This window comes from Schistocerca serialis, chromosome 4 (genome assembly GCF_023864345.2).
Source record: "Schistocerca serialis cubense isolate TAMUIC-IGC-003099 chromosome 4, iqSchSeri2.2, whole genome shotgun sequence".
Classification (NCBI taxonomy): Eukaryota; Metazoa; Arthropoda; class Insecta; order Orthoptera; family Acrididae; genus Schistocerca; species Schistocerca serialis.
Window position 1 is genome coordinate 218,524,487 of NC_064641.1, and position 287,278 is coordinate 218,811,764.

The 287,278-nt window shown below is 40.7% G+C and overlaps 1 protein-coding gene across 1 annotated transcript; it reads left to right on the forward strand.

The window, feature by feature from the left end:
- Positions 1-23,863: 23,863 nt before the first annotated feature.
- LOC126473653 (RING finger protein 145-like) lies at positions 23,864-213,765 on the forward strand. Its single transcript, XM_050100877.1, has 7 exons — positions 23,864-24,332; positions 24,415-24,593; positions 62,146-62,702; positions 106,288-106,459; positions 156,298-156,668; positions 198,877-199,027; positions 211,156-213,765. Exons 2-7 carry the CDS (start codon positions 24,419-24,421, stop codon positions 212,115-212,117), a joined length of 2,388 nt encoding a protein of 795 aa, XP_049956834.1. The 5' UTR covers positions 23,864-24,332; positions 24,415-24,418; the 3' UTR covers positions 212,118-213,765.
- The last annotated feature ends 73,513 nt before the right edge of the window (positions 213,766-287,278 follow it).

Sequence of the window (287,278 nt, forward strand, 5' to 3'; positions counted from 1 at the left end):
CTGTTTTTCATAAGTTGGCTGAACCGCAGTCCATCACACCAGCACCCAGTCTTTTTTTCCAGCTTGCATCCAAGCACACAACATATTTTCAAAGTCCTAGTTTGCTCTTTCGATTCTCCGTTGACTTGATGAGGCGCGGCTTACCACGGACGACCTTCAAGGTGGGCCAATAGTCCTTTAGGTTGCTTACCACATTGTTTGCAAATTCCCTACAGTTATCGGGCTGTAGAACCGTTGGAGCACCAAGCAAGATAAATATGTCGATGAGTTTGTAGAAGACTACTTCCGCCCTTTTTGATTTCAGAGCCCTGAGAATTACAAACTTACTGAGATGATCTTGATCGACCACTGTAAACTTGTGCTCTCTATCAGGATGGGACTGAAAATCAATTAGATCTACCTGAAAACGTGAATTGAATTCCGAAAAAACCATTGGCTAGACCACAAAACCTTTTTGCTTCTTTTGGCAAGGCTCATACAAGGTGAATATACAGCTCGATATCATGACGTGTAATGTTCTTATACTTGCGTGAAAGTTCTTTCAACATCCTGTTCCACCCTCCATAACCAATAGCCAGATGGGCCTTATAGTGTATATCAAATGACACGGGAGTCCGCCACGTAAAATTGAATAGCACTCGTACCTTCTTTAAAAAGATAGGTCAACCCAGTTCTATCCTCGACCATCATTACGTCATAGTCTTTCATCAGCCAACAATCCCGTGGTTTCTTCTTCATGGTCGTCTTAGCCTTTTTCATATCGTTGACCAACTTTTGGTAACTGGTTTCGGTTAGAGAAACTCAGTTATTAGCAACATTGGCTATTACTTGAGATGATTCGTCGCAGAGCTGTCGTTGCATGTCATCAGGGCGTGCTTCCTGTCTTGGTACTACATTCCCTTCCGACATGGTGATACAAGAACCACGGGAAAGGATGACAGGAGAGAGTCAGTGGAAATTAGCTGGATGTTATACGAGTACATTGGAAAACAGTTATGGCGATCTCCGTTGCGTGATAGTTGAGTGTGGTACAAAAATACGCGGTCTTTGCAACCATTTGGCGTACTACACTACTGGCCATTAAAATTGCAACACTACGAAGATGACGTGCTACAAACGCGAAATTTAACCGACAGGAAGAATATGCTGTGATATGCAAATGATTGGCTTTTCAGAGCATTCACACAAGTTTGGCGCCGGTTGCGACACCTACAACGTGCTGACATGAGGAAAGTTTCCAACCGATTCCTCATACACAAACAGCAGTTCACCAACGTTGTTGTGATGCCTCGTGTAAGGAGGAGAAATGCGTACCATCATGTTTCCGACTTTGATAAAGGTGGGATTGTGGTTAATCGTATCACGACATTACTGCTCGCGTTGGTCGAGATTCAATGCCTGTTGGCAGAATATGGAATCAGTGGGTTCAGGAGGGTAATAGGGAACGCCGTGCTGGATCCCAACGGCCTCGTATCACTAGCAGTCGAGATGACAGGCATCTTATTCGCATGGCTGTAACGGATCGTGCAGCCACACGTCTCGATCCCAGAGTCAACAGATGGGGACGTTTGAAAGACAACAACCATCTGCACGAACAGTTCGACGATGTTTGCAGCAGCTTGGACTATCAGCTCGGAGACCACGGCTGCGATTACCCTTGACGCTGCATCACAGACAGGAGTGCCTGCGATTGTGTACTCAACGACGAACCTGGGTGCACGAATGGCAAAACGTCATTTTTTTCGGATGAATCCAGGTTCTGTTTACAGCATCATGATCGTCGCATCAGTGTTTGGCGACATCGCGGTGAGCGCACATTGGAAGCGTGTATTCGTCATCGCCATACTGGCGTATCAGCCGGCGTGATGGTATGGGGTGTCATTGGTTACACGTCTAGGTCACCTCTTGTTCCCATTGACGGCACTTTGAACAGTGGACGTTACATTTCAGATGTGTTACGACCCGTGGTTCTACCCTTCAGCCGACCCCTGCGAAACCCTACATTTCAGGAGGATAATGCAGGACCGCATGTTGCAGGTCCTGTATGGGCCTTTCTGGATACAGAAAATGTTGGACTGCTGCCCTAGCCAGCACATTCTCCAGATCTCTCACCAACTGAAAACGTCTGGTCAATGGTGGCCGAGCAACTGGCTCGTCACAATACGCCAGTCACTACTTTTGATGAACTGTGGTATCGTGTTGAAGCTACATGGGCAGCTGTACCTGTATACGCCATGCAAACTCTGTTTGACTCAATGCCCAGGTGTATCAAGGCCGTTATTACGGCCAGAGGTGGTTGTTCTCGGTACTGATTTCTCAGTATCTATGCACCTAAATTGCGTGAAAATGTAATCACATGCCAGTTATAGTATATTTGTCCAATGAATACCCGTTTATCATCTGCCTTTCTTCTTGGTGTAGCAATTTTAATGGCCAGTAGTGTACATACTTCGGCAGCAGACAATCCGGCAAAGTATACAATGCCTATGCAATGTGTAAAATATTAATATTTTGATATTCTGACGTTCGATTTTAGGCATTCTATACCTTTACCTGGGCATTCTACAGAATGCCGGATTTCACACAATGCCAGTAACTGCGCGAGTGCGGCTCGGACCTCGGCACTTAGTTCAGGGGCGTGCTCACAGTTTGAGTGTGGTCTTATTCTGTGCTGCTATGAATAACACGAGATAACCTGATGATGACTTACCCAGATCCCTTACGTCACGTTGATGCATTTATCCTTCTCCATTTTCGCGGAAGAGTTCGCAACGTCATCACAAAATCACCCTGTATTTATGTTCACGGCTCCAAACAAGACACCGACCGAGTTGGCGTAGTGGTTACCACACTGAACTCGCTTTTCGGAGCATGATTTCCCTAAATCGCTTCAGGCAAATGCCGAGAGGGTTCCTTTGAATGGGCACGACCTACTTTTCTCCCCGTCTTTCCTTAATCCGATGACTTGGTTTGGTCACCTCCCCCAAATCAACCAAATCAAGAGAGGAATGAAATGACGACTAAGAGAGCTTTTGAAACAGTAAGGTGGGTAAAGTATCAGGGTTCAGGAAATTTTCTAGCTTGACACAGACAAAATCAGGATTTGAAGGGACACCTCAGAAATGTGTTCATTATATAGATTATCAAGTATTGATGTGGACTGAAAAACCAAACATAAGATCAGCTAGTTACGAATCACCTTAAATAAACTTACATATACTTACTTAATTGGAGATCGGGGGCCTTACAGATCATGCACTGACCTTAGGAACAGCCTCCAGCAGAGCCTGCCCTCTGCAGCTTCCGTCTACTCTTTCCCGTGAATCTTCGTCATTGCTGGTCATTGCTGGTCTTTCCATACTCTATCTTGTACCTGACTTTCCCTGGGGGCACTTCCCTATAGCCTTCCTACCAACAGTATATCTAGAATAGCATCACCTGTCATTCTCACAACATGTCCAGCCCATTGCAGTCCCTTAGGTTGGTTGGTTGGTTGGTTGGTTGGTTGGTTTGGGGGATTAAAGGGGACCAGACTGCTATGGTCATCGGTCCCTTTTTCCAAATACTAAATGCACCCATAGAGAATAAAAACGAGTAACAGAATAAATCACAGACGACACAGAACAAGAGAAACTTAGACAAAGACCAGACAAAACGAACTAAAATCACAGTGTGACGGTGGTTGGCCGACCATAGAAATAAAAAAGGAAAAGCCAGCCACTTAGAAACACATTAAAAAATCAGACTAAAATCGTAGGCCAGAGTCAACACAAAAGGACATAACAAACGCTTAGATTAAACGATAAAAAACCCCTGCCCGAATAAAACGTAAAACTAAGCCAGCCATAGCAGGGTCATCAGTTAAAAGGGCAGGGAGCGTATCAGGCAGCGCAAATGTCTTCCTGGCCACAGCTAAAAGGGGGCAGGCCAACAAAATGTGGGCCACTGTCAAAGCCGCTCCGCAGCGACATAGAGGAGGGTCCTCCCGGCGCAGTAAATAACTGTGTGTCAGCCGGAAGTGGCCAATGCGGAACCGACAAAGGACTACTGAGTCCCAGCGGGTGGCTCGCAGGGATGACCGCCACGCAGCTGTCGTCTCCTTGACGGCACGGAGTTTATTACGCGTGGTCAGTTCGCGCCATTCATCGTCCCATAGCGCCAATACTTTGCGGCATAAGGCTGCCCTCAAATCAGTCCCTGGGAGGCCAACATCCAGAGATGGTTTACTGGTGGCCTCTTTCGGCAGGCGGTCAACATTTTCATTGCTGGTTATCCCAACATGGCCCGGGGTCCAAACAAAGACCACAGAGCGGCTGCAACAGGCAAGAGTATGCAGGGACTCCTGGATAGCCATCACCAGACGAGAACGAGGGAGACACTGGTCGAGAGCTCGTAAACCGCTCAGGGAATCGTTACAGATCACGAAGGACTCACCTGAGCAGGAGCGGATATACTTGAGGGTACGAAAGATGGCGACCAGCTCAGCAGTGTAAGCGCTGCAGCCAGCCGGCAACGAACGTTGTTCGGAACGGTCCCCTAGAGTTAGCGCATAACCGACACTACCAGCAACCATCGAACCGTCAGTGTAAACAATGCCAGAGCCCTGATACGTGGCCAGGATGGAATAAAAGCGGCGGCGGAAGGCCTCTGGAGGGACGGAGTCCTTCGGCCCCTGTGCCAATGCCAGCTGAAGGCGAGGGCGAGGCACACACCACGAGGGTGTATGCAGAGGTGCCCGGAAAGGAGGCGGAAGAGGTAAAGCCCCAAGCCCGGAGAGAAGCTCTCAGACGCGGACCGCGATCGTACATTCAGCCCTGGGCCTGCGTTCTGGGAGATGGACGTACGACTGTGGGAATAGTAGCCGATAGTTAGGATGCCCGGGCAAGCTGAAAACATGGGCAGCATAAGAAGCCAGCAAACGTTGGCGGCGTAATCGCAGTGGAGGGACACCCGCCTCCACAAGTATGCTGTCCACTGGGCTGGTCCAGAAGGCACCAGTGGCAATGCATATTCCGCTGTGTAAGATTGAGTCCAGCACCCGCAACGCAGACGGGGATGCTGAGCCATAAGCCAGGCTCCCATAATCCAGACGAGACTGGATTAATGCCTGGTAGAGCCGCAACAGGGCAGATCGGTTGGCACCCCAGCTGGTGTGGCTCAAGCATTGCAGAGCATTTAGATGCCGCCAACATGCCTGTTTAAGCTGCCGAATATGTGGCAGCCAAGTCAACCGGGCATCATAAAGTACACCCAAAAACCTGTGGGTCTCCACCACAGCAAGAAGTTCGCCGTCAAGATAAAGCCGCGGCTCAGGATGGACCGTTCGGCGCCGGCAGAAATGCATAATGCAGGTCTTGGCAGCCGAAAACTGAAAACCATGCACTACAGCCCAAGACTGCGCCTTGTGGATTGCGCCCTATAGCTGACGTTCAGCAGCCGCAATGCTAATAGAGCTGTAGTAAAGGAAGAAGTCGTCAGCATACAGGGAAGCAGAGACAGAAGTTCCCACCGCTGCAGCGAGACCGTTTATTGCAATTAAAAACAGACAGACACTGAGGACAGATCCCTGTGGCACCCCGTTCTCCTGGACTCTCGAGGAACTATGGGAGGCTGCGACTTGCACGTGGAAGGTACGATACAACAGAAAATTGCGGATAAAGATCGGCAAAGGGCCCCGAAGACCCCATCCATGAAGCGTAGAAAGGATGTGATGACGCCATGTAGTATCGTACGCCTCCCGAATGTCGAAAAAGACAGCGACCAGGTGCTGACGGCGGGCAAAGGCAGTACGGATAGCCGACTCCAGGCTCACCAGATTGTCGGTGGCGGAGCGGCCTTTATGGAACCCACCCTGAGACGGAGCCAGAAGGCCCCGTGACTCCAGTACCCATTTCAACCGCCGGCTCACCATCCGTTCAAGCAACTTGCAAAGAACGTTGGTGAGGCTAATGGGACGGTAGCTGTCCACCTCCAAAGGGCTCTTGTCCAGTTTCAAAACGGGGATGGCAATGCTTTCCCGCCATTGCGACGGAAACACACCCTCGACCCAGAGACGGTTGTAAACATTGAGACGGCGTCGCTTGCAGTCAACTGAAAGGTGTTTCAGAATCTGACAGTGAATGCGATCTGCCCCAGGAGCGGTATCAGGGCAAGCGGCAAGGGCACTGTGAAATTCCCACTCACTGAATGGAGCGTTGTAAGATTCAGAATGGTGGGTGCGAAAAGAAAGGCTCAGACATTCCATCCGCTCTTTAATGGAGCGGAAGGCCAGGGGGTAATTGGAAGAAGCGGAACTAAGAGCAAAATGCTATGCCAAGCTGTTGGCAATTTCGTTGGAGTCAGTACAAACTGCTCCATTCAGTGAGAGCGCAGGGACGCTGACAGGGGTCCGATAGCCATAGAGGCGTTGGACCTTGGCCCAGACCTGCGATGGAGAGACATGGAGGCCAATGGTGGACACATACCGCTCCCAGCACTCCTGCTTGCGTTGGCGGATAAGGCGGCGGGCCCGCGCACGCAGCCATTTGAGGGCGATGAGGTGTTAAATGCAGGGATGTCACTTGTGACGCTGTAGCGCCCGCCAGCGATCTTTAATCGCCTCAGCGATCTCAGGCGACCACCAAGGCACAGTCCGCCGCCGAGGGGACCCAGAAGAACTGGGAATGGCAGATTCTGCGGCAGTAACGATGGTGGTGGTGACTGAGTGAACCACCGCATCAATGTCGTCATTAGAGTGAGGCTCAATAGCGGCAATGGAGGAGAATAAGTCCCAGTCAGCCTTATTCATAGCCCATCTGCTGGGGCGCCCAGAAGAGTGACGTTGTGGCAGTGACAGAAGGATCGGAAAGTGGTCACTGCCACACAAGTCGTCATGCACACTCCATTGGATAGACGGTAAGAGACGAGGGCTACAGATTGAAAGGTCAATGGCCGAGTATGTGCCATGCGCCACGCTGAAGTGTGTGAAGGAACCATCATTTAAAAGTGAAAGATCGAGCTGTGCCAATAAATGCTCAATGGTGGCGCCTCGACCTGTTGCCACTGACCCACCCCACAGAGGGTTATGGGTGTTGAAGTCGCCCAGTAACAAGAAAGGTGACGACAATTGGGCTAGCAGCGCAGCCAGCTCATGCTGCGTGACATCACCATCCGGTGGAAGGTAAAGACTGCAGACGGTAATAGCCTGTGGCGTCCACACCCTAACAGCGACAGCCTCTAAAGCTGTTTGTAGAGGGACAGACTCACTGTGAAGAGAGTTAAGGACATAGATGCAGACGCCACCAGACACCCTTTCATAAGCTGCTCGGTTCTTGTAATAACCACGATAGCCACGGAGGGCGGGGGTTCGCATTGCTGGAAACCAAGTTTCCTGAAGAGCAGTGCAGAAGAAAGGGTGAAGGCTGATAAGCTGTCGGAGCTCAGCTAGATGGTGGAAGAAACCGCTGCAGTTCCACTGGAGGAGGATATTGTCCATGTCTGTGAAAGGCGTGACGTGACTTGGAATGCAGATTACACCGCTGGGTCACCTGCTGCCTCCAATTGAGCACCGGTGCTAGCGCTATCCATGGCGTCTGAGGGACCGGCGAGATCGAGGTCCTCGGCGGACGCCAGAATCTCCACCTCATCCTCAGACGCAGAGCTTGTAGGAAGTGGTGGGATGGGTGCCACCGCTATGTCGTTAGCCTTGGGGACTTTCTTCTTCTTCTGTTTCTCTCGCTGTGCCTTCGGTGGTTCAGGCTGGGAGGGCTTCACTGGGTCTGTCTTAGGGACAGACGACGACCGTGAGGCCCTACGACCAGGGACCGGTGGTTGTTTGAGCCACTTGCGGCTGTCTGCTTTTGTACTGGTCAGAACTTGCGAAGGGAGGTCCCCAAGGGACTCCTTCCTGGCGAGAGGAGCCGAAGAAGTCTTACGCTTCTCCGGCTGGGAAGGGGGAACTGATGTCCCCGGTGGTTGGGGAGGTGTTGCTCCTGAAGTAGATGGAGCAGGAGCAACAGGGAGTTTAGTGCCCCCCACCATCAAGGGGGCAGGTGTGGTCCTGCGACTCTGAGAGCTGACTGGAGCTGATGGAACTGTAGCAGGAGTGACAGTTGCGGCATAAGATGATGTCATACGCACTGGATGAAGCCGATCATATTTCCGCTTCGCCTCAGTGTACGTCAGTCGGTCCAGGGTCTTGATTTCCATGATTTTCCGCTCCTTCTGCAGAATTGGACAGTCCGGTGAGCAAGGCGAATGGTGCTCTCCACAATTCACACAGATGGGAGGCGGGGCACAGGGATTATCAGGATGGGACGGTCGACCACAATCGCGACATACGAGGCCGGAAGCACAGCGTGAAGACATATGGCCGAACTTCCAACACTTGAAGCACCGCATCGGGGGAGGGATATATGGCTTTACATCACAACGGTACACCATCACCTTGACCTTCGCAGGTAACGTGTCACCCTCGAAGGCCAAGATGAAGGCACCGGTGGCAACTTGATGATCCCTCGGACCCCGGTGGACGCGCCGGACAAAATGGACACCTCGTCGCTCCAAGTTGGCGCGCAGCTCATCGGACTGTAAAAGGAGATCCCTGTGGAAGATAATGCCCTGGACCATATTCAAACTTTTATGGGGCGTGATAGTAACGGAGACATCCCCCAGCTTATTACAAGCGAGCAAGGCTCGAGATTGGGCGGAGGATGCCGTTTTTATCAGCACTGATCCAGACCACATTTTGGACAAGCCCTCCACCTCCCCAAACTTGTCCTCTAAATGCTCTACGAAGAACTGAGGTTTCATGGATATAAAGGATTCCCCATCAGCTCTGGTACAGACAAGATACCTGGGCGAATACGTCTCGCTTTCATTCAATGCCTTTCGATCCTCCCATGGTGTGGCGAGGGAGGGGAACGATTTGGGGTCACAAACGTTACCTTTAAAGTGGGCCCTCATACGCTTAGAGACTGCTGGTGGCTGGCCACCAGCAAGAGAAGATGTGCCACGCTTCATTGCGTGTCATCCACCCTGATGCCACCTACTCCGACAAAGGGCCCTCTCCACGGGCGCCATCCAGCCACAGCAAAGGCCACCTGGCAGGATGGCCATTGCCGGGAGTCCCGATGCCCCAGGGAGATGGGCATCTACTCCTTAGCATACGTGGGGAGTTAACGGCGCAGGTATCAGTAGAGCGATCCCTGTGTTGTCAGGGGGCTACAACCAACAGGGTACATGGCGGCCCCACCACAACAGACTGGCTACCATGCTGGATGTTAGGTGACATGTGGTCCATGGTCGCTGTCAGTGCAGAAAGTGGCCCTGCACATTGCTTGGCAGAAAGTACACGCAGGAGTGTATCCATGCCCAAGAGATGTAGAGCGGGCAGGACTGCAACGCAACGACGAATAAGCTGGTGAAAGTTCTCAATGCAAGATGGACACAATGCACCAAGTAGGGCGCCCTTCCCCAGTCGGCTCGCTCTTCGGAAAAATTTTGAGGTATGGAGGTCAAACCCGACAAGGGACCATCACATAAGGCCGAAACGTTGGCGACTCCTTTTAGTCGCCTCTTAAGACAGGCAGGAATACCGCGGGCCTATTCTTACCCCTGAACCCGCAGGGGGAGCAGTCCCTTAACTTTTGCTTTTGTACAATACTGAACTGGTTCACAATATCATACAGTTCTTCATTTTCCAGTCTCTGCCACGCTGTTTCTCTCTTCACTGGCATAAAAATCTATCTCGTGAGCTTTCTCTCGAAAACCATCAGTTTTTCTCTATCGCTCTTGCTGGAACTCAATGTTTCTATGCCATGTAAGAGCACAGGGGCAATTGTTATCACATGCCTTCATTTTAACTTTCTTTGAGATTAACTTTGATTTCATGGTTGGTTTTAGGTTGTTACATGATCTGTTAGAATTAACGATTTGTTGGTTTACTTCTGGCTGGACCCTATTCCTCCAGTTGAAGCATGTTTTTGTGTGCCAACCTTTGTCTTTCTTTAGTCAACACAAATTTGAAATGAATCAACAATGAAGGATAATAGGGCCCAGTTATGGTTCTGCCTTTTTCAAAGTAATCTATGAAGACTAGTCTATGTGAACCTCAGAAGACAGTGGCCAATTTTCAGTCATGTATAACATACTGACCAATTCAAATGGCTATCAACAATGAACTGTGTTGTGTACATTGTTGAAATTCTTAGTACAATCCTTGAAATAATCAAGCTTACCAACCATGAAGGTGTAGCAAGAATGCTCCATTCTTTCACGAAATTTTACCAGAATTATTACACCACACTTGTACAGTAATGTTAGATCTCATCATTTGCATACCCTGGTATATTCTTATACTACAGACAACATCAATACAGCACCAGCTATAACAATGAGATAAAAAAGTGTGATTCTAAGCGATACTTGTAAAACTGATCTTGAGCAAAATATTTTACACTTCAGCATTACAAAACTTAACTTCTCAAAACCAAGAACAAAAATACACAGGTATACGCAAAGTAGAACAAACTTGTTTGTGACCTATTTGAATCAGTAATCATGATATGCTGTAATTATTAAATATTTTTAATACTGTGGACTGTGGGCACTAGAACAAGAGTCAATTATGTCAAAAATGGTTCAAATGGCTCTGAGCACTATGGGACTCAACTTCTGAGGTCATCAGTCCCCTAGAACTTAGATCTATTTAAACCTAACTAACCTAAGGACATCACATGCACCCATGCCCGAGGCAGGATTCGAACTCGCGACCGTAGTGATCGCGCGGTTCCAGACTGTAGCACCTAGAACCGCTCTCAATTATGTCAGATGGAGGGCAAAGCAGATAAGCAAACTTCTGTTTTATTTCTTGTATTCAGTTCCTAAATGATAATTTATTCCATTGCAGAAATATAATTATGAGACCTAGTAAATCTTTAAAGAAAAATTTTTCTTTTTTGTCACCTGCACGTCTTTGCACACAACTTGCCCAACAAATGTTGATGCTTTTGCCAAGCTACTTCTCATAGATGTTTAAATAACTGGAAGTCCAGGACGGAACAACAATAATACAGAAAGGATAGACTGCTATTCGCCATACAGTGGAGGTGTAGAGTTTCTGACTTCTAGAATGAAAAAGGCAAAGTCCTTCTTGTCCAGTAGAAAACAAACACACACACACACACACACACACACACACACACACACACAGAGAGAGAGAGAGAGAGAGAGAGAGAGAGAGAGAGAGAGAGAGAGAGACACTCACTCTGTCTCGGGGGGCGAGAGCCAGTACTGTCTTTTACGTTCTTCATCTTTTTGATTTCTATACTTGCATCAAGTGGGTGACAGTGAGATCAAAAGTAACCGCAATTCATTCCAGTTGTTTCGTCCTAAGTCTTCTCAGAAAAATGTGCTCTGTGATGGTTATCTACATCACATACCTGACAACCTTCTGCTAATGGCATCTCAGAAACTGGAGACAGAGAGTCACATGATTGTGAAGTCATGTCTTTGAATAAATTTTCTGAATACATCTCCATGATAAAAATGTACTTTAGAAACATCAACATAAAAATGTTCTTTATAAACATCAACAAACTAAAATAGGGTCATGTTGATATGGTGACACCTCAGTAATAGTTCCAGATGTGAAAATGGAATTTTTCCATTTTCTGCAAACTACCTTTAAGTTTTCCTACTTCTACTTCTTTCTTAGCATAGTCTCAGATTTTCTCCACATTACAAAATTCTATCTTAATGGAAAATTTTAATGGTAGATTAAAGAATATTAAAAGTAGAACTTTTATTACTTTCAGCATTTTATATATCTCACCATTAGATAGTCTTTTTACACTCCAGCATACTCCAATAAAAGCTCCTGCAAAGAACATTTTCTTATACAATAAACTAGCATAACACTGACTTAAAACCTCCACCAATGCAGTTGAAGGAAATGTCCGATTCATTCCACGTGTTATAAGACAGCAGATAGAGGTTTCACTTAAGCTGAACCCTTCGCTGTTCTGTCCTACCCCACAGGCACATTCACAACAATGGTCTAGTGTGATAGGCACCAACAACCTGTAGCCAGGTAACTTGCTTCCAGTTTTTGTCCATTGTTGCTTTGGAGCAAAGATGGAACTAAATAGAGAGTAATTTATGAGTTCTATATAAAGAGTGTTAAAAGATTTACTTATTTTGAGAGGTAGTAATATGGACCGTAACAAGGAAAAAATGACTAGTAAATATGGACACTAAAACAGTAACTTAAGAGCTGTGAGCACTTGTTCATCTCCACTACTGTGAAACACATCTCTTCTACTGCACAATCTTTGCTATTATGAATGACCCACATAATGCAATATGCAAATGAGATCACATTCCCCTGCTGTTGTCCATGGATGCAGCGTTCGCTAAATATCTGTTAGTGTTGGTACTGCTTATCACACTCACAGTTCTGGGTAAATTAAAAGCATAAATTACTTTTAATGGAACCAGTCTGTGTTCTGAGCAGTTTGTAAAACATTTTTACACTGCACTTTTATCTTTGCAATTACCAACATAATGGAAGCCTATTACTCCATACAAGAGATTGCAGACTTGTTCTTCTTCTATGGTCTAACAAACTGAAGCAACTGCTGAGTCCATGTCATGTATTCTGAAAAATATCCAAAACACAAGGTACCATCTGCACAATTATTCAGCTTCATTTTCAGCAACTAGCAGACTATGGCTCCAGAGCTCCAACAACAGTGAATCATGGCAGGACTCTCACCCTTCATACTCCTGTTGTAGAGCATTGGAACAAGTCGAGTCGAAGAAGATCCTAGGACTAGTGTACCTAGAATTTCACCATCTCTCATGGCAGTCATCTTCTAATCTGAGTGAACCTGCATGAACAGTTGCTATGCACCTAACTTGTACAGAATCTCCAAGCCCTGTGGCCACAATGTCAGTCTGACAGAATGCTGTTCTGCCAATGGCTGTTGCATAGGTGTGCACAAGATCCACTTTTCACAATAAAGATACTTCTCTCAGACGAGGCTGGTTTCACGCGACATGGGCTTGTCAATTTTCATAACCAACATACATGGGCTGATGCAAATCACAGCCAGTTGAAGAAGCAAGGCATCAGAGCCAATTTTTAACTGATGTATTTATTGTTGTCAGACAAAAAGGACCTTACATACTATCAAACAGGTTGGCTGGAGCAAGATATTGCCAGTTTCTATCAAATTTTTTACCCTTCCTGCCATAGAAAGTACCATTTCAACAACAGCTGGAGATGTGGTTCATGTATGGTGGAGCACCAGCCCATTTTCTCCAAAATGTCCAAGAAGACCTTCTATGGGCAATGGATTGGTCAGAGAGGCTTAATATGTTGGCAGGCTCATACCACCAATCTTAATTCCTTGGGTTTTTGATTGTGAGGATATTTGAACACTCTGGTAGGTTAGTGCTATACTAACACCACAGGAACACACAAGCACATCCGTGACCAACCTGCATTTTTTAAGAGATGTTACATAAAGCATGCCTTACTATGGATAGACACCATATCAATCCTCAATCATCCTTTAGCGATGGTGTACAAGTGCAGGTCATATGTAATACCAAGCAGATTACATTGCTGTTTCACAGTAACAAAATAATGAGTTGTCACTGATTTACTGCATTCTGCAGGCTGTCCATAATAGCAGAGAGTCTGCAATAGAAGAGATGTTTCACACTAGTGAAGGTGAACAAGCCCTCACACCTCACAGGGTATGCATGCTAGAGTCTATGATTACTAGACATTTCTTCTTGTTTTGGTCTCTACTGTCACCTCCTAAAATGTGGAATCATACTTTTTTAATATTGGTCACCAAAAATGAAAATCATAAGCTGCCTAAATATTCAAAATGGTTGGTTCTGTCTGGCCTTTAAAAGAATAGACACTCTATAACACAAATTATAATATTGAAGTCATGCCTCTCATTTGATATACAGCATGTACTTAAATGAAGTTTCAGTCATTTGTTTACTTCAGTTTCAGCTAAAATGAGCTATTTTTGGTAAAGAAGAAGATACTGGAGATTAACTGATAAAAACAAAAATCTATCTACTAACTGAGGAAAGCTTGGGATATAAACTCTAGTGACAGTCTGCTTCTTCCAATGTAACAAAATAAACAGGGTGATTCAGAATTCCTACAGCATGGTTATATGTGTTGTGGAGGGGAAGTGGCCACCACGAGTTTTGTTGCACAAAGTGTACCTGTGAACTGTGTTCACATACACACAGTTGAGAAGTCTTGGAGTGTCCTGAATGGCCTCCACTGCAGCCATTACACAGGCACGGAGAGTGTCCTGTGACGCCACAGAAGTCTCGTAAACACAGGAAAAAGTCGAGGGGCAATCGTAGTGGCCAATGAATTGGTACAACGCAAGCTATCCACTTATGCCTGAATGTTTAGTGAAGGTGCTGACAAATGTCTTGTAAAAAGTGGGCTGGCACATAACCATGGTGGAACATCATCATGCAATTTATATGCAATGGCACATCATCCATAAATACACGGACCTATCAGATGGACATGGATAATACCAGCCCACACATTAATACAAAAAAAAGTAGAAATTCATGGGGATGTATGGCATAACGGTTTTCCTCATCCCAAATGTGGCTGTTACAATGGTTGGGGCCTTCATTTGAGAAATGTGCTTCATCTGTGAAAATAATGAGCCGAGGAAAGTCTGGAATGTTGACACAATGGTGCAGGAACCATGCACGGTATGGTTAAATTTGCTGTTCATGGATAACCTGCCAGACACTGCTCTGGGATACATCCACAGAACCTGCAATATTGAGGATATTCACCGATCGGTCAGTTGGAAGACTTCCTCTTCCATATCAGTTGCGCACCGTGCCTGGCCACAACCACAAATGACCCTATTAGTATTAAAGGTAATTGTTTCCCAAACCCACTGTTCCAATCTTGCAAAGAAGGCATGTGATGGACAGCATGACCCAGAAATTGTTCATGATACAAGCAATTAGCTAATCAAAGTTTCATCTACTTTAACCGTGGATGAGTAAGATGTTAGTGTACTTAGGAAATGTGTACTCTGCATTGCACCGTATTTCTTGACCACATAGTGGCAACTGATGGACATGTGCTCCAGTTCACTGGTTTGTTCTTTGGTTTGTTCTTTGATGATACATGTCATGACGTTCTTTGATGATACATGTCATAACGTCATACACAACATCGTGTGACACAAGACACTAACCTCTGTCAATGAATATTACCTTCCATCATTCAAAGTCGTTTATCTGTCAAACAGTGTGTTTATGGACGTGGGTTTATTACCAAATATTGTCACCCTGAGTCTCCTCTAAAGCACCTATAACTGTGTGATAAGAATTCTGAATGATCCTGAAAAAGTCAGTTGAACATTATAGTGGAAGTTAATGGCACATCATGCAGAATAGTCTGTTCATATGAAATCACTTTAATCTGACAAATCTGCTGTCACAACCAATGGACTATTGCAGGGTTGGGCTTTTTTGGATCAGCAATAATGCAACAACCTGTGAAGATCCAAACTAGAATATATGGCTGTGGACAAGCTACTTAAAACAATCTTCAGGAAAATCCATGCCTACCTCTCATACTGCACAACTGGTGTCAAATACTGTGCCAACATGTGGTACCAGAGAATGCGTTGCTGTAATCAATCTTGGTTTGGGGAACTGCTTACGCACCACACTTGGACACACTTGTGTCCGTCTTGAATGTGTAACAATTTACAAAATACTCAACTGGTCGGTATCTAGTTACTATCACAGCAGTCAATAAATAAGCACCATCTGCACTTTTATTGCCTCCCTGTGTGTACATGTCCAGTCATTTCTCTAAAGTAATTGTTTTGTCATTTGCCTTCTTACATTTATTATTTCAATTTTAACTAATTATCATTAACATACATGAAGATAATCTATATTTTCATAAAAGAGAAAGATCAGCCCTTAGTTTTAAAGAACATAACACCGGACCTGATTCTGTACTTAGTTTTAAGTATGTAATTGATTTTCTAATTTATTTCGACTATTCCTAGTTAATATTGTTTGTTATAGGTTGAAATCGGTGATTGTTTCGTAACCTAAATTCTACTGTTGACATATTAACAAGTATAAATTCTGTAATAATTGGAAGCATTTGGAAGACGAAATGCTAGTATTCTTAAACTATTTATTTGGCTCTAGTCGGAAACATGTTAGCAAAACCAGTCCTTCATTAATTCCAAAGTAGTTAACTGTTCTGTCAAAAGTATTGTTTGCATAACCATATATATTAATTTCGTCATTTAAACAAATAATTCGTCTTAACCCTTGTAGTAGAAGAAACTGTTCAAAAGAACCAATGTTTTGATGTATTCAGTTAATGTAATGAGTTAAGTTTTAATTGTAATTTCTGTAAATTTAACTTTGAACAATGAGTAGTTTCAGCACCTATTATTGTGATGATATATAAGGGCCCGATTTTTGGTCACGAGACAGTCAGTCCACGGACGATTTTCAAATGAGGAACCTGTGTTGGTTAGAACGACAACAATGATCAGCTTAACAGTGAAGTACGTATTACACCAATAGGCCGTACATAAAAACAATGACAGTGACATTGTCTGCTCCATAAATACCTGTTTATTCTTCCAGAACTGTGAACTTTGTGGATAGGTTTTACTACTCGTAGATGTTAAATAGCAAACTATTGTAGCAGTATGTGGAGTTTCGCCTGCAAACTATTAATGAGGCTGAAAGTTTAAACAATAGTGCACTGGCCATATAACTGTGTATTATTGGGGAGTTGTGAAGAGTGAAATTAAAGTACTGTGAAACACAAATGTGCACCTGTCAGCTACATAATTTACAGTAGTCATTGTCTGAATCCACAACCCTTTTTCAGCAAGTGGAGCAACGTAGTATGATGACACCGAGGACAACAAACAAGCAGGTGGAACTGCCACAGGCACTCCACATGTTGAATAAGCGAAACAAACTCATACCTGCAAGTAAGACTTGTGAAACCTGGGGAGTGTGTTTAAATACTGATAGTAACTGTACTCCACACAAGAGTATGTCTGCAGCTCACTTATATTGTGGTTGCAGCAATCTTAAAAAGCTGCTACTCAGCAAGGTGAGTCTGATAAAGGAAGACTAGCACATTTCTAGCCAATGTGGGGTTGGGGGACAGTTGTACATATAAATATAAGAAAGAAAAATTTTACAATGTAAATATGAGTTTAATTTGTTTATGCTGTAAATTACTTAGTCATTAGGTGCAGGTATGATAAACATGCTTGCTACCACATGGGAAAAACAATGGAAAAGGCAGCACAGCATTAAGGACTCACATTCAAAGGGAGCGTGTTTCAAATCACTATAGGATCATTCAGATGCGCAATTAAATCACCTAAGATAAAGCCAAGGATAGTTCCATTGGAAAGGTCACAGCTAGTTGCTGCCCCATCACTGGGCAATGTGAGGTTATGATCAGTTCTTTTCATTTAGGATTTCTCAAACTTTTAAAGACAAACTTATGAAGATGGCAAGAAGACCCTGAACAGTGTATTTTTGTGATAAGGAACTACTGGTCAGAAATAATTATTCAGCTTTTTATTGACACTATTTATGACGTGTGTGACCGCTGCTCTAGAAGTACTCTCCCCTGTATTCTTCAAAGTGTGCGTTTCACATGCAAGTTCATGGGTGATTATTGATGAATTTTCTCCCATTTAAACCCATTTTGGCATAGTCTCTTGTGCAAAGATATTTTGTAAATAATCTTGGCCAGCTCTGTCACTTGATGAATTCAGTTTCTCAAAAATTTCTGCTCTTAATGATAATTTAGGCTGTTGCTTGTTGCTAAACTTTTTCTCTGTACATTCTTTCAGTGTTCTGCACACATTATTCTGCTACACCATACATTCAATGTATGTCTGCAAGTTCCTGCAACAAATAATACTCCATCTTCAACAACCAATCATGTATCTTGATCTGCAGGCCTATACCCAGGGCACATCATAATTAATTGTGTACTGGTCTTAAAAGTACCACCACCACTAATGCAGCAGTGAATTATTTGTAATGAAAGATGAAAGACAACCAGTTCATAAATATGTGCCTCAACACATTACTCATTCAAAACCTTGTACCACTTCAAATATTTACTTCTCACTGTTGGTTCCTTACGTCAAAATTCTCAACTGAGGACCATGGACTCTGGATAATTTTGGCCCTAAAGGAATGTGAGTGATAACCTTGTGCTGAATAAGCAATCAACAAAATAATTTTTTTATATGAATGCATGATGTCTGTTCCTATGAAAGGGAAGACACCACACAGGTCCTGCAGTAGTGACCCCCCACTCCCTTCCACCATTTACATATAGAAATAACTTTTTCTTACTCCTCACAACATTGGAAGTTTTGGAGCGAGTTTCAGTTCTGTGTTCCAACAAAGCTTAAAAAAAAAAAAAAAAAAAAAAAAAAAAATTAAGGTTAACTTCTTTCAACTGTGGCAGTTTTTGTTAATGTAAACTATGTGATGGTTTGGAGTCCATATTTAACTGCGGGTCGACCTGTGACTGAGTGAGTAAATCTGTTCAAAGATTGGAGGAAGGCAATGGCAAACCACTTCCAATAGGATAGTAAAGCAATGTGGTGTCAAGTCAACCTTTGGGGTAATGACAGCTTTACCCTTTTATGTGTACAATATGGCTTGAACATAATAGACTGATGGTGTAAGAATGGTTCATAAAAAATAATTATGAATAAAGATAACTGACACTGTTAAATTAATAGACCCGATACTTTTTCAAGCTGAGGAACTAGGTCAATATTGAAAAATTAACTACAGCTGATTTCCACTATGTAGGTCTAACTATATTTTAAATGAAATGATTACTTATTTGCTAAACATTTTATGTTGGGATTAATTACCCATGCAACACCATGCCAATAGACTTATAACATCATTAACATAGCAGAGACACAAAACTTAAGAAACAAGCAACAGCTGACATCATTCACAACATGTAATATCAAAATAAAATCAGAAAACTCGTGAAACCTCCATGGAAATAAGGGTCTTTTGGCCAGGAATGTTCTTGTTACAGATGACATGAAACACATTAAAAATGTCTATGTATCAGATTACAATGAGAAAATAAGGGTTTTTATCAGAGATATAACTGTAACCATTGAATGCACAATGTAGGCCTGTACAGCAACAGGATTTATGACATATTTGTTGGCTTTGCCTCCTCACAGCCAAAGAATAATCTTCCAACTTAACCTACACCAGAGGCTACATTACCCTATAGTTCAGTTTGTCACTGCAATTCCATAAAAACATAAATACAACCTGTGTAGGCATAATATACAACACAATTTTGAGATACTGTTTCCTCAATGGATCATCTGTCCACTAAATCTATGATATTAACACATTACACATGAAACATACAATCAACATCAGCAATACAAACAAAAACATTCCAGATGCTATCTGTATAACATACATCACACTTAAAAGAAAATACAAATGGCTCATATCTTAGATCCTTCATGTTAATAGGTTCTAACTGCAAGTGACCTTGCTTGCTCTACGTTCACCACAAAACAATGGAAATACATATATAGGCCTAATACTTTCCCATGTAACTGAATCATCATGACTGAAAGTGCATTATGTTAATTATGGTGTTTGGAATAACCAATGTTTAATATCAGGTATTATGCTGAACACAAATAATGTGCGATCTTCATGTAATACAACTATTTCTGTCCAACAGCATTTCATTTAAGGCACTTATTCTTCAAAGGAATAACCACTGTTTAATATCAGATATTATGTTGAACATGCCTATCTCAAAGGACTAAATGTGTTTCTATCAGAATCTTTGTACGTCTAGAGTACTGCCTCACGACTTAAAGGTGACAAAAATATACCCACTTATTGTACCTTCAACACCACAGTCTCTTTTAACTCAATCACATCATTAAGGTATGTAAAAAAAAAAGTTCTTTATATCTTCACTGCACAGCTTAATATCTTTCCCCACTACTTGAAATTAGCAAATAAATCTCTCATAGACAAGAGCTACACACACTAGATTAGAGATTAGATTAGATTAGATTAGATTAATACTTGTTCCATAGATCATGAATACGACACTTCGTAATGATGTGGAACGTGTCAGGTTAATAAAAGATGTCTGTACAAGATATTACATTACACAAAATATTGCATGACACTAATGTTTAAGTTGTTGTTGTTTTTTTCCCTTAATTTATATCTAAAAATTCAGCCAATGAGTAGGAGTAGTTGTCATCTAGAAATTCTTTTAATTTATTTTTAAATGTTAGTTGGCTATCTGTCAGGCTTTTGATGCTGTTTGGTAGGTGACCAAAGACTTTTGTGGCAGCATAATTTACCCCTTTCTGTGCCAAAGTCAGATTTAACCCTGCATAGTGAAGATCATCCTTTCTCCTCGTGTTATAGCTATGCACACTGCTATTACTTTTGAACTGGGTTGGATTATTAGCAACAAATTGCATAAGTGAATATACAGGGTGTTACAAAAAGGTACGGCCAAACTTTCAGGAAACATTCCTCACACACAAAGAAAGAAAATATGTTATGTGGACATGTGTCCGGAAACGCTTACTTTCCATGTTGGAGCTCATTTTATTACTTCTCTTCAAATCACATTAATCATGGAATGGAAACACACAGCAACAGAACGCACCAGCGTGACGTCAAACACTTTGTTACACGAAATGTTCAAAATGTCCTCCATTAGCGAGGATACATGCATCCACCCTCCGTCGCATGGAATCCCTGATGCAGCCCTGGAGAATGGCGTATTGTATCACAGCTGTCCACAATATGAGGACAAAGAGTTTCTACATTTGGTACTGAGGTTGCATAGACAAGAGCTTTCAAATACCCCCATAAATGGAAGTCAAGAGGGTTGAGGTCAGGAGAGCGTGGAGGCCATGGAATTGGTCCGCCTCTACCAATCCATGTCACCGAATTTGTTGTTGAGAAGCGTACGAACACTTCGACTGAAATGTGCAGGAGCTCCATTGCGCATGAACCACATGTTGTGTCGTACTTCTAAAGGCAGATGTTCTAGCAGCACAGGTAGGGTATCCCATATGAAATCATGATAACGTGCTCCATTGAGCGTAGGTGGACGAAACTAAAATGAGCTCTAACATGGAAATTAAGCATTTCCAGACACATGTCCACATAACATCTTTTCTTTATTTGTGTGAGGAATGTTTCCTGAAAGTTTGGCCGTACCTTTTTGTAACAGCCTATATATACCGTGTGGATCCCTAGATCCTTAAATAGATGTCTGCAGGATGACCCTGGGTGGGCTCCAGCAATTATTCTGATTACACGTTTTTGAGCAATGAATACTTTTCTACTCAACGATGAATTACCCCAGAATATGATGCCATATGAAAGCAGTGAATGAAAGTAGGCATAGTAAGCTAATTTACTGAGATTCTTATCATCAAAATTTGCAATAACCCTAATAGCATACGTAGCTGAACTCAGACATTTCAGCAGGCTATCAATGTGTTGCTTCCAGTTTAACCTCTCATCAATGGACACACCTAAAAATTTTGGAAATTCTACCTTAGCTACAGACTTCTGTTCAAAGTCTATATTTGTTACTGGAGTTGTGCCATTTACTGTACAGAACTGTATATACTGTGTTTTATCAAAATTTAAAGAGTCCGTTTGCTGAGAACCACTTAATAGTTTTGTGAAAAACATCATTTACAATTACATCACTTAGTTCTTGGTTTTTGGATGTTATTAGTATACTTGTATCATCAGTGAAAAGAACTAACTTTGCATCTTCATCAATGTGGAATGGTAAATCATTAATGTATATCAAGAACAGTAAAGGACCTAAGACCGAACCCTGTGGGATCCCGTACTTGATAGCCCCCCCCAGTTTGAGGAATCAGCTGTTGTTTTAACATTACATGAACCACTAGTTAATAAAGCAGTAGGCCTATATTCAACTGCTCTTTTCCATGTTTGAAGACACAGACTAATTGCTTAGAGTATGATGTGTGCTTCAATGTGAAATACAACAAAATTACTGCAACATTAAATGGTCCAGATTTGTCTGCACACTTCACTGTCAATGGCAATAAATGTATTTTCACTTTTAATGATGGCAAACTATGATGCACGAACATTTCTGCTGATTGCGAGAAACTGGAATAAATAAAGCCCACAAACAAAAGGCAGAATGAAATTATAACGAGCAGAAATGAAATTATAATGAGCAGATTACATGGTAATGGTAGTAGCAATTCTGACAGTAATGATATGGCAGGAGGCTTTAAGCCAAGCGCACTAATCCAGTACAAGTAACATATTGGACTCCACTTGCCCTTTTCAATATGCTGCTGATCAATCTATTACCACAACCTGACCTAGACTTCCGCCTGTTACAGGTCAATCTGTTAAAACAACCAAGATTTCAAGCCTACTAAGCCACACTTACCGAGGAATAAGAAAATGGGTGGCACATAGGAAAGGGAGTGGGAGTCAGATATGATGAAGAGAAATCATTTCAACAGTACTGAAATAATTGTGTGCATCAAAATATATGTATTTCAAGTTATGAAAACAAATAGTAACATTGATACATCGACTAGAAACATGGTTTGCCTCATTTATGCATGTTATAATGAACAAAAAGATAATGACATTCAGAAATCTGTCACTTTTCATTTTGAGATACAGAGTATTACTTTTGCAAGTATATGAACTAGACATGTGAACAGAACCACCAAATGAACAAAGGAAGAAGTCTGATGAGTACAGCCACGGAGGGATCACCTTTGTGACGAAATTCCAAAAGCATTTTAACATCATGCTGCATACTCTCATTTCAGGATTCCTTCATGTATGAAGCACCTAAAATTTGCAGGTTAAATGTCAATAAAACATGTATTCTAAGAAGCACAAGTAAGTTTATAACTGCAATACTCAGCTAATACAATTTCTTCGTAAGCACTGCACTTGTCTAATGTTGCTACAAGCTACGGAAGCATTACATCTGTGAAGGGCTACATCTATGCTTGCCCCTGTCATGCTGGGAGAGAACTTGGCTAAATTCAGATGGCACCTTGAAGGTTTACCTGAAATATGAGCTGCTTACAGCAATTATTCCCTGGAACCTGAAAAGTAGCAAAATGATGCGAACTGTCATATCTGTTTTGCGTTCATTGTTGTGGTATTGCTAATAGCTTTATTCTGTAATAGTGATTATTTCCTACTGATATTCTGGAATGTAAAGCAAATGGTAAATATTTACCTGAGAGCAGTATTGTATCCAACCCATCATCGAAGTTAAAACAGACGGCTGTTAATTGTAACAACGGAGCACTAATTATACGACATCTCATCAGGAAAACACTTCACAATCACACAAATTTCATAGACAACACCTATGAAGTATTTTTGCAAATATTTATGGACTTCTTTACTTGGAGTTTTCTGAAAACTTAGCACTTAGTGTTGTAAAACATTTATTGAGTTAACATTAAGTCACTGGCAGCAAGTTCTGTACGGGTACCAGCCACAAGAAAGATTTTAAAACATCGTCCACATTTGCAAACGACTATCAAATACCTCCTGTCAGTCGCTATGACATATCGCAACACACACGGCCTACGCAACAAACTGAGGTGAAAACGCGATAGGCCGCGTTCGTAAAGTGCATGTGCAACCCTGGCAATGCCGGTTGATCAACAGAAGTTAAACAAATGACTGTCCCCGTAGAGAGAGATTAGTAAACTGACAACACTAAAAAAAATGCTAAGCGCATGGCGAGCATAACACTGTATCTGAGTAGGAATTCAGCTATAATATAGAGTCAATATGGAATTTGATCAGTTGTGAAGCAACAAACCGCGCTAATGCTACAAATCGAGGCTACTTGTTAGACACTGGCACGTTTACTGAGTTAACAGATAATGCGTGTTATTTGTGTGGAGGTTATGTGATTAGGAATTACAGTAGTTTGAATAGCACATGCTTCCATTTGAAATGAGTTACCGAGCTAGCGCGTTTCTTATGTGTGATTACTAAAGTAATATGTTATACAAGGTTAACAGTTGCAAAGAGACGGCTGAGATACCCAGCTCTTGGCTCGTTGTAAATGACAGCCGGTATTGCTTTTCAGCATTACATTTCTATTTTGAAATTATGCGAACTTATCTTCTATAAAGTAATTATTACACATTTGCAATCGGCAAATTATCTCGAAGGTGAATTATAAACTGGACTTCATATGTCGGTATTAACCGGTGGAAGTTCTGCAAGTAAATAAACAGCTGCTTAATATTCCAGCGGGATGATGCTACGTCTGAGAAATATGATTCGAGACGAGCAAGTGGAGATAGCAATATGCATAATACTACGTTTGCCAGGATTGTTTCTATTGGACTCATATTACCAGATGACGCAGGATACTGAAGATGCAGAGCAGACTTTCATCGTGGCAATCCCAAGGGCCGCTCATATTTTGAGTAAGCATTCCTTATTTTTGAGAATATACAGCTATTCCAGATGAATATAAGCATGCCTAAAACTGTTGATGTGGACACCAGTGTTACCATATGTAACCCTATAATTGACTACAATGTTTCCATTGACGTCTTGAACATGTCTTGGGCAACATAAAAACCATGAACCTACAGTGTTGACACTGCAAATTTGCGTCATTTACGTCTCGCACATTTTTAAGACTGAAAAATGTGTATAAAGCCCTTTTGAGGTGGGCAGTGCAAGTAATCTGTTAGGGAAATGCTGTGTGGATCAAAATAATTGAAACTGCACAAGCTACAAACATTGCTGCTATCCATCAATACCCAGGACCCACAGGGGTATAAAGCGAGTCAAGGACTAGTGAAAAATCCATGAGTTGCTGTTCATTAGCATTACAATTTTGCCACTGTACAAGTGCTGACCATTACGGTACACAGTTTGTATCAGAAATTCAAGCTTTCATAATTAGTAATAAACCTCATTTTCTATTATATGATCTGTTGCCTAAAATAAATATTACTGAGTTGTCATGGTCACCAGCCATTTTCCGTGTCTGATAAAGGCTTCCTCTAGATGCTTATGTGCATTATAGGCTAGTGTTTAGTGACATGTATCCATTTTGAGTCTGAATGTTTTCTGTAGTCACCTACCCACCATCCACTAGTCCTCTTCAGTTATTCCTTTCCTCTTAGTTTTCAGCAAAAGCTTCCTTGCTGATGTGCATGGCTATATTTGCCACCTACTCCCGTCTATTGCTTATTTATTTTTATTCATTGATCCATAGACAAATTTCTTTGTATGGACGTCATAATTTTACAAATGCATTATTTATACAGAGGTACATAAGAGTAAGGGGTAAAAAAAGCATTCATATAGGAAACTCAGAATATAGGTACATACATATGCTATATATTGCTGAATTACACAAGGCAAGATTAAAGAATCAGAAAGAACTTCATTCAAACGAGAAATTATACAGCTTGGTTTTCATATTACATGGAATAATTTTTCAAGCTAGATGTGTTGTGTGTTATTTATCAACATCAAGTAAACTAGCTTTGGCTACTTTGTTATTGGTCAGCTGAGTATTTATTTGTAATCATTTTTGTTACATGAATTCTTGAGCAGTGCAAAAACTATTTTTTGTAACTATACTTTCAGACATATTTTAGATTTATACAGGTCCATTAAGCTATGTTTTGAACTCTTTTGGTGTTGTTAAATAGCTTTACTCCTTGGTAAAACATAGTGGTTTTAGTCTTTACTGTATTCCTTTTAACCAGGCACAACCAACCACTGTCTCTGGTTTGGCTATTGTGTATGGAGCTGTTTGTTGCCTATTAATCAATGTTTTTCCTATGCATACTGCAATTTGAAAACTTTGAACTGTCAGAATGTCCATTTGTTTGTTTTCTTTCACTTAGCAATTTCGAACATGTACCTCTTTATTGCTCAGTGTACTACTATCAGTTTTCATATGGGTTTCATACTCTCAAAACTGGTAATACATACAGATTGTAAACTTTCTATTTCAGAGATAATTGAATCTTACAAGGGAACCTCCCCATCGCACCCCCGTCAGATTTAGTTATAAGTTGGCACAGTGGATAGGCCTTGACAAACTGAACATAGATCAATCGAGAAAACAGGAAGAAGTTGTGTGGAACTATGAAAAAATAAGCAAAATATACAAACTGAGTACTCCATGGGCAACATAGGCAACATCAAGGAGATTGTAAGCTCAGTAGCGCCGTGGTCCCATGGTTAGCGTGAGCAGCTGTGAAACGAGAGGTCCTTGGTTCAAATCTTCCCTCGAGTGGAAATTTTAATTTTTTATTTTCAGACAATTATCAGAGTTCAGGCACTCACACATAATCAACATCGCTCTTCAAAATTCCAGGACATGTTCAGATTTGCTTGGACATATGCGGGATTTGACGGTCTACACACGGAAAAATTTGAAAACCTTAAAAACATATGTTTTGGCAGAGCACAGAGAAAACTGTGCGACTGTGAAACTGTTGCATTCATTTGTTGCAGTTTATGTGACACACTCTTATGTTTTCATCACTTTTTTGGAAGTGATTATCACATCCACAAGAAAACCTAAACCGGGCAAGGTAGAAGAATCTTTTTACCCATTCGCCAAGTGTGCAAGTTAGGTGGGTCGACAACATATTCCTGTCATGTGACGCACATGCCGTCACCAGTGTTGTGTAGAATATATCAGACGTGTTTTCCTGTGGAGGAATCGGTTGACCTATGACCTTCCGATCAAATGTTTTAGGTTCCCATGGGAGAGGCACGTCCTTTCGTCTACTAATCACACGGTTTTGCGGTGCGGTCGCAACACACAGACACTAAACTTATTACAGTGAACAGAGACGTCAATGAACGAATGGACAGATCATAACTTTGCAAAAATAGTAATTAAACTTTTCGCTCGGGGGAAGGCTTGAACCAAGGACCTTTCGCTCAGCAGCTGTTCACGCTAACCACAAGACCACGGCCTACTTATCCTCATTTCCTCCATGATATTGCCTATGTTGCCTATGGACTACTCAGTTTGTATATTTTGCTTATTTTTTCATAGTTCCACACAACTTCTTCCTGTTTTCTCGATTGATCTGTGTTCAGTTTTACAAGGCCAATCCACTGTGACAAATTATAACTAAATCTGAGGGGGGTACGATGGGGAGGTTCCCTTGTTAGTATCAAAAACTAAAGGCTCTCCAGGTCACGATTTCTTTTGTTAGTCATACCAACTTTTTCTTCCACCACTGTAAATATAAAACATTAGCTGCTTGTGTGAATTAAGTGTTAATATTTACCCTTGTCTTTCCACATTTTAGTTATAATACAATTATAAATTGCTTTTCAGGCACACTTTCAAACTTCCTATGTTAAGTTCCACCATTAATTTTTGCATTTTATGGGCTAGTACAGCCTCACAAGCAAAAATGATGATGGGCAACACAAAGTACTTCTTCTAATCCCCAGTTCAGGTCTCTGAAGAGTTCTTCTAAGACTGCTAAGAATAGTTTTTTGAAAAAAAAAATAGTCATACCTCATTCAGTTTTCAATTATAAATTTCCAAATATGCTGAAACTCGCCACATTTACATTTTTATATGTATATGTAGAACCAGTGGTTTATTGCATAGTTTCATTCATGACATGCAAGTGGCCCATTGTGATGTGTCCGCTACATAGCTCCATGTGTGTGTGTAAATATTTGCATTGTCCTAAGTAAGCCTTGCAAGACATCAAATTGCTAGATAAAAGAGAAACCACAGAGCTCACCTGCACTGTGAGAGTCATGCGTCAATCCCTTTTTATAACGTGCTTCTCATGTATATACTTAGGTTTGGAACACCCAATCCTAAACAATGTTGTTGATGTATTTACCTTTTTTACTGACAACTGCACATGGTCAGACACTTTTTGAGCAGATGTACTTATTGTATTGTGAGTACAATATATTCTTAAAAACTGGCAACACATATCAACACAAAACTTACCGTACTCATCGACAGTATTATGAAAAGGATAGATTGCTACTTATCTTGTAGAGGAGACACTGAGTTGCAGACAGGCGCTACAAAAATGCTTTCGCCCAAAAGGCCTTTTTCTGTGGTGCCTGCCTGCAACTCAACTCGGCATCTCCTCCACGCGGTGAGTAGCAATCGGTCCTTTTCAGAAAATTGTTGTTATTCCATCCTGTATATTCCATTGTTTGAATTTATCTTATTCATCTATATAAATGACATAAACACAGAATAATTCATAAAGCATTTTCTGTAATTGGGAGTACCTTTGCAGTGAAAGCCAGAAGGAATGCAATATCCTAAACAGAAAATCTGGTTCACAGGTATGGCTGCTCTATGTATTGCAAACAAAGCTGATATACGTTATGAAAGAAAACGCACACAATGCTGGTGTAATTTTCTACAGTATTCATAATTTTATTTTACAAACCAGTTTTTGTCTGTTCCACCATTCTCAGGTATAAAGAGAAATATGTGTGGCTGTGAATTTTTTGGAGTATCATGACAGTTGTCATCTTTGGAAGCCGAATGAAATAGTTTAAAATCTTTGATCCTACAAAATTTTCACACCCACGCACTTTTATCTTTGTGCCTGATGTTAGCATAATAGCTATTCCGTATTCACTGCCAAATTAATAGATTAAACAAACAATGGAAAATCCATGATGGAATAATGGCAATATTTTGAAAAGGACAGATTGCTTCTCACCACATAGTGTAAATGTAGAGTCGCAGTTAGGTGCAATGAAAGACTCTCAACAAGTTTTGGCCAATAGTACACACACACACACACACACACACACACACACACACACACACACACACACACACACACAAAACAAATACATGCAGGAGTTGCATTTGCTTGAGTGTGTGTGTGTGTGTGTGTTGTTAAATTCTGATGAAGGCCTTTATGGCCGAAAGCTTACTTGTTTGACAGTCTTTTGTTATGCCTATTTCCAGCTCAACATTTATGCTGTATGGTGAGTACCAGTCTGTCATTTTTATCTTCTTGAAATTGATGGCTTAAATTATTCATGTGATGAAATCCCTTTTTGCTGTTAACCCATTAGCAGTGAATATTTTTTTTTTTTAGTTCGATTCTTTAAAAAAAATTTAAGGAAGTGTTTGAAAGGATGTTGGGCACATGCAGTGTCCAATAAAGAAAACGATCTTTCTTCAGCTTTTCTTTCCTGTTTTACAATTTGTGTACACTTAATTTTTTTAAGGCGATAGATTAGAAACAAAACACTGAATTTCGAAGTGGGAAAGATTTGTTTAAATGCTCAAATTAAACATAAATTCAGTACTCTTGAAAGATTGTGAGAAATAATTTATGATTTTCTGTAGTTAGACTCTAAATGTAGACATGCCACTCATAACTTGCTGTACAAGGGTAATTGTGATTATCTATGAAGGTTAGTCAGTAGAACCTACCAGGCCTAGTGAGTTACACTTACTAAAAATGTTGAATCTCGTTATTATTGATCTAAGTGTTGTAAAAACAAGTATTCATAGAAATTAGTAATGAGTTAGATGGTACAGTTACAACCAGGCAACTGTGTGGGAAGTCTGGTTAGTTATGAAATTTTGGAAAACAAGGAGTACATAAAGTTAACTTACATTTAGTACGTACCCCCAGGAGGCTCGCCACTCTTTGGCGGATTTGTGCTTGGCTACCACGGGCTCCCAGTCTTTACATCATTTTTCCCTTCCATGTTGCATGTCTGTCCTCTTGCTACTCCTTTTCCCCTCTTGGGAAACATGTCTGCGATGTTTTTTTGGAATGTGTTCCACATTTTCATTAGCTGTTATCTGAACAGACTCACCATTGTTTTTCGTTCCCCTTTTTTTTTCCCACCTTCTCCTATCCTTCCTCCTCTTTGGTGGCATTTGAGTTCCTCTTTTTCTTGTTACTCCTTGTGCGCTCCTGAAGGCCGGCCCACACGTCTGATGCATAACAGGTGACTGTGTAATATGGAATTCCCGGGCTTGGGTCAACATTTAGGGTTCGCATGCACCCCCTGATACAGGCCAGGCCCTGGGGGGAAGGGGGGTGATTGCCTGAGCTACTACCTTCCCAGATTGCCAATTGGCCCCTGTGGCCCCTGTTCGGCAGGTATCACCTGAGGTGTGAACAATAACATAAGGCAGGTGGGGCCCCCAGTTGGAAGGAGCGCACCATTGGAGATGCTGGCAGTCATGGTGATTTTTCTCACAATGAGCCAGTCTTCATTTTCACAGTCAGTGTCTACTAAACATAAACAGAATGCAGCCCCCAATTGGAAGACCCTTCCAGCTGCACCATGGTTTCACGTACTGAAGACAGTCAGTTCTTTGCATTGATAAATCCGTTACTTATTCAGAAAGGTGTTGGTGCAGTTAGTGCCCCTGTGAAATCCTGCTCTCATTTACACAATGGCACTTTGCTTTTGGAGACTACTTATGATTCTCTAACACAACTACTGCTTGCTGCTTTGCTTCTACGCAGCTATCCTGTTCGTGTCAAGGCCTATAGAACTGAGAACTCTTCCTGCAGTGTTATTTACAATAGGCTGCTCAGTGGTGTGACTGAGGCAGAAATCCAAATGTATCTCTTTGATCAGGGTGTCATTGCAGTCCATCAGGTGATGAAAAAGGTAGATGCATCCTTAATACCCACATGTGCTCTTTTGATAGTGGTGGTTCCATCCGAGATCAAAGCAGGCTATGAAGTTATCACAGTCTGACCGTACATTCTGAACCCGATGCAGTGCTAAGAGTGTCATTGTTTCAATCACACTTGAAAGTCCTGTTGACACCGGCCAAATGTGTAATCTGTGATAGGGACGCTCACGAGGGTGATTGTCTGTCTTCTTCTCCCTGCTGTATCAACCCCAATGGCGACCATGCTGCCTCCTCTCGAGATTGTCCAATGTATCTCAATGAGCAGGATGTCCATGAGATGTGGGTAAAGGAAAAAGTGCTACGGTTCTTGCTACATCTCGCTCCACGAAGGACATGGCCACACAGACATGTGACCTGAAATTCAGCACTGCATTTGTGAAATCGCCCAGTGTCATGGTAGCATTGCTGTCTCCTCATCCAGCTGTGCAACAAGCCACCAAACTTTCACCTCACAGGCTGAAGTCACCTGCTACGCAACCAGCAATGCAGAATGGACAGAAGGAATACTCCTGCGAAGACTTCCTATTCCCCTCCAGCCAACAAACATCTGAGTCTTTCTCTGCTAACAGAAAAGGCTCCAAGAAGTCAACTAAAGGCAAATAGCCTTGTCCTTCGCCAACTCAGAGATCCACTTTGATGGTGTCACCATGTGATACCCTCACCCGGCCAACCTCCGTGTTGTTGGTGCACATTGCCAGATGTTTTTCTGCCCTGGGCTCCGCAGATCGACAGAGGGAGAATGCTGAGACCTCTGTAGATCTCGTGGAGTAGGATCCTGCAGCCTCTGCACCCTGTAGCATTGAGTCTTCGAAGGCTGGCACTCGGAAGCTGCCAAGGTGACACCCCTTCATTTTTTCCCTCCTCCCCTTTCCTCATTATGACTCTCCTTCAATGGAACGTTTGTGGGCTTCAATCAAACAGAGGATTTATGGCTGCTATTTGAACTCTCACATTTCTTCCCAGTCTGTTTTGACCTCCCCAGACAGGTTCTCCCAGAACCTGTCCAAGAGGAGCCCTCTTGACTGACCTTCTCAATGAACTTAACCTCCTCCTGCCTTAACACGGAAGCACCCATGTTCCTTTTAGACTGCACACACACCTATTCCAATTTGGACCTGTCCTTTTGCACAGCCCAGCTTGCCCATCGTCTTGAGTGGTTCATTTTCTCTGACATATGATCAAGTGACCATTTCCTGTGTGCTCCCCATTTGTTGACACATACCCCACCTACGTGCACACTCAAATGGCAGCTTACTGGCGACCTTCAATGAACAACATTTTCCCAGTTGTGACGATCAGGTAGAATACCTTACAAATGTTATCCTTACTGCTGCAGAATGTTCCATTCCTCACACTTCCTCTTTACCACACCATGTCCCATGGTGGACTGAGACGTGGCACGATGCATTTTGCATGTGGAGACATGCTCTCTGCGTTTTTATCATCATCCTACAATGACAAACTACATTCATTATAAATGGTTGCATGCACAGTCTCTTTGTGTCCTTCGGGATAGCAAAAAAGGTAGCTGGATTTCATTCACTAGTTCTTTCAATAGTTCAGCTCCCTCTTCCGTCGTGTGGTCCAACCTCTAATGGCTCTCTGGACCAAGATCCATTCCCCAATCTCCAGCTTGGCCGTAGCAGATGGTCTCATAGTGGATGCTATTGCTATTTCCAACAACTTAGCCACAATTATGTGGAGATTTTGAGCTCCTCTCACTATCACCCTGCCTTCCTCCATCGGAAACGAGCAGAGGGGGCTCAGGTGATACCGTTTTCTTCTCAGAATTGAGAGTGCTACAATGTCGCCTTTACTATGAGGGAGCTAGATCATGCTCCCACATCATCCCAATCTTCTGCCCCATGGCCAGATGATACTCACATTCAGATGTAGCAGCACCTTTCTCTTCCATGCAAGCACTTTCTGCTTCATACGTACAACCACATCTGGGCACATTTCCCAGACACTGGTGTGAGGCCACTATCATACCCATACCTAAGCTCAGAGCCTAAGCTTCCTTTGAGCTACCACCCCATTTCTCTCACCAGCTGATGGAACGTATGATTCATGCCTGGCTGGTATGGTGGCTCAAGTCTCGCAGTTTACTAACCACTCCACAATGTGGATTTCAAGTGTGCCGTTCTGTAGTTGACCATCATGTCACTTTGTCCACACATGTCATGAATGATTTTCTGTGGAAATTCCAGATGGTGGCCATGTTTCTTTGATTTAGAGAAAGCCTGCAACACCTGTTGGAGGACTCGTATCCTCTGTACTTTCTACACGTGGGGCTTCCATGGCTGCATGCTCCATTTCCTTCAGGAATTTTTAAAAGACTGAGGTTTCGAGGCACATGTGGGTTCTGCCTTGCCAGCCACCTTTATCCAGGAGAATGGTATCCCTCAGGGTTCCGTCCTAAACGTCCCTCTCTTTGCTATCGTCATTTACCCTATAATGGCCTGGCTCCCACTGGGCGTCTCAGGCTCCCTTTTCATTAGTGATTTTTGCCATCCATCACAGTCCTCCAAAGACTTCTCATTGAGCAGCATCTTCAGTGATGTCTCGATTGTCTTTACTCATGGAGCATAGACAGTGGCTTTCATTTTTCCACTGACAGAACAATTTGTATGAATTTCAGGAGGCAAAATTGGTTTCTTCCACCATCTTTACATCTTGGGCCTGTTGCTCTTCTGTTTGTTGAAACTGTGAAATTCCTGGGGCTCCTGCTCTATAGGAAATTTTCTTGGTTCTCCCATGTGTCTTAACTGACAGCCTGCTGTACGTGGTCCCTCTATGTCCTATCTGTCCTCAGTGGTACTTCCTGGGGAGCAGATCAAACCATCATCCTCCATTTGTACCAGCCTCTTGTCCGTTTGAAACTAGACTATGGATGTTTCGTTTATGCATTTGCACATCCGTCCCTCTTACGCCATCTCAAAACTACCCATCATTGAGGCATCCATTTGGCCACTGGCACCTTGTACACTAGCCCCATTGAGAGTGTATGCAGATGCTGCCAAACTACCACTGCCCTACCACTGTGACTTTCTCCTCAGCAGATATGCATGCATTTGTCTGCCATGTGTGGCAACCCATCCAAGCCTCATTCTTCTATGACTCCTTTGATCACCAGTAGAGGGCCCACCCCTCTTCTCTGTTACTTCCTGGAGTTAACTTTCGGCTCTTGCTCCAGCTTCTTAACTTCACACTCTGATGGATGTGAACCATTCACCGCCTTGTTCTTCATTTGCTTCCTAAGGACACTGCTCCAGCCTCACTGCCGCCTTCAGTTTCATGACATTTGTATGGAGCTTCGTGATAGTACCTTTGTGTACATTGATGGCTCTCAGACTGACCGTCTTATCAGATGTGCCTTCTTCATTGGCACCAACGTTTTTCAGTATTGGCTTCCAGAATACTGCTCAGTATTTACTATAGAGCTCTTCGCCCTGTATCAGCCCATGGAGGACATCCGATGACACAGGCTTTTCAATTGCGTAATCTGCTCTGACTCACTCAGTGCCCTTTGAAGCCTCTATGTACTGTACACTGTCCATCCCTTAGTGAAAGGGTCCAGTTCAGCTGCCACTTGCTCACTCATAATGGAGCCACTGTGATATTTATGTGGGCACCTGGTTACATCAGTCTGACAGGAAATGAGGCCACTGATGCTGCTGCCAAGGCTGCAGTCCTCGTACCTCAGCCTGCTAGTTCTTAATTCCTTCCGATGATCTCTTTGTTGCCATCTGTCAGCAGGTGGTTTCACTTTGGCATCACCACAGGTCTTTCCTTCATGGGAACAGGCTCCGGGATTTTAAGCCTTTCCCAGCGGCTTGGACAGCCTCCTCTCAGCCTTCTCGTCATGAGGAAATCATATTAGCTAGGTTGTGTATCGGGCACTGTATTTTTAGCCATCACCATTTTTTAAATGGTGCTCCCCCACAACTTTGTGCTCATTGCCATCTGTGATGGTTCACCATTTCTGACAGAATGGCCTTTCCGTAAGCACTTGCGTTCTCGTTTGTATTTGCTGTCTGAGTTATCGGCGAATGGTGCACGGACTGTCAACCACATTTTACTTTTTACCCATTGTAGAAACATGACGAAGGTTATTTAATTAGTTCAGGACCTTGGTTTATTTATGACATATCTTATAGACATTTCTCCACATTCCTGTTTTTAGCTGCCTTCTCTTCTGTCGATTGGGATTAATGTGTAATCACTTTTAACTCCTCTCTTTGTCTTCGTGTTGTACAGTTCTGACATGGGTGCGTATGACCCTAGAAGTTTTTGTGCCCTAAAAACAAAACAAAACAAAACAAAACAAACATTTAGTGCAGAATGTTAGAGCCTTCCTTGAAAAATTTTGGAGTGGACATCTTCTGAGCTTTTCTCTTTATCCAATAATGTGGCCTCTCCCATCTAGTTGCACAGAATCCAAAACTTTCTTCCTGGAGGTCTGCAGTGATATTCATCTGTCACTGCTTCTTCCTGCATTCTGCCTGATTTTCGGATATGAGGTTGCAATATATCTTCAGATATCCTTGATGCTCCCCTGCAGATCCGGGGGTTAGAATAGGCCTGAGTTATTCCTGCCTGTTGTGAGAGGCAACTAAAAGGAGTTTCACACATTGTGGCCTTTATGTGATGGTCCCCTGTAGGGTTTGACCTCCATTCTTCAAAATTTTCCCAAAGAGCGAGCCAGTTGGGGAAGGGCGCCTTACATGGTGCATTGTGTATTGAGATCCTTAGCCCAATTTCTCGCTGTCGCATTGCAGTCCATTCTCCATCTCTTGGGCAAGGACACCTTTCTGGGTCCGTTTTCCACCATGCACTATGCAGTGTCGCTTTCTGCACCGACAGTGACCATGGACTTCTTTGCACCTGATATCCAGCATGGTAGCCAGTCCATTGTGGTGGGGCCGCCATGTAACCTGTTGGTTGTAGCCTCCTGACCACACATGGATAGCTCAGCTGATGCCTGCACCGTTAACTCACCATGTATGCCAAGGGGTAGATGCCCATCCCCCTGGGGCATCGGGACTCCCGGCAATGGCCATCCTGCAAGGTGGCCTTTGCTGCGGCTGGGTGGTGCCCGTGGGGAGGGCCCCTGGTCGTAGTGGGTGGCATCAGGGCAGATGACGCGCAATGAAGTGTAGTCCATCATCTCTTGCTGGTGGTGAAACACCAGCAATCTCTAAGCATTCACAAGCTCAATTCAATGCACAGAAGTACTACCCCTAATCATCCCCCTCCCTCAAGACACCATGGGAGGAAGGTCAGGCTAAGGATGGCAGCAGATCTTATTCGCCCCGGTACCTTGTATCTTCGAGAGCTGATGGGGAATCTTTCATGACGATGAAGCCTCAGTTTTTTGTTGAGCATTTAGAGGACAAGTTTGGGGAGGTGGAGGGTTTGTCTAAAATGAGATCTGGGTCAGTCTTGATCAAAACAGCATCCACAGCCCATCACGGGCATTACTCGCTTGGGACAAGCTGGGGGACGTTTCTGTAACCATTACGCCCCATAAGAACTGGGATATGGTCCATGGTATTATATTTCACAGGGACCTTTATTTGCAGTCTAATGATGAGCTGCGTGCCATTTAGAGCGACAAGGTGCACATTTTGTCCGGTGTGTCCACCAGGGTCCGAAGGATAATCAGGTTGCCACCAGTTTCTTCATCTTGGCGTTTGAGGGTGGTACATTGCCCGACAAGGTCAAGGTGATTGTATACGGCTGTGATGTAAAGCCCTATATACCTCCCCCAATGCAGTGCTTTAAGTGCTGGAAGTTCGGCCATATATCTTCCTGTTGTACTTCCAGCATCACATGTCGGGATTGCGGACATCCATCACATCCCAATACTCCATGTGCCCCGTCTCCCATCTGTGTCAACCGTGGAGAGCACCATTTGCCTTGCTCGCCAGACTGCAGGATTCTCCAGAAAGAAAGGAAAATCATGGAGTACAAGACCCTGGACTGACTGACCTACACTGAGGCTAAAAGAAAATTTGAATGCCTGCATCCTGTGCATCATCGTCGTATGCTGCCATTACAGCAGTTCTGGCATCATCAGCTCCGCCAATCCCAGTCACCTCTCAGAGCCAGAATACCACACTTGCCCCCTTGATGGTGGGAGGGCATTTCCCTCACTGTTGCTCCTGCACTCCTTCCTCAGGAGCAACACCCCCTCCCCCCCCCCTCCCCAACCATCAGAGATGCCCATCCCCACTTCTAAGCCAGAGAAGCATAAGTCTTCTTCAGCTTCTCTCGCTAGGAAGGGGTCCCTTGGGTCACTCCCTTCCCAGGGTTCTGCTAGTGGGAAAAATGACACCCGCCAGCGGCAGAATAGCCCGAAAGCAGATGGTCGTAGGGCTTCACGCTCATCCTCAGTCCCGGAGACCAAGCCAGTGAAGTCCTCCCAGCTAGGGAAACCCAAGGAGCACTGAGAGACATCCAAAAAGAAAACTCCTAAGACCAAGGAAATTGCAGTGGCACCCACACCACCGCTACCTACAAGCTCTGTGCCTGAGGATGGGGTGGAGATTTTAGCGTCTGCTGAGGACCTAGATCTCGCCAGACCCTCAGACACAATGGTTATAGACTGCTCAGGCAATAAATCAGTGGCAGCAGGTGACTCTGGTTTTTTCCACCGCCTGCCCTGAGCTACGGCAACTGTTAAGCTTTACACCTGCTATCTGTATTTCCCTCCAGGAAACCTGGTTTCTGGCAATGTGGACCCTGGCCCCTCCGCAGCTGTAAGGTATGTTACAGGAACCGTAGCGACTATAATTGAGTGTCAGGTGGAGTTTGCGTTTATGTCCTAAACTCAGTCTGTAATGAACCTGTGCCCCTTCAAACCCCTCTTGAACCTGTGGCTGTCAGAATAAGGATGACACAGGAAATAACTGCAATGTATATCTTCCTCCAGATCGTGCAATACCCCTGAATGTATTAGCTGCTCTGATTGATAAACTCCCTACACCTTTCCTACTTTTGGGAGAAATTTAACACCCATAACCCCTTGTGGGGTGACACTGTGCTTACTGGCCGAGGCAGAGATGTCGAAACTTTACTGTCTCAGTTTGACCTCTGCATTACAGATCAGACATGTGCAACTGCTCACCAGTTACGTAGCACACGTCCGTAGTTCTCCTGAGCATCACTTCTGTGTGAACTAGAGTCCTTGCCTGTACCACCTCTCCTCGAGGTCCATTCACGTACACCTCTAAGGTGTACGTCTCGACCACAGCTTCGTCTGGACCTCTCACATGGCGCTAAGGACTCCATTCACCCTGGGGCTCTCCACTGTCACTTACTCTCGACATGTTCGTGGGCTCTAAAGTGTTTTACACCGACAGCTCGATGGCTGACGGTCGCGTTGGCTTTGCCTATGTTCACGGTGGCCATATTGAACAGCATTCCTTACCCGATGGCTGCAGTTTATTCACTGCAGAGCTGGTGGCCATTTATCGTGCACTTCAGTATCTCTGTTCATGCCCTGGGGAGTCTTTTCTTTTATGTGCTGACTCCTTGAGCAGCCTGAAAACTATCGACCAGTGCTACCCTCATCATCCATTGGTAGTATCCATCCAGGAGTCCATCTATGCCCTGGAACGGTCCAGTGGTTCAGTGGTGTTCGTCTGCACCCCTGGTCACGTCGGAATCCCAGGAAATGAACTTGCTGACAGGCTTGCCAAACAGGCTACACAGTAACCAGTTCTGGAGATGGACATCGCCACTACTGACCTGCATTCATTATTACGCCGCAAGGTTTTTCAGCTTTGGGAGACGGAATGGCAAAATCTCAGTATGCACAACAAATTGCTAGCCATTAAGGGGTCCATGAATGTGTGGAAGTCCTCGATGAGGGCCTCTCGCAGGGACGCCATGGTTCTCTGCCAGCTCCGCATTGGCCATGCCTGGGTGACCCACAGCTACCTCCTGCACCGTAAAGACCCACCTCAGTGTCGGTGCTGTGCCCGGTTGACAGTGACCCATATTCTTCTGCTCTCTCCTTCTTTGGCTGCCCTGCGACTTCATCTTTGGTTGCCGGACTCGTTATCATTGATTTTAGCAGACAGCACCTCATCGGCTGATTTGGTTTTATGTTTCATCTGTGAGGGTGGGTTTTATCATTCAATCTGAGTTTTAGCGCATGCCCTTTGTCCCTCTATGTCCTTCACCATAGTGCTTTTAGGGTGGAGGTTTTAATGTGTTGCAGAGTGGCTGGCTTTTCCTTTTTATTTCTATGGTTGGCCAGCCACTGTAATCTGCTTCCTTGTTTTACTCTCTTCTAACTGTTTCTTGCATCTCTCAGTTGTTTTCTTGTCCTCTTTTGTTCCTTTTAGTGTTCATTGCCTTTCCCGTTCTTTGTGTTTTGTTTATAAGTCTTGGATGTTTTATTCTCACAGTTTTGGCATTGTTATATTAGGAACAAGGGACTGATGACTTTGTAGTTTGGTCCCTTCCCCCTCTTTTAAACCAGCCAACCATATCCTTGATGATGCTTTGGATGCCTGAGATACATTGTTGTAGAGTACATATGTGTTTACAATAGCCATGTTAACAATTATAATGAAAAGTAGCCAATACCATCTTTTTTCCCAGGAACTGCCATTGTATGTTTCTCCAGAAGCCAGTCGTGGTGGTCTATGCTGTAGCCCCTATATTTGTTATACTGACTCACAAAATAAGGCTATTTGATGAGCTGCTTTTCATTTTGTCCTTTTTGTTATCTAGAAACTGAAACCAGAAGCTTGATTAGATCAAAATTTGTTGCCAGTTAGACACAGGTGTTGTCATTCCACTTCACCATGGTGATTTGGCTGGTTGTGTTGACATGGGAATTATAACTTCTTCAATCTTTCTATGTTAAGATTTTATCTGATTTGAAAGGGCAACGAGCAGTCCTGTTTTGTCTTACTACTCCTGTGGCATGGAACTCTGTTTTAGTTCTACAAACAGATAATATAAACCAAAAAAGTTATCAAAATTCGTATTACATCTGTTTGGATCAGCGACACATTATAGCATTTTTTTCACGACTTGATTTCCCAAAGGTTAAGAATCTTCAGAGACATCTTCCCACAATACAGACCAAATTTATATCAACAGCCACCACTTCCACACAAAGCCCAAAATTTATGCTGAGACCTAATGGGTTTCCCTTTTAGAAATTGAGAGATTTTCACCAAAAATTCCCCACTTCTAGAAGTTTTCATTCATAATGACAATCAAATTTCTGACCTTGAACCCTTAACCATTTTTGTTATCATTCACTTAATTATTATATACAAAATGATACATTACTTTTAGTTAAAGTTATTTTTTATGTGGTATGCCACTTTTTACATGGGCACCATGAGATCATCATCTTCAGACCAATAATTAATCTCTCTGGCTGCACAATGTGTGGTATCCAGATAAAATTAAGAAATCAGTAAAAACTTTCAGTTCGTCAACTAAGGTAGAATACTGTGGCTTGTTTTTCTTTCATAATGCTATTTCACAACTCAGAAGTAATCAATTCCTCAGAAATGGCCTGTGGCATATAACCTTGTAGAGCTTTGACAATATTTTCATGGATAGTTTGTGCCAGGCTACCTACATTGCCAAAACTGTAATTATGGTATGTCCTAGACCGCATTGCTGTTGGTTCACTCTTCTTCTTTTTAGAGAAATGAATCTGCAGTTGGCACTGAACTTTAGTTTCCATGGTGGCACTAGATGAAGATGATGTAGAATAGATGGGAATGTTGTTGTCCTCCAGCACATTGATTTCTACTGTCCCTGGAATATCTTGCACTGTAGGACATCCTGTTTCATCATCATCAAAACTACCCTCATTTGTTAGTTCATTGACATCAAGTGGTAATGCAACCACATCTGCCTCTATCTTCTCAGAAAACAAGTATTCCACAACCTCTTCAGCTGATTTGAATGTTTTTTGCCAGAACATTTTAGAATTCCTGAAAGAAAAGGAAACTGGTCATGGGTATTATAACAGCCCAGCATGCTAGTTGTAGGACATCATTTTCAACTCAAAGTTTTTAGTACAAGATTACAGGTTTTCATCTGGTATTGTATACAAATAGCATTAATAGACTTTCAACATTAAACTACTATGTAAGCTAATTTACTTACCCTTCTTGTAAGACTGTTTTTCAAGAACTGGTATTTTGTAGAGAGCATTTCAGACCCATGAATTTGCTGGTATAATAAGAGCATTGTCTAAATAGATTTTATAAGGCTTTATGTAACTGATTTTATACCGCAAAGTAGTTGTTAAAAACTCTCGTGAAATATGAGTTATGTATAATACCCAGAGTGTAATTTAATGACATAGTTGGAAATTTTAAAAGTTTGTGATGAGACACTCAGGTGATTGATGACACCTTTGTGATCTGGATTATGGGTGAGGACACCCTATCCATGTTTCTCCAGAACCTCAACACCTTCTCCCCCATTCACTTCACCTGGTCCTACTCAATCCAAAAAGCCATCTTCCTCAATATTGACTTCCACCTCAAAGATGGCTACATCAGTACCTCTGTCCATATCGAACCCACCCACCACCAGCAGTACCTCTACTTCGACAACTGCCACGTACTCCATACCAAGAAGTTCCTTCTATACGGCCTAACCACCATGGCCATCGTATCTGCAGTGATGAGCAGTCCCACTCAAAATATACTGAACGTCTCACTGAGGTCTTCACAGATCGTAATTACCCTCCCAGCCTTGTACAAAAACAGATCTCCCATGCCTTATCTTTCTTGTCACTGTCCACCTCCCAAAGTTCTGCCATCCAGCCACAGAGGAGCATTCGACTGGTGACTCAGTACCACCCAGGGCTGGAGCAACTGAATTGCATTTTCTGCTAGGATTTTGACTACCTCTCATTGTGTCTTGAAATGAGAAATGTTCTATCCGCTATCCTTCCTACCACTCCAACAATGGCATTCCATTGCCCGCCGGACCAACACAATGTCCTCATCCATCCCTGCACAACCCCTGCTCCCAAACCCTTGACTCATGGCTCATATCCCTTTAATAGACCTGTCTCATACATCCTCTCACCACCACCACCACCACCACCACCACCACCACCTACACTAGTCCGGTCACAAACATTACCTATCCCATCAAAGGCAGGGCTACCTGTGAAACAAGTCATGTGATCTTCAAGGGTGCAACCACTGTGCTGCATTGTATGGCTGGCTTCCAACAAACTGTGGCCAAGAAACAACTGGACCACCTTGTGCTGAGTATGCTGCCCAACACAACATTCTTCATTTCAGTGACCACTTCACAGCCTGTGCCATCTGAATTCTTCCCACCAACAGCAGCTTTTCTAAATTACACAGGTGTGATCTCTCCCTGCAATATATCCTACATTCCCGTAACTCTCCTGGCCTCAGTCTTCATCCATCATTGTCCTCACCAATCTACCCTGTTCCCTGTTCCCATTCCAGCACTAAATAGCCCTCTAATAAATGATGACTAACTGAAAACCCTCAGCTGCCGACAGGTGTTATTGGTATACCTCGATGTGGACAGCTGAAAATGTGTGCCCCGACCGGGACTCGAACCCGGGATCTCTTGCTTACATGGCAGACGCTCTATCCATCTGAGCCACCGAGGACACAGATGAATAGCACGGTCATCAACAGTATTCTGTTCTTTCGAGAACAGTTACTGTCTTCATATATATATAGTTAAAGGCTACCCAGCCATTGACTTTCATCTGTGCGAATGCGCACAGGTTGCCCAAACTCTTACAGGAATCGCCAAAGCGTGCGCGAGTAATGAATGAATGGGCAAGTGTCTATAAGGTACATTACATATGTAGAATTGTGGACAGTTGGGAATGTGAGTCTCACGGGAAGCGTGCAAGGGATAAGTCCCTCCAGTCGCACTATTCATCTGTGTCCTCGGTGGCTCAGATGGATAGAGCATCTGCCATGTAAGCAGGAGATCCTGGGTTCGAGTCCCGGTCGGGGCACACATTTTCAGCTGTCCACATTGAGGTATAGCAACAACACCTGTCAGCAGCTGAGGGTTTTCAGTTAGTCATCATTTATTCCAGGGAAAAGCTGCATGGTCATCAATAGCATTCTGTTCTTTTGAGAACAGTTACTGTCTTCTTTCTTTTTCCACTTCCCCCCCCCCCCCCCTCCCCCCTCACCCTCTCCGCCACCCACCATCCAACCTCCCTACCCTCTCTCCACCTCGTCCCAGCACGCCCCCCACTAACAGCAGTTTACTGGCCCCTGATCCTTACCCTGCTATCCCTCCCCCTCCCCACCCCAGCTTTCTCCTTACCCCCACCTGGTTGCCTCTCCCATCATGCATTGCTGCTCATAGTCTGGCTTCAGCTGCAGGTATCCTTTTCGAGACTGTTTCATCAATTGAAACTTCTGTTTCATCAATTGTTTGAATGTTTTCGCTCAGTCTTTGGGTAGGAGTGTTTCCACTGACATGCTGTTCAACCTTTTCGGTTATACGTGAGTCGTGGCTAGCGTTGCCAGATTTTATACAGACAAATAACATTTCTTGTTTCAAGAAAAGGTAAATAAATGGTTTATTTCTAGCAAATGAAGTATTTTCAAAATGTGTGTGTTTATTTATTTAAATACAAATTTTTCATACCTCTGACAAAAAATATCAATTTTAAGTTGGTTCGAAAAGTTTATAACTGATGCTACATAGTAAATTTATGTTAAATAATGAACTTCCTGTATTTAAATTTATTGAAGCTCTCTCCTTCCTCAGCTCTTTACACTTCACCAACAATCCTCTTTCGATAAACACTGAGGTGATTTGAAAAGATAGTATATAGGATACCATTTTTAATTGTTTGGGCACTTAATCACTGATTTTGCAATCATATACTACCACTTGTTGGAAGTATTTTTTCATCATTGTTTATTAATTTTCCTTGGATTTCTTAAATTAATATAGCTTTGGAATATGAATCATCCTTGCAGATTTTGTGTGTCAATTGAGTTTACCTTGAGGATAATTTTTTATCCAGTTATATTTTTCCTTTCATTCATGTTTACATTTATATGCAATTTTCTTTTCATCAGACTTACTGGGTAAATCAGAATCACTTGCCTTATTATTTGCTGTCTTTTAAGTTGCATTAAAGAACATACATACATTTATAAATTCCAAACTTTTTATGAGGGTTATTCAGTAAGTAATGCCCCACTTTTTTTTCTCAGAACATATTTATTGTTAAGAGTCAGAATTTGGTGACAATATACATCAATATGTCTCTTCCATGTCCTGTTTTTCTATGTAGTCTCCATCACATTGTATGGCCGTATGCCAACATTGTGGAAGAACATGTATTCTGTGCTGGTAAAAGCTCTTGTCCTTTAGGTGTAGCCATGTTTTCATTGCATGATTGACACTCCTACAATCTTCAAAGTGTGTTCCCCGTAGAGAATCTTTAAGCACCCCAAAGAGATGCAAGTCCAAGGGTGCCAGGTCTGGACTGTAGGGTGAATGAGGCACCGATGTCCAACCCAATTTGGTGATGTGTTCCCGGATTCTCAGACTTTTGTGTGGGGACACATTATCATGTTGGAGCAAGATCTCTGCTGAACTCTTGTCCGATCGAACATGTCGTAAATTTTTCTCGAGTTTATTCAGAGTCTTCACATATGACTCTAATTGATGGTTGACCCTCTTGGCATCACATCCATAAGAATCATGCCATCACAGTCCCAGATGGCTGTCACCATGACTTTTCTGGCAGAAGAGGTTGTCTTGAATTTCTTCTTTTGTAGTTAATGAGAATGATGCCACTCCATGGACTTGTTTCCGGCACAAAGTGGTGCAAGCGGCTTTCATCCCCCGTAACGATCTGTGATAGAAAAGCCTCTCCGTCGGTCACAACACTCTCCAACAAATCAGATGAAATGGCCTTTCTTTTAATCTTGTGGTCTGCTGTGAGCATTCGTGGAACCCATTGTGAGCACCTCTTTGAATATCCGAGAGCCTCGATCATTGCGGATGCACTTCCAATGCTGACCAACAACTGTAGAGCCAATTGCCAAGCTGTGATGTGCCGGTCGGCACAAATAATAGTATACTCATAATTCAGCATGTCTGGAACAGTGGCTGTGACAGGACATCCTGAGTGTGGCTGATCGTGGAGCTCTGTTTCTGCATTTCCTGAGGCTGTAACTTTCTTTACCCATCACCCAAATGTAATCTTATCAACTGCAGCATCACCATACACTGCACACAAACATTTATTAATGTCCATCATGGTTTCTTTTTCTGCGCACAAGAATTCAATAATGGCACACTCCTTGTAATGTGAGTTCTATGTAGAAGCCATTTTGATGTTGTACTACAGCTCTACCATCTGCCAGAATGGATTGGAACTTCACTGGTCCCACAGAAAAAACATCAGTTGTGAAGCACCAACAAGGATGTTTCTGTGTATATTAATGGATTAAAAAAAAAAAAAATGGGCATTACTTATTGAACGACACACATACAACAATTGAAACATAAAAATCTGGGTGGTGCAACATAGGGTTACATGTGTTGAGCTGTCACTGCATATTAGTGTTGTCATTTAGATGTGTTTACATTTTGTGCCCTGTAACTGAGAAGGAAGTGGTTAACCATCTCAGTATAAGCCTAGATGAGTGTGCGGAAACCACTTAAAAAGCACACTCAGGTTGACCGGCAGAACTGACTCAAAACAAAGGGGGAATGAAACTGAGACAGTCCTCAGCATACCAAGTTTGGCACACAGCATGCAGACACAATACGCAGCTACCACGACACCCTCTTAAAATAACATATCAAAATTATTCAGCTGAATTGTGTTACAACATAATGTATCCTTTTTCTAATAAGCTGTGAGTGAACTTGTTCAATACATGTCAGTTACCTGGGTTAGGGGTACCTTAGAAATTGGTGTCATTAGGTTTTTAAGCAGTTTTGATTTATTTCATACAGCACAAAATGTTTGTATAGATATTGAGTTTTTTATGAAAGTGCAAAATATTATTTAACCTTAGAATCACTGATATTTGGATATACCTAGAACTGTGGCTGGGTTGATGGGTTATTGCTATTAATAACGAATCTGTTCTTTGAACTGCTGGAAATTTTATTATGCAATCAGCAAAAATAAAATAGCTCTTCACAAATTATCATTTATTATTTTAAAAAACTTACGCATATTTGCTAGGTGCCTTTATTAGCTACCATCGCATAATGAGCACAAATAATCATCTTTTGATGCACATTTATTGCAGACAGTTTTCTTGCACATATGACACTTTACAAATGATTTGTTTCCTTAACAGTTAGACTTTACATGGCAACATGTTTGCTTCTTGTATGTCTCAGGAATGTCTTCAGGTGTGAGGGAGGTACTAGTCTTCCTGATTGTTGCATACTTCTCAGCAGGCTCCTCCCCTAGCCGTGGTATGAAGACTCTGTGTTCCTTGTTTAGAGCATTGTACAATACCCAGGCATTTATCACAGCCAAATCCAGCAAGTTATAAAATGTGTGACCAGGCCAACATCTCAATGGTACTTTGACAGAGTATTTGAGAGCCATTTGGTCGACCATGTATACTTCATATTTAGAGCCTTTATAAAATGTAACTGTAACTGGCTTCTTTTTCAAACCATCTTCAAGTTGAATGTAAGGATATATAGTGCTGAGAATCAGGACATTCTTGTTGCCTTTTCCCTGGTAAACTGTCATTGTGGTATCGTTCTTCTTCAACAATACTATGCTGCTTAACACTTCTTTCGCCTTCTTCATACAGACTGGACATTCCCTGTGAGATTGAGGTATAGTACCCAGTAGACTTATAGCATTTGCTTTCAAGGTTTCAGACGGAGCCAGGGAGGTGGAAAAATTGTCGCATGTCACATTTCTTCCTTTACTGAGGTAAGGTTACATAAATCTTTCACAACAAAATCACCAATACGCTCACCACTCAGCCTTGTGTCACCCTCTCCTAGATAAGGAAAAGCATTTGCAATATATTTGGTGTCTTTAGCTACTGCCATCCAATACTTTTGCCCATATTTGTCCAGTTTTGAGGTCATGAACTGTGTGAATCTGCAACGGCACTTTGAAGGAAAAAGCTGTTCATCAATTGTTATATATGGACCCTGTATGTTGCTACATTGTGCATTCATAATGAACTCATACCAGACTTCTGATAGCAAAGTAAACTTGTCTTTTCAGTTTTTCTGATCTTGTGGATCTAATGTCAAATCTGACGTAACACATTATCTCTCTGAATCTGTCACAAGCCATTGCTGACGTCACAAAATTATTTGCCCACTTCAATGACCACAAGATCTTTGCTTGTATAGCACCATGGACCTACAGTAAAGCTGTAAAAGCTTCCAGTTCTTAAACATAGTTCAATCATCTGAACCCAATTTTCGACGTGCTTCGGTCTCGGTGCATTGTACAAAGTGTCTCAAAACTTTTTCCACTGTAATAAGATGCCAAGCATTGTAGGAGGTCTCATTCACGTTTTGTTTTGCGTGGGGAGTTGGTCATGCATGGTCTTTGAAAACACTCTGCTGTCCATATCTGCCAGTCGAACAGTCACCTGTAACTTCCACTTTCCAGGTTGTTCCGTCTGGTGCTACAATATCTCTACCTGGAAGAAAGACTTTTTTACAGCTGTTCTTGTAATAGTAGTAATTAGTATTACAACATGTATTTATGTTCAATATATTGTGGAATATTAGAACAAAAACACACCTTCACAAATGTGATGTAAGACTTGTAAAAACTCAAGAAAGGAACAACGTATAAACATCAGTGTTGCAATTGGAATTCGTGTTAATGCAGCACATCATGAACAATAATTATTATAAAAACAAACACATAAATATACATACCTTTCTCTTTGGTATTTAGTAGAACATCCTTGGGAGTAACATCATCATCTCATGCCAGAACTACAGGTGATGGTAATTCTTCCTCAGATGAAGACTCCAGTGGCTCATACTCCAAGACTTGATCCAAAATCTCATTTAGCGCATTTAAAATGTTCTCTTCTGTTCATAGATGTTTGGCTATAATGAATTTGTATGTTGCAAGCACTATTTACACGGTTAGAATGCACAGCTAAAACCATATTTCATGAAACAAAGCACTGGCTGCGTAATACTTACATACGTGGTCAGACATGTTTCAACTTGCAATCCCTCTCCTCCCCTGCTGGAAAACTGCAAAGCCATCAAACCATCAGGCAGTGAGTTAAAAGGGCGCTTTGCGATTCTTGACCAAACACATCCTAACAATGAGCAGAAACTACACGAAAAATGCGATTGTAACAGCGGCTGTAGCAGAGGGCTCAAAACTGACCCATCCACAGTTCTAAGTGAATCTTCATATTTCTCTCTTAAGGTTTGCAAAATTGAGCGTAATTGCTAGTTACTTTATTTCATAAAAAGTGATAGAAGTTCAGCACTTTAGGCAGCAATGCATAAAGTGGCAAACGAAAGAATTAAGAAGTCGTGGTTCTAGTGTTAACCACATTTCATTTGCAATAGAAGTCTTAACAAAGTTAACCAAATCACAGATGCCATGTGGTGATACTACAGATTTTTTATTTTAACGGTATACTTCTGCTAAGTGTTTAAAACAATATCTTGTTCATGTTCTTCATTTACAACCAGTTCCTCCCCTTTGTGTAGACTTGTCAGGCCATTGGAAAAACACTCTTTTAGGAATCAAAGTGGCTGGAGCATACAAATACAGGGTGTACATAAAGTCTGGGAACACTTTCAACTATTTATTGCACAAAAACTAAACATTGTACAGATGTCATACATATTGCATTTTGAAGAGAAACTCTGAAAGTTTTTTTGTACAAACATTTGATATGCAAACTGTGAATGATCCAGCAGATGTCAATACGGTAATAAAATTCTTGCCATACCCGTCCCAGCATGGCATCGTTGACTGTGGCAGTCGCTTCCCATATTCTCTCCCGGAGCTCTGCTACTTCACATGGGTAGAGGCGGCACATACACCAGATCTTTAATGTGACCCCACAGGAAAAAAGTCACATGGAGTGAGATATGGTGATTGGGGAGGCCATTTCATGAAACAGCTGTCTCCTTCTGGCAGCTCCATGTTCAGGTACCCACGAACTTCACGATGAAATTGGGGTGGAGCCCCATCCTGCTGAAAGATGAACGGAGAGTCTGATTGCATTTGAGGCATCAGCCATTGTTGCAACGTGTCCAAGGAGGAATATCCAGTGACAGCGATCTTGGTGAAGAAGAATAGCCCATACAGTTTTCAACTTGTCAACGCACAAAAAACATTTACCTTTCGGGAATCACGCTCAAGTTCAATTCATTCATGTGGATGCTTTGTACCCCAGATTTGACAGTTATGCCTTTTCACTGTCCCATTAGTGTGAAAAGTGGCTTTGTCGCTAAAAATTAAGTGATCCACAATGCCATCCCCATCCTCATTCAGTTGTTGCAACTGTGAACAAAACTTGTCCTTGTTGTTGTCGTCATTGAGCTTCTACACTAGCTCCAATTTGAATGGTTTCATAGACAGCTTCTGTCGCAGGACTTTCCACACTGTCATTGGAGCCATTTCGAGTTCGCAGGATGCACGACACTCTGATTTCTTGGGACTCCTTATAAATGTCTCTGTACGCACTCCACATTCACTTCACTCGCACTGGGACGTCTACTTCTCTTTGCTGGGCACAAACAACCTGTCGTAACAAATTTGTTGTGCCAGTGGTAAATGGCCTTCTTTGTTAGTGGTTTCTTATCATACTTGTTTTTCAACATCTTTTGAACAGCTGTAGTACACTTGTTTTTGTCAAACTCCAACACCCAGAAAGCTCGCTCCACACCTGAACTCACCATGTTTTGCGACTAGCACTACTATCGGCAAATTACCAAACTAAGCTGTGGCGGTATACATAAAAATAAGAACTTTCAGGGTTTCTCTTCAAAATGACGTATGTATGATGTCTGTACAATGTTTGGCTCTTGTGCAGTAAATAATTGAAAGTGTTCCTGGACTTTATGTACATCCTGTACTTTAAAGTGGCAATGGCCTTGCAGCAGTGGATACACTGGTTCCCATCAGATCACCAAAATTAAGTGCTATTGGCCGTGGCCGACACTTGGATGGGTCGCCATCCGGGTCGCCATGAGCTGTTGCCATTTTTCGGGGTGCACTCAGCCTCATGATGCCAATTGAGAAGCTATTCAACTTAATAGTAGTGGCTCCGTTCAAAGAAAACTATTGTAACAACTGGGAGAACGGTGTGCTGACCACGCGCCCCTCCTATCCGCATCCTCAGCTGAGAATGACACGGCGGTCGGATGGTCCCGGTGGGCCACTTGTCGCCTGAAGACGGAGTGCTAACTAACTAATTGCTCTTTAAAGCAGCATTGGAAAAAGATGACTTGGACTTCTGGTACTTCTTCCAAAAAGCTAGTGGATTAGATTTCTCTTCTATTCCTGTATATTTTGAACAAGTGGACAAACACATCCAATTGTGCTTTAGTAAATCTCTCTGATGCTAACTAGTTTTGCTTTTCTGTTCCATGGGAAAGTCTAGGTCTTCTTCTTCTTCTTCTTCTTCACTTGTGTTTCAGCTTTCTATACTTGAGCCGTTACGTGATCCACCACAACAGTGCCATTCTCCATGACATTTATAGTTCTTACGACTACTGCAAAACCATTCTTTTTGAACTGAGTGCTCAAAATAGTCATTCTGGCACAGATGACAGTGCTGTCTTCTTCATAAGGTGTCATCTGTTTTTAGCAGGGTCTCCAATATGAGGGGTGTTCCCCAAAGTCCGTGTAAAAATAAAAGCTACTCACGTGTTTGGGGAAAACCTTTTTTATTTTTCGACATAGTCTCCTTTTAGACTTATACACTTCGTCCAACGCTGTTCTAATTTATTGATCCCTTCTGAATAATAGGAATTGTCCAAGTTTGCAAAATAGCTATTAGTTGCTGCAATAACCTCTTCGTTTGAATAAAATCTTTGTCCTGCCAGCCATTTCTTTAAATTGGGGAACAAATAGTAGTCCGAGGGAGCCAAGTCTGGAGAATAGGGGGGATGTGAACAAGTTGGAACCCTATTTCCATTAATTTTATGACAACAACTGTTGAGGTGTGTGCTGGTGCATTGTCATGATGGAAACGTACTTTTTTGCAGTCCAATCACCGGGCGTTTTTCTTGCAGCTCAGTTTTCAAACGGTCCAATAACGATGAATAACATGCACCTGTAACAGTTTTACCCTTTTCCAGATGGTTGATGAGGATTATTCCTTGTGAATCCCAAAAGACAGTCGCCATACCCATTCCGGCTGAAAGAATGGTCTTCATCTTTTTTTGGTGCAGATTCTCCCTTGGTAACACATTGTTTAGATTGTTGGTTGGTCTCAGGAGTATAGTAATGTATCCATGTTTCATCCACAGTGACAAAACAATGCTTAAAGTCCTGCGAATTCTTCCTGAACAGCTGAAAAACATCCTTGCAACACTTCACATTATTCCGTTTTTGGTCAAGCGTGAGAATTTGTGGAACCCATCTTGCGGATAGCTTTCTCATGTCCAAATGTTTACACCAAATATTATGTACCCATTCATTTGAGATGCCCACAGCACTAGCAATCTCACGCACCTTAACTCTTCTGTCATCCATCACCATATCATGGATTTTATCAATGATTTCTGAAGTCGTAACCTCCACAGGGCGTCCAGAACATTCAGCATCACTTGTGCCCATAAGGCAACCACTTATAAACTGTTCTAATTGAATGTGCAGAGTCACTGTAATGTTTATAAAGCTTCTCTTAGTCTCCTGAGGTGTTTTGTCTTTCATAAAGTAATGTTTAATCATCACACAAAATTCTTTTTCATCCATTTTTTGACAATCACCCGACTTGACACAAATGCCAAACACAAAGAAATTTACCAATATGGCTGAAACTTGGTGTGCATTCTTTCCAAAGATGCTACTAACTAAACATGACCTCGATACGTGCTGGTGGTGCCATCTCTCGGGCTTTGCATGGACTTTTCAAATGCCCCTCGTAGATATTTTCTCAAAGCAGTAGTAGTTGGGGTTGTGTCTGTTACTGCTTCTTGGCAGTCTTGGACCAATGGGGCCACAATGCAGGATGTTTTGAATAGCTGTCCAGACATTTCATATCATAACTTGAGCAGAGATTCCAGTAGAGGAAGGCAGCCTTCCAGAATGATCTACCTCTCTGTCACCAGAATGTCACAGTTGGCATATGAAAAAAGGGTTTAATGTCTGCTGTATTCATGGTGTCCTTGATAAATCCATATGTGTCCCCCTGCATCATTCTACTTGGCAAGCATCTCAGGTAGATCAGCCATCATTGGCAGTGTGTGTGTTTGATGAGCTCAGGTTTTCTGAGGTCGGGACTGGTGAGTGCTGCAATTCCTCTTTAACCATGAGACCTTGGCATATTACAGTGACCTCCATGCAGCACAGTGGTGGAACATTGTGTGCCACAGTGACTGGGGATCTTGGTTTAACTGCCTGGACCATGAGGACAACATAAACACCTAAGAAAATAAAAACTCCAATCTCAAAGTTGCTTCATGCTGATAAGACTCTTAGCAGCTGAGGCAGAACAGCTGTTTGTGGACAGCCTCTAGAGAACCTGCTGAACCCCAGAAGTACAAGGCTTACTCAGCCAAGTGGAGCTCAGTTTGGGTAGACCCTTAATTCGCTAGCTGCCTGTGTGCCCAAAGTGGAACTGTTGAACTTTTCCAACTGAACTCCTATGTGAATGAGTATACTGCTAGTGGATATCAACACCCCACCCAACAAGAAGGCTCATGTAGCCAGTCCTCCTGAAGCAATGATTATTCAGAATACTTCAGTTCATGCTGCTAGATAGAATGTATTTTTAATAGTTAGAAAGAAAACCTTCGAGAAAGTTTCACCTTTCTTCATTCTGGTTGTGTGGAGGCACCTTATAGCCTGTGAAGCCATTGAGAAATGGAACGGTGTTGGTTCCCAGCAAGCAACAGACTTCCAGGCAGCTAAATGCATTGGGTAAAGTGACGTCAAAACAGAGCCACACAACTCCTTGAACTACAGCAAAGATTTGTTGTCATGAAAGGGTATTGTAGGTATTCCCAAAGAAGAACTGACAGATACCTGGGCTCAAGAAGGTGTGATGGACGTACAAAATATGATGAAAAGGGTAGACGGCAAACTGGTAGAAAGAAAAGCACTGCCATTTTGGCCGCAGAGGGGCCAATCAGGCCTGACTAACTGCAGTATCATCCTCAGTCAATGCCATGACAGATGCAGTCTGGAGGGTTGTGGGTTCAGCACATTGCTGTTGTTGGGTTAGCACACATTGTGCTGCTACTTGTCATTCAAGTAGCCCTCAGGTGGCCTTATCAGGCTGAGTGGTCGCTATTCCAATCCTCCCGCCAAGGAAAAATTCCTGGCTGTATCAGGAATCAAAGCTGGGTCCCCTGCCTATAAGTCAGCTGACCCTCAACTATGGAGGCTGACAAACTGGTAAAAATAGATGCCTTTATTGTTCCATTTAGCAGCACACCACCTCCAGAGTTAATCAAAGCAGCTTCCATTCACTTTAAGATGTGACCTCACATAGCCTACCCAATTGACTCTTTTAAATGCCAATCCTTTGTAAGGGAGAAGCTACTTGCAGCAAATGTTGTAGGCTAGTGCTGCCCACGAAGGGGTCATTCGTTCATCCTCTAAAGTACATTAATTGCTCTGGGGATCACCCTGTGTGGAAGAGAAACTACCTTGTCTACCTTGAAGGAAGGAAGATAAAGGATGTTGTAACTTGCATAATGAGAGGATAGCATTAACAAAAAACTTTTGGCATAATTGCAGCACACCATAATGTACTGCACCCACAAAAAACACCATATGTCAACTTTACTGGTGAGCAGAGAGTCTGAAAGCTCAGTCAGGAACAAAACAGAAATGGTAAGTGTGTGACAGAATGAAGAGTTCAGAATACTTGTGCAGTGCAGTGCAGTGCAGGCTGAATAAACCAGATCTGGGCTAATGCCAGCATTTGATTGTATTCGGAGTCCGCTTTGGTCACAACAGGGGAGCTACGACACTGGAGGCAATGCCCAATGGTACCAACACTCTCTGCTTGCAGTGGAGTCGTGGATCACTCAGACTTTCGGCCACAAACAACTCAGCGTGCGTTCTGGTGGGCATACCAAACATGAGCTGAAAACAACAGCATGTGTTTTGTTTGGTGAGACATAAAAGATCTATAAAGCAATACGACCTCCCACTCTCGCCACTTCATTTGCTTCAGAGCTCAAAAAGCGTATTCAGAAAGCTGATGCTTCTTCAAATGGAAGTAAATAGTGCCAGCACCAATACTTGTGTAAGAGCAGTTGTAAGCTGCTTTTATTGTGAATACTATATAACTCCCTCCATATAATCAGAGAACACCATGGTTACTGACATTATAGAGCTTCCAACACCTCAAAAGGCTGTCTTCAGTAAACAGTCCAGCAGTGCCATGAATGTTCCTCTGAAGTCTCCTCTGACAAACAAACCAAAGGGGAATCATCAACCACAGAAAAAGACACGTCATTAACTATCAGACCGTGTGGATCTCATTGCATATGGTATTTCTAATAATTACACTTCTGAGACAGCGATATACAAAATGTGCTTGGGACAACAATTAGCCCCTTCACTAAACCTCCAAACATGGCAGAATCCTCACACTTGTGGATAGAAAGGGTGAAAGATGAGCCTCACAAACATAATGTCTGCCATAGTATAATGGTACATCAGTGGCTTCAGTACACTTGTGGAGAAAGTAAAACTTGTAGCATAAGAAAATCCCCTATGCTTTTGTTTACAGGAAACACATTTTAAACTTGACTGACAGTCATATGCTTTGAGGTTTTACTGTCCACCACAAAGATGGCATGATGGGGGGAAAGGGCCAAAGAAGGGTAAACATGTTTGCAAGTGACAAACATCACTCTTCTACTGTGTCCTAGGTTACTGACCTGCAAGCAGTTACAGCTGAAATTCTTGTCGGTCAGAGGATTACTATATGCTCTCCGTACTGACCACCACAAAAGGCAATAGTTCTTGAGGCTCATACTGATCTTATAGAAAAACTCCCTCATTCATTTTCCTACTGGGAGACTTCAACACCCTTAATGTATTATAGGGCTCAAACTCTGCTTGCCCTGGGTCAAGTTTTTGGGAGCCTCGTGATGTTTTAGGAGCTGGGTGTTCCCAACATGGACAGTTTACAGGATATGTATTCATAATTAGTTTTAAAATTAATGAACACATTATTCTTTTAGGTCCTTCTGGAGGAAACTGCCTTATCGAAGACACCTTTAGTGGTGGGCGGGAGGATTTGTGTGCCTCAACGATGTTGAGGGTTATGCTGGTGGTACCATAGCTACTGGCAAAGGTCACCCAAGCTTGAAAGGCCGCAGCAGAAGGGTTTGACAAAAAGCGTCTGACAACTTAGGGAAGGGAGGGCTCTGTTTTTCTCAGGGAGCTATGCCAGCAGTTGTTGAGTATGGCTACAAGACCCCGGGTTTCCCTATCTGGGAGACTGGTCATTGCTACCATACCTCTTCTAACTCTGCATTCTTCAGGCACCTTTGCTAGGCCCAGTGGTTGATCATTGTGTGTTTTGGGGAAAGATGGTTTTGGCTTCACTGGACTTTAAGGAGGGTACACACCTCTATTGAAGGGGAAAAAAAAAAATTTAACCTCTAGGTTTGCTACATGCTGATGAATGGCTTTTGAGTTAAAACAATCTCTAGTGATGTAACTTCTGGGGCACCTGCTGCCCCCATTGTATAAAGCTTGCTTAGGCATGTGGAGCTCTATCTGGGTCAATATTTGTTTCCGTAGTCACTCATGGGATCCCTGTGGAGCAACTTCAGTTCACATCTACTCCTGACGTACAGGTGTACCAATAGCTAGCCCCTACAGACTCAAGTATGAGTACATGCACATGCCAGTGTACCTGTGTGGGGGGGGGGGGGGGAAGTTACACTTGAAGCTGAAATCATTCAGAAACCATCGACTACACTCTTGGAACCTCAGCCTAGTACCACTGCACACTTTCAGGAACCCGTTAAGCCGTCCTCTCTATCTATACAAACAACTCCCCCCATTAAGTGATGAAAAAGACACACAAAAGTTATTTTAAATCAAAGAAAGTGGCAGCTAAACCATTATATCAGTGAGCTCTCCCTTTCCAATGGTGATTTTACTGTTAAGAATACTGATAACTGCACGGAGGTACCAGAGAGCCAGGCACTGTCAAATGTCCCCCCCTGATCTCTTGGGTAAATCACCACCACTGAGGGATAACAACAAGTACAACCATCACTAATCAGTGGTTCCCCCAGGGACTTCTCTGTTGCAGCAGAATATAAATGAATGCCGATTGCATTTGGAAGAATTACAGTTCCTGGCCCGAGAGAGAGAGAGAGAGAGAGAGAGAGAGAGAGAGAGAGAGTGAGTGAGTGAGTGAGTTTCACATCTGTTTATAGGAAACTCATTTTAAAGTCGCCAGAACACCTGTGTTAAGGAGCCACACCCCTACACAAGGATGATGTTGCTTGAGATAGGGCTGGGGATGGAAGGGCTGTTTTTGTTGATTACAGATGCCACTCCTCTCCTTTCCCTCTTATCAAGGCCACACAAGAAGTTACAGTGGAAGCCAAAGTGACCAAAAGATTGCTCCCCACTCATTCCTTCTCAAGGGAGACTTTAGTGCACAGATTGTGCTTTGGGGATAGGCCACCACTCACTTCCAGAGTCAAATTATTGAGCAAGTCATTCATTGAGAGAGTGTCTGTCATCTCACCAGAGTTGAAAAGACACTCCTTCCTACATCTACAGGGTCATCTTCAGTGATTGACCTTTGTTTTTCTCCCCAGCTATTGCAGAGGTGGTGAAGAAGAAAGTTAGAACCAAGACATCCATTTTACACAGAATCAGCACATCCAGACTATGTTGGTATGGGCACGTTATGCTCTACATATGACAAAAAAATCAATAACTAGGATAACAATTGATTTTTGGATGATGTTATTTATAACAAATGTTCAACATGGCAGCCATCAGTCATTGAGGGACAATGTTGTGAACAGCACTGTACAACATATCAGTTGGTATGTGAGATATTACCATCAGATGTTGTCCTTTAGAATGCCTGATAAGGCCAGATGATTGCAGTAGACTTGCAACTTCAGGTAACTCCACAACCAGTAGTCACACGGATTGAGGTCAGAGGACCTGGGAGCCCAAACATGATGGGAGTGGCAGCTCAGCATGCAATCATCGCCAACAATGTGCGCAAGAGATTTTCACACATCTACATCTACATCTACATGATTACTCTGCAATTCACATTTAAGTGCTTGGCAGAGCATTCATCAAACCACAATCATACTATCTCTCTATCATTCCACTCCCAAACAGCACGCGGGAAAAACGAACACCTAAACCCTTCTGTTTGAGCTCTGATTTCTCTTATTTTATTTTGATGATCATTCCTACCTATGTAGGTTGGGCTCAACAAAATATTTTCGCATTCGGAAGAGAAAGTTGGTGACTGAAATTTCGAAAATAGATCTCGCCGCGATGAAAAACGTCTTTGCTTTAATGACTTCCATCTCAACTAGAGTATCATATCTGCCACACTCTCTCCCCTATTACGTGATAATACAAAACGAGCTGCCCTTTCTTGCACCCTTTCGATGTCCTTCGTCAATCCCACCTGGTAAGGATCCCACACCGCGCAGCAATATTCTAACGGAGGACGAACGAGTGTAGTGTAAGCTGTCTCTTTAGTGGACTTGTTGCATCTTCTAAATGTCCTGCCAATGAAACGCAACCTTTGGCTCGCCTTCCCCACGATATTATCTATGCGGTCTTTCCAACTGAAGTTGTTTGTAATTTTAACACCCAGGTACTTAATTGAATTGACAGCCTTGAGAATTGTACTATTTATCGAGTAATTGAATTCCAACGGATTTCTTTTGGAACTCATGTGGATCACCTCACACTTTTCGTTATTTAGCGTCAACTGCCACCTGCCACACCATACAGCAATCTTTTCTAAATCACTTTGCAACTGATACTGGTCTTCGGATGACCTTACTAGACTGTAAATTACAGCATCATCTGCGAACAACCTAAGAGAACTGCTCAGATTGTCACCCAGGTCATTTATATAGATCAGGAACAGCAGAGGTCCCAGGATGCTTCCCTGGGGAACACCTGATATCACTTCAGTTTTACTCGATGATTTGCCGTCTATTACTACGAACTGTGACCTTCCTGACAGGAAATCACGAATCCAGTCTCACAACTGAGACGATACCCCATAGGCCCGCAGCTTGATTAGAAGTCGCTTGTGAGGAACAGTGTCAAAAGCTTTCCAGAAATCCAGAAATACGGAATCAACTTGAGATCCCCTATTGATAGCGGCCATTACTTTGTGCGTACAAAGAGCTAGCTGCGTTGCACAAGAACGATGTTTTATGAAACCATGCTGATTACGTATCAATAGATCGTTCCCTTTGAGGTGATTCATAATGTTTGAATACAGTATATGCTCCAAAATCCTACTGCAAACCGATGTCAATGATATAGGTCTGTAGTTCGATGGATTACTCCTACTACCCTTCTTAAACACTGGTGCGACCTGCACAATTTTCCAATCTGTAGGTACAGATCTATCGGTGAGTGAGCGGTTGTATATGATTGCTAAGTAGGGAGCTATTGTATCAGCGTAATCTGAAAGGAACCTAATCGGTATACAATCTGGACCTGAAGACTTGCCCGTATCAAGTGATTTGAGTTGCTTCGCAACCCCTAAGGTATCTACTTCTAAGAAACTCGTGCTAGCAGCTGTTCGTGTGTCAAATTCTGGAATATTCCATTCCTCTTCCGTGGTGAAGGAATTTCGGAAAACTGCATTCAATAACTCTGCTTTAGCAGCACAGTCGTCGGTAACCGTACCATCGGCACTGCGCAGTGAAGGTATTGACTGCATCTTGCTGCTTGTGTACTTTACATACGACCAGAATTTCTTCGAATTTTCTACCAAATTTCGAGACAATGTTTCGTTGTGGAACCTATAAAGTCATCTCGCATTGAAGTCTGGGCCAAATTTCGCACGCCTGTAAATTTTAGCCAATCTTCGGGATTTCGCGTTCTTCTGAACTTCGCATGCTTTTTCCGTTGCCTCTGCAACAGCGTTCGGACCTGTTTTGTGTACCATGGGGGATCAGTTCCATCTCTTACCAATTTATGAGGTATGAATCTCTCAATTGCTGTTGCTACTATATCTTTGAATTTGAGCCACATCTCGTCTACATTTGCATAGTCAGTCAAGGAATGGAGATTGTGTCTTAGGAAGGCTTCTAGTGACACTTTATCCGCTTTTTTAAATAAAATTATTTTGCGTTTGTTTCTGGCGGATTTGGAAGAAACGGTATTGAACCTAGCTACAACGACATTGAGATCACTAATCCCTGTATCAGTCATGATGCTCTCTATTAGCTCTGGATTGTTTGTGGCTAAGAGGTCAAGTGTGTTTTCGCAACCATTTACAATTTGCGTGGGTTCGTGGACTAACTGCTTGAAATAATTTTCGGAGAAAGCATTTAGGACAATCTCGGAAGATGTTTTCTGCCTACCACTGGTTTTGAACAAGTATTTTTGCCAACATATCGAGGGAAGGTTGAAGTCCCCCACCAACTATAACCGTATGAGTGGGGTATTTATTTGTTACGAGACTCAAATTTTCTCTGAACTGTTCAACAACTATATCATTGGAGTCTGGGGGTCGGTAGAAGGAGCCAATTATTAATTTAGTTTGGCTGTTAAGTATAACCTCAACCCATACCAATTCGCACGGAGTATCTACTTCGACTTCATTACAAGATTAACCACTAATGACAGACACACACACTCCACCACCAATTCTGCCTAATCTATCTTTCCTGAACACTGTCTGAGACTTCGTAAAAATTTCTGCAGAACTTATTTCAGGCTTTAGCCGGCTTTCTGTACCTATAATGATTTCAGCTTCTGTGCTTTCTATTAGCGCTTGAAGCTCAGGGACTTTCCTAGTACAACTACAACAATTTACAACTACAATTCTGACTGTTCCTTGATCCAAGCACGTCCTGTATTTGCCATGCACCCTTTGAGATAGCAGCCCACCCCGTACTTTCCCGAGGCCTTTTAACCTAAGAAACCGCCCAGTCCACGCCACACGGCCTCGGCTACCCGTGTAGCCGCCAGCTGAGTGTAGTGAACTCCTGCCCTATTCAGTGGAACTCGAAACCCCACCACCCTGTGGCGCAAGTCAAGGAATCTGCAGCCAACACGGTCGCAAAACCGTCTGAGCCTCTGATTCAGACCCTCCACCCGGCTCTGCACCAAAGGTCCACAGTCGGTTCTGTCAGCAATGCTGCAGATGGTGAGCTCTACCTTCATCTCATAAGCAAGACCGGCAGCCTTCACCAAATCAGATAGCTGCTGGAATCCAGAGAGAATTTCCTCAGATCCAAAGTGACACATGTCATTAGTGCCAACATGTGCCACCACCTGCAGCTGACTGCACCCTGTGCTCTTCATGGCATCAGGAATGACCCTTTCCACATCAGGAATGACCCTTTCCACATCAGGAATGACCCTTTCCACATCAGGAATGACTCCACCCAGAATGCACATGGAGTGCACACTGGATTTCTTCCCCTCCTTAGCCGCCGTATCCCTAAGGGGCCCCATTACGCGCCTAACATTGCAGCTCTCAACTATCAATAAGCCCACCCTCTGTGATTGCCCGGACCTTGAAGGCTGAGAATCATCCTCTGAAACAGGGCAGACAGCTGCATCTGGCTCAGCCAGAGACAGTACCTGAAACCTGTTTGTCAGACGCACCGGGGAGGCTTTCTGATCAGCCTCCGGGGACGTCTTTCGCTGCCTGCCACGCCTTGGAACGACCTCCCAATCAACCACAGGTGAGGGCTCAGCCCCACTGCGGGCAGCAACCGGGGCAACCACAGCGGCAGACCAATCTGGGGACAGAAGGGACGAGGTTGACATCCCCGTGATACCCAAGTCCGGCTCCCCACAGTGGTGCCCATTGGCAACAGCCTCAAGCTGCGCGACCGAAGTCAGCGCCACCTGCAGCTGTGAGCGAAGGGATGCCAACCCAGCCCTCATCCGAACACAGAAATCACAGTCCCTGTCCATTCTAATCGATGTTGAACAACAGTTACTGAAACATGAGTCCGTGCCTAGATTACGCAAGGGAAACATGCAAAGAATGTATGAACTAACCTGTACAAATGCCTAACGACTGCCCTACAATCTGCCTGACTGTATGATTACAGTAACTAAAACTCAAAATTACACCTTCTATACAAAACTCACGTGCAATTTAAGTAAGAATCTACGAAGCAAACACAGAAAAGAAGCTATATGCTTATCTTTCTGCGCTGTCGATGTGCACCAACTGGGAGCACTGGTATCCACATACAGCTGTGTTTTAGACTGCTACATAAGCTCTTTATTTGTATACTTTTCTTATACTTATGATTAGCAGCATTTTATATCAATTAAGTTTGTAGACAAGAGAAAAGGTGCTTATTAAAATGATACAGTGTGTAGAAATATGGGAAAGGCATGACCTCTGTGCATGACAGTTCTTGCTTTTCTTTTATAATAAAAAAAGTATTAATGCCTTCTTATGTAGTGCAGATTTGGATCATTTCATTTATCAATAGTATCTATTTACTGCTGATATCATCATAGAGTTTTAAAAGTTGGAAAGCAAGTAACCGTGCATTTTGTTCCTCTAATTGTAAGTGGAACAAAATTAATTTTGCTGTTTTTTTAACCTCAAACATGAAATTATTCAGTGAAGAAATGAGAGAAGGTTCCATTAATATCATAGACTTGGTTTGTAATGTGGTACTCCTTTCATTACTTAGTAAATTCACTATCTAGGGACTAGTGATGGAAATTAAATACTAGTAAGTTGATTAAAGCTGTGCAAAGCATATAGTAAAGTGAGCACTATCCTTCCTTCACTTACATTTGCCATGTAACACTGAAAATTTTTAAGCTTACATTACACTGGCTGTAGATAATTTTCCTGAGAAATTAATACTAGTAAGACTTCAAATACATTTCATTTATGAACTGTTGAAATACTTACACCTATGTTTCTTATTTACAGTTGTGTTTGTGGCACTGATCATGATAACACTACCAATGGAGCACCTAATCACATTTTATATGCATCTCTTGAGTGCAACATTGCTTGCTGTCTCTAAAGCTTATTCACTTCACTATGTGATTAAGGAGACATCAGAACCTGGAAATGATGCTGAAACTGGCACTTCCACACGGAATTTTGAAGCACTGCTGTTCCACGTATGTGTGTCTGCAGCCGTAACGTCACTGTTGGACTTGGAAGGGAACAGCCATCGCACCCTACTAGCTGCCTATACTCTGCCACCATCAGCCCGAATTGTGGGGGCACCAGTATATTGTCTCCCTACACTTCACTTCTGTGCAAATATTACTATTGGAGTATGGTTTCTTAGTTACGTACTTGTGAAACTTCCAGATTTGTTTGCACATTTTGTCCATCTCTACCGTTTTGTAGTTTTTGGGGGACGTGTCTTTTATGTCCCTGTAATTGTGTGGCAGCAGTATTATCTAATGCAGCAGCTGTTCATTTTCTGGTGTTTGCTTGTTGTGGTGCAGCTCTACAATTACTGCAATCCACAGGTAAGTTGGACAAACTTATTACCTCATTATTTTCCTGTGTTAAAAATACAGTTCAGATTGTTGTTATTCTGATTGGTTATAACAATTAAATAGCATTAACAGTCAATATTCTTACAATATTTATTGTAGGAGATAAAGGAGCGTTAGCTGAAATCATGAGATTTGTACATACTTTTTCTGCGGACAGTTTAGCTATTTAGTGATGGAAAACACAGTTACAAGTAACAATAGAAAGGAATTTTGTGAACACTGATAATGGAAGCCTTGCAAAAGTTGATGCACGTATGTTCCACCCATTTAGAGCGGCAATATATTCAGTGAAGGGCATTCTTTTCCCTGCTTCCTGCAACATCATTAAACTCGCCCAAAACTAAGTATTTGAAGAACTTTTGCAAATCTGTTCATATATTATAAATAGATTGTTGATCGTCAGTCAAGAGCTATGATTCAAAGTACAATAAAATTATTCTTGGTAAAACTTAGTGCTGATTTCCTCTGTAGAAGACACTCAGCAGAGATGGTGCATCCAGCATGCATTCAGTGGTGCAGTGGATGCTTATCCGACTGCAAATAAATGAAATCATGTTCAGAATCTGAAAGGGTTGTTTATTTTTAAAAGTTTTACACAAAATACAAAAATGGTGTAAATAAGAACTCAAAAAATGGTTCAAATGGCCCTGAGCACTATGGGACTTAACATCTGTGGTCATCAGTCCCCTAGAACTTAGAACTACTTAAACCTAACCAACCTAAGGACATCACACACATCCATGCCTGAGGCAGGATTCGAACCTGCGACCGTAGCAGTCGCGTGGTTCCGGACTGTGCGCCTAGAACCGCTAGACCATCGCGGCCGGCTAAATAAGAACTGACGGTAGCAGTTGTTTCTATTGTGGGATGTATTATATATAGCTTCACATTAGTCTTAGTAGACTGAGAAATGGACAACAGAGGATAAATGCACTTACTTTGCCAACAAACAATTAACTTTTTTTGAAAGCTTTGCTAGTGATGAAGATACACCCACAGTACAGTGAGGTGTAGGATGATGAGGTTATACAGAGACATATAAAGCTGTCATAATGCTGATTCACAGTGATATCTTGTTTTGGAATTTACGTTTCAGAAAATGGATTACAAATGGCATGCAAGATAACACGATTTCTGTTAAACAGAGTGGCAACACTGCAAAATACAGTTCATGTATAACAGATATTTTTAATAATTAGATTTTAAAAATAGGTGAGAAAATTGATAAAAATAGTTCAGATGAGAAAGAAAAAAAGTATACAGAAGAAGCAATGCAGAGGAAATTTAGGGAAGTAAAAATTGATATCACATTTCCATCTGAAATACAGGTCATCATGACTCCAAAAGTTGAAGTTCATATGGGGTGGATATACCTCTAATAACACCTAAAAAAGTTATGATCCTATAATATGTAACATTCCTAGTGACTTACGTAATGCATCATTAACTCAGGGTGTTTTCCCAAGAGTGAAATATGCCATTCTTCCGTTCTGAAAACCGAAGTTTTAAATTTCACATTTAAAAAATCATTTATGCAGGAGTATCATACAAACATACCGTCGTTTGACCATTCCATGCACATAGTAATAAGCATCCCTGTTGTAGCAAAACAACTGAAAGAGTTGAAAACAAATAAGACACCTGGACCAGATGGAAACCCAATTCAGTTTTACAAAGAGTGCTCTACAGCATTGGTTGGCCCCTTAATTTGCATTTGTCATGAATCTCTCACCCAATGCAAAGTCATAAATGACTGGAAAAAAGTGGAGGTGACACCCGTACATAAGGAGTGCAAAGTAGCAGACCTGCAAAATTACACACCATTATCCTTGACATTGGTGTGCTGCAGAATTCTTGAACATATTCTCAGTTCTAATATAATAAATTTCTTTGAGACAATAAAGCCTCTGTCCGCAAATCAGCATAGTTTTAGAAAGCATCGCCTATGTGAAATGCAAGTTGACCTTTTACCACATGATATTCCGTGAACGATGGATGAAGGGGAACAGGCAGATTCCGTATTCCTAGATTTCCTAAAAGCATTTTACATGGTGCTCCACTGCGGACTGTTCATGAAGGTATGAACATATGGAATAGATTCCCAGATATGTGAGTGGCTTGGAGACTTCTTGTGTAAAGTGGTGAGTGTTCAGCAGTATGTTCATCAGAGACAAGGATATAGTCAGGGGTGCCCCAGGAAAGTTTGATAGGACCACTCTTATTTTCTGTATACATAAATGATCTGGTGGACAGGGTGAGCAGCTGTTTGCTGCTGATTCGGTAGTGCATGGGAAAGTGACAAAGTTGAACAACTGTAGGAGGTTACAAGATGTCTTAGTCAAAATTTCTATTTGGTGTGAAGAATGACAACATCATCATCATCATCAGTATTCTGCCGAAAGGCAGGTTTTATGGTAGTTCTCCATGCTGTCCGGTCTCCTGCCATCCTCTTCAAGTCTGCATAATTTCCTCTTCCCTTTATGTCATCTATCATCTTGTATCTCCTTCTGCCTCTCAGTCTTCGCCCACAAACCAATCTTTCCAAAGTATCTGCTAGCGAGCACTCCCTTCTCATTGAATGTCCCAACCAGTTCTTTTTCCTTTCTCATACAACCTTCAGCAGACATCATCTCCCGCCAACCCTTTCCAATACTCTTTCATTACTCACTCTTTCCATCCAGCTTATTCTCTCCATTCTCCTCCACATCTCAAATGCTTCTAACCTTTTTTCATCCTCTCGTCCTAGCATCCATGTTTCTGCCCCATATAGTGCCACACTCCAGTCAAAACATTTGCCAAGCCTTTTCATTAGACCTTTATCTAATTTGCCACATAAAAGTCTTCTCTTTCTGTTGAATGCCTCATTTGCTGTGGCAATTCAAGTTTTCACCTCCTGGTGACACCTCAAGTCTTCAGTTATTGTGCTTCCAAGATATTTAAATGCACTTATTTGGCTAATGGTAGATTGTCCTATTTTAATAGTCTTGTACTGCTGACCATACTCTTTGTTTTTACTGTGTTTATTTGCATCCCATATTCCACACAAGCTTCATTCAGGTCTTTCAGCATGTTATTCACTGCCTGCTCACTTTCTGCCACTAATACCATGTTATCAGCAAATCTTATACATTCTGTTCCCTTTCCACCAATACATATTCCTCTTTTTCCATCTAAGCCTTTCACAATAATCTCTTCAAGGTATGCATTAAACAACAGTGGGGAAAGGCAACAATGTTGTCTGACACCTCGTCCAGTGCTGCTTCCTTCTGACATTTCATTTCCAGTCTTTATCCTTACTTTCCAGGGTAAATATAGATTCTGTATCAGTCATCTCTCTTTCCAATCTACTCCCTTTCCTCTTCAAAATATCCATCAGCTTGTTCCACTGAACTCTGTCAAAAGCCTTTTCTAAATCTATAAAACCAGCAAAGATTTCTGTACCTTTTTTCCATATATCTTTCCCCTATAGTTCTCAACAGGCCAATGGCATCTCTTGTTCCTTTTCCTCTTCTAAACCAAAACTGCTCCTCTGCGATCCCTCTATCCAGCTTGCCATATAGCATTCTATTCTACACAATCAGCAAGACTTTAGCTGCATGAGAAATTAGACTGATGGTCCGATGCTCTTCACATTTTTTAGTGTTTCTCTTTTTCTCTATTGGTACCATAACTGTTGCAAGGAAGTCCTCAGGCCATTCCCCTTTGTCATATATCTCGTTACAGAGGTAGACTATTTCTTTTCTTGCCTTGTTTCCCAGACTCATCAACTGTTCTGCTGGCAAATCATCAATTCCATGTGCCTTCCTATTCTTCATCTCCTTCAGTGCCCTTTCTACTCCTGCTTCCAAGATGGTGAATCCCTCTTCATCTTCCGGCACATGTTGCTCCTCTTCAACCTTAATTTCACTTTGCATTTCATCCCCCTTATACAGACATTCAATATATTCTTGCCATCTGTTCAAAACCTCCCATGGTTCTTCTGTTAGAGTACGATCCGCTCTTTCTATTTCCATGTTGTTCCTCTTTCTTTTACATTCAAAAATTATCTCACTAGACAGTCTATACATCATTTCATACTTTCCCTCTTTCTCCATTTTCTCTCTGACAGCTAGCTCTAAATGTAGAAAAATATAAGTTAATGCAGATGAGTAAGAAAAACAAACCTGTAGTGTTCAAATACAGCGTTAGTTGATTAAATATCTAGATGTAACCTTGTAAAGTGATACAAAATGGAACGAGCAACTAAGGATTGTATTAGGGAAAGCTAATGATTGAGTGTGGTTTATTGGGAGAACTTCAGGAAAGTGTAGTTCATCTGTAAAGGAGACCAGGTTTAGGACTGACCTGTTCCTGAGTACAGCGTGTGTGTTTGGAGCTGTACAAGGAAGACAGCAAAGTAGTTCAGAGGTGTGCTGCTAGATTTGTTACTAGTAGATCCAAATAACATGCAAGTGTTGCAGAGGTGCTTCGGGAACTCAAATGGGAATCCCTGGGGGCAGGCGACATTCTTTTCGAGGAACACTATTGACAAAATTTAGAGAACCAGTATTTAAAACTGACTGGTGCTAAAGCACATTGTGCATTACAGACATGAATGTAATGTAAGAGAAATTAGGGCTGGTACAGAGGCATGTAAAGAGTTGTTTCCCCATTGCTCTATTTGTGAATGGAGCAGGAAATGACTAGTAGTGATAGAGGGTATCCTCCGCCACTCACCGTACGGTGCATTGCACGTTATGTGTATGACATAGAGGTGTCAATCACAATATTCTATTATAGAAGTTAAGCTTTTACAGAATATGTACTTCAAAAAATGTCTCGTTTAGTTCTTATTTAAGAAACAGAATGTTGAGTCATCTTAGGATGTTTGAGTAATACACAGAGGGATGCCACATCATCTGCATGGGGAGAAATTACAGTGGGACTCCCACTGGGGTCAATCACTGACCCACCACTTTCCTTGCTTTATGTTAATGATATGCCGTTGTATGTGAATCAAGAGGCTGAATTATCCCTTCTTGCAGACGATACAAATATGATCGTGAAGCCAACTAAACGACAATCCCGGGGTATGGAATCCAGTCCCAGTTGCAGCTTACTTACTAACAGCTTCCAGGGACAACAAAAATTTTATTTTCAAAAATTTAGAATCCTGGTGTAATCTCCTTATTTAGAGGTATAATCTTATGTGAATGGTTCAACATAGTAAAACAAATATTAGAGTTATAAACTGTGTATATGTCTTAAGACAGCATAACTTACAATGCGCAAATACTCGGACTATATTCATCTACTATTTGAGACTGAGCACTTGCTAGCTTGGAACAAATTTTGCTCATAATTTCAAACCTTTGTGGAACTTTTTCTCACAGACACCCTCCACAAAATGCTGAAAGGAAAAGAGTTTATTACTTACTGTATTTTCACTGTTCATGAGGTAAAACTATCGCATCAGATAAGATGTTTTAATTTATTACTACTTCACTACTAACTGTACTCATAACACACTGAATGTATCTGCAAAATTATATCATTCTATGACACATAGTTCAGGAGATATGAAGTCATAAACAATGAGTGCGTGAAAAACTAAATTTTGCTTAACAAACTGAAGATGTCCTTAGAGTCTCACTCAAGAACTGGCATAGTCAGTGCACAAGTGAGAATCAAGAGTTATCCCAGAAGGGTTAACATTATGACACAACGAATCAGTCACAAGAACAAAATCGCCTTCATCATTATTGTCAGAATCACTTGATAACACTGCCACTACACTTCTTTAGTTTCACTTTCAGTGGAATTGTCCTCAGAACCATAAAGGCATCCATTCACATAGTCATCAGGATTTTTGTTCTCACTAGGAACATCTGAATAACCATCTTCAAAAACCTCTGAAAGTACTTCAGATCCATTAATTTCCCTCAGTTTTCTGAACAGGATCATCTCTTTTTTTTTTTAAAAAAAAAAAAAAAAAAAAAAAAAAAGCAGGAGGAACTTCAGGACAAAAATAGTAACTATTTGAAATATCCAAATACAATAAAAATGTAAAATAAGTGAAAAGTACATGAAGGCCCCAAGTTTGATACATTGACTGTTGGTGCAAACACCTAAATAGATGAAATAATCTAAATATATCACAGCAGATGACATCTGCAGATAGCATGTAGAAAAAATGAGTTATCTTGAGATCTGTTTGTAATGAATGAGTGGTACACGAAACATGAGCAAGCTCAGGATTCATCTGCATTATGTTAAAACTGAGCACAAATTATCCAGAATGTACCCATGAATTGTTTGATAATAAGAGCAGTTGGCAACGTCCAGCAAACTTTAAACATAATTTTTATACATTTTCTGAATTTTTTTTCACTTACATGCTTAATGTCAAATATTACCATATTGACTCATTTGTGAAATAATCGGAATTTTGAAACTATTTTATACATGGGAATTCAATTCTTCAAAGAATCGGGGTTAACTGGGGTCAACAGACAATATAGTAAATGAAATATTTGTGGAAGTTACTGATTGTTTTTGCACAAATGGACTAGGTTTAGTCATTGACAAAACATAGTTCATCCAGTTTTGTACTGTCAAAAATATCTCGCCTCCAATTAACCTAGTATATCAACAAGGAATAGCAAAAAGCATTGAAAATTATTAAATTTTTTAGGTATGCATATTGATGAAAACCGGGTAAAACGTTAAGGTTCATCGACTTTTACCATAAGAATAATTGCTGACTTTAGGGATATAGGAATCAGTAAGTTAACATATTTTGCATACTTTCATTTATTGATTCCTTATGTGATAATATTCTGTGGTAATTATTTGCTTGGTCCAAAAGTATTCATTACACTAAAGGACATAATTGGGAGTTACGGGTGGAGTTCACATACGAACATCCTGCATCTATCGGTTTAAGCAGCTGGGAGTATCAACAACAGCCTTGTAGTGCATTTATAAAATTTGTTATCAAACAATCCATCTAAGTTTGAGAGTAATAGAGATATTCACAAGTCCAATGCTAAATGGAAAAAATGATCTGTATTGCCCTTTAATGAATCTAACTTTGGTATAGAAAGGGGTGAAATATGCAGCTATAAAACCCTTTCAAGAATCCACCGATGTTTAAGTAAAATGTCTGACAGATATCAGAAATGTTTTCAGATTTAAAGATGTTTCTCCTTGAGAACTCTTTCTATTAAAAAATGTATATAGTCAAAATGTATAGTCAAAATGTATATAGTCACAATGTATATAGTCACAATGTAGCCATATAAATATTATTTTTTATTATTTTTAGTTGTATATAATTTTTCTATGTTTGATCTATTGACATTTGACAGTGGAAATGTGATGCCTAGCCACTGCTGATTTATTTTGCTGAAGGGGGTAGATATACGGCCAAAGTTCAGTGTAGAGTTCTTACACCATGCATATTATGGATTGTATGTCAGATGTAGCACTGCACATTACCTGAGTTGAATGAAGTGTTTCACAGAAAATATCAATATTGATAGTAACTTCTACAGACAAAAATTCGATTAGGAATAGACTTCTGCCAGGAAAAGTGGCTGTTATCATTCTTCAGTATGAAACTGAACTTTTAAATACTTTTCCATCATTATTTGCTGAATGTGTATGAAGCCATCCATTGATTGACATTTATTTTTATGTGTGGGGTGAGCTGTCCAAGTCTCATCAAAGATTAGAATGAAGTCCAGAAAATTCTCTCCTCATTCCACTACAGGATGTACTTCACACTTAGTAGACTTTGAAATTGGCACTTGCGTCATGAACCCATTTTAAGTGTTTTACATTTGAGACTTGGTTAATTGAGACTCATTGTGTGGGCAGTATACAGCATTGACACCTTTTGTGAAGAAATAATTACCCTCACATTTCTAGAAGAGTGTAATAATTCCTATTCGAAAGAACTCTGGTTCTGACAGGTGTGAATATTATCAAACACTTTTTATTAAGTCATGGTTGCAGAATACTGACATGAATTATTTACAGAACAGTTGAAAAAGTTGGTGAAAGCTGACCTCAGGGAAGATAATTTTGGGTTCTGGAAAATTGTATCTGCAGTTTGGACAGAAGGCAGCCTGCCTGCAGTTATAAGAGTTGAGGGACATGGAAGGGAAGCAGCAGTTAAGAAACGAGAGAGATGGCATTGTAGCCTCTCTTCAATGGTACTCCGTCTTCACATTGAACAAGTAGTAAAGGAAATCAAGGAGGAATTAAGCAGTGCATACAAAAAGAGGGTAGAAGCTTTTGAAATGTGGTACTATTGTGAGGATATAAAATGCAGACAAGGAAAGCAAGAAAAACATACCTTTAAAAGAGAAATTTGCTTACTTTGAATATAAATTTAAAAGTCGGGAAGTATTTTCTGGAGGTATTTATATAAAGTGTAGCCTTTTAGGGAAGTGAAGCATGAACAGTACATGGAATAAGAGGATAGAAGCTTTTGAAATGTGGTGCTGTAGACGAAGGCTGCAGCACAGGTGCTAGACTGAATAACGATGAGAAAGTACTGAATCGAATTGGGGGGGAAAAAAACAGAAAAGAAATTTGTGGCTTGGCTTATCTAGAAGAAGGCATCGACAGTAGTCAGTTTGGCTGTGGGTGGAACAACTGTTGACTGTAGAGGGAGACCAAGGCTGGACTATTGGAAACAGATTCAAGTAGATGTATGTTGCAGTGGTTATACAGAGATGAAGTGGCCTTCACAGAATACTGGATGTAATCCCATTATACCTGACTTCAGCATATCTCTCTCTCTTTCTAAATTCTCAAACTACCGACATCATTAAGGGATCCAATATTCTGTGCTCTGACCTGTAGAATGCCAGTTTTGTTTCTCTTGATAACATGTCATGAGTGGTCCCCGGCCAGGGATCTGAATGGGAAACTATTTTACCCCCAGAATATTTTATCCTAGAACATGGCATCATCATTAATCCATACAGGAGACCCGCATGTCCTCAGCAAATATAACAGCTGTAGCTTCTCCTTGCTTTCGGCCGTTAGCAGTGCCAATGCAGCAAAGCCATGTCACTAGGGCATCTCAGTCAGTCATACAGACTGGTGCCTCTGTGACTGCTTAAATGGTCCGCTTCAGGAACCACATGTTGGTCTACTCTCTCTGATGTGGTTACTCTTATGGTATGGTTATTTGTATTGTAAAGTCACACAATCATCCTACATTGTCAAGGTCCTTTATTCAGATCACATTGTCATTGCTGCCCACTGATGAAATCTCCTCAGGCTTCCTTTCAAGTGGCTGTGTTGAAATTCCATGATGTTTTGATGAGTGTTACTCTCACCATTTTCTGATGAATGTCAAGATTGTGTGGGGCATACTATATAAATATACTCGAGCGGTGACTGGCTCTCCCCACCCCTTTCTCCAGGCACATGTGTCGGCGTCTTGTTGTGCAGGTGTGGACTGCCATTCAACTCTCAGTGCATTCAGTGTTGCTCAGACTCATGAAGCGTTAAATTATTGGCGTATAGCTAATAGTGCAGAATTCCATGCCGAACATAGCTAAGATCCCTTGTCCCTGTTGATGAGACTGTCATGCAGTTTCTTTGGTGGTGCTCTCCTAAAAGTCACTGTCCTCACTGAGGCTATCTTCTGCCGCTGATAATGTATCTTTATGCCCCAGATATATGCAGCTAACGTGTTCCATGCAGCATTGCAAGATTGAGTGCTGTGTTTGCTCATTGAACAGGCAGCCACACTCACAGGGGATGCTATATGTACTGGGTCTTTACGATTGTAGTTTACCCTGTATCAAGTCAAGCACATCTTTCATTTCTTGTGGCAGTCAAAAAATGGCCTTGATGTTTTTTTCCAAGGATTCTTACAATTTTGATTTAGGGAGGTCTGTTGTAGGGGATGATGGTGAGTTTCTCCTCCTCGTTCTTTACCAGTTTCTCTCCCCCTTCTTTGCAGATGGCTGTATCATATGATTTTGTCAGTGCATGTCTAGTCTGCTCTTTACTGTACCCATTTTGGTGGAACACGTGTCTAAGGCATTGCAGCTCTGCTGGGAGGCTGCCTTTGTCACAGATGGAACAATGTACTGGTGTGCCAGTGACAACAGCTTGTTGCATGAAGGTACACATCTGTGTGGATCTTCTTCTGTGGACTGCATGTCCAAGGGCACTGTCTGCTTTTCTTCATTAGAATTTCAAAAAATGGAAGACTTACATTCTGTTCTAGCTCCATTGAGAACTGTGTTTTGATGGACGCGCTGGTGGTCTAGGAACTCATTCAGGCCTCTCCGCCCTGTTCCCACATGACGAAGGTGTCATCCACCCAATGGAAGAAGTTTTTCAGTGTGAGTCACACAGTTTTTAGTGCCATCTCCTCTAAGTGTTCTGTATAGGGACTGGCAATCCCAGGGCCAAGTGGTGAACCCATGCCTACTCCATCAACTTGTTTATAGAATTCTCCACTACGTGTAAAGTAGCTTGCGGTGAGTATATGTGCAAATAGGTTCCTTGTTTGGGGCTCAAATTTATCTGGTAAGTGTACCAAGCTGCCTTGAAGTGGTATGCACGTGAAAAGAGATGTTACATTGAAGCTCAGCACAGATCGTCATTCTGCAGCCACACCTCTTTCAGCAGGGCCATGAATTCGGCCGAGTTCTTAATGTAATGACTGGATTGTCCCACTATGGGGTTCAGAAGTTAGGCTAGTTACTTGGCCACTCCATATGTGGGTGCATTAATTGTGTTTACTACAGGAATGAATTTTAGGCAGTCCATAAAAGTACTAGTGCATGTCAATAGAGCTGCTGCTTATCTTTTTTTCTTTATGGCTGACTCATGAAGCAAAGCTTTTGTTTTTCTTATCATCTTTGGTGTTGAATCCGGCTGCAGCATGCTGTAGGCTGGATCCTGTATGAGAGATCCTGTATGAGAGTGCCAATTGCAAATACACTTCTTGGTCTTACTGCTGGATAATATTGTGCAAGTCCCACAATATTTCATGGGTTTAATTGTTCGACATCTTCACGTGGTGGTTGTTGCTGTTGTTACTGCTGCAGGACAATACTGATGATAATCATGTAGCAGCATTGAAATTTATCAGGCTGGGAGCAGGAAATAAGCGTGTGCTGGATGACACTCACAGTTGGATGAGAGCAGCACTTGTAGTACCCCCTACCAGAAGCCAAAGAGAGGGCTTTGGCATGTGCGCAGTAGGCAATGACTGTGCTGCCCTCCACTGTGCTGTATCTGGTCATGAATCAGAGGTTCTTGTTTCTTCTGTTTTAATTTAATGGCAGTCAGTGTTGGATTCCAGGCTGGGCTTATTTGAAAGCTGACATTCCTCTTGATAATATTGTCTGCCTTGAGAATACATATGGCTTTCTTAAAAACATGATCCCAGAATGATGATGCTGAGGATAAAACTTCAGTCTTATCACTAAACATGCAAAACCTCATGTTCAGACAATGCTCCACTCGCACTGATTTACCAGGTTGGCCCAGCTTGCTTTACAGTGGTGTTTAGCATAACATTCGTGCACATTTCAACCAATATATCTGCCCAGTGTAAGATTTCCCACATTGGTATGGGACATTATATACGACATGCTGTCTAAGGCCAAGAATGTCTCTGACCAACCACAACAAATTCCTCAATTTTGCTGGTGTATGAAAACCTCACTTTGTATCTTGTCTTTTGATCATGTCGTCAAGAATAGAAATAAGCCTCAAGAGACATGATATAAAGTGTGGTTTTCATCCACCAACAAAATTGAGGAATTCGTTGGTTTTGTCAAAGGTAATCCTGGCCTTAGGAAGAATGTCATATATATGATCCCATTCCAATGGAAATCTTACAGTGGACGGACATGTCTAATAATGCAAAAATTTTTATGATGAACACCATTGTCACACACATCTGAGCCAACCTAATAAATCAGCAGTAACAGAGTACTCTCTGAATACAGGGCGTCACATGTTTTATGAGAAGAGTGAAGTTTTATCACCAGTGTCATGGTTCTGTGATTGTATTTTTAAGGAGGCAGCACATATTCCTCTGGGAGACAAGTTTATCAACAGGGATCCAGGTTTTCAACTAAGCACTGCTTGGAATCCAGCACTAACTGCCATTAAGTTAAAACAAGAGAAACAAGAACCTCTGATTCACAGCCAGACACAGTGCATCATAAAGATGTAATTCACCTTGCACACACATTTCCTGATTCTGCCCAGATAAATTTAGATACTGCCACATGATTGTCATCCCTTGCAGCAGTTTGGCAACAGCAAACTACTGCAACCTGAAAATTTTGAACAGTTGCATTGATGAAATATTGTGGGACTTGGGCAGTGTTATCCTGCTGCAAACCCAAGAAGTGTATTTCCAACAGATCCATTGGCAAATACTGAAAAGTCACAGAGTGCTAATTTTCTGGTGGTAGTCATCAGCACACAATAGTACTCTCATATATCCCTTGTCAGCTGGTAGGACTATTGTGTTATCATTAGTAATGTTGGTGTTCTCCATTCTTCTGCTGTCATATTTGGTTTTGAAAGTCGGATTTATCTATGATCCTGAATTTCCCACATTATGTCCTTCACCATTTCTGATGGCAGGACATGGATTCCTCCTTTGGCATCAATAATAATGTCCTATTTCAGTAATGTGTTTGGAATCCCAACTTCTAAAGCCAAATATGAGAACAACAAAATGGATTGCAATAAGATTGGTAAGAGAGAGAACACAGCAGTCTTATCTGCTGACAAAGGAAAGATTGTTTGCTGATCACTACCATCAGAAACTAAATGAGACCCAGCACCAAAGATGACAATATAAACAGTAGCATTCCTCCACGAGTCAGCTTTAATGAGAAGAGATATGAAGTGGTTCCATCCAAAGGCTCCAGTGCGTCTATGCTTGTAACTCTGTCCAAACAGGCCTCAGAAGCCCCAACAGAACTGACAGACCACTGTGTCATCCTCAGCTGACAGGCTTCACAGGATGTGTATATGAAGGGGCATGTGATCAGCAAACAGCTCTCCCGGCTGTTGTCAGTTTTTGTGACCGGAGCCTCTTCTTCTCAATCAATTAGCCTCTCAAATGGCTTCACAAGGGCTGAGTGCACCTCTTATGCCAACAGTGCTCGGCAAACCCGGATGGTCACCCACCCCAATGTTAGCCAAGCACTTAACTTTGGTGTTATGATGAGAACCATGTTACCACTGTGGCAAGGCCATTGGGCCATGCTTGTAAGGACTGCATAAAATTCATGAAGAAGTGTGTACCAATGTGTCCTATAGTGAATGCCGTTAATGCCCCTACATGCTGTATGGAGTGGCCATATATCTAGCTTCACTTCTGATATCCTTGGGGGCACTAAAACCATCATGTGAAGAACTCAGCCAAATTCGTAGCCTTACTGAAAGAGATTAGCTGCACGAAGGATGATCTGCTTCTGGGCTTCGATGTGACATGTCTTTCCACAAGAGACCCTGTGTCATTCCATGTGAAATCGCCTAATTTCCAACATTTTCATACTTGCCATTCACAGATTTCAATGAAATTTTATGTGAACGTTTACACATGTCTGCAGTGAAGTGAACATTGGTGAAGATTAATGTTAATTGAAGCAATACTGGCTGAGACATAGTCATTTGTTTGACATCGTGCATGACTTGTGTAGAGTGAGCATGAATTTCTAACGATTTTGAGCTGTTATATCTCAGGCAATATTTTGTTATAGAAAATTTGGCCATCTTGTACAGCTTCATGCATTCTCTTATAAAACAATAATGAAAATTATTTTATAAGTGATATTCAGCCAGAAAATTTTATGTAAAATCATCCAAAAAAAATCAGCACCCGAGAAAATGTCAAAGTCAGGCATCATAACTTGGGGACTAAAGGGATGACAAACAAGAAACTTGGCATGTAGTAACCTAACAACACAAAGTTCTGAAGTAATAAGTTTAATTTTTATACCACCCTCTAAACTGAATAATTTTAAGTGCAACGTTGATTTTGGAAAAAGGTAAAATATTTGGTATTTTAGACTTGATTTTGCAGAAAACTGTGATCTATAAAGCTCTCCAAACTAGGCTCATTAGAAAGATCATGGTTTGAACAACAAAACAAGGTGTATTTGATTATCCAATGCGGCTAACAATGCTACATTATTTGAATTAAAGTTGGATGCAAAAATTGCAGCAGCAAAAAAAAAGGGAAAATTCCAACTCTTATTTCTCATAGAGTAAAGATACGCTGAACATAAAACTTCATATGAAATAGTCCGGTAACACAACAATGTAGAATATAAAATACACCCACCTACTATTTTTCAATAATCTACAAATTTGTTGAAAAAGGGGTGATTTTTGTGAAACGGTGTAAATAGTCTATATGTGACACTTCTTTTGCAAATACCATTTTTTTTTAAATTAAAGCTTCAAAAGCAGTCTCATTCAAAATAACATGTATTAAGTGCCCCCCCCCCCAAAAAAAAAAAAAAATAAAATAAATAAATAAATAAATGGCTCAAGCAGTAGCTGTTAATAAAGTTTTAACCTTGGCTACTTATATCTCACCGATTAAAGGCATGATAAACATGACACTTTGTATGCAACAATTTAGCAGCTTAAGGTTTTCCAGTATAAAACATCAGTCATGTATTGCTTCTAAATTTCATGCAAAATCAGTTTAAACTTTATTTCCATAAAAATTACAAAAACAGATCTCATTCAGTTTGCTTTAAGAAAATTTGTTTTCTATGACTGTTTCCAAAGTAATCACAGTTGGAAAAAGCATGTGGTCAAGCATCCAGAAAATTACATTCAATTTTCCACCATGCGCTAACAGTACCTGAAAATGATGGGCAGATTTGGAGGAATGTGACTTGGCAACAGGCTACACTGCAGCAACTGGTTGTTGTCTACGGGTGATTTCATCTCAAATCATACAGATCATGAGTGAACATGTCATATCACCATTTAAAAGTTTGCTGAAAAAAATAAATGTTGAAGTTCCACATGATACTTCTCCAAAACTACAGTATTTTTGCAGTATTTTGATTTTCTGATGATCTGTTAAAATGCTATAGACCTTTCTAAATGAGAGTTATTTGTGAAAATGTAATAACGAATGTAAAAATTGAAAAATTGTTATAAAGAAACCAAAAGTGATAGAAATTAGAAATCTGAATTTATTTTCAGTAAATACTTTGTTCCCTATACTATGAGACGTGATAAATACACACTCACTTCTGATTTTTTTTCATTTTTTGTTTTTGGAAAAATAAGCTATGAAAATTTGTTACTTTTGCAAATTTAAAAAATATGTTTTGAAAATATGAATAGTCACAGGATGCTAACTGTCTTGAGAAATGATAAAGTGGAAGGACTGCTAACTGTCAGCTATGACATTAATGCATGAAATTCTTAAACTGTCAAAATATTTGTACATAAAGGTGAAAGAATCTGAAATTTTTTAGTTATTTTAGAAACAATTGTCTCCAAAACCCCCATCCTAAATGTTCTAAAAGTTTCATCGTACATTGGTTGGTCATTGTGCTTAGGGACAGTACAATCAGAGTGAGCAATACTTGTCTGTACAAAATGTGAGAAATTTTATAAGTAGACCTAGCTCTACTCCCAAGGTCAGAAAATCATGGACTAAATATTTAAATTGATCACTGATTTTAAGTAAATGTAATGAAAAACTGGTATTTATTAACCAAAATAATTACTTTACAACGTTATAAATGAGTGGGAAAGCAATTCATAGTTTTGTTTGAAAGCATTTAATAACAAAAATGAGATATATGGAATACTTATACCCAATTTGCTTGTTATATTATTCAGTAGTTATTATTGTCTTCTGTCATGATTTTACTTCTTATGACTTTCCATGAATTGAAATTGCCTACAATGTAACAATCAACACTGCACTGTTGAAAAGAGTTCCTTTTTTTCCCATCTGCTTCTCATGGAACTTTTATAGCCAAGCCGAATTTGCACATGGGCGAGGATGATCCAACAAGAGCAGTACTTGGGAAATGGGATCTGCACACTGATCTTTTGATGATGGCCACTTGAAAGCATTAGCATGACCATGAGGAGTCATAAAAGAGATGGTTATATCTTACAGCTCATGAGAGACACTTATTATCTGTCCCACCTACCAGTGATTGTCATACACACAAGAAATGAACTTGCTCACTACAAAGTCTTCTAATGTGTACTGTGGCCTCTGCATTTCACGCACAGTAATAGGCTGCATTTCGTTGAGAACCTTCCTTACAATGTATATGCCACTCTGGGATGCAACCCAGTAGTGACTTGATTGAATTCCTACCACCGGCTTCATAGCAGACCACTTTCTCTCTTTTTTAAATGGAATTTCCATAATGTACTTTCATTTAGAATTAAGAGTTTCATGTTTGTTACTAATGTTGGTATGGTGTGTACGAATTCAGTAGTATCTCTTATTGCATCAAGAGCTTCATGCTGGAGATTCTTGTTGCAAGATGTTCACAGAGGTCTCTACCCTGTCACATGCTTTTTTTCCATGGCTTGTTGCTGAAAATATCTATTTGTTGTCTTAAATCCTTTACTATAGTGTTGACCAAGCTCATAAAGCTGAAAGTAGTTTCTAAAATGAGATGCTGCACCATCAGTCACATACACATGGTTAGGAAATGGATGGCCTCTGGAGGTTATGTCATCAATTATCATTCTGACAGCATAGCATGGATGTGCACTGTCATGAATGAGATCATCATTGACAGTAGCAAAACAGTGTGATGTTCCAAGGAAGTGAGCAACACATGTGAATATTGATAATGTGAACTGTGCCAGTGGGAACTTTGAATTTTGTTCTCCAAAGCAAAAGACCAGTTCTCGACAAAGTTGAAATGAAGAACTAATGTGTCAGTATTCTGGGATGTGTCTGATTTTACTTCTGCCATGATCTATATCTGAATCCTCTGGATTTGATGGTGAGCTACTCATTTCATGGCCCAATGTCTAACCTCTCTAACCAGTTTCTCTGACTCGACTGTCTTACTCACCAACTCTCCTCCCTATCACAATCCACAGGTTACATCAGTGTCAGTATCCTGAAGGTGTAATGCTTCAAGAGTCATCACTTCAGTACCAGAACACATTGCACACTCCTGCAATCAACATTTATCTTGCAACTCTTGACATACAGACAAAAGCATCAGGTCCATCTCTACATACTTCTTTCCTGTGACATTGCTTATGTCGAACAAACAAGTTTCAGATTGTGCAGTAAATAGATGTGCATACTTCCTTCACTGGCTGGTGTTTTACTCATTTTGGTCACAAGTAGCAGAATTTTGTAAGACCAACTTTTAAATTCAGGTTCTCTATTTTCATTAGGAGATTTGCTTCTCCTGTTGATCTTGTCATATATCTTTTTACCTTTTTAACTTTTTCACTATTTTCACTAACAGAGATAGCATCAGCCTGGTTAGGATTTTGCCTGCTGTAATCTTTGTCATCACTTAGGTAATATTCCAGAGCAAGAGTACATGTATCATCTTGCAACAGATGCCCACAGAATGAATCTAGGCATGCCCAAATACCTTTCTCATTTTTTATTTTATGAGCTTTTCAAATCAAATAATGTGAGAAAGTGAGTATGTATTCCTGTAACTGCTGCATATAGTAGTTACCTGGTATCAGTGTGAGTAACTGTACCTTCTCAGTATAGGTGGCTACTGAGATTAACAGTATTTAGGTTTTGAAACCCCACATCACATTTCGTGCACATATCACTATCCTCAGGTGCTGCACAAATTGCATCTACATTATACACTTCACAAAGTTTTGAAGATGTTGCTTGTGTAAAACTTGTTTTGATTTCTTCCACTTTTCTTTTTACATACTGTTTTCTTCTTGTGCTTCTTACCTTCCTTGGACTTTTAAGGGAATGCTAACATTCGACACATCAGCAACTTCACACCCAGGAATATAAACATCTGCAGTGTCTTCTTCAGTTTCACATTCTGTGATGGTGATCGTTTAGGTGGGTTGTCACTAAATCTCTTCTTGTAGTGAGTACAGCAATCCCTGCACAATGGCTGTGATACTAATACCTTTACTTGAGGACCAAGATACCTCTGACAGATTTCTAACAACTGTGAAGTGCTTTTCACTTTTCTTAAACACTGCCTTCTTGTGTCTGTTTTCATAGTCCACACACCTCTTCTTCTTTCACTACTGTGTTTCCTCACTGACATTGTATCTAACACAAATTTTAAACCAAGTACAAAGTTTGATGCAGAATTGTTTATGTGCAAGTTTGCACTCATTTATTAGAAACAGAAGAGCACTGGAAACAGTGTTACCAGCATGCATATTTTTCACTATAAATTCAATGATGCGAAATGTGCAGAATGTTGAAAAATTTTTAATACTTTACACAGAAAAACATTGCCCACTGAGTTTGCATTGACTACTAACATATTAATGAAACAGTATTTTGTGTAATTCTCAAAAGATTTCAGGTGTAGGTTTTTGAGTAAATAACTTAAAACTTGTGAATATAATTTTTTACATTCTTAATAATAAATATTTACATAATACAGATAGGTGGAGCAGAGAAGATACTGTTTATATTAACATCAGTAGTATCTGGTAATGTGACAGAAAATATAGTTTTCTGTGACTTTCCAAATTAGATTTTTTAAGTGGAAAAATTAACTTAAATTTCATACTTTCACCTGAAATTTGTAATTTAAAGGAAGCCCGTAAATGTGTGGGTGTCAACTAAATTTCAACACATTAAGAGGGAGCTTATACACAAAACGTGTGCCATGTCTCCAGTACTTTTGGTTCATCAGGGTTTTTTCCACTCTTCTGTTTTAAGAGTTACTTACAAAATATACATTTTTCAGAGGGCCGTACCATTTACAAAAATTAAAGTAAAACAAAAATACCTTATTTCTTAACACATATTTTTTACAGAAAAATTCATGACCACAAGTTGACATGACCCGTTTGATTTGAGATGAAATCATCCCTATGTTACATTACATGTGACTTCTATTTTTAAAATGACAAGTAATATCTCGCTATATTGTGTTGATCCGTGGTAACAGTCTCACTATCCATTCAGCGTCACGAACCAGTAGCCCAGTTGGAATTGGGGCCGTGCAGTGCCAGACATCAATGGGTTTTTTTCATTCAGATTTCCAAGCCTGTAATTTGGTTTCCTAATTTATGTACTGAAGACTTATTAAAATTCTTAGTTTGTTGTGCAAGATGCTGGTTAGGGATGTCATTGGGAAAATTTGCAAGCTACATTACAACCTTTTGTAGCTTATTATGTCAATGGAGGAATGCTGTAAATTGTTCATTGTTGCATTTTTTTACGTAATGATATGGTGGTACCTGCACATGTGTTCATTTGAAAATTGATTGACTTTTTGTTGACTCACAATATAAAATTTATAAGAAAACGATTTTAACATTTATATGGAATAGAACATTTTTGGGCACCAACCTTGGTTTCCTAATTTATGTACTGAAGACTTATTAAAATTCTTAGTTTGTTGTGCAAGATGCTGGTTAGGGATGTCATTGGGAAAATTTGCAAGCTACATTACAACCTTTTGTAGCTTATTATGTCAATGGAGGAATGCTGTAAATTGTTCATTGTTGCATTTTTTTACGTAATGATATGGTGGTACCTGCACATGTGTTCATTTGAAAATTGATTGACTTTTTGTTGACTCACAATATAAAATTTATAAGAAAACGATTTTAACATTTATATGGAATAGAACATTTTTGGGCACCAACCTTGGAAAAACTCTGTTTGATGGGATTGGTGGCACAATCAAGCAATTGGCTACTCATGCAAGCCTACAGAGGCCATCAACAAATCAAACATTGATGCCAAAAGATCTATTCAACTTTTGCAACCAAATTGGAGTTGTTACTTGGCCATTACATTGCTTGTATATGTGATAAGGTGGATTGGCAACATTGACGTATCAGTGGAACAAAATGATGCTCTGATAAAATTTATACATCCTCAAGGCCCAGCTTTTTCATTTTATTGGGCCGAAAGACAGGGTAGTTGTTGGGTACCTCATTTCCTTGCCCTCTTTTCCTTCAGTATCATCATCTGGTCGATAGTATTAATTCCCAGACAGTGTACAGGAGAAACTGGCTAAAAAATTTCAAATAATGTAAACTACATTGTTGAGAAGTTTAAAATCAAATTTGATATTACTTCTTGCTTGTCACCAATGTAAGGTACCCCAATAGATTTGAGGATCAGAGATAAAGTACTTAGCAAATGGCTTTGAAGCAGACAGGTGCCACCACCTGGCTTATGAATGTAAATTAAGAAACCAATTTACAGGCTTGAGAACCTGGATGAAGAAACACACTCATGGCTTGTATGCTTGACTCCTATACCGATTGGGTTGCTAGTTCGTATTTTGGACAGATAGTGACAATATCACCATGGACCAACACAATATTTTGAGATATTACTTGTCAGTTTAAAATGGTGACCACAGTGTAACATGGGCAACAGGTTTCTGCGGTATAGCCTGTTGCCATGGCACATTCCCTCAAATTTGTCGGTCATTTTCAGGTATTGTTAGCGTATATTGGAAAATTCAAAATAATTTTCTGGATGCTTGACCACATGCTCTTTCCAGTTGTGATTAGTTTGAAATTAGTCACAGAAAACAAATTTCCTAAAAGAAAATTGACTGTGACCTATTCTGAAATTTTTATGGAAATTGGGCTTGAGCTGATTTTCCTGGAATTTAGAAAGCTGCATGTGAATGATATTTTATATTGAAAAACCTTATTGTTGTGACTCGCCGATCTTTCAAAGTGCCGCTGCGCAGTTACACGCATCCTCTACATGCGGCGCTGTCTGCCAGCCATGCAGCAGCAGCGCCACCTAAGCAGCCAGCCAGCCAGTGGCCGCTAGACTCGGACTCGGTTATGATTTGACTGTTAAAGTGACACACGTCTTACTCTGTTTACTTGATCTGTGACTTTCATGTATTGTGTCGTCCTTGAAATATATTTGTTCAACTGGTAGTTATAACACTTATATTTTGCAATTTTGCCTGAACTTTCCTGGCTGAACATTGTTGGCAAAATTCTGATCATTATTACTCTGAAGAGAGTGCAGAAAGTTGTAGAATATGGCCATTTCATTTCTTTCAACAAAATATTGCCCAAGAAATAACAGCTCAAAATCACCAGAAATTCAAACTTGCTCTGCCTAGAGTAGCACGCAGAATCAGGCAACGACTGTATCTCAGCCAGTATTGCTTCGAGTGTTGAACTTTACCAGTGTTCATTGGGGACATGTGTGAATGTACACATAAAATTTCAATGAAATTTGAGATGTTTGATCAGGGAGGTCAAGATTAGTTGAATGGAATGACCTCACTTCAACACCTTGGAACTCCTAGATCATTTTGAGACCAAAACATGGAAGTCATTTGGGTAGGTACTCACCACAACCTACTTCACATGTGGTGAGGAGTTCTGTGAACAAGTTGAGTAGCCATGGGCTATCCACATGCCCCCAGGTTTGTGAATCTGTATATGGAGCACTAAAAAAACTTCATGGCTCAAACCCAAACACTTCTGTTCTTAGGTAGATGACACCTTTGTTTTGTGGGAACGTGGTAGAGAGACTCTGAATGAGTTCCTGGCACACAGAACAGAAGAATGGAAGATTGGGTTAATGCACCATCGACATTGAGGTCATTACAGATGGAGCAAAGGCTTGGATTGTGTCAAGGATAGGGAAGGAAATTGGCCTTACCCTTTCCATCCTGGCATTTGCCTGGAGTGATTAGAGAAATCACATAAAACCTAAATATGAAAGGCAGGATGTGCGTTTTGTTGTGACAGTGCCACGACATTTAACACTGCCGCCACGACAGTATGCGCAAATGGCGATAGAGGCGCTCCGCAACTCGGCTGAGCGCGGGAGCGCCACCTAGCTACGAACGGCACCGGCCGCATGTCATGGCATGGCAGTCGAATAAGAGATACTGAGTTGTTATCATATAACCAGCTATTGTTTCTAAGTGAGTGTGTTTGAATATTCGCGCAATTGTTGGTGATTAAAGGTTATAACACTTTTTGGCGACGAGGATGGGATATTTTCACTGCGTTGTGGATTTGTGTGTTCATGACGGGGCAGACATGGAACAGCTTATGCAAGCGCTCATTGAACAACAAACGCAGCTGATGGCTGATATTCAGGCACAACAAACACAGCTGACGGCTGCTATTCAGGCATTGTCGACATCGCTTACTCATCGTCTGTCTTCCTCTTCTTCGCCTCCATTCCCTCCTTACGACGAGGCCGCTGAAGACTGGGAGGACTATGAGAAGCGTTTGCGGCAAAACTTCTTGGCTTTCGGCGTTGTCGATCCTCCTATGTGTAAGTCGTTATTTCTATCTTGGATTTCCCCACGGATCTATCAGCTGCTATCTCAGTTAGCCCCTCTGTGGGAACCTGCCTCCCTGTCCTTCCAAGAAATGTGTGACTTATTGTCTAACTATTACCACAAAAACACCCACGTCGTTGCCACCCACGTGGCGTTCTACCAGTGTCGTAAACAGCCCCATCAATCTTACCGGACTTGGGCGGCGGAACTACACGGTCTGAGTAGGAAATCTCAGTTTATCACGGACACTCATCATGAGTCTTATGCTTATTCAATGGTTAGGGATGCTATTCTACGGCTTGCTCCTGATAAAGAAGTTCGGCAACGTGCCCTACAACTGCCTAACCCGTCGTTGTCGGAAGTTCTAAGCATCGCTCAATCCTTTGAAGTGTCTCACGCTGCTGGCATGCAAATAGACGTGTGGTGTAATGTAGGCGCTGTACAGTCAACTTTCGACACGGTCAATTTGCCTGTTTCACAGGAGAACGAAGATGTGGTGGCGGTTCACTCGCGTAAACGACGTCGCGTTGGGCTGCAACGCTCGCAGAGAAAACAGCAACCACAGAAGCAGGTTCATTCCGCTCTTCCTTCTTGTCCAAGTTGTTTCGTACAGCATGACAGGGCCGCGTGTCCAAAATGTTGGGCCACGAGTAATTCATGTAGGAAAAAAGGCCACATTGCTTCTGTGTGTCAGTCCCCTAAAGTTCCTGTCGATGAGGACGAGGCATCGGACATGGATGTTAACTGTGTGCTTTCTCAAACAAATAAGTTGTTTGTTACTGTTCGTGTTCTGGATAAAGACATTCGCATGCAAGTGGACACTGGCTCTGCAGTAACTCTCATTAATTCTCGCACGTATTTGGAGTTGGGCTCCCCTCCCTTGTCTCCAGTTACGCGAAATCTGAGAACTTATAATAAACAGAAAATTCCTATCATTGGCCAGTTTGATGCTTCCACTGCCTACAAGTCTGTTGTTAGGCCACTCACGTTTTATGTGGTGGATCATGCGGGCACTGAAAACCTGTTCGGTTATGATGCTTTCCAGTTGTTCGGGTTCTCCATTGATGATGATGTGCACCTCATATCTGAGGATATTCCGTATCAGCAGCTGGATGGCTTGTGTTCTGAATTTTCGTCCGTGTTCTCTGCTGGTCTGGGTCGTGCCAAGGATTTTGAAGCCCACACTACTCTTAAACCTACAGCTCGCCCTAAGTTTTTCCGGGCACGTCCTATTCCTGTGGCGTTGCGTGCACCTGTCAAGGCTGAGACAGACAGGTTAACAGCTTCAAGGATTCTCCTTCCTGTTACCTCCAGCGAATGGGCATCGCCCATCGTGGTGGTTTCTAAACCTAACAGGAGTCTGCGATTGTGTGGTGATTTTAAAGCCACCGTCAATGCCCAGAGCCTCATTGACACTTATCCTCTTCCCCGTCCTGAGGAGTTATTTACCAAGCTCGCTGGGGGCCAGTTCTTTTCCAAACTTGACTTATCGGAGGCGTACCATCAGTTGCCGTTGGATGCTTCTTCCAAGGAATTTCTCATCATCAACACTCCTTGTGGGTTGTATCAGTACCAGCGGTTACCATTTGGCGTCGCTAGTGCGCCGGCCATTTTTCAGCGGTTTTTGGAACAGCTCACGGCTTCCATTCCCGGCTGCATAAACTATCTGGATGACATTGTTGTCACAAGGGCCTCCACTGAGGAGCACCTCCGCAATTTGCGTTCACTGTTTCGGGTTTTGCATTCAGCTGGGTTGAAGTGTAATCTGGACAAGTCACAGTTCTTCCAACCCTCCATTGTGTATCTTGGTTTCCACTTGTCCCATGAGGGTATACGTCATCTACGTCAGCACGTTGCAGCCAGTAACGCTCTACCCCGGCCGTCTACGGTCAAAGAACTTCAGGCGTTTCTAGGCAAGATTGCTTATTATCACAAATTCATTCCATCTGCGGTGGCGGTAGCTCATACTCTGCATCAGCTGTTATGCAAAAACGTCCCTTTCTGTTGGTCCGACGAATGTGAGCAGGCTTTTGTCTGGCTGAAGGCTCATTTGCAGTTGGCGCCTTGTCTTGCCACATTCCGTCTGGGTCAGCACTTGGTTCTGGCGACTGACGCGTCACAGTATGACCTAGGGGCTGTTCTCGCCCATCGGTATGAGGATGGGTCGGAACAACCCATCGCCTATGCTTCCAAGACCCTCAATGATGCGCAACGGCACTACTCTCAAATCGAAAAGGAGGCGCTCGCTATCATTTATGCTGTAAAAAAGTTCAGCGTTTTTTTGTATGGTTCTAAGGTTCACCTCATCACCGACCACAAGTCGCTGGTCTCTCTGTTCAGCCCATCGGCGTCGCTTCCGGATAAGGCAGCTCACCGCCTGCAATGTTGGGCCTTATACTCGTCTCGTTTTCACTATGAGATTCACTATCGCCCCACGGCCCAGCACGCCAACACTGACGCATTGTCGCGATTGCCGATGGGCCCCAACCCGGTTTTCGATCATGATGAACTACTCTGTTTCCACATGAGGAAGAACGCCGTGCGGTCGAGGGTTTTCCACTTACAGGTTCGCAGGTCGCATCGGCTACTGCGCGGGACCCGGTCCTGCGTCAGGTGATCGGTTTTGTTCAACGGGGTTGGCCGGACAGGACCAAGGGCTGGGCATCGGATCCCCTTCACAACTACCATGCCTTGCGCCTTCGTCTGTCTGTTCGTGATGGTGTTGTTCTTCTGGCCACGGATGGCGCATCTCCATGGGTCGTGGTGCCAGCCTCTCTTCGCAAAGATGTTCTCAAACTGTTGCATGAAGGCCATTGGGGGATTTCTCGGACTAAGTCCGTGGCCCGCAGGCACGTTTATTGACCTGGTATTGATTCGGACATCGCCCACTTGGTTGCTGCGTGTGGTCAGTGTGCTCAACAACTGGCTGCACCTCGTACATTGCCCTCTCTGTGGCCTGATCCGGCGCAGCCGTGGGAACAGGTGCACGCTGACTTTGCCGGCCCCTTCCTTGATACTTATTGGCTACTGTTGATTGATGCCTTCTCGAAGTTTCCGTTTGTTGTTCGATGTCCGTCGCCCACCACTGCGGCAACGACGCTGCCTTTGTCCAAAATCTTTGTGCTAGAAGGTCTTCCATCCATGATCGTCACGGACAATGGCCCTCAGTTCTCTTCGCAGGCCTTCCATGATTTTTGTACTGGACAAGGGATTCATCATGTTACAGCACAGCCCTTCCATCCGCAATCGAATGGGGAGGTCGAGCGCCTTGTCCGCACTTTCAAAAGCCGGATGAATAAATTCATTAGTGATTTTTCCACAGATGACGCTCTGCTGCAATTTCTGAGTTCTTATCGCTTCACGCCTCTGGGTGATTGCAGCCCTGCTGAACTCTTGCATGGCTGCCAACCGCGCACTCTACTGCACCTGCTTCACCCTGTCAGGCCTTGTGCTGTGTCCCCTAGTGCGGGAAAATACTCGGTGGACGCCGACGTGTGGGCACAAGGGTATGGATCTCACCCTAAATGGATTCCAGGGGTGGTCAAGGCTCTTCGCGGCCGCCGGCTTTGTGAAATACGTACAGACGACAGCATGGTTGTTCGCCATTATGACCAGATGTGCCCACGAGTGGTGGCCACACCGGTGCCACCACCCCTTCCTTCGCCTCCACCAGCCCGAGAAGCCAGTCCTGTCGCTGCTGCCGATCTACCGTACGTGTTGATGCAGCCGATGTCGCTACCGCTTCCGAGTATGCCGGAACCGGCCCCAGTTGCGACGCCGCCTTCTCCGGGACCCATCTCGCTGGAGCACACCCCCAGGTCCACGACACCTATGGATGCTGCTCCAGAGTTTTCACCCATCATCTCGTCCAGGAGGCACATTCCACGCACGAGCTTCCATCCTGGACATTTTCAACCATACTCTCGTGTCTCTCCGCGGGATCTTCTCGGGGCCTCAAAAGAGGCCATGGATGTCTCCGCACTGTCCATGTCTCCAAGGAAGTGAGTGTTTTTTTTTTTCAAGGGGGGAAAAGTGTTGTGACAGTGCCACGACATTTAACAGTGCCGCCACGACAGTACGCGCAAACAGCGATAGAGGTGCTCCGCAACTCGGCTGAGCGCGGGAGCGCCACCTAGCTATGAACGGCGCCGGCCGAATGCACTTTCACGACACTGTCCATTCTGTTCAACTGCTCTTCCAAGTCCTTTGCTGACAGAATTACAATCTCATCGGCGAACCTCGAAGTTTTTATTTCTTCTCCCTGGATTTTAATATCTACTCCAAATTTTTCTTTTGTTTCCTTTACTGCTTGCTCAATATACAGATTGAATAACATCGGGGATAGGCTACAACCCTGTCTCACTCCCTTCCCAACCACTGCTTCCCTTTCATGCCCCTAGACTCTTATAACTGCCATCTGGTTTCTGTACAAATTGTAAATAGCCTCTCGCTCCCTGTATTTTACCCCTGCCACCTTTAGAATTTGAAAGAGAGTATTCCCGTCCACATTGTCAAAAGCTTTCTCTAAGTCTACGAATGCTAGAAACGTAGGTTTGCCTTTCCTTAATCTTTCTTCTAAGATAAGTCGTAAGGTCAGTATTGCCTCACGTGTTTCAACATTTCTACAGAATCCAAACTGATCTTCCCCGAGGTCGGCTTCTACCAGTTTTTCCATTCGTCTGTAAATAATTCGTGTTAGTATTTTGCAGCTGTGACTTATGAAACTGATAGTTCGGTAATTTTCACATCTGTCAACACCTGCTTTCTTTGGGATTGGAATTATTATATTCTTCTTGAAGTCTGAGGGTATTTCACCTGTTTCGTACATCTTGCTCACCAGATGGTAGAGTTTTGTCAGGACTGGCTCTCCCAAGGCCGTCAGTAGTTCTAATGGAATGTTGTCTACTCCCGGGGCCTTGTTTCGACTCAGGTCTTCCAGTGCTCTGTCAAACTCCTCACGCAGTATCATATCTTCCATTTCATCTTCATTTACATCCTCTTCCATTTCCATAATATTGTCCTCAAGTACATCGCCCTTGTATAGACCCTCTATATACTCCTTCCACCTTTCTGCTTTCCCCTCTTTGCTTATAACTGGGTTTCCATCTGAGCTCTTGATATTCATACAACTGGCTCTTTTTTTCTCCAAAGGTCTCTTTAATTTTCATGTAGGCAGCATCTGTCTTACCCCTAGTGAGGTAAGCCTCTACATCCTTACACTTGTCCTCTAGCCATGCCTGCTTAGCCATTTTGCACTTCCTGTCGATCTTATTTTTGAGATGTTTGTATTCCTTTTTGCCTGCTTCATTTACTGCATTTTTATATTTTCTCCTTTCATCAATTAAATTCAATATATCTTCTGTTACCCAAGGATTTCTACAAGCTTGTGTCTGTATATGTGCAGATGGATATGTGTGTGTGTGCGAGTGAATACCTGTCCGTTTTTCCCTCTAAGGTAAGTCTTTCCGCTCCTGGGATTGGAATGACTCCTTACCCTGTCCCGTAAAACCCACATCCTTTCGTCTTTCCCTCTCCTTCCCTCTTTCCTGATGAAGCAACGGTTGGTTGCAAAAGCTTGAATTTTGTGTGTATGTTTGTGTGTCTATCGACCTGCCAGCACTTTCGTTTGGTAAGTCACATCATCTTTGTGTTTAGATATATTTTTGCCACGTGGAGCTTTCGCAACAAACGGTTGCTTCATCAGGAGAGAGGGAAGGAGAGGGAAAGACGAAAGGATGTGGGTTTTAAGGGAGAGGGTAAGGAGTCATTCCAATCCCGGGAGCGGAAGGACTTACCTTAGGGGGAAAAAAGGACGGGTATACACTCGCGCGCGCGCACACACACACATATCCATCCACACATATACAGACACAAGCAGACATATTAAAAGGCAAAGAGTTTGGGCAGAGATGTCAGTCGAGGCGGAAGTGCAGAGGCAAAGATGTTGTTGAATGACAGGTGAGGTATGAGTGGCGGCAACTTGAAATTAGCGGAGGTTGAGGCCTGGCGGATAACGAGAAGAGAGGATATACTGAAGAGCAAGTTCCCATCTCCGGAGGTCAGATAGGTTGGTGTTAGTGGGAAGTATCGAGATAACCCGGACGGTGTAACACTGTGCCAAGATGTGCTGGCCGTGCACCAACTGATGTTTAGCCACAGGGTGATCCTCGTTACCAACAAACACTGTCTGCCTGTGTCCATTCATGCTAATGGACAGTTTGTTGCTGGTCATTCCCACATAGAATGCGTCACAGTGTAGGCAGGTCAGTTGGTAAATCACGTGGGTGCTTTCACACGTGGCTCTGCCTTTGATCGTGTACACCTTCCGGGTTACAGGACTGGAGTAGGTGGTGGTGGGAGGGTGCATGGAACAGGTTTTACACCGGGGGCGGTTACAAGGGTGGAGCCAGAGGGTAGGGAAGAAGGTTTGGGGATTTCATAGGGATGAACTAAGAGGTTACGAAGGTTAGGTGGATGGCGGAAAGACACTCTTGGTGGAGTGCGGAGGATTTCATGAAGGATGGATCTCATTTCAGGGCAGGATTTGAGGAAGTCGTATCCCTGCTGGAGAGCCACATTCAGAGTCTGATCCAGTCCCGGAAAGTATCCTGTCACAAGTGGGGCACTTTTGTGGTTCTTCTGTGGGAGTTTCTGGGTTTGAGAGGATGAGGAAGTGGCTCTGGTTATTTGCTTCTGTACCAGGTCGGGAGGGTAGCTGCGGGATGCGAAAGCTGTTGTCAGGTTGTTGGTGTAATGGTTCAGGGATTCCGGACTGGAGCAGATTCGTTTGCCACGAAGACCTAGGCTTTAGGGAAGGGACTGTTTGATGTGGAATGGGTGGCAGCTGTCATAATGGAGGTACTGTTGCTTGTTGGTGGGTTTGATGTGGACGGACGTGTGAAGCTGGCCATTGGACAGATGGAGGTCAACGTCAAGGAAAGTGGCATGGGATTTGGAGTAGGACCAGGTGAATCTGATGGAACCAAAGGAGTTGAGGTTGGAGAGGAAATTCTGGAGTTCTTCTTCACTGTGAGTCCAGATCATGAAGATGTCATCAATAAATCTATACCAAACATTGGGTTGGCAGGTTTGGGTAACCAAGAAGGCTTCCTCTAAGCGACCCATGAACAGGTTGGCGTACAAGGGGGCCATCCTGGTACCCACGGCTGTTCCCTTTAATTGTTGGTATGTCTGGCCTTCAAAAGTGAAGAAGTTGTGGGTCAGGATGAAGCTGGCTGAGGTAATGAGGAAAGAGGTTTTAGGTAGGGTGGCGGGTGATCGGTGTGAAAGGAAGTGCTCCATCGCAGCGAGGCCCTGGATGTGCGGGATATTTGTGTATAAGGAAGTGGCATCAATGGTTACAAGGATGGTTTCCGGGGGTAACAGATTGGGTAAGGATTCCAGGCGTTCGAGAAAGTGGTTGGTGTCTTTGATGAAGGATGGGAGACTGCATGTAATGGGTTGAAGGTGTTGATCTACGTAGGCAGAGATACGTTCTGTGGGGGCTTGGTAACCAGCTGCAATGGGGCGGCCGGGATGATTGGGTTTGTGAATTTTAGGAAGAAGGTAGAAGATAGGGGTGCGGGGTGTCGGTGGGGTCAGGAGGTTGGAGTCAGGTGAAAGGTTTTGTAGGGGGCCTAAGGTTCTGAGGATTCCTTGAAGCTCCGCCTGGACATCAGGAATGGGATTACCTTGGCAAACTTTGTATGTGGTGTTGTCTGAAAGCTGACGCAGTCCCTCAGCCACATACTCCCGACGATCAAGTTCCAGGGTCGTGGAACCCATGTCCAACTTTGTCCAAGTTGAAACGCAGCCAAAACCTCTCAGACAAACAGAAGCCAAACGATGTCAAAGTTAGCGTAAGGAGGGCTATGCGTGAAGCGTTCAGTGAATTCGAAAGTAAAATTCTATGTACCGACTTGACAGGAAATCCTAGGAAGTTCTGGTCTTATGTTGAATCAGTAAGTGGCTCGAAACAGCATATCCAGACACTCCGGGATGATGATGGCATTGAAACAGAGGATGACACGCGTAAAGCTGAAATACTAAACACCTTTTTCCAAAGCTGTTTCACAGAGGAAGACCGCACTGCAGTTCCTTCTCTAAATCCTCGCACAAACGAAAAAATGGCTGACATCGAAATAAGTGTCCAAGGAATAGAAAAGCAACTGGAATCGCTCAACAGAGGAATGTCCATTGGACCTGACGGGATACCAATTCGATTCTACACAGAGTACGCGAAAGAACTTGCCCCCCTTCTAACAGCCGTGTACCGCAAGTCTCTAGAGGAATGGAAGGTTCCAAATGATTGGAAAACAGCACAGGTAGTCCCAGTCTTCAAAAGGGTCGTCGAGCAGATGCGCAAAACTATAGACCTTTATCTCTGACGTCGATCTGTTGTAGAATTTTAGAACTTGTTTTTTGCTCGAGTATCATGTAGTTTTTGGAAACCCAGAATCTATTATGTAGGAATCAACATGGATTCCGGAAACAAAAATCGTGTGAAACCCAACTCGTTTTATTTGTTCATGAGACCCAGAAAATATTAGATACAGGCTCCCAGGTAGATGCTATTTTTCTTGACTTCCGGAAGGCGTTCGATACAGTTCCGCACTGTCGCCTGATAAACAAAGTAAGAGCCTACGTAATATCAGACCAGCTGTGTGGCTGGATTGAAGAGCTTTTAGCAAACAGAACACAGCATGTTGTTATCAATGGAGAGACGTCTACAGACGTTAAAGTAACCTCTGGCGTGCCACAGGGGAGTGTTATGGGACCATTGCTTTTCACAATATATATGTAAATGACCTAGTAGATAGTGTTGGAAGTGCCATGCGGCTTTTCGCGGATGATGCTGTAGTATACAGAGATGTTGCAGGATTAGAAAATTGTAGCGAAATGCAGGAAGATCTGCAGCGGATAGGCACTTGGTGCAGGGAGTGGCAACTGACCCTTAACATAGACAAATGTAATGTATTGCGAATACATAGAAAGAAGGATCTTTTATTGTATGATTATATGATAGCAGAACAAACACTGGTAGCAGTTACTTCTGTAAAACGATTTGAAGTGGAATGATCATATAAAATTAATTGTTGGTATGGCGGGTACCAGGTTGAGATTCATGGGGAGAGTCCTTAGACAATGTAGTCCATCAACAAAGGAAGTGGCTTACAAAACACTCGTTCGACCTATACTTGAGTATTGCTCATCAGTGTGCGATTCGTACCAGATTGGGTTGACGGAGGAGATAGAGAAGATCCAATGAAGAGCAGCGCGTTTCGTCACAGGGTTATTTGGTAACCGTGATAGCGTTACGGAGATGTTTAACAAACTCAAGTGGCAGACTCTGCAAGAGAGGCGCTCTGCATCGCGGTGTAGCTTGCTCGCCAGGTTTCGAGAGGATGCGTTTCTGGATAAGGTATCGAATATATTGCTTCCCCTTACTTATACCTCCCAAGGAGATCATGAATGTAATATTAGAGAGATTAGAGCGCGCACAGAGGCTTTCAGACAGACGTTCTTCCCGCAAACCATACGCGACTGGAACAGGGAACGGAGGTAATGACAGTGGCACGTAAAGTGCCCTCCGCCACACACCGTTGGGTGGCTTGCAGAGTATAAATGTAGATGTAGATGTAGACAGCGGGACCCACCTCCTCTTCCTCAAAATCACCCTCTCCAAACCTTCCATGAATTTCTGACTTCCAGCCTTGCCTCTCAATCCTTCTTAAAAAAACCTTAATCCTACTCCCAACATCACCACTGTTGAAGCCCAGGCTATCCGTGATCTGAAGGCAGACCGATCCATCGTCATTCTTCCGGCAGACAAGGGTTCCACGACCGTGGTACTTGATCGTCGGGAGTATGTGGCTGAGGGACTGCGTCAGCTTTCAGACAACACCACATACAAAGTTTGCCAAGGTAATCCCATTCCTGATGTCCAGGCGGAGCTTCAAGGAATCCTCAGAACCTTAGGCCCTCTACAAAACCTTTCACCTGACTCCATCAACCTCCTAACCCCACCGACACCCCGCACCCCTACCTTCTACCTTCTTCCTAAAATTCACAAACCCAATCATCCCGGCCGCCCCATTGTAGCTGGTTACCAAGCCCCCACAGAACATATCTCTGCCTACGTAGATCAACACCTTCAACCCATTACATGCAGTCTCCCATCCTTCATCAAAGACACCAACCACTTTCTCGAACGCCTGGAATCCTTACCCAATCTGTTACCCCCGGAAACCATCCTTGTAACCATTGATGCCACTTCCTTATACACAAATATCCCGCACATCCAGGGCCTCGCTGCGATGGAGCACTTCCTTTCACACCGATCACCCGCCACCCTACCTAAAACCTCTTTCCTCATTACCTTAGCCAGCTTCATCCTGACCCACAACTACTTCACTTTTGAAGGCCAGACATACCAACAATTAAAGGGAACAGCCATGGGTACCAGGATGGCCCCCTCGTACGCCAACCTGTTCATGGGTCGCTTAGAGGAAGCCTTCTTGGTTACCCAGCCCTGCCAACCCAAAGTTTGGTACAGATTTATTGATGACATCTTCATGATCTGGACTCACAGTGAAGAAGAACTCCAGAATTTCCTCTCCAACCTCAACTCCTTTGGTTCCATCAGACTCACCTGGTCCTACTCCAAATCCCATGCCACTTTCCTTGACATTGACCTCCACCTGTCCAATGGCCAGCTTCACATGTCCATCCAATTCAAACCCACCAAAAAGCAACAGTACCTCCATTATGACAGCTGCCACCCATTCCACATCAAACGGTCCCTTCCCTACAGCCTAGGTCTTCGTGGCAAACGAATCTGCTCCAGTCCGGAATCCCTGAACCATTACACCAACAACCTGACAACAGCTTTCGCATCCCGAAACTACCCTCCCGACCTGGTACAGAAGCAAATAACCAGAGCCACTTCCTCATCCTCTCAAACCCAGAAACTCCCACAAAAGAACCACAAAAGTGCCCCACTTGTGACAGGATACTTTCCGGGACTGGATCAGACTCGGAATGTGGCTCTCCAGCAGGGATACGACTTCCTCAAATCCTGCCCTGAAATGAGATCCATCCTTCATGAAATCGTCCCCACTCCACCAAGAGTGTCTTTCCGCCGTCCACCTAACCTTCGTAACCTCTTAGTTCATCCCTATGAAATCCCCAAACCTTCTTCCTTACCCTCTGGCTGCTAACCTTGTAACCACCCCCGGTGTAAAACCTGTCCCATGCACCCTCCCACCACCACCTACTCCAGTCCTGTAACCCGGAAGGTGTATACGATCAAAGGCAGAGCCACGTGTGAAAGCACCCAAGTGATTTACCAACTGACCTGCCTACACTGTGACGCATTCTATGTGGGAATGACCAGCAACAAACTGTCCATTCGCATGAATGGACACAGGCAGACAGTGTTTGTTGGTAATGAGGATTACCCTGTGGCTAAACATGCCTTGGTGCACGGCCAGCACATCTTGGCACAGTGTTACACCGTCCAGGTTATCTCGATACTTCCCACTAACACCAACCTATCTGAACTCCGGAGATGGGAACTAGCCCTTCAGTATATCCTCTCTTCTCGTTATCCGCCAGGCCTCAACCTCCGCTAATTTCAAGTTGCCGCCACTCATACCTCACCTGTCATTCAACAACATCTTTGCCTCTGCACTTCCACCTCGACTGACATCTCTGCCAAAACTCTTTGCCTTTTAATACGTCTGCTTGTGTCTGTATATGTGTGGATGGATATGTGTGTGTGTGCGCGCGAGTGTACACCCGTCCTTTTTTCCCCCCTAAGGTAAGTCTTTCCACTCCCGAGATTGGAATGACTCCTTACCCTCTACTTTAAAACCCACATTCTTTCGTCTTTCCCTCTCCTTCCCTCTTTCCTGACGAAGCAACCGTTGGTTGCGAAAGCTACAATTTTGTGTGTATATTTGTGTTTGTTTGTGTGTCTATCGACGTGCCAGCGCTTTCGTTTGGTAAGTCACATCATCTTTGTTTTTAGATATATTTCCATGGACCTTGCCGTTGGTGGGGAGGCTTGCATGCCTCAGCGATACAGCTATCCGTACCGTAGGTGCAACCACAACGGAGGGGTATCTGTTGAGAGACCAGACAAACATGTGGTTCCTGAAGAGGGGCAGCAGCCTTTTCAGTAGTTGCAAGGGCAACAGTCTGGATGATTGACTGATCTGGCCTTGTAACACTAACCAAAACGGCCTTGCTGTGCGGGTACGGCGAACGGCTGAAAGCAAGGGGAAATTACAGCTGTAATTTTTCCCGAGGTCATGCAGCTTTACTGTATGGTTAAATGATGATGGCATCCTCTTGGGTAAAATATTCCGGAGGTAAAATGGTCCCCCATTCGGATCTCCGGGCGGGGACTACTCAAGAGGATGTCGTTATCAGGAGAAAGAAAACTAGCGTTCTACGGATTGGAGTGTGGAATGTCAGATCCCTTAATCGGCCAGGTAGGTTAGAAAATTTAAAAAGGGACATGGATAGGTTAAAGTTAGATATAGTGGGAATTAGTGAAGTTCAGTGGCAGGAGGAACAAGACTTCTGGTCAGGTGACTACAGGGTTATAAACACAAAATCAAATAGGGGTAATGCAGGAGCAGGATTAATAATGAATAGGAAAGTAGGAAAGCGGGTAAGCTACTACAAACAGCATAGTGAACGCATTATTGTGGCCAAGATAGATACAAAGCCCACGCCTACTACAGTAGTACAAGTTTATATGCCAACTAGCTCTGCAGATATTGAAGAAATTGAAGAAATGTATGATGAAATAAAAGAAATTATTCAGATAGTGAAGGGTGACGAAAATTTAATAGTCGTGGGTGACTGGAATTCGGTAGTAGGAAAAGGGAGAGAAGGAAACGTAGTAGGTGAATATGGATTGGGGCTAAGAAATGAAAGAGGAAGTCGCCTGGTAGAATTTTGCACAGAGTACAACTTAATCATAGCTAACACTTGGTTCAAGAATCATAAAAGAAGGCTGTATACATGGAAGAACCCTGGAGATACTGACAGGTTTCAGATAGATTATCTAATAGTAAGACAGAGATTTAGGAACTAGGTTTTAAATTGTAAGACATTTCCAGGGGCGGATGTGGACTCTGACCACAATCTATTGGTTATGACCTATAGATTAAAACTGAAGAAACTGCAAAAAGGTGGGAATTTAAGGAGATGGGACCTGGATAAACTGAAAGAACCAGAGGTTGTACAGAGTTTCAGGGAGAGCATAAGGGAAAAATTGACAGGAATGGGGGACAGAAATACAGTAGAAGAAGAATGGGTAGCTTTGAGGGATGAAGTAGCGAAGGCAGCAGAGGATCAAGTAGGTAAAAAGATGAGGGCTAGTAGAAATCTTTGGGTAACAGAAGATATATTGAATTTAATTGATGAAAGGAGAAAATATAAAAATGCAATAAATGAAGCAGGCAAAAAGGAATATAAACGTCTCAAAAATGATATCGACAGGAAGTGCAAAATGGCTAAGCAGGGATGGCTAGAGGACAAAAGTAAGGATGTAGATGCTCATCTCACTAGGGGTAAGATAGATACTGCCTACAGGAAAATTAGAGAGACCTTTGGAGAAAAGAGAACCACTTGCATTAACATCAAGAGCTCAGATGGAAAACCAGTTCTAAGCAAAGAAGGGAAAGCGGAAAGGTGGAAGGAGTATATAGAAGGTCTATACAAGGACGATGTACTTGAGGACAATATTATGGGAATGGAGGAGGATGTAGATGAAGATGAAATGGGAGATAAGATACTGCGTGAAGAGTTTGTCAGAGCACTGAAAGACCTGAGTCGAAACGAGGCCCTCGGAGATGACAACATTCCATTGGAACTACTGACGGCCTTGGGAGAGCCAGTCCTGACAAAACTCTACCATTTGGTGAGCAAGATGTATGAAACAGGTGAAATACGCTCAGACTTCAAGAAGAATATAATAATTCCAATACCAAAGAAAGCAGGTGTTGACAGATGTGAAAATTACCGAACTATCAGTTTCATAAGTCACAGCTGCAAAATACTAATGCGAATTCTTTACAGAAGAATGGAAAAACTAGTAGAAGCCGACCTCGGGGAAAATCAGTTTGGATTCTGTAGAAATGTTCTAACACGTGAGGCAATACTGACCCTACGACTCATCTTAGAAGCTAGATTAAGGAAAGGCAAACCTACATTTCTAGCATTTGTAGACTTAGAGAAAGCTTTTGACAATGTTGATTGGAATACTCTCTTTCAAATTCTGAAGGTGGCAGGGGTAAAATACAGGGAGCGAGAGGCTATTTACAATTTGTACAGAAACCAGATGGCAGTTATAAGAGTCTAGGGGCATGAAAGGGAAGCAGTGGTTGGGAAGGGAGTGAGACAGGGTTGTAGCCTCTCCCCGATGTTATTCAATCTGTATATTGAGCAAGCAGTAAAGGAAACAAAAGAAAAACTTGGAGTAGGTATTAAAATCCAGGGAGAAGAAATAAAAACTTCGAGGTTCGCCGATGAGATTGTAATTCTGTCAGCAAAGGACTTGGAAGAGCAGTTGAACAGAAGGACAGTGTCTTGAAAGTAGGATATAAGATGAACATCAACAAAAGCAAAACGAGGATAATGGAATGTAGTCGAATTAAGTCGGGTGATGCTGAGGGAATTAGATTAGGAAATGAGACAGTTAAAGTAGTAAAGGAGTTTTGCTATTTGGGGAGCAAAATAACTGATGATGGTCGAAGTAGAGAGGATATAAAATGTAGACTTGCAATGGCAAGGAAAGCGTTTCTGAAGAAGAGAGATTTGTTAACATCGAGTATAGATTTAAGTGTCAGGAAGTCATTTCTGAAAGTATTTGTATGGAGTGTAGCCATGTATGGAAGTGAAACATGGAGGATAAATAGTTTGGACAAGAAGAGAATAGAAGCTTTCAAAATGTGGTGCTACAGAAGAATGCTGAAGATTAGATGGGTAGATCACATAACTAATGAGGAGGTATTGAGTAGAATTGGGGAGAAGAGAAGTTTGTGGCACAACTTGACTAGAAGAAGGGATCGGTTGGTAGGACATGTTCTGAGGCATCAAGGGATCACCAATTTAGTATTTTAAGGCAGCGTGGAGGGTAAAAATCGCAGAGGGAGACCAAGAGATGAATACACTAAGCAGATTCAGAAGGTTGTAGGTTGCGCTAGGTACTGGGAGATGAAGAGGCTTGTACAGGACAGAGTAGCATGGAGAGCTGCATCAAACCAGTCTCAGGACTGAAGACAACAACATATATATATAAAAACAAAGATGATGTGACTTACCATATGAAAGCACTGGCAGGTCGATAGAAACACAAACAAACACATACATACACACAAAATTCTAGCTTTCGCAACCAACGGTTGCTTCGTCAGGAAAGAGGGAAGGAGAGGGAAAGACGAAAGGATGTGGGTTTTAAGGGAGAGGGTAAGGAGTCATTCCAATCCCGGGAGCGGAAAGACTTACCTTAGGGGGAAAAAAGGACAGGTATACACTCGCGTGCACACACACACATATCCATCCGCACATACACAGACACAAGCAGACATTTGTAAAGGCAAAGAGTTTGGGCAGAGATTTCAGTCGAGGCGGAAGTACAGGGGCAAAGATGTTGTTGAAAGACAGGTGAGGTATGAGCGGCGGCAACTTGAAATTAGCGGAGGTTGAGGCCTGGTGGATAACGAGAAGAGAGGATATACTGAAGGGCTAGTTCCCATCTCCGGAGTTCTGACAGGTTGGTGTTAGTGGGAAGTATCCAGATAACCCGGACGGTGTAACACTGTGCTAAGATGTGCTGGCCGTGCACCAAGGTATGTTTAGCCACAGGGTGATACTCATTACCAACAAACACTGTCTGCCTGTGTCCATTCATGCTAATGGACAGTTTGTTGCTGGTCATTCCCACATAGAAATCTTCACAGTGTAGGCAGGTCAGTTGGTAAATCACTTGGGTGCTTTCACACATGGCTCTGCCTTTGATCGTGTACACCTTCCGGGTTACAGGACTGGAGTAGTTGGTGGTGGGAGGGTGCATGGGACAGGTTTTACACCGGGGGCGGTTACAAGGGTAGGAGCCAGAGGGTAGGGAAGGTGGTTTGGGGATTTCATAGGGATGAACTAAGAGGTTACGAAGGTTAGGTGGATGGCGGAAAGACACTCTTGGTGGATTTCATGAAGGATGGATCTCATTTCAGGGCAGGATTTGAGGAATTGTATCCCTGCTGGAGAACCACATTCAGAGTCTGATCCAGTCTCGGAAAGTATCCTGTCACAAGTGGGGCACTTTATTGGTTCTTCTGTGGGAGGTTCTGGGTTTGAGAGGATGAGGAAGTGGCTCTGGTTATTTGCTTCTGTACCAGGTCGGGAGGGTAGTTGCGGGATGTGAAAGCTGTTTTCAGGTTGTTGGTGTAATGGTTTAGGGATTCCGGACTGGAGCAGATTCGTTTGTCACGAAGACCTAGGCTGTAGGGAAGGGACCGTTTGATGTGGAATGGGTGGCAGCTGTCATAATGGAGGTACTGTTGCTTGTTGGTGGGTTTGATGTGGACGTACATGTGAAGCTGGCCATTGGACAGATGGAGGTCAATGTCAAGGAAAGTGGCATGGGATTTGGAGTAGGACCAAGTGAATCTGATGGAACCAAAGGAGTTGTGGTTGGAGAGAAAAATATATCTAAAAACAAAGATTCTGTAACTTACCAAACGAAAGCGTTGGTACGTTGATAGAAACAACAACAAACACAAATTTCAAGCTTTCGCAACCCACGGTTGCTTCATCAGGAAAGAGGGAAGGAGAGGGAAAGATAAAAGGATGTTGGTTTTAAGGGAGAGGGTAAGGAGTCATTCCAATCCCGGGAGCGGAAAGACTTGCCTTGGGGGGAAAAAGGGACAGGTATACACTCTCTCTCTCTCTCGCGCGCGCGCACGCGCACGCACAGACACACACACACACACACACACACACACACACACACACACACATACACATATCCATCCATCCGCACATAACAGACACAAGCAGACATTGATATGTCTTTGCCTTTACAGATGTCTGCTTGTGTCTGTATATGTGCGGATGGATGTGTGTGTGTGCGCGAGTGTATACTGAGAAATTCATCAATGAAGGAGAAGGTGTTGGCCACCAATAAATCCTTTAGGCGTCTCTTAAACTGAATTTCATAGTTTGTTAGTCCGCAGCTCGTGGTCATTCGGTAGCGTTCTCGCTTCCCACGCCCGGGGCCCCGGGTTCGATTCCCGGCGGGGTCAGGGATTTTCTCTGCCTCGTGATGATTGGGCGTTGTGTTATGTCCTTAGGTTAGTTAGGTTTAAGTAGTTCTAAGTTCTATGGGACAGATGACCATAGATGTTAAGTCCGATAGTGCTCAGAGCCATTTGAACCATTTTTCATAGGTTGTTAAGCTTTTTATAGCTGCTGGCAAGTTATTGAAAATGTGTGTTCCTGAATAATGCACACCTTTTTGTTCAAGACTAAGTGACTTTAAATCCTTGGGAAGATTATTCTTATTTCTAGTGTTGACTCCATGAATTGAGCTGTTGGTTTGAGAAAGTGATATATTTTGAATGACAAATTTAATTAAGGAATAAATATATTGGGAAGCAGTAGTTAGTATCCCTAGTTCCCTAAACAAGCTTCTGCAGGATGTTGTTGAGTTCATACCACATATAACTTACTGCACGTTTTTGTGCCCGGAAAACTTTAGCTTGGCTTGATGAATTACCCCAAAAAATAATCCCATATGACATTATGGAATGAAACTAAGCATAGTATTCCAGCTTTTTCATTTTTATATCCCCTATGTCTGACACAATTCGCATTGCAAATAGAGATTTGTTAAGACGCTTCAGCAGTTCTGTGGTGTGCTCCTCCCAGTTGAATTTATTATCAAGCTGTAATCTCAAGAATTTAACACTGTCCACTTCTTCTGTCTGCTTATCATCGTATGTTAGGCATATACTCGTGGGACACCCCTTAAAAGTTCTGAGCTGCATGTAGCGTGTTTTTTCAAAGTTTAATGACAAAGAATTGGCTAGGAACCAGTGCTTAATGTCCACAAATATTTTATTAGCTGATCTTTCGAAGACTACACTTGATTTCCTGTTTATTGTAATGTTTGTATCATCGGCAAACAAAACAAACTTGGCATCTGGTAGTGTTCCTGATGAAAGGTCATTGATATACACAAGAAAAAGTAAGGGCCCCAAAATGGAACATTGTGGGACCCCACATGTAATTAGTCCCCAGCTGGATGATGCCTGATAGCTTGATACGTGTCTCTTTCCTAATAACACCTTTTGTTTCCTGCCAGAGATATAAGATTTGAACCATTTTACTGAATTTTCTGTTACACTATAATATTATAATTTATTTAAAAGGATATTGTGATTTACACAGTCAAATGCCTTTGACAGATCACAAAATATACCAGTTGCCTGCAGTTTTTGTCTAATGAATTAAGCACATTTTCACTGTAAGTGTAGATAGCCTTCTCAATATCAGAACCCTTTAGAAATCCAAACTGTGCCTTTGACAGTATGTTATTTGAGATAAAATGGTTATAAAGCCGATTGTACATCACTTTTTCTAATATTTTTGAGAATGCCAGCAACAGTGAAATTGGACGGAAATTTGATGCTATTTCTTTATCTCCTTTCTTAAACAGTGGCTTAACTTCAGCATATTTCAACCAGTCAGGAAATATTCCACTGATAAACGACTGGTTACACAGATAGCTTAATATGAGCTTAATATGTTACTTAGCTCAGAATCGCATTCTTTAATTAACTTCGTTGATATTTCATCATACACACTAGATGTTTTTGATTTGAAAGAAAAGAAAGCATTAAGATACATCAGCAGTGGCTGAACACAGTCTGAGGAGGGACATACATCAAAATTTAAAATAAAAATATTGTGCCAAGCTAATGACTTTTGGTAGTGCATCATCAAAGAATCATTTGAGATAACATTCCATGACAAGCATACCAACAGGCAGGAGAGCTATCAACTAAATTTGGCATGGGACCATGCACTAGCAGCTGTATGCCAAGAACGCCCCCATCAGTTGACACTTCACAGGCCTTGGCAAGAGTCTCAATGCATTCAGCATTGAGAGTCAAACGGTGGCCTGTCTCTCTTAGCACAGATCACTGAACCCCATGTCTCAAATAAGGAGTGAGGAGAGATGGCCACCACTCAAGTATTTATAAGGGACCCCCTGCGCACTTTCTACATATTGCTGGTAGATGATGAGAGTGACACTCCTCAAAACATCATGGATTTTCAATGCAGTCACCCATGTGAAAATCAGAGAAGATTTTATCAACTGTATGTGCCAGAAAAGTCTACAGTCACATTATGAATCATTTCTGATTCACACTTCCAATCTGGCTCAACACTAGAGGGCTAGTTTCAGGTCTAATGGTGCAGTTCGTTGACTTTAACAAATGCCTTGAACATATCTTGAACCACTGTTCAGTTTATCTGCCATTGACCAGGAAGAACCAAACATGAGCTCAAGGTCCAGATGATAAGAATAATTTTGCTGTGGTTTGGGCCACAGTTTTTATCTAGTTGTATGTTTTGCTTTCTAGCTTCTGGGATAATTGCATTATAAGTATCAATAGGATTTCTCCATTAAAAGTATGTCATTTTTCCAGTTACTGTGATTGATGTTGCAATTGACATTTGTTCACATCTTTAACATTAGTGGACTCTTGACATATGTTTCATTGAGCATGAAAAGTAATAGGCTGTGTAGTTAAAGTGATCAGACATCATACATTAAGTTCTCCTTAGCAGTAGTCCTATCTACGAGATGTTCATAGACCTGCCATTGACATGCCATTTGCAGTGTAGCTCAAATTGAGCAGCTGTTACATAGAGAGTAGACATTTATGAAAATTAAGCAGTGTGTATGAGAGCGAATAGTTATTTATACACTTGCAGTAACTCTAGTATTTTATTTATCTTAGCTTACCCGGTACATTTGCTTATGTCCGCTTCGTGTCGTTAAGCAGCTGTCAAAACAGCTTCATGCTACTCAAGAATGACAACCAATTAATTTCATATAACAAATTAGCCCACTATTTCATTAAGATTTTTTATACAACAGAGTATACTACGTGACTCGGATATATCACACAAGTTGTTTATAAATGACCATCTGAGACTTACCAGGTAAAAAGTGATTTACACAGGTCTTTAAAATTAGATTGAATAGTAAACTTCACGATGCTTCTGATCAACCATAAATTGGAGAAACAAAGTCATCTAAAGCATGTTTAGTGAAAATGTGGTACCAAGTTAGTATCACTGAACTGAGCTTTCAAGCATGAATACTTTTAATGAATAAAGCTATCTGGCATGTTGTGCTAATTTGATTACATAGAACCAAAAAACTTCCTGCTGATGATGGATTGAAAAATGATTAACTCAAGAAATAAATTGTGTACAATTATGAGTGTTAAAAAGTGCATTCCCAACTACATCCTTTCATTTGGGAGTGCTAGTTCAGCAAGGCAGGCTAGTGAGCTTTTGAGGAGTTAGAGAACTAGGAGAGAGGTAGTGACTTTTTAACACTGTTACGTGGGCCATGATTCATTCCTTGATGCCTCATTGATACTTTTCCCACAATAAGTGTGATTAAGAGTTATAATCTTGGGCTGTCATACAGTTTTAAGTTGTCAGGAAGTATCATATCTTATATTTGTGTCTGTTTCATATTCAGACTACAGTGACACCCATTCCTAATTTAACTGGAGAGATTATATTTTATTAGCTGCAGTTGGCTTCTTCATTACCAAAATCAATTCACTGTTCACTGACAGCAATATAGATTTTCTTTATACAGGTGCTGAATATTTGGTTCCGCGATATTATGTACAATACCTTATTTATTGATGAGAAAAGCATATGGAAATCAGATTCATACAATAAGCATATTAAATGATTTTTTTCCTTATTCTTTTCAGTAAATATGCTTGTGACAGAACCTTTATCTTTTTTAGGCACTTGGTGGCAGCCCAAGGGGTGCCTTATTGCTGGAACAGGAGTGGTATTTGATGTTGTTATATGCAGTGTCAGAAGTCTGTGCATCTCCGTTCAGTCTGGCAGCTAGCTGCATTGCAGTGACATACATAGCACGTTTTGTTTTGTTGTTTACAAATGTTTTTGCTCAAGGTGAGTAATTTTTTTCTTCTCTTATCTCCAGAAGTACAAATAAATAAATAATAAAAAATAGTACCTTGTTAGCCAGTCCTCCTGCAATTTATAAGAATATTTTAACTCTAAGATATAACTTCTAGTTAACATTAACATTTGTATCACACAAATTTATAATTTTTCTAGTGCATAGACAACTGTAATAGTCACTGAAATCTTCATATGTACATGGCTTCAAAACCCTGTGTTGGTCTTCACCTGCTTAACAATTTTCTTCTTATGGCTTCAAAACCCTGTGTGGGTCTTCACCTGCTTAACAATTTTCTTCCATTCTGCCCACTCATTTACTTTTGCTCTCCATCCTCCGATTCCTACTCTCTGATGTTTTCTTCCACGTTGTCCAGTCATCGCTTACGTGGTCTTCGTGTTGTTTTCCATTGGAAGACCTTTTATGTAGTTCTTGTGTCCTCCATCCTTAGGATATGTCCCAACCGAGCTGTTCTTTTACTTGTAATTTGCCCTAAAATATCAGCTCCTTGTATGAGATGATATATTAAATAACCTGTCCTTGCCCCTCAGGTACCATCAATATTTTGGATCCCTCAATAAATTTTCCATAGTATTCCTCATTCAAATACTCTGAGTTGTTCATCAGTAAGGCTTTGATGTCCGTATACACTTACGTTAAATGTCTTTGTAATGCCGCTATAGCCTGGTGATATGTATCACCTTGAAACATGGCTCTAAATAAATAATTTAGTAGTCAACAAATTTGTGACTGGTAGCAGTACTTAAAAACCTTTTCATGTTTTTGAAACAACTGTGATTGATTAATGTTCAATATGGCTTCAAATTATTAAACTCTGATTCATTATTAGTATACTTTACAGAAGCAGCTACCTGTTAATGTATAACTTGATTTGTTTCACATACCTGAAAGCTTTCCTTAATGATGGGATGTATGGGACTTCATGGGTGAATGAATTAATGAGATTACTGGAATATGAAACATACTTCTGTGTATCATGCACCATATATGACATTAAACAAAGTAAAGGAAAAGGTAAAACAAACATCACTAAAGGAATGACAAAGACACCAGTAGTACGTGGGGCATTGGAACATGGCAGTAAAGACAATAATTCAAAGTGCTATGCTGTGGTCAGTATAGGTAATGTGCATATAATAGCAGTTTTGACTTGGCAAAATACTGATCTGTTATCTGTTGTTTCATATGTGGTTAATATACATTGTAAGCATTTAGGATTGCCTCAGTGAGCACATTTAGTGCAATTAACTGAATTTTAGTGGAGTTACGTAGTGTATCTACTGGGAACAGGATTGTAACAATATTAGAGAAGGAAAGTTGCTACCCATCATATAGCGGAGATGCCGAGTTGCGATAGGCACAACAAAAAGATTCCCACAATTAGAGCTTTCAGCCATTAAGGCCTTTGTCAACAATACACACACACACACACACACACACACACACACACACACACACACACAAATGCAACTCGCACATACGTCTGCAGTCTCAGGCAACTGAGAATGATGTTATTCAAAAATTGGATGAAGTTATTAGCTATGTTTGAAAGCTAATACAATCAGTCTCAGGAAAGTGCACAAGCTTCCAATATTATAGTTGGACAGCAGCTGCATACAAATTTATATTTGCATCAAATGAGCACACATTGAAGGTGTTGCAAGGTACGAAAAATGTTGTACTCAGAGTGTCACCCAGGAGCATTAAGAACAGCTTGTTGGAAGCTGGGTTACCAGCAAGGTTTCCTCCTGCATCTTATCATGAAGTCCATTCATGATAGTGGGAGCTAGAATAATCAGTGCCACAAAGCTATGTTTAGTGATGAGAGCAGCTGCTGACAAACTGGCCGTTGGCTTCTGTCTTTGGTTCTTCAGCTGACGTTTGTCTGATGATTTTACTGACATTTTGCCAGCACAGGTGGTGGGAATTGTCAAAGTTTCACTCTCCATTGCTGGTGGTAGACTGGAGCCCAGTTCCCAGTCGCAAACTATAAGTACCATGTGTGCCAACATCAAAGGGCTTCTCTGTGGTCATTTATGGTGTGGTTCTCTTGCTACCTGCAATGGTTGTTCACTGCAGCATGGGAAGCCAGGATCCACTTGCCATGAGGCTTTCTTCTCTTGTGTTGAAGCTATTCTTGTGTTTGTGTATTTCTATAGCTTCTTTGAACAAGTGGGTGTTGCTTATGTTCTGTGATCCTGGTGCTGTTTGATTGTCCAACCATTCCAACATTCACACTGGACTCGCATTCGGGAGGACGACGGTTCAATCCCGCGTCCGGCCATCCTGATTTAGGTTTTCCATGATTTCCCTAAATCACTCCAGGCAAATGCTGGGATGGTTCCCTTGAAAGGGCACGGCCGACTTCCTTCCCCATCCTTTCTAATCCGATGAGACCGATGACCTCGCTGTTTGGTCTCTTCCCCCAAACAACCCAACCCAACCTGTTCCAACATTAACTTTTCCGCATGCGCGTCATATGCGATATATTCCCAACATTTCAAATGGGGCCCTTTTCGGCTTTGCTGATCTAAGACACTCTTTGTCTTCTTTGTCGGTTTGAAAATAGTCTTTACGCCATGTTTGCACAATATGCATCTGATTCTGTCTGTCACTCTGGGAGTGTATAGCAGAAAGGCCATATTAGACATGAACCATGGATCTTGTCGTTAGTGGGGGGGCTTGCATGCCTCAGCGATACAGGTAGCCGTACCGTAGGTGCAACCACAACGGAGGGGTATCTGTTGAGAGGCCAGACAAACATGTGGTTCCTGAAGAGGGGCAGCAGCTTTTTCAGTAGTTGCAGGGGCAACAGTCTGGATGATAGAATGATCTGGCCTTGTAACACTAACCAAAATGGCCTTGCTGTTCTGGTACTGCAAACGGCTGAAAGCAAGGGGAAGCTACAGCCGTAATTTTTCCCAAGGGCATGCAGCTTTACTGTATGATTAAGTGATGATGGCGTCCTCTTGGGTAAAATGTTCCGCAGGTAAAATAGTTCCCCATTTGGATCTCCGGGCGGGGTTACTCAAGAGGACGTCGTTATCAGGAGAAAGAAAACTGGCGTTCTACGGATCGGAGTGTGGAATGTCAGATGCCTTAATCAGGCAGGTAGGTTAGAAAATTTAAAAAGGGAAATGGATAGGTTAAAGTTATATATAGTGGGAATTAGTGAAGTTCGGTGGCAGGAGGAACAAGACTTTTGGTCAGGTGAATACAGGGTTATAAATACAAAATCAAATAGGGGTAATGCAGGAGTAGGTTTACTAATGAATAAAAAAATAGGAGGTCTGATAAGCTACTACAAACAGCATAGTGAACGCATTATTGTGGCAAAGATAGACACGAAGCCCACACCTACTACAGTGGTACAAGTTAATATGCCAACTAGCTCTGCAGATGATGAAGAAATTGATGAAATGTATGATGAGATAAAAGAAATTATTCAGGTAGTGAAGGGAGATGAAAATTTAATAGTCATGGGTGACTGGAATTCAACAGTAGGAAAAGGGAAAGAAGGAGACATAGTAGGTGAATATGGATTGGGGCTAAGAAATGAAAGAGGAAGCCGTCTGGTAGAGTTTTGCGCAGAGCATAACTTAATCTTAGCTAACACTTGGTTCAAGAATCATGAAAGAAGGTTGTATACATGGAAGAACCCTGGAGATACTAAAAGGCATCAGATAGATTATCTAATGGTAAGACAGAGATTTAGGAACCAGGTTTTAAATTGTAAGACATTTCCAGGGGCAGATGTGGACTCTGACCACAATCAATTGGTTATGAACTGTTGATGAAAAATGAAGAAACTGCAAAAAAGTGGGAATTTAATGAGATGGGACGTGGATAAACTGAAAGAACCAGAGGTTGTACAGAGTTTAAGGGAGAGCATAAGGGAACAATTGACAGGAATGGGGGAAAGAATTACAGTAGAAGAAGAATGGGTAGCTTTGAGGGATGAAATAGTGAAGGCAGCAGAGGATCAAATAGGTAAAACGACGAGGGCTAGTAGAAACCCTTGGGTAACAGAAGAAATACTGAAATTAACTGATGAAAGGAGAAAATATAAAAATGCAGTAAATGAAGCAGGCAGAAAGGAATGCAAACGTCTCAAAAATGATATCGACAGGAAGTGCAAAATGGCTAAGCAGGGATGGCTAGAGGACAAATGTAAGGGTGTAGAGGCTTATCTCACGACGGGTAAGGTAGATACTGCCTACAGGAAATTAAAGAGACCTTTGGAGAAAGGAGAACCACTTTGCTGGAAACACAGTTCTAAGCAAAGAAGGGAAAGCAGAAAGGTGGAAGGAGTATATAGAGGGTCTATACAAGGGCGATGTACTTGAGGACAATATTATGGAAATTGAATAGGATGTAGATGAAGATGAAATGGGAGATATGATACTGCGTGAGGAGTTTGACAGAGCACTGAAAGACCTAAGTCGAAACAAGGCCCCCGGAGTAGACAACATTCCATTAGAACTACTGACAGCTTGGGGAGAGCCAGTCCTAACAAACTCTACCATCTGGTGAGCAAGATGTATGAGACAGGCGAAATACCCTCAGACTTCAAGAAGAATATAATAATCCCAATCCCAAAGAAAGCAGGTGTTGACAGATATGAAAATTACCGAATTATCAGTTTAATAAGTCACTGCTGCAAAATACTAACACGACTTATTTACAGACGAATGGAAAAACTGGTAGAAGTCGACCTTGGGGAAGATCAGTTTGGATTCTGTAGAAATGTTGGAACATGTGAGGCAATACTCATCCCAAGACTTATCTTAATAGAAAGATTAAGGAAAGGGAAACCTACATTTCTAGCATTCGTAGACTTAGAGAAAGCCTTTGACAATGTTGATTGGAATACTCTTTCAAATTCTGAAGGTGACAGGGGTAAAATAGAGGGAGCGAAAGGCTGTTTACAGTTTGTACAGAAAGCAGATGGCGGTTATAAGAGTCGAGGGGTATGAAAGGGAAGCAGTGGTTGGGATGGGAGTGAGACTGGGTTGTAGCCTATCCCCGATGTTATTCAATCTGTATATTGAGCAAGCAGTAAAGGAAACAAAAGAAAAGTTCGGAGTAGGTATTAAAATCCATGGAGAAGAATTAAAAACTTTGAGGTTCACCGATGACATTGTAATTTTGTCAGTCAGCAAAGGACTTGGAAGAGCAGTTGAACGGAATGGACAGTGTCTTGAAAGGAGGATATAAGATGAACATCAACAAAAGCAAAACGAGGATAATGGAATGTAGTCGAATTAAATCGGGTGATGCTGAGGGGATTAGATTAGGAAATGAGACACTTCAAGTAGTAAAGGAGTTTTACTATTTGGGGAGCAAAATAACTGATGATGGTCGAAGTAGAGAGGATATAAAGTGTAGACTGGTAATGGCAAGGAAAGCGTTTCTGAAGAAGAAAAATTTGTTAACATTGAGTAGAGATTTAAATGTCAGGAAGTCGTTTCTGAAAGTATTTGTATGGAGTGTAGCCATGTATGGATGTGAAATGTGGACGATAAATAGTTTAGGCAAGAAGAGAATAGAAGCTTTCAAAATGTGGTGCTACAGAAGAATGCTGAAGATTAGATGGGTAGATCACATAACTAATGAGGAGGTATTGAATAGAATTGGGGAGAAGAGGAGCTTGTGGCACAACTTGACAAGAAGAAGGGATCGGTTGGTAGGACATGTTCTGAGACATCGAGGGATCACCAATTTAGTATTGGAAGGCAGCGTGGAGGGTAAAAATCGTAGAGGGTGACCAAGAGATGAATACACTAAGCAGATTCAGAAGGATGTAGGCTGCAGTAGGTACTGGGAGATGAAGCAGCTTGCACAGGATAGAGTAGCATGGAGAGCTGCATCAAACCAGTCTCAGGACTGAAGACCACAACAACAACAACAACAACAACATCAACAACACTTCGTTGCGTGTTTGGCTCTGTTATACTTCTAACATAATGTGTGGAGTAACCATTGATCCTCAGAAAACTTTCCAGGTGTTGCATTTTGCATCTGATGTGCTGCAGCTCACATATTTGTCTTGCTGACAATACCAGTGTATTAATTATGCCTTTTTTCTGGCTTGGGTGGTGGTTTGATAGTTTGTGCAGATATCGGCCCATGTGTGTCAGTTTTCGATGCATTATGTATCCCAGTTTTCGTCCCTTGTGACCAGCTCATCTAGAAATGGTAGCTTTTTTTTTTTTTCCTTTTCTACTTTTGTGGTAAATTTTGTGTTGGCATGAAGGCTGTTCAAGTGTCTTAGGAAGTCACTGAGCTGTTCTTCATCATGGCTCCATACAATGAAAGTATCATCGACATATCTGTACGACACCTTAGGTTTACAAGGTGTCAAGTCCAGTGCCTGTGCTTCAAAATGTTTCATGAAGAAGTTGGCTACTACTGGACTAAGAGTACTACCCATGGCAATGTCTTGGAACTGTTTGTAGAAATTGCCATTCCATGTGAAATAGCTCATGGTGAGACATGCATGAAAGAGCTTTGTGATGCCTTGTGGGAAAATGGAACTGATATGCTTCAGAGAGTCACTGAGCAGCACTTTCATAAGCAAAGAAACTACATCAGAGCTGACCGTGTTGTCGTTTGGTGAAAGTTTTAGATTCTTCAGCTTCTCAGTGAAATATCCTGAGTCCTCTATGTTTGTGTCAGTCTTCCCCCTGTGAGGCTGGAGCAGAGAGTGCTGCACAGAGTGACAAAAGAAAAAGTTTGCAAGATGCCAGAAGCAGACGGACAAGTTGATTCCCGACGTGTCACTCACATTGGCCAACATCGCTGAAGAACAATTGACTAGGGAGGAAATATCTGTTCTTCAAAAGGATGGACTTCCACTATCATCCTCGAGAACTGTACCTATTTGAGGACATCATTGCTAATACCGAAGCAGCCATTCAGACCCTTCCTTGTGATAGAGGCGAGGAAATATGCACTGAAACAGACAGGATACTGCACCGAGCAAAACCACCAGCTTGTGATCTGAAGAAAGAAGTAGTACAAGCTATTAATACCAACAAGACTGTATTGGTACTGCCTACCAATAAGGGAAATGCGACCAGTGTAATGAAGACCAAAGATTATGAGCAGAAGATCTGGGATCTATTAGATCCATGTGTCGAAAATTAAGCGCATGTCCAACACAGCATATCACATGGAATATGAGTGACATAATAGTGAAGAATATTACTTGTCTTCATGACCACTTTCATGTGACACCACATATTTTTGTAAGTAAGAAAGGTAACTAAACAATACTATCTGCCACAGAACTATACTGATTCTCTTCACGGTAGTAATATCCAGAGGCAGCACCTGGCTGTTCCCACAAAGATTGTTTTGGCAGTCTTGCCCTGTGCAGAATTTGATGTAAACACAAAGTTGATATTTTGCGTGTTTTAAGTGGAATCTATGCAATTACAGTAAAACCCTGTTTTGAAGTTCCAGCATTTTCCTTTTTTTCCATTTTTGTGTTCATTTTTGTCAGCCCCAACAGAAGTCCTGTTCTCTCAGTACAATGCTTTCCTGTCATTACGACTATCATGTTACAGCATTTCCTACATTTTAAGTTTTCTTAGATGTTATCAGGACATTTAACATTGATTTTCATACAGATTTCTGCAAAATTGCATTGCTCAAAGCCAGCTTTGCAACAATGAAGAAAACACAGATTAGATTAGATCAGTTTCAGTTTTCATTCCATAAGCCCAAAATGAGATGAATCTCATGGGTGTGGAACATTTCAGAAAGTATAACATAAAAACATAGAACATTTGAATATAATCATTACCTCCCCGATCATTTTCAGAAGATTGTCAAAATATGTGAACACATTACAGTAAACTGAAACTGCTAATAATTACAGAATTAATACACTGTCAGAATGAAACTTTTCATAAGTTTATCATACACAGAACACCCAACCTTCAATGTTGTGACCAAGTGCTGTCGAAACTGAAATACAGCAGACATTTTTACTTGAGCTAGTCTAACAGTCCTTGTTAACATATTCATCTATAGAGTAAAAGGAGTTGCGTATCAAAAAGTCTTTCAAACTCTTTTTAAACTGTGCTCTATCTGAAACCAAGTTTTTAATGGTTGCTGAAAATTCGTATTTCTGAATGTTGGACTCCTTTTTGGACCAAGGTGGGCGATTTTTGGTCTTCATGTAGATTGATCTTATTCCTAGCATTGATACTATATGAGGTGTGATTGGAAAGTTTTAAGAATGGGCTTGTAGTTGTACAATGGTGGTACTTGCATGCTACTGGGATGCATCTCCTTCAAAATAGTCACCTTCTGACTGAACACACGGACTCCAACGGTCTTTCCACCTTTGGAAACATTCCTGGAATTTTTTTCCTGATGTGTGTGAAGGACACTCTCCATATTTGCCTGTATGTCTTCAGAAGAGTCAAATCGCTTCCCTTTCAGTGAGAATTTCGGTTTAGGAATCAGGTAGAAATGCGCAGGGGCCAAATCGGGAATATGACGGTTGTGGAAGCACAGGAATTTTGAATTTGGTCAAAAATTCAACGATGGAGAAGGCACAATGAGCTGGAGCATTGTCATGATGTAGCACCCAACTCCTGTCATTCCACAATGCAGGCCTTTTCTTCTGCACCTTTTCATGTAAACGCTCAAGGACACATTTGTAGTATTCCTGGTTAATTGTCTGTCCTTCACGGGTAAATTCATGATGCACAATGCTGGTAGAATTGAAATAAATCAATGACATTGTCTTCACCTTTGACCGCCTTTGCCATGCTTTTTTCAGTCATGGTGAACCTGGAGTCTTCCACTGCGAAGACTGCACTTTTTTTTCAGGATCGTATCCGTATACCGATGATTTGTCACTTGTAATTACTCTATTTAACAAATCGGGGTCATTTTTAGTCCAATTAATCAGCCCTTTGCACACTTCAAGTCGGTATTGTCTCTGGTCACTTGACAATATTGTTGAAATGAATTTTGCGGACACTTGACGCATGTTCAGATCTTCAGTTAAAATTGACTTAACTGCAAAGAAACTTAAATTAAGTTCATCAGCCATCTCTGTAATTGTAAGTTAATGATCAGAGCGCACTAAGTCGTTAACTTTCACAACATTTTCGTTTGTTTTTGAGGTGGAAGGACGGCCGGACTGTGGTTCATCTTCCAATGATCACTACCATTTTTAACCCATTAAGTACCAGTGTCCTATTTTGAGGACAGAGCACATATTTATTTATAAATACACAATGAATTATTAATTTGCAACTATTACTGTTCTACGTCATTTGTTGATGCTTTTTATAACTAATGTATGCTTACAGGAAGTTAAAAGCAATAAATCCTACCATTAATTGATTATTGAATACTAAGGCACACTTTTCGCTATTACAGGTATTTACTTTATCAATAATTTAGTAATCTTTGAAACATGGGGCAAAGATCTTTTTGTGATTATTTATAGTCCACAATGTGTCTTTTAAACTACTTGCATTGTTAGCTCAATTGGAGTAACATTCATTGTTTTCCATTGTTATAAAATTCAGTGGACTCGAAATAGGACACTGGGACTTGGTCTTATCATTTCAGTTATTCGTATTGCTGCACGTTCGAATGTGAAACTCTGCTTCTGCTGAGCCCGCATCTCGTGGTCGTGCGGTAGCGTTCTCGCTTCCCACGCCCGGGTTCCCGGGTTCGATTCCCGGCGGGGTCAGGGATTTTCTCTGCCTCGTGATGGCTGGGTGTTGTGTGCTGTCCTTAGGTTAGTTAGGTTTAAGTAGTTCTAAGTTCTAGGGGACTGATGACCATAGATGTTAAGTCCCATAGTGCTCAGAGCCTCTGCTTCTGCTGATGTATTTTCTTTTTAGAACGTGGTAATTTTACCAGATTTTGTTGCTGAGGAAAGTAATTTTATATATATATATAATAGAGGGAAACATTCCACGTAGGAAATATATATCTAAAAACAAAGATGATGTGACTTACCAAATGAAAGTGCTGGCAGGTCGACAGACACACAAACAAACACAAACATACACACAAAATTCAAGCGTTCGGAACAAACTGTTGCCTCATCAGGAAAGAGGGAAGGAGAGGGAAAGACGAAAGGATGTGGGTTTTAAGGGAGAGGGTAAGGAGTCATTTCAATCCCGGGAGCGGAAAGACTTACCTTAGGGGGAAAAAGGACGGGTATACACTCGCGCGCGCGCACACACACACACACACACACACACACACACACACACATATGCAAACACAACTCCTTACCCTCTCCCTTAAAACCCACTTCCTTTCGTCTTTCCCTCTCCTTCCCTCTTTCCTGATGAGGCAACAGTTTGTTGCGAAAGTTTGAATTTTGTGTGTATGTTTGTGTTTGTTTGTGTGTCTGTCAACCTGCCAGCACTTTCATTTGGTAAGTCACATCATCTTTGTTTTTAGATATATTTTTCCTACGTGGAATGATTCCCTCTACACACAGATGATGTGACTTACCGAACGAAAGTGCTGGAAGGTCGATAGACACACAAACAGACACATATATACACACAAAATTCAAGCTTTCGCAACAAACTGTTGCCTCATCAGGAAAGAGGGAAGGAGAGGGAAAGACGAAAGGATGTGGAATTTTAGGGAGAGGGCGCACGCCCACACACACACACACACACACACACACACACACACACACACACACATATCCATCCACACATATACAGACACAAGCAGACATATTAAAAGGCAAAGAGTTTGGGCAGAGATGTCAGTCGAGGCGGAAGTGCAGAGGCAAAGATGTTGTTGAATGACAGGTGAGGTATGAGTGGCGGCAACTTGAAATTAGCGGAGATTGAGGCCTGGTGGATAACGGGAAGAGAGGATATATTGAAGAGCAAGTTCCCATCTCCGGAGTTCGGATACGTTGGTGTTAGTGGGAAGTATCCAGATAACCCGGACGGTGTAACACTGTGCCAAGATGTGCTGGCCGTGCACCAAGGCATGTTTAGCCACAGGGTGATCCTCATTACCAACAAACACTGTCTGCCTGTGTCCATTCATGCGAATGGACAGTTTGTCACTGGTCATTCCCACATAGAATGCGTCACAGTGTAGGCAGGTCAGTTGGTAAATCACGTGGGTGCTTTCACACGTGGCTCTGCCTTTGATCGTGTACACCTTCCGGGTTACAGGACTGGAGTAGGTGGTGGTGGGAGGGTGCATGGAACAGGTTTTACACTGGGTGCGGTTACAAGGGTAGGAGCCAGAGGGTAGGGAAGGTGGTTTGGGGATTTCATAGGGATGAACTAAGAGGTTACGAAGGTTAGGTGGACGGCGGAAAGACACTCTTGGTGGAGTGGGGACGATTTCATGAAGGATGGATCTCATTTCAGGGCAGGATTTGAGGAAGTCGTATCCCTGCTGGAGAGCCACATTCCGAGTCTGATCCAGTCCCAGAAAGTACCCTGTCACAAGTGGGGCACTTTTGTTGTTCTTCTGTGGGAGGTTCTGGGTTTGAGAGGATGAGGAAGTGGCTCTGGTTATTTGCTTCTGTACCAGGTCGGGAGGGTAGTTGCGGGATGCGAAAGCTGTTGTCAGGTTGTTGGTGTAATGGTTCAGGGATTCCGGACTGGAGCAGATTCGTTTGCCACGAAGACCTAGGCTGTAGGGAAGGGACCGTTTGATGTGGAATGGGTGGCAGCTGTCCTAATGGAGGTACTGTTGCTTGTTGGTGTGTTTGATGTGGACGGACGTGTGAAGCTGGCCATTGGACAGGTGGAGGTAAATGTCAAGGAAAGTGGCATGGGATTTGGAGTACGACCAGGTGAATCTGATGGAACCAAAGGAGTTGAGGTTGGATAGGAAATTCTGGAGTTCTTCTTCTCTGCGAGTCCAGATCGTGAAGATGTCATCAATAAATTTGTACCAAACTTTGGGTTGGCAGGCCTGGGTAACCAAGAAGGCTTCCTCTAAGCGACCGATGAATATTTTGGCGTACGAGGGGGCCATCCTGGTACCCATGACTGTTCCCTTTAATTGTTGGTATGTCTGGCCTTCAAAAGTGAAGTAGTTGTCGGTCAGGATGAAGCTGGCTAAGGTAATGAGGAAAGAGGTTTTAGGTAGGGTGGCAGGTGATCGGCGTGGAAGGAAGTGCTCCATCACTGCGAGGCCCTGGACATGCGGGATATTTGTGTATAACGAAGTGGCATCAATGGTTACAAGGATGGTTTCCGGGGGTAACAGATTGGGTAAGGATTCCAGGCGTTTGAGAAAGTGGTTGGTGTCTTTGATGAAGGATGGGAGACTTCATGTAATGGGTTGAAGGTGTTGTTCTTCGTAGGCAGAGATACGTTCTGTGGGGGCTTGGTAGCCAGTTGCAATGGGGCGGCCGGGATGATTGGGTTTGTGAATTTTAGGAAGAAGGTAGAAGGTAGGGGTGCGTGGTGTCGGGTGGGTCAGGACGTTGATGGAGTCAGGTGAAAGGTTTTGCAGGGGGCCTAAGGTTCTGAGGATTCCTTGAAGCTCCACCTGGACATCAGGAATGGGATTACCTTGGCAAACTTTGTATGTGGTGTTGTCTGAAAGCTGACGCAGTCACTCAGCCACATACTCCCTCCGATCAAGTACCATGGTCGTGGAACCCTTGTCCGCCGGAAGAATGACGATGGATCGGTCAGCCTTCAGATCACGGATAGCATGGGCTTCAGCAATGGTGATGTTGGGAGTAGGATTAAGATTTTTTAAGAAGGATTGAGAGACAAGGCTGGAAGTCAGAAATGTGTGGAAGGTTTGGAGGGTGAGTTTGAGGAAGAGGAGGTGGGTCCCGCTGTGACAGAGGACAGAACTGTTCCAGGCAGTGTTCAATTTGGATAGTGTCTTGGGGAGTTGGATCATTGGGAGTAGGATTAGGATCATTTTTCATCATGGCAAAGTGATATTTCCAGCAGAGAGTACGAGTGTAGGGCAGTAAATCTTTGACGAGGGCTGTTTGGTTGAATCTGGGAGTGGGGCTGAAGGTGAGGCCTTTGGATAGGACAGAGGTTTCGGATTGGGAGAGAGGTTTGGAGGAAAGGTTAACTACTGAATTAGGGTGTTGTGGTACCAGATTGTGTTGATTGGAATTTTGAGGTTTTTGAGGGAGTGGAGCTGGAAGTGGGAGATTGAGTAGATGGGACAGACTGGGTTTGTGTGCAATGAGAGGAGGTTGAGGTTTGCTGGAAAGGTTGTGAAGGGTGGTTGGTTGCCTTTCCGGAGGTTGGATAGTTTTTTGAGGTGAAAGGTAGCATGCTGTTCTAATTTGTGGTTGACCTGTAGGAGGATGCTCTGAACAGCCGGTGTGGATGTGGGAGAGGAAAGATTGAGGACTTTTATTAAGGATAGGAGTTGACGGGTGTGTTCATTGGCTGAGTTGATGTGTAAGTGAAGGATTAGGTGGGTGAGGGCAATGGATTGTTCAGTTTGGAACTGGTGTAGGGACTGATGGAAAGAAGGGTTGCAGCCAGAGAAGGGAACTTTAAGTGTGAGGCCTTTGGGGGTAATGCCAAATGTCAGACAAGCCTGAGAAAATAAAATATGCGAGCGTAATCTGGCTAGGGTGAAGGCATGTTTGCGGAGGGAATGTAAATAAAACTTAATGGGGTCGTTGTGGGGGTGTTGTGAGGGTGACATGGTATTAGAAGGTGGAAAGTGTAACATGAGGCTGAAATGAAAATGAAAATAAAAATATATGGGGAGAGATAAAGGTGAACTAGAAAGTAACTGGAGATCTGTTGTGAAAAAAGGCGAAAAAGTGTTGGTTAAAGCTGGGCTATGTTGATCCTGTGGTGAACTTGGGTTGGTAGACAATGATGTGGACAAAATTTAGGTGGTTGTGTTGCCGCCAAAACACGTTAAAGGATGGAGAAATTCGGGAAAATTTCGAAAAAACTGCGTGTAAATGTATTAAAAGGAGTGGTTTTGTGGTGGCAGATTATGAAAATGAGGCTGACAATTGTCTGGCAAAGAAATAATGATGTTAAAACCTGTGGAAGCGGCTAAAAATTGTCAGTGATGTGGGAAAAACAGAAATTGAAATAAAGCAAAAGTTATCAGAACTAGCCGAAATGGTTGTTTAGTACGTGAAAGGGACTGTTAGTGAACTAGAAACGGCGGATTTTACAACAGCGGTAGTGTTGAGAGCGGAAACAAAATTTTTTTGGTTATGGTTTGGAAGTTGGTGACGTATTATTGAGTATATATAGGCGGGATAAAATTGTATAGTAGATTACGGTAAAAAGGAGAAGGTGAATACAAAGTGAAACTACTGGCAAAAACAGAAAGAGAAAATAAGACGACAGAAAAGATTTCGAAATGCAACAGTGACAATAACAAACATAATTGTTGGGTTCAAATTAATGATATGAATATAATAGAGGGAAACATTCCACATGGGAAAAATATATCTAAAAACAAAGATGATGTGACTTACCAAACAAAAGCACTGGCACGTCGATAGACCCACAAACACACACACAAAATTCTAGCTTTCGCAACAACCGGTTGCTTCATCAGGAAAGAGGGAAGGAGAGGGAAAGATGAAAGGATGTGGGTTTTAAGGGAGAGGGTAAGGAGTCATTCCAATCCCGGGAGTGGAAAGACTTACCTTAGGGGGAAAAAAGGACAGGTATACACTCGCGCGCGCGCGCACACACACATACACACACACACACACACACACACACACACACACACACGCACACACACACACACACACACACGCACACACACACACACACATATATCCATCCACACATATACAGACAGAAGCAGACATATTCAAAAGCAAAGAGTTTGGGCAGAGATGTCAGTCGAGGTGGAAGTGCAGAGGCAAAGATGTTGTTGAATGACAGGTGAGGTATGAGTGGTGGCAAATTGAAATTAGCGGAGATTAAGGCCTGGTGGATAACGGGAAGAGAGGATATATTGAAGAGCAAGTTCCCATCTCCGGAGTTCGGATAGGTTGGTGTTAGTGAGAAGTACCCAGATAACCCGGACGGTGTAACACTGTGCCAAGATGTGCTGGCTGTGCACCAAGGCATGTTTAGTCACAGGTTGATCCTCATTACCAACTAACACTGTCTGCATGTGTCAATTCATGCAAATGGACAGTTTCTTGCTGGTCATTCCCACATAGAATGCGTCACAGTGTAGGCAGGTCAGTTGGTAAATCACGTGGGTGGTTTCACACGTGGCTCTGCCGTGATCTGAAGGCTGACCGATCCATCATCATTCCTCCGGCGGACAAGGGTTCCATGACCGTGGTACTTGATCGGCGGGAGTATGTGGCTGAGGGACTGCGTCAGCTTTCAGACAACACCACATACAAAGTTTGCCAAGGTAATCCCATTCCTTCACTTTTGAAGGCCAGACATACCAACAATTAAAGGGAACAGCCATGGGTACCAGGATGGCCCCCTCGTACACCAACCTATTCATGGGTCGCTTAGAGGAAGCCTTCTTGGTTACCCAGGCCTGCCAACCCAAAGTTTGGTACAGATTTATTGATGACATCTTCATGATCTGGACTCACAGTGAAGAAGAACTCCAGAATTTCCTATCCAACCTCAACTCCTTTGGTTCCATCAGATTCACCTGGTCCTACTCCAAATCCCACGCCACTTTCCTTGACGTTGACCTCTACCTGTCCAATGGCCAGCTTCACACGTCTGTCCACATCACACCCACCAACAAGCAACGGTACCTCCATTATGACAGCTGCCACCCATTCCACATCAAACGGTCCCTTCCCTACAGCCTAGGTCTTCGTGGCAAACGAATCTGCTCCAGTCCGGAATCCCTGAACCATTACACCAACAACCTGACAACAGCTTTCGCATCCCGCAACTACCCTCCCGACCTGGTACAGAAGCAAATAACCAGAGCCACTTCCTCATCCTCTCAAACCCAGAACCTCCCACAGAAGAACCACAAAAGTGCCCCACTTGTGACAGGATACTTTCCGGGACTTGACCAGACTGTGAATGTGGCTCTCCAGTAGGGATACGACTTCCTCAAATCCTGCCCTGAAATGAGATCCATCCTTCATGAAATCGTCCCCACTCCACCAAGAGTGTCTTTCCGCCGTCCACCTAACCTTCGTAACCTCTTAGTTCATCCCTATGAAATCCCCAAACCACCTTCCCTACCCTCTGGCTCCTACCCTTGTAACCACCCCCGGTGTAAAACCTGTTCCATGCACCCTCCCACCACCACCTACTCCAGCCCTGTAACCCGGAAGGTGTACACGATCAAAGGCAGAGCCACGTGTGAAAGCACCCACGTGATTTACCAACTGACCTGCCTACACTGTGACGCATTCTATGTGGAAATGACCAGCGATAAACTGTCCATTCGCATGAATGGACACAGGCAGACAGTGTTTGTTGGTAATGAGGATCACCCTGTGGCTAAACATGCCTTGGTGCACGGCCAGCACATCTTGGCACAGTGTTACACCGTCCGGGTTATCTGGATACTTCCCACTAACACCAACGTATCCGAACTCCGGAGATGGGAACTTGCTCTTCAATATATCCTCTCTTCCCGTTATCCACCAGGCCTCAATCTCCGCTAATTTCAAGTTGCCGCCACTCATACCTCACCTGTCATTCAACAACATCTTTGCCTCTGCACTTCCGCCTCGACTGACATCTCTGCCCAAACTCTTTGCCTTTGAATATGTCTGCTTGTGTCTGTGTGTGTGTGTGTGTGTGTGTGTGTGTGTGTGTGTGTGTGTGTGCGCGAGTGTATACCCGTCCTTTTTTACCCCTAAGGTAAGTCTTTCCGCTCCCGGGATTGGAATGAGTCCTTACCCTCTCCTTTAAAACCCACATCCTTTCGTCTTTCTCTCTCCTTCCCTCTTTCCTGATGAAGCAACTGTTTGTTGCGAAAGCTAGAATTTTGTGTGTATGTTTGTGTTTGTTTGTGTGTCTGTCGACGTGCTAGCGCTTTCGTTTGGTAAGTCACATCATATAAAATGAAAGCACTGGCAGGTCGATAGACACACAAACATATGCACAAAATTCTAGCTTTCGCAACAACCGGTTGCTTCGTCAGGAAAGAGGGAAGGAGAGAGGGAAGGCGAGGGAAAGACGAAAGGATGTGGGTTTTAAGGGAGAGGGTAAGGAGTCATTCCAATCCCGGGTCCCGGGAGCGGAAAGACCTACATTACGTGGGGGGGCGGGGGGGGGGGGGGTGAGGATTTGAATTTGAAGGTACTTTGAAATTTACAGTGTATTATGTAACTGTATTTATGAATATGTTACCCATTAGTAGTAAATAATACAGTTCCAGATGGACAGAGGTATTTACACATTCCCTTTTCTGTAGTTTGTGCTAATGTAGTATTCTTTCATTTCACTTTATTTTATTACATTTTATTTCATTTTATATAGATTATAATGGCCTTCAGACGAGATAGATACCTCACTAACAAAGAAATAGAAGAAATAATAAACAGTGATGCATTCTATAATGCGGTGTCAGATGATCAGGACCATATTGATATCACCTCCAGTTTATACAAAGCTGTCTCAAACTAGTGAGCATGACATTAGCACAAAGAGAGAGGAATTGAAGGAACAACTTTCTTCCTTGACTCCGAAGGTGATGTTTGATGAACTGATGAACAAAAACATACATAAGTTCATTGTTAAAGAAACTGTGGGATATGCAATAAATATGAAGAATATGCAGGATTTTGCCCTCACAGTTGAAGAAGTGAAGGTCTTTGTCAGAGTTCTTCTTTTTGCTGGCTACCATAAGCTCCCTGATAAGCTATACTGGTCTGAAGATTGAAGATGTTGGCATACCAATTATAAAGACAGCTATGTCAAGGAATAAATATCCGAAGTTGAAAACATTGCTTCATTTTCGAGATAATAACTTAGCCACTGAAAACAAACATGATCACAGATTCAAAATTAGACCCCTTATGAAAATGATAAATGAATCTTTTCAAAAATTTGGAATATTTGAGGAAAATTTGTCAATTGATGAAATGATAGTCAAATACTATGGACGAAGTGGGCTGAAACAGTTTATCTGAGGCAAGCGTATTAGATTTGGCTATAAGTTGTGGTCTCTTTGTGGAGCAAGTGGCCCGCTGTTTCAAATTTGATTTACGCTGTGGGAAGGATCCAGAAGATACTGCAAGGGATGACCTACTATTGGGAACAAGAGTAGTCCTAAACATGCTGGACTGCATTGAAAAACCCGAGAATCATTGTGTGTACTTTGACAATTTCTTCACTAGTAGAGATCTTCTGTTTCATCTGAGAAATTTGGGTTTTCAAGTAACTGGGACTGTCAGAGAGAATCGAGTTGGTGACTGTCCACTACTGAGCAGCAACGAACTGAAAAAGACAGTTCAAGGAAACTATGACTACCGGTTGGACAGGAATGGTGAAGTCTTATTTGTTCGATGGCACGACAACAGATGTGTTACAGTTGGTACAAATTTTGACAAAGTTGAACCTTTGGGAGCAGCTACGCGGTACAGTAGACAAGCAAGTAAGAAGTCACAAGTGCAACAACCTGCCATATTGAAGTCTTATAACGCGTACATGGGAGATGTTGACCACCATGACTGGTTAGTTGGAAAATATGCAACAGTAATTAGAGGGAAAAAATGGTACTGGGTCCTATTTACACGTACGCTGGAAATGGCCCTCGTAAATGCCTGGCTCTTCTACAGACTAGTACATGGGAAAAATGCACTGGATTTACTGGATTTCAGACATGCTGTTACAGTTACATACCTGAAATTGGACACTGGATGACCAAATATTAGACGTCCAATGGAATACCCATCAAGTCAGTTGAGAGTGACACCAGACATCAGGTTTGATGGAATTGGTCATATGATTGACAAAAGAAGCACGCAAAGATGATGTGTAAGAGCTAAATGCAATGGGAAACCAAAAACATATTGTGTTAAATGTCGTGTAACACTGTGGGTGAAGTGTTTTGTACCATTTCACAAGAAATAAATAGTTAAGACTTGAATACAGTTTAGTATGCTATATGATACTGTTAGATCACAGCGTCCTATTTTGAGGACGGCCATTATATCAGCATGTATAAATATTCTTTGGCTATTTGTGTACTTATTTGGTTCATACACTACGTACGTTATAGCCAAGGAATAAAAAATTCAATTTTTTTTAAAAATAATTTGGGACTTATGGGTTAAATCTGTTGAACCAGACAAAAACATTTGACTGACTCATACAATTATCTCCAAAAGCTGTTTTTAATAGTTCATAAGTCTCAGAAGCTGATTTCCCAGTTTTAAAACAAAATTTCACACAAACTTGTTGCTCCATTTTTATGTCCATATTCATGCAGACAGAATCCAGCAACAAGCTCTAACAGACTGGCACTCAACCCAGCTGCCACAACAAACTGAATAAAGGAAATGCTGTTTCCTGTCAGAGGGCATTCAAGGTCAAGACAATGACTCACTCCCCACCCTCTGTGTACCTGCCTGCCAAACCAGTAAGCAGTAGCAGATCCATTCTTAAAACTTCCCAATCACACCTCGTATATTGAGCTATTGGTTGGATATAGAGACATATTATTAGTGACAAAGTTCATTAAGGAATAAATATACTGAGAAGCAATGATTAGTCTTCCCAGTTCCTTTAACAGATTTATCAATGATGATCTTGAATTTACATGACAAATTAGTCTTATTATATGCTTTTGTACTCTTAAAACCTTTTTCCTTTTTTGACGAGTGACACCAAACATATGATCCCATATGACATAATAAAATGAAAGTAAGCAAAGTATGAAAGTTTTTTTGTATCTCGTATATCTGACATCATTCACATTACAAATAATACATGTTTAGGTGCATTGGCAGTTCTGTGGTATGCTCTTCCGAATTGAATGTATTAAGCTGTAATCCCAGAAATTTAACACTGTCAATCTCTTCTGTCCGCATGTCTTCATATGTTATACACATGCTGGAAGGAAATCTCTTACAGGTGCTGAACTGCATTTGGAAGGTCAAAGTTTAATGGCAGTGAATTAGCTTTAAAACATTTATTAATGTCAATGAAAATTTGATGAGCAACCATTTCTAACTCTGTACTTGAATTACTATTTATTTCAATGTTCATACCATATGCAAACAAAGACAAATTTATCACCTGGCAGTGTAACGGACAAGTCATTAATGTACAGCAGAGAAAGCAATGGTCCCAAGATGGAACCTTGAGGAACACCACTTGTAATTAATTCTCAGTCAGATGAAGACTGTGTACTCCACAGGTATTTTGCAATGACATGCTTTGTTTCATTTCAGTTTGGTAAGACCTGGACCATTTTGCAGCACTGTCAGTGACACCATAATATTCTAATTTACATAAGAGACTGCTATGGTTCACACAGTCAGAGGTATTTGACAGGTCACAGAAAATGCCAGTAACCTCTAATCTGTTATCTAATGAATGAAGTATATTCTCACTACATGTGCAAATAGCCTTCTCTATATCTGAATCCTTAAGCAGCCCAAACTTGGACAATATATTATTTGCAGTCAGATGCTTAAGAAGATGTTTGAACACAACGTTTTCAAATATTTTTGGGTAAAAACAGCAAAACAGCAAAAGTGAAATTGGCCGATAATTTGACAATATCTCTTAATCCCCTTTCTTCTAAAGAGGCTTAACCTCAGCATATTTTAGTCAGCCTGGCAATGTTCCTATGATAAGAGATAGATTACACAAATAACTTAAGATAAAACTCAGATCATGTGAATAATCTTTTATTAACTTCATTGATATGTCACTATAACCACTAGAATACTTTGATTTTAAGGATGTTATGGTAGATGTTACTTCTTTGGGAGAGTGTAATTTTCATTTTACTCAAGTTACCTGTAGAGGCTGATTCCAGACATTTCATTGCACTGTTTATTGAACCTGATAACACTACCTAGTCAGTAACAGAAACAAAATAGTTGTTTAAGAGATTTGCAACACTACAGGCACTTGTTACCAATGTCTCATTTATTTTTAGAACTATATGTTCAGGACTATTTGTTCCTCTTCCTTTGTGACCCATCCCGTCTCTGACTTCACTATATCCCATATAGTTGTTATTTTGTTGCTTGATATAATTATCTTTCTCTCGTAGTAAAGCTGCTTAGATTTTTGGGTTACCTGCTTCAGTATTTTGCAGTATTATTTGCAATGCATTACAGTGCTAACATCAGAGCTGTTCCCATATAGTCTCTACAGCTTCCTTTTTGTCCCATGTGACACCTTTATTCCTTTTGTAATCCATGGTTTGTTTTAGACCTCTGTTTGATTTGAGTTACCTCTAGGGGAAAGTAATTTTCAAAAGAGGAAGTAACTTTATTAATTAATGCTTTATTTTTTTCCATTTGAGTCAGAAGTATTGTAAACATCTATCCAGTTCAGGTCTTTGAGCAATCTCGTACAATTCTCAATTTCGACTGATTTATAACCCTCTTGTACTCAGATTTAATAGATTTTGTATCCTGACAAGTTTCAGCATTTAACATCAGATGCTGCATGTCATCATCATGTAGCCCATTTACTATTGATTTTGTGATGTGACTTTCTTCCCTAGATTTGTGTACTAAGATGTTATCAATAGCAATTTCAGAGCATTTACACAACCTAGTTGCAAAGTTCACACCATGAATTAAACTGAATAACAGTGTTACTGATTGCAATAGTTGTTCACTGACAGAGCTTTTTAATAAATCCACAATAAAATCACCAGAAACCACTATTTTCTTGTTTTTTACTGTGAGATAGGAAAACAGAGTTTACAGATCTTTTTATGAAGAAATTAAAGTTTCCTGAAGATGCCTTGTATATACTTACCATTATAAAGGACTTATTATGAAATACTGCTTCTATTGCATAAGCTTCTAAGTACTGCTCTGAGCGAAATTTTTTGATATCAGTAGTCTTGAAATTAAAACAGTTACCGGTACTTGCAAATGTGGCAATTTCTCCTTTCTCCATTTTTTTTCCTACAGAAGTAAAATGTTAACTTGAATCCTGTAACATGTAACGTATCTGTAACAGTGGTCACATCACATTCAGAGAGGCAGACTATATCAAGTGGTTTGCTTACCTCTAATTCTCCAACACAAGTACGCAACTCTTTAAGCTTACCCCCCTGTCCTCAAATATTCTGATGCAATAAGGATAATATGCAAAGTTATTGATCATGAAACATAGTATTAGTGCGGTCAGCAAGATTTTTGTCGTCAGCTTGTTGGATCACAGCTGTTGATATTTTAAGTTCACCGTGTTTGGAAGCATGGGAAAACGTGCTGCGTCACTACATTAATGTGAATCACAATCTGACAATAGTGACACTAGGAGCAACCTTCCTTCTGCTCATTACATTGTATTACAACAGCTTTAATTTAATTTAACATTCATTTATGCAAATAAACACCACTTTTGAAGCTGGTCAACTCTTCTCCAATCGTTGTTTCCATGTGAAATACACTAATCCGTACTAGGCATGCAGTGTTAGGTTGGTATGACTTGATGTCAGACTTAAAAATTCCTCCTCAAGATGCTCCATAACATGACTATAATTTCCACTCTCTTTCTCACCCAGGACATCCCTGAGGCAAGTGACCTCCTTGTCAGCAACAAACTGTAGATTTCGTGCATGTTGTTCTCTATTTACGAAGACTGCCAACTTTAGCATTTTAATCAATATTATCTTACAAGTTTTATTTACCATAACTTCATAATGATTATCAATATGTTTCACGTTACAACATGAATATATGTTTTATGTGGTTTCATGAGTGACTTTTGTGTCCATTTTTTATTTACAACATTGGACATAATCGGAATGAAGAGGGGAAACATTTGCGCACATTTGTATGTTCAGCACTCAGCTATTGCCTTTGTGGCTGATGCTTTGTATGCTATGGAGAGAGACAAATAGAGCTAACTGCTGTTGGAAAGAAATAAAACAATGATTTCAGATTTTTTAAAAATAGAATTTAAATTGTTTTAATTTATATGTTGTGCAATATAAAGGAATGACAATAAGAGTAATTTATTCATTTTTACGTGGTGTGTTTCGTATGTTTCCCGGATTTTACTCTTTTCTACATTTTCCATTTTTATGGGTCAGTCCACTAAAAAGTGTAAAAAGGGGGTTTTGCTGTAATTTCTTTCACACTATTGCACATTATATACTTAAGCAGAGAATGCCAACCAGATCTCCCCCCCCCCCCCCCCCCTCACTGAATAAGATTTTCAGAATTAACAAGTGTTGTAGTAATTAAGCCTGGGTGTAGTAACCTCCTGAGAGGGGGAAATTAAGTTTTATGATGGTAAAGACAAATTTGTTCAGTTGTGTTTTGGTCATGAAGCTAAAATATTTGTAACAGATCATTACTATTATCACTGTTTTGTAAGACTAATACTGAGAACAAGTTACCATTTAAGTCACCCCTCCCCCAAATTCTGGCATTAGCACATGACACAGTGTCATGGAGGTTGCTTGTAAAACAACCCTATTGCACTACAGACAAAATAACGCAGATGACAATTTAAATTAAAAACAGGTTTATAAGTGAAATTAAATTAAAGTAAATGAGAAGTTGTTATAATGAATGCAATAATGTGGAGAAAAAAACAGGGTGATAAAACAAAGGAATTAAATTGAAACTAATACAGAAAATTAATTAAAAACACGTGAACAAAGTATTCAAGTGGAGGAAGAAAAATGAGAGCAAATGAAGAGGTTGATGCTATGATTAAAATTATGCGACAAAGGAATTCATATTTGTAAATCAATTAATTGAATAAAAATGATGATCGAAGTCATTTCAATAAAGATTTAAAAATAAGGAAAATTTAGTGCAATTGAGGAGATTCGAACCCACAACCTTCTGAATATGAAGGTATTATCCTATTCATTATACCACACAAACAGACAGTATTATGCAACTTTTTAAATGTTACTGAATGACACTCAAAATCCTGTGTTTTTTCGTCAATTACTCACAAACAAGGACCTACCGGGGTGAATGGCTGCAATTTGTGATATGTGGTCTCTTAACCTACTTCAGTGTACAGATAATTTCAAAAAGTCGATCACACCACTGGTGACCTCTCCTTGTTAGTAACCGTTACCATATGGTGTATTAAACTTTGAATTTCCTACCATGGAAGTAACAATGGTAATAGGTAATGCCTTACATAACACTCAACATCTCTTTCTCCATGTGAGTATTTCTGTTCAGCATTGTTCAACTGGCTCGGTGCATACAATATTGGGTGTTCCTTATTGTCTGTATCCTGACTTAGAATAAATCTAATCACCTGATCACTGGGATTACAGGATAGAATAAATTCCTCCTTGTAATTTAGAAATATTAATACTGGGCTAGTCGTTAATGCCCCAGTGTATCAAACTGGCTCTGACAGTTGATTGGCCACTGATATTTCACACCTATTTTCAACAAATGAGTTAATGGTCTGGCTATTTCACCAAAGCCTTTGATGAATTTCCTATAATAATTAACAGTCCTAAAAGTGATTTACATTGGTTTGTTGTTTTTGGCAGTAAGAGATCACAGACAGCACATATCAGCCTTGGGTCAGTCTCATGGCATCTTGGCTAATCGTATGATCTAGATGGTTTATCTCTGTGGATGTGAAAAGACACTTTTCAGTACTTAACGTTAAATAACACAATATCTTAAAACATTTCCTACAGCCATTGCACATGCTCTTTGAGATCTTTAGAAAAAAAGCAATATTATCATCTAAACATACTACTGTAGTTTTAAACCCCTCAATGCTCTATCCAGTAAACTCTGGAAAATGGTCTTCGGCGTATTTTCAAATCAATTGTGGAGAAATATTTACATTGACCTAGGTTGTCCAAAGTCTCCATTATGTTCGGTATAGAGTATGGAACCATAATTATTCTTGCATTTGGGTATGGGTAATCGCAACCAAACCTATATTATTTTGTTTGATCTCACGATTTCTTTGCAACAGTGATGATGGCTGCTTCCTGTGGACTGTCGTGTTCCTCAGTAATGCCATGGATTGTTCCATTGTCAGTTGCAGAAGCTTGGGTATTCTGAATGGCTTGTATAGACTGGGTAGTTATTTCCCATTGCGATTTTGTGCTGAGTCACAGGTGTTGCTGATAAAGGTCCACTAGGATTGAATAAATCTGCGAATTGTCTCAACAGAGTTGCTGTAGGTGAACTTAACCTTTCCTTTAGAATGCTACACCTTCTTGCCTAACTCAATTGCATTGACGGTTTGCTTGCAGCATAGGCCCATCCAAATCATCCAATTCTAGGACATCCAAATCTAGGACATCCAAATTGGCAATTGGTAACACCTGTGGCAGATCTGCTTTGTCAGAGCCAAAACTATCTACATTCACTGCAACCAGGTTTGCCAGGTTTTTTCTGAACAAAATGGGATTTTTTACAGACCCTACCCAAAACACACACAGGCCTGAAATGAAAATTGCAGTATAACAAAGCACTGCATTTTACGTTATTAATATTTCTGCTCACTTTTCAACCTCCTTAGTAGCATCTTCCCCATTCAGAAAATGACAAAACTGCAGGCTTGTAAATGAGTAATTCATCTTCACCATTAATTCAGCTTCTAATGTAGCCATTGACAAACGGTTTCTCTCAAGTCACCGTATGTTCCCAATGAGGCTGAAAATTCTTCCTGGAGCAGCCTTGAAATGTGGTATAGAAAACACCAAACAGACAATTTTGAACAGGTTTTCATAGTTTTCATAATGATGAAAAAAATTAATCCACTTATCAGATAGTGTCAAAAGGAAAGTTCTCCTCTTCTTCCTTGAGAAAGGCATTTGATTGCACACGTTTCTTCAACATCAACTCCTCTTCTACACAAAGTTCATATTGAGAAGTCACTTCTATAAATTCTAAAGTTGGGTGCTGTTTCCTTGATAATGAAAGTGGTTTGAAAGCTTTGTATATGCTCTCTTCAAAGTCAATTCGCTGCAAGTAATCAGCAGCTTCTGTTTTGAGTGTTTTGTTTTGATCATCATTTACTGATTTCAGGATTACATAGGATTCCACTGAGTCATAAAACTGATATACCTTTGTTTGCTTCAGAGAGGTTCTATAGTGGTTTGTAAGGTCAATTAAGTCTATTATAAGCACATCATCAGATTGAAGTTCTACATTTAATGATGCATAATAACTGCCAATGTTAATCATAAAGCCCAGATATGCCAAAGATAATTCACCTTCAAAAAAGTCTGAGTATCTTCGATGTGTACTTCTACGAGAGGAAGTATAATTGGATTGATTCAAAGTTTTTCATTATTGCTCTACAGCTGGACTGAGAGATAGCCAGTGGATTGGTATGTGTTTTAAAATCTCTTGCAGTTCAATGTCCATCCAAGCAAAAAATTCCTTTAGCTCACTGACTCTTTTAGCAGACAGATTGTATTCTGTACATATCTTAATAACAATTGGTTGCAGTTCAAAGTGCATTTGCTGCTTGCTTCAGTGTTATTCAAAAGATGACAGTTACATGCTGCTGCAATCAAGTTTGGATTTTCTTTGCACAGCTCGGCATATACACTTTTATTCCTCACCAGATTAAAAGAGGCATTTTCAGTCAAAAAACTGCTGATATTCTTCAGCAGCATAGGTGCTTTGGTAAGCTCATTTTTAATTCCTGCCACAGTTGAGTCAGATGTATCACTATCACTGCTACAAAATGAGAGGTTTTGTACATATTCCTTCTTCGCAAAAAAATAATGTACTGCCAGTGGAAAGATTTTAATATGTCCTTTGTAGGATGGATCCAAAGAAACAGGATAATAAACATAGTTGTCCAGCTGCTTAATTGTTCACTCTTTTGAATACTGATGAAATCATTTTCATTGCCTTTGTGCATCCACATGAATATTTGTCAAATATTTTTGAATCTGGAAACAACTGCAGGAACAAACTGCTGGAGCAATCTCCAGAAACCTAACTACGGCTGGGCTTAACTGAGTGAAACACAAAGGATGCTTCTGCAGCTGTTATTACTTTTTCTCATCCTGCACGCCCATGAATGGTTTTTGAGGCCAGTTGTTGAAGAGAAGTTCTTTGTGTTGCATTGTTTGCATGTTTTTAATGCCATTTTCTCCTCCACGTGAAACTCTGAGATATGAGGGGTGTACAGTACAATAAACATTATCATCATCTTTACCTTTTTGAAGCCAAGAGTTAACTTTACACTATTTATTCTTGAGTTTAATTTTCAACTTTTGTTTCTTTTTTGGCACCAACAATTCTTTAGTTTTGCTGTCTGATGAGGAATCCATATTTGTAAAAATGTTTCATGAAGGAAACTGCACAACACTACTTAGTTGTTCTTACAGAGAATGACTTTAAGCACTGTTACAATTGACTTCTGACTTGCCACTCGAAAACAATGACTTTTGAGTCAGATTTGCCAACTTAGCTCTCTGACTCGACCTAAAAGGAGAATTTTAAATCTCAATTTTAAACCTATAATGAACCATTTAAAGGGGAGACATAATATTACATGAAATATTGTCCATTTTTGTGTGGTAGGAACTTTTACCTATCCCAACAAGGTTTAATTGGGAGTTGGGTTTTCAGCTGGAAATTCAAGACAATCCCAGTGATACGTGGCAACACTGATTGGAACCACGTAATTCCATCTATTTCCTACACATATACCATGTTTCTATGAACAAAACAATGTGAAGTATCCAATTAATCATTTTATTCTAAAATCAATATCGGACGCAGCACATTGTTTGAAAGGTCAGTACCCAAGATTAATTTTCCTGTATGTTTCAATACTTTATCATGCAAATTGCGATTCAACCGTAGCAAACCCAAGGTCTTTTCCATAACATAGACTACAATGGGGAAGTACTTTATGCTTATCACAAAACAATTTAAATGCAAATTTCATTAATTGTTGTTGACTCTGTAATCATACCCACCCACACATCGCCATTAAAGTTCCCATTCTTTGCAAAAATTTTGAAATGTTTGAGTAGAGTAACATCACAAAAGAAGAATCTTTTTACTTATCTTGATTATCTCATTGTTGTTGCTGGCTCAAAATATTGTTGTGTCTAGGAGTATATTCTTGCTGCTGAAAATTTTGATTTGATGTTGCAGGTTCTTGAAGACGAAATAACTGATGAAGAGGTGCACATTGCTATGAATATCTTTTTATTTTATCCCATTCTTCTAAATCACACCAACTTTATAATTCCCAAAATAAAAAAAAATAAAAAACAATAATTACACTGTTGGTGACAAAAGTATAAAAAGTCTACTTCCATCTGAGGCATGCCCACTATTAGTTACATTCTGTGGTACTAACAATTTCCAAAGAGTTTTCAAAGCAAAAGAATTTACAAACTTTCTCAACAGGAAAGGAATTTTTACCAAATTGTATCTTTTTTATGAATTTTAAGTATGCCAGAAATTTTGTAATTTCAATTATTCTTAAAAGAAGAGTAATTTTAACTGTTAGTACATATTGATTGTAACACATTAATTTCTTTTTATTCTTTTTAGCCTGAAATGTAATACATTGTATATAGAATCATATGAATTCTTTTAGTGAAACAGGTGAGATAACGTTCACCTATACAAGATTCGAGATATTTCTATAGAAAAAAAGGTAATGTTAGAGGAGGAGGATTCATTATAACTCTTATTAACAAAATATTTGTTAAAGGGTACTAATGTCTAATTTTGGCCCAGAACCTGAAACAATTGAATATGACATGTTTTGAAAAGATGCATTTACCACTACACATCAATCAGACTTCATTTTTTTGATTAAGTTTAACTGAAAAAATTAAAGATTTAATCAAAAACAATAAATATTTTCTTCAGAATATTCAAATATAAAGTACATGACAAGATTACAACATTTACAGTGGGTGGGCATAAAGTACCTTCCCATTGGTATTTTTAGAGTTAATGAATGTGTATCAGTTTTTTCGGTTTCACCTTCATTATTGATGAATCTTGTGACAATGTATCACTTGCAGCTGTCATTCTGAGCAGGAACAACAGCTGACTGAGGTCGATGGTATGCTGCAAAAGATCAATTTTTGTATGATTCTTATTCAGAAGATCCAGCTGTAGGATTTTGCAGTATCCCAGCAGACTCTTGGCAGTGTTCCTGTATATTCATGGAAATTCCTTACTCTCATACAGAAATTGAGCAGTGCTGACCCCTGTTATGCAACATCGTCACCTACTCCATGTAACCTGTATTTTGGGGACTTCAGTCTTTCTCTACCCAGGAGGTCCAGACTGGTTGCCAACAAGTGATTCCCTGTGCCCACGAAACACCTATGTTCAATTCTGTTTACCATTGTGTACCAAGCAGCACCCCACCTCTGCATATGATTTTGTAGCATATTGTTTTACTGAGAATGCCATCCAGCGGTAGAGGCATTCCTGTTGCCTTTTAATAAATGCTTGTCACGGTACTGTTCAATTTGTCTTCTATTTTGATAGTCTTCTGCCTGATACACCATTACTCCACATTCATAATATTGTGTTTGGCAGCAATATTTTGTAATGTGACCCATGTGTTGACATACATACCATTTTATCTCTGAGGTAAAAAATACTTCATTTATCCTGCACCTCAGTTGGTATGTCCACATTTTCAGGCTGTGTAGCAATCCTAATGGCAGCAGCCAAATCCTTTGGATTTTCAGTCCATATTCTCCTTGACATATTGGGTGGAAGTCAGCTCAAAAACACATCTAGCACACTGTGTCCTGCATCACGACAAATAATTTTATCTGCCTCTTAATTTTGCATTAATACATAAGGTTTTGAATTGATTTTCATAATTGTATCCAAGAATGCATCCACCAGCATGTTTTGTTTCTGAGGCATCACAGTGCATTGTTCCCTGAAGGATCTAGCACTAGTCTATTTGTGGTAATGCTGACAGTCCATTCTTAAGTTCAATTGTATGTCCACATCTCCATCTACATGACTCAACAAAGTATTTTCACATTCAGAGGAGAGTTGGTGATTGAAATTTCATGAGAAGTTCCCACTGCAAAGAGAAAAGTCTTTGTTTTAATTATGTCTACCCCAAATCCTGAATCATGTACATGACACTCTGTCCCATGTTTCTTGATTACACAAAATGTACTGCCCTTCTGTAAACATTCCTTGATGTACTCCTGGTAAGGACCCCACATCATGCAGCAGTACTCCAAAAAAGGATGAACAAACATAGTGTAGGCAGTCTCTTTAATAGATCTGTTGCATCTTCTAAATGTTCTGCCAATAAAACGCAGTCTCTGGTTCATGTTTCCTACAACATTGTCTGTATTCTTTCCATTTTGAGTTGTTTGTAATCGTAACTCCTAGGTATTTCGTAGAATTTACGGCCTTTAAACACTATTTCTTGTAGCACTCATGTGGACGACATCACACCTTTCATTATTTAGGGTCAATTGTCAACTTTTGCACCACACAGATATATTATCTAAATCATTTTGCAATTGGGTTTGATCTTCTGATTACTTCACTAGGTGGTAAATGGCAGTGTCATCTGCAAACAACCTAAGATGGCTGCTCAGATATCTCCTAAACCATCTGTAACACTACCTTGGGGAATGCCAGAAACCACTTCTGTTTTACTTGATGGCTTTCTGTCAGTTGCTACGAACTGTGACCCCTCTGACAGAAAATCAAGAATCCAGTCACACAACTGAGACTATATTCCGTAAGCACACAATTTGATTACAAGCCGCTTTTGAGATATGGTGTCAAAAGCCTTCTGGAAATCTAGAAATACAGAATCAATATGAAATCTTTTGTCATTAGCACTCATTTCTTCATGTAAGCAAAGGGCTAGTTGTGTTCCACAAGCACTGCGTTATCTAAACCAGTGTTGTCTGTGTGTCAATAGACCCTTCTCTTCGAGATAATTCATAATGTTTGAACACAATATGTGTTCCAAAATCCTCCTGCATATCAGCATTAATGGTATGGTCATGTAATTTAGTGGATTACTCCTACTACCTTTCTTGTATATTGGTGTGACCTGTGCAACTTTCCAGTCTTTGGGTACGAATCTTCTGTTGAGCGAGTGGTTGTATATGATTGTTAAGTATGGAGCTATAGCAGTGGAAGGAAGGTAATTGGTATTCAGTCTGGACCGGGAGACTTGCTGTTATTAAGTGGTTTAAGTTGCTTCACTATTGCGAGGATATCTACTTCTAAGTTGCTCATGTCGGCAGCTGTTCCAGATTCGAATTCTCGAATATTTACTTCATCTTCTTTGGTAAAGGAATTTTAGGAGGCTGGTGTTTAGTAATTCTGCTTTAGCAGCACTCTCATCGATAGTATTTCCTTTGCTGTCATGCAGAGAAGGCATTGGTGTGTCTTGCTGCTAGCATACTTTACAGACGATCAGAAGCTCTTTGGATTTTCTACCAGCTTTTGAAATAAAGTTTCATTGTGGAAACTATTATAAGCATCTTGCATTGAAGTCTGCGCTAAATTTTGAGCTTCTGTAAAAGATTGCCTGTGTTGGGGGTTAATTTGTTTAAATTTAGCATGCTTTTTTTTTGTTCTTTTTGCAACAGTGTTCTCACCTGTTTTGTGTACCATGGGGGATCAGCTCCATCATTTGTTAATTTATTGTGTATAAATCTCTCAGTTGTTGTCAATACTGTTCATTTGAATTCAAGCCACATCTGGTCTACACTTACATTGTTAATTTGAAAAGAGTGGAGATTGTCTCTCAGGAAGACATCAAGTGAATTTTTCTCTGCATTTTTAAATATGCACATTTTTCATGTGTTTTAGGTGGATGTGGGAGTTACAGTATTAAGTCTCGCTATGACTACCTTGTGTTCGCTAATCTCTGTATCCATTTTGATGCTTGTTATTAGCTCAGGATTATTTGTTGCTAAGAGGTCAAGTGTGTTTTCTTCCTTTGAAAGGGCACGGCCGATTTCCTTCCCCATCCTTCCCTCACCCAAGCTTGCGCTCTGTCTCTAATGACCTCGTTGTCGACGGGACGTTAAACACTAATCTCCTCCTCCTCCTCAAGTGTGTTTTCATAACTGTCTGCTGTTTGAGTGGGCTCATGAACTAACTACTGAAAATAATTTTCAGAGAAAGCATTTAATACAGTTTTAGATGATGTCTTATGCGTACTTCTGGATTTAAACATGTATCTTCACCAACATATTGAGGGTAAATTGAAGTGACCACCAACTATAATTGTATGAGTCTGGTATATGTTTGAAATTAGACTCAAGTTTTCATTGAACCTTTCAGCAATTGTGTCATCTGAGTTGAGAGGTCAGTAAAAGGGTCCAATTATTATTTTATTCTGTTTGGCAAGAATGGCCTCTACCTGTACTAACTCACAGGAACTATCTGCATCAATCTTGCTACAAGATAAACTACTTCTAACAGCAACAAACACACTGCTGCCAACTGTATTTAACCAATCCTTTCTGAACACCATTAAGTCCTTCACAAAAATTTTGGCTGAACTTGTCTTCAGCTTGAGCTAGCTTTCAGTGCCTATAATGATTTGAGCATCAGTGCTTTTTATTACTGCTTGGAGCTTTTTTACTTACCAACACAGCTATGACAATTTACAGCTGTTATATTGATGGTTCTTAGATCTATATTTTTCCTATATTTCACTTCCAGTTATTTAGACTGAAGCCCTTTCTGTGTTTCATTGAGGCCCTCTAACCTAAAAACTTCCCAGTCTACGCTACACAGCCACTGCTACCCTTGTAACTACCACCCTATGGCAGAAGTCACAGAACCTGCTGCCTACGTGGTCACAGAACCATGTGAGCATCTGATTCAGACTCTCCACTTGGCTCTGTACCAGAGATCCACAGTTGGCCCTGTCAACTATGCTGTAAATGGTGAGCCATGCTTCCATCTTGTAAGCAAGACTGGCAGCCTTTACCACTTCTGATAGCCGGTCTAAACCAGAGAGAATCTGTTCCAATCCAAAGCAACACACATCATTGTTACCAACATGAACCAAAATCTGCTGTTGGATGCACCCTGTTTTCTTCATGGCATCCAGAAGGACCTGTTCCATGTCTGGAATGACTCCACCCTGTATGCACATTGAGTGCACATTGGCCTTCTTTCCACTTTGGAAGTCGTGTCCCTAAGGGTCCCCATAAGAAGCATAACATATAGCTCCCAGTACTACCAATAATCCCATCCTCTGTGACTGTCTGTATCCCGCAGGCTAAGTTGTTTCCTCTGAAACAGGACAAGCAACTGCATCAGATTGAGGGGCATTGTCAGCCACAGATAGCACCTGGAACTTTTTTGTCAGACTAACTTTGGAGCCCTTACATTCAGTGCCCAAGTAAGCCACAGCGTGCCATGCTCTGAGGGAACCTCCCACTTGACCACGGGTGAGGTGTCTGCCTCAGTGCAAGAAGTAACTAGGTTGGCCACTGGTGTGGACCGATCGACGGACTCATGGGTTGAATGGATGTCTGTTAGATCCCCATGGCTGGTCCACAACAGTGATGCCCATCTATTGTAGCCTCAAGTTCTGTAGTAGAGGCCAACACAACCTGGAGCTGAGAGTGAAGTGTCATCAACTCAGCTCACGTCTACACAATGCAGTCACAGTCCCCATCCATACTAAAGATGATGGAAAACTACACTACGACTATATACATGCACTATAAAACTCTACTGTAGAGAACTGTGTCTGATAAATGTGGTTAACATGCAGAGATTCAAAACTAAACTACCAAAGCACACAGGAGACAAAATATGCATCTCCTTTAACCCCTCATAATACACGCTGTACGCATTTACGTCGCCTACTAATTGTAACTAATCCATATCCAAATCTACATCATGTGGCCAATTACCCTGACTAGCAACTACTACCAGATTCTCAATAAATGCTGACTCATCATCAGTCAGTTTACCTGAAAAGAAGTCACTAGACTAGTGGCAATAGGATCCATAGGAGGAACAGGAATCTGACCAAAGCTATTACCTATACCATTGTGACTTGACTACACTCACTATCTACCATGAGTGACCACCTACCTTTGGCTACTTTGTCATTGCTTGTGTTTCTGCCATTTGTGTAACTGCCGCCTAACAATGAAATACAATATACAGGATGTTTATAAATGAATATCGGGTTTTTAATGCTTTATAGTATTTATTACATTAAACTTACAGTTATAAGTGATATGTCAAATGAAAGAGCAACTCAAACAGTTGTGTTTGGCACCATTCCACATGTGCAGCATGCAATGTTTCTGCCACAATCCGCTAGACAGGTTGAACTTCACTGTACCCAAGTGCTGGATAGGCTGCAAGGGGCCCAGTGACAGGACTTGCTTTGCATGGCCTCCATGTTCACCAGACCTAATGCCATGAGATTTTTTCCTTTTTCCTTTGGGGTTTCATCAAGAATTGTGTACTTGCCTCTGCTACCAGTAGACCTCACTGAATTACGAAACCAGATTGAAGCACCTGTTGCTACAGTCACTGAAGACACACTTATCAACGTTTGGGAAGAACTCGGCTATAGACTCGATGTGTCCTGTGTGACAATTGGTGCTCACATTGAACAATTATAAGGTTCTTGGTAAAACTGTTTGAGTTGATCTTTCATTTGACATATCATTTATAACTGTAAGTTTAATATAATAAATATTATAAAGTGTTTAAACCCTGATATTCATTTATAAACACCCTGTATTTAAACTACACCATAAAGCGAGGACATTTACCACAAACAGCAGGGCAGATGTACAAGAAAATGACACTAATTCCTAAGATGGGCTGTAGCCCATCGAGACTCAGAGCACTGATGTGTTTCACATCCATAACATTAACATGTGCCATATGTAGTGGGCACTGTTTACATACTGGTAATTCATGACCTGCTAAATTACAATACTGGCATCTCACTGCCCATAAATAATATTCTTTATCGTTCCCTTTAAACTGTGACAAGCCTGCACATTCCTGTGGTTTCATGAATTTTCAGATAATGGCACCCTCAGATTTGTATCCACACCCTGGTTATATTTACCATGGCCTTGAACAAAAGAAAACAAAAGGGCCAAAACATATGGGATGTACATTGACTGCTTGGCCTTTGCGGATGACCTGGCCATTTTTACTAACAACATAGTCAGCAGTCAACAAGATCAATAGGCTGTCAGAAATCCTGAAAAAGTTGGACTCCAGATCTCTATTCAAAAGACAAAGTATATGACAAACTATCTGTGATGGACCTGAATGGATGATCACCAATCTGGGAAAAATCGGAAAAGTTAAAAATTTCAGGTATATCGGTGAAGTCGTCCAGAAGAATGGATTAGAGGAAGAAGCAGCAATTATTGTCAGGATGAGGAAGTTAGACCAGGCATACCAACTGACAAAGAATGCCTATAACAAAAAGTCTATGAGTATAGGGGCCAAGTTCCAACATAATAAAGCAGTTGTAAAACCTGAGGGCTTATGTGCATCCAAAACTTTGACTATGAATAGACAAGGTCAAGCTGAGCAGCTGGAAAAGTGAGAGTGTAGGATATTAAGGAAAATCCTAGATAATAGATGGGTTAACAATGGCGAGTCAGATAGATGGGTTAACAATGGCGAGTGAGAGCAAGTGAGGATTTGTAGAGCAAGACAGAACCTATCACAGCATCCATTAAGAAGAGATGATTGTTATTTTACGGTCTTCTCATGAGGATGGACGGTGACCGACTAACAGAAAGAATATGGAGTTTCATCCAGTCTAAGGAAACAAGGCCGAGATGGTTCAAAGAATGTGAAAAAGATCTTAGGCAGATTGGTATCTCGGAGAGTGAAATTGCTGACAGGAACAAATTAAGAAGATTGGTGAACAACTGCCAAGGTTTTAAAATGGCATCAACTTCCAAAAGACACATTGATGAAACATTCATTTATAGTTCATCAACTACAACAATCATGATGGTGTGTGTGTGTGTGTGTGTGTGTGTGTGTGTGTGTGTGTGTGTGTGTGTGTGTCCTGCGAGGAGGTGCAACTGGCAGTGGGTGTCCCTGACAGCTTGCAGTGTTGGATGGCCATTGGTGATGGCAGCAGTGGTTCTGCAGTGATGCTAATCCCAGCAGCAAGTGGGGGCAGCAACAGTTCTGCAGTGACACCGACCCAAACAGCAAGTGGTGGCTTGTAATGCAGACTAGAGATTGCCTGGAAGCCTAGGACATAGCATGCAGAGGTGTGCAGAAAATATCATAGTTCCAAGATGGATGAGAGCTCCCAGCAGTGGTGGTGATTGCTCACACAAGCAGAGGCAGGCAGCAAGGAATTTGGTTGCAGAGGCGATGGCAGTTGAACGGCTGCACAGCCCTGGTCTCAAGCTGTAGACCACAAGGGTAGGAGCAGCTGAAATAGGCCCCCATATGGCCTGCTGGTTGGATAGCACTAATTCTATGGCATCAGACTTGGCACCAGCAACACAGTCGCAGATAGTGACAGCAGAGTTCGGAGCATATGACTAGTTGAACCACAAAGATTCGTAGACTGATGTAGATTCCACCTGTGGACTGCAGGTTGGTGGCAGACTGTGATCCCTTTGACTAAAACTGATGAGTATTTATTCAGTCGTGGGCCGTCCTAGTGTTACTGTAGCATTGGTTTTGGTCTCGTAAGCCACAGTTGGGCATAAAATAACTGGACCACTGATGCTGCAGTGGTCCTGCCTTCTCGCTGGGTTAGTGAGATTTTCCTTGGCTGCACCTGCTATGTGGCAAGTGCCCATTCTTGTAATGGAAGTTCCTGTTGTATCAGCAAGCAGATCTCAGTTAATATCATTCGGCCTGCTTGTGGTCTGACCTGCTTATCGCATCATTTTATATTGTCTGTGGCAGGTGTCTTAATTTTACTCTTTTGCACTGTTATTTATGGCATAACACTACAGACTCCACATTGAAAAAAATGAACGACCCTAATGCTAGTACTAGATCAGTTTAATTTTACTTTTCTGATGAACGAGCCCACTAGAGAGGTCAGTAGCAGCAAATCATGCATTGACATATTAATTTAATGTGTGTTACTTACAGAACATACATAACATCAGCTCTGAAGCCTGTCATCTCTGTCCAACATTCTGTTCAGCTACTGACAGAAACTGAAATCATTATTTCAGTAGCAATAAGGGAAAAAGTGTGACAAAAAGAATCACCAGTGACAACAGTGTTGAAAATCTCAGCAGTATGCTAGGAAACTTACAATGGTATGAGAACAGCTGCATTACTTTGAGTCACTTTGCCTTAGACTTTTATTACCGAGCGAGGTGTTGCAGTGGTTAGCACACTGGACTCTCATTCAGGAGGACGACGGTTCAATGCCGCATCCGGCAATCCTGATTCAGGTTTTCCGTGATTTCCCTAAATCGCTTCAGGCAAATGCCGGGATGGTTCCTTTGAAAGGGCACGGCCGACTTCCTTTCCCGTCCTTCCATAATGAGACCAATGACCTCACTGTCTGGTCTCCTGTCTCAAAACAACCCAATCAGACTTTTATTGTTGTGTTAGCGTGTCACTTTGCCTCACCAGTAGGTTAAAAGGGAGAAAAAAAAAAGAAGGTAACTAGATCAATCAAGACGTGGAAAGAACAAAGGAAAAGCAATTTTTCCAATGTGCTACGCTAAAGGATGGCAATAATCACGGACTAATGGTAGAATTTATAAACTGTCCTGATTATTACAGAGATCCGCTATTAGAAAATAGAAAGAAATATGTAGCTACAACATTAAGGAATGCAATTAACACTAGCATAATTGTTTAGAAGTTATGAATAGCCTCACAGACTGTAAGAAAAAATCAGCTAGTGATCTTACGATCCATTTTAAAGGGAATGTCATCAGTGCCAATATCAATTACAGATGTTTTTAAAAAAGCACAATTCTTCTGTTGGAAAACTCATCAATGACCAATCTTCTGTACAGATACAAGGTCATTCCAGTTACGCAGAGTATATATTTGGCTCTGCAAACAGCAAGCAAGTACTAACAGCAGCAAATGATGTAATTGCCTCTGGTAGCTTCCCAAACAACCTAAAAACAGCACATGTAACCCCAGTTTAGAAGAAAGATGATAAATGTAACATTGAAAGCTGTGGATCCATTTCAGTCTTACATGCCTTTACCAGTGTAATTGAGAAAGTTATTTTCACTTGACCAATGACATTCTTGAGTCAACACGATCTAATATTCAAAAGTCAGAACGGCTTTATGAAAAACAAGTAAACTTCAGTAGCCACAGCAAAGTTAATAGACAAAACAGTAACTGTCATAGAAAGATTATTTAAAGGATTTGATTGTTGTTATACAAAGTACTGCTCCCCTAATTGTATGCAGAAAATATATCAATTACATGCATTTACAAAGCTTTCAATAGTCTAGAGGTGCTGTGCAACAGGACTTGAAAACATAGCACCTATTTTTGGCAAAATTCGCATCTGCTTTTGGCAAAATTTGCATTTTTAAATAATGAGACGTACAAATTAAAAAGGTTGTCATTGTACTTGAATGAAGACGAAGCATTACTACTTTGAAACTGCTGTTAAGAAAGTGGTCATTAGGGAGCTTGTTGACTGGATTCTATGCTTTTGCAAAAATCTGAACAGTTTTTGCCTGGAATGGTCCATCTTTTGGCTGAATTTAAGTTTTCAACAAATGATCGTTTCTGCTGAGAAGCAGCAGCATTTTACCCCCTGTGAACAGAGTACTCCTCTGATTTAAGGTGTTTCTCAACATTATTTTTCTTTTCTATCTCAGTTTGATAATTACTAAATCTGCAGAATGACAGACCTTCCCATTCCACTCTTTGGCCTGCAGCAATGCTCCTTCAGAACCTAACCATGCTGTGCCATTCATTACAGCATTCCTGTAGGGGCAGCATTCTGCTGACCAATGTGTTCCTTGATGGAATATTGTGTTTATTGTGTTTGTCACCTTCACCCTCCCCCCCCCCCCCCCCCCCCACACACACACACACATAAATATTCTTTTTTTTAATGATGTTGCAGCCATTTGTTTGCAACAATTTTTATTTTATTGTTATACAGTTCAGATTTTGCTGTATTTCATACCAGTCTGATATCTTTTGACACATAAACAAATTACTGTACTTGAAAATGGCCTATGGGTGAACTCTGGATCTTATAACAATAAAATAAAAATTATTACCATCGTACGGTGGTAACATCATTTTAAAAAAAAAAATAAATAAATAAATAAAAAAATCAAGATGACTGTGGTTCCAACCAAAATAAAAATTATACACAATCAGATTTTCAACATTAACAAGGTAAAACAAACTGCACAAATGTTATGTGTAAAATATTGAATAAGGACGTTACCTCTGTTTTTCATGTGGGAGAACAGAAACCCCAAAATCATAGTCAACTGATCGGTCATCTCTCGTCATGACCACAGTCTTCGGTATCTTCGCTGCTGCTGTCCTCATCGTCTGATAAAGAAACCAAAACATTACAAACGGATTCTTCTCTTACACCTTCTTTTACGTTTGAACTTGTAATCTATTTCTACATGTGGTTCATGACATTCTTCCAATTTTCTGGCGTTAATCGTGTGACAGCCTCATTTACCAGCCTCTCTGTGTCTCGCAGCATTAAGGTATTGTTTCACTCTGCAACAGCTGCTTTTGATTCCAGACGAGTTCAATTGCGCTGTAATGGCAGTGGTATGGTGAAAGACATATAACTTTGTGGCCAGTGCAAGTGTATCAATCACGTAATGCGCTTCTGTGGATTGCATCATTTCATTGATTCCAGAAGTTCCATTTTCCACATATTCTGCTCAAAGCCTATTTTATTATCTTTCAACCAGCTGACTATTTTCTCTCTTCTTGCGAGCAGCGGTTGGTGCGTTATTTAATTGTACAGAACGGTATGGCACGTTGTTCATTACAAAAACACTACCAGAGCTTACTGTTGGTAGCAGCCGATTAACAAACCAGTCTTTGAATGTATCTGCATTCATCTCCTTATGGTAGTCGACAGTATTTTTTTTATCGAAACATCATCATAGCACCCAAAATAAAACCGTTCATAGAGCCAGCACGAACTATAAGTAGTCGCCCTCCCTTACCAGTTGGCACACTCATAGTTCTGTGGCGCGTGTCATCTGTCCATGCAATGGAATGTGCAGGACACACGTTGAACCCTGTTTCATTAGTCCGTATTACATTTCCTGGATTCACTGCTAGCAACTCGCGCAGGAAACGACATCTCCGTGCTACAATGTCTCCGCATACCATTAATACCTTTCATCCTGAGAACTTTCTCCAACGGAAGCCAAGTTTTTTCAAAACAATCGAGAGACTTGCCGTTCTGTCTATGAACAAACAACTGTCCAACAGTGATGTGATCAACTTTATCAGTGTCGGATACTCCTTTATGCTGTAGTACGCGAGTATGTGTTGCCTGATAGCACTTTTGTCAAAGTTGCCTGTTTCAGCCACGCATCATGATCTCTTCCGTGACTTTCCAGGCATCACAATAACAGGGCTTACAGCTGAATTGGCAGCCTCTTTATCATTTGTGGTTATCTTTTCTGTTGCTGTAGAGATGTTCAATGCTTCTGCCACTCTGTCAACCACTTTACTTACCAATACCAAAGGCCCACCACTGTCCCTTTCCCTTTTAACGTAAACACGCAATCTCTATATAAATTCGCATGCTTGGGATTTCAGCATAGTTCCTTTCCCGAAAGCCTTCTTCTCTGCACAACAGGCAGCCATTTTCCACTTATACGCGCGTATACACACTTTTCCACTTCTGCATAAGGCAAGATACTCACAGAAGTGGGGGACTGATGACCTTAGCTGTTTAGTCCCCCTTAAACATCCTAACAACCACCACCACTCATAGAAGTAGCGGAATGCACACATATACACACAAACCTGAATGTAGCATGTGGCACAATTGACTGAAAGCAGCAGTCACCCAGCACTACGGCAACACTGGGTCATTGCCATGGTAACATAAACAAAAGCTCACAATCTGATTGGCCATCGTGGATGCGCGAAGCACATGCACCAAGGCCGCATCAACTGTCAGAGCTCTTCTCTTGCCATGTGGAGTAATACACATCGTAAACATGTTCAACTGTGTACAAGTAAATAGAAAGATAAACTGAAACAATGGACATGTGACAAAAAGCTTGCGTAGTTTAATTTGCTTGTTGCCAATGCGTACGGTATGACAACAGAGGGGTTTAATTGGGGGAGTGGGCGCAGGAGCTATGACTCACCTGTTCCTGTTCATCTTCTGTAATGATTTCACTATGCAGTGGCCTCTCGGTTAGTGATTGCACGCAGTTTTCGGTCATGGTCAATGTGTGAAATATCAAAACTAGATCGAGCTAGAGACTGCCCATCTAAATTTTTAAAATATAGTGAACATAGAGCAAAGATATGCAGTGTCACTAGTTTTTAGTTAAAATATGCAGTAACTAGTGAAAAGGAGCCAAACATGCAAATGCATATGCAACATGCAAATGCATGTAATCCGGTCTCTACTCATTACTAACACTGCAGGCAAAAGCTGCCAGAATTATTTCTGAATTCCAAACCTAGAGAATGTCATCAAAACCTGTTTCCAAAATTAGGTCAGCTTACCGTTACAAGTGTGTGTGTGTGTGTGTGTGTGTGTGTGGGCGCGCGCGCGCGTGCGCCCGCACATGTGTAATATTAAAAGTAATATTACTTGCAGAAGCAAAGAATGAAAACATTAAACTTTGAGCTACACCAGCATAACGTTGTTGTTGTTGTTGTTGTTGTTGTTGCTGTGGCCTTCAGTACAAAGACTGGTTTGATGCAGCTCTCCATGCTACTCTATCCTGTGCAAACCTGACTTAGTAACTACCGCAACCTACATCCTTATGTATCTGCTTACTGTATTCATCTCTTGGTCTCCCTCTATGATTTTTATCACCCCCTCCTCCCCCACCCCCACACAGTTCCCTCCAGTATTAAATCCCTTGATGCCTTCTATGTGTCCTATCAATTGATCCCTTCTTGTAGTCAGGTTGTACCACAAATTTGCCTTTTCCCCAATTCTATTCAGTACCTCCTCCTTAGTTATGTGATCAACCATCTAATCTTAAGCATTCTTCTGTAGCACCACATCTTAAAAGCTTGTATTCTCTTCTTGTCTAAACTGTTTATCGTCCGTGTTTCACTTCCATACATGGGTATGCTTTATACAAATACTTTCATAAAGGACTTCCTGGCACTCAAATCTTTACTTGATGTCAACAAATTTCTCTTCTTCATAAATGCTTTCCTTGCCATTGCCAGTCTACATTTTATATCCTCCCTACTTCGACTATCATCAGTTATTTTGCTTCCCAAATAACAAAACTCATCTGCTGCTTTAAGTGTCTCGTTTCCTGATCTAATTCCTTCAGCATCACCTGATTTAATTTGACTACATTTCATTATACTCATTTTCCTTTCGATGATATTTATCTTATATCCCCCTTTCAAGACACTGCCCATTCCATTCAACTGCACTTCAAAGTCCTTCTACCAGCACCTTAATTCCTGCTCCAAATTTTTCTTTTGTATTTACAGATTGAGTAACATCGGGATAGGCTGCAGTCCTGTCTCACTCCTTTCTCAACCACTGCTTCCCTTTCATGCCGCTTGACTCTTTATAACTGCATTTTGCTTCTTGTATTTTACCTCTGCCACCTTTAGAATTTGAAAGAGAGTATTCCAGTCAACATTGTCAAAAGCTTCCTCTAAGCCTACAAATGCTATAAACATAGGTTTGTCTTTCTGTAATCTATCTTTGGAGAAGTTGTAGAGTCAGTATTGCCTCACGTGTTCCTACATTTGTCCAGAGTCTACTTCTACTGTTTTTCCATTCTTCTGTAAATGATTCGTGTTAGTATTTTGCAACTCTGACTTATTAAACTGATAGTTAGGTAGTTTTACACCTCTCAGCACCTGCTTGATCTGGAATTGGAATTACTAAATTCTTCTTGAAGTCTACAGGTATTTCAGCTGTCTCATACATCTTACTCACTAGATGGAAGAGATTTTCATGGCAGGCTCTCCCAGGGCTACCTGTAGCTTTAATGGAATGTTTCTATTCCTGGGGCTTGTAAAGTCTTTCAGTGCTTTGTCAAATTCTCCATGCAGCATCATATCTCCCTTCTTACCTTCATCTACATCATCTTCCATTTCCATAATACTGGCCTCAAGTAAATCTTCCTTGTATATACTCTCTCTATGCTCCTTCCACCTTTCTGCTTTCCCCTCTTTGCTTAGGACTGGTTTTTATCTGAGCTGTTGATATTCATATGGGTGGTTCTCTTTTTCTCTAAAAGTCTCTTTAACTTTCTTGCATGCAGCATCCATCTTACCACTAGTGATACAGGCTTCTACGTCCTTACATGTATCCTCTAGCCATTCCTGCTTAACCATTTCACACTTCCTGTCAGTCAAATTTTTTAGACGTTCATATTCAATTTTACCTGTCTCATTTATTGAATTGTTATATTTTCTCCTTTCATTGATTAAATTCAAAATCTCTTTTGTTACCCAAAGATTTATACTAGACCTCATCTTTTTACCTACTTGGTCCTCTGCTGCCATCACTATTTTGCTCTTAAAGCTATCTATTCTTCTTCTACTGTATTCTTTTCCCCTGTTCTTGTCGGTTATTCCCTAATGCTCCATCTGAAACACTCAGCAACCCCTGGTTCTTTCACTTTATCCAGCTCCCATCTCCTTAAATTCCCGGCTTTTTGCAGTTTCCATAGTTTGACAGTTAACAGCATTAGATGAAAAAAAAGCACTTCATTCTGGGATGAAACTAGCCAATGCACTACCTAAAAATACCACTGTGCAACCTGTCACCAAAGTAAAACACCAACTTAAAAGAATTTCAATAGAAAATCTATTTTATTCTGTGGGTGTTCTTTGTTTTCATGGAAAATAAATAGAAATGTAGGAAGACCTGCAGAGGATCAGTGCTTGGTGCAAGGAATGGCAACTGACATTCAGCGTAAACAGATATAACATATTGTGAATACATAGGCAAAAAACATTTTATTGTACGTTTACAAAATTGTAGAAAAATCACTGGGAGCAGTTACTTCATTTTCATAGAATATCTAAGAGCATACATACAGAGCAATTTATAGTGGAACAGCCACATAAAATTAATAATGAGTAAGGCAGATGCCAGACCATGAGTCATTGAAAGAATCCTCAGGAAATGTAACCCATCAACATGGGAAGTAGCTTACCAAACTCTTGTTAGACCCATAATTGAATATTGCTGATCAGTATGGGATCTTTATCAGATAGGTCTGATGGAGGAAATATAGAAGAACCAAAGAAGAGGAGCAAGTTTTATTGCAGGCTCATTTAGTAAGTGCGAAAGTGTGGTGATGCCCATCCAATTCCAGTGGCAGATGCTACAAAACAGGCATTCTGTGCCACAGTATCGTTTATTGTTAAAGTTCCAAGAGCATACATTCTTAGAAGAGCCAATCAATGTATTCTGTGAATTTAGGTTTTCCGAGCATAGGGAAATCTTGAATAGTTCTCAGGTATTCAGTGTGGTGTCATCCAAAAGTCGCGATATTTCGGCAAGCCGACTTCTTCGCCACCTTCAGGCAGTTCTGATAACTGAGTGGTAACTGCTGGGTGCTGTCTTTATTTTCTGCCCCTACCCTCCCCTCTCCCTTTCCACCATTTCCAGCCAACTGCCTCCGGGTGCAGACCTGGTGCAATGGTGGGGGTTAGCATGACGTTGAGCATTGATCCATGACATCAGTAGCTCTGCAGCAGGTGCCAAATGCAGGTCTCTGTTGGCATGGCAACAGTGATACTTTATCCTCTTCAGTTGTCATGAGAGAAGTGTCCTCCACGTAGATTGCAGCTGTCCTTTTTTTGTGCATAAGGCTGGGTCGTAGGCCTTCCTTAATTGAGGCTGCCATCCGTATAAGTCTATCGCGTAGTTCAATCTCCACAACTTCTTTGAGAACATCATCCCAGAAGATGTATCGTTGCAACAACTTGGTGTCCTCATAATTTGTGGTATGTCCATGGGAGATGCAGTGTTCTGTGACAGCAGACTTTGTTGGCTGAACATTTTCAGTGTAATGTTTATGCTCAGAGCATCTCTCCTGTACTGTCGAGATAGACTGGCCTCATACATTTTTCACATTGGTGAGGGATGAAGTAGACTCCTGGCTTTGGGAGTGCTAAGTCATACTTGACTAATCCCAATATGGTTTTTGTCGTGGCTGTTCGGTGGAACACACACTTGATGTCTTGTTTTTAGAGTATTACTCTGATTTTTGCTGGTGTGTTCTCGATGTATGGAATAAGAGCTGTCGCAAATGCTTTATCTTAATATTCAGCAGGCTGTACTTTTTGCTTCTTCCATCTTAAGGCATGTTGTATCTGGCAGTTGCGTAACTGTTTGTACGGAGCACAGCCTGTAAAAGCTGCAGTTCACCTGCTAGTCTGTCACAGTCTGAGATTTTGCATGCTCTATGCACTAGTGTGCTGTTGAAGACACATTCTTGTTGTGAAGAGATGTGACAGATGGAGGCATCCAAGTACAAATCTGTGTCACTTTACAGTAGACAGTGTGTCCTCGTGTGCCATCTGGTCTTCACTTAAAGAGCACATCCTCCTACATATATCTCCTGAAAAGATCATCAAGATAAAATTAGAGAGATTGGAGTCCACATGAAGGCTTTCCAGCAATCATTCTTCCCTCTTAAACTGTACGTGACTGGTACAGGAAAAGGGGAAAGTAACACTGGTACAAGAAGTGCTCTCCACCACATACCATAAGTTGGTTTTCTGAGTATAGATGTAGATGTAAATGCTTTGTAAGTATTTCAGGCTCATAGCATTTGGTAATTCACAAGCAATTTAATGGTAATTGAAAACAATTGTAACACTGTTTCCTTTATATTAAAAAATGTAAAATGTATTTAAATGTAAACTTTAGTTTATAAATTATAAAATTCAATATTCTTGTTCTGATATATTTAGAAGAATAATCTGTATGCTGTCCTGAAACAATATTATATTTATTATATGGTTCTGAATAACAAAAATTATCATCATCATCATCCAGACAACATTTAATTTCTTCCACCAGATTTGAAGTAAATCAAACAATGGAAAATCCAGGATGGAATATAACAATACCAGAGAAGGAAAGTTGCTACTCACCATATAGCGGAAATGCTGAGTCGCGATAGACTCAATAAAAAGATGTTTTTATTGTGTCTATCGCGACTCAGCATCTCCGCTATGTGGTGAGATTTGAAGTAAATATTGCCCCACTACGATCTTAATTTGAGTATTGAGCAAATGAAATAAAAACCATCCAGGACCTGGCAGTTCAAGGCTGCAGTCTCTGAAGAAGAAGAAGAAGAAGAGAGCAGAAATTTAAATTTATTTCTATTAGTATAAAAAATTTGTTCTTCCTAATTGGCAGTAGTATACAACAATGACTTACAAATTTTTTATCCACAGACTGGAATTCATGAGAAATGAAAATTCAGAAAAAAAGATTTGTAAGATTCTTACATGACCTAACCCCTATTTTTTAGTTAATCTAACTTATTTCAAGATATATGAATGACTATTTTATATGGATTGGTTTGCTGTAACAAACAATTGATGTGGGGATCAGTTAATAGGTGTGCCATGAACTAATGATGCCAAACCAGAATAGTGAATTGAATTACATTATTATGACATGACAGTTGCAGAGCATGATTATCTTACAGCCCATTCTGTTGTACCATGTCAGTTATTGTACTCTTCCAGTTGGGCAGTACTTATGGTCAGACTTTCTGTGTTAACTAATGCACTCTTGAAAACATAACAGGAGGGATAAGAAGCAGGAGTGGTAATACGGCTAACATTGTTAATACATTTTTGCTGTTGACTCCAACTTTTCAACTTTGGTAACTGTAAACAGAAAATAAAGAGTATAAAAAAAGGCTATGCACATGTTAGGTATAAGAATAATGTATTTAGAATATAAAATAGTAGAATTAAAACTGAAACATTTGAAACACAGTTAAAATTTTAGTGTAGCCAGTGTTACTTCAGAAGAATAGGAAAGTACCAGAGGAAATAGCAGTTATCAAAGGTTACACTTTTGAAAACTGCAACATAATTACTGGGAAGATATGGGAGATCAGTTTTGTAACCAACGGAATAAGTTGCCATAGTGATAAACTAAAAGATCATTTATTAGAACAGATTAGATTCATTGGAAGAATCCTAAGGAAATGCAATCCAAAAACAAAGGAAGTAGGTTACAGTACGCTTGTTTGCCCACTGCTTGAATACTGCTCAGCAGTGTGGGATCCGTACCAGATAGGGTTGACAGAAAAGATAGAGAAGATCCAATGGAGAGCAGCGTGCTTCATTACAGGTTCATTTAGTAATCGCGAAAGCATTATGGAGATGATAGATAAACTCCAGTGGAAAACTCTGCAGGAGACACACTGAGCAGCTCGGTATGGGCTTTTGTTGAAGTTTCGAGAACATAGCTTCACCAAGGAGTCAAGCAGTATATTGCTCCCTCCTACGTATATCTCGCAAAGAGACCATGAGGATAAAATCAGAGAGATTAGAGCCCACACAGAGGCATACCGACAATCCTTCTTTCCACAAACGATACGAGACTGGAATAGAAGGGAGAACCGATAGAAGTACTCAGGTACCATTCGCCACACACCGTCAGGTGGCTTGCGGAGTATGGATGTAGATGTAGGTCAAGTAATCATTAAACCAATTGTCAACATATGCCCCACAAAAATTGCGATGCTTATCATTCCTTCAGGTCTACTTTTGTAGTTTGTGTTTTAGAGCTCTGTTGCCTGGAACAGGAACCAACACATGAAGAATGTTATTTTATCTTCGTGAAACTGTAGAAAAGGGCCTGTGTCATATGTAAAAAAGACCAGACATTTGTGGGAAACAGTTTGGGACTGTGGAATAAATGGTCAAACAGTAAAATTTATGAATTGTTTTGTACATTGTTTATGTGGATGAATATTGTTGGGTTTAACTTAATTCTTGAACTGAATGTCCCATAGCTCTTGTTCTGCATTGCCTGTTTTAGAATCCATATTGGTTCAAAGTAAACATCAGTATGTAGTCTTGTCAAAAGTTGACATGTGGTAGTATTGTGGTTATAAAGCCTACAATTCAAGCAGCAACTAGCCAAAAGTATGGTTTAATAACATTTATTTAACTCAAACCATAAACAAAAATGTTTTAAACCTTTCATGTGGCTGGTTGCTACTCAAATCATAAACCTCACCAGTATCAGTGTTCACCAATTGTATAAATGAAGGAGCTGGGGGCAGAAAGTGGGCTGCAGCAACAGTACACTATTTGTTTGGTCATTACATTCCTCCCATGCCCTAGATAGAGCTGACATGAATTTTATTGGCACTGCATTGTGTGTGCATTCAAAAACCTGAACCTCATGGCTGACAGGAGGAGTTAGAGCTGCTATTTACAGTCACTACATAGTGAATGATTAGGAAGTCCAGTTGCCCTGTGTGATAATAGCATCGTGATTGTTTCATGCATCAACATTTGATTTTTGTAATGCATTGCTTGTGAACTTTGGACAGTTTAGGAAACTTGTTTTGCTGTTGCTTATAGCAGAATGGTTCAAAATATTATCACTTATGATAAAATAAATAATCTGTTACGAATATTACTTTTGAGGAACCTTCGTGTTACAATGTTATTAATTATATTTCATATTCCAGTTCTGCAAATGACATGCTTTATGAAAGAAAATGACAAAAAATAAGAGAATGTCAGAAATTTTACTGATAAATTCACTTTTATGTTAAATGCTACATTCAGAGAAAAAGTTTCTTCCCTTGTTTTTTGCCTTTCTAATATGTTATTTCTAAAATAATTTGAGTAATGTAATATGCCTGATAATATGATGTGGAACTTCAGCACTGAGTTCCTATTTATGTTTGTCTGTATGCAGAACCAATAAAATAAGGATGTCATGAACCACACAGAGATTAAGACACTTACAAAATTAGCAAAAATAAATACAGACACCGCATTACCTGCTGAAAGTTAGTTTGAATCTTAAAAAGTAAAGAATGAGTCATGTAATTTAGCATAATAAAAATCTTCTACTTTTCTTTTCACTGTGAGTCTAATTGTCATGTAAAATATTTATGAAGATTTTATGTTATAACTCTTCATCAGAATTGATCAGGAATTTGTATACTAATGGATTGTCTACTTTTCATGTTTTTGCAATGTTGTGGTAGGTTTTTGCAGAAAAAAACAATATAAACGTCCACTTATTTTATGCTACATTTATGAGATCAACTGAAGTTTATTAGATCAATTTAACAGATTTACAAAGACATTCTTGATAGTCTTTTGAGTAAAAACAGCAAGTCAATACTGCACAGAAAGATCAATAAAGAGTAGTGTTGGTTTAGAAGCACTCGTTAACTGTTCCATTCTCTAAAGCCTGGCATGTACAGTAATGAAAATATTATTGTACTGATATCTTAGCTTTGTTCATTTTCCAATATATATGAAAAAAGCAGAAAGCACACTAGTTTTTTGTGCACATTATGTGTTTCTAAAATTGATGTTTTGTTGCAGGGAAATGGGATTCAGGTTTAATTCGTGAGCATCCACGTGCTGGTGTAGGTGAAGGCATTACTATGGCACTGCTTTCTCTACAGACAGGAATGACCCGTTTGACAATGCCACAACGAGTTGGAGCCATGTCTGTGGTTCTTTTCATTGTGTTGGGCTCCCTCATCCAGTCAATGCATGAAATGACAGAGCCCTTGCTAATGCGTCTTTGTGCATCGAGAAATGTGTCAAAGTTGCGGCACATCCGTCTTTTATTCCTCTGCCTTTTCCTTTTAACATTTCCTTTGTACATGACGTACTTTTTGTGCTCTCTCTTCAAGGTTGACTTCTGGGCACTTGTTGTTGTCTCCACATGTGCTCTTACTTCTGTGCAGGCAAGTACTTTTCATATTAAATTAAAGTTAGTTTTGTCAGTTGGTAGTTCTCAATACATGGAATTTGGGTTTGATTCCTGTTGTTACATGATGTAATGTAGGCCTATTTTCATTAACATGGGCTATTGCTGTAAGCTATGTATTATGAAATAACAACTCAGCTAATATCATACTGCTGCAGACCAGTAAAATAGGTATTGGAAGTGGATTGTATTTACAAAAAATAATGTTAAATTCTGTGATGTAAAGGTTGGTAAATATGAATGATGTTTTCAGTGCTGTGTCACAACTGTGACTTGAGGAGCAGTAATATTGGCATTTTATATTCAAGTAGCAGAAAAAAATTAAGTTTCATCAAATGTTTAGAGGAAGCATGTTAATAAGGTAACACAAAATTAAATAGGGTATCATTATTTGTAGGGACTTGAAATATAGTTTTGCATCTGATAGGTATGATCAAGGACACCAAGAATTATTGACAGCCAACTTTATAATATTTCCCACAGTATATCTCAAACTGAGGATTGTAGGTCCATAGTGCAAGTGCCATAGATTTACAGCCCAAGCTTATGATTTATCTGCTCCTGATGTTCAAACACTGACAATAAAGCATGCCAAGAATTTAGATTCGGATCATGAAAGAATAATACACACATCAAAAAAAGTTTTGCATCACCGCGGTTCCCAGAACTCCTGAATATAGACATTGACTGTGGATATTGTATCACAGACACAGTCCCTTTGACTGTTCAGAGATGTCACTAAACCTGCCCAAAGATGTAAACAAACATGCATGAGCAGTGCCCATTAGACAGAGGGGTCTGACAGCCGATCAGTTCCAGTCATTCCACCAGGAAGGAGGTACATGGCTCGTGCTGTCTGTAGTTCAACCATGCCTAGATGGTCAGTACCATGGTTCGATCATGTCCACATTGTTACTTTGTGCCAGAAAGGGCTATCAACAAGGAAGGTGTCGAAGTGTCTCAGAGTGAACCAAAGCGATGCTGTTCGGACATGGAGGAGATACAGAGTGACGGGAACTGTTGATGACATGCCTCGCTCAGGCCGCCCAAGGGCTACTACTGCAGTGGATGACTGCTACCTATGGATTGTGGCTCAGAGGAACCCTGACAGCATCCCCACCATGTTGAATAATGCTTTTCGTGCAGCCTCAGGACGTCTTGTTATGACTCAAACTGTGCGCAATAGGCTGCATGATGCGCAACTTCACTCCCAACATCCATAGCGAGGTGCATCTTTGCAACCACACCACCATGCAGCATGGTACAGATGGGCCCAACAATATGCCGAATGGACCTCTCGGGATTGGCATCACGTTCTCTTCAGCGATGAGTGTCGCATATGCCTTCAACCAGTAAATCGTTGAAGACTTGTTTGGAGGCAACCTGGTCAGGCTGAATGCCTTACACACACTGTCCAGCGAGTGCAGCAAGGTGGAGGCTACCTGCTGTTTTGGGGTGGCATTATGTGGGGCCAAAGTATGCCACTGGTGGTCATGGAAGGCACTGTAATGGCTGTAAGATACAAGAATGCCATCCTTCAACCGATAGTGCAACCATATTGGCAGCATATTGGCGAGGCATTCATCTCCATGGATGACAGTTCGCACCCCCATCGTGCACATTTTGTGAATGACTTCCTTCGTGATAATGACATCACTTGAATGGAGTGGCCAGCATGTTCTCCAGACTTGAACCCTATCAAAAATGGCTGGGACAGATAGAAAAGGGTTATTTATAGACAACATGACCCACCAACCACTCTGAGGTTGAGGAATAGGACAATCTGGACCAAAAGTGGCTTGATGAACTAGTGGATAGTATGTCATGACGAATACAGGCAAGAGGACGTGCTACTGGGTATTAGAGGTACCGGTGTGTACAGCAGTCTGGACCACCACCTCTGAAGGTCTCGCTGTATGGTGGTACAAGATGCAATGTGTGGTTTTCATGAGCAATAAAAAGGGCGGAAATGATGTTTATGTTGATCTCTATTTCAACTTTCTGTACAGGTTTTGGAACTGAGGTGATGCAAAACTTTTTTTGATGTGTGTAAATTATAACAGAAATATAATGAATGACTTGTTTACAGTAAACTTACAGAACTGGAAAAGGGGCATGCTGTATTTATGAAAATTTAACTTCTTCACAAATATATTCTTTCATATTAGTGAGTTTTTTTCCTGCTGGAACAAATAAAGGTGGAGTTACTCACATGTAGGGAAAATAAGTGTATGAAATTAGGAATTAATAAATATCATGTCTGAAATAAGAGCTAAAGCTGTGTTATCTCTAGAAGTGTATGAAATTGTAGAGAATCTTTGAGCATCGAAAAAAATAAAAATTGTGAGACAAATGAAACCAAGTTCTCAGTAGCTGTGGCAGAAATGATGTCATTGAAATCGATGGACATTTCTGTGATTACTTCCTCATAGCGGCATTACACATGATAACAAATAAGCTAACACAAGTGCTTTATATTTACTCTGGCAGACATTATTCCAAAATTAAAACCCATACATAAATTATATTGTTATTAGTGGTAATATGTTGGGCTATGGCAGCATCTGTAGCAGAGCAATTAAATCCTGCGTTGATTTAATAGGACCATCCCCACGCTATGTTTGTAATTAGTCAATGACTGACACACTTAAAATGTGTAATAGAGGCATCTGCAGAGAAAAATGTACATAAGAAAAACATCTTTTGTGGGTGCATTTAATTCCCTACAATCTCTTCAAATGAAACAAAACTCATGATAGGGAAATAGAAAATGGAGAATGGATGTTGGTTACCAAAATAACTGGCATTTATTTGAGGGACTTTAAATCAGTGTACTGAAACTGCAAAGTTTGCTTATGACACAATCATACTAATCAAGGGTCCCACTAAAAGTAATCAATCAGTTCAATTCACCATTATTATTCCCATGTCACAAACATACATAAAACACAGTGTACACAATTTTTGAAAGATCAGCACAGTTTATATAATCTTTGACCAAAATTTGGCCAATTCCAGTGCATTTTCCATTGCCTGGTGGAGGTGCAGGTGGCTGGACACAGTTGACACTGAAGCATATGTTGAACAGTCTGTTCTTCCCTGCAGCCACATTGGGTTTTGTTTTCTTCAATTTATCACAATTTTGTCAGGTTAACCCATTATCTGTCCACTCCTGACCTCAGCCTATTCAAGGACTTCCAGATTGGCCTATTCTCATCATGCCTAGTGGATAAAGATTCTGGAAATCTTTTCCAACCAGGGGATTGGGATGTCTCAGCCCTCCATTGCTGCAACCTGACTTCATCAGGGTTGTTAGTTTCTTCGATGTTCTGAGGAAACTTTTCCTTGACCTTAGTTATTGTGGGTAGGGTTGTTGCCTATGCATGGGATGCACATTTTTCTTGGTCCAGTTTCATTCTTTCCCTGTTCGCTGCTATTTCTCCTCAAACAGGAGATGGTGTGATTCACAAGTGGGGTAGAGCCATTCAACTGAAGTTGATGTCAAACAGCCTGTTATAATTCTGCATGCGTTGTTTAGGGCAATGTCCACCTGTGTGGCATGTGTTGGCCTATACCAGACAGGGCAGGCATAGCCTGCAGTGGAGTAGCACAATGCCAGTGCATCAGTTCGGATGGTTTCAGCTTGACTGCCTCACTGTGATCCAGCCAGTTTTCTCAGTAGGTTGTTCCTGGGGGAGATCTTTTATTTGAAACCCATGCAGTGTTTTTTTGAATGTTGGTCATCTGTCATGTGTTATTCCATGGTATTTTGGAGTGTCACAGTGTTCCAATTTAACCCCTGACCATTTTGAGATATTTTCATTCTTATCACTGAGCTGTATTGTAACTTACAGGTGGATCTCTGTTTCTCAGATGGAAAGCACATGCTTGTGTGTTTGATGGGTTGGGTTTAAGCTAGTTTATTCTGCAGTATTTTAACAGATCTTCAAGAGCACTCTTTAGGGCAATTTCTATTAAATCGAAGTTTGTGCTTTGGGTTGCCAGAGTGAGATCATCACCATACAAGAAATGCCTGCAGATGGCGATTATGGGTTGTCCTTAGTGTATATATTGAACAGAACTGGAGCCAACACACTTCCCTGGAGAAGGCCATATTTCTGTAACATCCATTGGCTGTGCTGTCCGTGGAGGTCAATGGAGAATCTTTGGTTCTGCAGAAGATTGGCAATGAGCTTGGTGAGGCTGAAATCCTTGATTAGGTTGCAGACCTTTTTTAATAGCAACTGATGGTTGTCAGTGTCATATAATGCTGTCAAGTCCACAAATATCACTCCTGTCACCTTACAGGCTTCAAAACAATCTTCTATGAATTGTGTAAGACTGAGTAATTGACCTGTGCAGCTTTTACCAGGGCAGAATCTAGCTTGCTGAAGTATAAGCAGTTTGTAAAGGCGACACAGTAGTGCATTCAATTCACAGTGTTTGTACTGGTAATACAGTGTAGTGTGTTCTGTTGACCCCGAAGAACAGGGTACTGACTTAATTTTGCATGTCATCACTCTCTTTTTGTCTTGCAGGATTATCTTTTTGAGGCACTGTAGCTAAAGTAAAAAAAGTGTTCACTCAACAAAATAGAATATCAATAATGCTTTTAAATTAGATAACCTCACATCTGTTGCAGTCAACTTCAAAGCTGTTGAAACTCTTGCACCCACATCTCAGTGAATTTACCCTTAATCTATTGCTAAAAATAGAAATCAATTTCAGTTCAACTGTAATTTTCTGTCTTTTATTGAGACTGTGCAGTTCCCATACACGCTTTGGCTTCTTATCAGAAATTGAAAACGTGTTCGTGAAATCTTGAACTAGCTCTCATCTCATATAAAGCAAGAAATTTAGAATCCTCAGATTCAAGAACTGAAAATTCCTATTACTTGCAAAAGAAGTAGAAATTTTTGTTGTAAACAGTCCTGGATTTTTAGGCTCAGGTTGCAATGAAAATAAATGTTAGTATGATCATGTAATTATTTAGGTAGCAAAATGAGATAAACAACAGCTTTTTATTATAACTAAGGAGACAACATTTTCAGGAGGCAGTCATTTTATTGTCAATTTCACTATGTACCCCTGCTTCAGTAAACTCAAATGGTTCTAGTAGTTTATTGGAGTTGCTAACATCTGAATCATTGTGATAAAGTATGATTTGACTTGTTCAACATGCCCGAAGGTTCGCTTCCTAATGGGATCTATAAAAATAACAAAAGAATAGTCTGGTTATAAATATAAGAACACACATTTGTAAGTAGCATACAGGTGACACCTGTGTTGGCTAAGTATTAGAAATTAAAAATTCCAATAAAGGAAAGTAGAATCTCTCTGTTGACAGATATTTATGAAACAAGATCAATTAAATATAGCAGTTCTGGTTGTAATACTTCAAAAGTAGTGCTTGTTAATTGCTTTAATTATCTAACAAGGAGGACTGTTAAAAAAAAAAAAAAAGTTGAGATATTTTCAAACTTATCACTGAGAGTCTTTCAGTGAGTGGATACAATGTGAACAGTAATTCCTTTTATGTGAAATTCATTTTCATGACTAAATGAAACACTTTAAACACTAGCTATATGCATTTTTGTCAGTATATTTTTTGAAGCATTCTCAGTGATAACTTCGTACAAACTTGTTACATCTATTTTACACTGACTCTGCTTCCAGTTTTCGTGCAGGGCCGAGCAAATTGTTTTTAAATTTACATGCACATTTCACTATCTCTCACTAATTCACATGTGAGCATGAGCATGTATGAGAAACAAATATGAACTAGTACCTTTGAAGATACAGTACTTTGACATACATGTTTAAGCACTGAAGGAAACAGCCTATAGACTACAACAGTGAACCACAAACACAGTGGACTCCCATTCAGGATGACAATGGTTAAAATCTATGTGTGGCCATCAAAATTTAGATTCTCTATGATTTCCCTAAATCACTGCACGCAAATGCCAGGATGGTTTCTTTGAAATTGGTATGGCTGATTTCCTTTCCCATCCTTTCTTAGTCTGAGGTTGTGCTCCATCTCTATGAGGATGTCATGTTACACTCTAACGTCCCTTTTACTGACAGATACACCACATCAGATATCTGACATGTCATTACAGAAAACTACCAGTGAGGAAGCTTCAGAAAGTAATGAACCATATTCCATATCACTAAAATTTAAAAATGTTCTGTTTGGTTACAAAGACAGACCTGACATCAAAGAAAAGTCACAGCTTCAGTGACTAAGGAATCAGCATCATACACACAAAACTGCAATATTTTAATATGAAAGAAAGCAGATGCCTCCAGGTGTATTACCAAACCATCAGTTTAATAAGTCATGGTTGAAAAATTCTTCAGTGAATAAGCAACAGAATAATTGGAAGGCTGGTAGAAGCCCACATTGGGTTCTGGACAAACAGAGAAGCAAGTGAGGCTATATTGACTCTACAACATATTATAGACTATAGAATGAAAAAAGGCAAATGAACACTGAAGAGCCAAAGAAACTGGCACACCTGCCTAATATCACTTAGGGCTCCCATGAGAACACAGAAGTGCTGCAACATGACATGGCATGGACTTGAATAATGTCTGAAGTAGTGCTGGAGGGAACTGACACCATGAATCCTGCAGGGCTGTCTATAGATCCATAAGAGTATGAGGGGATAGAGTCTCTTCTGAACAGCATATTGCAAGCTGTGCCAAATATGCTCAATAATGTTCATGTCTGGGGAGTTTGGTGACCAGCAGAAGTGTTTAAACTCAGAAGAGTGTTACTGGATCCACCCTGCAGCAATGCTGGATGTGCGGGATGTCGCATTGTCATGCTGGAATTGCCCAAGTCCTTAGGAATTCCCAATGGACATGAATGGATGCAGGTGATAAGACAGGATGCTTACATACATGTCACCTGTCAGAGTCATATCTAGACATGTCAAAGGGCCCATATCACCCCAACTGCACATCCCCCACACCATTACGGAGCTTCCAGCAGCTTGAACAGTCCCCTGCTAACATACAGGGTCCATGGTTCATGAGGTTGTCTCCACAGCCGTACAGGTCCATCTGCTCGATGCAATTTGAAATGAGACTGGTCCAACCAGGCAATATCTTTCCAGTCATCAACAGTCCAATCTCAGTGTTGATGGGCCCAGGCAAGGCGCAAAGCTTTGTGTCGTGCAGTCATCAAGGCTACACAAGTGGGCCTTTGGCTCAAAAAGCCCTTATTGATCATGTTTCGTTGAATGGTTCACATGCTGACACTTGTTGATGGGCCAGCATTGAAATCTGCAGCAGTTCGTGAAAGGGTTGCACTTCTGTCAAATTTAACAATTCTGTTCAGTCATCATTGGTCCCGTTCTTGCAGGATCTTTTTCTGGCCACAGCGATGTTGAAGATTTTATGTTTTACGGGATTCCTGATGTTCACTGTACACTTGTTAAGTGGTTGTAGGGTAAAATGCCCACTTCATTGCTACCTCAGAGATGCTTTGTCCCATCGCTCATGCACTGACTATAACACCATATTCAGACTCACATAAATCTTGATAACCTGCCATTTTAGCAGTAGTAACCAATCTAACAACTGCACCAGGCACTTGTTGTCTTATATAGGCGATGCCAACTGCAGTGCCATTTGTACCTGTTTACATGTATCTGTCTTTGAATACACATACCTATACTGGTTTCTTTGGCACTTCAGTGTAGCATTTGTAAATTTAGATCGAAGTGTTTACAATGTTTACTTTAATACATACTTCAAAGTTCAGAAGGTAGCAGGGGTAGAATAGGAAGTGAAAATTTATTTACACCTTCTACAGAAATCCCACTGTAGTTATGAGAGCAAAAGGATATGAAAGGGAAGCAGTAGTGGAAAAGGAAGCTAGCGGTAAATACAAACAAGGAGACATTTGGAAAATTCAAGTTCAGGGAGAAGAAATAAAAACAGATCTATGTTAATTTAGAAAGACATTTTATTGTTATGTAACAAGTTTCTGTATGCATAAATGCAAAGATGAACAAAACATGCTTGAAACACACTGCAGTATCTTAAGTTAAAAATATAACAAATAAAAGCGACTGGTTGCAGGAAATACAAATAATTAATCAAAAAACTTAATTTCTTTCTGATGTCACACTATTACTGTTCAAAATCTAAGGGTTTGGAGGATCAGTTGAGCTTTAAAAAGAAATTATAATATGAACATCAACAGAAGTCAAACAGGGATAATGGAAAGAAGCTATTAAAGCAGGTGATGCTGAGGGACTTAGATTACTAAATGGGACACCAAATGTAGTATGGTATAAGAGTTCTGCTATAAGGACAACAGAATATCCAACTGTTGTAGAGATAAAGATAATATAAAATGTAGACTTTCAATATTAAGAAAAACTTTTCTTAAAAAGAGAAATATGTTAACATCTAATCAAGGTGCCCATACAATAGTTTTGGGGGTGGGGGTGGGGGGTCTAGACCTGAGGGTAGGGAGTATTTTTAATATTTTGGAAGATGATGGTGACTTCTAAGTAGCCATGAGAAAGCTCCAGTTCTGGCTCTGTTAAAAGTCTGCATAATACCAACTTTTAAATCATTTTCCTAAAAGAAAAACACCTGATTAAACTATATGTTTCCTTTCTCTGAGTGCAGAATTGTGGGGGAGGAGGCAGCACCCGGGCATGGGTACTCTTCCACCTAATATAAATTTAGTGTTAGGAAATCTTTTTTAGAAAGGGTTGGAGTGTAGCCCTTTGTGGAAGTGAAGGAATTGAAATGTGAACCATAAACAGTTCAGACAAAAAGTGACTAAAAGCTTTTGAATTGAGATAATGCAGACGAATATTGAACATTAGATAGGTAGATTGGATAAGTAATGAAGAGGTATTGATCAGTGTATTGTATTGACAATAATCTATCCTTATACTACACAATGCTGTTCATGCTTATACTGATCAGCCAAAACATTATGACGACTGACCTACTATCGATATAAACCTGTCCAGACAATAGCAGCATTGGCCTGTCAGTGGGTGTGCTATCCATGTGCAGAACGGGGAAAGCGTGCGATCTATCTGAGTTTCACCAAGGGTGGATTGTGATGGCCCAGAGGCTTGGCATGAGCATTCTGGAAACAGCTTGACTTGTCTTGTGTTCGAGGAGTGGTGTGGTTAATGTCTTCAACATCAAGGTGAAACCACATCCAGACATCATGAGGTTGGGAAACCACCCTTCATTACAGATGTCATACGTCATAGGTTGGGCAGGCTGATAAAACAGGACAGGCGGTGAACTGCGGAGGAACTAACATCAGACTTAAATGCTAGGCCCAGTACAAGTGTTTGCGAACACATAGTGTGCTGAACAGTACTAATGATGGGCCTCCACTGCTGATTACCCATGTGTGTGCCAATGTTAACACCATGACATCAACAGCTGTGACTGAAATGGGCACATGACCATTTGTACTGGATGTTGGCACAGTGGCAGATTGTTGCATGGTCTTCTTCATGCCAATAGAGTGCACGAATCCTTGACACATGTATCTGTGGGACTGAGACAAGTTGGCTGCGGCTCCATTATCCTCTGGAGAAAATTCATGTGGACATCCACTGGTCCAGTGGAGCTCATGCATGGCACCATGATGGGCAAGGAGTATTGTACACTAGTTGCAGACCATGTCCAGCCTATCATGATGATCATGTTTCCTGACAACAGAGGCATTTTTCAAAAAGATAATGCTCCATATCGCAAGGCCAGGAATGTGACAGAGTATTTCGAGGAACACATTGGCCAGTTCCTAATGATGTACTGACCTCCCAACTTCCAGATATGAATGTGATCGAACACATCTGGGATGTGGTCGAACATAATGTCAGAGCTCATCACCCCCTCCCCAGAATTTACAGGAATTAGGTGACTTGTGTGTGCAGATGTGATGCCAACTTTGTCCAGCAAACTGCCATGGGCTCATTGTTTCCATGTCGCTATGTGTTGCTGCTATTATCTTTGCTGAAAGTTGACATACCAGCTCGCAGATAGGTAGCCATAACGTTCTGGTTGATCAGTGTATCCTATCTAAATTTTATCAAGTAAATTAGGAATAAGTGGCCAAGGTGGTCTTGCAGGTAGTGCACAGACTCTGGTCCTGGAGGTCCTGGGTTCAATATCAGATGATCACGAGGACCCAGGTTCGCCTCCCAGCCGGGATGGGTGTTTTCTTTGTCCAGGGACTGGCTGTTCGTATTGCCCTCATCATTTCATCATCATCATCACCCCTCATGATAGTGACTAGATTGGATTGTGTAAACAAATTGAACTGTGTAACAGTGGGACTTTGTAAGGGCGCTGATGATTGCACAGTTGAGCGTCCCACAAATCAAATATCATTCTCATCAGCAGTCTCAGATGGGGAAGGGGGGGGGGGGGGGATAGTTGCTTACTCCAGTCCCTTCAGGATGGTCCCATATCCACTCAGCCTGCTGTGAAAATAAGGACTTGCGGGGAAAAAGGTGGCCAAGGCGAAAGACCTGTCACCCCTGCCCCTCGTAGCACCATGGGGATAGGGAGGCTGCACTCTATCTGTAGTGAGGCCAATAGTTCGCTCAGAGTTTTGGGCTACAGATTTTATCTTTATAAATTAGAAAGAATGCTGCTACCCTGGAAAAAAGCTCTGCCTCCTCAGTTTTACTGTGCAACAGTTAAATATTTACTAGATTGGAATGGTATACTTCAAGGAAATATTTTCTTAAATCTTTAAGTACTGAATCCTATTTACAGTACATTACTACTTGTCCCATTGATAACAGATCTTTCCAGTCCCTGATTTTAGATACTCAGATAATTTGTGGAAAGAGTGGCTAATGAGGTATATTTTGAATTTTATTTTGAACAGACAGGGATTCCCAATTTCTTGCTTTATGTTGGACAGGAGTATGTTGAAAATATTTCCACCAAAGTACAGAACTCCATTCTAAACCCAAGACAGGGTGGCAAATGGACCAAATCCACAACACTCTTGTTGTATGACAGAGTTTCATGTTGTATCTTTTAGCTTAAATGTATTGTAAATAAGCAGCAAAGCTTGTATTTGAGTTTAAATAATTTGATTAAGTGATATAAGTTTTAGAAAAGTCAGCAGTATGTTGTATCTGAATTGAACTGATTGTATTGTTAAAGAAAAGAAAAGAAAAAGATAGAAATCACCATTTACACAAGTTAAAGCTTGCTTTAGCAGTGTCAATAAATATACACACAAAGTAAACAGTAAATAGATATATAACTAAACTACAATAAAAACTGTGCTTAGAGAAGTCTCCCAGAGTATAAAAACAATTTTCAGTTAACAAATTCATTAAAGATTTCCTAAACTCCATGCGCTCCAGACACTTTAACTGACTTTAGAAGCTTTTTAAATAACCTACCTAGTGTGAGTTTGCTGCTGTTTAGAGATTTATTGCAAAAACATAAGTATTTTTACAGTGTTGTGCATTATAGCTGTGGGCATCAGAAGTTAGAGGGAATATTATGAGAAGGAAAGTTGCTGCTCAGCATATAGCACAGATGTTGAGTTGCAGATAGGCACAACAAAAAAACTATCACAAATAAAGCTTTCGGCCAGTAGGGCCATTGTCAACAATAGACGACCCACACACACACACACACACACACACACACACACACACACACACACACACACGACTGCAGTCTCGGGAAACTGAAACCACGCTGCGAGCAGCAACATGATTGCATGATGGGAGTGGCGACTGGTTGGGGCAAGGAGAAGTCTGGGGCGGGAAGGGGGGAGGGGCGATAGTACGGTAGGGGTGGCGGACAGTGAAGTGAAGTGCTGCAGGTTAGACCGTGGGCTGGGGAAAGGTGGGGGGGGGGGGGGGGGGAAGTAGCAGAAAAGAAGTAAAAAGACTGGGTGTGATGGTGAAATTACGGCTGCGTGGTGCTGGAATGGGAACAGGGAAGGGGCTGGAGGTTGGAGGACACTGCCTAACAAAGGTTGAGGCCAAGAGGGTTATGGAAATGTAGGATGTATTGCAGGGAGAGTTCCCATTTGTGCAATTCAGAAAAATTGGTGTTGGTGGAAAGGATCCATATGGTACAGGCTGTGAAGCAGTCATTGAAATGAAGGATTGAAGGATGTCATGTTTGGCAGCATGCTCAACAACAGGGTGGTCCACTCATCACTTGTTCCTTGGCCATAGTTTGTCAGTAGCCATTCATACAGACAGATAGCTTGTCCATCTAGAATGCAGCACATTGGTTTCAGCTTATCTTGTAGATCACATGACTGGTTTCACAATTAGCCCTGCCTTTGATGGGATAGGTGATGTCTGTGACCGGACTGGAGTAGATGGTGGTGGGAGGATGTAAGGGACAGGTCTTGCCTCCAGGTCTATTACACAGGTATGAGACATGAAGTAAGGGGTTGGCAGCAGGGGTTGTGTAAGGATGGATGAACATATTGTGCAGGTTCGGTGGACGGCGGAATACCACTGTGGGAGGGGTGGGAAGGATAATAGACCTAGATGGAAGACCTGACCCGTACATCCTCTCACCACCACCTACTCCAGTCTGGTCACAAACTTCACCTAATCAATGGCAGGGCTACCTGTGAAACCAGTTGTGTGATCTACAAGCTAAGCTGCAACCAATGTGCTGCATTCTACGTGCTCATGACAACCAGAAAGCTGCAATACAACTTACATTCCTGTAATCATCCTGGCCTCAACCTTCATTAGTTACTGTCCTCACCCATCCAGTCCCTTCCCTGTTCCCATTACAGCACTACACAGCTGTCATTCCACCACCACCACAGAGTGTCTTTTTATTCCTCTCGTTTTCCACTATCCTCCCCCCCACCTATCCCCTGCCCACAGTGTAACCAGCAGCATTTCACTGTCTGCCACCCCTAAAATATTATCCATCCCCTCCCCGCACCAGCCTCCTCCTTACCTCCCACCCAGTTGCCACTCCCATTATGCACTAGTGCTGCTGCTCACAGTGTGGTTTCAGTTGCCTGAGACTGCAGTCGTGTGCGAGTTGCGTTTCTGCAAGTGTGTGTGTGTGTGTGTGTGTGTGTGTGTGTTTTTTATCTATTGCTGATGAAGGCTTTACTGGCCGAAAGCTTTATTTGCCACAATCTTTTTGTTGTGCCTATCTGTGACTCAGCATTTCCGCTATATGGTGAGTAGCAACTTTCCTTATCATAATACTGTTACATTCTGTCCTGGACTTTCCATTGTTTGAATTTAGAGGGAACCTAGACAAGTTTTTCTAAATATATATGAGACATTGAAAAATTTACATACAAGCTAATGTCATAATGCTAAATGTAATAAAGGAATCTCTACAGTGGGTTCTTGCTAGGATTTTGCAGATCAGTTTGACAGCTCTTTTCTCAGCTATAAACAAACATTTACAAGGAGTTTAGTCAGACTACAGTGATCAGAGACAGTGGCCATGAGTGTCTGAGTTGCACTTGTGTGAACACGTTTGTGTGTGTGTGTGTGTGTGTGTTTGTGTGTGTGTGTGTGTTTTTCCTATTTTTGAAGGACTTATTTGTCTGAAGTCTTTTCATTGTGCCTGTTTGCAACTCAGCGCCTTCTCTTTACATAATATTGTCATTATTCTTTCCTGAACTATGGATTGTTTCATTTAGAATAAGTTATTTCCCCACAATACGTCCTATATCTCAAATGAGAATTAATATTAGTGTAATAGATAGTAAGCAAAATTCTCTCATCTACTATTGTTTGTAACTTTGTGATCATAAAGATTACCTTAAACATTTTTGGCACTAAATAATTTACTTGTGCCTATCACACCAAAATTATTGTGCAGAACAGTGCCAAGAAACATTGTGGGTACATTCTCTAAGGTGGTTCTGCTGTTGTAGGCAATAATTAATTCCTGACTTTTTCCGTGTTCATAGACAGAAACTATATCTACTTTGAGTGAGGTAGAAGCATCTTTGCTATTATTAACAGAACTTGTAACACTTAAGGCTCTTAAGACATCTTGTTGCCCTACAGATGTTTGTTAAAAATGTTAAATAAGATGATATGTAAATAGTCTGTTAGGACAAGGATGTACCCTGACAATGTTATAAATTTCTTTCACAATTTTATTTAGCTCAAGAAACAAGACATATTGAACGGTGGCCTTGCAGAGCCTTATATGTATGCTGTGAAACAAATATTATATAGAAATCAATGGAAATATTCAATTTTAGAAAATATAATGTAAATGGATAGATAAAAAATCCACTCACCAAGCGGTGGCAGGAGAACACACTTATAAAATGTATTAAATTTGCAAGCTTTCAGAGCCAGTGGCTCCTTCTTCTAGTGGAAGGGTTGAAGGAGAAGGAAGAGGGATGAAGAAAAAGGACTGATGAAGTTTAGGAAAAGGGACGGAGTTTGGAAAAGTCACCCACATCCCAGGTCAGTGGAGATTTACCAGACAGGATGAGAAGCAAAGGCTGACTGACTGGGGACTGCACTGGATGAATTTTGAAAACCTAAGAGCTTAAAGGTGGAAAATTGGGTAATATGCTAGAAAGAGATTACTGCCGAAACATCATGCATTAGTTAATAAGCGCAAAAAGCTAAGTGTATTGTATTTGGTGGAGGTGGGAGGGAGGGAGGTCAATGAAAAATATGAAGCTCAGAAACTGAAAGATGTAGAAACAAAAGGGATGTAGGAAACAAAAGAAAGGAATGGTTAGTGCGAAGAAATGCTGAGACCAAAGAAATTAAGGCAAATTAAGGCCAGGTGGGTGGCGAGAACCAAAGACATGTAGCACTAGTTCCCATCTGCATAGTTCTAAGTTCCCAGGTTTTCCAAACTCATCCAGTGCAGTCCCCAAAAATTAATATTTCCTTGTCATCCCATCTAGTCAGTCTCACCTGACCTCGGATTCTGGGTGACTTTTCCAAACTCTAACCCTTTCACTAAACCTCATCAGTCTCTTTCTTTCAACCTTCTTTATTCTCCTGCAACCATTCTGACAGTAGAAGGAGCCACTGGCTCCAAAAGCTTGGAAACATGAATGCCTTCTCCTGCTGTCACTTGGTGAATAGATTTTTTAAACATTATATATAATAGCACTGCAGTTAAACCAAGGAGAACATACACAGGCAAAGTTTAACGTGTGCCAGTGCCATTGTGCAGTGCACCAGAACATTAACCTGAACAAATTCCCACATTCAGTAGTTCACTCAAGTCTTTCTGTATACCACTTCATGACCAACAACCAAAGTCTGTATTAATTCACAATGAATACAAATGATCAAGTTGCAAAACGACGCACTGAAATGAATATGTCCAATCTAGCTGCACCCCGTGCTAGTACTTTAAGACACACTAAGCCCACACGCTGCTCAAGTTTTTAACATTTTACCCGACTGAGCACAACAACCAAAAGACCACAATATGTGCTGTGCCTGCTTTCCCATTAGCTGTACCATGTGACTGATCTCTTTAGTCAAAAGAATTACTGCCTGCCAGACCACCATTTCACATACAGTTCTGTAAAGATTACGAAATATTCCAACTGTAGGAACTCTTCATGCTTGAACAGTTCTAATTGAATATTATTTCTTTTGAATTATACATTGTTGAAATACTAACATAACATTACATATTACATCCTGCACAAACCGAAACAGTGATCACTAGTCAACAGACTATCTTTATTTTCTGTGTACTACATTGTTCAAATGTTATCTTTGTAATTGTTATTCCAAAAATTTCTTATATGTATTACATATATATTTACAGAAAAAAATTATTACACCTGGCAAGATGACATTGATTTTGATTAAATGGTGGCATATGGCACCCAGCAGTAGCAGATGTACTAATAATGGTTTCAACATGGTTTTATCCACAATAGATAGCATTGTGGCATAGCTACCAGAGCGCCTTCTGTGTCTACCCTTTAATAGGGAATGCTCACAGCCAGAAGGCTCAGTGTGTTGCAAACATATGAAGCAAGCAGGAAGCAGGCAGTCATGCTAAGGAGACTCACTAGTGCTTCCTACAGCTAACTGAGTGAGTTTGAAATGGGTCAGATTGTGGACTGACAGGATGGTCTTTTCAGAGAATTGTCACGGAAGTTGGATATGTTATGTCCATAGTGCAGCGATGCTCATATCAGTAGTCACATGAACTTTCTCACACCCGCAGATGAGGTTCTGGACATCTACACAAAATGGAAACCTGCCAGGATTGCAGTGGCAGATTGTACAGCTATCACAGCACAGGAAAGACAGCTTGTAAGCTCAGACGTGTCAATGCAAACTGTTGTGAATCGGTTATTAGCAGTGGGACTACAGGCATGCGCAACTTTAGCCTGTCCTCCACTCATGCCGTAGTATCGATGTGCACGGCTCAACTGTACAGTCAGAGGATCACTTGGAAAATGGAATGGCCCGCCATGGTCTTCAGTGATGAAAGCAGATTCTGCCCACATGCAAATGATGGTCATTTGCATGTACGACATAGACCTGGTGAGCACTATCTTGTACAGCACATTCGCCGAAGACACAGTGGTGGCCACACCACAGCCCTTATGGTCTGTGGTGCAATAAGGTAGAACTGTCATTAACCTTTGGTGTTTCTGGAGAGAATGCTTACCATCACTTGGTACATGCAGAATGTTGTTAGACCTGTTCTTTTGCCATTGTTGCAACAGGAAGGTGATGTGTTGTTCCAAAAGGATAATGCTGACCCACATACTGCACATGAAGTTCTCTACAACATGTGCAGTGACTTCCCTGGCCAGCATGATCTCCAGACTTGTCTCCAGTTGAGCATGTGTGGGGTATGGTGGGAGCACAGCATTGTGATCTGAGTAAGATGTTCGATTGTATCCCCTTCGACATCCTACTAGCCAGACTAAAGTATTATGGTGTAAATAATACTGAGTTAGAAAATCAACTCTTATATACATAACAGGAGACAATTTGTATCAATTCAGAACAAACACTCTTCTATGAATAATGTCACATCTGCTGTACCTCAGGGCTCTGTCCTTGGTCCTTTCTTCTTCATTGTTACAATTAATGATTTGCCATCTTATGTTGGGTCTGAGTAAGTTATCTACTATGTGGATGATACTACCTTAATCAGCACAGATTGAGATTTATTGACAGCATAGGGTCTTGATTTAATTATCATTTCAATGTACTCTTTCCACCTATCTGCTCACTCCTCTGCATTTAACAGTGAAATTCTTGTTGCGCTCTTAATGTTGCTTTTAATTTCACTGAAGGTTATTTTGCCTTTCCTGTACGCTGAATCAGTCTTCCAACGATCTCTTTTTTTCTGATATCTTCACATTTTTCATGCAGCCGTTTCATCTTAGCTTCCCTGCACTTCCTGTTTATTTCATTCCTCAGCGACTTATACTTCTGTATTCGTGAATTTCCCTGAACATTTTTGTACTTCCTTCTTTCATAGATCAACTGAAGTATTTCTTCTGTTGCCCATAGTTTCTTTTCAGCTACCTTCTTTGTACCTATGTTATTCTTTCCAACTTCCGTGATTTCAATTTTTAGAGAGGTCCATTCCTCTTCCACTGTACTGCCTACTGAGCTATTCCTAATTGTTGTATCTATAGCAGTAGAGAACTTTGAGTTTATATTGTCATTATTTAATGCTTCCTTATCCCACTTATTAGTGTATTGATTCTTCCTGACAGGTCTCTTAAACTTTGGCCAAAACTCCACATCATACTAAATTGTGATCTGAGCCTATATCTGCTGCTGGGAGTGCCGTACAGTCCAGTATCTGATTTCGGAATCTGTCTGATCATGATGTAATCTGACTAAAATCTTCCCATATCACCTGGCCTTTTCCAAGTATACCTCCTCCTGTTGTGCTTCTTGGAACAGAGTAATTGCTATTACCAGCTGAAATTTAATACAGAACTCAATTAGTCTCTCTCCTCTGCGGGCTTTCAGAATATAATAATGAAAGATGTGATGGCTCTCAACTACGTACCCTCCGACTCAGAATTGTAATATTGAAAGTTTTGGCTGGTTTTGTTGTCTAGGGGCTGGGATACGTAGTTGCTGCATTACAGGCCAAATACTGCTGAGTCTACAGCACACAATATGACTATACACATGAATCGAATGGTCGAAGGTTCCTATCACTTGGCAGTTGCGAATTATGAATGTAACATATAAATTTATGAATGAAAGATTGCAATTAAATAAAATCTGCAGGTAGTATGTTAACGGCTTTGAATGATGAGTACGATAGTAGAAGTACTTTTGAGAATGCTGTATATTTTTGCAGAACACTTATTGGTGTCGATGGTCCAGCAATTAAATAAAATATAAGGTGAATAACAGGGAAACAGTAGATTCCTACTGCACATAATTAGTTATGAACAACAACATAGCTCGCAAGATATTCACTTCTAAATGCACACTACGTCTTCACTGTAGAAGTCTCGTAAGTTCACAAGTCCACACGCCGAAGTATTTCAATCTCTCGCGACCATGCACAAGCCGCTCCACACTCTAAGTCTCTCTTGCGACCATGCATCTGCCACGCAGTCGCGTCCAGCACCTCCCGTCCTGTACCGTACTCTCCAGAACTGCCATACTGCTCATAACTACCTCGTGTCCTCCAATTTCTTCATGAATAGTGTATATCGGATATAAACAAAGACATAGACGAATAAATATATTTATAAGCATGCTGCTACCCTTTTTTCATGTAACTGTGGAGTACTTATGGCCTGACGCGATCAATAGTAATCGGCCACTTTGACCTCCTATAACTCATGTACTATTAACATTACATGCCTGTAATTCATACCAGTTTAGGTTTACACTAATAGCTTTCTAAAAACATGGCGATCAACAAAATCGGATGAAGCATTTATATTTTGGAAATTCGTTGCTGGGTGTTACTTGTATAATTTACAGTCAGATATTAAACTTCAAACTAATAAAGATATTGAAAATCTGATTACACCATCAGAATTGTCATGCAAATAATGGTAATGTACATGTTTCTTTTTGAGGTATCTTGATTCCTCTGGCTAATATTAATTTCTATATGAACTGTGAAATGCCTGCCATTAAGGTTTCATAAAGTCCACCATCTTTGGCACTCCTGGCCTAGAAATCTCCTTCATCGACACAAAGCACCATCCTCGTCACAGTGTCAACATGGAATTCCCAGCCACACAGCCGCTGGACCCCTCTTGCTTCGGCCAGCGTCTGGCACCACTTCGTCAGCCTGCCGAGCGGCCCGTGCCCTCCAAGTGGCCCGTGCGGCAACTGCTTCCTCCAAACTTAGAATATTTTCAGGGCATCGCGACTCACCCGTTACCTCACACCTCTCTCGTTCTTTGTTCCAAGCCCTTATTCTCCGGCAACCTTTTCTTCTACTCCTTCCCCTACAACTGCATTCCATTCCCTCCTGTTAGATTTTCATCTCCCTTTATGTACTGTTTTCTCCTTTCAATACCCTCACATATATTCTCTGTCTCTTCATATTCAGCTTGTGACTTCGACATGTGTACCTGAACTATTGTTGTTCATGTTGGTTTGCTGTTGATTCTAATAAGAACAACCCTATCACTGAACTGTTCACAGTATCACTCTCTCTCTCCTACGTTCTCATTCATAATGAGTTCTCCTCCCATTGTACCATTTTCTGGTGCTGTTGATATTACCCTATACTCATCTTACCAGAAATCCTTGTCTTCTTTCAATTTCACTTCACTGAGCCCTACTATATCTCTAAGACTGAGCCTTTGCATTTCCCTTTTCAGATTTTCTAGCTTTCCTATCACATTCAAGCTTCTGACATTCCATGCCTCGACTCATAGAACATTATTCTTTCACTGGTTATTCAGTCTTTTTCTCATGGTGACCTCCCTCTTGGCAGTCTCCCCCTAGAGGTCCGAATGAGTGACCAGTCCGGAATCTTTTGCCAATGGAGAGATCATCATGACAGCTTTTCAGTTGCAGGCCACACAACCTGTGGATACATATTATGTATATTTAATGCAGTAGTTTCCATTGTGTTCTGAATCCTCATGTTGTTGATCATTGCTGATTCTTCCGCCTTTAGGGGCAGTTGCCCACCCCAAGGACGAGAGTGCCCTGAACCTGTCTGCTCCTCCACTCTCTTTGATAAGGCCATTTTCAGAATGAGGGTGACTTCTTACACCTGAAGTCTTCAGCCACCAAAGCTGATTATTGATCAGAATTTAAGCAGTGGCAGGTTTCAAAGCCAGGACCAAGGACATTTTTATTACTAATCAAATATGCTACTCCCTGTCCATGGGTACATGGGAACAATATCAACCTGGAAAATCAGCCTGGTTTCCAGGGCAGCCTACATGTCACAGACAAGAAACTTTTCCAGGCCCCAACATGTTGACTTCCCTGCATGACAGGTGTGTTGTGTTGTAGTAGTATCGTTCTACTTTATTGACCTGTTTTGCAGGGTGGCCTGTACATAAGGGGCAAATAAATGATTTTCAAGCTCTGATATGTATCCTGCCCTGCATGACAGGCATTTGTTGGAGCTGTATTGGCCTGCTTTATTGAAAATTATTGCAGGGGTTACACATGCTGATGAGCACGGTTGGGGACGGGTTGGTACAGATATAGGAGAGAATGGACAGATCGAGGGGGAGGGGGAAATGGGCAGAGAGCAGGGTGGAGAGGGAGGAGCTTGAAGCAGCTGGTAGGTGTAGATGGCAGGGTTGTGGGCATGTGGGAAAGGAACAGAAAGAGGCAGAGATGCAAAGAGAGAGGGGAAGAGGATGTAGTCAGAAGGAGGGAAGGAGGGGGGGGGGGGGATATATGGTCTGAAAGAGGGTGGGAGGAAATGGACAAAGATGGGGAGGAGGAGTTTAAGAGGCATAGACAGGAGAGGATGAGGTGAACAGACTTACGGAGAAACAGGTGGAACCAAGGGGTGAGGAGGAGGTGTGTTTTGTGTATGAGTCAAACGTATATGTAGGCAGAGCTGCTGGGAAAATTCTAGTTAAATGAACAAAACATTAAAAAACAGTAGTATAAACAATTCATGTAGTGGCTACCCTTTCTGTGTCACTGTGAAAATATCTTTGTTTCGGCACTCAGCAGTCCTAACATATACTTCTCTTTGTAAGAAAATATAGATTGCTACTTAACCTCAAGATATAACATGCTAAGTTGCATAAAGGCGCAATTAAAAGATACTTACGCATAAGCTTTAGGCTTCAGCCTTCTTTGGAAAAAGAGAAACACACACCATTCATTCACACAAGCAAGCACATCTCATGCAAACATGACCGCCAGTTCTGTCAGAAAGAAAATAAATACTTGTTTTATTTTGTGACTTTTATCAAGTGTACAGTGAATGACTCAGTTCACATAAAAAGTGATGGAAGTCTGTTTGGTCCCATGAATTTAGCATTTGCATCTGGGTTCTTAATTGATCTCCACAATTTTTCCAAGCCACTTTAGCTTGTTTCCAGGGCTCTTGGGTGTCCAGCTGGATGCAGTCATTGAAGTCACTGCCTGATGATGGTGGAAAGGTTATTCGCAGAAATATCGTGGGACTGGTCTGGAGCCCTGGAAACAACACATGCACTGGAAAGCCTCCAATCACATAACACCTTAGCTTATTGAAGATAGCTGCGAGGAAAGTTTCTTTTTTAATGGAGATAAATGTCTTGGTTTGAACCAACTTGTATGAATTTAGTGGATGATGAAAAACACTTTATCAGCAACTTACTTTCATTCAGTGGTTTGAAAAAATGATTAACTCTTGTCCCAGGAATGCTAGAACCAGTTTCATCTCATTTTTGTAACATATTTGTGATTCTTGTTATATCCTTGTTCATAACATAAAATGTTGGCATTCCTTTAGTATGAGTTTTGGCAAATATAAACAGATCTTTTGGACTTAAAATGTGATTGTTGTATGGATGCTGTAAATTTGCTGTTGTGGCTAAATGTTTAACATTATTCTCAACTCCATCACGTTCATTTTTGCCATGAGTAGTGACAAAAAATTTCCATTCCACAGTTACCCCTTGACCTTGCTTGTGATGGCACAAATTTACAAAGTTCTTAAGTTCTTAAGTTTTTATGTTGTGCAGAACTGCCATGACTGAAGTAAATGAAATGTTGCATGTGTGGCATTTGTTCCTGTATATATTTCTGGAAAATATAGAATGTGTTTGTGTCATGCTACAAGCAATCACGTGTATAACACAATAACATTAACTTTATCGAATCCTCTGTTTTATAGCACACAACAAAACGATTAAGAATAATTTGAATTTTCCACCACTATGATTCTTGTGCAGCATTCTGAAGGAAACATGTATAGTTTCCTGCAAAATTCACTTTAATGATGCATGATGACATTTCCTTGGTTGATTTTAAGTAGCAAGGTGAGGTTTTGATATCTAATATGTTGTGATAAGTTTCAAAGTTTTTGGGTGAGATGTACTCAACAACCTCATTAATTGTTTTCATTAAAGTGGCCAGTGTAGGTCAATCAGTTTGAATCCATTGCTTGAAAATAAAATTTTCCGCATCATCTGAGGATTCCAGCTCCACTAAAAGATTAAGCAGCTCATATTCTTGAGGACACTAATAACAGCAATGCAACATGCACTCTTCATTTTCCAGATTGCAGACAAGTTTCTGTAAATATTTTGTGTATGGTTGTTTTACATGTGCAACATGCATCGTCAGTTTTACATTTTGGTGATATATGCATACACATATGTTACGCATTCCCTAACTGTTTACAGTAACACATTCTAGTGGGCAGAGTTCGCAAAACTTAGTAAAAGTAGTCTTATCGGAAGGATAAAGAACTTATCGTTCAGATTACGCAAAGTGATTTTTATTTTTTTGTTTTATACACTCTTTGCCATTTTCTGAAAGGACAGGTAGACAATCTCACATAGTAACAGAAATTATACTTCTATTGTCATCATAGTGAAAAAGCTGGAGATGTCTTTCCACATCCTTACCTATTCAGTTTCCCACTTTATAGCTTCCTTTTGACAAAACACCATCTTATGATACTCTTCTCGAGTATGCTACCAGGTAATGTACTCATCTTGACACATCATTTCAGCAGACCAGCTAGCTGTCATTTTCAGGTGTATGAGGTGTGATCAGAAAGTGATGGGAACTTTTGGTTTTCGTAAATAACCTTTGTTTGTTCATCAACATTAGCATTCTCACCTAAAAAGTAATCCTCTGTCACATATAATACACTTGTGCTAGCCAATTTTACTATCTTTGGAGCACTTCTGCAATCCCTTTCTGTGATTCTGTTTTTACTTCATCAGTAGTGGCAAAAAGATGTCCTTTCAAGGTTCTCTTCAGCCTCACGAATAGAAAGAAGTTTCTGAGGGCCATGTATGGTGAATACAATAGATCTTAAAGTTGTTTTCAAGCAGAATGGTTGCACTGACCAACAAATATTGCTGTTCAGTTTGGACTACAGAGAAATCATCAGAGGATACTTATAAATCAGTTGCCTTTTTACCTGCTTGAAAATTTCAAAATTTATAGAAGATACAACATTTAAAGTGTATTTATGCCACCGGCTTATTGGTGTAAAATGCCTGGGTATTATAAGTCGGGGGGGGGGGGGGGGGGGGCAAATGCCCAGAATAAATGCCTGGACAAATGCCCAGCATTCATAAATGCCCAGACATTTATGCATTTTGAAGATTAATGAATTAAAAAAAAAGATAAAAAAAAGTTAAGCTGAAATTTTGTATTGAAAAAGGGGTTTTCAAACACAGCTTCATCAGTGGTTGGGTAGCCAAGTTGAGAAAGCTACTTGAGAGTTAGGGGAGGGGTATTAAGGGAAATAAATTGCACTACAAACATAACTTTTTACATCGTTAATGAAGTCAATTCTTGGGATAGTACATTATCAAAAAGGATGATGATACTCAGTATAAAAGTAATTTTTGAAATAAAGTATAGTTCATATTAAGTAGCTAGCCTGTAGGTAATATTTCTACTTATACTATGCTGTTGTTGTTGTTGTTGTTGTTGTTGTTGTGGTCTTCAGTCCTGAGACTGGTTTGATGCAGCTCTCCATGCTACTCTATCCTGTGCAAGCTTCTTCATCTCCCAGTACCTACTGCAACCTACATCCTTCTGAATCTGCTTAGTGTATTCATCTCTTCGTCTCCCTCTACGATTTTTACCCTCCACAGTGCCCTCCAATACTAAATTGGTGATCCCTCGAAGCCTCAGAACATGTCCTACCAACCAATCCCTTCTTCTAGTCAAGTTGTGCCACAAGCTCCTCTTCTCCCCAATTCTATTCAATACCTCCTCATTAGTTAATCTTCAGCATTCTTCTGTAGCACCACATTTCGAAAGCTTCTATTCTCTTCTTGTCCAAACTGGTTATCGTCCACGTTTTACTTCCATACGTGGCTACACTCCATACAAATACTTTGAGAAATGACTTCCTGACATTTAAATCTATTCTCGATGTTAACAAATTTCTCTTCTTGAGAAACGCTTTCCTTGCCATTGCCAGTCTACATTTTATATCCTCTTTACTTCGACCATCATCAGTTATTTTGCTCCCCAAATAGCAAAACTCCTTTACTACTTTGTGTCTCATTTCCTAATCTAACTCCCTCAGCATCACCCGTGTTAATTCGACTACATTCCGTTATCCTCGTTTTGCTTTTGTTGATGTTCATCTTATACCCTCCTTTCAAGACACTGTCCATTCTGTTCAACTGCTCTTCCAAGTCCTTTGCTGTCTCTGACAGAATTACAATGTCATCGGCGAACCTCAAAGGTTTTATTTCTTCTCCATGGATTTTAATACCTACTCCGATTTTTTCTTTTGTTTCCTTTATAGCTTGCTCAATATACAGATTGAATAACATCAGGGATAGGGTACAACTCTGTCTCACGCCCTTCCCAACCACTGCTTCCCTTTCATACCCCTCAACTCTTATAACTGCCATCTGCTTTCTGTACAAATTGTAAATAGCCTTTCGCTCCCTGTATTTTACCCCTGCCACCGTCAGAATTTGAAAGAGAGTATTCCAGTCAACATTGTCAAAAGCTTTCTCTATGTCTACAAATGCTACAAACGTAGGTTTGCCTTCCCTTAATCTTTCTTCTAAGATAAGTCTTAGGGTCAGTATTGCCTCACATGTTCCAATATTTCTACAGAATCCAAACTGATCTTCCCCGAGGTTGGCTTCTATCAGTTTTTCCATTCGTCTGTAAAGAATTCGCGTTAGTATTTTGCAGCTGTGACTTGTTAAACTGATAGTTCGGTAATTTTCACATCTGTCAACACCTGCTTTCTTTGGTATTGGAATTATTATATTCTTCTTGAAGTCTGAGGGTATTTCGCCTGTCTCATACATCTTGCTCACCAGATGGTAGAGTTTTGTCAGGACTAGCTCTCCCAAGGCTGTCAGTAGTTCTAATTGAATATTGTCTACTCCGGGGACCTTGTTTCGATTCAGGTCTTTCAGTGCGCTGTCAAACTCTTCACGCAGTATTGTATCTCCCATTTCATATTCATCTATATCCTCTTCCATTTCCATAATATTGCCCCCAAGTACATCGCCCTTGTATAGGCCCTCTATATGCTCCTTCCACCTTTCTGCTTTCCCTTCTTTGCTTGGAACTGGGTTTCCATCAAAGCTCTTCATATTCATACAAGAGGCTCTCTTTTCTCCAAAGGTCTCTTTAATTTTCCTGTTGGCAGTACCTATCTTACCCCTAGTGAGATAAGCCTCTACATCCTTACATTTGTCGTCTAGCCATCCCTGCTTAGCCATTTTACACTTCCTGACGATATCATTTTTGAGACGTTTGTATTCCTTTTTGCCTGCTTCATTTACTGCATTTTTATATTTTCTCCTTTCATCAATTAAATTGAATATTTCTTCTGTTACCCAAGGGTTTCTACTAGCCCTCGTCTTTTTACCTATTTGATCCTCTGCTGCCTTCACTGTTTCATCCCTCAAAGCTACCCATTCTTCTTCTACTGTATTTCTTTCCCCCATTCCAGTCAATTGTTCCCTTAGGCTCTCCCTGAAACTCTGTACAACCTCAGGTTCTTCAATTTATCGAGGTCCCATCCCCTTAAATTCCCACCTTTTTGCAGTTTCTTCAGTTTTACTTACGGTTCATAACCAACAGATTGTGGTCAGTCCACATCTGCCCCTGGAAATGTCTTACAATTTAAAACCTGGTTCCTAAATCTCTGTCTCACCATTATATGATCTATCTGATACCTTTTAGTATCTCCAGGGTTCTTCCATGTATACAGCCTTCTTTCATGATTCTTGAACCAAGTGTTAGCTATGATTAAGTTAATCTCTGCGCAAAATTCTACCAGGTGGCTTCCTCTTTCATTTCATAGCCCCAATCCATATTCACCTATGTTCCCTTTTCTCCCTTTTCCTACTCTCGAATTCCAGTCACCCATGACTATTAAATTTTCGTCTCCCTTCACTACCTGAATAATTTCTTTTATGTCATCATACGTTTCATCAATTTCTTCGTCATCTGAGATCTAGTTTGCATATAATCTTGCACTACTGTAGTAGGCGTGGGCGTCATGTCTATCTTGGCCACGATAATGCGTTCACTATGCTGTTTGTAGTAGCTTACCAGTACTCCTATTTTCTTATTCGTTATTAAACCTACTCCTGCATTCCCCTATTTGATTTTGTATTTATAACCCTGTATTCACCTGACCAAAAGTCTTGTTCCTCCTACCACTGAACTTCACTAATTCCCACTATATCTAACTTTAACCTATCCATTTCCCTTTTTAAATTTTCTAACCTACCTGTCCGATTAAGGGATCTGACATTCCATGCTCCGATCCGTAAAATGCCAGTTTTCTTTCTCCTGATAACAACGTCCTCCTGAGTAGTCCCCACCCGGAGATCCAAATGGGGGACTATTTTACCTCTGGAATATTTTACCCAAGAGGACGCCATCATCATTTAATCATACAGTAAAGCTGCATGCCCTCGGGAAAAATTACGGCCGTAGTTTCCCCTTGCTTTCAGCCGTTTGCAGTACCAGCACAGGAAAGCCGTTTTGGTTAGTGTTACAAGGCCAGATTAGTCAATCATCCAGACTGTTGCCCCTGCAACTACTGAAAAGGTTGCTGTCCCTCTTCAGGAACCACATGTTTGTCTGGCCTCTCAACAGATACCCCTCCGTTGTGGTTGCACCTACGGTACGGCGGCTATCTGTATCATTGAGGCACGCAAGCCTCCCCACCAACGGCAAGGAAAAAAAGGAAGAAGAAAAAGTTTTTCTCCATCACTGTACCTAACTCAAGTACTTTTTTCAAATTCTGGGGGCACTTGAAACACTTCTTGATATGCTTTCCCATTTTTTGACTGTTTGTATTCCTTAAAACAATATTTGCAAGGTACTCTTTTTCCCATTTAAACTGAAAAACTTCCAAACAAGTCCTTTTTTCTTAACCTTCTTGGAACTGTTCAATAGACTTTTGCCTATAAAACTGTAAATAACAGAAAGACAAGGTTGTGTTGCTGCCCAATCAACCACATAGACATGAATGACTGTCAGTCAGTCAGACCAGTAATGCCAAATCCAAGTACCTAAATAACCCAAAGAATGAGATGATTTACTTGAAATTATCAGGCACCCACTCAGAATTTCATCTACTACTTATTTGAAATAATAGCAGTAACATTTACTTAAAATAACTGGAATTACAGTAAAAAAAGTCATCCATAATGATTTTAGTTAGGAATATGTCACATATCGATTACGATCCCATAATTCCAAGAATTGTGGGTTCTGTGGGAATCGACTAGCATCAGAATTGAACAACACCAGTTGGCTTCTTTGTTATTAAATCTCTTTTACGTTAGTGTTCCTGTTTTATCTTCACAGCAATGCAGCCATACAAAAGTAGGTAAAGAAAGTAGCAAAATAGAAAATTAGTCTCTCTCAAATTTCACTATGTCTGACAGTTTTTTTGTTCACTGACAACAGTTTAATGTTTAAGAATAGATTTATCATCAAGAAATACATGCCAGCTGTTTAATGCATTCAGTAATAATTTTTTCGTCAATTATCATTCTTCAATAATATTCAGAAATTTTACACAGATTATAAAGTGTGTTAAACTACAAAGTGACGAAGTAAGGACAGTGACTTTTATACTGGCTTATCATTACACGGCTGTTCAGCATGGTTTGTGTGTGTGTGTGTGTGTGTGTGTGTGTATGTGCACTTTATAATCTGTATATTTCCTTTTATTCATAGTAATAAAGCAAAGAATAAATATTTACTAACTTTTAATATCAGGAGTATCATTCCCTTATTTTAACTGGTACATTATGCATCATTCTGGCAGTAAAAACTTTAAAAAGTACTTTTTTTATAAATGCCCAGAGTTTCGGCATTTAAAACTGCTTTGGGCAAATTCTCGGGCAAATGCCCATTTATAAAATGTCCCACCCACTGGGCATTTGCCTGGCTCACATCACTACACTGGCTAAGATTACAGCCTTCTTGGATCAGTAAAAGATGACTTGGGACTAAGAAAACCCAAAGTACACAAAATGCCTTGTCTTTGTGAGATACTTCATATTGGTTGAACTATCTGTAGTATTCAGGACCAATGTGTAGAATGGCATTCTCACACTTGTTTTCTCCAGCCAGAGAAAGCCGCAGTTGCAGAGCACTGTGTTCATGGGGGAGATAAGATATTGTATAATAAGGCATAAATGATTGCTCCTGTTTCCTGTTTCTGGGAATGTGCTCTGAAGGAATCCATTGAGATTCAATACTCTGATAATGTTATTAACAGGGATAAGGTCTTCACTTAAAGTTAGACATGGAATCCAATTTTCTCTGGTAGCAGTGCTGCTGTTCGCAAATGCGTGGTGGGCTGCTGATTCTGTTGGTAACTCAGTGTATCAGAATACTCGCCTGAAGATTGGAGCCTGTTGGTCCATTGTAGCTTTTCCCACACAAAGTTGGTTCTCCAAAAAGAGTTTGCAGTCCTCCTGTAACACAACTTCTGCCAAGTTTCCCATTAAGTATTTCAATTAAACTGTTACAGTCTGTGCATTCAGCACGTCTTTGTTCATCAAACACATTTTCCACTGGATCATGTAGCATTCCGATGCTGTTTGCTCGAATTTTAATGCTAAGTTATGGGACGTGGATCAAAGGTATTCTGGATGCCTGTCTTGTATTCTTGTGGTCACCTTAACCTTTCACTGCTGAGTGTGCCATAACAGTGCACACATCCATGTGGCCAACCTCTCCACGCAGCAATGCCTGCCCTGCTGGACACAATATGGCACTGAGAATTGCAGTGCCTGCTGCACTGAGCTGTTATCATTGCAGGATATTCTGTATTTATTGTGATGACTAAGTTCTTAAAATAAAGTGTACTTTGAGTATTCTTTATTGGCGAAGTTCCTAAAGATAGATAACAAAAGCACAGAAGCACCTTTCAGATTGTGTGTGTGTGTGTGTGTGTGTGTGTGTGTGTGTGTGTGTGTTTGTGTTTTCTTAGAGAAGCCACAACACACAGTCCCACATCATATTGTTTATGATGCACCTACTTACAGGCACATGCTGTTTCACTGATGTTTCAACAATGCTTGGAAAGTGCATTTCTCAAAGCTGCAATGGTTTTCCTTGTCTGATCGACGATCTCCTTGTGCTTTCCTCTCTTAGTGATACCTCTCTAAAATCTCACGAATGATGATGAGATGAATTGTAGTGATTGAAATAACCTTTCTGGTTTGTACCTTGTAAATAATGTGGTATTTTAGCAAGCATATACCTAACCAGTGAAAAAAGAAGATTTTACACCATTCTATTGTTTTGGTTTAAATTTTTTGGTGTTAGTTTGGCTGTCCAATTTCCCAGCTGATTGAATTTCATTCCAGCCATATGGCATGTCATAAGCATACATAGGGCTCTGTCATAATACTGGGTGATCAAAAAGTCAGTATAAATTTGAAACCTTAATAAACCACGGAATAATGTAGATAGAGAGGTAAAAATTGACACACATGCTTGAAATGACATGGGGTTTTATTAGAACCACCCCATATTGCTAGACGCGTGAAAGATGTCTTGCGCGTGTCATTTGGTGATGATCGTGTGCTCAGCCGCCACTTTCGTCATGCTTGGCCTCCCAGGTCCCCAGACCTCAGTCCATGTGATTATTGGCTTTGGGGTTACCTGAAGTTGCAAGTGTATCGTGATCGATCGACATCTCTAGGGATGCTGAAAGACAACATTCGACGCCAGTGCCTCACCATAACTCCTGACATGCATTACAGTGCTGTTCACAACATTATTCCTCAACTACAGCTATTGTTGAGGAATGATGGTGGACATATTGAGCATTTTCTGTAAAGAACATCATCTTTGCTTTGTCTTACTTTGTTATGCTAATTATTGCTATTCTGATCAGATGAAGCGCCATCTGTCGGACATTTTGTGAACTTTTGTATTTTTTTTTTCTTTTTTTTTTTTTTTTAATAAAACCCCATGTCATTCCAAGCATGTGTGTCAATTTGTACCTCTCTATCTACATAATTCTGTGATTTATTCAGTTTTCAAATTTATACTGACTTTTTGATCACCCGGTACATCAAAACCATCAGTGTCTTTTGACCTACATTACATTACATATTTCATAATGATGTGGAAGGTGTTAGTTTAACATAAAGTTTCTTTATACGATATAATTTTTTTTCTTTGATTCTTTCTTTTTTTTCCTTACAATTACTACTTCACATCTAAAAATTCTACTGTTGAGTGGAAGGCGTTCTCTTTCTGAAATTCTTTTAATTTGTTTTTAAGTGCTGGTTGGCTATCTGCCAGACTTTTAATACTATGCCCCAAAATATAATCCCCTATGAAAGTAGTGAATGAAAATAGGCATAGTAGGATAGTTTAGTTGTGTATTTATCAACAAAATATTTGCAATAACTCTAATAGTGTAAGTAGCTGAACTCAAACGTTTCAGCAGATCATCAATGTGCTTCTTCAGATTCAGTTTCTCATTAAATTTGGAATATTTTACCTTAACAACACACTTATATCCAAAGTCTATGTTTATCAACGGTGTTATGCCATTTACTGTAGAAAATGGTATATACTGTGTTTTCTTAAAATTGAATGAGAATCCATTTGCAGAGGACAACTTAATAATTTTCTGAAAGATATTATTTACAATTTCCTCAGCAAATTTTTTTTTGTTGGGCATGATTACTGTACTTGTATCATCTACAAAAAGAAATAGGTTTGCATCTTTATGAATATAGTGGCAACCCATTAATGGTTATTAAGAATAATAAGGAACCCAAGACTGAACCTTTTGGGACACCGTTCTTGATACCTCCTACCTGCTAATTATTGCAGACTGTCTGTACTGTTAATTTCAACCTTCTGCATTCTTCCAATTAAATATGAATTAAACCATTTGTGCACTGTCCCACTATGACAACAATACTTTAACTTATCTAGAAAAAAAATCATGATTTACACAGTCAAAAGCCTTTGAGAGATCACAAAAAATCCCAGTGGGTGATGTTGGGTTATTCAGAGCCTTAATATATGATCAGGGAAAGCATATGTAGTATTGTCTGTTGGAAAAACCTTTCTGAAAACCAAATTGACAATTTGTTGGTACCCCATTTTTACAAATACATGACACTACTCCTGAATACATTACTTTTTCAAGAGTTTTGGTAAAGCTGTCAGAAATGATATTGGGTGATAATTGTTGGCAGTTGGCATCGGATCTATCCCTCACTTTATACAATGGTTTAACAGTAGCATATTTCAGTCTATCCAGAAAAATGCTCTTTTTCAGTGAGCTACTACATATCTGGCTGAGAATCCTACTAATCTTTTGAGAACAAGTTTTTAGTACTTTGTTGACAATGCCCCCAGTTCCATGCAAGCTTTTATGTGTGAGTGAATTTATTATTTTCCTAGTTTCAGTAAGAGACGTGGGTTGAATTTCATTTTATCAAATTGCTTAGGTATTTCCTCTTCCATATACAGCCTTGCATTTTCTAATGGACTGCTGGCTTCTACTTTCTCCAAACACTCAAAAATGATTATTAAAAATATTTTCTACTTCTGAGTTTTTGTTCACAAACTTTTCATGGAGTCTGATAGGGATACATTCTTCATGTGCTCTTGGTTGCCCTGTTTCCCTTTTTAAGAATATTCCAAATTGTTTTAATTTTATTATCAGAGATCCTAATGTTAAACATTATGCATATACTTGTGGACTATTTAATACTTCTTCTTCATAATACAGTGCAGTAGTTTTTATGATGTTTGGTTTTATCTGGATCATTACTCCTTCTAGCTATAAGGTACATTTCCCTTTTCTGTTTAAAAGATATTTTTATCCCTTAAGTTAGCCACAGCATTTTAAAACTGTTTCTTACAATTATATTTCACTGTTTTCTTAGGGAAACTATTTGCAAATGTACCCACAAAGGTATCATGAAATATTGCGGTTATTAAAGTGGTAATTCAGTGCACTATTTTGGGGGACTGTTTCGTATTACTGTATGGAGCTATGTCAGATTCTGTAACTAACTGTGCATTATAATCAGAAAGACCATTCTTAGTGGGAAAAGCTTTTATTTGATTGAATTTATCTTGGGCTATAAAAACATTTTCTATCAGTGTGCTGCTTTCCTGTACTATCCAAGTAAGAAAATCAGTAACTGATGTCAAATTGAAAGAAACGAGTAATACTTCAAGGTCGTTCTTTGTGTCAGACTCTTTCAGAAAATGTACATTGAAATCCTCACAAACAATAATTTGCTGCCCTCTGTCTGACAGATAAAACAACAAAGAATTCATGTTTGTTTAGAAAGCTGAAAATTTCCCAGGGGGAATGTGTACACACCTACAATTATAAAAGCACCATTATTTAGTTTAAAATCACAAGCACATGCTTTTGTATGTTGCTCTACACAAAGTTTTTTAGTTTCTAAATTTTTCACACTATGACAAATTTTAACATACTTGGCAACTCCTCTCCATAGTGTCTCTACTTACGTGTGCTGAAATCTTATATCCACTTACATTTACCATTTCCGTATCTGTGACTGTATGATGTTCAGAGAGGCTTTGTACATGCAGTCCACCCTCAGTTTCTAAATCTTCTAAACAAACGAGAAGCTCATTTGCTTATTTTTTAATCCCCTGATATTTTGATGTAATATACCTACATTATTTTTCTACTGTACTTTTATGAGAATCTTGTGATATTTTAACATCTCTTGTACCTGCCTGTCTGAGCTTTTCATTAAGCTTAATTTCATTCTACGTTGAATCACTGGACACTGGTCTTAGCCTAAAAAAGAGGTACTCCCATGAGTTTTAGCGTCATCTCCCCCCCCCCCCCCCCCCCCAAAGCAATTGAGATGCCTTCTGAAGTCCCACCTACCAATAGGAACCAAACCCATGACTAACAAAAGCAGCTGCCCGAAGCAGCTGATCTAACTCCATATTGACCTTCTGACAGAACTAATCAATTGGGGCTGATTATACCGCATAAAAAAAGGTATTTATGGCCCATTGCAGATGTGATTTTTATTAGGTCACACTCAATATTGTAGCCCTTATTCTTTAGATGGAATGTACTGTCTGAAAGCTAAGAGTCTCTTGAACAACAGGAAACTTTTTGGAATGGAATGAGTGCTCTTCTGACTTCCCTTTCACGTATGAAACAACTGAGCTCATTTTGTACAGCCTATCATCTTGAACAGGAACATTGTGATTGCAAAAAATGCATCATTCAGACTAACAATATATATCTGTTGAGGGATGTTATTTCATCAGTAATCAGAGTTTTGAGGAGTGTATCATTTAACCAGTATCCAGAATACTTCAGTGTTTTAGTTGTTGCCATAAGAAGAGTTGCTGCCAGGAAACTTCTAGTAAAGAATATTAGCCTGAACAGTGAAGTAAATATTACCCTTGTCTACAATAATTCATCTGTGAACAATGTGTGAAAAACTTGTAGCACACTAAGGGCTTCTGGAAATGTAATAGTCACACCTGAAAGCTCTGCATCAAAACCATGAACCCTGGGAGTCAGCTTCTTCCTAATACCATTGAAATTTGTCCACAAACTTGGCTTTCTTTGCTAGGGGCACATCATTTTCATCTTCAATATTGCTGTAAGTTGTACTCCCGCAAAGCAAAGGTATGCAACAAGAAAAATATCTTTCCTGCCCTTGAGATGTTGAAGGATAAGAATCCAGAGGCATGGTGTCTTCAGTTTCAGATGAAGAAAGAGAAACAAACCACACACTTGGAAATTTTCAAACACAATGAAACAATACAAAGCAAGCCATGAGGCCAACAAAGTGCCGCTTGTGCCATCTGAGTCACATCGAGGACCCACTAGTAATCCAGCAAACTGTTTGGAATTCTACAAGTCATGTGTTACCATGGTGCTAGCATTTGCTAAAAGAAAAAAAAAGAAAAGGAAAAAAACCTCGAAATGTTTATATCCACCTTCAGCACTCTTGGCATGCTCTGCTCCTGTTGCGTATATACGGCATTAGCACTGGAAGCACGACGACTGTGCACTGATACATATGTTGATAGCAGTTAATAGGTTAAATGGTAAAATTTTTAAGTAATTCACAACTTTCATTAAATATTCACAGATGCTGTAGATCAGGCTGGTGTACATCCTGGATTGTCAACTTCACAAGGAGCCATCTCTTGCAAGCTATATGACGTAGGAGATAAAATGGCCTTATGGGGTGTTATACAAAACTTAGTACCTTCGATGAGTCCAAGACTTTTTCATTTCTTTGCCATTGCTAAAGAAACAACTTTCAATGATTTCCTAGCATTTTATTTAGTAAACACACTTGTGGTCACATACAGGTGTTACTTTTCATTTGTGGATCACTGATTTCGATCTACTACAGAAATAATCGACAGATCAATATTCTTTGGTGGTAGTAGGAATCCCTGGTGTGGAGGAGGCTTGTCTGTACTGGCGTTTACTAAATAAATTTTAATATTAATAGTTTGCTGTTTCCTGGACAATGTTCCAAAAATTTTAGATTTCTTAACATGTTCCTTAAAAGGGTCACAACAACTTCTTTGTCCGTCTTCAAATGTTCCCAAATAGAACATTTCAAGAGAAGAATGAACACTGTCAGTATTTTCACAGACACTTCTTAGCTTCAGTAGTTCAATATCAGTTTGACTATTCCTTGACATGTCTATTAAAACAATCGCTTTTCTACTACTGCTTTTCTTCTAACATACCTCTGCTGACATAAAATCTACAGAACATTTGTTTTCCATAATGATTTATAAAGATAGTGTGTATGTTGTAGGAAAGGTCTGGATGATTTGAAGTTTTTCTGAAACATTGATCTGTCAATGCTTTTTATGAACATTTGTAATGGGGAAACAAGAAAGAGTTAATTACTATTGTATGTGACCTTTTGATACTTATGTCAGGAAACAAATAAGATTTCCATCTGATATGCCAGAAATCTTAATTTAGGAAGCTCAGAGTGAGAACAATTATAAAACTGTTGCCATATCACAACAGTCACACTTCTACTGTCAGCTAAAATTAGGAAAGTATTTTAGCCATTTGATGCAACAATCAAAGCCATTTTATTGAAAAAGCATGAGAACTAGCAAGACAGGGAAAAGGCCCTTCTGAATTTTTTTCTGTTTAAAAGTATGAAAATATTCATTATGTGAAACAAAAATTAAGATGGTAAATCTTATGATGTTGGGTGGGAGGGGGGGGGGGGGGGTGTAGCACTTCCTAATCACTTTTATTATTGATTTGTAAAATATTTGCATGCAAAATTCCAGTAAATAAAAATGATTTATGAATGAAAATGTTGTAGTGTTTGCAAACTTACAAGCCACCTTGTCTTGTGACCCCAGTTCCCAGTTTGTGAAAATTACCCACATTTCAAAATGGCCTCCTAACTGTAGTTTTGATTAAAAAATTCTGTAAAATATGTTATAACCTTGTTCCATTATGTACACTCTGAGAAAAAAAGGCATCCCTCCATGAAGAAGTTATACAAATTGGTCAGAAATTGATATTCATATAGGTATTGACAGGAAACGCAAAATAGTAAAATTCAATGGCCAATGGATGAAAGTGTGATGTTGCAGCACAGTTTCACCACACAGCTGGCAAGGATAGGAAAAAGAGGACTGTCAATACCAGGGCATAATCTCGACATTTGAATCTGAGTGTTGCCACTATCTGATGATGTTGCCAGTAACGGGTGAATTATGGCCAAACACAGCATCAAGAAGCAAGTGGTTAACCTACAGGAACAACCAAACATGAGGATCGAGCAATTGTCAGAGAGGCATTCAGAGTGCCAGATTCCTCTTTATCGTTGATCTGACATGGCACTGGTGCTTCGGTGACCCCAAGGACCATTAATAGACAGTTCACAGAAAGGGGGCTGAGCTCATGGCACTCCCTGCACCAGCTACCACTGACCCCTGTACACCAACAAGACCGTTTGCAGTGGTGTCAGGCGCATTCAGCCTGGAATCTCATTGACTGGAGTAGAATTGTCTTTAGTTATGAGTCCCGCTTTGAACTGAGTCCCATTGGCCAGCAGCGACATGTCTGGAGACACCATGGACATCAGTAGGTTACCAAGCCCACTGTTGCCCACCATATGGCCCAATAGCCAGGAGTGATGGTGTGGCTTGCCAGTACATTTCATAGCAGGACCAGTTTGCAAGATGATGCCCATCCACACACAGCAAGGGTTTCTACTGTTTTTCATCATGCTTGCCAACCCCTACCTTGCTCAGAAAGGTTGCCGTGTCTTTCGCTAGTTGAGAATGTTTATGGCATTATGGGCAGAGCCCTCCAACCAGCTCAGGATTTTGATGTGATATCCCTCAGGAGGACATCCAACAACTCTGTCAAGACAAATAACTGCATCTGTTTGTTTTTACATGTACATAACATCTACCAATTTTCATCCCATTCTGATAATTCCTTCGTGGTGCTTCCTGCCCCTCCCCCCCCCCCCCCCCCTCCCCGCGCACACGCACACACGCGCGCGCGCACACACACACACACACACACACACACACACACACACACACACACACACACACACTTTGAGAGATGGAGAGAGAGGGGGTACTTTTTTAGACCAGTTTCTCACAAACAGCTGTGATATGAATGCAATGGCGAGTAGGAGATTTCACATCATCTGTTAACAGTTTGGTGACTCATATATTGTATTGCTTGGTATGTCATTCATATATAATATGAACAAAAGTGGGCCGAAGATTGACCCTTGAAGAGACACCTTAGTTAGCAGGCATGAAAATAAAATATTGGTTGTTGAAGTGAACTGTTTGAATTCTATCAGATAATTTCAACAGCAGGCACAGAAACACCTGTACAGCTTTGAGTCTGAGCAGTAGAGTATTGTGGCCAATAGTGTCGAAGGCCTTTGATAAATTAAATTTGTGCTTGCAATGAATTTTTCTTCCTTTGCTTGAAAATGCCAGACACTTCAAGCACATTCTTCAGTTTCTGGACTTGTGCACTGGACGAAATTAAAATATCAGAGTGGCCCTGACTCTGCTAAATCTAATTAAAGTTCTGTACCTGAAAATAGAAACTATAGATTTGAAGTGTCTCAAACATGGGAATTCGATTTTATTAAACAATTTATAATGGAAAAAGCTAGTAAAATCAGACAATAAATTCATGTGGCAGGGGATAGGATTAAACTCATAAAATGAGCAAAGAAGAATATGCCTACTTTCACAGCCATTTTAATGTCCAGAAACAAATTACTAAGCACCAAAACTTGGGAAAAATCCGTAACTAATTGGAAAGTCAATGTACAAGAATTACTGAGTTACACAGTTGTGATAAGTGTAAATGTATTACAGGCTTTCTAAGTATCACCTCTATGAAAACTGAGGGTACAAGAGATTTATGTGTTAAAGTTACAGGAAACAAATCTCTATATATCATGATATAAAATCAATACTAATGATAAATTTCATGTCACACACATTTTTAAAGTTTCATAGGATTAGTGAACCAAGTCTTGTACATAGTTACATTTTATTCTTACAATCAATCACTGTAATGAGTTAATTGACATAATGTAGCATAATGGTTCATTTAAACACTTCATTGGCAGTAGAATATTAGGGAAATCCAGTCAGTCTATGAAAGGAGACTGCAAACGCAACATTTTGTAATGGTTCACCAGATTTGTTTATTTCTTCGCTTGTTGATTGCCCTTAGTGTCAAGGTACTGCATTGGTACACTGGCTGAAAAATGGGGTTTGTAAGTAAACACTGACTGCTTTGAATGATGTAGCCAACAGATGCACAGTTGCATTTCACAGTCTTTTACTTTTACTTTCACTTTTCACAACCCCTGAATAATACACAGTTATATCTGGCCAATGCACTGTTGTTTAACTTTTGATAAGCCTCATTAATAGGTTGCAGGCGAACATCCACATACTTCTAAAATAGTTTCCTGTTGAACATCTATAAACAGTAAAAGCCTAACCACAAAGTTCACAGTTCTTGAAGAATAGAAAGGTATGCATGGAGCAGACACTGTCACTGTTTCAACACACGGCCTAATTGTGTAACACTTATTGCACTGCTAAGCTGATGCATTGTTGTTGTTCTAACCAACACAGGTTCCTCGTCTGAAACTTGGGTGTGGGCTGACTGTCACTGTGACCAAAATTCAGGCCCTTGTGTATCATCACAATAATATGTGCTGAAACTACACATTGTTCAAAGTTTAATTTATGGAAATTACAATTTAAACTTAACTCTTTAAATTAACTGAATACATTGAAAAGTTACATCTTTTTAACAGTTTCTTCTATCACAAGAGCTAAACTGAATTATTTGTTTAAATGATGAAATTAACTTATGTGGTTACATAAACAATACTTTTCACAAAACCATTAGTTACTTTGGAATTAATGAAGGTCTGGTGTTGCTAACATGTTTTCGACTAGAGCCAAATAGATACTTTAAGAATACTAGCCTTTCATCTTCCAAATGTTTACAATTATTACAAAATTTATATTTGTGATATCAATATAATGGAAGGAAACATTCCACGTGGGAAAAATTATATATAAAAACAAAGATGAGGTGACTTACCGAACAAAAGCGCTGGCAGGTCGATAGACACACAAACAAACACAAACATACACACAAAATTCAAGCTTTCGCAACAAACTGTTGCCTCATCAGGAAAGAGGGAAGGAGAGGGGAAGACGAAAGGAAGTGGGTTTTAAGGGAGAGGGTAAGGAGTCATTCCAATCCCGGGAGCGGAAAGACTTACCTTAGGGGGAAAAAAGGACAGGTATACACTCGCACACACGCACATATCCATCCACACATACAGACACAAGCAGACATATTAATTAATATGTCTGCTTGTGTCTGTATGTGTGGATGGATATGTGCGTGTGTATACCTGTCCTTTTTTCCCCCTAAGGTAAGTCTTTCCGCTCCCGGGATTGGAATGACTCCTTACCCTCTCCCTTAAAACCCACTTCCTTTCGTCTTCCCCTCTCCTTCCCTCTTTCCTGATGAGGCAACAGTTTGTTGCGAAAGCTTGAATTTTGTGTGTATGTTTGTGTTTGTTTGTGTGTCTATCGACCTGCCAGCGCTTTTGTTCGGTAAGTCACCTCATCTTTGTTTTTATATAAAATTTATATTTGTTTATACGTCAACAATAGAATTTAATTTATGAAACGATTACTGATTTCATCCTATAACAAAAGATACTAACTAGGAATAGTCCAAATAAATTAGAAAATCCATTACATACATAAAATTAAGCAGAAAATTAGATCTGGTGTCACATTCTTTAAAACTGAGGGCCATCCTTTCTCTTTTATGAAAATGCAGAGTAGAACTTACGTATGTTAATGGTAATTAGTTAAAATTGAAAAAATAAATTTTAAAGAGGCAGATGGAGAAACTATAGGGGAAGTAAAAATATCCCAGCTTGCTTCGTGACAACTTGTGTGCCCCGTCCTGGAATATTGCTCTAGTGTGTGGAATCTGTACCAGATAAGTGTGACGGGGGATACTGAATGGATATAAATAAGGGCACCATGGATGGTTACAAGTTTGTTTGACCCTTTGGAGAGTGCCATGAAAATGCTGAACAAACTGAACTGGCAGTCACTTGAAGATACACACAATCTACACTGTGAAACCCTACACATAAAGTTTCTAGAACCAATGTGTAATTATGAACCTAGGAATATTTTACAACCCTCTACATGTCACTCCCATGGAGATTGTGAAAACAAGATTACACCAATTACTGTGTGCAGAGGAATTTAACCAATCATTCTTCCTGCCCTCCATAGGTAAATGGCTTGGGAAAAAGCCCTAATGACTAGTACAGTATGACATACTTTCCCATACAGTTCTCACAGTTTTCAGAGTTTGGCTGTAGATATAGATACCTAAAGCTTGAAAACAATGTAAATCAAATGGTTAATCTTTAATTCTGAACCTTTCATACATGGACACGACATTGTTTGCATAAATGTACTTCTAAAGAATGGCATTAATAACAGGTAACCAGTTTAAACATGATTTTTTTGTATCTAGATCAATTTTATGCATTAACTATAAGTTACTGAAATTGTGGAATGCAGGGAAGTATGTGATTTATTTGTTACACAAAATTTTGTTAATGTGGAGCACAAGATCTGACAGAAGTGGCATATTCTATTTAATCAGAAAAAGAGTGTAAGTGATTGTAGAAGTCATTCCAAAGATGATTTCTGTGGATGTAGTCATACAAGGTTTGTCTCTGGTGTTGATGAAAAATTTTAATAGTAGGATATAAAGCATAGGAAACCAAGCAATTCTTTTTCATAAGTTTGATATTCTACTTCTCGAATCCCCTCCCAGAGATCTACCTTGTATTGCTATTGTATATGCAACTTCAGTCTGACTTGCATTTAGCCCTGAAAATATTTTGCCTAATGTATTAATCTGCTACTGCATTCTGTAATTTTGATGTAATTAATGTATAACATTGGTTTGATGTGAATTACCACATCAGTTGTCATAAGCGTAGTTGTGTGATGAATGTTTCATGGACATACATGACGACTTTTTTGGTTTGTGATCATCATCATCATCATCATCATCATCAGTTTTTTACTATATTAGCAGGTCCATCGCCTCTCCATTTTCTGCAATCCTTTGCTTCCTTCTTAAGGCTGCTGTATGTTGTACCATCCATCATGTCATCCAGTATCTGAAATCTCTTCCTTCCTCGCTTCCTTTTCCCTTCTACATAACCTTCTAAAACTGTTTTTATCAGTCGATCATTCTGTCTTAATATATGACCAATCCAATTTCTTTTCCTTCTTTTTATTACATCTAGTAACTGTCTTTTCTCTCCCATTCTTCTCAGTACCTCTTCATTTTTTACTCTGTCCATCAAACTTACTCTTTCCATTCTCTGCCATGTCCACATCTCAAACGCCTCCAGCCTCTCACTGTCTTTCATCTTCAAAGTCCATATTTGTTATCATTGCATCTAATTATGCTCTTTGTCATTGCATATAGGTACTTGAGCATCGTCCAGTGTTTGATTGAAAGATTTAGTTTTAATAAAGAAGTGGTTTATAGCTAATGAAAAAATATTCATTGCCAACCAAGAAACCAAATCTGTTCAAATACATCCATAGTAATAATAGAATCTACTTTACAAATTTTTACGTGCGTATTACACTTGCAGTCAAGAAAAGGAAAATAGAACTGCTAGACTGAAATATCATGGTCAGTATGAGAGATTTCATATGTTGAATGACTGATAATGCAATTAACACAGTGCTGTGTGTTACTCATCCAAATTCGAAGACTTCACAACAAATCGCAGTTCAAAGCAGAGTCTCACAGAGACTTTGTTAAAAAAAGTGACTCATACATTAGTTTCAGTTAATGAACAGTTGGGTATCTACACCTAATAAGATTTTCCACAAAAATTGCACTCTGTAGCTTTATTTCAATAATACTTTAACTTACTCTCACTAAAAATATTTTTTTTACAGGTTGCAGGATCAATCGTTGTTTATTGTTTATTCATGTTTGATAACCTGTACAAAGATTCTTCGTGGGAAGCGTTGGATGATCTTGTTTACTATGCTAGAGCTGTTACAAGGGTATTGGAGTTTCTTGTTGCAGTTCTTGTAGTTGGAGCAGGTATTTATGTTTCTTTCATTAACTTAATAGCTATTTTTTTTTCAATACCGTATAAACTACTTTCATGAAAATTTTGATTGATGGTCACTTTTTGCAGCAGCTGTATGTAAATTGCAGTAGAGTGCTAAAAAATGACTTTTTGCACATTAAGCTTTTTTATTTCATTTATGCCTTGTTAAAAGGACAAAATGTGTCAGGGTACATAAATAAAATAAAAATTATTGTGCAGCATGCAAAAATGCATTTTCCAGTAAACTACTGCAATTTACTTCCATGTGCTGTGTATGTCACATAAAACACTATTTTTTCTGTATTGTAAAACATAGTTTTAAATGTAAAGTAATTCTATTTAGAGAGGAATTTTGTGTGCCATTAACTATGTGAAAATATTAAATATCAGCTGATTTATTTCTTTCTTTCATTTCTTTATTTTTATTTTTATTTATTTTATGAAATGTCTAATGTACTCTATGCATATAGCTGCAGGGTTTGCTTATAGTGTGTTGGTGTTTTATCAGTAGACGTAACCGAAACTGCCAATTACTGAGCTTTTTGGTAAGATTAGTTAATAATAATAAAGTAGTGTAGCAACAAACTCTTCATCTGTTCCATTTATTTTGTTTCATTTTTGTCTTCATTGATTCTGATGCTGTTATTTGCCAGATTTTTTTCCTTGAAAGAAATAAGTTTCCTGTATCGGCTGTTATTTCCATTTTATTTTTATTTTGTGTACTATAACATTTCAGCTTTACAGCAGTTCTCAATTAACTGCATAGAAATCAGAAAATTAGAACACAGACTACAAAGCAACCATAAGTTGTTTTTACCAGGATAAAGTCTGTCTTAAAACAGAATAAAAACAGCAGTTACAGTATTTAACCCATTAAATACATATGATTTGGGCTACAGTCATGTTTATAGGCAGTCCGTGATTAGCCTGATACACAATATTGTAAATAAAAACTAAACATGTAGTACAAGTAAAAATATTACATAGGCAGTAGTTGGAAACAACATGTAATAAAGTGGTTTACCACATTACTGGGCTTAAAAGCTGCACACATGATATTCGGTACTATAAGAACACTAAAACACAACTATGCCTTTTACTATTGTCAGGTAGCACTGTACTGTGCACAGTGACACCTCATGGCAAGTAAGTCAAAGAAAAACCCTGTGCGGATGGACATGCCCTAAATGTGGTCTATGCCTATGCTATCTACAATATTAAGATAAATATTAACAAGGGAAAAAATGAAGGATTATTTTCTCTTTATTTTCTGCACACCAATCACAACTGAAACTATCAAAATATAAATTGTTCAGTACTACAATTTTAATAGTTGTTATACACAATTTGCTACAATAAAATGAAATGAGATAACATACAGATTCCCACCTACCTCCTTGAAAACAGAACCATTAGGATCATTTAGATAAAATGATATAACAATATAACTTTACATGACATTATTTTCATCACATTTTAGTTCTACATTGCACATAATACATGTCAAGCCCACATACGTGCTCCCCTGCTCACTTCATGAATTCTGTAGTCAAGAGAGAACCTCTGAATAAAAATGTCAAAACTACAAAGGTATCATAACACTTGATGTCAAACTAAATGTAAAATAAGAGAAAGGCAACCACTTCCCTACAGCAAACAGATGTTTGATCCATAGATACACATAACAGAAAATAGTATCCACTAGCTTTCAAACTCTGTGTCCCCCCCTCCTCCAGTGGAAAGTACACACATTTACACACGCACCCAAACACACTCTACTGCAGCCACTTTTGGGTGTCTGTGTAGCTTCATGTCTGAATGTGTGTGCTGCAAAACAAGCCTGAGTTTGAAAGCCAGTGAACGCTGTTTCCGGTTATGTGTGTTTTTCCATCACACATCAACCTGCTCTAGATGACTGGTTGCCTTTCCCTTACTTCATCTATTGTTCCATCCGCGGATTCCCATTATATTCAATAAGTTGCTACCAAAAATCATGAAAAGTACTCAACCAGTTGTCTTTGAGATTTTTACATGAAGCTCTAATAAACATCCGAATAGACATGGGGCTATATTTTTCAATATATATTTTAATGGATACATATGTCTGCCTGTATCTGTATATGTACAGATGGATATGTGTGTGTGCGTGTGTGTGTGCGTGCGTGTGTGTGTGCGCGTGCGTGCGTGCGAATGTATACCTGTTCTTTTTTCCCCCTAAGGTAAGTCTTTCCGCTCCCGGGATTGGAATGACTCCTTACCCTCTCCCTTAAAACCCACATCCTTTCGTCTTTCCCTCTCCTTCCCTCTTTCCTGATGAAGCAACCTGGAGTTACGAAAGCTTGAAATTTGTCTGTGTGTTTGTGTGTTTTTTAACAAGAAAGTGCTGGTAGATAGACACAATAAAAAACACACAAATTTCAAGCTTTCACAACCCACGGTTGCTTCATCAGGAAAGAGGGAAGGAGAGGGAAAGACAAGAGGATGTGGGTTTTAAGCGAGAGGGTAAGGAGTCATTCCAATCCCGGGAGCGGAAAGACTTACCTTAGGGGGAAAAAGGGGAGGTATACAGAAGAGCGCATGCGCGCGTGCGCACACACACCCGTGCGCACACACAGCCATCCGCACATATACAGACACAAGCAGACATACGTAAAGGCAAAGAGTTTGGGCAGAGAGGTCAGTCGAGGCGGAAATACAGATACAAAGATGTTGTTGAGTGACAAGTGCTGTACGAGGGGCGGCAACTTGAAATTAGCGGAAGTTTTGGCATTGTTTTGCACTTGAAAATGACCATCACATGATGTTTAGTACTGTCAGCACAACATGAAAGGACAACAGTGTATTGCAGTTTTTCATATCCACTTATTTTTATAGTTATAGTTTTAACACCTTTCATGGCATCATTTCTGTTACTCGGCACAGCAGATGCCAGAGGAGTTTCATCCATAGTCAGTATTTGGGTTAGTTACACACTGGTTTTCTTTCAGTGTTGAATAATTAAATGCTGGAAATATAATACTTTCTCTTCATACTCTTGTGGCATTTTCTGAAATACTTTGGTTTTGGTTCGCGTGGTAAGTCCATGACACTTCATAAACCTGTAGCACCAAACAACTCCACCCTCAAAGTCTGTTGATTTCACTGTAGTGCTAGCTTACGAGTGTGTATTTGAAACATTTTTTTTTGTTAATTCTAATGTTACTTTGATGGTATACATTAATCCATTTCAATACGTCATCTCTGTGTTTTGGCTATTTTCCATTCAGTCCTCATTTGCACATTTAGTCTTACACATTTTTTTCAGTTCTTTTTTACTAGCCTGCCAATTGTGAATGATTTTTTTCTGTTGATGGAGGGCCAAAATGCTGCTCAGCTGCTCTGTTTCCATGTTCTTCTGCATATGCTATTACTTTCAGTTTATAGCCCTATCTTATGTATACCTTTTATTTTTTCTGTTATGAAACTAGCTACTAACAAAAATATTATACTGTTACTGGTGGCACAAGTCACTTTCAGTTCAAGTTCATTGGCACTATAGACTGCATTGTGCATCATAGGCTAGATAGTGCTCTGGGTTTGTGATGGCAGGGTGGGAGGGAGACAGTGTTAGCAAGCTTTTGAATCCGCACAACTCATGTTCGTGGCATCGCTGTACTGCTGCTGCCAGTTGAATCCATTGTTGCCAGATAGAGATAGATTTCTCACAGCATTGATTACATGGCTGTTTTTCAGACTGGCGGGAACTTTAAATCGAACACTGGACATTCTTATATTAATCTTGAGTATAAGACACACTTGAATTTTGGAGGCAATTTTTTGAAGAAAAAAGTGCATCTTACAGTCTGTAAAATGCCGTATCTACCTCTTAACATACACTAGAGAAGGAAAGTTGCTACTCAGCATGTCCCTGCTCTCCGAGACTGTAGACGTGTGTGCAAGTTGCGTTTATGTGAGAGTGTGTGTGTATGTGTGTATACTGCTGACAAAGGCCTTAATAGCTGAAAGCTTTAATTGTGTGAATCTTTTTGTTGTGCCTATCGTGACTCAGCATCTCTGCTATATGGTGAGTAGCAACTTTCCTTCTCTGGTATTGTTACATTCCATCCTGGATTTTCCATTGTTTGATCTTAACATACACTGTAACACAAAAAAAGGACACACCATGAAGAAATTATATCTAAATGGGATGGAAATCGGTAGATGTGATGTACATGTACAGACAAATAATTGATTACAATTTCATAAACATTGGATGATTTATTTGAGAGAAACAGCTCCACAAACTGAGCAAATCAGTAGCAGTTAGTACACCTCTGGTCCTCATGCAAGCAATCATTCAACTTGGTATTGATTGATAAGAGTTGTTGGAAGCCTTCCTGGGGGATATTGTGGCAAATTCTATCCAATTGGCACATTAGCTCATCAAAATACTGAGCTGGTTTGAGCACTGTGCTTATAATCCTCCAAACATTGTCAACATACTGCTGTGCTGTAAGGGTGTCACAGTTGACAACCAAAGAGATCCTGCTATGAGAAGAAATGGCACCTCAGACTATCATCCTGTTTGTCAGGCTGTACAGTGGGCAACAGTCAGGTTGGTATCTCATGCTGCCTGGAATGTCTCCAGACAGTTCTTTGCTGGTCATCAGGGCACTCATCACTGAAGAAAATTCTACTCCAGTCAATGAGATTCCAAGCTGAAGATGTGTCTGGAGATGCTCCAGATAGCAATGGGATACCGACCTGACTGTTGCCTGCCATACGGCCTGTCAACCAGGAGTGATAATTTGGAGTGCAATTTCCTTTAATAGCAGGTCCCCCTTTGGTTCTCAACTGCGGCACCCTTACAGTGCAGCAGTACATTAATGATATTTTATTCCCCCTTTTGTTGCTCTTCATGGCAAGTCATCCTGGGCTTACATTTCAGCAAGGTGATGCCTGCCTTCACACGCTATAGTTCCTAATTCTTGTCGTCGTGCTTGCCAAACCCTCACCAATTTTCTCCCCAGTTGAGAATGTTGAGCATTGTGGGCAGGGCAATCCAATCAGGTTGGGATTTTGATGATTTAACATGCCAGTATCATTCAGGAGGACTTCCAAAAACTGTCAATAAGTGCCAAGCTGAAAAACTTCTTGCATAAGGGCCAGGGATGGACTGACACTTTATTGACATGTCCAATTTGTGAAGCTCTTTCTCTTAAATAAATGACCCAGTGTTTCTGAATTTGGAGTTTCCATCCCACTTGGAGAATTCCTTCATGGTGCTTCTTCTCCAAATCCCACCCCATCCCCACCCCATCCTCCTTTGTATAGTGTATATTCTGGTTTAGTGCCTTGAAGATTGTGAAGACCTTATATGAATTCCACAGTAGTATTGGCTGGTGCTTCAGATTTCTGCAAAGAAGTGATCTCTCTGTTCGACTCCATTCTTCATTGGCATTGAGATGGCCGGTTATGTCCAGAAGCTTGTAATCCAAATGCAGCAGTCACACTACCAATTTCTGCACTAGATTGGCAATCCTGCAAGAGACCCATGTTTTGGGACATGCTGAGCAATACAGCAGCAGACTATAAAGGAGGTGAAAAGTATCTACTTAAGACCAACAGAAAACAATAAAACAGGGACGTGTATGATATTGCAGTTACTGCCCCCACCCCACATTATCTGAAGTGTAAAACTTTGTCTAAGGAAAACTTCTTCAAGGGATTACATGGCAGGAAGGCAACATAATTATTGATGGGCAGGTCAGTTACAATAGTACAGGCTTCTGCAGCCATTGTCACAGTCGGTAAAATTCTTCTGGGTCTGTGACCGCATTGCCAGTGTGTAAAATTTCCAACGTTTCAGGCACTGCTGCTGGTGGCCTTCCTCAGGGTGTTTCTTTAGCTAACCTTTATCTTTTGCTTAGTTACTGTTTGGAATTGTATAACTGGTGCACCAGTCAGTCAGAGAGATGTGTTAAAGTTGGAGACACTTAAAGGTCACTTCACACCTTGGGAAAGAAATATAATCGAGAACATACTAACTTGAGATATGGTTTTGAAACTGCAGATGCTTGTTTCTGTCATAAACCAGCACTTAAAGACCATCTCTAAAAGCACTGTTACAATTGGATCTTAGAAGAGGATCACACATTCACTCCATCAGGCAAGATTGTCAGTGGTCAGCCTTCAGCGTGAATGGTTTCTTCCTATGGTGCACAATATGAACTGATTTGATCAACAAAAGGTTTAAAAAGTGCTGCCTTTAAAGGACTCATAAAATAAAAAAACCTCTTCAGTTGGCAGTAATTTCTTAATGTTTTCCATGACCAGTTTCGAATCATAAAGCTTCACCTTCATGTACCACAAAATAATTGTGGGAGCATAAATGTTTGGTGGTTGGGCCAGTCAGTCATGGAGGTCACACCCATGTCAGAACGACTTCTATGTCATGCTGTCCAGGTGGTTGCTTGTCTCATGCTCCCATGCATTTGTTTGATGCATGACTTTTGTGTCATGCTGTCCAGGCAATCACTCTGGTTGCTGGTCCTATGCTCCCGTGCATTTGTTTGCCATTGGTGTGAACCCCCCCCCCCCCCCCCCCCCCCATGACTGACTGGTCCGACCACCACACATTCATGTTCCCATAACTGTTGGTGGCACCTGAAGATAAAACTTCATGCTTTGAAACCAGTCTTGGAATAAATCAAGAAATTACTGGCAACTGCAGTAGATCTTTATTCTGTAAGTATTTTCCTCAATTGCAGATGTTCATTTGATCAGGTATCTTGTGCCTTGAAAGGAAGCAAGGACAACATATATTGGCAAAAGGCAGTGAGGATGGGAACAAACATATTGCACATTCAGTGTGTATGCCTGGAGGCTTCATTCAAAGTGCTGCAGGCTATTCTGCAGCCATTGAGTGAACCAGGTGCAACCAACTGCAGATTGTGCTGCACATTGGAACAAATGGTGCCTGTCATCTGAGCTCCAAGATTGTAACTGGTTCATTCCAACAACTGTGGAAGAGAAGATGGTGAAGATCGCCCTTGGCCAGTGATATTAACAAAGGACACAATCTGCAGCATTCTCCCCAGAACTGATCATGGCAACCTGGATCTTACAAGGAACCCCTTGAGTGCGAGGTCACAAAAGGCAGTGATGTTTACGGGCATTCGACATCCCACATATTGTCTACCATGCAATCACAACACTGGCTGCTAATGTCAGCAAGGTGTTGGACTGCAAGTATCCAATGGTGAACATAGTTGAACTGCTTAGTCGGCAAGTGACTCACAACAGTGCTTCAGTGCTACTGGTGTTTGATACAGTGCAGAACAATGGCAGTGATAAACAAAGCAAAAATTGCATTATATCTACAACAACAGCTGCCGAAGTTGATGTTTTGTCAGGAAAAAACCAAAGGAATCCTGCAGAGTGAGAAAGAAGTGGTAGATGAAATATTAACATTTCTGCGAGGTGAGTGAGTGGAATATGTGGTGCCATATATGCTCGACTGTGTGGGCACTGTACATGAGGAGTACAATGATGACGATATGTTCTTAACAAACAAAAGTAGTACTGAAGCATATGTTGAGCCATGTAGTTCATCATCCTTGTTGGACAAGGAGCCACAGATGCTGTTTCCAGTATGAAATGTAGTAAAGGACAATCACTGTCCAAGAAATGGGTACTAAACATAATTACATACTTGGAAGATTATCTACAATGTAGTGAAAAAACAGTTGTGAACAGGTTTTGAATTGTCCACAAAAATATCACTGTGTAGTTTATAACAAAAACTGTGGATGTTCAAGGGAAAACAGTACACACTTGTTACAAAAACTGGTGCGTGTTTGTTACAAGGACACTCGATAAAATTTACAGGATGTGCATGTTAGTGACCTACTATATTATGCACATCAAATTGTGCATGACAAAGATTACATTGATTCCAAGGAGAGCAGTGGATGGTTGCATAACTTCAAACAATGTTACAGAATTGGAAAACATAAGATAACAAAATTTCAAGCAAAGCTTCAATTAGACAAAAAACAAGAAGCCATGGAATCAGCCCAAAAATTTGTAGATGAGATAAACAAACTTATTGTTCAGTAAGGAAATTGTTTTCAACTCTGATCAGTTAGGTTTCGAAGAGGAAATGCGTACAAAGGAACTGTGGAAATTAAACGTACCAAGAGAGTTGTATCAAAATCAACTAACACCAATGCCTTAACACATTCATACACGATTATGTCAATGATTAATCTGGATGGTAAATTGGCTGGAAAGTTATTTATTGTACTGCAAGAAGTTGGAGATGTTCTCCTTCCTTTCTTAAGTGCATGGTCTTGCAAGGGCAGTAGGGAATATTTATGTCACAGCAAGCAAGAGTGGAAAAATGGGCATAATAGAACTATGAGCACTGCTTTTGGGGAATATCGTGTCAAAATAACTTGCTTTTGCTTGATTCCTGGTCTGTGTATAAAAATCATACTCCTTTAGAACAAACTATCCCTAGTGAAATGTGTGCGGCATTGCAGTTAATACCACCTGGTTCACTGGACAAATTCTGTCTCTTGATGTTTGTTTTTCCTGTGCTTTGGAAACATATTATTGCACTCTCTGCAGCTATGCCTTAAAAGTTAACCAGTTTCACAGTAAGCTCCACGACAGACTGTTTTGCATTCGGTTGTATGCCATCACATTCCATCAAGTCTCATCACCCCACTATATCAATATTATTCTATGTGCATTCTTTAAAAGTAGATACCTAGCTGAACGTCATGCACTATTTCTAATTTGCCATTGATTTTGATGGTGTGAACTTTTATGATAACTGTGGTGTGCCATTTTTCATTCGATGTTCAAGGTGTAAGTTGGCAATTTATTTTGAACATTTCTTGAATGTTGATGATGCCCATTTTGTGAAGTGTAATACGTACGGAAGGTTGATCTCTGTGTCTCCCGAGCATTCATTTTCTGTCACCGTCCTAATGCACATGGTAAATCACTGGCAGCTAATATTTTTTTTCTGTCACAATTGTTAACACAACACTTTCAAGTGAACCTTACTAAAGACTAGACTTGCTACCCCACACTCAAAGGATTCTTTGTGAATCAAGTGAAAGGCCTGAACCAGAGATTTAGAACTTTCTCTGACAAGCAAGCCCACGACTTCCTGTACTTCAGTCATAGGGTTAAAACTACAGGGTCTGTCCAAATGGGTCTGGTGTGCTCTGCAGTTCAGAGGCTGCAATCTAGCTGACTATGTGTGAGGTGCAAACTAGATTTGTTTTAGACTAGGTGACTATCTAATCTAGATAATGACAGTTTTAGGAGATCAGACTCACCTCTGGATGTAAGCCAAAATTTGTTTGCAAGGAAGTACATTCCAAACCACATGGTTTCCATTGGAGAGGACTTTAATCTTCCAACAGTCAATTGCAATAATTACATTTGGGTAAGTGGTGGGCTTGATAAGATCTTGAAAACTACCCAGAAGCCCACTCATGAGGGATATGTATTCGAACTAATGGCAACAAATACATCTGATGTCTAGGAATATGTCCACATTTAAACTGGCATTAGGGACCATGAAGCAGTCATAGCAACAGTGGTTATCAAGGACAGTTAAAACAAGTAAGAACATTTATATGTTCAGTATACTAGGTAAAGAAGCAGTATTTTTACATCTCAATAAGAAACTTGATATACAGTATTGAACAAAACTTCTAAGGAAACAGAAACTACTGCACAACAGATGTGAAACAAAGTGTAGGTCTATAGATAAAAAAAATGCTAAACAAAACACATTGGCTGTCAAGAGAGCAATGAGTAAAGCCTTCACTGAGTACAATAGCAGAATATCATTGAAAGTTCACTCACAAAACCCTAACGTATTCTAATATAAAGGTTGTCAGTGGCACCAAAGTTAAGTGTCCAAGCAATCATGAATGACACGGGAACTAAGATTGAGGATGGCAACGCAAAAGCAGAAATTCTGACATCTGTTTCACAAAGAAAAATTGAGGAGTCTTGTCCCAGTTTGTCACACCACTGCAAAGATGAGTCACACATAATGGTGTCAATGGCATTGAGATATAGCTGAAATCAGTCAAACTGAATAAATTTTTAGGGCCTAATAGAGATCCAATCAATTTCCACAAACATTTTGCCTCTTTTCCCCATTAAATATTTAGAGCCCATGAATTAAAAACTGTGCCCTTGAGATGGAAGAAAGCACAACTCACACATGTCTATGAGAAGGATGACAGAAGTAGTCCAGGAAAATGCTGTCCAGTTTTTCCTTGATATCCATTTGTTGTAAAATCTTTGAACAGATTCTGAGCTCCAACATGATAACTCAGACAGGACGACCTTCTCCATGTCGACCAGCATGAATTCCAAAAATGTTGGTTATGCAAAACCCAACTTATACTTTTATCACATGACATCAAAAACAATGGATCAAGGTAATCAGGCAGTTGCAGTGCTTCTTGATCTGTGAAAAGCACTTGACCCAGTACTTCACCCCATGCTTGTTATTGAAAGTAAGACCATATGGGGCATGTCAAGCAAAATTTGTGACTGGATTGAGGATTCCTTGGTAGCAAGGAAGCATTATGTTATTCTGTACAGAGTGTCATTGACATTTGTAGAAGTAACTTCATGGATGTCACAGGGTAATGTGTTACAACAATTACTATTCATATTGGGTCTTAGTGACGCTGCAGACAATATTAATAGTAACCTCAAACTTTATGCAAATATCACAGTTGTGTATTGTCTGAAAAAGTTGCACAAATATTCAGTCAGATATTAATGAGATTCCAAATTAGTGCAAAGATTGGCAACTTGATCTAAATATTCAGAAATGTGAAACTGGACACTGCACAAAACAGAAAGAACTATACTCATTCAAATATCTGGGTGTAATAATTTGTAGAGATATCAAATAAAATGATGGCATAGGCTTAGTCATGAGTAATGCAGGTGACAGCCTTTGGCTCATTGGTACAAGAGTAAGGAAATGCAATCAGTGTATGAAAGAGAGAGCTTACAAATCACTCATGTTGCCCATCCTAGAATACTGATTAAATCCGTGGCCTCTACTAAATATGGCCAACAGGGGATATTGAATAAAAAAAAAAAAAACTATCGTACTGTTGAAGATAGATGCAAACAATCCTATGAAAGCCTACATACAAAATTTCAAGACCTAGCTTTACATGAGAAATCTATAAATATACAACCACCTCCTATGTATTGTACTCTTGCAGACCTCAAAGATAAGATAATGCTGATTACACTGCACATAGAATCATTTAAGCAACTATTCTTCCAACATTTCAAATATGAATGAAATGGGGAGAAGTCCTAACAAGTGGTACAATGGGAAATATTCTTTGCCATGCTTTTCGAAGCTTTTAACAGTGTGTAGTTGTAGAAATAGTGACAGTGACGAAGCAAATGTAGGTAGTGAAGCTAAAAGTAACATCAATAAAGACTGTGATTAGCGGGCAGGTATTTCTCTGGTACTACATTTAAAAAATTGTGAACAGTTTTTACAAATGAGTAATGTGAGAGTGTTTCCGTCTTCCTCTCCCTGCCCCCTACGCTGCCCGCTCCACTCAGAACTAAGGATGCAGCTTATGTTCAGACCAAAATAGTACTCCTCACAGTCACTATACAACCTTTTTCTGGTCATTTAACAGATGTCTTTGAATGACAGAAAGAATAAATCATTTCATGTTTAATTATTTATTTTAGTTTTCTACATGTATTCCCATTGATCCTCTATCCCACTCATATTTCTTGTGTAAGGTTCACTCAGTTTCTGCAGAGAGGAATAATTTGTATTTTTCTACTTCCTCTGTTTATTGTTTTGTTTTTTGTTTTTCTTTTATTTACCCATCTTCCAGAAATAGTACATACTCAGTGGTTAACAAGTTAATAGAATTAGCAGTGAAGATCGTAGCATGATGTTTAGTGATTTGTATTGTGTATGTTGTTTACTCTTTCATGCTGTCTCCAGCTTTCACACTTAACAGAAGCAGGCATACAAAATTAAACAGTAAATTACAAATATAGTATACGATATGGATTTAGTGAAAGTAATTTAATTTTGTTCTAGGCTTCCATGAATCAGTACTGATGACAACGGATGGCCAGCCTTGGTCATGGGTAAACAGTTCTGTATTGCTGGTGCACTGCTACTACAATGTGTATCTGAGGTTACAGTCAGGCTGGCAGAGTTTCCTGCTCCGCAGGGAAGCGTCACGTCGTGTGGGAGGGTTGCCAGTGGCGACTTGTGAACAGCTGGCAGCGCGTGCTCATGATGTTTGCCCAGTTTGCTACATTGAGATGACTTCTGCCTGTGTCACACCATGTCAGCACCTCTTCCACCCATCTTGTTTAAGAAAATGGCTTTACGTACAAGACAGTTGTCCACTGTGCTCATCACGAGTGATAGATATTCCAAAAGTGAAAAATGAGACCTCCAGCAGAACTCCAGATCCTATAAGAGCTGAGAACCAAAGTCAAAAAGTTGATGAAGAAGCCTCTATGCCCAGCAATTGTGCCCCTGAAGATGTAGTGAACAGTTCAATTAATAATGCAAGTGATATGTTTTCAGAAGCAAAGACTGAACTAGAAACAGTCAGGAATTCTAACTCAGAGGCTGAAGTTGTGGCTGAAACATGCACTAGCATGCATAGGAGATTTCCTGAGGAGGTTCATGTGGAGAGAAACAACAATTTTGGCTCTTATAGTGAGGAGCCCTGTTTAGCTGGTAAAGAGAAAATTGTAATGGGTCAGGTTGAAGAAGAACCTATCACGGCAAATATAACATCATCATCAAATGTTTCCAATGAAACGGACAGTAACTGTAGACCTCAGTCTCCACATGACAGAGGGCAAATCATACCTTTCAGTTATCAACTAGAGAGACAAAATACTGAAATAAACTGCAGTGTAGATTTCAGAATGCTCCCTGTACAAGATAAAAGCAGTAAGGAAGATGTGCCAAGTAGCTCCTCCCTTGCAACAGATGCCTGTTTAGTCAAAGCTATCCAAGATGAGGAAAGTGATCACTGAACAATCATTATAAATGTGTGCAGCAACAATAGTCACCAGTCAATAGTTATGGTCAAGTGAATATTTTATTCTATTTTCCTCACTTGATGAATCATTGGAACTATTTTGGCTGTAGATGTTGGTGTGTTCCAGGACACAGGTATCTTAGGCAAACTGATAACTGTATGTGTCTGAAAGACTGATGTTTTGTTTGTGTACGTGTGTGTGTGTGTGTGTGTGTGTGTGTGTGTGTGAGAGAGATTGTTGTTGTTGTTGTTTATTTGCATGCAAGTGCATGAGTTTTCTAAGAAAAATTCAAATGAATGGAAGATACATTAAACTTTCACTCACATCTTTGTCACGAAAAAAAGAAGGAAAATTGTCTTAATTCTCAAGAACTGAAAGGATTGTGAACTGGTATATTTATTGTGTCTCAACTTCATGGCAGAATAATTGGGTACATTTTTTTGTGTTGTTTTGCTGTGCTAGTCACTAAATGTTTTGTCGACATTAAGTGCTTATGCTTGATGAGAGTGTCTTTACTAAGCTAAAATTTATTTTTAATTGCCATTGTAATAAGTGCCGATCACCATGCTTTTTAAAGAGGTCAGATAGTTTTTACAATAATGTGGAGGTCTATGCATGATTTCATTGCAGATTGAATAGAGTTACATAGTGCTAGGGCAAAAATTCTGATGAGGATGGTTATTAATCCACCTGAATTTTTAGAAAAAAGACAAGCTTTGCACTGGTCTCATCAACAAGAATTTTCAAATTTGTTTTTGTGACAGTCAACACTTTTTATTGTTTCTCCTGATTTACCAGTTATTTAACTTTTGTAGAAAGTAAACATATAAAACATAGAGACTATAGGATACTCATTTTGAAGTACTATTCAACATGAAGTAAAACAGTGGTACCAGTGACATCCAACTTTTAAAGACAAACTCGCATTTTTAGAATAGAGATTCTTTATCAGAGATTAATGCATGTATGTAAGGTTACAGAAACATTGACTTCTGTAGGTTTTTATTCTGTTTAACTACAACTTGCTCTTCATCAGCAGCAAAAATATTGTTACTATGGTGTAGTTCTTAGCGTAAAGAACTTTATCATTTTTCCCTTAATTTTATCATTGGTATTTCTTCGGACAGAATATTTAACAGAATTGGTCACTTATTGGTTACTTAGAGCTCAATTGGTAACTCAGAGCTCAGTGTGTCAGTTTGTTGCTTTTATGAGATGTTAATGAGCAGCATTACTATGTTTTTAAAAATCTAAATCTACTTTTCAGACAGGAAAAACAAGAAAAACTGAATTTAAAATCTTCATAAAGTGCCATCTTCTCTGAGATTTACACAATAAAATCACCTATACTTTTTACTAAATATATAAATAAATAAATAAGTAAAAAATAAAATAAGTTCCCCTTTGGTGGCTTAATTGCTGTCATAGATAGCAATGTCACTGCTGTCATGGAGCATTTAATTTAACCAAATAAAATAGCAGCAGTCTAATAACTGTGAGAAAGGCTGACTTTTAATAAATTCAACTCATTATGAGTGCTAGTCATGAAAAACACAAGTGAACTCTTAATAACATTGCACTCTTCTTTTGTCAAGGAAGCTTTGTAATACATAGTAAAAAAAAAAAAAAAAAAAAAAAAAAAGCAGTAATAGCTTCTTCACAGACTTACTTCAAGTGGTTGAAGAATTTAGGAACCCAGAAAGTTTCTATACAACTATATTTTTTGTAAAGTGAGAAGGCTTTCAGAGAAATTTATTATGTCATCATCAAGAGTTTTATAGTCTTCTGAATTTTTCTGACCTAGACCACTATTCAAAATAATGATGATGATGATAATAATAACAACAAAGTGTAAGAATGCTAATTAAATGTTAACAATGAATTACAAACAGGGTAATGGTGGAACATCTTTTTTGCTTTTAGTGTGAACACTTGTGGTTTGTTAATTTGCTATTTTTGTATATATATTTCTCATATAGTAATCATCATCTTTATTTGTCCATAATAACTTTACAGGCATGGACATTGTAATTTTTTTTTTTGTGCATTTACAACAGTGATATCATGCTGTATATATAATGAATATATACATCAAGTGGGACATTAGATCCACAACTAATATATTGCAATATACAAAAGTAGTGCTATGAATAATGGAGTTCAGAAATCTTTGAGTAAGTATAAACTATGTGTATTTATGACTGTTTCAATTTTCCCTTAAAAGAAATTAATCACATTTAGTTTTTGTACTGCAATTATGAATGGTTCTATTAATTACACTTATTTCATCATTCTTTTTAACAAACATAATTGTATTAAGGACATCCAGTGAGTACACAGCCAGTAAATTTCAACTGATGATGTAATTCCTATGGGATTGAAAATTTTTTATTCTAGGATTTATCCAAACCTTTCTCTTCCGAAGCCTGAGTACCTTTCGCTGTAGAATTGTGTGGTCCACCCAAAATTTGAGTCCAATATTGCAAATGTGAGCAGATTAATCCACATAATTTTTGTTTAACTCTTTGATTGCCGGCAACATTTTGGATTCATTTGAGCCATTACTTTTTCTACACGTTGCTTTAAAACATTGAAGTTCGTATATCTCATCATGCATGAAATTGTAAAAAATCGGTTTTAACCTGATAAATTTGGTGTGATGATGCACATGGCCCATTTTAAACTTATGATGCGACTAGAAGCTTTATATTGCCATCTGCATCACTCCTGATGCACACTCATATATCTGAGTAAGAGGCTATTATTGGAAAATAAAATTTCCAACTAGCTGTTATATAATTGCTTTAATTATCAAAATAAAAAACTTACATTTTTACAGATTTGTGGATTGCAAAAAAAAAAAAAAGAAAAAAACAACAGTCCATGCACATGAAACTCTGAGGACAAATTTGACATTTCAGTGACGTGTTTGCTATTTTGATAGCATGCTTTCTCCCACCTGCTTTGGAGAGTTTGTGGTAACAGCTGTTACAACGTCTTCTCACTGGAGTTTCAACTAGTTTGTGATTGCCATCAGTTGATGTCTCCCGAACATCATCAATCACTGCCACAAGCTCAGATTTGTGATTGGTTGTCAAAAAAATGATGTCCCTCTTGTCACATCACTTTCCAACAACAACCTTTGAATTGCTTTCAGCAATCACCATTTCCCCCTGCTTCAACTTTTTGTGATGGTTTTTTTTATTTCCCCTTCTTTTTGTGCAGTGTGCTCCCACCAGATGAGTTTGTTTTTTTAGAAGAAGGTGCAGCAACTTCATAGAAGGGTAAAAGTTATCTACAAAGAGTGTCCTTCCAGAATTCAAAAGTGAATCCATTAACTCTAAAACAGTTGCTGTTGTCATGTCTATAGCATGAACTTCTTTTCCACAATACACTTTAACATTCCAAGTATATCCACCTACAGCACAAACTTTGTATAATTTCATTCCGTATTTAAAACATTTTCCAGTAGTGTACTAGCAAAATTGTACTCTTCCATGAACTGTGGAACCATTGTTTCATTGATACAAAAGGCTTCACCTGGAACTGAAAGCTTCCTGGAATTTTGTGTTCAGATGATTCACAAGCTTCCTAATTTTGAACACCTTGTCATGTTCATCTATGTTTTCACTGTTGCAAAAATTGTATGCAACAGAGGGACAAATCAGACATACTTCGGGACATAATAGAAGACACATGGTTTTTGTAAAGCAGATTCTGGCACCAATAATCCTCCATTCTTGGCTTATGGTCAAGCCACATCCACAACATAAGCCCCATAAATTTCCTCGAATCATCAACACTGATATCACGCCCTAAAGTCAGTCTGGATGATGGTCATAATGTTCCTGCAGCTATTCCACTAACAATCTTTTGCTCAGCATAACGGTTTGTTTCATTAACTATGAAATTGCACATTTCTTCATCAAGGAAAAAAATGCAGATGTCAAAGGGACAAATATTTGTAGACAGATTGGCCAAAAGTACATTGCTTATTCCACAGTTACCAGAAAAAAACAAAACTTGTCTTTGTCAGTGGAAGATGAAACTTTGTTTGCTCCATTTGTAGACCTATTATTCATACCTTGCACATGTATCTTTTGTTTCTTCAAAGGAATTACTTCATCTTCACTATTACTCTCACTGAAGGAATGGGCACAGTAATCCGGGTCGGAACCACTACCACTTCCAAACAGTGAGTCATCAGGTAAACTCAATTCCTCCAACCATTTTCGGATTCTCTCTTATGAACCCATTTTTCACATCCACAAAATCTTACTGAAAACAAACTCTACACAATGCTAAACAAGTAGCTACACTACATCGTAAACAGGTAACAATTGCCTGTCATCCATTGCTGCCACTACAAAACCATCACAATACTTTTATCACTGGCCATTATAATGTAACACCCACTTGATTTCAATACAAGTGTGACCGTGTATGCACCACAGGGAAATAGTCATAAACCCTCATGTGATCGAATATGATACACATGGTGAAAATGGAAAAAACCATGTACTTCAAATATGATGCACATAGTAGTGAAAGTGTTAACAACAGGAAGAATTATTATATTTGTGAGGCATTTTAGTAAACAGATTTTTACAGATGTGACTGATACTCTTTCACTGTAAGATGTTCATCAAGAAAAATTCCAAAAAAATTATTTTTATTGAATGCTTCAGCTGTGGACAGTGATTCAGTATTTATGTCCACTTGAGATTATTAGAGATACTGTAACAAGAACTTCGTCACATCAATCTTTCCCTTATTCAGTATAAGTTTATTCATGATAAGATATTCTCTGATCAGCTCGAAGTTTTCTTTATTGTTTTGGAATGCTAGTTGCTCAATATGGATCCAGCTAATAAACACTATATCATAAGTTTCCTTCACTTGCTTTGAATTTTGCAGCTTTTTTACATAATTAATGTATAAAAGAAATAAAACTGACCCAAGAACACTTCCCTGAGGACTCCACAGTTGAGTCTTCTCTGCTGTTTTTACTGTTAGGATATTAGCTTCAATCTTATACTGTAACATAGTTTGGCACAATGGTTTTATCTTGGAAATAAAAACATAAGAACTTTAGTGCTACTACTCTCATACCTTACGTTTCCATTTTGATGATGAACAGAATCAAAGGCCTTAGAAAAATCAAGATAACCGCCAATAACTTTGTTTCCTTTATCCTGTCTGTTTAGGAGTTCAAAAAAGAAAGCTGCTACTGCTGTTATTACAGACTGCTCTTTTTGAAACACATGCTGCGAGTTGTTGAGGGGGATGTATTAACATAAGAAAGATTTCATGTAGTCTGAAATTATCTTTCAAGTAAATTGCGAAGCATTGAAGTCAATGAAATTGGCCTGTGATTATATATGTCAATTATATTTTGACTAAAGTTCAGTCTTGATCACACCATTTATGTTTCAATGACATAGGTAACCGGTTTTGGTTATTTTTACATAACCATCATCAGACCCATGGCTCCCTTAGGATGGTAGGCGGAGCTCTCCTCAGCTGCTACGAAGTCAACTGATCAGTTGACTTCGTAGCAGCTGAGGAGAGCTCCGCCTACCATCCTAAGGGAGCCATGGGTCTGATGATGGTTATGTAAAAATAACCGAAACCGGTTATCTATGTCATTGAAACATAAATGGTATGATCAAGACTGAACTTTAGTCAAAATATAATAATCTATTGATCACTGTATTCCAAAAATGTTTACCAAAATACATGTCAATGGTTGCTCCCTTTTTATACACACGTCATATCTCAGTAATTTTTAAAGTGTCAGGAAATATCTCCTGGCCAACTGAACAGTTTATTGAATGTGTTAGTAGTTTTATTCATTCATTTCTTCATTCTTTAAGCAGTGTAGATGATACAGTCATCCCAGCCAACAGACGTTTTTATTTTGGAATTTTATTCTTTGCCAGCTTCATCCCACGCTTCGGTGTGGGTGAGCACATATTTTTCAATGATAGTTCCCCGTGTTTTATGTTCCGTTTTCTATTCCTATTCTGGGATTTTTCTTGACACCCGTCTCACTATGTTACTGACCGGGCGCTGACGACCTTGCTGTCCTGCACCCAAAAAACCCCTCTACTACTACTATGTTTTCTTTGCCTCACATTCTGTTATGGTTCTCAGAACAAAAGGAATTACTTATGTTCACTGAGTTTATTTGTAGTGCTGATTCATCAGTTTCTTCTCTGCATAACTTACTAAAATGTTCTAAGAAAGCCTCACATAATATCTTTGGCTCACTCACTAACATTCCATTTTCTCCTAGTGCTATATTACTGCAACCTGGATGGTCCCTGTTTCCATATTCTTTGCAGACTATACTCCACAATCTTGAACTAACATTATTGGATTCACTTATCTGTTCAGCATAATAGTGCAATAGTATGTTTTTCCGCTGCTTTAGTGCTTTTAAGAACTACTACAATTTCATATCCCTTAATAGCATATATTAGGTGTTTCATGTTTTCTTTTTGTTTGTGGATTACTGGAGGAATTTTAAGATTCTTTGTACATTTTATTTCCCCTTTTTTTTACCATTGGACATATTAAATCTATGATTAAATATTTCATAGAAATAGCCACACTCTCTGTTGGAAATATGGTCAATTTTTCTTTTATAAATCAGTAAGTCATGATGTGGAACTATATTGTAATCTGTATTAATCTTTGTGGATAGTGCTCTATGGTCTAATTCTGGTTAGTACTGAATTTACATGGATATGGTTACAGTACGGTAACAAGACAGAATACCTAAGATAATTTTCATAATAGTTTAAAGAGTCTGTAGTCACATCTCTTTATCTTATAACCTGTCTTTTGTTTGTTGATAGTTTATCCAGAAGTTCTTCTAAATGACAGAAGAATTCACCTGCATCATCATTGGTGATCTACACAAGAAATTACTCTTAAGCTGTTTTCGCTTAACTTTATATTTACTGCTTCTGGTTCAAAGACCATCTCCTCAGCAAGTTAATCAACCCAATGTATGTTTTCACACTGAATGTTATTCCTAACAACACACCACCTCTTTTGTACCGCTTTACTTCATCACTTTTATGCAGCATACAGTTTGCTGTAGAGAAGTGAAATAATATGTTATAATCCCTAAAACTGTGTGTGTGTGTGTGTGTGTGTGTGTGTGTGTGTGTGTGTTTTTCGCAGTTGCAGCACATTCCGGCTGAAATTAAGCTCCACCTGATCTCATGTTGTGTTGCTTAGTAATTTAATTTTAGCATATTACGTATATGGATTTGATTGTGATGGATGGGTAATGATGTGTTACAAAGAAAAAATAATGTTACTCATCAATTTCTAATGATGGTACAATATTTTAAAAATAACTCAAATAACAAAATAGTGCCATCAAACAGATGAACAAAAAATTGAGTGTGTAGTGAAAGTTCTGAAGAACAAAACTAACTTCTATTTGTTCTGTACACACTATTTCTGCAGAAGAGTTTTCAAAAATGTCAACAGCTCTCTGATTATGTCATGTTTCACAACAGTGTGTCTAGCTCTACAGGATAATTTTTATGCTGAAAAGGAGAATTCAGTTAAAAATCTGTTAAATTCCCAGACAAAAAGAAGAAAGGTAAATCAGACTTCAATTCTTAAATAGTATCATCAGGAGCAGAGTGACTATATGAAAAGTAGTTCTGTACGAACAACAAGACCAGTTTGATGTTAACTTACCATGTAACTGAGTTTAAAAACCTAGAAGGTATAAATTACTCACTTTTGGGCTAATAAAAGTTATTGATTCTTTGTATCAAAACACCACTGTCACTACCTTTGGGAATTCTCCAAAGTCTATTGGTAACATTAGGCTCTACCAAGCATGTGCATGCTGTTCCGAAATGAAATAACAATAATGCCCTGTCACGCAATACTTGGTATTTTATAGAAAGCAACCTATGCCTTCCAGTATGTGGCCAAATATTACTTGCAATGCTGCCAGTAATCTGTGATATATGCACTTATGTTTTTACTGTACTTAACATTGATCAGTCTGGTGTGCAGCATGTACTATTTTACTTTTCCCACCCTAGTTCTAATGTAAATTCCAAGACTGACTATATGCTGCAAAACAGGTCTGCATTTAGCGGTTTATATTTGTCTACTCAACTGTTATACCCATCTCATTTTTTTCAGTAGACTTCCAATCCAGACTAATTAGCCAAAAAAAAGGATGTGACCCTTCATGAACTTTTTCAAGCTGTATACTTGTTTTCAGCTATGAATGTCAAAACGAGCTTTAATTGTTGCCAAATTTTAAACCTGGAAGAGTGAGAAGACTTATAGAAGCAGGGGAAATCAGGAACAGTTCATGAGTGTTTTATTGTCAGATTCAATACTTTTTAAGACTATGTACAGGAATTTTAGTAAAAGTGTAACAGTTTATGTTTTTTAGCAACTAATTGGGACATATTTCACTAGGCATGATTTGGTTGCTGTTCAGGCACACCAAAAAGTTTTGTTGATGCACTTTTAGTGTACCTTGTTTTTATAAGATGGAGTAGATAGCAGAGTAGCTTATCAATGTGAGCTGTGAGCTCATGTGGCTGACACTTATTAACTTTTCAAACAGTGTAAAATCCTGTGTGGAATAACAATGGTATGAAATAAGGTAGATTGCTAGTGACCGCATACAGGAGCTATTGAGTGGCAGACAGGCACATTGAAAAAAGACTAGAACCACGTGAAACCTTATGACCAAAAATAACTTTGGCTACTTTTGTGAATGTGTGTGTGTGTGTGTGTGTGTGTGTGTGTGTTCCTACATCTGAAGATTGCCTCTGATTAATAGTCTTCTCTCAGTATGCCTGCATGCTACTCATTAACTTTTGGCACAAATAAAATCATAATTATGTCAAAGTCTGGAAGTTAATGTTCTGTGCTGATATTATTAACTGTTAATATAATTTCTTAACTCAAGGAGAGACTAGATACAGAAACATTTACAATCATCTGCCTCATGGGATTGCGCAATAAAGCCTGCATGCTATCTCAAGAAGCTTATAAGAGTCACATTATGTCATGTGATTTCAGCAACGTCTTTGATTTAATACTTTTATTACCAGTTCAAACAAGAAAAGCATGTGTCCCTTTGACACAGAGTAAGTGTAAACCTTCCAAAGCATTTAAAAAATTATTTAATGTTTACTGAAGAAATAGTCAAACTTATTGTGTGTGAAGGAAAGAATCTTCATCCACATATAAAAGAAATCCCATTATAATATGAAATATTTGCTAATCAAGTGCAATGCCACAGTACTTTAAGCAGAATACATGTTTATGTGGGCACTTTCTGCACAGATAATTTGTGTCTGTATGTTTATCTCATCATGTACATATCTTACATCTTGTTGTGATTGTGCACCTTTTCCCATCAGTTGTTTCTCGCTTTTGCATTGTTTATTTGTTCATGAGGCCTCTTTTATATACCTCTTTGATTCCCATGACTGGAAATAATTTATTTGTTATATTTATCCTGTTTTATATGAAAACTGTAATTTGGACTGACCGTTATGTGAAAAAATAAGTTTTGATACTTCTGAACACTCTTTTGTTACATAAATAATATATCACCTGCTGTTTCCACCTGACAGTGCAGATGACATAACTGACAGTGGCTATTAAATGATTTGCTGGCATGTATTCAGTATTTTTACCACTCTGTTCATAAATTGTGACAACTTGTGAAAGTTGATAAAGAGCATTTCCTTATCTCAGTTTTGCAGATATTGCTTCTATTCAAGTGTCCTTTTTATTTAAGACCAGACAAGGAATATAGTAGGCAAGACTTTGGACTTGGGAGAGTAGGGTCAAATCTGTGTCTGACCTAGATTTAGGTCTTTTATTTCCCTAAATACATTATGGCAAATGCTGAACTGCTTCATTCGAAGAGGACAATGCTGATTTATTTTCCAGTTTTGTCCAGGCAGAACTTGTGCCCTGTCTATGATTTTGTTATTGAAAGAACCTTAATCCTAACCTTATATCCTCTGTTAATTTGATTTAACAGTCCTGTTGTGAAGTGTTTTCAATTTCAAAGGTGCTTTAGATAGAAGCTGTGGTAATAATTATCAACATAGATGTAATGGTCAGCATACAGCTTCTCATTCAACAAATACAAAAAGATTTCCATACCATCAGGCATCCCATACACACAGTTCACTTATTTGGCAAGGCTTCTTGATGGCACATGTATGTATTTTGTTTCTTACGCATTTTCTAAATGATATGCTCTGCTCCAGAGAATCAAGGACTCGTGTGAAATATAGATCTCTTCCTGTGTAATATGCCTGAGACAGCTTGCTGTAGGAAAAAAAAAGAGGGAGGGAGGTTTGATACACTATACTTAGTACATTTTATCATGTGGTTTTGGATGTCCAGGTGCTGAATTTTTGTCAAAATGTAATAACTATAAAATGATCATATGTCTGTTTGTTCATGTTGATTATTATTCCAATGTTTCCATATAATAAATCTTCCTTTTGTGAGCCTCATATTTAGACCTGTTCTGTATTACTGCATGTAATGAAATTCCCAAGGAGACAGGTGCTCCATCTATGGTAACAGATTTCAAGTGAAATCCTGAGGCCTCTGTATGTCTGCTTAGTAAGATACTCTGTACATTGTCCTTCGATCCCTCAAGTACATGCTTGAACATCTCATTTTTAAGCAGCAACATAAAGAAATATATTTCTGTATTAGCAGTAAGATGAAAATGCAAATATTCATATTTTGTAAACAGGTAATTTTGCATTGTATGTAGTTTTCTACTCCAATATCACTTAGTTTGTTTATTTTTGATATTACTGGTTTTTTATCATCATCAATATTACCACCATTATTGCCTGCATTAAGACTCAAAGGAATTGAAGATGTTATCTGCCAGTGGGCAAGTTGAAAATTTGTGCCAGAGTAGGATTCAAACCCAGGTCTCCTGATTACTAGGCAGTTGCACTACACCATTTGCACACAGTGGTCATCACAGCTGCATGGAATACCCTAGCATGCCTACCACCAGAACCAAATTCTCAACTTACACCATGCACTACTAGTGTAGAGTCCCTGCTCATTAGCCTAATTACTCACAGCATCTCACCGATTTTGAGCTTAATGTACATCTCCACTAAAGGGGTCGTAGGCTACCATCACTTTAATTTTTTATATATATATATATATATATATATATATATATATATATATATATATATATATATATATATATATAAAAAAAACAAAGATGAGGTGACTTACCGAACAAAAGCGCTGGCAGGTCGATAGACACACAAACAAACACAAACATACACACAAAATTCAAGCTTTCGCAACAAACTGTTGCCTCATCAGGAAAGAGGGAAGGAGAGGGGAAGACGAAAGGAAGTGGGTTTTAAAGGAGAGGGTAAGGAGTCATTCCAATCCCGGGAGCGGAAAGACTTACCTTAGGGGGAAAAAAGGACAGGTATACACTCGCACACACGCACATATCCATCCACACATACAGACACAAGCAGACATATTTAAAGACAAAGAGTTTGGGCAGAGATGTCAGTCGAGCCAGAAGTGTAGAGGCAAAGAAGTTGTTGAAAGACAGGTGAGGTATGAGTGGCGGCAACTTGAAATTAGCGGAGATTGAGGCCTGGCGGATGACGAGAAGAGAGGATATACTGAAGGGCAAGTTCCCATCTCCGGAGTTCGGATAGGTTGGTGTTGGTGGGAAGTATCCAGATAACCCGGACGGTGTAACACTGTGCCAAGATGTGCTGGCCGTGCACCAAGGCATGTTTAGCCACAGGGTGATCCTCATTACCAACAAACACTGTCTGCCTGTGTCCATTCATGCGAATGGACAGTTTGTTGCTGGTCATTCCCACATAGAATGCGTCACAGTGTAGGCAGGTCAGTTGGTAAATCACGTGGGTGCTTTCACACGTGGCTCTGCCTTTGATCGTGTACACCTTCCGGGTTACAGGACTGGAGTAGGTGGTGGTGGGAGGGTGCATGGGACAGGTTTTGCATCGGGGGCGGTTACAAGGATAGGAGCCAGAGGGTAGGGAAGGTGGTTTGGGGATTTCATAGGGATGAACTAACAGGTTACGAAGGTTAGGTGGACGGCGGAAAGACACCCTTGGCGGAGTGGGGAGGATTTCATGAAGGATGGATCTCATTTCAGGGCAGGATTTGAGGAAGTCGTATCCCTGCTGGAGAGCCACATTCAGAGTCTGGTCCAGTCCCGGAAAGTATCCTGTCACAAGTGGAGCACTTTTGTGGTTCTTCTGTGGGGGATTCTGGGTTTGAGGGGACGAGGAAGTGGCTCTGGTTATTTGCTTCTGTACTAGGTCGGGAGGGTAGTTGCGGGATGCGAAAGCTGTTTTCAGGTTGTTGGTGTAATGATTCAGGGATTCCGGACTGGAGCAGATTCGTTTGCCACGAAGACCTAGGCTGTAGGGAAGGGACCGTTTGATGTGGAATGGGTGGCAGCTGTCATAATGGAGGTACTGTTGCTTGTTGGTGGGATTGATGTGGACGGACGTGTGAAGCTGGCCATTGGACAGGTGGAGGTCAACTCCAAGGAAAGTGGCATGGGATTTGGAGGAGGACCAGGTGAATCTGATGGAACCAAAGGAGTTGAGGTTGGAGAGGAAATTCTGGAGTTCTTCTTCACTGTGAGTCCAGATCATGAAGATGTCATCAATAAATCTGTACCAAACTTTGGGTTGGCAGGCCTGGGTAACCAAGAAGGCTTCCTCTAAGCGACCCATGAATAGGTTGGCGTACGAGGGAGCCGTCCTGGTACCCATGGCTGTTCCCTTTAATTGTTGGTTCCACAGAAGAACCACAAAAGTGCCCCACTCGTGACAGGATACTTTCCGGGACTGGACCAGACTCTGAATGTGGCTCTCCAGCAGGGATACGACTTCCTCAAATCCTGCCCTGAAATGAGATCCATTCTTCATGAAATCCTCCCCACTCCACCAAGAGTGTCTTTCCGCCGTCCACCTTACCTTCATAACCTGTTAGTTCATCCCTATGAAATCCCCAAACCACCTTCCCTACCCTCTGGCTCCTATCCTTGTAACCGCCCCCGGTGTAAAACCTGTCCCATGCACCCTGCCACCACCACCTACTCCAGTCCTGTAACCCGGAAGGTGTACACGATCAAAGGCAGAGCCACATGTGAAAGCACCCACGTGATTTACCAACTGACCTGCCTACACTGTGACGCATTCTATGTGGGAATGACCAGCAACAAACTGTCCATTCGCATGAATGGACACAGGCAGACAGTGTTTGTTGGTAATGAGGATCACCCTGTGGCTAAACATGCCTTGGTGCACAGCCAGCACATCTTGGCACAGTGTTACACCGTCCGGGTTATCTGGATACTTCCCACCAACACCAACCTATCCGAACTCCGGAGATGGGAACTTGCTCTTCAATATATCCTCTCTTCCCGTTACCCACCAGGCCTCAATCTCCGCTAATTTCAAGTTGCCGCCACTCATACCTCACCTGTCATTCAACATCATCTTTGCCTCTTCACTTCCGCCTTGACTGACATCTCTGCCCAAACTCTTTGTCTTTAAATATGTCTGCTTGTGAGATGTCTGCTTGTGTCTGTACATGTGTGGATGGATATGTGTGTGTGTGTGTGTGTGTGTGTGTGTGTGTGTGTGTGTGTGTGTGAGTGTATACCCGTCCTTTCTTCCCCGTAAGGTAAGTCTTTCCGCTCCCAGGATTGGAATGACTCCTTACACTCTCCCTTAAAACCCACATCCTTTCGTCTTTCCCTCTCCTTCCCTCTTTCCTGATGAGGCAAGAGTTTGTTGCGGAAAGCTTGAATTTTGTGTCTTTCGACCTGCCAGCACTTTCGTCCGGTAAGTCACATCATCTTTATATATATATATATATATATATGAATTAATCGATATATGTGTGCGAGTGCGTGCGTGTGTGCGCGGTTATCATGCCCACTGTGTTCAGATAGTCTAGTGGTCAGCACATCTGCCTTGGAAGGTGGAGACCCAGGTTCAAATCCCAGCCCAACACAAATTTTTGTCTTTTCCTATTGATGCAAATCAATGCCCACTGGCAGCTAATGGCTTTAATTCCTCTGTTTCTTGATTTTTTATTGGCTAAAGGATCAAAATGGTGTTCATTCTTGTGCTTTCGGGGACACACACACACACACACACACACACACACACACACACACACACACACATTTTTGTGGCTCACATCTGTCAGTTCCACCACTTTACAAAATACACACAACTGAAGTGTGCAAGTGCACACAGTCATCTCAGTGCCAAGTGTCTGCATTCACAAGATTCCAGCTTTATTTTTCTGATAATATTTATGAACTCATTACTAGTGTTTTTCAGTACAACCAATAACTAATCATCAGTTAACTTATCATTCTTCCTACCCACATGCCCATGAAAAAGCCCCGATGTTGGCTTTTTATTCGCCATTTAACACAATGCACCTCAAAATAGCTATGGAAGTGGGATAAAAGATAGGGAATATGTTCGCATAGGCTTCAGTAGTTGTGTGTACAAGCTCCTGTGTATAGCAGAGAAATTAAGGCTGTTAATGTGTGGATGTGCATGTTAGCAAGTGTAAGTTGCATGCAATCATGCCTCATGCTGGCCCACTACAGCATGCATGTTAACTATATTATTGTGGCCTAATCATTTTGCAGGAACTTTACTTTTTATGAAAGTATTATTTAACTACAGATAAGAGCTACTTGAAAACACTACTGTTAGGGTATTATTGTTTCTGTTAAGTCTTTCAAAACAAAGAGTTATGTGCAATGATGTACTGTGTTACAATTATTAATTCTGTAACTAATTTAGTTCCTGGTTCTTGCCAAATTGTTATATTTTAGAGATTCCTGCAAGTTGTATTTCAGGGTTATATATCTTACTTTACAAAGTTTTTTTACTTGTTTACTGTTAAACAGTTCACACTGATGTAAAAGAAGTTTTGTGAAGTCTTTGGTTTGCATACTGCAACAAGAATCATATCAAGTGAATCATTCCATACATGATATTTTTCTAAACAAGATACCGAAATTCTGTACCTGCTAAAACTAAAATGGGCCTAATATTTGGTATGTTCTAATACCTTGATTCTCATTTTATAATGCAAATGTGTCTATTTTCTTCATAGAGAAAATGCCATTATTGCCACGAATTACTTAGAATAAATTTCTTACAGCATAAATTGCTACAGTTTTCAAAATAAAGGATTGTAATGTCACTTGAATAGAGTCGTTAGGATGCAAGGATGCAAGTTATTGTATAAATAAGAAATATTTTAGACTTTGATGTTTTTTCACATGGCAGATAAGGAAACTACTAGATACTGCTGATAACATACTAATTACTGACAAAACTCATGATGCTGAAGATTTATTTAAACTATTGTAGAGACATAAACATCATAATCATGTGAATTCACGATTAAATAATATTCTGATTTCTTTTTAATTGTTAGTTTTCTTTCATCTGCAATCACAGTCAAATTTGGAATTCATTCTGAGAGTGACTTTGTGCTGTGAAATATAGTTTACCTTTCCGTACTGAATGAAGATGTATTTAACAGCTGATAAATTCATGAGCTATTTAGACAGAATCTTAGAGGTACAAATACTGGTGTACTCCATTACTGGAAGTAATGATATTCTTTAAAAGAAATGTGTGCCATTATCAGCTTGTTTTCTTTGATAATATAAAGTGCATATGAAATTTTGTGTTGTAATGTGTACTAATATTGTATCAATAGTTTTAAAAATAATGATAGGTTAAGATGTATAGTGTGTATCCTGTTTTGAAGACTGATAAAAGTTTGTCGTAAAATATTTCTGATGTAACATAAATACTTGGTGCATTTAAAGCCCTATATTCTGTGTTAACTTCTGTGTTGATAATAAATGTGACTTGGTAACAGTAGTACTAGTATCAATTGCAATTTTTCAGTTTTGAAACATCTGGCTTTAGATTATTTGAATTTGATCCTCCTTTTCCAGAGTCTGTTGATTAGGTATGTAATTAGAGCCAGTTTAAGGATGAATTTAATACCATAATGAATTTTTCAAGGAACTGACTGAATTCTGGTTTGTAGGTGCAGGTAAGTTAATGGTGGCCTCATATTGTCTGAAGCAGATGTAGGGCAGCCTCAACTTAATATCCAGCCAAATTCTTAATAGTAGAATTGAAAATTTTCATTTGTGGAGTTGGAAGCGTAATTTGTTTTTCTGTTGTAGGCCCTGTTAAACAACACTAAGGTCTTTGGGTGCTGCTCTTGAGTGGACACTGTGACAGAAGTGTCATCCACTTAATTTGCACAATAAGGGACAACTATGGTTAAACGTTTCAGATGTTGCTGAAATATGGCTGATGTACTAGAAGCACCAAAAGGTTTAAGATTTTTCTGTTACATACAGATGGTGTGTTCAGCAACAAAATCTGTCATATCTGTGTATCTGGTGGTTACTGTAGAGTGGCACTTACCAGTTTTGGAAAATTATTGGCCACCAGATAGTTTCACTAGTAACGTCTCCAGATGCAAGACTGAATGCTCAGTTGCAAATTGATTTGTAGTCAGTCATTTTTAAGCTGCCTGAGATTCATATTTGCCGACAAGATTTGTGAACAAGCACCATAAGTTCTGTCCACGGACTACAAAAAATGAGGGTGGTAACAACTGATTCCTGGAGGGATGTTGAGTTCAGCTTTGATAGTGACCTGGAAAGTTCATGGAATTTGGTGTGCTCATGGGGCTGTACGGAAGGTTTTAATGCAATATGAGCTTTGAAATACATAGCACAGCCCTAACACATCTAAAACAGTTTTTGGAAATGCATGTACAATTTGTTCAAGTGTTCCAAAGGACAACCAAAGGCACCAGGTCAATTTGCTCATCAATTATAAACCTGAATGCTATAAAAGCTTCTAAATTAAAAATTTTGATTCTTGGGTGCTGTGCCTCTTTGAAATATGTGATAGCAATTTTTTATATATAAGTGTTGACAAAAGCTATATTACTGTTCCTTTATTTATTCAAAATTTTTGCCAAACCAGTTTCAGACATTACTGCCAATTACTTTCACATGTTGTTAGAAGGTTTCTTGTGCTTACATATATGCAGTGACAATACCATGGATGGTGCGAAGTGCAATGTTTACCTTGCTAGACGTAAGCCAACAAACAAGGTGTTGTAAATGTGAGCTTATAACAAGAGACTAAGCAGATGTTGCATTTTAATGCCAATGAGTGAAACTGGGCAGGCAAAAAATTTTGAATAAATAAAAGAAAATTAATACAAACAGCTTCTATCAACACTTATGTGTCACAAATAACCTGTATTATAAGCCAACAAATGTTAGTAGGTACCGCTTCATTTACTACTAAGAATACCAAGCGAGGTGGCAGAGTGGTTGGTACACTCAACTCGCATTCGGGAGGATGATAGTCCAAACCTGCATCTAAAAAGGACTTTCAAGCTACCTCCATTGTATGGACTCCACTTGCCAATATTTCTTTCAATGAATATCAGTCTGGTATCAGTCTTACCTGTGATTAATTTTATGTGGCTATTCCATATTCATCCAGTTGATATACGAACTCCTAGATATATTACAGACATATAACTGCTTCCACTGATGGTTCTGCAACTGTATAGTCATACAATAATGTTCTTTCTGCCTATTTATGCACAGTACACTACATCTGTTTACATTGAGGGTCAACTGCCAATCCCTGCACCAAACACTGATTCGCTGCAGGTCTTCCTGCATTTTAGTACAGTTTCCTAGCATTGTGACTTCTCTGTATACAACAGCATCATCGGCAAAAAGCCTCATGGAACTTCTGATGTTATGCAATAGATCATTTATACATATTAAGAAAAGTTATAGTAGCATAACACTTACTCGGAGTACACACGAAGTTACTTTCACATCTGAAGATTTCTCTCTGTTGGTTGACAATGACATACTGTGTTCTGTTTACTAGAAACTGTTCAATCTAATCACACAACTCTTATTTTGTGATGTAGCTGATTCGTTTTATAGTCAGTGTTGCAATCAACAGTCCATAGGCACAAATCTTCCTAATTCATCTGAAAGTCCATCATCTTGCAGTACACGGACAATATGTGAGAGGTTCAGGCATCACTATCTCATGAAGTCACATGAACAACAAAAGGCAGATATTGAAATAAGAGACCACAAGACACAAAAAGCAACTGAAATTGCTCAACAGAACAAAGTGCACTGCACATGATGGGACACCAGTACGATTCTACAGAGTGCATGAAAGAAATTGCTACTCTTCTAGCAGCAGTGTACCGTAGGTCACTGGAAGAGTGATGCAGGTCATACTCATTTTCAAGATGAGTTGTCGAAAGGATGCACATAACTACAAGCTTATATCTCTGACAGCTATCTAGTGTAGAATTTTGGGCCATGTTTAATGTCCATGTAAAAAATCAAGCACCACAAAGGAATTATCCAAATGGGTTGGAAATCATTGGATGTGATGTACATGCACAGACACTCAAATAATTACAATTTCAGAAAAATTGTTTGATTTATTCAAGAAAAAGAGTTTCACAAATTTAGCAAGTCAATAAGGCATTGGTTGACCTCTAGCCTTATATGAACAGTTATTTAGTTTGGCATTGATAGATAAGAGTTGGATGTCATGCTGAGGGATATCATGCAAATTTCTGCCCAGTTGGTGTGTTAAATCATCAAAATCCTGAACTGGTTGGAGAGCCTTGACTGTAAGGCTTGAAATATTCTCAAGTGGGGAGAGATTTGGTGACATTGCTGGTGAAAATAGAGTTTGGCAAGCACAAAGACAATCACTAGAAATTCTTGCTATGTACAAGTGAGCATTATCTTGCTGAACTGTAGGCCCTGGATAGCTTGCCATGAAGGGCAACAGAATGGGGTGTATTGCTGGGCTGTAAGAATGGTGCAGATGACAACCAAAGGGGTTATGCTATGAAATGAAATGTCATGTCACCACACACCACCACTTCTTGCTGTCAGGCCATGCAGAGGACGACAGTAAGGTTGTTTCCCCCTGCTGTCTGGAATGTCTCCAGACACTTCTCTTCTGGTCATCAGAGCTCAAATTTCTTAGCAGGACTCATCACTGGAGACAGTTCTAGTCCAGTAGTGACTTGTGGTACATTGTTGGTAGAAGAGTAGCAACTACTTTCACATACTTTGTAGAATCGTACTGGTGTTCCATCAAGTCCAATGGCCTTTCTTCTGTTGAGCAATTTCAGTAGCTTTTCGTATACCATGGACACTTAACTTTGATATCTGTCATTTTGTTGTTCATGTGATTTTATGGGGTAGTGATGCCTTAACCTACCACATGTTGCCTATGTACTACATTATGGTGGGCTCTGAGATGAATAAGGAAGATTTGTGCCATATGTTGATTGTTGGGTGCATCACTGACTATAAAACAAGGCAACTACATCACTTGTTTCCTCAGATGCTTGTTGTGCCGTGGCAATCTGAAGCTTTTCAATAAGGCACAGGTCAGAGGAGCCGAGAGCCTTGGATCACACTTTCCTGTTGGGCTTTAGACAGGCTGATGGTTCAAGTTAATGATTCAGAATAAGATTTGTTATATGATTTGCATGAAAAATGACAATTTTTGGAAAGGTCTTGCTAGTCTGTGGTCTTATAATGTGTATGATTGATCCTATTGCTTAGAATTTATTTAAATTCAAGCCTGCGAGACATTTGGCTATTACAGCTAGCCAACTAGTCACAGATCACATAAAAGACAAGGTAGTAGTGTTAACTAAGGGGCACAAAACTGAAACCATATCACAAAGTTTTCTACTTAATGACTAGAGCAAGCCACTCAGCCATTTGGGTCAGTGATTCCACTTGACTTGCAACACACCGGGAAATGTTTTAAAATTTTTTTACGTGGCTCCTCTGATTGCCTGAAGCAAGCAACAGTTCTTTCAGCAGCTGCAGCTGTTATATTTGCAGAATAAGAAACTGTTTGCTCATAATGAAGGAAAAACTTCACACACATGAATACAACACTCATCACTAACTGTGGTAATATCACAGACAATGGACTGTGATGCTGGACCAATGCAGTTAAACTATGGATCACTAAATTCAGGGATTTTATGGTTTTACCATTTGAGTACAAGCAAATGTAAAGACAATGTTTTCAGTACCAAGAGAATATAATGATAGTCGCAAATTCGGACAAGCCAATGCTTCAAAATCCTGAAGAATGACATACAGTGATTTTTCTTGTTTAGTTCTACAAGTACTTCATTTCTGAGGTTTTGTGTGGCTTTGTTTGTGGAGTACATTGTATGAAAGTGACGTGGAAGGTAGTTAATACTGCACAGGAAAGTGTGTCAGTGTTCTCTCACAGCCCACTTTCTCAAAAACTTTTGGGAAACAGAAGTCATTAAATGGTCCTTTAAGTGCAGGTTGTGTGCTTACTTCCAGTTTTGCTGATGAGTATTACTGCAGAATATTTAATTCTATCAGGAAATGTGCCCAGAGCCAAAGTGCATGGCAGAGGGTACTTAGTATGGTACCACATGATAGAGTTTCTTCCCATTCCAATTGTGTTTGAAACATAGTAAGATTGACTGCTTAAATGCCATGATCTGTGCTGTAAATAGTCCAATCTTGTCTTCATGACTCCAATGGGAGCAATGCTTATGGGATAGAATCTTTCTAGAGTCCTTACATAATACTGTTTCTTGAAACTTTGAAGTAGACGTTCTCAGGATAACTGGTGTCCGTCTTCAAGGGCCGGCCAGTTCAGGATTACATTTCCTTGATGCTCTCTCTCATGAGTCAAACAAGTTTGTAACCATTCATGCCACCCTTATTTGCATATGTTCCGTATCTCCCTTATTTATCCCATACATTTAAGCAATATTCTAAGATGGCATACACAAGAAGTTTTCTATGTAGACTTCCAGATTTTTTCCCAGCAAGCTGCCAGTGTACTGAGGTCTTCCACCTGCTTTACCTATGACTGACCCCATGTTATCATTCCATTTCCTATCCCTACAATTTGTGACACCCAGGTTTTTGTGTCAACTCATAGAATACTATATTTTTTTCATTGTATGATGTGTACAATTTCACATTTATGAACATTTAGCTTAAATCAAGTTGCCACTCTTTGCACAATGAGAAATCCAATCAATATTTGTGCATTTTCTTTTTATATAATATTTCATTATAGACAAGTGATCCAGTTGCACTCATAGCTTTAAGCACCTCAGGCCATATGACTTTCTGGCATAGTATATTTTATTTAAGGCTAGAAATAAAACTCAGAGAACAAAATCAAGTAAGTGAATATCATTACTTTCATATAACTTAGGTGATGTAACCTGCACATGCCAGGAATGTTGCGTGGAGGCATGTTATGTGTTCCATTTTGAATTAACATTTGGAATGACATATCATAGCAATGATGGGAGCACATAGTGATGTAAGTAAAATGTTTGCAACCAGTGTAACTATTGTATGTGAATCATTGGTGTATATATGTATGTGACGCGCTGTTGAGACTCATTGCCGCAGTGAGTAGTAGTAGTAGTAGTAGTAGCAGCTTTATTCATCCGTAGATCTCTTTTTACAAGGATATCGGACATTTCAAAGTATTTACAAGTGTAGACGAATTTAAAATAAGCTAATTCGTATACACATACATTTACAGGGTTCTAGGTAGAGACAATCATTAGTTTTACTCCTGGGATACAATACTTTTCTTACAAATAACTTATTAAATAATGTAATGCCGCATTGTTCACTCATATCTCACTATCAGTCACTGCACACACTATACACACATTGTTTCGTAACACTTCACTCACTACACACACACACGCACACACACACACACACACACACACACACACACACACACGGTGATCTCTGGGCCATTTTCTGTACCACAACTTCCTGTTTGCTATCCTGAAAAAATGAGTCAGCATCCCTCTTCAATGAGTGAGATGTTGAGCTCAGAAAGAGGAAGAGGTGTTAGTGTTGTGCTATGCATAGCTTGGGGGGTAAGTATTAATATAAAAGGGAAAAAGAAGGAAAAAAACATAGTGTGAAGGTGGTATGTGGAATGTTGGATCTTTTATAATCATTATTATTATTTATTTGTATAACTTTTTTTCCGAACCCCTCCCCTGTTTTATCAAAGTAATCCTTCAATGTATAAAATGTATCGCGCAACAGGTACTTTTTAGCTGCCTTTTTAAATAAATGTATTTTTGCAATTTCTCTAATCTCTTTTGGTAGTTTATTGTACAGTTTTATTCCTTGGTAGAAAATGCTGTTTTGAATTTTATGTTTATTTTTTCTAGGTAAATGTAAGTGGAGTCTAGCTCTTGTTCCATGGTCATGGAGACAGCTGTTTGTGCAGTAATTACCAATGTCATTTTCGATGTTTTCAACTGATCAGTAAATGTATTCACATGTTGTTGTTGTTGTCTTCAGTCCTGAGACTGGTTTGATGCAGCTCTCCAAGCTACTCTATGCTGTGCAAGCTTCTTCATCTCCCAGTACCTACTGCAACCTACACCCTTCTGAATCTGCTTAGTGTATTCATCTCTTGGTCTCCCTCTACGATTTTTACCCTCCACGCTGCCCTCCAATGCTAAATTTGTGTGATCCCTTGATGCCTCAGAACATGTCCTACCAACCGGTCCCTTCTTCTTGTCAAGTTGTGCCACAAACTGCTCTTCTCCCCAATTCTATTCAATACCTCCTCATTAGTTATGTGATCTACCCATCTAATTTTCAGCATTCTTCTGTAGCACCACATTTCAAAAGCTTCTATTCTCTTCTTGTCCAAACTATTTATTGTCCATTTTCACTTCCATACATGGCTACACTCCATACAAATACTTAGAGAAACGACTTCCTGACACTTAAATCTATACTTGATGTTAACAAATTTCTCTTCTTCAGAAACGCTTTCCTTGCCATTGCCAGTCTACATTTTATATCCTCTCTACTTCGACCATCAGTAGTTACTTTGCTCCTTTACTACTTTAAGTGTGTCATTTCCTAATCTAATTCCCTCCGCATCACCCAACTTAATTCGACTACATTCCATTATCCTCGTTTTGCTTTTGTTGATGTTCATCTTATACCCTCCTTTCAAGACACTGTCCATTCCATTCAACTGCTCTTCCAAGTCCTCTCCTGTCTCTGACAGAATTACAATGTCATCGGCGAACCTTTTGTCAGGACTGGCTCTCCCAAGACCGTCAGTAGTTCTAATGGAATGTTGTCTACTCCCAGGGCCTTGTTTCGACTTGGGTCTTTCAGTGCTCTGTCAAAATCTTCACGCAGTATCGTATCTCCCATTTCATGTTCATCTGCATCCTCTTCCATTTCCATAATATTGTCAACAAGTGCATCACCCTTGTATAGACCCTCTATATACTCCTTCCACCTTTCTGCTTTCCCTTCTTTGCATAGAAGTGGGTTTCCATCTGAGCTCTTGATATTCATACAAGTGACTCTCTTTTCTCCAAAGGTCTCTTTAATTTTTTTGTAGGCTGTATCTATCTTACCACTAGTGAGATAAGCCTCTACATCCTTACATTTGTCGTCTAGTCATCCCTGCTTAGCCATTTTACACTTCCTGTCGATCTCATTTTTGAGATGTTTGTATTCCTTTTTGCCTGCTTCATTTACTGCATTTTTATATTTTCTCCTTTCAGCAATTAAATTCAATATTTCTTCTGTTACCCAAGGATTTCTACTAGCCCTCGTCTTTTTACCTACTTGATCCTCTGCTGCCTTCACTACTTCATCCCTCAGAGCTACCCATTCTTCTTCTACTGTATTTCTTTCCCCCATTCCTGTCAATTGTTCCCTTATGCTCTCCCTGAAACTCTGTACAACCTCTACTTTAGTCTGTTTATCCAGGTCCCATCTCCTTAAATTCCCACATTTTTGCAGTTTCTTCAGTTTTAATCTACAGTTCATAACCAATGGATTGTGATCAGAGCCCACATCTGCCCCTGGAAATGTCTTACAATTTAAAACCTAGTTCCTAAATCTCTGTCTTACCATTATATAATCTATCTGATACCTTCTAGTATCTCCAGGATTCTTCCATGTATACAACCTTCTTTTATGATTCTTGAACCAACTGTTAGTTATGATTAAGTTACGCTCTGTGCAAAATTCTATCATACGGCTTCCTCTTTCATTTCTCTCCCCCAATCCATATTCACCCACTGTTTTTCCTTCTCTCCCTTTTCCTACTCTCGAATTCCAGTCACCCATGACTATTAAATTTTCATCTCCCTTCACTACCTGAATAATTTCTTTTATCTCATCATACATTTCATCAATTTCTTCATCTGCAGAGCTAGTTGGCTTATAAGCTTGTACTACTGTAGTAGGTATGAGCTTCGTGTCTATCTTGGCCACAATAATGCATTCCCTATGCTGTTGGTAGTAGCTTACCCGCACTCCTATTTTTTTATTCATTATTAAACCTACTCCTGCCTTACCCCTATTTGATTTTGTATTTAGAACCCTGTATTCACCTGACCAAAAGTCTTGTTCCTCCTCCCACTGAACTTCACTAATTCCCTCTATATCTAACTTCAACCTATCCATTTCCCTTTTTAAATTTTCTAACCTACCTGCCCGATTAAGGGATCTGACATTCCACGCTCCGATCCGTAGAACGCCAGTTTTCTTTCTCCTGATAACGACATCCTCTTGAGTAGTCTCTGCCCGGAGATCCGAATGGGGGACTATTTTACCTCCGGAATATTTTACCCAAGAGGACGCCATCATCATTTAACCATACAGTAAAGCTGCATGCCCTTGGGAAAAATTACGGCTGTAGTTTCCCCTTGCTCTCAGCTGTTCGCAGTACCAGCACAGCAAGGCCGTTTTGGTTAGTGTTGCAAGGCCAGATCAATCAATCATCCAGACTGTTGCCCCTGCAACTACTGAAAAGGCTGCTGCCCCTCTTCAGGAACCACACGTTTGTCTGGCCTCTCAACAGATACCCCTCCGTTGTGGTTGCACCTACGGTATGGCCATCTGTATCGCTGAGGCACGCAAGCCTCCCCACCGACGGCAAGGTCCATGGTTCATGGGGCTAGGATGCACGTGGTGCAGTTAAATTCCCCAGTGTTTTGAACAGATCTTCACAATGAGCTTGACTACTATTTTTTGTTATTATTGTTATGACTCTTTTCTAGAGTTTGAAAACTGTGTTTATATTTTGTGAATTTGTTCCCCAAAACAGAATGCCACTGCTAAGAACTGAGTGTACATATAAATAGTATGTAACTAAAAGACACTGCGTGTTACATACTGATGATAGGATTCAAAGGCATAACATGCTGATGACATTCTGTTGGCATGTACCTTTGTGTGTTCACACCACTTCAACTGAGAATCAATATTCATTCCTAGAAATTTTGTATTTGTTACACAGTCTGTAGAGGTGCCATCTAAATTTAATTTAACACTGTCATTTTCCCTCTTCAAACTGAAATTTGTGGCTTTAGTTTTCTTTATGCTCAATGTCATTTTATTGCTTATTGACCAATTGTAAACCTCCTTGAGAGTTTCATTTGCTGTTGTAGGAGGAGTTCTCTTGTTTTCTTAGTGAGTATAATATTGCTATCATCAGCAAAGAGAATTTTTTTCACCATGAGTAACACTACTGGGAAAGTCATTGATGTATATCAGGAATAGTATTGGTCCTAATATGCTGCCTTCGGGACCCCTTTATATATGTATTTTGGTTCTGATAAGTGTTTTACTGAATGTTTAGATCAATTTGAAGTATGTGTTATCTCTACTCTTTGTACCCTATCTGCTAAGTATGATCGAAAATAGTCATTAGCTACCCATCTTATTCCTAACACTTCTAATTTATTTAATAGAATCTTGTGTTCGACTGTATCAAAGGCCTTAGAAAGATCCAAAAATATGCCTGTGACACACTCATCTTTATCAAGAGCATCAAGTACAACTTTTGTGAATTCTACTATGGCTGACTCCGTACTTTTGCCACTTTGGAAACCAAACTGTGATTCGCTTAAAAGATTGTATTTATTCAGGTAATTCATTAATCTGTCTTTCATAATTGCTTCTATTATTTTTGAGAATGGTGACAGCAGGGAAGTGGGCAAGTAATTTTAGATGTCTTCTGCATTACCTTTCTTAAGCAAAGGTACAACTCTTGCCTGTTTTAACTGCTCTGGAAATGTCCCTGATGTGAAGGATTCATTAATTATATTTGTTAAGGGACTTGTATAATCTTTATGTACTCATGTCTTTACGATCTTCAAAAGACCAATATCTCTTTCTCGCCAGTGCAAGTTTGTTTCCAGTTTATTATATAACCTGAAAGTGTCCAGACAAATATCATCTCATGCCCCAGTACACAGAGAATCGTGTTTGCATGTACAGTGAAGAGCTTTTTGTCTGAAGTAGTGGTGGAGTGAACTGACACCACGAGTCCTGCAGGGCTGTCCATAAATCCGTGAAAGTACAAGGGGATGGAGATATCTTCTGAACAGCACATTGCAAGGCATATGCTCAATAATGAGCATGTCTGGGGAGTTTGGTGGCCAGCAGAAGTGTTTAAATTCAGAAGTGTGTGTCTATAGCCACTCTGTAGCAATTCTGGACGTGTGGGGTGTCACATTGTCCTGCTGGAATTATCCGAATCCGTCAAAATGTGCTATGGACATGAATGGGTGCAGACGATCATACAGGATGCTTGTGTGTCACCTGTCGGAGTCGTATTTAGATTTATTAGGGTTCCCATATCACTCCAACTGAACACGCCCCCACACTGTTACAGAACCTTGACCAGCTTGATCATTCCCCTTCTGACATGCAGAATCCATGGATTCATGAGGTTGTCTCCACACCCGTCACATCCAACCGCTCAATACAATTTGAAATGAGACTTTCCCGACTAGGCAACATGTTTCCAGTCATCAACAGTCCAATGTTGGTGTTGACAGGCCTAGGCGAAGGGTACACAAGTGAGCCTTTGGCTCCAAAAGCCCATATCGATGATGTTTGGTTGAATGGTTCACATTCTGACACTTTATGATAGCTCAGCACTGAAATCTGCAGCAGACTGCAGAAGGGTTGCACCTCTGTCATGCTGAACAATTCTCTGCAGTTGTAGTTGATCCCATTATTGCAGGATCTTTTTTCGGCCGCAGCGATGTCAGAGATTTGATGATGTTTTTACCCGATTCCTGATATTCATGCTACACTCATGAAATGGTCATACGGGAAAATCCCCACTTCATCACTACCTCGGAGATGGTGTGTCCCATTGCCCGTGCGCCGACTATAACGCCACGTTCAAACTCAGACCTTGATAACCTGCCATTGTAGCAGCAGTAACCAATCTAACAAGTGCGCCAGACACTTGTCTTTTATAGGTGTTTATGACTGCAGCGCCATATTCTGCCTGTTTACATATCTCTGTATTTGAATATGCATGCCTATACCAGCTCATTAAGTACTTGATTGTATGTTTTACTCAAGGAAAGCAGAAAGCTGAAAGTTAAGTATGTGTTATGCTGCTGCCAAACTTTCTTTACATAAATGAATTAAAGCTGGGTCCCATGGTGTGTCTTACTCTATGCATAAATAATTGAAAACCACAGGTTTTGAAATCGCATATTTTTTTTTGCTGTGCAGCTATTCTAAAACGATTGCAATCAGTTTGATGTCACCTCGACGACTTGCATGTTCCTAATCAGTTACCCAACCAGGAAAATGGGAGGTACAATGTAACGTGTAATCCAAGCGACATTTTGTTTCTTGCGAACCTGTACATCATTGATAGATGAGTGCTTGGGTAAAAGCCGGGGTGGAAAAAAGTGACAGAGGTGGGATTCGATCCTACCTCTGTTTCTATCAAAATGCGTGCTGTTTTTTTTTTTTTTTTTTTTTTTTTTCCATTGGACATCAAACCACATACAAATTTGGTACTACCGCATCTGTTGTCTTAAGACACTGCTCGCTCTCTCGAGGTACAGTGGCTGTTTGCTAAGTGGATATGTCATCATTTTCACGACTTAACTTTAATTCTTCATTATTCACACAAATATTTATAAATTATATACCAAAAAAAGTATCTGTTAGTGGAAACCTTATCAACACCCCTACAACAGTTCCCAAAATTAGTCTGCACTAAGGACGAATGCAAGGAGGCTACTTTAATTGTTATATATAGATAATTGTCTTATCTGCGCAAAGTATGAGGTTACTACTAATATTGCTTAAGTATCCCTGCTGGTGGGCTTCAATATGATCTCACAGGTCAAATGAGCTGGCGTGTGTCTTGTGGCAGAGTTGTGTGGCGATCCATCACGGATGGCACAAGCAAAGCAGTGTATCAACAGAATCACTGACCCAGGTGTTCATCTGTCAGCAGCAATAGGCCGGGCCCGTCAGTTCTTATGCTGATTTCAAATTCCTTGGACCTGGCCTTCACCTTTCGCAGTGCTGTTTCCATGTGCTTAGTTGTTCAGTCACGCCTGCTGGTCACATTTCGTATTTTTCTCCATGGTCATCTCCACGTGGTGTTCGATCTCACTGCAACCCCATAGATTGACTCGCATGTTGAGTTTTGTTTCCTCTTCCAGGGTCGAGCTCCATATCTTTGTGGCTACAAGCAGCTAGTATACACGTATTTCTGCTAAGATTGACGGTTTCGCTACATTGTGATGCACTGTGCCGATACAAAAGTGGGGGTCTTAGAATGTCCTTATGGGTATGTGATGCTTTTTTTCATGGTGTCAGTTTGTAGCCGCCACGGACCCAACATTTTTGCAATGCTGGCAGCAGAAGCTGGGTCTCCAGGAGCAGCAACAAAAGCTGCAGCATGAACAGATGCAGGAACTGCTCAGACAGAATGCAGAATTACTCCACTCACATGCTGCACTGGTAGCAGGCCAGTTGCCTACAGAGAAGCCTTCTGCTCCATCCCCCCTGATGCTGTATGTAGGCTTCAAGAAATCAGTTTTTTTTTTTTTTTTTTTTTTTTTTTGCTGCACTTCCAGTAAGGTGTATCATCGAGCCAGCTGGTAAAGTGGCCTTGCTATTCTCCAGCAGTGCGGGGTTGTATGAAATCTGCGAAATTAGGTTAATGTTTAGTACGCTGGACTCACATTCAGAAGGGTGGTAGCACAGATTCCCTTCAAGCCATCAAGATATAGGTTAACTTTGATTTCCTTAAGTTGCCTGAGGCATACAACGTGATGATCCTTTGAAATGCCAGTGTTGGTTACCTCCAAATCCGAACTTATACTCTAACTCAGTTGACCTCGTTTTGATGTATTGAAGTGACAGGTATTCTGCCGGATACCAACACCATTTTTGCACGATATTTCGAGAATGTGACTCGTTATTTTCATCAGGTGCTACCTAAGACTGCTCGTTGAGTATTTTTTTTCCACAGTATAGTTCGTTACTTCCTCTTATGGGACATGGCAGGCCTTACTTTTTCTTGCATATTCGCACTTTTACGCCAATGTCTTAAACTAAGGTTATTCTGTTTCCATCTTTATTTTGTTTGTGGTGATGCCAATGAAGGGTATTTGGTGGGAGGAATATTTACTGTTGTCTCCCAATTGGAACTACAGGATGAGTTTCAAGGGACAGTTATGTCATTTGCTGCTGTTTGGAAGAAGTAATTACATGGGGCAAACATGTTGCATAACGTAATATTCGGCACTGCATTCTGGGTGTCTTAACCAAATGTTCAGCTCTTTGTTGGCACTTAACCTATTGCTCTGCTAAGTGGCTTTCCATGTCACCTCAATCACCTTAAACTACTGTACCGCCATTGATGCCATAATAAATTATTAGTTATGTCCTGCCACCATTTTCTGGTACACTTTTCGAATTGCACACACTTTTGAATGCCATTTCTGGTGCACGATTCTTTGTCAGCCACCCCCACTGTCTCAAACCATTGTACCGTGTTTCACATAAATATTATACAAATTAATTTTGCAAATTAACCTAGTGTTCTGCACTTAACCTGCTGCTCTGCTCCATGTCACCCACCCACCCACCCACTCATACCCTCACCTTAACTATTGTACCGCTAACAACACATTGATATAAAAAATGTATGCAAATTAATTAAATCACTATCCTTTACATGTATGGGGCAGCCTTTTTAATTCCCGGCATCCTATCGCCAGGGGAAATCTATGGAATATAGATTAAACAAAAGATCACTAATAAACAACATATCCCACCACTAGAGCCCCCACGCCAACGCCGCCGACTCTGCACATGCCGCCAAGAGTCGGGAAGCACTGGCGGCCCCCGCAAAGCGGCGAATGCTGGGGTGTGAGCAACCGCCCTTACGCCGCTGTCGCTTACAGAGAGCAGGTGAAAGTCGCGTCTATTTTTGGGTATATAGGTAGTGTGTTATACTGACGTCACATCTCTATGTAAATAAGAGCCAAGTCACCCTCTGGGCCACGTGCGCATGTTTACCATTGCTGGCACGAATACTGACGTCTCAGATCGCACTATAGAAATCTGTCCCAGTGCTTCCCAGAATAGCACAGGGTGCATTGTTCCTAGCGGTCCTTATGAGACAAGTGATATGCCTCCGGCCTCGCACTTGGTTACTTTTGACTCACGCCTACCTGCAAGTCCAGCATCAAGCGAGAGATGTCTGCATAGTGGCTCATCCGCGCAGGCGCATCTTAAAGGCTCTCATTGTCATACTGGCGCCACATGGCTATGTAAATAAAAGCCAAGTTGACCTCTCGGAAATTGTAAACTGTTGCAGAAATAGTTAACGGTCGTTTTTGTAGGAGCTTTCGTGATGTCTCAGCTTGTCCGCATGGAAATTCTTGTCTTAACAGAACCTGTTTACGAAAATAGTCCAGAATAACACCGAATTCATTCTTCCTGATGATCCTAACAGCTCGCCTCTTACTGAATTTACCCGTCAAACTGCTGCTGCTGCCACTGTGGGAGCACTTTCCGCTTTTTTTGTGCAGACGAGACTTTCAGCGGCAAAAACTGCTTTGTACAGATCGCCATAGTGTACTAACAATTAAACCCTGCACAAAGTGGTCTACAGATCGTCAGATACATCCCACGTACTCACAGTGCCGCAGTGCAGCACTGACGGAGGAAACTGCTGCCATAAACATGGCGCACGACTGCAGCCACGGAAGTGCATATCAGCCAGAGAGAGGGCAGTTGACCATGGTCTAGCGCCCACCCCAGGAGGACCTAAGTGGTAGGAGTTCGAATGCTATCAATACTCCCAGTTCAAACACTCGTCGTATTGAATCTTCTCAAATTTCCGCAGAGTATACACGCAACACACACGGCCCCAAAGGCAACTCAACGCAAACTGCGTATTAGTTCACTATTCACCCACCCATGGGGAGCCGTGAGCCAAATCGTCGTAAGTCGGAAGCTTTCTTGGACTTTCTGAACTAGTGTACAAAGGATGCGCAAGCCCCATCTTGGAACAAAGGCGTCCGCTGAGATGTTGTTTCCCGCCCTGACCTGCTTGCTGCTGTTACGCTTTCTACAGTCATCTCCAGACTCACAAGAATATTGGGAACCAGACACACATTTAACAGTGTAACTAAAATTAAACATTAGGATTTCTGCCGCAGTCTGACACTGAGCAATGTACTGGATATCCTCCTCTTTACGACAGTCGTTCTGGAACGACTCTTAGTATCTGTAGTGCACATAATTTTCCACGTAAAGAAAGTCTTTCATTCCCCTTACAGCTATCGATGTGCTGAGTCTATACCTCCCTCATGATAGGTCATACAGTAGCGACCACCAGACACATGTACTGCGAAGACTGTTGTACAGAGTCTGGGTCGGATCCCCTTGGCACAAAGGCGTCACTGTTTCTGGCCCCGACATATTTGCTTTCTTTCTTGCTGTCTGTATCCATCTCCAGACACTGGGATTACAGGAACACACGTATTTTCACATGGTTTGCCAATGTTATTCCATTTACGCGATACTTCTCGATATCAAGCAAATAGCAATATGCTACCGGTCGCTCACACAACATAATTCCGAAGATATAGACTGGAAATTATTTCTCTACAAACCCAAAACTTTATCGAGGTGGAGCTTGCTGTAAACCATTGAGTAACTAGAAACTTATCCTGTTTGCGAAGACCTTTACGTGAAAACTCGAAAAAAAAAAAAAATAGAGGAAACTGATACTTGCACTCGCGAATACCGGTGTCGGTGATGTAACACATTCCAAATCATCCCTATAATTTACAAAGTCAGCTAAGGTGTTTCTCATGTCTAGAGAACAAGCAATCGTGTCTTCTACTCGTCTTTCACCAGCTAGATCCACACACCACAATCGATGTTCTCTCAACTAAATAAATGCGCGAAACGTGTAGTAGTAGTCAACCTGATAATTTACATGGGAAGGAATAATGGTCCAGTGCAAACACACGTCCATATTGAATCTTGTAAAATTTCCACGCAATGACGAAAGCTATCCAACACATACTAAGTATTAGTCCACTATTCGGCGGAAATGTGAATCATTCCCACCACAGGCCGCCGCCGCGCTCCCAGCACGCATAGACACAATCGTTCTAGCAAACTGACCACATACATATTTGATCGCTATACACACAGTTAAATATTACGATTGCAGTCTCAATTGTACGGCATTCGACAATGAGCGAAGTATCGGAGATACACCCTGCTGACTGCTGTGGCCCTGGATATAGAAATATCTGTGCCATTCTTATGACTTGACATCTCTTCCCTTTGCTGCCACAGCATTCCACGTCAAATCCATACATTCCTTACGACTGGACATTTCCTATGCATATGCCAGAACACACAAACACGTAATTTATAAGCCTGATGCTCAAAGCGAACCTATCACGCACCCCCTACTACTAAGTACAATACTTCCCCAGTAACTGATTGCTGGCGATACCAAACAATCCTGACCGAAAATCAGTGGTGGGTGGACGTGTCTCATAAATTTTTCCTGTGAGTGCTATCACTGTGTCTTAGAAAGAGAGGCGTAATCATCTTACAAACTGCTATATTTGTTAAAAGAAAAACACGATCAAAAGGACCATATTACTATTGCAATGTTTTGGTTCTACAGGTGCACACAAGTACCATGTTAAAAACTATACTGGCTTTACAAATCGACATATGGTATTACCTCTGAATGAATTGGTTTCTCCAGACAAATACCGTGACACTGAATATAGATGTTGATCATATGAGTGTATATTATCAGATCAGCAGTGTGGTTACACGTAGCTCATGATGCAACCTCGTGATAAAATAGCTGAATTTAGACAGTGATTCGGCTAAGGAACGTGGTATGAAACCAGTATTTGCATCTCCCTTATGCCACCGCTAGGTATTTCTCCAGTATTTGTAATGTATTTTGTCTCGATGCCATGTCAGAGGTTCTGCGATATATCCACTGGATTATGGGTGAAGGTTGGTTGAGAAGGATCACAAACAGTAGATGGTGTGCTGATTGAGGTTCTAAGAAATGTACACAGGCTTCTCCGATGTCAAGTATTATGCTATCTGCTAGAAATACTGTCTGGGATTTGGAGTCGAGTCTTTCCATTCAACCATATACCTGCATTGGATCCTATGGAGAAGTCCTTTAATTATTACAGCCGATAGTGAATCATATTTCTGGCACTCTCATGTCTCGAAACGAGTCACCTTTCTCGAACCTGCCTGCTACAGTAAAATTCCAATGTGGTTTTAGGTAGTCCCTATGCATCTTTCAACTGCCCCTCAGACTCTGTACTACCATCCCTGCAGCTTTGTGCATGTGATCATTCCAATTTAAGTCGGAACTGAGTAGAAGTTGGAGAAACCTATATCTGCCACCTTCTGCAACCCATGTAGAAACAGGCTAAGCTGAGTTAGGTGACAGGTCTGTGTTTTGACCATTCAATGAAAACAGGAACATGTTGTCGTAGCTGTACCAACTGTGCACAATTTGTAAGGTAAGCGCCAAACAAAGCCTGCTCCTGCAACACAAGGGAGAGGGACGAGGATTTTGCTAATGCATTGTGGTGCTTTTCCAAACTACATACAGATACTACAATCCGAAGCACATTCGTGTTCCTCAAGGCCCATTCACCTCTACCACTCCAACATGCTATCATCGTTTTTCTGTACCATCCAACAGAGAAAAATTATGAGCTATGAAAGATCCACTAACTTCATCCAATTGAGAACTCGATAAGATTTTTACCGCGTATCTCCTCTCGTATATATAGAAAACAAATACTGCATGCATGATGGCACCGAGCACATGTGACAATTGTATTACATGTACAGGTATTGATCCACTGCACAGATCAAATTAAAGTTTCATCACCTGTACTGTAGGAGGATGACTGTATCCCACAGACTATACTGTAAGTTGCAAGAGACGGTCCCTGTGACCGTGTGTTGTTTGAAACATTGTTTTTTTTCTACTGTAACACGCATTGTACACTGCCATACATTTTGGTTTTCTGCCAGAACTTCGAGGTCTGTTTCAGATTCTAAACTGACATTAACACGTTCTGATCCATTGTCTCTCACAGAAAACTAGATTTTGCACAGTGTAAATCATGTTATTGCTGTTACCATAACATACCACACACATTGGATGACTTTAAATAAAAGACAGTTACAACCCAAGGAAACTGGAAGAGTTCGCTAGCGTTGTGTAACGTTTTCAAACTGCAGTCCACGGGTGATTGACAACCTCTACATTTAAACTCATCTGTCACAGTGACACAATAGCTGATGCTCTGTCTTCCGTTTCGAATGATACCTCATATTGCAGTCACGTACGCGATCACTGTTTCGGTGCTAGCGATCCCCAGAAGGAGTTGTCCCTTCACCAAAACTCTTTCTCCATCTCAAACAAACTACGTCAGTCAATCATTATGTGGTGACCAACAGCATACCAGTGGACGGATGGGTTGGAAAAGACACTGTCGATATACTGTAATAATAAGCATCACACCGACCAATGATGCGACAGCATGTTTGCCAATTTCAGTATCATCGCTAAACCACCCATTCTCTACTTTGCGAGTATCATTGCAAATGTAGATAGATGACTGTGCAGTACGTCCATTCACAGTTAATTCTCGAACGTATACATCATCAAAGTATACCAGACAGTGCTCTACATATTTCTAGCACCTCAAGCATAGTGCATAATTTACGATCTACTGTATCTCTATGTGGATGGAAGTCACAGAGCATTCTCGCAGTCTTAGGATAAAATTAGAGACTGAAAAACACCCTCGCACTGTCTTTGAACAACCCGCCCTGCAGCACCGTTACTGATTTAATCTGCAGCTGACCAGGAGTAGACCGCTACATTCCACATCTCGTGAATGAATGGAGCTTGCCGAGTCCCCGCCCATTCAAGTGCACAAGATTCCTCCAGATGCGCCCATGTCGAGGAGGTTAGCACCCCTTCTCGGTGTATAGTAGTAGATTTGAAAGTGTTTTCATGTAATAGCAGATGGTTAAGAAGCACAAGAAACAGGTGGTTTTTATGCATGATGGAGCTCCAGATGGATGGACTTTGAAGCATTTTACGTAAATCAACTATGCTATCAATTCTAAAGTATTGTTCTAGTGTCTGGCATCAGATCCAGAAGGGTATTGGTAAGAGAGAACATAAACAAACGCACTCCTAAGGCTACATGGTTCTGCACTTAAAAAACAGGCTATAATCGCTTCAGTTTGCAACCTATTAGTTGTGTGAAATTTGGCGCTGTTAAGGCTGCAGGATACTTCTAAATGATGGAAAAAATGAATTTTTTTATGACTTTATTAAATTCTGTAGTCTTTCCTGATTACATTGATATAAACTTTATAGGGTTTCAAATGAAAAATGACCTATATGTACCGAATTTTAAAGTTACGAGCATGTGTGCTGCCACGCCATTTATTTCTGTTACAGAAACCAGTATTATTTCCAAAAGAACTGTGAACTTTCTGTTTCCATCTATTGTACGTATATGTTGGTAACAGTGCAGGTTTCTAGTGTCTGTAAACGATTATCTTTGCTAGTATTTACTTTTGTTTCTCTGAAGCAGTTTTTTCACTGATTGTTGCCCAAGTGCTAAATATATTTGTGGAAGTACATATCCTTTAGTGTGCAATAAATACAAACTATGCCATACATCAAGAATTTCAATAAAAGGAAATTACGTGGTAACCAGTTCACAAATAAAAGCAAGCCACACTGTTGAAAGTAACCTATGTATCAGTTCTTCAGAGAAGAAACTCCCACAAGGCATGCATTCTGGTGGTTCAAATTTTTGTGTTAACAATGACGCTGTTTGTAGTGGATTTGTTGTTGTTGAGGCATCTTATCTTCTTTGATAAAGGAAGTGGCCACCTGTAAACAATGTGATGGTGTAGGCTGTCTGGAAATAACTGAACAACAAAGTAGCAGGAAGGGTTTAGCTTCAAAATTAGTTGTTCTGTGTAGATCTTAGAATAAATCTACCTCGAAAATGACTTCAAAAATTGTGCATAATTCACATGATGTGAATTTGAGGTTAATGTCTGCAATGTGTGCAATAGGAAAAGGAAAAACGGCTGCTCAATCATTTTGTGGTTTTATGGACCTTCCTACTCCTCCCAGTAGGTTCAGGAAGTACATAAAAATACTTTAAGGTGAATTTATGGTTCTGTCTAAAGCATCTATGAAGCGCGCAGTAGAATAAACTGTAAATATTAGTGGAACCAGGGACACTGCTGCTGCACTTGGGACATGGCAACGTCAAGGACATCATTCCTTGAATGGTGTTGTAAGTTCCATTTCTCTGGAGAATGGAAAAGTTGTTGATGTTAAGTGCATATCTAAGTACTGCCACATCTACCATGGTAACACTGAAGGACATATTGAACATCAGTGTTCTAAGAATTACGATGGTTACAGTGGAGGTATGGTGTGTGATGGAACTCTAAAAATATTTCAGAGGTCCGTGACCATTTATGACGTTAGATATACAAATTACCAAGGTGATGGGGACTCTAAAGCTTTAAATAAAATTAATGAGTTCAATGGCTATGGTCATACCTTTGGTGACAAAACTTGAGTGTTGTGGACATGTGCAAAAGAGGATGCGTGCTAGATTGAGGAGGCTATGAAGAGAAATGAAACAAAAGTTGCTATCTGATGGAAAATGGCTGTCTGGCCAAGGCAGATTGACAGAAACTGAAGTAGACCTCCTTCAGAGTTGTTATGACCTCCAAATGATGTTACAGGAATGAGAAAAGCTGTATGGGCCACTTACTTTCATAAGTTGTCCACAGATGACCACTCTGTTCATGGACTTTGCCCTAAAGGAGCAGATTCTTGGTGTGGTTATCGTAAAGCAAAAGAAAGTGGTCAAATATACCATGATAAGCATTCTCTTGCTCAGCCTGTTATAAATAAAATAAAGCAAAAGAAAGTGGTCAAATATACCATGATAAGCATTCTCTTGCTCAGCCTGTTATAAATAAAATAAAACCAAATTTTAGAGACCTGAGTGGCTCTGTTTTGCTTAGTAGATGCCTTCATGGGGGCACTCAGAATAAAAATGAAAGTTTCAACCATTGCATATGGGAAAGATTACTCAATAATGTTTTTGTAGGACTAAATACATTAAAAAGTTGGTGTACTAGATGGAGAGATATGTTTCAGTGATGGAGTGATAGGAAGGTTGGAACTTCTGAGAAATTTAGGCAGAAAATGTGCCTCTAATATGGAAGATAAATTGCTTGCATGTGACAGACAACGGGTGCATGAAGCTGAAAGATTCGCTCTTCAAGTTACCAAGGAAGCAAGAAGTGCTAAAAGGAATGCTAATAGGAAGCTTTAAGATGAAGAAATGCTGCAGGATGAAGACTATGCTTCAGGAATGTTTTGAGGGACAGTTTAATTGGACTCATATCGTCATTCACAATTTCCCACAAGTTGTATTTTTCAGAATTCAGGTAGAAATATATTCTGAAGTTCATAAAGCTTCGCTCTAATTTATTTTTGTAACTTGCTATAGTCCATACTTACATAGTAGAACTAAGTTTTATTGCAGAATCAACTAAATTATAGAAAAAATAACATTCTTATTCGGAAAAATTATAAAAATTAAAATGTGAGATGTGATACTTTTTATCCTCGTAATATACAAAATAGGCGGAATTAAATAGGTCTAGTACCTCAGCCATCACGTCATGCATATCTGGTAAAAATTTCGTCTTCTTCAAATGTATAGCATTGGATTAAATGCTACCTAAATTTGAGAAAGCATTGTGGAAAAAAATTGCATCAGTTTCTTTGTAATATTTTTCAGTAAACCTAAGCAAGTTCAAAAACATTCGAAATACTCTTAATTTGTTTAGAAAGTGTGCTGCATTACCTGATATCATCAAAAAAAATCTGTAAAATATACTTTATAACACCGCCCCGAAAGAAATAGGTGTTGATTTTTACATAATATTGAGCCAGAAAAGTACCCTGTATCCTTAATATTCCGATGTAAGAAATATATTTCCAACGCAAGACATACATCCTTTCAGGTTTCTCTACGATAAACCAAGGATAACAAAGTGTAAAATGAAAAAAAAAAACCTTAAAATATCGATTGTGTGTGATACGTGCACGATATAGCTTTCCAGAGATGTATAGCGTCAACTATTCACATCTGATCATGGTTAGAAATTATACTATGCCCGTATCCGTCCCATGTAAAATGATCATTAGTAAAGTAGAACACCTCTTACAAGGAAACAGATAAACGCATAGCAGCGGCATCCGACATGTGAAAATTACACCTCATGCCACCACTAACTTGTAAACAGCACATCTGTCAAGCAAGGGGATTGCAGTGGCTCACAGGAACCTATCGCTAACTTGGATATAAAATCGAGACTTCAGCTTCATGATTCTAAGTAAGCAATGGGTGTTTGCGAGACACATTAATCCCCATGCTTGAAAGATGTGCTGTTTACAGAGTTAGTGGCGGCATGACGTGTAATTTCTCAAGTCAGATGCCGCTGCTATGCGTTTATCTGTTCCCTTGTGAGAGGTATTCTCTGTTACTAACGATCATTTTATATAGGACTCAAGCAGGCATAGTATAATTTCTGAACCATGATTAGTTGGGGACAATGGATGCAATACATCTCTGGAAACCTATATTGTGCAAGCATCACACAGAACCGATGTTTTAAGGAAGCAGCTTCTTAATTTTACAGTTTGTTACCGTAGATTATCTTAGAGAAACCTGCAAGTAGGATGATGTCAGGCATTGGAATATTAACAGCGCCACATTCCACACGACTGATAGGTCGGAAACTGAAGCGATCTACCATTACAGCCTGTTTTAAATGTAGATTTGTGTAGTCTTAGGAGTGCATGTGTTTATGTTCTCTCTTACCAATATCCTCCTGGTACTGATCCCAGACACTAGAACAATACTTTAGAATTGATAGTGTAGTTGATTTATGTGAAATGCTTCAAAGTCCATCCGTCTGGAGCTCCATCATGCATAAAAACCACCTGTTTCTTGTGCTTCTTAACTATCTGCTATTACATCAGAACACTTTCAAATCTACTACTATACACCGAGAAGGGGTGCTAACCTCCTCGACATGGGCGCATCTGGAGGAATCTTGTGCACTTGGATGGGCGGGGACTCGGCAAGCTCCATTCCTTCACGAGATGTGGAATGTAGCGGTCTACTCCTGGTCAGCTGCAGATTAAATCAGTAACGGTGCTGCAGGGCGGGTTGTTCAAAGACAGTGCGAGGGTGTTTTTCAGTCTCTAATTTTATCCTAAGACTGCGAGAATGCTCTGTGACTTCCATCCACATAGAGATACACTCCTGGAAATTGAAATAAGAACACCGTGAATTCATTGTCCCAGAAAGGGGAAACTTTATTGACACATTCCTGGGGTCAGATACATCACATGATCACACTGACAGAACCACAGGCACATAGACACAGGCAACAGAGCATGCACAATGTCGGCACTAGTACAGTGTATATCCACCTTTCGCAGCAATGCAGGCTGCTATTCTCCCATGGAGACGATCGTAGAGATGCTGGATGTAGTCTTGTGGAACGGCTTGCCATGCCATTTCCACCTGGCGCCTCAGTTGGACCAGCGTTCGTGCTGGACGTGCAGACCGCGTGAGACGACGCTTCATCCAGTCCCAAACATGCTCAATGGGGGACAGATCCGGAGATCTTGCTGGCCAGGGTAGTTGACTTACACCTTCTAGAGCACGTTGGGTGGCACGGGATACATGCGGACGTGCATTGTCCTGTTGGAACAGCAAGTTCCCTTGCCGGTCTAGGAATGGTAGAACGATGGGTTCGATGACGGTTTGGATGTACCATGCACTATTCAGTGTCCCCTCGACGATCACCAGTGGTGTACGGCCAGTGTAGGAGATCGCTCCCCACACCATGATGCCGGGTGTTGGCCCTGTGTGCCTCGGTCGTATGCAGTCCTGATTGTGGCGCTCACCTGCACGGCGCCAAACACGCATACGACCATCATTGGCACCAAGGCAGAAGCGACTCTCATCGCTGAAGACGACACGTCTCCATTCGTCCCTCCATTCACGCCTGTCGCGACACCACTGGAGGCGGGCTGCACGATGTTGGGGCGTGAGCGGAAGACGGCCTAACGGTGTGCGGGACCGTAGCCCAGCTTCATGGAGACGGTTGCGAATGGTCCTCGCCGATATCCCAGGAGCAACAGTGTCCCTAATTTGCTGGGAAGTGGCGGTGCGGTCCCCTACGGCACTGCGTAGGATCCTACGGTCACGGCGTGCATCCGTGCGTCGCTGCGGTCCGGTCCCAGGTCGACGGGCACGTGCACCTTCCGCCGACCACTGGCGACAACATCGATGTACTGTGGAGACCTCACGCCCCACGTGTTGAGCAATTCGGCGGTACGTCCACCCGGCCTCCCGCATGCCCACTATACGCCCTCGCTCAAAGTCCGTCAACTGCACATACGGTTCACGTCCACGCTGTCGCGGCATGCTGCCAGTGTTAAAGACTGCGATGGAGCTCCGTATGCCACGGCAAACTGGCTGACACTGACGGCGGCGGTGCACAAATGCTGCGCAGCTAGCGCCATTCGACGGCCAACACCGCGGTTCCTGGTGTGTCCGCTGTGCCGTGCGTGTGATCATTGCTCGTACAGCCCTCTCGCAGTGTCCGGAGCAAGTATGGTGGTTCTGACACACCGGTGTCAATGTGTTCTTTTTTCCATTTCCAGGAGTGTAGATCGTAAATTATGCACTATGCTTGAGGTGCTAGAAATATGTAGAGCACTGTCTGGTATACTTTGATGATGTATACGTTCGAGAATTAACTGTGAATGGACGTACTGCACAGTCATCTATCTACATTTGCAATGATACTCGCAAAGTAGAGAATGGGTGGTTTAGCGATGATACTGAAATTGGCAAACATGCTGTCGCATCATCGGTCGGTGTGATGCTTCTTATTACAGTGTATCGACAGTGTCTTTTCCATCCCATCCGTCCACAGGTATGGTGTTGGTCACCACATAATGATTGACTGACATAGTTTGTTTGAGATGGAGAAAGAGTTTTGGTGGAAGGGCATTCTGCCGCGGTTCTGCATTATTTGGTGGCCTGACATCACGATTTCCAGGCTCCTCCTCATGCAACAACTTCTCAACCCTCTCCAAATAACTAATAAATTTATAAACGTCATCCCTCAGAGCTGCAATAATTTATTTTTCGCCAGTTCATCGGCAATTTACATTCCAAGCCCACAACCATTTTGTTCTGGGTCGGCTTTACTGTTTAAATATGACAAATTTGTCATCCACTTTAACGCGTACTTTCTTCCACTTTCCTTTCTGGGATTAAACTTTCCCTCAGCCCAGAAGCTATTTTTCAACTCCATTTGCTTTTGCTTTGCCCAATATTCTTTTAAAAAAACGCCTCTTCATATTTGTCTAGAGTATCGTACTGTTCAGTAGCGATAAACCCCAAGTTCTAGCATCTCCCAAGAATTTAGACGTAACAAACCCTATTTTGTTGTCTGTCTGACCATAAACTAGGTAGAACACCTTCAAAGTCATGTACATTTCCTGTTGAATCAGAACGTAAAAACTGCCTGTTAGTGATATAGGATACTTGTATTGTAGACGTTTCTACTACAAAACTACATCCACTACTGCTAGTTCCATGTCTGAGGGTAGTTTCAACTTGGCATGATCTACTGTTATGCTCATCCAACTTATTTTCAACCTCTTCTGCCTGGTTAGTTATCCAAAGAACATTTTCTTGAGAAACATCCACTCAGTCACACACCTTTTACTTCATTCATACATTTGGCATATTCCGAACTGATTTTACTGACTAACAATTTGTGGTCATTTAGACATGTAGACTCTCCTGCTACTATTTTGAGCTCTGCTTTCTTTTATCAAATCTACCCTTTGTTTGTTTCCAATAGCGACTTTTTTCAAGGTATCTGTTAATTCACTTTTTACAGTATTGATGGATTGTTGGTAGTTATTCTGAACTTGGGAAATTTTGCCATCCACTTTACTTTCTAACGACTTCAAATCATTTTGCCTCATTTCTTCTAAAACTGCAGTCTGCTTTTCAAGTTTTTCATTAAAGTCACTAGTTTGCTTTAGGAGTTTTTCATCAAGTTTACTAATTTTCTGACCAACTGTTTCAGCCAAATTAGTATGTCCATCTTTTATAGAACCCAATAATGCTGCAAACATTTCTCGCATACTTCCAAGTTCTATTTTCTGCATTACTGTTTCCTGCTTACCTTCATCGACCGGTACTATACCAAATTTGGTTCCCACATTTGACACATTTGATTCAGTAACACTGTCATCACACAATTGGTTGTTACCGATTTCATGCTTAATGTCACTTTCAGGATTTACATTATCCCCACTAGTTACATTAACTGACATCCTTGAAGCAGATTGTACTCCACTGTCCATAAATAACACAGAAATATCGTCAAAAACCACCTCTTTTAGTTTAACATCTACTCCTTCTTTTTGTTTAGGTGTACTAGTTTGTGTTGAATGAGAGTTCTTCCTCTTTTATCGCATTTAGAAAATCTTCATCACTTTCCATGTTACTCAGTCTTTCAGCACACACACACACACACACATACACACACACACACACACAAACAGCTGTAACAAACTTATCTTTTGTTGAATGCTGCAGCCTCGGCGTGCTGAAACTGCGAGTCCGAGTCTGCTACTACATCATTTGGAGGGGTGGGGACCAGGGCCAAATGTCGCTTCACAGTAGCCCAGTTTGCTTCTCAGCTCCTTTTCCCTTTTCTGGAACTCCTTTTCCTTCAGAACTTTCAGATTTGGTGTTGCAGCGAGCTCCTGGCAGCCTTCACCAGCTCTGCGTTTCTTAGGCATACTGGAACTGGAAGGAGTTGGAGAAATCTCATGGAGGATTGTCTCTGCGCTCTCTGTGACTGACTCATTGATGCCATGAGCGCAAGGAAGCTCAGATGTTGATAAGGTGGATTCATCTGTTATAGGAGGTGGCAGACATGTTGTTCCACTGGCTGCATACAAATTCTCTGGAAATATATCTGGGTTAAACGGAAATATACCAGAAACTTGGAAGCCACCTATGGCATGTTTGGAGTTGCTGCTTGCAAATAGGCTTCCCAGAAAAGGTTCACATTTGGTAAACTGAAACTGCTCTTCCTCGGTTGTTCTTCAGCCACTTCCTCACTTTCTGGCTATAGTATGTGTCAAATTGTCGAAAGGATGTCAAGTTTAGGGTCAGAAGACACAACAAAATTCAATGGCATGTAGGGTCTTATGGCTATGGCCATCTATTACTAGCAATATTTTTTTCTCCTTTTGTTGGCTTCACTGTGGAAATGAAGGGTTGCAGCCACTCCACAAATAATTCAGCAGTCATGTAACCAGTTTCATTGTACAGATGCAGGGTGCCCAATAGAGCTGTTGCTACATCTGACCAATAAATGGCAAGAATCTTCAACATTTTACTGCTCAAGGAAGAGTAATCGCATTTACAAAAATACTCATGTTATAGAAAGAATTTTTACGTGTCAGGAAAAGTCCCTATCTTAATAAGAACACACAACAATAGAAAGGGAAACTCTCCATCGCTACCCAGCCCGTCAACAACTGAACACAGATCAACCTTGAAAACAGGAAGACGGTGTTCTGAACTGTAAAAAAAAGAAACAAGAACAAAAAGTGCAATAAAGAACAACCTTAGCTAGCAACGGCGTTGTAGGTAAGTGGACATTGTGCTAGACTGTCTAGTGGGCGAGCCGCGTTCCAAACTCCCTTGTGCTGTATATTTCCTTTCTTGTTTTTCACAACATTAAGAACTGTCCATCCGGTCATTGAAATGTTTGTTCTCTTTCTGTAGTCTTGGCAGTTGTCATACTGTATTTCAGTTATAGAATAGGGGTCATGTGAGAAGAATACGTTAGTAGAGGACAACTTTCGTGCCAGCACACTCCGAATTCTTGCCAAATTTATGACGTCATCCAAGATGGCGGCATGTAGACTTGGCAACATCGCATGACATCATCCAAGATGGAGGATTTTGGCAGGAGAATAGTCCAATTGTGCTACGTTCACTAACCTAACCTCAATAAAAAATGGCGGGAATTTGAATTTTGGCGGAAAAATAGGCCAATTGTGCTATGTCCAGTAACCTAAGCCTCCAGAAGAAAAAATGGCGGGAAGTTTGAATTCCAACAGGTTAATGCATGCAAAGACCGTACTTGTCTTTATTATTATTATTATTATTATTATTATTATTATTATTATTATTTGTTATCGTTTATTAACATTAATTATCATTTGTTATTATTTATTATTATTTATATCTTGCGCGTGTGTATGCAATCCAGCTGTGCTAGTTCATACCCTTGCCACCAGAGAGCGCCACTGTGACGTCATTAAAGATGGTTGATTTTGGCAGGAAGAAAGCCAATTTTGCTATGTCCACTGAACTACCATTACCGTTCTCCTGCACATTCAGTCTTCGCTGAGCTCTCGTTGGCATGTGTTCGATTCCAACTGGATAATGTATGCAAAGGGCATACTTGTCTTTATTATTATTATTATTGATTATCATTTATTAACATTCATTATCATTTATTATCCTTTATTATTATTGACCTGTCTCCACTAGAAAATTCCCTCCAAATTCAAATTCCAGCACTATAATGGCTGAAAAACCTTACTTTTGTTTATTATTATTCATTATCATTCATTATCATTCATTATTATTATTTCTTACTTTTCTCAGACGTTATGTCTGGTCAAAAATGGAAAGTGACGTGGACCTTGATCAAGCGTGACTTCCTTTTAACTGTATGGCATATGTTATATTGCATTTAGGAACTTTCGGGTAATTGAACATGTATCAATAATTACGGATTTCTGTAGTTGTATGTATAAGTTTGGATGTAGCTGTATTGCATTGATGTACTGGTGGATATTGTGTGGTATGACTCCTGTAGTTGATAGTATAATTGGTGTAATGTCAACTTTATCCTGATGCCACATGTCCTTGACTTCCTCAGCCAGTTGGATATATTTTTCAATTTTTTCTCCTGTTTTCAATTGTATATTTGTTGTATTGGGTATGGATATTTCGATTAGTTGTGTTAATTTCTTCTTTTTATTGGTGAGTATGATGTCAGGTTTGTTATGTGGTGTTGATTTATCTGTTATAATGGTTCTGTTCCAGTATAATTTGTATTCATCATTCTCCAGTACATTTTGTGGTGCATACTTGTATGTGGCAACGTGTTGTTTTATAAGTTTATGTTGTAAGGCAAGCTGTTGATGTATTATTTTTGCTACATTGTCATGTCTTCTGGGGTATTCTGTATTTGCTAGTATTGTACATCCGCTTGTGATGTGATCTACTGTTTCTATTTGTTGTTTGCAAAGTCTGCATTTATCCGTTGTGGTATTGGGATCTTTAATAATATGCTTGCTGTAATATCTGGTGTTTATTGTTTGATCCTGTATTGCAATCATGAATCCTTCTGTCTCACTGTATATATTGCCTTTTCTTAGCCATGTGTTGGATGCGTCTTGATCGATGTGTGGCTGTGTTAGATGATACGGGTGCTTGCCATGTAGTGTTTCCTTTTTCCAATTTACTTTCTTCGTATCTGTTGATGTTATGTGATCTAAAGGGTTGTAGAGGTGGTTATGAAATTGCAGTGGTGTAGCCGATGTATTTATATGAGTGATTGCTTTGTGTATTTTGCTAGTTTCTGCTCATTCTATAAATAATTTTCTAAAATTGTCTACCTGTCCATAATGTAGGTTTTTTATATCGATAAATCCCCTTCCACCTTCCTTTTTGCTTAATGTGAATCTTTCTGTTGCTGAATGTATGTGATGTATTCTATATTTGTGGCACTGTGATTGTGTAAGTGTATTGAGTGCTTCTAGGTCTGTGTTACTCCATTTCACTACTCCAAATGAGTAGGTCAATATTGGTATAGCATAAGTATTTATAGCTTTTGTCTTGTTTCTTGCTGTCAATTCTGTTTTCAGTATTTTTGTTAGTCTTTGTCTATATTTTTCTTTTAGTTCTTCTTTAATATTTGTATTATCTATTCCTATTTTTTGTCTGTATCCTAGATATTTATAGTGGGTTCAGAGCAAGGCAGAACCAGAAAGGACTTAATGAGTCTCCTTGGTATATTCCACGCTTAATCTGTATTGGCTGTGATGTGATATTATTTGAAATTGTTTGGATATTAAGTGTGGTTTTCCAATTTTTCATTACTATGTCTAGGAACTGTATCAATTTAGGATCTAGTTTGTATATTTCCAATATTTGAAGTAACCATGAGTGGGGTACAGTATCAAAACCTTTTTGGTAATCAATGTATGCATAGTGTAGCGACCTTTATTTAGTTTTAGCTTGATATGTCATGTCTGCATCTATTATCAGTTGCTCTTTACATCCTCGTGCTCCTTTGCAACAGCCTTTTTGTTCTTCATTTATAATTTTGTTCTGTGTTGTATGTGTCATTAATTTCTGTGTAATGACTGAAGTTAATATTTTGTATCTTGTTGGTAGGCATGTTATGGGGCGATATTTAGCTGGGTTTGCTGTGTCTGCTTGATCTTTAGGTTTCAGATAAGTTATTCCATGTGTAAGTGTATCAGGGAATGTGTATGGGTCTGCAATGTAACTGTTAAATAATTTAGTTAGATGTGACTGTGTTGAGGTGAACTTCTTTAGCCACAAATTTGCTATTTTATCTTCTCCAGGGGCTTTCCAATTGTGAGTAGAATTAATTGCTTGGGTGACTTCATGTTGCAAAATTATCACTTCAGGCATTTGTGGTATCATCTTGTATGTGTCCGTTTGTGCTTGTATCCACCGTGCATGCCTGTTTTGTTGTACCGGGTTTGACCATATGTTGCTCCAGAAGTGTTCCATGACTGTTATGTTTGGTGGATTGTCTATTTTAATGTGTGTGTTATCTATTGTCTGGTAAAATTTCTTTTGGTTTGTGTTGAATGTTTGGTTTTGTTTCCTTCTATTTTCACTTTTTTTGTATCTTCTAAGTCGTTTGGCCAATGCTTGTAATTTCTGCTTCTTTTCATCTAATTGCTCTATCGCTTCTTGTTGTGAGGTTTTACCTAACCTTTTTCGTTTTTTTTCTGTCATTTCATTTCTTATAAATTGTGTTAGCTGTCCAATGTCTTTTCTCAGTTTTTCTGTTCTGATCTGCAGCCTCTGTTGCCATGCTGGTTTTGTAGGTTTCTTCTGTGTGTTGGTTGGTTCTAATCTCTGCCTAGTGTGTATATTTAGTGTAGTGAGTGCTCCTATATAAACCAGTAGTTGTAACTCTTCCATAGTTGTGTTTTCATTTATTTTGTTGTGTATGATTGTGTTGATACTTTTTATTGTTGTTTCGACTTGTGGGTTATTTGGCGGTCTATGCAAGAATGGTCTAATGTCTGTATTTGTGTCTATGTATTCTATATATGTCAGCTGATATTTTTCTTCTATATCTAACATGTGTGTCACTTCATGTTCTATTTGTGCTTGTTCTGGTGGCTGTCTTAAGATTTCGTTTTCCTCTAATTGTTTAATTGATGCGTGTTGTTCTTTGTTTGTTTGCTCTGGGATGTTTGAGTCCATTACTGTATTTTCTTCTTCTTCTTCTGATTGCACATTAGTTTGTTCCAGTTGTAACCGCCCCCCTCACTTATCGACCTTAATGACAGTGAAAAATTAAGCCGCGTGTACCTAATGGAAATTTGGGAAAAGCAATCGTCACCGAAGTTAATCTATCGGTAAAGAGGGAGGAAAGGGTTACATCTAAATGAAAGGAAAAATGCAAATGAAACTGGTGGAAATTAATTTTGAAAAGGGGTAAAGTTAATAAAGAAAGTAAATGTGCGGCCGTTACGTTAACAATTAACTAGCGGTAATTAGATATTTGAGATTTGGGGGAAATCACGGTCGCCAGTCCTAAGGACAATTACTATAGTAACTGAAAAAGAAAGGTTATTACACATATAATTAACACTAGAAGCGTGGCAACTGAAGGTTGACACGTGTAGTGTGAAAACTGAAAGTTTGTCAGAAGTAATAAATTTCGCTACACTCTGACTTAATTTAGCAAAAGAATTAATAAAACCGGAAAATCGAAAGTTAATTTAGTGACTGAAGTTAATAGTGAGCTTTCTTTCTGAAGCACATCGAAAGACAGTTAAATACGGTTAGTCTTGGACTACCTCAACAATCATTTCAAAAGCAACTTGACTCTACGCAATTTAGAAACAAGAGATTTTACTTTGAACTTGAATTAAATGATTCTGAACTATTAACAATAGTAAAATTTAGTACGTACCCAGCTGAGCTGCAGTCACAGGTAACTAAAATACGGTAACAAAACTCGCACTCTTAATTCGTGCTTGTGCAATCTAAATATTGTAGCCAGCTGAACTTTGAAATTAAAGCAGTGAAATCGAATGATGCTGGCGTTTGAATTTCAACGACCCTCGGGCTCATTTCGGAAAAGGAAAGGACCCTGCTTGGCAATGCAATTTGGGACAATGAGCAACAAAGGTTCATGCTAAGTTGCTGTAATTTTGCGAGGCAAATGGAACAATTTGAAAAGCTGAGGTCTGCCATACAGTTCTGAAACTTTACGTGCTTTTAGTCTTCCTTGTTGGTTGATTGAAGGTTTGAAGCCGTCGATCGAGGAGGTGGCGACAGTCACTCATTGTCGGCCGTCGCTGTTGCAGAAGCTGGATGTTGGCGCGCCTTCTTCTCGACACGGTCACCAGGCGAAACGGGCTCTTGATGTGCGCCAGCTAATGCTTCCCGTCCGCGACACCATGTCAGAAGCTATCATCGCGAGTCGAGCGCAATTACATGCTGCCAAACCCCGAAAGCGCGGCAACTCGCGGGAGCGTCACACAACACCTACTCCACTCGCTACTCCCGCCAGACTCTCCCTGCCCGCGCCCCACGCGGCAGAGTTAACACTCCCAAAGATCCTACACACTTTGATTCTTCACACGACCCATCGATGTAATCGTTCGATAGCAGTTTTCCCTAGGCAAGACCCAGCGTAAAAATACAAATAATCTTTACACAACAAACCAATTATACATCGAAATAAATGCATAAATATATATATACAAATAGTAAAACAATTACAATATGTGAAGACACAGAAATATCATATATTCAGGTAGCAAAAATAAGGAAAACAAATTATAGTACAATAGATGGAAATAGGAGGATATGCATTTCCGGCGTTACACGTGCCCCACATTGTCTGAGGATGTTCGTGTAACGTAAACAGACTCAGAAAATGTCCCAAAAAAGAAACAGCGGAAATGCATATGCTCAAAACATCAAAAAAATTTAGCATTCGTCTAATTAACCATAAACCAATTTGTAGACAATAATAATTGAGTGGAGACATTCCTAATCTTATTCCACTCTGTCATCTTGCACAAAATAAAACAGGTTGACAACATATCAAAATTCATAGAAAACATAGAAAACGGTTTAGCTATTCCAAAATCATTAAAATTCGTAACACTATAAGAAATGGAATACTATTTGCAAAATTGATCAGAGTACATGGTCATAAAAAACAGGTATATCAAAATACGCAAACTAATAATTAATTACATAGAATACACATATTTATGTAACCTTTTCATAATTAATATTCTCGTCATGTCCAATTAACGCTAAACAAGAAAATAATATACAGCAGATAAAATAAAACATAAATATTGACAGCAGAATCCTTTCACATCAGCTGTCCGGGAAGAAAAGCAACTCCACATTCCGTACTCGCGAGTACAAAGGATGCCGACAGCGGCACAAGAGCCAACAGCGGCACAAGAGCCGACAGCGGCTCGCCTCGCCAGTATTGTTGCGCCCGCGTGTGCGGCACGCTTGATCTCACTCGCCCTTATGACGGCGTTTCCAGAACGTCCGTTTCACTGAATTCTTTAGGAAAAACTCACTCCCGAGTAATCTCAAGGAGTCCCTTAATACTATCACAGTGGATAACTCAACACTGTCCATCATCACACGCATGTACTAGCCTGAAACTTAAAACAGCGTCTAAGTACATCGGCAATGACTAGTAAATCACATATTTATGAAATCTTACAGCTATTTACAAAATCATATTTACATTCCTTAATCTACTGTGACTCAGCTGAAAACTTAAACTAGCAGCTTGGATTTTTCAGTTGATTAGATCATGATTAAATTGATTAAAATTAAATTGATTAATCAAAATTAATTACTTATTAATTACAACTTCTTTAATGACCTTGGTCAGTCAAAAGCATGGCAATCTAGCAAATCGTTAAATCTTACACTCTATTTTATATACTGTATAAATTACCCATTGTGTGGTATTAATCGATCCTAGCTTGGTACAATTTCAAGTCTACAATATTCCGTAAGCATTTGTGTGAGGCATACCAATGACTTTATATGGTCCATTATAAACAAACTTAAATTTAGAGATTTCATGGTCTATCTCGCTCGATTTCTCATGAGCTTTTACAAGTACTAAGTCTCCGATTGCAAACTTAGCAAAACGCGCTTTAGCGTCATGACGACGTATGCGAGCATCGGCTTTAAGCTTCATTACTTCTCGCAAACGATCTTTTTTCACACCAATACTAATGTCAATCCGTGGAGGGAATTTGATTATCTCTTCCACTAAACTTTTACTTCTGTCATCCAACAGGATTTCCTCTGGAGAAAATCCCGTCGATTCATGTCTCAAGGTGTTCATAATTCTCTCAAATACTGCTACATATTTGCCCCATGCCCTATGGTTGTGATGGCAATAGGTACGGCACAGTCGGCCTCGTCTTTGTTCGTGTGTTACGTTTGACATAGTCTACAATACTTTCCAATTCAGTTTCTACACTATTGTCAATGCCGAGATTCCTCACATTACAGTAGTTCAAATTCATACCTACATCAATACCATTCGGCCAGTTAACAATGTGTATAGGCTGGTATTGCCTATGCACACCGTCTCCTGCCTCGTCAAAGCTAACTACTATCGTTTTATCTAGTGACATACATGTCAAAGTTTTGCTTTCGCAGTTAATCACTGCACGGTACTTTAATAGCCAATCTAACCCGATAATTACTTCCGTAGTTAAGTCTGGCACGACTACAAACTCTTGTTCAAATCGTGCCCCACATATCTCGAAGTGGACAAAAATCTGTTTTGTGACCGGTTTACTGGCCTTCCCAGTAGCACCGATAATTTTCACTCCTGTTACTGGCATAACTACGATGCCGGGTCTGTCTTTCAGTAACTCAAATATTTTCCCAGATACAGCACTCAATTCTGCACCGGTGTCAATCAACACGTTTAGTTGTAGGTCGTGCATATTAACAGACACTACTATCTGTCTACACTTGTCCTCGACTGTTTCTTTATTTTCCCACAGTAAATCCTCGTCTATATCCAGGTCATTCCAGAAAAAACCATCCGGCTTTGATCCCAAATCCGGTTTATCTGGCGGCTTTTTCAGCCTCCGTTCACATACAGTTTTAATTTCAACACGTTTGTCCTGAGGCTTAGTCTGTAGCTTCGCCTCCAATACCGAAACCTTTTCCTGTAACTCGTCAACTAGTGAGTGTTGCTTTGCTATCGATTCACTAATTGTCACCTTCGTTGATTCCTCTTTGGTCAGATCGATCTCATCTGCCAATCTACCTGGAGGAATGTGCCCAGTCGCATCTGAAATTACTTCCTCTGGATCTGCGCAACCCACACTGCTACCGTCTGACCGCATAACGTCAGCTCTAACCTCATACACGCTGAAATCTATGTGCTTTTCTACCAATTGTGTCCGGCTATCACTAAAATTTTCGTAATCTTTCCCCTTAATACTCTCGCAATGTTTAAACTGGAGGTTTGCGTCGGATGGGTCGGCTACTTCTACCACTCTAACTTTCGGTAAAGTCTGCCGGTTAGGGCCAGAACTTTCCGTTACTCCTTCAACATCTAACTCCTGCGGGACGAAACACGACGAATCTTGCTCGTGCTGCCCATTAACATCAACTATTTCTGGTAAAGTCTGCCGGTTAGGGCCAGAACTTTCAATCACTTCACAAATACTATCTTCCTGTGGGACGAGACGCGGCAAATACTGCACGCGCTCCCCATAAACACTTCTCCCATACAGACCCCTATAATCTCTTAGTTCGTCGTATAAGCGACCGAACTGCCTTAACCAGACCTCATCCCTCTCTGCATCCCCTCGCTCAATGACGGACGTTTTATCCGACATCTGATCTTCTCTCAACAATTGTGAATCATTCTTAAACTCAATCTCCAGTTCCGCTGTGGGTATTACAGCTGCCACTTTATGATCGATTTCCGGAACACTACATAAATTGTTCTCACTGACAGCGAATGTATTTTCTACTGCCGTGTATACAGCTGATCTACTACTTGTGGGCGCACTCTTTTCTCTTAACACTGGCACACTCTCCCGCCGTTGATTATTCCATACGGAATTTTCATAATGACGACACCTGGGTTTTCTCCTGTTATTGGGCCGCCAAAATTTCTCCACGCCCGGTCGGCCCCTCACCGGCGCGGCTAATGGTTTCCCTGTCTCGTCCCAGCAGATACGCTCCCCGGATACTGCTGAGGCGGCTGGTCACACCCTCTGGCGTTATTACTATTCTGCGCAGCCCGTATCACGCTAGTATGATACTGGTTTCCGTCATTCCGGTTATTATTTGCATTGTACCGATTGTTATTACGGTCCGAACCATTATTGTTATTGCTGCCATGGTTGCGGTATGCATTATTCCCATGGTTATCGTTGGTGTGGTTGCTGTGGTACCCGTTGTTGTTACCACGGCCTCTACCACTGTCGCGATTATTGCGCCAGTTGTCCTCGTCCTCCACTCTTTCTAGGAAATCATTTATTGTCCTGTAATTGCTTCCTACGTAGCGTTTTGTATCATCTGGAAGCTTTTTGTAGAGTTCCCAGACTATTTCGGATTCCGTGCGGCGATCACGCAAATATTCCAACTTGCGGATCCAGCCCTCACAAAACTCCCTCATCGAGCCGCGCGAATTCGCATCGAAAGGCCTCGATACGACAAATTCGCGCCAGACACTTTGCTGTTTTTGCTCTGACCAGTATTCAGCCAGAAACAAATTTTTAAACTCGTCAAAAGTCAGGTTCGTAATGTTGAGGTTTAGGCCCCAACGCTTGGCATCACCAGCCAACACATCAATAACCGCATTAATTTTTCTCTCATTAGTCCATGATCTGGGTAAAACTCTTTCACAATTTTTAATGAAATCCGTCGGGTGTATACCGCCTTTTTTCAAGGGGTCGAACCGCTCCTCTTTCGTCAACAACTCCGAACTATGTGCACAGATTGGCACATAGCTCTGTTTTTCGTCAAGTTTCCTTTCTAATTCCGACACCCTCGTAATCACTTGGCAAGTGGTTGTCGCAAGCGTTTCCACTTCCCTCTTTTTCTCTTCGCAGGTGTTAGCCTGCTTCGTCACTTTGGTATCTACTTCGGATACTAAAGCCTTTAAAGTTTCCACCTTCTGTTGATCCTCTTTTCTCACTAATTGAATTTGTTCCGTCACCTTATTCTCGATGATCGGAGCAACTGCGTCTCCTACACTTTTCTCGATTCTGCTAATTTCGGAATCAAAACGAGTATTTATGCTCGCAATTTCCGCCTGAACGCCTATCATTTCCTGTTTAAGGTTACCGATTTCGGTATTAATCACGACAATATCGTCTTTGATTTTATCAACTTTTGTGTTAACAACTTCAACATTGTTGTTAACAACATTAATAGCTTTGTTCTGATTGTCTAGCATTCGTTCAATTTTTTCAGACTGAGCTACTTGCTTGGCAGCCTGAGCTTCTTGCTTGGCAGCCTGAGCTTCTTGCTTGGCAGCCTGAGCTTTAATTTCTGCCGATTGACTCTTGATTTCGTTAATCAAAACATTCAATAAATCAGTTAAATTCCCGGAAACCACCGGTTTTACTTCCGTAGCGGCTTCCTCTTTCATTGTCCCCCCGTATTCGTCATCAAGGGATTCAGATTTGATTTTCACTTCCGATTCCGAAACATTTTCTAAAGTCTGGAATTCCATTTCTGCTCTTTGTTGCGTTTCGGCGGTCGCATCTTTCATGCTAGCCGCCTGCCCCGGAACAATGGGTACCGCTGTGCGCATTTCCCACTGTTCGACCGATTGTTCCGTATCCAAGTCTACCAAATTTTGGTAATTGTTGCCTTCACTCATTTTAATAATTTTCAATATAAATGCAAAATCTCAACTCTAATTAGGATTCCTCACACGAATATTCTCGCTGACGTATCGACCATTTCGTAACCAGTACTTTGTTACGAGATTTGCACAATGCAAAATTCGTGTCCAGAACAACCTCAAATTTGAAGATTGTCCTGTCACCAGGTCGCCACGTGTAACCGCCCCCCTCACTTATCGACCTTAATGACAGTGAAAAATTAAGCCGCGTGTACCTAATGGAAATTTGGGAAAAGCAATCGTCACCGAAGTTAATCTATCGGTAAAGAGGGAGGAAAGGGTTACATCTAAATGAAAGGAAAAATGCAAATGAAACTGGTGGAAATTAATTTTGAAAAGGGGTAAAGTTAATAAAGAAAGTAAATGTGCGGCCGTTACGTTAACAATTAACTAGCGGTAATTAGATATTTGAGATTTGGGGGAAATCACGGTCGCCAGTCCTAAGGACAATTACTATAGTAACTGAAAAAGAAAGGTTATTACACATATAATTAACACTAGAAGCGTGGCAACTGAAGGTTGACACGTGTAGTGTGAAAACTGAAAGTTTGTCAGAAGTAATAAATTTCGCTACACTCTGACTTAATTTAGCAAAAGAATTAATAAAACCGGAAAATCGAAAGTTAATTTAGTGACTGAAGTTAATAGTGAGCTTTCTTTCTGAAGCACATCGAAAGACAGTTAAATACGGTTAGTCTTGGACTACCTCAACAATCATTTCAAAAGCAACTTGACTCTACGCAATTTAGAAACAAGAGATTTTACTTTGAACTTGAATTAAATGATTCTGAACTATTAACAATAGTAAAATTTAGTACGTACCCAGCTGAGCTGCAGTCACAGGTAACTAAAATACGGTAACAAAACTCGCACTCTTAATTCGTGCTTGTGCAATCTAAATATTGTAGCCAGCTGAACTTTGAAATTAAAGCAGTGAAATCGAATGATGCTGGCGTTTGAATTTCAACGACCCTCGGGCTCATTTCGGAAAAGGAAAGGACCCTGCTTGGCAATGCAATTTGGGACAATGAGCAACAAAGGTTCATGCTAAGTTGCTGTAATTTTGCGAGGCAAATGGAACAATTTGAAAAGCTGAGGTCTGCCATACAGTTCTGAAACTTTACGTGCTTTTAGTCTTCCTTGTTGGTTGATTGAAGGTTTGAAGCCGTCGATCGAGGAGGTGGCGACAGTCACTCATTGTCGGCCGTCGCTGTTGCAGAAGCTGGATGTTGGCGCGCCTTCTTCTCGACACGGTCACCAGGCGAAACGGGCTCTTGATGTGCGCCAGCTAATGCTTCCCGTCCGCGACACCATGTCAGAAACTATCATCGCGAGTCGAGCGCAATTACATGCTGCCAAACCCCGAAAGCGCGGCAACTCGCGGGAGCGTCACACAACACCTACTCCACTCGCTACTCCCGCCAGACTCTCCCTGCCCGCGCCCCACGCGGCAGAGTTAACACTCCCAAAGATCCTACACACTTTGATTCTTCACACGACCCATCGATGTAATCGTTCGATAGCAGTTTTCCCTAGGCAAGACCCAGCGTAAAAATACAAATAATCTTTACACAACAAACCAATTATACATCGAAATAAATGCATAAATATATATATACAAATAGTAAGACAATTACAATATGTGAAGACACAGAAATATCATATATTCAGGTAGCAAAAATAAGGAAAACAAATTATAGTACAATAGATGGAAATAGGAGGATATGCATTTCCGGCGTTACACAGTATTTGTTGTACTTGTTCTTTGATGTTTTCTAATTCTGACTGGGGTATCCTGTTATTTTTGATTATTACACGGATCTGTTCAGCTAGTCGTTGTTCTGTTAAAAATTTTAATTCCGGGTATCTGGTAATAAATGTTGTATATACTCGTGATCTATATCCAGTTGTGTTGGTTCCTAGGTTTCTTGCTTGGTAATAACAGAATGTGAGGTGTCGATTAACTTCATCTGACCATCTCATCCTCTGTCTTTGTTTTCCTTCTAGGGTGGTTGCAGGAAGCATATCCTGCAAAACACCTCTCTTTGGATTTAAATCATTTTCCATTTGGTTAGCAATGTCGTTACCATTGTGGGCGGGCATAGGGTTCAAGCGTCGTCCCCGACCATGACGGCGCTTGTCCGAGGCTTCTTTAGTTCTGTCCTGAACCAACTAATCACACTAAAAGGGGGGTTAGCCCCATTAGTGGTTTGTTCTTTTCGTCCCCTTTTACGACTGACAGAACATACCGGAGACCTATTCTTTTCTTCTTCTTCTCCTTCTTCTTCTTCTTATTATTATTTATTATTATAGGCCTACCTCCACTAGAAAATTGCACCAAATTCAAATTCCAACACGATATTGTCTCGAAAACTGTACTTCTATTTATTATTATCATTTATTATTTATTCAAGATGTCCGATTTTCTCGGTGAGAAAGCCATTTTCCTTACATCCATAACAAAAATCTATCACAAATTCAAATCCCAACACCATAATTGATCACACGTACGAGCTTTCTCCATCACTTATCTTTTTTCACTGGCAGCCTATCATAATTGTGTCAAATAATAAACTGCACTTATAGTAACATAATTCATGTCCTTTGATTTAGCAGGGGGGAAGGGACTGAAGACTTTATTTCAAGCAGTACGGTCATCACCTGTCCTCCACAACAGTCAGCACACACATCTTTGATATCTCTGTGCAGTCACCACGATGTCCGCGCTCCAACTGAATTAGTTCAAATCCTCGCCACCTCCTGGCCAGCGCACGGAGACACTGCTGACACCTGTCACGTGAGGCGGCCGCCCGCACTGGGGGCGAGCCCACCGATCGCTCCCACATCGTAAACATGTTTTCGCTGGACATGCTGGAACTTGCCGAGTTTGACGTCACAGCGGTCCCTTGTCCGCTCACCACATGTATTCGTCGCCTCCACACGTTTCTCGCCAAAATTGTTTGCGTTCAAACCTTGCGATGCCGACTGCTCACAGTCCACCACGTGTCCATATGCGATCGAGAACGCAGTGCTACACTTTTGGTGGCAAAGTTTGCTCGACAGCGGAATCCGCCATGACTATATAACAGCACGTTTGGTCTGAACTAGAACGCTCGCTATTTCACTCACTCTCGCGCGAGCATAATAACTGTACAATCGCTGCGCCGCCGCCCCACTTACGTCACACACCCTCCGTACACGCGACGGACATAGTCTTTTGTAAATACCTGGAAAATTACTCTTTATTTCAGACATTACGGTCATGCAGGTGTGTCCCAACTGACTTCTCCATGCTCACACAGCGAAACTCCAGAGCGCAACTGACGTAAGTGCGGCCGGCTGAGCCCACTCCATCGGCACCTCCCTGGCCGGCTGACGTCAAGCGGCCAGCGGTGCCCGCACAGGCCACACAGCCAGCTCGCCAGGTAGGTGGCGAGCGCCACCTCAGGGTCCAGCCACAAACGGTCAGCCGCGCTCGCCTCAGAGTCCTACTACGTAAACATCTTTCTGCGCCCGCGAGCACTTAACGCTGGACAGGATGGAACCTGTCGACCACGTGCTGGACAATGGACACGTTCCACCCCAAATTTATTTTGCTGAACACGTTCGAACCTGCCGATACCTACCTCACACAACCGCCCAAGATGTTTGGAAAATTCTATCATGTGACACGCGAAAAGCTATATTGGTCTTAATGTTCGCAAATTCACAGCACCGACGGACAGGAACCGACACGCTTGCTCTGTCCAAACCACCCTCACGCCACATACGTGTGATGGAGCACATAGGACGCCCTCATCCCCATAAACCTTGCAATTCAAAACCGATAGACAGGAACCGACACACTCGAACTGCAATGTTTTTTCTACCAAGTTGGAAACTTCCTTGACGTCACAACGCGCGATCGACCACGTGGCTCTGTCGGACAAAGAATGCTCTCACTAAGTTAACTGAACACTCTCATTATTCAGCCCACATGCTTCGATTATCTAATCCAGGATCTTGGAGAAAACACACGTCCGTACACATGAGACACTGCGCGCACCTAGCTTAGTACCTCCGCAAGTGAATGTAACAAAGTCCGCATGACTATTTAACTAATGTGATCAAGTAATTAACCTCTCTGATGTGGTAACCTCCCACGTCCACCTAGACTTGGAATCAATTTCCGCCACTGCCACACCCACCTGGACTTGAAATGAAATAGTTAAAGCCCCTACCGACCACCACGTCCTTTTACCGACCCATGTTCGTTGGCTAACATCTACTAATACTTGCTTCCGTTTACTAACGTGTACTAACCTACATTAACTTATATCACATTCTGTCTATACAAATAAACCAAGCTTCAATTCTGATGGTCAGTTCGTGTTTCGCTACCAAACACAAGTAAATTGTGGCAAACGAAGCCACTAACCTAAGTCACCTGTGGTGACTCAAAATCGTCTGCTTTGCCTCTCTCACACACCGCGAGCGCGAGACCGCCCACATCACAGTCTGGACCTTTATACTCGCGTCGGACATACTCCTCTATAAATATTCTAGCTAAACTATGACCCTAATACTGTTGTTCAATCCACACGGTCTAGCACGTGGCCAGAGCACACCCCCAGTACCTAAGCCGAGAACATTGCTCGCCCCATCTTTAGTTAACCGCTGAGAGACGGAGATATACTGAAATCACACCCCTCGCGCTCTCGTAGCTACTCGCCTCAGCAATTCGATCTAACAAACCCTCCAAGTAGAAAAAATAACAACCAACTCGAACTCTCTCATATTCTATATCGTCCCACAAATACTTAACTTACATTTTATTTATGCATCGAGTATACCTATCACTCTCATACAAAAAGACTCGCCCTGATATACCTGGTGTCATGTTGCACAGTCGGTAGACACGCAAACAGCTCCTAATTTCAGTGCACAACACCAAACTGCTCCTAAATAATGCAGTACACATAACTGTAAACACCATCAGCATTCGTAATCTGTCCAAATAACGCACAGCAAAGTAACTGAACAGACATAAGATGTTTAAAAAATTTTTTCAAATCTTATTATTGATAGAGACAACTTACTTAATGATTAGTTACAACTAAAAAATAGAAGTTATTTCGAAGGATTTCAACCTTTACTGCAGTGGAGTTGACCCACAGTCCGCTTCGAGTGGCCGATGCTGTTTCCCTATCTGCTTTGTCACCTTATTATAGTGCGATTGTACATGTGTGTCTTTGTATTTCGTAACAGCTTGTTAATGACACATAGTTGCTAAGGCGTTTTTATGTTAAAGACATTTTATGCTTAGCACGCATGGTTTCGACACTAATTTTTTAGGTACTGTAGCGGGGCTTCGCCCTCTTACTATAATATTTAAGTGTAAAAATTTTTTTTATACCTTGGCTTTGTAGTTTGTTCTCAGGTAAATTGTTTAATGTTGCCATACCAATAGATAGGTTTGTCCATTTGTAGGACGGCTCTCAGTCATACATTGTTTATATGTATATTTGCACTAAATAATTTTGAGACAGTTGGTCTCTCGTGCCTGCGCTTGCACTTGCGCTCGCGCATGCGCATGGCCGCGGCCGAGCCTCGCCGCGGAACTGCTCGCGCCGCCTAGTTTCCGTGCCGCTCGCATGTGGTCCTTATTTCTGGCCGGCGTAGCTCGCTCTACATCGCCTTAATGGTTTTAATTTTGGCAGACATAATCTTATGATTATGCGTCTTTATTGTTTTAATTTTTAATCTGTGACATGGCCAGTGTTTGGCTCTCAAAATAATTTAATTTTTTGTATCACGATTTCTTTATTATTCAATCATTAGACTGATGATGCATTTCAGTGAGTAATATATGTCCGTATGTGGTTTAATTTATAGGTTCTGAAGAAGATTCCATTACTGGAATCGAAACCTAGGTAAACGAGTAAAAATTACCTTGCAACTGAAGGCTGAAAAATTGTTTATTTTCTATACATATACGGTTGCTGACACGCTGCATTATGTTAAAGATTTGTAAATTTCAGATGATCGTTTTAGATTGTGAGGGGAGAGAAGCGCTGGGATGTGTGCGGACGGTGTGTGTAAACTCGCTCTCGGCTATTCTGACAACAGACGTGAAGGTGGAGATGTGTCGCATATAGGCCGGCAAGCAATGGAATGCGGCCATAACATGTGTGTTGGACCGCACTGAGTTAGGACGGTGACATACGACTCGCGTTGCCTGGCTTGGATAGTCATGTTCGGCGTGTAGGTGATATGAATTTCACAGGTGTTAGGTGTGAATGCGGCTGTCATCAAGTCATGTTTGAAGGGTCGAACAGAGGCCTCTGAGCGAATTGAGAGCTGTCGGACATGTGACTTAGTGTGGGACAGGTTGATTGCGCGCGTCTGTTGAATTACTTTGCTGCGCGTTATTTGGACAGATTACGAATACTGATGGTGTTTACAGTTATGTGTACTGCATTATTTAGGAGCAGTTTGATGTTGTGCACTGAAATTAGGAGCTGTTTGCGTGTCTACCGACTGTGCAACATGACACCAGGTATATCAGGGCGAGTCTTTTTGTATGAGAGTGATAGGTATACTCGATGCATAAATAAAATGTAAGTTAAGTATTTGTGGGACGATATAGAATATGAGAGAGTTCGAGTTGGTTGTTATTTTTTCTACTTGGAGGGTTTGTTAGATCGAATTGCTGAGGCGAGTAGCTACGAGAGCGCGAGGGGTGTGATTTCAGTATATCTCCGTCTCTCAGCGGTTAACTAAAGATGGGGCGAGCAATGTTCTCGGCTTAGGTACTGGGGGTGTGCTCTGGCCACGTGCTAGACCGTGTGGATTGAACAACAGTATTAGGGTCATAGTTTAGCTAGAATATTTATAGAGGAGTATGTCCGACGCGAGTATAAAGGTCCAGACTGTGATGTGGGCGGTCTCGCGCTCGCGGTGTGTGAGAGAGGCAAAGCAGACGATTTTGAGTCACCACAGGTGACTTAGGTTAGTGGCTTCGTTTGCCACAATTTACTTGTGTTTGGTAGCGAAACACGAACTGACCATCAGAATTGAAGCTTGGTTTATTTGTATAGACAGAATGTGATATAAGTTAATGTAGGTTAGTACACGTTAGTAAACGGAAGCAAGTATTAGTAGATGTTAGCCAACGAACATGGGTCGGTAAAAGGACGTGGTGGTCGGTAGGGGCTTTAACTATTTCATTTCAAGTCCAGGTGGGTGTGGCAGTGGCGGAAATTGATTCCAAGTCTAGGTGGACGTGGGAGGTTACCACATCAGAGAGGTTAATTACTTGATCACATTAGTTAAATAGTCATGCGGACTTTGTTACATTCACTTGCGGAGGTACTAAGCTAGGTGCGCGCAGTGTCTCATGTGTACGGACGTGTGTTTTCTCCAAGATCCTGGATTAGATAATCGAAGCATGTGGGCTGAATAATGAGAGTGTTCAGTTAACTTAGTGAGAGCATTCTTTGTCCGACAGAGCCACGTGGTCGATCGCGCGTTGTGACGTCAAGGAAGTTTCCAACTTGGTAGAAAAAACATTGCAGTTCGAGTGTGTCGGTTCCTGTCTATCGGTTTTGAATTGCAAGGTTTATGGGGATGAGGGCGTCCTATGTGCTCCATCACACGTATGTGGCGTGAGGGTGGTTTGGACAGAGCAAGCGTGTCGGTTCCTGTCCGTCGGTGCTGAGAATTTGCGAACATTAAGACCAATATAGCTTCTTGCGTGTCACATGATAGAATTTTCCAAACATCTCGGGCGGTTGTGTGAGGTAGGTATCGGCAGGTTCGAACGTGTTCAGCAAAATAAATTTGGGGAGGAACGTGTCCATTGTCCAGCACGTGGTCGACAGGTTCCATCCTGTCCAGCGTTAAGTGCTCGCGGGCGCCGAAAGATGTTTACGTAGTAGGACTCTGAGGCGAGCGCGGCTGACCGTTTGTGGCTGGACCCTGAGGTGGCGCTCGCCACCTACCTGGCGAGCTGGCTGTGTGGCCTGTGCGGGCACCGCTGGCCGCTTGACGTCAGCCGGCCAGGGAGGTGCCGATGGAGTGGGCTCAGCCGGCCGCACATACGTCAGTTGCGCTCTGGAGTTTCGCTGTGTGAGCATGGAGAAGTCAGTTGGGACACACCTGCATGACCGTAATGTCTGAAATAAAGAGTAATTTTCCAGGTATTTACAAAAGACTATGTCCGTCGCGTGTACGGAGGGTGTGTGACGTAAGTGGGGCGGCGGCGCAGCGATTGTACAGTTATTATGCTCGCGCGAGAATGAGTGAAATAGCGAGCGTTCTAGTTCAGACCAAATGTGCTGTTATATAGTCATGGCGGATTCCGCTGTCGAGCAAACTTTGCCACCAAAAGTGTAGCACTGCGTTCTCGATCGCATATGGACACGTGGTGGACTGTGAGCGGTCAGCATCGACAGGTTTGAACGTGCCCAGGAAAACAACTTTGGCGCCAAAAGTGTAGCAGGGAACAGCCGACCGTTGTGTGATTCGTCTCCGAGGCAAACAATTTTGGCGAGAAACGTGTGGAGGCGACGAATACATGTGGTGAGCGGACAAGGGACCGCTGTGACGTCAAACTCGGCAAGTTCCAGCATGTCCAGCGAAAACATGTTTACGATGTGGGAGCGATCGGTGGGCTCGCCCCCAGTGCGGTCGGCCGCCTCACGTGACAGGTGTCAGCAGTGTCTCCGCGCGCTGGCCAGGAGGTGGCGAGGATTTGAACTAATTCAGTTGGAGCGCGGACATCGTGGTGACCAGGGCCGGCCTTAGCCATCCAGGTGCCCCTGGCGAGTCGTCCAGTTGGCGCCCTTTATTGTATAAATAGCGAACCTGTCAGTGCCTTGCAACACGGTATTTGACTGTTTTCTAGAAATCGTCTTAAGTGGTAAATGGCGTCATCTTATGATCATAACATGGTTTTTTCCATCGTAAATTTGAGTATTTTATTTTTTTAAATGGAAATGAAATCCAAATAATCTGAAAGCCCGCTAAGACGCTCCATGTGAGTCTTGTGTAGCCTGTGACGTCAGTCCAGCATGCTGCTGTCGCTGCCGTAACAGTCAGTATAGCAGTGATATATTGTTTGGGCATTCACGTTTTGGGAAATTGTCTAAAAATATTGCGTAGTACTGCACTGTACAACTACAACAACTCCAGAAAATTGTTTTTGCGTGTTCCAAAGAAAGAAAAGATGCGTAAAATGTGGTTGAAACAGGCTCGTATATCCCAAATATTTCTTTTCTTTTCTGAAGCACCCCTGTACTAAAGCGAACAAAACAAAAATTATTCAAATTGGTCAAGCCATTTCTTTGTTTTGGTGAGACTAACACACAACAATTGATTTTTATACATAGGAGGTAATATGTATAACGAAAAAACACTAATTTTGAATTGGGTACCATATTTTTATTGAATTTAATATAACTGTAAGCCATAAACCTATATTTTCTGTCAGTCATCTGAACACAAAACATATTACGCCTAATGAAAAACAATTATAAACGACTAAAATTTTACTTTTCTCGCTTTTCTGTCGGCAAAGTCTCTGATCAGAATAGCAAAGTCCAGGTTTTCTGCAACTTCATTTTCAATGGACAGTGAGGCCAAACTGGTTAGTCTTGTTTGAGACATTGTAGACCGCAAGTACGTTTTTATCAACTTCAGTTTGGAAAAACTGCGTTCGCCGCTTGCGACAGTCACTGGTATTGTTAGCAAAATACGTAACGTTATCCAGATGTTGGGATATAACTCTTGAAGATTATGCTTTTTTATGAAGTTTAAGGCTTCAATAGGCGTTGCCTGGCTGTCTTCGAGATAGTGTTGCAGGCCTAAAATTTCGTCGCACAGCAAATTTCCATCAATATCTGACTTCATGTTGACAGTTAACTTTTCTTGTAATTTAGAACAGCATTGTATTAGTTCTTCTTTATTTTGATTTTTTTTTAATGCCAAACAAGAAACTCCACGTTGCAGAAAATTCTTGCATCTGTTCAAATCTTTCTTTCATGGATATGTGCACGGTGTCCAACAGTGCATTGAAAAACTCTACTTTAAACTTCTTTTTTGGGTCAGTTATTTGATCATCAACAGCCTCTTCACCCGGCCTGCGTTTAATACGTCTTAATCGCATTTGTGGTTTAAATAATGGCTGCGTATCAAGATCCGAAGCCAGTTCAGTTGCTGTTACAATAGCTTGTTCGAAACCTGTTTGTCCATATGTTTCCAAATAAGAGCAATATTTGTCAAGGATTCCCATAAACTCGACAAAGTTGATTGTGGGTGACTGACTTGCTTTACTCACAACGTTAATTTGAAACAGAACATCATACCATGTGACGAAAGAAACAATGAAGCTGAAGTCTTTTAATTGTCCTCCTAGTGTTGTCGCTTCGTGTGACACAGCAGCATCGCTTTGTTCAGTAGCATCGGCCAAGGAAACCAAAGCGTCATGCATTTCGCATAATTGATAACGAACCGCTTTGACGCTATCAATTCGAGCTTCCCAGCGTGTGTCACTTACATTTTTCAGGGTGTATATCTTCAAATGGTCGGTCAAAATTTTCCATCTATTTACCGATCCAGCAAATAGATTAAACATTTTTTGTAACATTCCGAACAGTGTCACGGATTTTACTGATGATTTTGCCGCATCACACAATACCAAATTATAACTATGGCATCCACATGGCACAAAAAAAGCTAGTGGATTTAACTTCTTAATTCTGTTCTGGACGCCTTTATTTTTCCCCTTCATGTTCGCATCGTTATCGTAGCCCTGTCCTCTGCAGTCATTAATGTTAAGGTCAAGATCACTCAATGTTTTTAAAATGCTTTCTGTGAGGCCTTCACCGGTTGTATCATATATTTGCAGAAATGAGATGAAATGTTCTTTTACACTTACGCCATCCTCTGTTATGTCGGCGCATCTTAAAGTTATCGAAAGTTATTCTTTGTGCTTATATCTGGAGTACAGTCAGCTATGATTGCATAATACTTTGAACCCTTTATGCGGGATACGATTGCAGACATAACGTGTGATGCCATGAGTTCTATTAATTCATTTTGTCTATTTTTGCCGCAATAATGGTCAGCCAAATCACCATTCAATGCCAGTCTGACGTGCTCTTCCATGATTGGATCAAACTTTGCCAATGACTGTACAAGACCTAAGAATTTTCCATTATTTGGGGTAAATAATTTATCTGATAACCTTCTGAATGCCATATTATTTTCAGCCAAATACAAAGTAATGTGCATCAATCTTTGAAGCACATTGCTCCATCGTAAACTTTCTTTAGAAATTAGCTTTTGTTCTTCCTTGTCAATAGTTAATCCAGCTTTAAACCTGATTTCAGCTTCAGTCCATTGAGTAAATGCTTTTTTGTGGTTAGGACTATTTTCATGCAGTTTCAGAGCTTCACTTAAATGTTTCCAATTTCTGAAACCCACAGTGGTAGTCAAATTAGTAGTTGACTTTAAACCAAACAGTCGACAACAAAAGCAAAAGACACTGTCGTTTGATACAGAATAAACTAGCCACCGTCGTCTGATAGTTTCTTCGTTTGATAGTTTCCTTGTGTAATGAGTTGAAGAGAAATGACGCCCATTTTCATCTTTTGGAAAGTTATTTAGACATACTTGTGAAGGTCCACATATTATAATGCGATGTATATCTCTAGCATTAAGTACTTTTGGCCACGTACCTACATCAGAAACATTGTATTCTTTTATTGCAAGAACGTTGATACTTTCATCGACCACAGAAGTCATGTGTTGATTTTGACTTGGAGAAATATCAGAGGATTCATGCAAAGATGTACTGCGCTGGTCAATTTGATCACCTTCAATAGGTGATTGTACATTTTTTGTGTATAATTGTTTACAGTCTGAAGAAATATTTGCTGATACATGGACTTTTGATTCAATATCAGAAGTATTTGCCTTAGAATTTCCTTTAAGGTACTTATAAATATTCATGTGCTTTTTAGTTTCTTCAAGAACTTTTTCTTTTTCAGCTTTTCTTTTCCGATTTCCTGAACCAGAAAGCTTTTTTTAAATCATTTCCTTCTCTTCTGGCATGATTTAATAATTTGACAAATTATTGCTTGGACACTGTTCTATTTCGCGACCACAATATTCGATCTATAACAAATAAAGAAATTCACCTATCAGTAGACGTAACTAGAAAAAAAACCTGAACTGAAAGATAAAAATGTTTTTCGCACCTACCAGAAAATTTAAATGTTGACACAGTCACGACACTCGTTTCACTCACAATTATTCAGCCACGAAAACATGACCGCTGCCTCCGACTCTTACTGACAATTACTGACATGCGGGTGCAAATCGTAGCGCTGCCAACAAATGCAGTCTAACAAACATTGTGTGGCGCTGTATTATTTCAGTAAGTTAGGGGAGAATTCTCTATGAATGCAGTGCACGCATTGCATGATCTATTAATTAATGTACATGAGTCATTAAGTCACAAATATTCGATATAAATACATTCGTATTAATTAAACCATAATGTAATGTATATTTCACAGTCTGTATTTTCTTTTATTTGGAGCGACCGGTAGTTTCTGATGTAAACGAGAGATGGCGCGGCTGCATGGGCTCTTCCTTGTTGCAGTTCTTGAAACAAATAAAAGAGGCGCTTTAGTAGAGCCGGTGCTAGCCCGCGTCAAACATGGATGGTTGCAGACAATACGAAGATTGCATTCAGCATGATTTCTCTTCTGCTACCTCGAATTCATCGCGCATTCGTGAGATTAGCGACGTATGTTGAATGAGACTGAATAATATTTTAGTTTCGCGAAATGGGTGAGTGTAAATTGTAATTTTTTTTTACATGCGTTTAGTACGTGGCGCCCCTTGGGCCCCGGCGCCCTGGGCGACCGCCCGAGTCGCCCCACCCTAAAGCCGGCGCTGGTGGTGACTGCACAGAGATATCAAAGATGTGTGTGCTGACTGTTGTGGAGGACAGGTGATGACCGTACTGCTTGAAATAAAGTCTTCAGTCCCTTCCCCCCTGCTAAATCAAAGGACATGACTTACGTTACTATAAGTGCAGTTTACTGTTTGACACAATTATGATAGGTTGCCAGTGAAAAAAGATAAGTGACGGAGAAAGCTCGTACGTGTGATCAATTATGGTGTTGGGATTTGAATTTGTGATAGATTTTTGTTATGGATGTAAGGAAAATGGCTTTCTCACCGAGAAAATCGGACATCTTGAATAAATAATAAATGATAATAATAAATAGAAGTACAGTTTTCGAGACAATATCGTGTTGGAATTTGAATTTGGTACAATTTTCTAGTGGAGGTAGGCCTATAATAATAAATAATGATAATAATAATAATAATAATAATAATAATAATAATAATAATAAATAATGAATGATAATGAATGATAATGAATGATAATAAATAATAATGAATGATAATAAACAAAAGTAAGGTTTTCAGCCATTATAGTGCAGGAATTTGAATTTGGAGGGAATTTTCTAGTGGAGACAGGTCAATAATAATAAATGATAATAAATGATAATGAATGATAATGAATGTTAATAAATGGTAATCAGTAATAATAATAAAGACAAGTATGGTCTTTGCATACATTATCCTGTTGGAATCGAACACATGGCAACGAGAGCTCAGCAAAGACTGAATGTGCAGGAGAACGGTTATGGTTGTTCAGTGGAGGTAGCACAATTGGCTTTCTTCCCGCCAAAATCAACCATCTTTAATGACGTCACAGTGGCGCTCTCTGGTGGCAAGGGTATGAACTAACACAGCTGGGTTGCATACACACGTGCATGATATAAATAATAATAAATGATAATGAATGTTAATAAACGATAATGAATAATAATAAAGACAAGTGCTGTCTTTGCATGCATTATCCTGTTGGAATTCAAACTTCCCGCCATTTTTTCTTCTGGAGGCTTAGGTTAGTGGACGTAGCACAGTTGGCCTATTTTCCCGCCAAAATTCAAACTTCCCGCCATTTTTTCTTGAGGTTAGGTTAATGGACGTAGCACAATTGGACCATTCTCCCGCCAAAATCTGCCATCTTGGATGACGTTATGCGATGTTGCCAAGTCTACATGCCGCCATCTTGTATGACGTCATCGCCGCCATCTTGAATAAATTTGGCAACAATGCAGAGGGCGCTGGCACGAAGGTTGTCGCTCTACTTACGTTACCGTCGCAAGTAAATGTGATGAATTGTGAAAGCAGGCTAAATATCACACAGACGTCTCACAGAAATGCAAACAACAAATAAAGGGTCTGAACTATGTTACAAAAAAGGAATTCAAGAGTCAAGACTTCCAAAACAGAACTAATCTTCAAAAACGTTAAAAAGAAATGTTTTGACAGCGCACAGAGAAACGGTGTGATTGTGAAACTGCTGCGTTCATTTGTCGCAGATTGTGTTATAAACTATTATGATTTCATCATTTACTTGGGAATGATCTCATTCACATTCATACGAACACCTATATCAGGTAAGGAGGCATATTTCAATCATGTACCAGTGGTACAAATTAGGTGCGTCGATAAGAGATTCCTATCACATGACACACTTATGTCACTAATGCCATGTATAATACCACAGACGTGTTTTCCGGTGGAGGATTCGGCTGACTTATCGCCTTGTCATCAATCGTTTGCGGTTCCCGTTCGAAAGCCACTTTCTTTCCCCTGCTAATACAGTAGCCGCGCAGAATCAACTGTTATTATAGGTCCCTACCGTAACACCTCGCTGTTGAAAACGGACGTTACACCACGAAGCAGACACAAATTTGAATAAAGTGAACGTCGAGAAAAAAAAAAAGAAAAAAAGAGTAATAATTTGGCACGAGAGAGGTTTGAACAAGGCCCGCCCTCCACTATGTTACATACTGCATTTGTTGCACTGCACTGAGGGTGGTTGCGGTGGGAAGTTCCCCCTTCTCACGCATGAAATATGTGTTTACGTTCTCCATTCTCTTGCTTTGTGTGGAGGAAGCTGCAGTTATGCAGATATTCGAAAGTATTTCTTCATGAGTAAGTTGCAGTTTCTGTCATTGATACAGTGAAATTTGGCTGTTTTTACATTTATTTCACTATAATTTATGCCCCTTGTAATTTACGAATATGTGAAACGTGTAACGGTACGTCACATAAATATTGACATTTTTATCGGTTGTAAACAGTGAACAATATTGTTAAGGGGAACAAAAAATTATTTGTATTTTATGTATTTGTATATTATGAACATAATTAGCATAAAAGATTCAGTTAATGTTCTTGAAGCAACTAATATGCAGCGATAATTTAAAAGTAGCATCTTTATTTAAAACATATCTATAAAAATAAAAAAAGGATCGAAAAGAGACGTGATTGTACGGCCGAGGAGGAAGGACATACTTTATGGTACTCACACTGTTTTGTTTCGCTATACGGGAGGCAGGCATTGAGCGGGTACACATATTTTATGTAAGTTATTCGGTATTCTGCTAAAATAAACTAATTATTGTAATCGCAAAATGATTTTTTTGTATTAGTTGTCACCTCAAATGGTCGCAGCGGCTCATTATTTTTAATAAGCATTTTTTCGGTAATTTGTGCTGTGGGAAGCTCATCTTCCGATGCAGCCTCTGGTCGGTCATTACGCGGCGAAGTATTAATTTATTTTTCAAAGTGTCAACAGTAACTCATAATGCGAAAGATTTCGTTGTAAGAACCTTTCTAAATTGCAACAGATAATTAATTTAACGTTAAAGTTCATTTTTTAAAGTATACAGATTCATGAGTTCAGGAAGTTTTATCTTGGCCGCTCCGCGGCAACAATGGAAATTCTATCGAGCCTTGCTTTGCAATCAATAAATAGAAATTAACAAAATTACATTCAATTCAGTTAACGGCAACTATATTTTAGTCATCACGTTCAAAATCTAAAGTTGGTACATGAATAACAGCGGCCCTTCAAGAACCAATTTCATATTTACTTATGCACGTAAGTAAAAGTGATAAGTAAAAATTAATATCCCTGAGAGAAAGAATCATGCTCTAACAAAAGAAAAATTCACCTGATAAAAAAAATAAAAAAGTATATATATAAAACGTAACAAATGGCAACGTAACAAACGGAAAACGTAAGTTATTTCGTTAAGTAAGTAGAAAAATAATTAAAAACAAACGTCCTTATGACACAGATAGGTGTCTGTTTTTTCACCGCCTGTAGCGCTAGTGTCGCTGCACCTGTACTGTAGCAACTTAACGCACCAGTGTGTCACGACTCTGTGTTGAATTGTGGCGATAGTGTCGAACTCACTTCTACTAACTCGCGTTCCTCCACGATGTGGCAAAAGTGTGGCCCTGTGGAAACACTTCTGGCTCGGAAATACATTGATGCATACATTGACAGGTAACAGTGGTTGGTATGTATCGCTGCAATTCCTGTGACCGTAATATTGTCTTGCAACATTGTCGGGATACATTGTCGGCACTCTGGTCCACTTAAACGTACCTTAAGAAACCTGAGCACGCGTACTGTTGCAGCCACGTTGAGCGGTCACATGCTGGAGGGTTTTGCTGTTGTCCTCGCATAGTTTAATCTACGCATCATTTTGTTGTGAATTTCAAAGACCCCGTAATTTAAGCATACTTCAGTTGCAGACGTCCAGATGACTGTACAATGCAGATCCATCAGTACGTGCACAATAGTCAGTTCTAGCTTCTGTCCGTACCATCTTGGTAGCAGTATTATATTTGAGTATATGAGTTTTCCACTTTACCAGAATAGGTCTTATAGTTACTTTGAAAATTTCCAGCCAGCTGTCGCAGAAAAACATGAAATTTGTGTCAAATTACCACCACTCACACAATCTGTGCGCCGTTAATCTTTTGGAATGATATTTACGCTCTCTGTGAAGTGACAATTTCAACGGACCATTAATTACAACTAGCAAAACGTTTCATCGACAGGGTTAAAATCGAAGAGTCTAAAGCTGATAACGACAATCGTCAAGCTCCGCAGCGGCTCGGCGTTAAATATTCAGCAGTCTACGTACGGCAGTTAGCGCGGACCTTCGACATTGTGCTCCTCTTCTCTTCACGGATACAATGGTGAGTCTCTCGCGGCTCCTTAGTTTCTGGTCAGTTTATTAGTTTCACCTTCTGTTCAAGACCACAGATACACTGCACACGCTGAACTAGTCATCGATTTTACTCTGTGTACTCGTAAGCAAATACATTTTTATGTAAACTAGTCTGTCGATTTTTCGTTTGGAAGAAGGCGTTGGTTCGATGTCTGCTGCGGGACTGGAGAAAATGATAACAGATTTCAAGAAGACAAGTTTTTTTCTACATCTACATCTACATTTATACTCCGCAAGCCACCCAAAGGTGTGTGGCGGAGGGCATTTTACGTGCCACTGTCATTACCTCCCTTTCCTGTTCCAGTCGCGTATGGTTCGCGGGAAGAAGGACTGTCTGAAAGCCTCCGTGCGCGCTCTAATCTCTCTAATTTTACATTCGTGATCTCCTCGGGAGGTATAAGTAGGGGGAAGCAATATATTCGATACCTCATCCAGAAACGCACCCTCTCGAAACCTGGCGAGCAAGCTACACCGCGATGCAGAGCGCCTCTTTTGCAGAGTCTGCCACTTGAGTTTATTAAACATCTCCGTAACGCTATCACGGTTACCAAATAACCCTGTGACGAAACGCGCCGCTCTTCTTTGGATCTTCTCTATCTCCTCCGTCAAACCGATCTGGTACGGATCCCACACTGATGAGCAATACTCAAGTATAGGTCCAACGAGAGTTTTTTAAGCCACCTCCTTTGTTGATGGACTACATTTTCTAAGCACTCTCCCAATGAATCTCAACCTGGTACCCGCCTTACCAACAATTAATTTTATAGGATCATTCCACTTCAAATCGTTCCGCACGCATACTCCCAGATATTTTACAGAAGTAACTGCTACCAGTGTTTGTTCCGCTATCACATAATCACACAATAAAGGATCCTTCTTTCTATGTATTCGCAGTACATTACATTTGTCTATGTTAAGGGACAGTTGCCACTCCCTGCACCAATTGCCTATCCGCTGCAGATCTTCCTGCATTTCGCTACAATTTTCTAATGCTGCAACTTCTCTGTATACTACAGCATCATCCGCGAAAAGCCACATGGAACTTCCGACACTATCTATTAGGTCATTTATATACACTCCTGGAAATTGAAATAAGAACACCGTGAATTCATTGTCCCAGGAAGGGGAAACTTTATTGACACATTCCTGGGGTCAGATACATCACATGATCACACTGACAGAACCACAGGCACATAGACACAGGCAACAGAGCATGCACAATGTCGGCACTAGTACAGTGTATATCCACCTTTCGCAGCAATGCAGGCTGCTATTCTCCCATGGAGACGATCGTAGAGATGCTGGATGTAGTCCTGTGGAACGGCTTGCCATGCCATTTCCACCTGGCGCCTCAGTTGGACCAGCGTTCGTGCTGGACGTGCAGACCGCGTGAGACGACGTTTCATCCAGTCCGAAACATGCTCAATGGGGGACAGATCCGGAGATCTTGCTGGCCAGGGTAGTTGACTTACACCTTCTAGAGCACGTTGGGTGGCACGGGATACATGCGGACGTGCACTGTCCTGTTGGAACAGCAAGTTCCCTTGCCGGTCTAGGAATGGTAGAACGATGGGTTCGATGACGGTTTGGATGTACCGTGCACTATTCAGTGTCCCCTCGACGATCACCAGTGGTGTACGGCCAGTGTAGGAGATCGCTCCCCACACCATGATGCCGGGTGTTGGCCCTGTGTGCCTCGGTCGTATGCAGTCCTGATTGTGGCGCTCACCTGCACGGCGCCAAACACGCATACGACCATCATTGGCACCAAGGCAGAAGCGACTCTCATCGCTGAAGACGACACGTCTCCATTCGTCCCTCCATTCACGCCTGTCGAGACACCACTGGAGGCGGGCTGCACGATGTTGGGGCGTGAGCGGAAGACGGCCTAACGGCGTGCGGGACCGTAGCCCAGCTTCATGGAGACGCTTGCAAATGGTCCTCGCCGATACCCCAGCAGCAACAGTGTCCCTAATTTGCTGGGAAGTGGCGGTGCGGTCCCCTACGGCACTGCGTAGGATCCTACGGTCTTGGCGTGCATCCGTGCGTCGCTGCGGTCCGGTCCTAGGTCGACGGGCACGTGCACCTTCCGCCGACCACTGGCGACAACATCGATGTACTGTGGAGACCTCACGCCCCACGTGTTGAGCAATTCGGCGGTACGTCCACCCGGCCTCCCGCATGCCCACTATACGCCCTCGCTCAAAGTCCGTCAACTGCACATACGGTTCACGTCCACGCTGTCGTGGCATGCTACCAGTGTTAAAGACTGCGATGGAGCTCCGTATGCCACGGCAAACTGGCTGACACTGTCGGCGGCGGTGCACAAATGCTGCGCAGCTAGCGCCATTCGACGGCCAACACCGCGGTTCCTGGTGTGTCCGCTGTGCCGTGCGTGTGATCATTGCTTGTACAGCCCTCTCGCAGTGTCCGGAGCAAGTATGGTGGGTCTGACACACCGGTGTCAATGTTTTCTTTTTTCCATTTCCAGGAGTGTATATTGTGAAAAGCAATGGTCCCATAACACTCCCCTGTGGCACGCCAGAGGTTACTTTAACGACTGTAGACGTCACTCCATTGATAACAACATGCTGTGTTCTGTTTGCTAAAAACTCTTCAATCCAGCCACACAGCTGGTCTGATATTCCGTAGGCTCTTACTTTGTTTATCAGGCGACAGTGCGGAACTGTATCGAATGCCTTCCGGAAGTCAAGAAAAATAGCATCTACCTGGGAGCCTGTATCTAATATTTTCTGGGTCTCATGAACAAATAATGCGAGTTGGGTCTCACACGATCGCTGTTTCCGGAATCCATGTTGATTCCCACATAGTAGATTCTGGGTTTCCAGAAACGACATGATACTCGAGCAAAAAACACGTTCTAAAATTCTACAACAGATCGACGTCAGAGATATAGGTCTATAGTTTTGCGCAACTGC

Excerpts from the sequence above, each read along its gene's own strand:
- LOC126473653 (XM_050100877.1), top strand. The coding sequence starts at position 24,419 with ATGATGCTACGTCTGAGAAATATGATTCGAGACGAGCAAGTGGAGATA. Across the intron at positions 62,703-106,287 it reads ACAATTACTGCAATCCACAG|GCACTTGGTGGCAGCCCAAG; the intron begins GTAAGTTGGACA and ends TATCTTTTTTAG. Across the intron at positions 156,669-198,876 it reads GTGCTCTTACTTCTGTGCAG|GTTGCAGGATCAATCGTTGT; the intron begins GCAAGTACTTTT and ends TTTTTTTTACAG.